The 286,984-nt window shown below is 40.6% G+C and overlaps 15 protein-coding genes across 21 annotated transcripts in view; 7 read left to right on the top strand and 8 right to left on the bottom strand.

The window, feature by feature from the left end:
* Positions 1-27,574, bottom strand: part of gnal2 (guanine nucleotide binding protein (G protein), alpha activating activity polypeptide, olfactory type 2) — a 92,357-nt gene extending 64,783 nt beyond the window's left edge. The window contains exons 1-4 of one of the 2 annotated variants that reach the window (XM_079569807.1): positions 26,908-27,574; positions 9,785-9,857; positions 8,081-8,135; positions 7,688-7,807 (exon numbers count right to left, since the gene is read on the bottom strand). In XM_079569807.1, the coding sequence (XP_079425933.1) occupies positions 7,688-7,807; positions 8,081-8,135; positions 9,785-9,857; positions 26,908-27,349 (690 nt within the window). In that variant the 5' untranslated portion in view covers positions 27,350-27,574. Of the gene's footprint in view, positions 1-7,687; positions 7,808-8,080; positions 8,136-9,784; positions 9,858-10,113; positions 10,725-26,907 lie in introns of those variants that run through there. The other variant, XM_079569808.1, reaches the window with a different exon arrangement.
* A 17-nt stretch (positions 27,575-27,591) lies between these two features.
* Positions 27,592-45,039, top strand: LOC306972983 (serine/threonine-protein kinase MAK-like). Its single transcript, XM_079569760.1, has 16 exons — positions 27,592-27,608; positions 31,644-31,704; positions 31,817-31,963; positions 35,223-35,277; positions 35,361-35,482; positions 35,996-36,078; positions 36,428-36,560; positions 37,875-38,046; positions 38,397-38,564; positions 38,649-38,903; positions 40,380-40,567; positions 42,259-42,368; positions 42,554-42,658; positions 44,166-44,270; positions 44,591-44,683; positions 44,763-45,039. The coding sequence occupies exons 3-16, from the start codon at positions 31,863-31,865 to the stop codon at positions 44,906-44,908; spliced, it is 1,836 nt and encodes a 611-aa protein (XP_079425886.1). The 5' UTR covers positions 27,592-27,608; positions 31,644-31,704; positions 31,817-31,862; the 3' UTR covers positions 44,909-45,039.
* A 1,456-nt stretch (positions 45,040-46,495) lies between these two features.
* LOC306973113 (transmembrane protein 14C-like) lies at positions 46,496-50,496 on the bottom strand. Its single transcript, XM_079569935.1, has 4 exons — positions 50,405-50,496; positions 46,865-46,951; positions 46,700-46,787; positions 46,496-46,632 (listed from the first exon to the last, which is right to left on the bottom strand). Exons 1-4 carry the CDS (start codon positions 50,472-50,474, stop codon positions 46,575-46,577), a joined length of 303 nt encoding a protein of 100 aa, XP_079426061.1. The 5' UTR covers positions 50,475-50,496; the 3' UTR covers positions 46,496-46,574.
* Positions 50,497-60,233: 9,737 nt separating this feature from the next.
* Positions 60,234-61,558, top strand: LOC306972272 (uncharacterized protein). 2 transcript variants are annotated; one of them, XM_079568822.1, is made up of 3 exons: positions 60,234-60,546; positions 60,624-60,979; positions 61,316-61,558. In XM_079568822.1, exons 1-3 carry the CDS (start codon positions 60,269-60,271, stop codon positions 61,396-61,398), a joined length of 717 nt encoding a protein of 238 aa, XP_079424948.1. In that variant the 5' UTR covers positions 60,234-60,268; the 3' UTR covers positions 61,399-61,558. The 2 variants fall into 2 exon arrangements, with proteins under 2 accessions (XP_079424948.1, XP_079424947.1); XM_079568821.1 differs by having other exon boundaries at positions 60,624-61,558.
* A 233-nt stretch (positions 61,559-61,791) lies between these two features.
* pak1ip1 (PAK1 interacting protein 1) lies at positions 61,792-68,545 on the bottom strand. Its single transcript, XM_079569854.1, has 10 exons — positions 68,272-68,545; positions 67,013-67,175; positions 65,445-65,565; positions 65,288-65,362; positions 65,159-65,211; positions 64,936-65,081; positions 63,512-63,609; positions 63,328-63,427; positions 63,069-63,192; positions 61,792-61,911 (listed from the first exon to the last, which is right to left on the bottom strand). The coding sequence occupies exons 1-10, from the start codon at positions 68,347-68,349 to the stop codon at positions 61,799-61,801; spliced, it is 1,071 nt and encodes a 356-aa protein (XP_079425980.1). The 5' UTR covers positions 68,350-68,545; the 3' UTR covers positions 61,792-61,798.
* Positions 68,546-68,809: 264 nt separating this feature from the next.
* LOC306973072 (uridylate-specific endoribonuclease C) lies at positions 68,810-73,457 on the top strand. Its single transcript, XM_079569884.1, has 7 exons — positions 68,810-68,887; positions 69,859-69,961; positions 70,193-70,304; positions 71,363-71,484; positions 71,650-71,762; positions 72,803-72,956; positions 73,034-73,457. The coding sequence occupies exons 1-7, from the start codon at positions 68,874-68,876 to the stop codon at positions 73,292-73,294; spliced, it is 879 nt and encodes a 292-aa protein (XP_079426010.1). The 5' UTR covers positions 68,810-68,873; the 3' UTR covers positions 73,295-73,457.
* Positions 73,458-74,569: 1,112 nt separating this feature from the next.
* On the top strand, positions 74,570-90,506 carry cc2d1b (coiled-coil and C2 domain containing 1B). Its single transcript, XM_079569938.1, has 26 exons — positions 74,570-74,666; positions 75,144-75,228; positions 75,579-75,717; positions 76,930-77,030; positions 77,131-77,250; positions 77,357-77,503; positions 78,593-78,908; positions 79,110-79,219; positions 80,606-80,684; positions 80,771-80,839; positions 81,049-81,194; positions 82,708-82,780; positions 82,866-82,993; positions 83,066-83,177; positions 84,840-85,012; positions 85,092-85,217; positions 85,293-85,351; positions 85,568-85,684; positions 87,279-87,352; positions 87,426-87,484; positions 87,565-87,616; positions 87,696-87,795; positions 87,878-87,968; positions 89,282-89,404; positions 89,963-90,006; positions 90,247-90,506. Exons 2-24 carry the CDS (start codon positions 75,166-75,168, stop codon positions 89,402-89,404), a joined length of 2,577 nt encoding a protein of 858 aa, XP_079426064.1. The 5' UTR covers positions 74,570-74,666; positions 75,144-75,165; the 3' UTR covers positions 89,963-90,006; positions 90,247-90,506.
* A 10,367-nt stretch (positions 90,507-100,873) lies between these two features.
* zfyve9a (zinc finger, FYVE domain containing 9a) lies at positions 100,874-147,941 on the bottom strand. 3 transcript variants are annotated; one of them, XM_079569691.1, is made up of 20 exons: positions 147,693-147,941; positions 146,709-146,800; positions 133,361-133,456; positions 131,388-131,493; positions 128,108-129,261; positions 123,133-123,232; positions 121,284-121,463; positions 120,482-120,633; positions 118,874-119,003; positions 117,277-117,399; positions 115,497-115,652; positions 114,116-114,340; positions 110,577-110,659; positions 110,394-110,498; positions 106,092-106,242; positions 104,423-104,503; positions 104,056-104,218; positions 103,795-103,900; positions 102,402-102,578; positions 100,874-101,247 (listed from the first exon to the last, which is right to left on the bottom strand). In XM_079569691.1, the coding sequence occupies exons 4-20, from the start codon at positions 131,455-131,457 to the stop codon at positions 101,086-101,088; spliced, it is 3,318 nt and encodes a 1,105-aa protein (XP_079425817.1). In that variant the 5' UTR covers positions 131,458-131,493; positions 133,361-133,456; positions 146,709-146,800; positions 147,693-147,941; the 3' UTR covers positions 100,874-101,085. The 3 variants fall into 3 exon arrangements, with proteins under 3 accessions (XP_079425817.1, XP_079425818.1, XP_079425819.1); XM_079569692.1 differs by having other exon boundaries at positions 118,895-119,003; positions 147,693-147,940; XM_079569693.1 differs by lacking the exon at positions 121,284-121,463.
* On the top strand, positions 108,638-246,169 carry slc25a24l (solute carrier family 25 member 24, like). Its single transcript, XM_079569818.1, has 11 exons — positions 108,638-108,647; positions 235,686-235,962; positions 236,037-236,163; positions 239,776-239,863; positions 239,941-240,052; positions 240,822-240,971; positions 241,992-242,129; positions 242,316-242,426; positions 244,327-244,494; positions 245,699-245,837; positions 245,952-246,169. Exons 2-11 carry the CDS (start codon positions 235,840-235,842, stop codon positions 246,125-246,127), a joined length of 1,332 nt encoding a protein of 443 aa, XP_079425944.1. The 5' UTR covers positions 108,638-108,647; positions 235,686-235,839; the 3' UTR covers positions 246,128-246,169.
* On the bottom strand, positions 151,180-159,071 carry LOC306972910 (transcription factor BTF3 homolog 4-like). Its single transcript, XM_079569617.1, has 6 exons — positions 158,987-159,071; positions 158,281-158,343; positions 156,156-156,269; positions 155,758-155,959; positions 153,998-154,057; positions 151,180-151,898 (listed from the first exon to the last, which is right to left on the bottom strand). Exons 2-6 carry the CDS (start codon positions 158,332-158,334, stop codon positions 151,852-151,854), a joined length of 477 nt encoding a protein of 158 aa, XP_079425743.1. The 5' UTR covers positions 158,335-158,343; positions 158,987-159,071; the 3' UTR covers positions 151,180-151,851.
* On the top strand, positions 161,226-168,838 carry txndc12 (thioredoxin domain containing 12 (endoplasmic reticulum)). The gene is made up of 7 exons (XM_079569921.1): positions 161,226-161,430; positions 163,126-163,186; positions 165,545-165,597; positions 165,684-165,757; positions 165,863-165,932; positions 167,985-168,068; positions 168,620-168,838. Exons 1-7 carry the CDS (start codon positions 161,331-161,333, stop codon positions 168,694-168,696), a joined length of 519 nt encoding a protein of 172 aa, XP_079426047.1. The 5' UTR covers positions 161,226-161,330; the 3' UTR covers positions 168,697-168,838.
* gipc2 (GIPC PDZ domain containing family, member 2) lies at positions 177,951-210,669 on the bottom strand. Its single transcript, XM_079569858.1, has 6 exons — positions 209,892-210,669; positions 183,936-184,121; positions 182,352-182,532; positions 182,085-182,197; positions 179,701-179,782; positions 177,951-178,450 (listed from the first exon to the last, which is right to left on the bottom strand). The coding sequence occupies exons 1-6, from the start codon at positions 210,198-210,200 to the stop codon at positions 178,299-178,301; spliced, it is 1,023 nt and encodes a 340-aa protein (XP_079425984.1). The 5' UTR covers positions 210,201-210,669; the 3' UTR covers positions 177,951-178,298.
* Positions 217,706-232,564, bottom strand: dnajb4 (DnaJ heat shock protein family (Hsp40) member B4). The gene is made up of 3 exons (XM_079569860.1): positions 232,007-232,564; positions 226,227-226,798; positions 217,706-218,195 (listed from the first exon to the last, which is right to left on the bottom strand). The coding sequence occupies exons 1-3, from the start codon at positions 232,215-232,217 to the stop codon at positions 217,965-217,967; spliced, it is 1,014 nt and encodes a 337-aa protein (XP_079425986.1). The 5' UTR covers positions 232,218-232,564; the 3' UTR covers positions 217,706-217,964.
* A 1,185-nt stretch (positions 246,170-247,354) lies between the features above and the next one.
* Positions 247,355-259,736, top strand: fubp1 (far upstream element (FUSE) binding protein 1). 3 transcript variants are annotated; one of them, XM_079568824.1, is made up of 20 exons: positions 247,355-247,512; positions 249,028-249,151; positions 249,657-249,692; positions 250,932-250,968; positions 251,060-251,106; positions 251,186-251,257; positions 251,333-251,390; positions 251,494-251,659; positions 251,744-251,842; positions 252,863-252,991; positions 253,061-253,163; positions 254,063-254,299; positions 254,655-254,815; positions 255,530-255,654; positions 256,066-256,101; positions 256,176-256,255; positions 256,326-256,445; positions 256,681-256,755; positions 257,060-257,125; positions 259,408-259,736. In XM_079568824.1, the coding sequence occupies exons 1-20, from the start codon at positions 247,420-247,422 to the stop codon at positions 259,578-259,580; spliced, it is 2,037 nt and encodes a 678-aa protein (XP_079424950.1). In that variant the 5' UTR covers positions 247,355-247,419; the 3' UTR covers positions 259,581-259,736. The 3 variants fall into 3 exon arrangements, with proteins under 3 accessions (XP_079424950.1, XP_079424952.1, XP_079424951.1); XM_079568826.1 differs by lacking the exons at positions 256,066-256,101; positions 256,681-256,755 and having other exon boundaries at positions 247,356-247,512; positions 249,028-249,118; XM_079568825.1 differs by lacking the exons at positions 256,066-256,101; positions 256,681-256,755 and having other exon boundaries at positions 247,356-247,512.
* A 6,759-nt stretch (positions 259,737-266,495) lies between these two features.
* miga1 (mitoguardin 1) lies at positions 266,496-284,993 on the bottom strand. Its single transcript, XM_079569029.1, has 16 exons — positions 284,893-284,993; positions 283,756-283,888; positions 278,845-279,019; positions 276,769-276,884; positions 276,558-276,690; positions 276,351-276,493; positions 274,396-274,507; positions 274,217-274,323; positions 270,586-270,689; positions 269,262-269,334; positions 269,073-269,159; positions 268,896-268,994; positions 268,679-268,813; positions 268,545-268,598; positions 268,318-268,434; positions 266,496-266,736 (listed from the first exon to the last, which is right to left on the bottom strand). Exons 2-16 carry the CDS (start codon positions 283,855-283,857, stop codon positions 266,518-266,520), a joined length of 1,776 nt encoding a protein of 591 aa, XP_079425155.1. The 5' UTR covers positions 283,858-283,888; positions 284,893-284,993; the 3' UTR covers positions 266,496-266,517.
* Between the last annotated feature and the right edge of the window lie 1,991 nt (positions 284,994-286,984).

Genomic DNA, 286,984 nt, shown 5'->3' with positions numbered 1-286,984 from the left:
CCAGGAAGATTTTGGGAAATGAGCACACAGCAGCAGAGGTGGGTAGAGCAGACAAAATATTTCTCAAGCAAGAAAGACGTTACTTTGAAATAATTTTACAAGTTCTAGAAAAAAGCAGTGACGTAAAAATCAAGCAAAAGTAAAAAAGGTACTTGGAAGAAAATGCGACTTGAGTGCTGTGAGTAGTGAGTAACTGTGTGAGCGTAAAAGTCTGATTTATGTTTAAAGCAGCATTATACAACTTCTTAATGGCGGAAAAAAACTTTATATTTCTGCGTGTTTGACCTTGTAGTGACTAAGCAGGTATATGAGTGGTCAGCATGACGCTTTACTTTCCATCACGGTGATCTCTCGGACGCTCCAGCATCAATTGTTTGGAAGGTTTTCATTGCTGCTCCCCAGAAAATCTACAAAACAAGTGATCCTGGAGCGGCCGAGAAGTCACTGTGATGGAAAGTATACTCATATACCTCACTACAAGGTCAAACACGCAGAAATATAAACTTTTATTTTCTTGCATAATAAGTGGCATAATGCACCTTTAAGTTGTGACATGAATTACGTGAAGCAAAACTTGTAATGATGCAAAATTCGTAATATTTCCCAAAAAAATGTATTAAGGATGTATATTTCTGAAGAAAAAGGGGATCGAAAAACTACATATATTTTAGGTCGACTTGAAGACTTGTAACTTTCACTCACAGTAAGACTAAGAGTAAAGATACTTCATTATAATATTACTCAAGTCGAAGTAAAAAGGACTAAATGATATAACTACTCTAATAAGTCCTTTTTTTTGTTACTGAGTACTACTCGCCTATGCACAACACCAACCTAAACACCAATACAGAAATTATTGTAAATTTCTCTTTTTCTAGGGGGAGGACCTACAGAGCCCCTTCTTAACTATATTTGGACAAGCTCTACATTTTATACATAACAATGTTTGAATTTTGGCCTCTCATATTTGAATATCAAAACAATCAGCCCACTTCCGAGCAAACTTGTCTTCCCCTTCCCAGCAGCCACTACTACATGACCCCTCTAAAGTGCATATGACAGGTTTTAATGCTTTTGAAAAAATGACTTATTTAGAAAGATAACATCAGTTGGAACAAGTTTAATGAAGAAATGTTGGGCAGAAAAGTTGTTTTCATTGGAATTTTAAAGCTGCTGACAGGAAGTGACATAGATAAAGGTGAAGTTCCAGAGCAGTTTGACTCATTTCCCATACGTTTGTTAAGTGGTGACGTCCGGGTCCGCAGATGTGCGAGAAACTATAATTTAAAAAAAACTCTTTAATACCACAATCGATATTTCTGAAACTCAACAGAGAGTTACAGAACACACTTATTTATCAGGCCCATTAGCCAAACATGCTGAACCTACTGCTATGAAAGTCATATTTACCAAAATCGCTACATCCGTTAGCAGAGATAAATGCTAATGGTGTAGCAGCTATGCTAACCCCGGAAGTAGTGACTTTAGTAAATATTACTTTTTTAGCAGTAAGTGCGGCATTTTTGGCTAATGAGTCTGAGAAAGAAGTATGTTCAGAAACTCTCTGTTGAGTTTCAGAAATATTGATTGTGGTATTAAAGAGTTCTTTTTTTAATAGTTTCTCGCACATCTCGGGACCCGGACGTCAAACCACAATCAATATTTCTGAAACTCAACAGAGAGTTACTGAACCTACTTATTTCTCAGACTCATTAGCCAAAAATGCTGCACCTACTGCTAAAAAAGTAATATTTACTATAGTCGGTACTTCCGGGGTTAGCGTAGCTGCTGCGCCGTTAGCATTTAGTATCTCCGCTAAACTGGAAGTACCGATTTTGGCAAATATTACTTTCATAGCAGTAGGTGCAGCATTTTCGGCTAATGGGCCTGATAAATACGCATGTTCAGTAACTCTCTGTTGAGTTTCAGAAATATTGATTGTGGTATTAAAGAGTTTTTTGTAGTTTCTCGCACATCTGTGGACCTGGAAGTAGAGCTGTGATGTCACCACTTAACAAACGTATTGACTCAACATGGTCGGCACGGCAACAGTTTAAAATTGCCTTCATTTATGTCACTTCCTGTCGGCGTCCAAAAGGGAAGTGAAACTATGAACATCACAAAAATTGCTAAAATTAAAGAAAGCTGGGTGTAATCTTCAGCAAAATCTTAAATTGTGTTAACTTTGTTTATTATGTATGTTTGTCTAATGTGTCATATGCACTTTAAGTTGACCTGGCCCCGCCTCTGTGGAGTTTACAATTTTTTCTAAACCAATGCAGTGTTTAGTTTACACTTTAACAGACTGAAATATGATAAATAGAAGAATCACATGAATTTCAGAACTCAAAACTAGACGGTTAACAGGTTACATGATGAATCTTAATAGACACTGGTTATTTTGTCATTTTCAGAGCATAACTGCAGCCTTCGCGATTTACTAATTGTGATCACTCAAATTACATTGTTTGGATTACGGCTAAAAGAAACACTGCCACCTTACAGGCCGAGCAACTCAGACACATCTGACACACTTTTCCAAATGGGTGTGGCCTGGCAGTACAAGTAAGAAACATGTAGCTCAAGGCTGGACTTTCAGGGCACTGACAGAATCCATTTGTGTCCTGAGGTGACACCTTTATTATCCTCTGTAAAACACCAAATGCTTTTGATGTGCCATAAAAGATTCATCGCTGTCGAAAGGGGAGATCTGTAGTTTAGATTTCCACATATGTTTTGTATTAGTTAAGCAGCGTTTCAGACTTCTCTCAAATCAGATTTTTTTGTTTTTGTTTTAATTGCTCAGCCATATTTTGGTCTGAAGTCTGTTTCCACTGTAAAGGAAAAGGAACGGAGCTTATTTGAATACTGCCTTTGCTTTTGCTTTAGCTGCATTTGCCTCCATTTGCATAGACAACAGTTTGTATCAGCGCGTTCTTTCCGATGACAGTTACATCTAAAGCCACTAAAGACAAACAACAAGCTGCCTTATAAATATAACGGGCAAAATCTTAACAAAATGGCCAATTCATTTAGCTGAACTGTCAAACTGGAGTAATATGACACCTCCTTATAGTCAAAACGAAGGCTGGACGATATTTCAGTCTGTGCCATCGGCCCCTCCGACCACCACCAACCACTCGCTCACGCACTACATTCGCTAGGCTTCCTGGTGTTCCCAAACGGTCTCCCATCCAAGTACTGCCAGGCCCTTTCCTGCTTATCTTCCAAGGTCTGACGGGATTGGGCAGAGCAAAGGCGGTGTGGCCACAAACAAGCGGAACAAGAAGCGATACTAAAAACTGTGTAGAATATAGCGATAACCAAATTATACCGATACTTTACCAAGCCATGTAAACAAAGTACAATCCATCGAATATAAACAAAAATCACAAGCAATTTTTCAATTTTCTTTTTCATCAAATTGTGTAACAAGACTTAAGAAATATTCAATAACAGGGCAAAAAAGAAAGTGTGTGATTAAAAAAAATGCCTCCGAACACAAGTGTTGAATCCGATCCGATATTTTGTCCCAGCCCTATTAAATAAGCACTAAAGCAAGGCTAAAATGGAAATTGATCATCAAAAATTATGACTCAACTTGAGCTGTTGCACATTTTAGGTCACCAGGAGCTAAAAATGTGTAGATCACAGTCAGACAGAGGTTCAGAGAGTTTGCATTCTATTGTGGCCTCTTGCAATATGTCTATTGCATAACCTCATATTTAACCCGCGCTGCTACGAATAAAAAAGAAAGAAAGTGCTGGCATTGCTGCGACACTGCCCCCTAGTGGCAAGGCGGGGCTCCAGAAAGAGCGCTACAACATGGAAACCAAGGGGGAATTTAACAACTTCAAAACTGGTCCCAACAGATATTATTGTTCCTAATGCTACAGTCTTCCTCTTGTGGCAATTTTGATTTGTGATTATTATTATTTTTAACTACACAAGTTTACGGTTAAAGTGCATTAATGAGGCCGGGCTTTGAGGATGATATTTATGATGATATTGCCCGTTTCAGGAACATGCTCTGTAGGAGGAGCCTACAGAGCATATTTCTCTCTCGACCTCCTGTTATTATGTACAGTAAATAGGAAGGAGTGATGAATAACAGATCATCTTACCATGTCTATGGGTTAAACCTGTCAGGAGCAGTGGGAGGCTACAGTACAATGCAGTTACGACAGCACATTTTGAAGTTCGATACATTGAGGAAGGAAAATATCGCGATAAACAATATTAACTCCAAATGAAAAATAGCACAGAAAACCTACATTCTAGCAGTGCATAATCATATCCTAAGATACCACACAGGCTGCAATAAACATGAAATAAAAAGTAACCCAATTTGCTACGGTTAAAGTTTTGCAAAGAAAAAATAAGGAAAAAGGGTAATAAATGCACAAACGATGAATATTGAGGCCAAAAAATGTATCGCTTATCTGTTATTGAACGATAAGTCGATGACAGCCCTAAATACTGTGCATTACACCTACATTAAAGAGCTCCTAGTTTTCTGCAGAATCTGGGTCAGGAGTACCTAGCTGAAGGGTTAGCCTGTACAGTAGATACTTCAGGTGGATGAAAGGGGGCACCCAGAGGATACAAAGAAGACACAGGAAGAACAAGCCTATACAACAAAGAAACGTACCAGCCATTTTGCCACAAAGTCTAGATCATCATTTTCCTTCTAGACACAACCCTATAGCGTCAAAACGAATAATAATAATGACAATGCACACTTGACACTCGTATGGCTTCTGTTGCCGTGCTGTTTGCTCTGCTATGACATCATTTGCAGTCGACGGAAAACAGTTCATCAGCAAGTACATGAAAAATAAAGGTTTCATTCATTGTACATTTGACAATTTGCCGCTGAAATACTGTGCAATGCAAAACGTCCCCTTGCTTTTATCTACAGACGCCTTTACCCTTCCCCTCTGTGTTGTATGAAAACTGAGCTGCTATAGGGCGCACTCGATGTCCTAGTTTTATGTTATATTGCAAAACATACACTGGTGGAGACGGGGCCGTAGCGCGGCTGCTTGTCTCCTTAATATTTGAATAAGCAGGCTCAGCAGACCACGGCATTGTTCGCTCTCACGCTTTCTCGACCTGACCTTAACAATGTTACTATGACTCCATATAACCGGGGAGAATAGGCAGTATGTGCTAAAGGATTCCAGCCATATTCAGGCAGACGTGACAAAGGGTGAGCTTACCTCAGTGGGACGCACACGCAAAATGAGTTTATTTATAATAGAAAAGATAAACTAAGCGGTAGCAAGTTAAAAAAATAGTTCTGTTTGTTTGTTTTTTTCACTTTCAAAAACATTGAGCTGGCTGTATCGCACTTTATAGACATCCCAGTACTGCAAGTAGTTGTAATAAAAGTAGCGGTAGTGATGGTTGCCAAAAACGTAACATCTGAAACACTTCTTCATTTCATTTCTTATTATGAAACAGTATGAGCCTGTATCAAATGTCCATTCACAGATCCAAGCCATAAAACTGTCAATGTTGCTCATGTAATTCAGTTTTATGATTAACGAGTTTGTTTGGTCGTGACATCACCGTTTCCTCATCCGAGACGCTTCCTGGGCCCGACAGTGTGGGACTAGCTCACTGTGTATTAGGTGTCATGCCTCGCGGATCTAAAACAGGGGTGCCCGAACTTGTTTCCCCGTGAGCCACGTATCGAAGTGTTGGTGACCAGTTGCAGAGAGATGCTTTCGACTGGGTGGATTTAGCGGAGGTTTTTTTACTGTGCAGCCACTCCTTTATTTAGGCTTGGGAACTTAATGCAGCTAAAATGTTCGTTCTTCAGGTTATAATCGTGGAGAATTATTCAGCTTGTCAAAACTCAGCGAGCAGGATCAACGAGAATCTGTTTGAGGGACAAACCTGGACCAATATCAGAAAAAAGTAGAGATATTTCAAAATTGTCTCTAATATAGATACAGGCGGCAGCATGTCATACAAGGGGGCGTGGCCAAGCTGAGGGGGAAGAAAGCCTCTCAAGGGAATCACAATATTTCACTATTTATATCCGTTTTCTGCCGGACTATAAACAGATTTATCACAATAAATCAATAAAGTCAAGCCAAAATTGGGTCCATATGGATGTTTTTTCACAAATAATTGTTCCGTAGAAGCGAAAAACGGCATTCGTTAGCTAACGTTAGCATACTTCCTGATTAGCATTGTCCAATTTTTAAGTATTTATGGGCTGTTGAACCACTTTGCACTTCTCTTTAGCAGAAAAATATATACATCTTTCAGTATTTGTTTAAGTAATTGTGGAGAAATGTGAGGCAGTTTTTTCCCCCCTCTGGCTGCTTCGAACATGACCATATATGGGCATTTCCAAAGATGCCCTCACAACGTTTTTACACAAATGCAGAACTCAATGTAGTACCCACTATGACAAAATGTGTTACTGATACTGCTACTGCCGCTATAACTACATTTATTACTTCCGCAACTACTTCAACCATTACTACTGCCACCATGACCGTCACTAGTACTGCTAAAGCTACTACTACTACTAGGGTGCCCCTCTTTTGCTGTACTTCACATCCATTTAGTTCTCTGTCCTCCAGGGAAGGGCCCAGATCTCCTGCCGCATGATCAAAATGCCACAAGATTTCGTTCCTGAGTAATATTGTAGATTTGTTTATTTTTACTCATAAGGATGGATCCACTATACTCACTATGCTTACAGGTATTTAGTTAACGTAATATAGTATTTTGAAAAAAGAAAGTTATTAATACAAAATCTCATCTCGTGAACCGAATCTAGAGCAATGTCTCGTCTAATTCTCCCCTACTGTCCCTTTCACTAGTTCCCTGTGAATTATAGCAGTTCAAAAATAAAGCAGGTTGAGTTAGTTGTAACATTTGCAGCTCGTGACCCGCTTGAAATAACGTTGTGACGTCTTGCTATCCTTATTACCGTCGAACTTACATGTTACATCACATAAAGTGTGTGTGTGTTTTGCCTGCCTCTAAATACATCCAAATTCTACATCTAACCCACTTATTCTACAATTTGAGCAGGACATCCTGGCTACTACTGTCTCTTTCTACTGCTAAAACTGCAATCATTACTTCTGATACTATTGCTGGTTGATACAAGGAAGTGTAGATCATTCAAATATAGAAAAACAGCACGCAACATGTCCAAAACTAGAGCAAGAGCACAGCAAACACCTGTACTATGAGTAAGATACAAAGACAACCTCAAATAGGTAGAACGCTGAAGCACAAAGCTAAAAAAAAATCATATCAACTCAACCCAAAAACGGCACCTTTTCCTTCACAATTACAGCGGTCAAGTCAAGTCGATCCGCGGCCAGCATTTGCATATTTGCCAGTTCAGTCCCAGCGCGGCCGCAGCGTCAAACAAGGAACACTTTCAAAAATTATGTAAAGCATTATCTACGTTTCCACCGCGTGACCCCGCGCTATCGAACGGCCCCGTCTCGCTGCCGTGCGTTTTCATCCAGCCCGGCATTCAAACCCGCACGGTGGGGACAAACTTCTCTTTACAAATTACTCGCTTTTTTTTTAAACGCTGGACACAAGCGTAAAAGATTTCCCGCAGCAAAATGGCAGCCAGCTTACTTCTTACATGGAGTTTTGTGTTTTTAAGCGATTGCAAAGAAGAAGAAGAAGAAGAGCTTACCTGCGGATAGTCGAAGTCCGAAAGCGGTGCTATGCTTTTGATGTATTCGATTCTGAATTGGTCCTCGGGGTTGGCTAGTGGGACTGGGGGTATTAAAGTGCTCATCGCCGACACAATAGTCTGCGAGGAAAGATTTAAGGGAGAGGAAATACAAGGTTATTACATAAAAAATGTTGGATAATGTGAAAAGATGTAATAACACTAGTAATATAGTGAATGGTGGTGCTAAAATGCATTGTTTAGCGGCTGCTACATGGAAAGAAACAGAGGGAACTACATAAACCATGATGCTTTGCTCCTTCGCCAACACAGAGGAACAACTGGTTGACGTTTTGTCGATCGTAATCTCTTGAAATGTGAGGAGTAATCGGGACATGCGTTGAGGAGACTTACCACTATGGCATCCTTCACGTTTTTCCGGATATCTTGAATTTTCTGTTTCTTTTCCCTGCATTGGGACAGAAAACCAAAGTATGAGGAGGCGATAACAAAGGTTTTCTTATCGCAGTCCTGAAGGATAGGACAGGCCGGGGTTACAGCCAGGTTAGGCTGAAACGCTAACGTTTTTTACGTACAAGCTAAAAGAGGGGATAGTTGTGATAGTTGTAGTCAAGATTCTTGCCATTTGTGCGGAGAAAGGTGTCAAGTAAACGCAAAACGACAGCACATAAGCAAGAGAAAATGTTCAGCCATAATGGACAAGGTGCCTCTCAAACTCAATGCTAGTAATTTAATAGAAAGGCAACTTAAATACAAATACTATGTGAATTTGGGGAGTCAAAACTGTTAGTTAAAAGCGCTAACAAATAGATAGGGCTGTCACGATAACATGATCTGAATTACGGCAGGAAAATATCGCCATAAACGATATTATTGAAGCCCTTTCATTGCCACAGAAACAAACTCTAAAGCTTAAAAATGACAGTAAAGCCTTGCAAAGTTGGAAAAAACACAAACACAGACGATAAATATTGAGCCCGAAAATGTGCCCCTTATCCGTCATTTCTTAAACGACAAGCGGATACAGTAATTACTGTGACAGGCCTACAAATAACACGGAAACACAAAATGGAACATAGTATGTAAACTATGTAAATTTCAAATGCAAATCACGATGACGCCTCTAGATTTTTGCTTAGTTCTGTGTAACGAAATAGCTTTATCACACAATCGTCCTTTATTATACCCGATCGTGACGCTGGAGTTAAACCGACCTTTGATTGCCAGGTTAGAAGCTTTTTTCCGACTTTAAAGAGTCAGAAAGCATCGGTATAGACGAGCTTATTATGATGTAACACCATGCTAATAAACCGGAATATGATTTATTACTAAAACATTATGTAAGCGCAGCGGATGCCCTGAGCAAAAACACAGTTTGGCTGCCCTAGACATAAACATTTCAGCTTGTCTACGTAGTAAAAAGTCTTATTCTGAAATGGAACGCAAAAAAAATGAAACAGGCCCCAGCTCTATCTATCTATCTATCTATCTATCTATCTATCTATCTATCTATCTATCTATCTATCTATCTATCTATCTATCTATCTATCTATCTATCCTCTCTCCTCTGCTCGTTACGCCTATGCACCAGTGGCTTGTCTTTCCATAGCTCCACTTTCAGGACATGTACCGGTTGTTCAAATGGAGCACAGCTAATGATCAATGCCGTGCAGGGCCTTGCAGCAAAAAAACACAGTCGGTCAATACAGGCCCGTGTCGATCACAACCTTTCAACCTCTCGCATGAAACAGGAAATCTGACATGACAAGCGAGCTTCTGCCTTTTAGATATATAACCTCAACATGTGCTGATAGGAGGGGGGGACGGTCAGGGGGTAGGATAGGGAGATAGGAGGGGTAGCGCGCTCTGGCTGGGGCTTGGTGTTAGCTGCTATGCAATTGGACGGCGCTGGGGCCCTTACTAGCGCCGCTGCTGCAGTGCCTGGGAGGAAAAAAAAAAGCAATGACAGTCGATGCACTCGCTAGCAGCCTTGTTATTAGCAAAAGAGGCTAGTCGGGTACATATTAGGGCACACTTTACCGTCGCTATTTACACGGGGAAGGGGGGGGGGGGGGGGGAGAAAACAACCATACTCACTCCGCGTTGAAGCCATTGACGTGTAGGATTCTCATCTGCTTTACGATGGTGCTCTTTCCGGACTCTCCCGCACCTTGAAAAACACAAAAAAATATTAGCTTTAGGGCACGGGTAAGGAAGGGCATCCCGGGTTTGGCGCACGTCAAAGCGTTCGTTTAACAAATGTTTCCCCTCCCCTAAAAAATGATTCGTACGGGGCTCTGGTGCTTTGCTCGCTCGGTGGCTTACATCAATATCCACCCCCATGACATTATTGCTAGCGCTGTCAAACGGAGGGGCTACGTGTTCGCCAAAGCGGGGCTATGGCACGCTCGGGAGACGGTCCTTACCGAGCAATAACAGCCTGTGCGTGGCTTTGTACGCCTGTCGCTCCTTTTGCAGCTGTTTTTCGATCTTTTTATTAGCTTCTCGCTGTGCCTTCTCGTCGATGCGTTGGTCCTCTGTCTTGCTGCTGCCCAAACAACCCATCTTCCTTCGCCCCTCAGCCCTTCCTCGGTAGAAAACCGTGCCGAAAACCAGTGAAATGTGACGCGTAAAAGCGGGTCCGACACGAAATGAATGTGGTGTTAAATTTAAAAAAAAAAAAAAGAACGAAAGAAAAGGGGGAAAAATGTCTTCGTAAGAGAGGAGGGGAGGGGAGGGATATAGGTTCCCCCCGTTACGATTCCGCTTTAGCCGCAGCCGACCGTCATCCAAAAGCAGTCTCCTTTGCGCACCAGCCAAGCGAAGAAAAAAAAAAGAAAAGAGAAAAAGGGGGAAAAAACGACTCCGATTCGGCGCGAGAAATGTCCAGATGTGCAGAAGAAAATGAAGGTGAGACAGGCTTAGAAAGGGGCTTCCTGGGGATCGAGACAACAGTTCGTATCGCGTCTCCGGCCCCTCTCGTCTCCCTTCGGTGTGTTTTTCTATGTGAATGTCTCTCACACTATTGCTCCGGTCGGTTTGCTCAGCACTGCCTCTCTCTGGCGCACCAGGAAGTAGCCAGAGAGAGTGGCCCGTGGCGCCGGAAAGCGAGCCTGCGTTGAAATAGGTTGAAAAAGTCCCGACATTAAAGGGGTATGAGAGGGACCGGCGGTGCGTAAACAGGCAGGAGAGGAGATACAGTGGGATAGGTGTCTTATGCTGCGGTTAGGAGGAGCAGTGGCACTACAGTAGGATCATAGGTGGGTGTTTGTTTATAGATAAAGAAGGGGTATTTTGCATAAAAACGGATGTATCACTAAATATCTTGTGACGGGGACCAGAGTCTTTTGGATCTGTCCGCGTAAAAGGGGCCGTTCAAAAGACTTGCTATCTCATTATCAGAGAGCTTATCACAGGGAGGCACACCTTTTCATTAAAGCCATACACACTAATACGCAACCGGTTTTTACCCTTCAAAAAAAAAACAGGCAGTGTTAGATCAGCATTCCCTTTTGTGAGATTTATTTCGAATCATTCAATGACACTGTCCCGGTACAAGGTTCCTCCACAGCTGCCATTCCCAAAAGTGTGGGCCTCAGACGCCCTGCAGGGGTCTCCAAAGGTTGACCACACGTCATTCACCTAAAACTGAATGAGTTTTAAATTAACTTTATGTGTGTTTGTTTAATTCTAAAAAGTATTTCCCCTATAATCTCTATTTTTGTGTGAAATTGTTAATGAGGGGGGCAATTAATAGTCTTAGGAATAAGTGAATTCATAATGTTGGGGCGGCTCGAGGGCAGTGGTGGAAGAAGTACTGAATATTCTTACTTAAGTAAAAGTGCAGATACAGGATCAAACATGTACTTAAAGGGGCTGGATGCAAGTTGGTGATTTCATACTCACTACTGCCACCTCAGGTCTTACACGTAACTGCAGGTTCTATATTAAGCTTGTGCATGACGGCAGTTCAGACCCGGATTAACACCTTTTTGAGTGACAGTGCAGGATTTTAGAGGCAGTTGTGGTGAACAGGTCTGGGCTCATTCTACACGTTAGGCTGGATCATGTAGGGGGAGGAAAATACTTAATTCTAACGTTGTTAAAGAATCTGATAACATTTTTACTAAGTAAAAGTATAAGTATTTAGAAGTTTAATGTGTAGGATTTTTTTAATCATTTGAATCAAACGAGGTCTAAGTGAGTAAATAACACTAACTAACACCACTAACTCAGGTCAAAAACGAACTAAACCAGGCCTAAACCCCGGACTAAACCCTAGTCTAAACCATGTCTAAACCCCGGACTAAACCCTAGTCTAAACCAGGTCTAAACCAGATCTAAACAAGGTCTAAAGGAGTAAACCACAAAACCAAGTCTAAACTGGGACTGAACCGGTTCAAAGTAAAGGTCACTTTGAAAATAAAATACTTTTACTTTTAACCCATTTTAAAAATGTAGTGGAGTAGAACGTACAGGTACAGGTATGTAGTGAAGTATAAGTAAAAAGTATTCGATATAAAATGTACTCCAGTGACTGCAGATGGAAAATGGCTGCTTAGCTAAATCTGGTACAAATCTTCTCCGCTTTTGCAAAGACTAATAGTTTTGTACATTGTCCCTGTTTCAATAAACAATAAACTAACTAAACTAAAGTAAAAGTACATATAATTTGTACTTTTTACTTTGTTACTTTCCAGCACTGCTCGTGGGATCTTTGGATCGACATGGGGGGGTCCGTGACGTGCTGGACTTTGGGAGGGGCTGATCTACAGCAGGGATAAGCAACGTCAGGCCCGAGGGCAAAATATGGCCCTCTAGCAAAGAACCACTGGCCCCCAAGATTATTTTCAGAAATATTAGTACACAAATCAGAGATCAAATACCTGGCAAACTATTAAAATACTGTCAATTCTGTGAACACGTCCTTGACCAATAGCCTGTTCGGTCTTGATATACAATACAATGTTGAATTTTGGAGAAGTGGTCCTTTACTTTGGGGGGGAAATGGGTAATCTGGCCCTTGGTGTTTTGCCGATAAATAAAATTGTCCCTCCACCAAGCAAACCTGCCTAACCCTTGATCTACAGTATTACCAACTAACACAAATGCAAGAAATCTGTGCTTTTACCATTTCTTAAGATTTGTATCGATTCCAGATGTCTCGTATTGCTTTGTAGTACCCCACAGTAATCTTGTGTGTATAAGTGGTTCTCAAGCAGCTCCCGGACCCTCCTTCAATCTATCACGAATCCACAGCAACCAAAATAAAGCACCAATTTAAACTTATTATGAAGTCATTTGTTTACAAGTCCCTCCGTGGCCTCGCATCAAAGAATATCGCTGACAAGTGGAAGCCACATGAACCATCTCGGGCACTGAAGACCTCAGGATGTGGTCCCAGAGTCAGGACTAAACACGCTGAGGCTGCGTTTCAAGGTAACTCTGACTTTGGAGACACAAGGAGAAGCGCATGAGACACCGCTGATGAAAAAACTCAAAACTTAATGACATTTTAATCATTGTACACACAGATTCTGAGATGACGGCTTGTTTCTGGCTTGTGTTTATATATTTTAAATGTCTGTGTGGGGGAAAAATAGGTAATAACAAGTGAATAACTCAGCCCTGACTGATATGGGCCCTTGCAATGGAACTAAAAGTTACTAAAAAGCACTCTAAGCAGAACTAGAGGTTGTAACTTCTGCTCAAAGAAATTTTACAATGACAGATAACTAAATAAGCACTGCGCAGGCATTAGAAAAAGAGAACACAAGAATAGGCCCGGTATGGAACATAAACACCCACACACACAAAAACAACTACAACACTCCCGGTTTGGAGAAGCAGACACGAGCGCTACCACAATAAAGACCTTAGTAAACTGTAAACGTACTAATAACTTTTAAAACGCAGAAAAATACACAACCTTTAAACTAGGATGAACACAATGCCAGAGTAAACAAGGATTAAACCGTGTTTTGAGACCAAGATGGGTCGGGATTAAGTCGGGGCAGGACGATAACAGGGATCATACTTTCTCTTAATCGAAGGCAAATCACTAAAGGCAGAAACTGATCTTCCAAAAATTATGATATACTACAAATCTGTTTTATTTAAGCCGATGTGACACAGTGATATCAATAATTTTGTATGCCGCTTCCTGAAATTGAGAGCTGATAATTACTCTATCGACTTATCGTTCATTAAATAACAGATAAACGATACATTTATTAGCATTTTCCCCCTAGTTTTCTTTGTCAAACTCAAAGCAAATCGGGTCACATTACATTCCATGTTTATTGCAGTTTGTGTGGTTTACTCTTATTCTCATGCTTTAGAGTTGACAGTATCTTTAGTCAATAATAATAATATCGTTTATCGAGATATTTTCCTATCTAGACCTGCTCTGTAATGTGATTCTCATTAAAACATATTGATACCTTTATCCTGTCTTTCTGATCATATTCAAATGGAGCTAAACGACCTCATAAAAAGATCTAATCTGGATCTTTTTCTGCCAAGTAATGCAATAGTGATTAGATTTTCAGCCTGCTTTATATCAGGGGTAGGCAACGTCAGGCCCGGGGGCCAAATCCGGCCCTCCAGCACAGAACCTCTGGCCCCCAAGATGATTTTGAGAAATATCATTGTGCAAATACTTGCTAAAGTAGTCTAAAAATGCTAGAAATAGTGTCAGTATTTTAGAAATGAGTCAGAACATCCCACTTGGTCATAAATAATGTTAAACAGTGATTCTCTACTGGTGGGTCAGGACCCAAAAGTGTGTCACAGAACCATTTTCAGTCTATAAGGAACTTTTATTCAATATTTTCCATCTGTAACTGCACTAAATGTGTCTGTTAAAATGAATGTTATTGGGTTGTTTTGATCATAATTTCAGTCTTAATGGGAAATCTACTGTTTGTTCAACAAAGAGTTGTGTGTGTACGATATTTTATACAATATATGACAAATTACAGTTTTATTTGGGTCCTCGGCTTGTCCCAAAGCCACTTGGGAACCCCTGAGGTAAAACATTGGCATTTGCAGAAAACAGTTCTTTACTTTAGGCTACAATGTTGAGGTTCGGCCCTTGGATGTTTTGGCAGTGATACAAATGCCTACCCCTGGTTTGTATTATAAAATCAAGATCCGAGAGCCCGTATTAGAAATATCCAGGAGAGATAACATATGAGAGAGACGAAGATACAAATGGCTAAACAACAGGAATCACATGAAAAGGTATAAACTACGTGATAAACAGCAGTTGCTACACACAAGGGTCCCTGTGTAGATATAGGACTTTTTTTTTTTTACTTGCAGAGGAGATTGCATTACTGAAAATTGCAGACTTTGTATATCACGATTCTAACTGAATAATCTCCTCCTTGAATTCTGGTGTGTTTTCAATGAACTGTATAAAACGGCTATAGTCAGAACTTCCTCAAACTATAGAATGAAAACACACACGATTCTGTGACTTTCAAGAGCTTCCTCTTCTCTAAACCAAAACAGAGCGTGGTTTTCATGAATCATAGACTGAAACAGCCACAAACCCGGTTTCATTTTTTGTTATTTAGAGAAAGTTGCTATATATGGCCGCACTTTGAAGTTAGTTTAGCAGTTTGCCAGTTTTCCGAAATCGTTCGCTCGAGCATGATGTTTTATTTTGCATTTACAGCTGGGTTTACAGCTATATCAAAGTCCACTTCCAGCATGAGATAAACCACCAGTGTCTATTTTCGTAACAAAGAGCGCGCTGTTATTGTCTGAGGTATGCAAACAAAACGCAAATGCTCGTTTTTCCGTGTCTAAATAGGCAACGCCAAGGTGAGATGTGATATGAGAGATGCGAGATATAGCGCTTTGAATGGACACAATTAGCAGATTGCACAGACGTCCAGGTGTTCAGGTAAAGTCCGCTGCGGGAAAACGAAAAATTCCCCGTCGCTGTTGGGTCACAGTACAAAACCTGCTGACAAAAATAAGCTGAAACGCATCTCACTCTTGTAGTTTAGCAAAAAATACTTTTCAGGTGATGCCAAACACATTACTCACTGTAGATCAAGTCAATGAAATCACAAAGAAGTGAAATATTTTCTAGCCCTAGTGAGATACAGTGAAGTAAAATGAGGGGGGGGGGGGATAATAATAAAAGAGAAAGTGCAGTTGTTGTCTGCCTACCTCACAGACCAAGGTCATGTAAGTGACTGGACCACATCTCCCTCTAGTGGTGACACGGAGCATTGCACAGAGGTAAGGAAAAAAAAAAAAGAAGCTCCATCGATTGAGTGGCCTAAACTAATTGTTATATTATTTATTCTTAGATAAATAATAACTGTAACTGATGCACTGTTCTATTATTTATTTTCAGTATTGTATCATTTTGTTTTGGGTCTTCATCAATACTGCGACACTTTCTACAGTAACCACATGACTTTCTACTTTTATATTTATATCTAGGCTCATAAAGTCTTCGAGCAAAACACTGAAACCAGATGATGTGTACTACCCTGGGGTCATGCTGTAAAGCAGGGGTAGGCAACATCAGGCCCAGGGGCCAAATTCAGCCCTCCCGCATAAAACCTTTGGCCCCCAAGAGAATTTTGAAGAAACATTTATTCATAAATCAGAGACCAATAAGTGAAAATACTGTCAATATTTTTCAAATTTCCCAGCAAAACACCCCATTAGGTCATATATTATGTGCAAAACTTATATTTGTATAGAAAAGGTGCTTTACTTTGGGCTACAATTGTGAGTTTCGGCCCTCGGTGTTTTAGCAATGAAGAAAATCGGCCCTTCGTGACACAAACTTGCCTACCCCTGCTGTAAAGGTTCTTGAATTCTAAACAACTTTAAAACATTAGAATTTCCCACTTTAGAGCTCAGACTAGTTTCTATTTCTTCTATTCTTATGTTCATTAGCAACACTACAAAATATAAGAATACATTTTGATTCAGCCAAACATCATCCTGCTCCACTCAAAGCAACATAACTTTCATTGAACCCTTTTACTTTATGGTGCAAGTTTAGATGAAACAGATTACATAATGATCATCAAATGCTGGCACCACAGTCCATTATCTTTCTCGCTGGGCATGTAATAAGATTGCACTACTAAAATCATTCCTATTGCAGCCATAAACACGATTATTATTTGTCTTGCGCGACCTGCCATTGGCCCGAGCGCGAGGTAGAAACTCCTGTAGCAAAGTTCAACCGTGGTCAATGATAAAACTCAGTGAGGCAAAGTTCACCGGCCGCTGTTCTTAAAGGGGAGGTCCGAGGTCCGACGTGCGTGGAAATTCCCACCACACGGTCGACGTTTCCGATACTTTAAAGGTCCTCTTTTCAATAGCCTGCGTTTGGTTATTTGTTTTCTAACTTAAAGCAATGCACAGACAACAGGTTCATCTCTGTTCACACGAAGTCTTATCTGCTAGCTGCTAGTTTTGGTCAAGATCTGTATTGTAGTTTAAGCAATTTCAGCTTTAAAATGATCAAAACAAGGCTGTTGAAGGTGAATGAGAAAACAAAGGAGGTAAAAGGGGCGGCTCCACCTCATGACATCAGCAGGTGCAATAGTGTTTTGAGCTCTCGGGAGGAGACAGACTGAATAGGCCTGATTATTTAAAGAGGTGACATACATTTGTTAAGTGTGACGTCACGATTTCTTCCGGGCACTAGCAGACCAGCAAATATGAGAGAAAAAAAACATTAAAAACTGTTAAAAACAACCATAAATATTTCTGAAACTCAACAGAGATTTACTGAACCTACTTATTTCTCAGACTCATTAGCCAAAAATGCCGCACCTACTGCTAAAAACGCAATATTTACTAAAGTCACTACTTCCAGGGTTAGCGTAGCTGCTGCGCTGTTAGCATTTATCTCCACTAACCCGGATGTCCCGATTTTGGTAAATATTACTTTTATAACAGTAGGTTCAGCATTTTTGGCTAATGGGCCTGATAAATAAATATGTTCAGTAACTCTCTGTTGAGTTTCAGAAATATTGATTGTTGTATTAAAGAGTTTTTTGTAGTTTCTCGCACATTTCAGGACCCGGAAGTAGAGCTGTGATGTCACCACTTAACATATTGTGCTTTTTGTGGACCGCATTTGGTAATAATTTCGAACACATCTTTATCACTATCATACATTTTGTTGGTTGGAAACTAAAACATTGATTTAAAACAGCTGAAACAAAATATCCAGTAGTTTCACTTCCTGATTGTCAAGTGATCTCACTCTAAGCTCCTCACACCCACCCTCGTCTTGCTCTGCAGTTGTTTCAATATGGACCAGGTCTGTGAATTAGCTGTTAGCTATATGGCCTATGAACATGGCATCGGTTTTATGTAACAATGCTTCTTGTTCTGTCCCTATAAAATAAACAAATAAATCAGGGATCTCCAACCAGTAGCTCACCAAAGACTTTCTACATCTCTACATGCTTGACAACTCAACTTTTAGATGCATTTTCTGTTTGTTCTGAACATGCTGAAGGACTAAACTCAAGTCATTTTCTTTGAAATACTAATTCTCCGGGGTGAACTCCACCTAAGTCCCATTTAATACAAGTGTTTTTGAAGCATAAGTAGCTCTCAGACGTTCTTGCTGTGTAAAAGTAGCTCACCAGGTATAAAAGGTTGGAGACCCCTGCTATAAATAAATAAATACAGAGAAAAATAGACCGTCCTGACACATGCTGTTGTCATGTGAAGGGTTTTACTTCCCAATGAAAGGATTAGGACCACTGGGGGAGATTCAAAGATTACTCAAAGATGCGCGATTGCATCCAGGTATATTTTTGATGAGAGAATAACATTGTAACAGGGTAAAAAAGTCGTAAAAGTCGATTTGCTAGTCCCCCCCTTTTAAACGAGCTATGTGGAAAGGCAAAACTTTTCAATCGTCGTTCCTACTGTCACCAATGGCCATGAGACCGGGAGGAGGTCGGAGTAGAGCCGCTGCTCCTCTACATCGAGTGGAGCCACCTGAGGCAGCTCTGGCATCTGGAAGGAGGCCCTGCACAAGACCTACAGGATGTAATGCATTTCTCTCGGCTGGCCTGGGATCAGCGTGTACGTGGATAGGGAAGTCTCTGATGATAGATGAATGGACTTAAAACATGCATGGATAAAATAAAGCACAACATATTTTATTCCACAGGGGAACAACATTGCCCGTTACAATTTATAATAACCAGAGCCAAAAAAAAAAACCTCATGATAAGTAACTTCTTTCAAGCTAACCATTGGCTGAAGTCTGCACAGTGTTATGGGAAGTTGATAAGACTCAGATACTAAATCGTAGTTAAGCTAAGGACATCGAGGAAAAGCAAAAACCTAATCCAAGTGTCCTAACAATAAAGTCACTTCCTCGCCAAGAAATAATAGGAACTCGCCTGCTGTTCCCATTCACTGCATTCAACGCACTCTGAGCTACAAGCGAAAAGAGGCTATGGTATTCTCGCATGTGCCTGAAATAGCCTTTAGATTAATGGTGTTTATGTTTATGTCTACAATGGCATAAAGCAGAGGTTCTCTATTTCGGGCGCCACCTAATTTAGTTTTGTTCAGGAACCGCTTTAATCCTGGTTTAGTCCCCGCTTGTTTTGCTCTGTTGTCGTGCTGGTTAAGTTTGTCCTCGATTAGCCCTGGTTTAGCTGTGATAAAGACGTGATTTAGATCCTTTTACATTCACCAACTAAGGTTACTGACACTCAACAAGTGAACAGAGGAAATAACAAATTATGAGACTGTCTCGCTTCCTTGTATGAGGAGTTAGAAAGCTTTACAATCATTTATGCTGAAGGTTATGCCTATGTTATGCCTTATGTCCTACAGTGCACTTTTCTAATTATCAAAATGCAGATGCCTTATCGGGATTTACGGGTAATTTCCAACCATATTATCAAGATCTGTCCTCATTCCAAGATAACGCCTCCATTTTGGTACATTTATTTAAATACATACAGGGCTCCCGTCTATCTGAAATGTAAACAATCAAACACAATACGGTAAAGGGATGTATTACAGTTATTACGGGTACTGGATGAAGGTTAAAGTGATAGTATGGAAGTCTAAATGTTTCACAAATTTTATAAAATGTGCGAAGTCGACCACCTGTTCCTGCTTTTGATGTAAAGTCAGTAATAACAATATATTTATTACGTTTTGTAAAGTCCCTCCTTCCCGGATCTCAGCAGCTAACCAGAGTCTAGTCTCCTCCCGCATCGACCAATGAGATGAGCGTTTCCTGTGAACCAGCCTGTCAGGTCCAATCAGGAGGAGGGGGAGGAGCTTGTTCCTGCTCTCCTCATTTTCCAAGCTAAGAAGTGCTTTCTGATTAAAGAGGGAGGAGTTTGATTGTTTACTTTCAAATTTCACTCTCTCTCCTCACTTTGCAAACTTACAGACTATCACTTTAAGTCGGCAAATTATCGCTGTCGCAAAATTACACATTAACAAACACATAGCAACTTAAACACGTGCAAAAGTTCAGTTCAGTTCATTTCAGCCCTGTTTTGGTCTTGATTTAGCATCGCAATAATATCGTTTTTGCAATCTTGAAGACAATTATTGAATATATCACATCTTATCATTTTATTTCAGTGAAGCAGCAAATTAATGAATAAATGTTGGAAAATTATTTCTATTTAAATTTTTAAGCTGCTGACAGGAAGTGACATAGATATAGGTAAAGTTTCATAGCAGTTTGACTCACTTCCCATTGACATAACATGGTTGGCACGGCAACAGTTTAACCTCTTACCCCCACCTGAACCGAGCGCATTTTCTCCAGTTCAGCTTTACCCGAATCTGAAAGCTTCTCGACTGGAGTTTACAGCCTATAGGCCAGAATAAACACCTCATTTGAAAGCTAAGGCCTAGAAAACTGATTTTTTTTTGTTGCATTGTCAAGTTTTTGTCTCATTTCTTAAGCTTTTTGTTGCTTTCTTCATCGCATTTTTCCCCTGCTTTTTTGATGCTCTTTTATCCTGGGGTGGCTCTAGAAAAAAAATCACGGGGTGGCAAGCAGGGTCAGGGATAATTTCTGGAGTGGCAACACATTTTACAATGTTAAAAGTTTATAGCGCAAGTTTTGCTTGATCGCAAGGCAATTTTTCCATTTAGATGCAGGCTGAACCTCCCAAAATTATATACAAATAGTACCATTGTCTATAATGCTACTATAATGTAGGTGGTTTCTAACTCAGGTAAAATGTAAACGTTTGTGTAAAAATTTTGCAATAAAGTTGTTTTAATCCGTTGTCCTGTCAAAAAAGTAATGTCAGAGAGTGAGCCTCTGTAAGCACCCAAGTAGCTTCTAGAGCAGATGTGAGAGTGTGTGGGGTGGCAGCTGGGGTGGCAAGACCTTTACTAGGGGTGGCAGCCCGTGTCACCCCTCTAGATCCGCCCCTGCTTTTATTGTGTTTCCGCCAAGTTTCTGTCACTTTTCAGTCGTGTTTTTGACGCTCTTTTATTGTGTTATTGTTGCTTTCGCGGCATGTTTTTGTCACTCTTTTGTGCCTATTTCTTTTTTTTGCTTTTTCATCCCTTTTTCATCATGTGTTTGTCACATGTTTATTGTGTTTTTGTCGCTCTTTTGTTGCTTTTTTTGTTGGATTTTTTCGTCCTTGTTTTTGTCGCTGTTTTGACACTTTGTTCTCGAAGCTTTAGATTTGGAAAACTGTAGAAAATGTGCTCGCTTCAGGTGGGGCTTAAGAGGTTAAAATTGTTTACCTCCATCTATGTCACTTCCTGTCAGTGTCCAAAAAGGATGTGAAACTGTAAACATCACAAAAATGACCAAAAACTAAAGAAAACTGGGTACAATCTTAAGCAAAATCTTAAATATAATTGTGTTAACCATGTTTTAGCCAAATTGTGTCATACGCACTTTAATATTTAACATAACATATGTGCAGTCAAAAGTTGTTCGTGCTACAAACACGTGACTGCTGAAATATTCACACAGTTCTCACACAAGCTTTGCACTTCACTAAAAAAAAAACATAATTGTAAATTTATGAAGCAGCCAACGACACATGACCCTCCCAAAAGCCGGTCTAAATATAGCCCTGGCCATAAACAATAGAAACTGTGGGTTTTGCCAAATAGTTGCTGCGTATACAAACAGATAAAGTGACCTAGATTAGCTCACGAATGTCGCCTTGAAACGCTACACCCTTCGCCAGGTGTCCGTTTTCAGAGGAACACAAACCACCTCAGTCTTGTGGCATGCAACAAGAATCCTACTGGAAAACTGCAGGGTATAAAGTCCCAAAGGCTCCTCTCTATTCTCTTAAGTGAAGCCACAGAGGGCCACACGGCTAACGCTAATTGAGCTAATAGCCTCCCATGACAGGTGCCTACAGCTAAGGCAATAATAATAGCAGTCGTAGTAAAGTGGCTAGCTGTGTAAGAGGTAATGACAGGCTGAAGTAATGCTGTAAAGGAGTAGCGCGGCCTGGGATGAGTATGAGCTACTTCCTGCATGAGTTCATTAGCCGACTAGCTTCCTGTGCATCATGCTAACGGACATTTGCACAGGAAATTAAGCTGCTCAGCATGGGTTGTATAACTGTCGATGCAGAAGCACACGCACAAGTGTCACAGTGGACACAGGGTCAAAAGAAGAAGAACATAAACTTTTGCAGTTTTAAAGTCCACAATTTCTCTTCATGATATGGTGACTTTGTGGAATATTCCAATCACTCTTTGACAATAGAATATGATTTTATATTAAGCCCATTATCCACAGAATTACTGAAATTAAAGCATAGCATTATTTCTATAACAACTTGCAAGTATAGCAATGGGTTTCTTCATGATACAAAAAAAAGGGAATAGCAAGACCTATTTTATGCCTGGTATAGTCTTGGCTTTCGTCAACATCCACTTTGTAAAAGAGTGTGGAACTGCGACAATAATCCCAAATTTGCAATTCAAATGGTCACAATTTATAACAACGGAATATTCAATATTATAATGTATAAAACCTTTTAACTAGGCCTGATATGATAACCAAGTTTGAAGATATATTGAGACAGGAAAATATTTGGATTTTATGCCACAGAAACTAACTCTAAAGCTTAAAAATGACAGTAAAAGAATATTTAATCTTAAAATATCCCACAATAAACATAGAACAAATACAATAAGACCAAACTTACTTATTAATTATTAGCAATAACAAGGAGACGGCTCCACCCTGAGCCACCCAGCCAAACTCAGTGGATGGACATAGTGCAGGAAAGATTCACCAGGAAAATGATGACCTTCATTCTAAGTTTGAAAGAAGGGGAATTTAAAGAAAATGGGACAATTGGATGGCAAATAAAATGGGATTAGATACTGCAGTCTAAATGTTTTACTTTATATCATGACTGGTTGCTGTTTTATGTTTAATTTAATTTTACTTTGTTAAATTATTATTTTGTTGTTGTTTTTGGCATTCTGTAAACATACACAAAACTAAGATTATTATGTTCTGTGCTCTTCTGTTAGAAACAATAAAGATAAGAGTGAAAAATAAAGAAAAAAAACTCCTGAAACCACCACCTTAACGTGGTGGAGGTGTTTGAGCGCCCGAATGATCCTGGGAGCTCTGTTGTCGGGGCTTCGTGCCCCTGTAGGGTCTCCCAGGGCAAAAAGGTCCTAAGTGACAGGTCAGGCAAAGAACGGCTCAGTAGCCCCTTATGAGAGACCAACAGGCCCGGTTAGAAGCATGAGGCCGTCCTTCTGTGGACCCACCACATACAGGAGGAGCCATGAGGGGCTGGTGCAATGTGATTTATGACCCGGAAATGGAAAAGTGGAAGAAATGGATGGATGGATGGATGAATGGGTTAACAAAAAAAGCAAATAAATGTACAGACAATAAAGAGGCCATGATGAGAAAAATATATTATTTTTCTCATTTTTCTGTCATTTATTGAACGATAAGTTGATGTAATTATCATGATAGCCTTACTTCTAACCCAGATGTCACAAATGTTCTCAGGTTCCATGAGATTCTTATATTATTAATTTAGCAGTTCATATTTCAGTCTTCTCTCAAATATTGTGAATGTAATCTTGATTCTAAACTATCAATCGCAGCGCACTCAGAAAAATCACAATCTTAGTTCCAAAATCGTTCAACTCTATTGGTGATGCTTGTAAAACATCTTGTAATGAGGTACTTGAAGCACCCTCCGCACTAACTTTTCATTTATTCTGCAGAGAAAAGAAGCTCAGTCAAAGTATTTTTTTTTACCATTATGAAATCGACATAAATCTTCCTGAATATTCTGTGCGTAAAAATCGACCTAAGCCCAAATTAAACATAAGAGAGTTATAGCCATGTTGTTAACTGTTCCTCTTTAAGCAGACAGAGTGATAAATTACTCAAAGTGGGTGTAGCATCTTCAATATTTAGTGCTTGCCTTGTTCACACAGCCCCGGACGCACACTATGCCTTTTGGAAACACAGCGCAGAGACAGAAACGTGCGATTCTATGGTTCATATTGCATCTGTTTTGACCTGGTTTATGGTTAACATCTGTGTATTTATTAGGCCTATGTACAGCAAATAAAATCTGAAAGAAAGGAATATGTCTTCTCCATCAAATGTGTTTGTTTACAACATTATGCAGAAGTGGCATCAGGCATTATTGATGCTGTGGCTTTAGCGGTGACTTTAAAGAGACTATACAGAGTTTAAAAATGTTAAAATGAAGTATTTTTCTCCCCCTATATTTCAACAATGTCCTAAGGTGTAGAATGAGCCCAGACCTATTCACCACAACTGCCTCAAAAAGGTCCGAAGTGCCGTCATGCACGAGCTTAATATAGAAGGTGCAGTTACACGTGTGGCCTGAAGTGGCAGTAGTGAGTATAAAATGGCTAACTTGCATCTAGCCCCTTTAATGTGGAAAATGTATGGACGAAATCCCTAAGACTGTGGCCATGACTGTGCTGCATTTCACGGCGTTTGTAAACTTTGTAATATTCTGCACTTTCTTTCACTGTTGTAGAGCGACCTTGAGAGTCTAGAAATGCACCTAATAAAAACATCTTAAGTCCAACATACGTGGATTTGTGGTTATTTCTTCCTCTAAACAGTGGATTGTCAATAGAGTTGGGCTTTTATGACTTCGAACTCTGGTCGTGAATGCAACCAATCAAACACAAAACTAAGCTGAACCATCTTTTTATGTGTATTATATCAACTTATCATTCAATATACAAAAAACGATATATTTTTGTGCTCGATAATTATCGTCTTTGCATTTATTAGCATTTCCCATTTCCCTATTTATTCTTGGTAAAACTTTGATTTTTAACTGAAGCAAATTGAGTTACATTATATTTCATGTTTATTGCAGCTTGTGTGGCATTTTCAGTATATGATGATGCACTTTTAGAACAGAGGTTTACTATTATAAACCGTATCCACTATCGTTAGAGTCAATCATATCGTTTATCGTGATACTTTCCTGCCTCAATATATCGAACTTCAAATTTGTTATCGTGACAGGCCTCCATGGCACTGCTTAGAGAGGCAGCATGTAACATTGGGTTTGAAAATCTAAAACTCCTTCCATGTAAAATCACCTCTAAATACAGACAGTGGTTTTGTGAAGCTTGAGCATAAATAAATACGGTCCTGGTTTTATTTGCGCTTCATCTTCTCAGCCCTGGTTAAACTACAGCCATTTTTCTTTCATTTTAGCCGTAGTTTCAATCTGATTCAGTTTTAGTTTTGGACAGGGTTTAGAGAAAATATCCCTTACTCTTTTTGGGAAAGTTGTTCAAGCCAAAATCTTATCGTAGACCTTAAAAGAAGACACAAGTTTGAAAGTATCTAATCTATGATGTTCAAAAATAGCCACAAACAGGTGGATGTGTTGTGAGTTACTGACAATACGACAACCTTGCTAACGTTAACAAAATAACAATATTATTACATATTACACAGTACCCTAGAGTGAATATTTCAACCCAAAACATACACAACTGCTGCTACATTCTCCTGATAACGAACACAGCTCAAGATCTGGAGATGGGCCTCGTCCTGACTCCTGACAATACGATTAAACTTAATATAAATTGAGCATAGACTTACACTGCAGTTCAAAACATATCTTCAACAACTGTTTCTAGCTTACAATGTGGCTAATATCAACTATACTTGTGAATGTAGCGTCAAAGTGTGTTATTACTCTGAACAGCAGCAGGTTTAACTCTTATGTAATAGAACAGGTATATTAAATAAGAGTGAATGTTTCATGTACATTCTCTGATTGGTCAATATATTTTTACACCTGTGCCAGATGCTCCTCTTTCTTTTTTACAACCTGTTATCATAACCTTTGCCATGAACATTACACTTGAGCTATAAAAAGTGTAACTTAATAGGCCTGTATCTGCTTAGCACAGCCCTAATCAAGTGATATGGATTTGTCATAGTTTTATTTGACTCATGAGAGTCTGCGCCCCGTAACGGACGCAAATGTCAAGAGTGTTTATCGTTTACAATAGCGTGGACGGATCTAGTACAGTACAACGAGGGTGGTCTCTGTCTGACCCTAGATTATGTGCAACACGGAAACAGCTTCATCATCTGGCGTTGTCCTAAACATGTCACACTACACCAAAGATCACATGGAGTGGGCAGTACCAAGTCCTCAGTCAGACAGGCGTCACAGCCCGAACCAGGCTTTAATATGTTACATAACCATAATAATACTATAAAAGGCATAAACTGCATCATTACTGGAGGCTTTCCGTTGTTGATTTTGGCTTCTTTCACTCCTGGCTGCTCCAGCACAGCCACAGGTGAGTTATTGTAGCCCTCATCCTCTGCCCTGAACATATACAAACACATGGCCCACTGCTGACTGTCCCTGAGAGGCAGGCCACAGTGCCTTCAGAGAAAATGCTAGTGTTTGGAGCCACAGCAGTGTTGGTGCTAGGCTATTCCACTGTAGTTTCATAGGGGACTGTGACATAAGTGGCCTTATAGATTAATAAATGAATAAGCATGGGAGTGTGCGCTAACGCTGAAACCATCATGTGTCTTCAGACCAGCGGGGGTCTGCTCACAGACACAGATGTGGCACAGGCCTCGGCTCTGACACAATTTCTGGAAGGCCAGTGCGCGTATGTTTCTATTAATAAACGCCTTGACCAACAACAACAGGCAGGACGTGACCTACCGAGCAGCAGCAGTCGATGCGTCTGTTTGTACTCCCGCTTCAGCTCCTTCAGTGCCCTGTCAATGTTTTTACTGACTTTCTTCGCCTCCTTCTCGGCCTCCTTCTCCTCCACCAATAATCTGTCCCAGTTTTTCTGCTTCTGGGCGCTAGTCTTTTGGAGCAGCTGTAAGCGGCGGCCGCGCTCTTTCCCCGTGCCCTTTCCGCTGCCTCCGCCGCCTCCGTTCTGGATCAGGACGCCGTCGGTGCCCGTGTCCGCTCGGCGATGCTCCCCGGGGCGCAGCGCCGAGGTCTCCCCGGTCCCGGTGGTGTCCTCCGGGCGCGCGGCCCCAGCACGGGTCGGTACCGCGGCGTCCGGAGGTTGCTCCGAGTCCGAGGTGGCGTTGGAGATAGAGCCGCTCAGGTCCCCGAAGAGCCGCGGACGCAGACTGTAGCACAGCCCCATGTTGAAACAATATGTATCTGTGAATGGGATTTCTCATAAATTAAAAGATCCAAAAATCGCAGTGGCGCCACCAGCCCTAACGCGCCATCGTTACATTGGAGCTCCAGCGGTGCGGTTTAATCCCAGTTTGAGCCCGAAACGTGAATGAATTACGCTCCGACATTTGCTAGATGTCATTTTGCATTTTCCCCAGTCAGCCTTAGCGTCGTAGTTAGTGGATCACCTGATCCTTCAGTGGACACTGCGGGTCCACCTTACCGTAAGTAACCGAAAACACAGGCTGTGAGAAACAGGCGCCGATCTGCTGCGCACGCACTCTACAATCTCACTGCACGCGCTTAGGTGCAATGCACGGCACGTCATGTTACTACAGTATGGCCATTTGGAGAATGCTGCTCGTGATTGTCATTCCTCACATTTCATGCCTCTGTGTCTGCGGCAGATACTCGCTGTCTGAAGCCTGTCATGTCATCGCCTCAGATTAGGCAGAGGTTCACATTTGCACTGAACCACTTCAGGAACATTACACCGTTACACAGCCCCACTTTCAACACTTCAGCACGTCCGGAACAAGCTTCCAAGTTGGATGAATAATCTGGGGATTCTATTTAGTTGTTAAGATGAACTTTTATTAAATATTTATCCAATGATGTGTGGCAAAAAAAAGAACATGTTGCCTTTTCACCCATGACTAAATTATAGAATATTACTGCATCATTTTAGTGTTAAAAGTAATTTATACGTAGCATAAAATTCTTACAAAAAATAAATCTAAAAATAGGCCTACATCAAATTTCAATGGCCTACAAAGAGACACGGTGCAGTATTTACATGACGACACAAGATGGCGCTATTGTAAAACACTTGTGCAAACTGCTAAATTCCCAACATCAATGGGTAATCTCGTGAAATATGAGTTCAAGATATTTATTAAGGTGAAATGATTAATATATAAATTAGTGTAGAGAGAATTACTTGAAGTAATTGATGAAGTACTAATAAAATGTACTTACATTTATCCTCCTACCTACCCAATAAGCGCCCCCTGTTCATTCCTGCTTGGATCCTCCTTCCTGACCTGTGCTCTGGTCCAGACACCAATGGCTACAAGACAGAAGAATAAAATATTTATCCTATTACAAAACACCAGCGTATTTCAGGCCAACTTTATTCCACTTTATTCAGTCCAAGCCAAATGCCCAGACTTCCTTCACCCAAGACACTTCCTCCACTTCTCCTCCACTGTCTGTCTGTCTGTCTGTCTGTCTGTCTGTCTGTCTGTCTGTCTGTCTGTCTGTCTGTCTGTCTGTCCCTCCCTCAAACAGGCATAGACAAGTCATAAAACATGCAAAACGTCTCAATATGTAAATTTAACAACAATAATAATAGTAGGCCTAAGTTATCCCACTGTTAGCATTTATTTAACGGCTTTCCTCATCTTTGTAATTAGCATGCTGTTGTGTGCTAACCTTGATACTTCATTAGGTGCTGCACTCTGAATTCAATCATGACAAGCGTATTCTTTTAGTTGCTTAATTAATCAACGCGGACCATAAACATGCCGCTCCTTGAGGCTCAACTTGAATCCTAAGGCTCACACGTCATCACGTAAAGACGTAATCTGATATCGATACATGACACATGCTAATGCATTAGTGTTAGCTTACTAAAACTACTTTAAATGTTTTAATTACGTTGTCATAGCTGAAATACTATTATGTCTAGCCTTGACTTATTTAATTTTCGGGCCAACTGTGTTTAAATGGGCAAATGTAACTGTTTTCTCGAGTTTTCATTTGCTAAAGCTAACTTTCGTTAGCTAACGCCAAGTAACATTTAAAAAAATGCAAAGGCCCAACCAATACTTTTTAATTTACCTTCAGAATAACGCACATTTGTTGAAATACCTGAAACGCTATATCCTAACTACATAATCCCAAACAAGTACACAAAAAGATTATTTCATCTCACTTCCTTACTTTCAGCGCTGCACGTGTGAGACGTGTTGCCATTGGAAACGGAGCCGCTCGCCGCAGATGGAGCCTTTTCGTTTCAAAAAGTTACTTGAACTTCATTTCAAAGTCAAACCTGAAGCCAAGACTAAAGTAAGTTCAGTGCATTAACTTGTTTGATGTTAAGGACTTTTCCTCAAGCGTGTGGGAAAGGGGGAAGGACCAGGAGCAAAGTTTTACACAGTTTAGCACAAAAAATAATCATGTGTATTTGGGGCTACTTTCAAGTTAACTCAAGTTTTGCTAATATTATTTATATAGGAAGACACCTTAACATCCAATTTTCATTCTAATCTAAACATATGGACATGTGACATATTTTGGTTAGGAGGTGCTGAGTGACAAGATTGCCCCAAAATGCTTTATCTGTCCTTATATCCTACCCATCAATATTGCTTGGAAGGCGCAGCCCATATACCAGAAGGTGCTGCAGCACCCTCAGCACCCTGGGTTCCCATGACCTAATTTGTTGACACTTATAAAACAATGTAAAAGTTACAATGCAACATACTAAGCGTCTAAATACAATAGCGATAGCCCTGGGCCTGTCTGCACGTCCAATCCTTGGGAGTGGATGTCTCCTTCCTGTGGTTGTCCCCAAGGTTCCTCTTTTCCCACTGGGTTTTTGAGTTTTTCCTTGGCGGGTCGTAATGGTCTAAGGACACACGGGGCTTATACAAAACAACTTGAACTCGTATATACTGAACATGTGTTAAGATAAATGTGTCCAAAAGCCTCTTATGGACAGGTGTAGCAAACTAGCAGTTTTGCTATAACACAACAATACATCTGTTTTTTCTTATACTATTGTTCTGTGATGTCCATATCAAATAAATAAAATTAGCATAAACTTGAACCTGAACCTGAATGTGGGCTTAGGACCAAATTTCTATTCAAAACAATAATCGCCTGTAGAAACCTTTTTCCTGGTCAAAACAACCACTTCCTAGACGCTTTCTCCATTCCTTTTTACAAGTATTTTTTTGTATTTTGCTTGCGTATACTTTACTAGATACAGCTCATGATGAAAGAGGATGAAGAGTGGGGAGAGATATTGAGCAAACCTTCACCTCAGTTGAAAATAACTGTGGTCCACCCCAGCTCCTTAAAGACACTGTAATCTATTAGAGGTCCTTAAAAAATACTTAAAGGGGAGGGGGAATTGTGCAAAATCGACTTTTTCAGGCTTTACATCATGTTATTATGTCACTCCCTCATTAAAAACATGCCTGAAGTGTTGCCTTGGCACATTCACGTATTTTTGAGTAATCTGTAAAAACTCTGATGGCAGCCATTTTAGGGATAGGTTTGCCTGAGTCCTCCTAGGAACGCCCCCACCTCCTGGAGACGCCTCCGAGCTTTCGTCACCAGCCGAGTAACCAACCATTGCTCCTCAGCAGAACCCCCTCCCCACTGATGCCACAGACAGCGTGTGGAGGGGGCGTGTCGGAAAGAGTCAGAGGTTCTTAAAGCAGTACTAAGTAACTCTTCCCCCTAGAGGCCATAAACGCAACTGCAGGTGTAGTAGCAAGTTACGATTTTTTAACTTATTGTCTTGGAGAGTAAATACTACGCTGACAGGAAAGGCGAAGGGAGAGAGGGTTACTGTGCATTCAATTATAAAATGGAAATATTTGTTTTCACTCAAAGCTGTAAATACTGTTTAAAGTGACGTTAGCCCGCAGCTAGCTTTGCCCGTTAGCATGTTAGCTTCTTCTTCGTGATTTTATTAGTGTGTATTGCTTTTTCCGGACCGGTGGCAGTCAAGTTGCAAACATGGTTTTCTGTCCAGAGACACCAGGGGGAGATGAAAGACCCTCCAATCATCCCATAAACACACCCCCACAGGGACTACGGAAAGGATTTATTAAGGTAAACACGTTACTTAGTACTGCTTTAAAGAGACAGAGGCCTATTTCAAGACATTCGCTACAGCCATTTTGAGAGAGCAATTTTATACAAGGCAGTTATTTTAAATTACTGCATTTACAGACCAACAGAAGGTTTCGTCATCATTGTAGTGTGATATAGACTGGTGCTATGTGATTGAAAAAAGCATAATACCCCCTCTTTAAAGTAAATTTACTTAGTTACTGAGCCCCTCTGCGAAGGTGTAGGAAGAACTTTCAAAATATCTAAAACATTCAAAATATCTAAAACATCCATCCCTCCATACTGGGTCAACTTGTCCTGACTTATCATTACAGACCGGCCCCGGCTCTTACTTAGCCACTTTGTTAGAAACGTGTCACCTTAATCCAATTGCTCTGTGAACCATCCAGGCTTATCCGCGGAGAGACGAGACAGCACCGAAGCTTCAGTTTTCCAGTCGATGCCAAACAGGTGAACGACGCTCCTGCAGAAAGCAACCTAAACGTGCATGGGAATTTCTCTGCTCTGTGCCCAACAGGAGAAACACGAGCAATGCTGTTTTCTTCTGAACCTTTGAATGCAGGATGCTAAGTCGCTGAGGAAAGGTGAAGCCTGTCGGTATTTGGACAATGAACCGCTACACTACGCTTAGGCAGCTTGGAGATGGGACTTACGGCAGTGTGCTACTGGGGAAATGCAACGAGACGGGAGAACTGGTGGCTATTAAAAAGTAAGTGATTGTACGTGTCTGCCGTGTTGAAGGATTAAGCTGATTAAGCCATGTTGTGAGACACGTATCAGCATTGAACCGGCAACCTAGCAAGTGTTTGCTTGACCTACATCATGTTAAAGACCAGGCGAATAACAATTAAGCTTTCTGTAACAGTGTATAGAGATTCCTTCCCAAAGAAATTGCAGTATTTCAAGAATTTATGAAAATACAATTTATAATTGGCCATGACTTTATTGGTAGATGTATTAACATGATAAATTACCTTCTTTTTAGTGGAGTTGAGAACAAGAAGATTTCCATATCAGATTTTGCTGTTATAATTATGATGTTTTGACCTTGTCGACAACTTTAAACGACTATCAATATCATCTTCAAAGGAAAACTAACATAAATAAGTTATTTCTTATATGTAAATGATAACGTGCTAATAGTAACAGTCACAGTGTCTTTAAAAATGGCTGCTGTGGTTTTCAAACTTTTTTTTCACACCAGGCAAGATAAAGAACAAATAATGTCTGAACCGGGTCAGAAAAGGGTCTGTGTAATAAACCTGAATTGGACTAAATTATGTTTAAACTGTAAACCAGCAAAACACATAAGCATAAATAAAATCCTCTCTATTAAAGTGACAAAAGTGCTGATGAGTGTCACCTGAAGAAGCCACAGTTTGGGAAGCGATGGCCTTCTGTTCAAATTCTTCAGTGTTTCTGTTGTAGTACAGCATTGTACATAACTTTCATGAACAAGGTTTTCACCATAGTATCAGTAGTAATTGTAATAGAAGCTCCTGAACTTGGCAGTATTACAAGAGGTACTAAAGTAGTGACTGTCTCCATTGGGTCAATTAGTGCAACGTTACAGATGAAAGCATTATATTCTGTATTGAAAACAACATTTGAGAAACTCTCTGTATTTGGCTTAAGGAGTGGCCTGGAAGGAGACGGACATTAATATTGAATGTCTCAGGGCTGGAGCAGGTCCTGTTTGTAAATGTAAGGTTATCGTGTAAGCTGACCCCTGTGACGACAGTGAAAGTGCCCCATAGAGGAACAAGGGAGAGTTCTATGGACACGGCCACAGTTAATTAAAGCTGATAGTGGAGCTGATGATACAAGCCTGCACCTCTATTATCTAAAAATGTTTAGTTAACGTAGGGGAGGGAGTGGTGTGGTGGGTAGTAGTAGTAGTGGGTAACAAATGTTTTTGAGATTTATTCATGATCCAATCAGTCTGTGGAAAACGTGTAAAAGATATGGTGGGGCAGCAGTATCTAAAGTCAACAGTGTAAGCTTTCTTAACTATTAACTAAGGGGCTGATCAACATTTTGGGAGTCAAGCTGGTTTTAAATTGTCGTTTTTAGAACTGCCGTAGCCCTACAGAGTTCCTGTTTAAAGGGATAGTTCAGGATTTTTGACATAGGGCCTCATATCCTAGTTATCCAGTGTTGCTGATTTCTGGATATTTTTTTCGTGCAATTCATGCAGTTGTTATGTTTGAAGAGTTTCGTGGGGCTAGGCTTGTTCAAGGCTAGTGCATTTTTATGGTATCAGCTAGCCTGCATTAACCTCATAACTCCCACCTGAACCGAGCACATTTTCTCCAGCTTTACCCCAATCTAAAAGCTTCTGGAAAAAAGGTGTGAAAATAGCAACAAAACTGAGACGAAAACAAGGATGAAAATGTGAAAAAAGTGAGATAAAATTGACGAAAAAGTGACAAAAAATGTACAAAAAAATGACATGATTTGACAAAAAAAGTGAGAAAAATTTGACGGAAATAGTGACGAAAAAGTGACAAAAAATGGACAAAAAAGTGATAAGAATTTGACAAAAAAAATGCGAATAATTTGACGAATAAGTGACAAAAAATGGACCAAAAAAAAATAGAAACATTTTACGAAAAAGTGACAAAAAAGTCACGGAAATTTGACAAAAATGAGATGACTGCCCAACAAAAAAAGTGATGAAAAAAAATCTGATGATGTGAGGAAAAAGATCAATTTAGTTTTGTAGGTCTTAGCTTTCAAATGAGGTGTTACACTGGCCTACAGGATTTGGGTAAAGCTGAACTGGAGAAAATGCTCTCGGTTCAGGCGGGAGTTAAGAGGTTAAAAACAGTTTGACAGACTCCACAGTGCTCCTGAGGCAAATCACTTATAACGCCAGACTAACCATATAAATGCCTGTGTCGAATCTGTCGATAGAATCATTTTTGGAATATAACTGTGGAGCGGGTCAGACTGTTTTTAATGCAGGCTAGCTGATATCGTAGAAATGTGCTAGCCTTGCACTAGCCTAGCCCCACTTAACTCTTCAAATATAAGAACTGCATGAATTACAAAAAAAAATATCTCCAGAAATCAGCAACACTCTGGATAACTAGGAAATGAGGCCCTATGTCAAAAATCCTGAAATATCCCTTAAAGGAATAGGCCACCGTTTTTATATACTAAGATATGTCCTTACCTCACTTTAGTCGAGTTAATATATCCCCGTCTGGTCATTGTCCGCGCGCTCTGTCACGCAAACGGAGCACATACGCAGCCTCTCCCATATGTGACATAGCTCCGAAAAAGCTCACGATAGAAGCTACCAAGCTCTTCCACGTGTTCCCTATTTAAATAAAGTTACGTGAAGTGTTTTCATGCGAAGTATATTTACACAGAAATGTAACGTGTCGATTTTATAAGCAAATAAAAAGGGGGACTATATTGTGAGGCGTAATGATACGAGGAGTAAAACGTCCGCGCAGTAACTCCTAAAGGTTATTGACGGAAGTGAGCGGGGGAAGTCTTTAGGAGTTACTACGCGGACGCTGTGCTCCTCGTATCATTACGCCTCACAATATAGTCCCCCTTTTTATTTGCTTATAAAATCGACATGTTACATTTCTGTGTAAATATACTTCGCATGAAAACACTTCACGTAACTTTATTTAAATAGGGAACACGTGGAAGAGCTTGGTAGCTTCTATCGGGAGCTTTTTCGGAGCTATGTCACATATGGGAGAGGCTGCGTATGTGCTCCGTTTGCCTGACAGAGCGCGCGGACAATGACCAGACGGGGATATATTAACTCGACTAAAGTGAGGTAAGAACATATCTTAGTATATAAAAACGGTGGCCTATTCCTTTAAACCTATAAGCCTGTTGGAATTCATTGCAGCACATTGATTGCTGCCTTTTTCACTAATACAATATAAGCCATTTCTGTCTTTTTAATCAAACTTTACCCTAAAACCTTCTCTTCCCTGCAGAATGAAGAGGAAGTTTTTCTCTTGGGAAGAGTGTTTAAATCTCAGAGAGGTGAAGGTAAGAAGAGATTTGCCTCACTTCAATATTTCTAAGTTTGTGTTAAATATCTATGAAAAATATCTATGAATATCATGTTACAGTCTCTGAAGAAGCTGAATCACACCAATGTGGTCAAGCTGAAGGAGGTGATCAGAGAAAATGACCAACTCTACTTTGTGTTTGAATACATGAAGCAAAACCTTTATCAGCTCATGAAAGAAAGGTAAGAAATATACAACAGCAAGAAATGTGTCCTGATTTTGAAAAATACTGATACACGGTACCTCTTTAGTCCCGCCAAGCCCTAATTGTTCAAATTCAGTTTTTGATGCAATGAATAATCCCATGAATAGTTCGATTAGGCGGCGTCTCTCTGTGGTATAATGAACGTCTGATTGAAAAGAAAGAGTTGTGATGTTTTGGTGTTGGTTTTTACAGAATCAAGTTGTTCCCTGAATCAGTCGTCAGAAACATTGCATTTCAGATATTACAGGGACTTTCCTACATTCATAGAAATGGTAGGTGACACCAGCCAGGACTATAGAACGATTTAAGACTGTCTAAATTCTTCTAACTTTCCTTTCGCCATTTGAACACCCTGTGTCTTATGGAGAGCAATGGGTTAATCTACAGGGCACTTTAAGAAGCAAGGCATTGCTTCGTCTTTTATCTCCAACTTTTTTCTTATTCTTTCTTTTCCTTTCTGTCTTCTTTCTGTTCCTTCTCGCTGCTGCAGAGAGGAAAGAATGTTTTCTGAATACGAGATCAGAAACATAATGTTTCAGGTGTTGACTGGTTTGGCTTTTGTGCACAAACATGGTGAGACTTTTTCCTCTCCTTCTAATTTCCCTGTGTTCACTTCAGTAAGAGGCCATATGTAATTTGAATATAACAGTATACTTAGTGATTTGACTTGTTTTGAAGAGCTTTTTAAGGAAATGTCAAATAATCCAGGTCCAAGTAAATAAATGAAAAGGGTTAATGGTTTATGTCAGTGGTTCTCAAATGGTGTAGCTCCAAGACCCAGTTTTTACAAAGCACAACAGTTTGATGATATTTGGATCAGAAATACATATTGCCCCTTACTTTTATGAGGATCGTCATGTTGAAAAATGCTCATGTGTTTATATTCTGTAATAAAGGAATATGAAAAGTGCACTTATTCCAGGTTATTTCCACCGCGACATGAAGCCAGAAAACCTGCTCTGCACGGGCCCAGAGCTGGTGAAAATCGCAGACTTTGGATTGGCTCGTGAAATACGCTCCCAGCCTCCCTACACCGACTACGTGGCCACGAGATGGTAAGAGTGATCTGTGTTACTGCACAACTTGTGCACAGAGAAATGAAGGATGGAAATGACTTGATTAATGAACATTTACGTTTAGCAGAGAATAGTGCTTTCGTTGTCTATCCATTGGCAACTTGTTGGTTATAAAGGGACAATACGGATTATACAGTTAGTCATTTTATACTCACTACTGCCACCTCAGGTAACTGCAGTCTCTATATTAAGCTCGTGCATGACGGCACTTCAGACCCGAAGTAACAACTTTTTGACTGACAGTGCAGGATTTTAGAGGCAGTTGTGGTGAACAGGTTGGAACATGTAGGGGGGAAAATACTTTATTTTAACATTTTTAAACTCTGTATAGTCCCTTTAAAGGAATAGGCCACCGTTTTTCCATACTGAGATATGTTCTTACCTTAGCTTTGACAAGTTCTTTAGGACCTGTCTGATCTTCACCCGTGCCTTCAGTCACGTAAACACAGCACAGACGGCGTTAGCATTTAGCCTCTCCCTCTCTCCTCTATAGCTCCAAAACAGGTCAAGACAGAAGCTACCAAGCTCTTCCACGTTTTCCCTATTTAAATATGGTTACATGAAGTGTTACATGATAAAGTATTGTACACAAAATTAAACAATGTGGATTTTCTAAGCGGATAAAAGGGGGAACTATATTGTAAGGCGTAATTCGAAATCCGCGCAGTAATCTTAACTTTACTGTGTGGATGCCAAATTACTCCTGGTATTATTACGCCTTACAATATAGTTCCCCCTTTTATCCGCTTAGAAAATCCACATTGTTTAATTTTGTGTACAATACTTCATCATGTAACACTTCATGTAACCATATTTAAATAGGGAAAACGTGGAAGAGCTTGGTAGCTTCTATCTTGACCAGTTTTGGAGCTAAAGAGGAGAGAGGGAGAGGCTAAATGCTAACGCCGTCTGCGCTGTGTTTACGTGACTGAAGGCACGGGTGAAGATCAGACAGGTCCTAAAGAACTCGTCAAAGCTAAGGTAAGAACATATCTCAGTATGTAAAAACGGTGGCCTATTCCTTTAAGACAAATATGGAATATTGGAATTTTATATGGAATTTTTCTCTAATCTTGCAGCCCTAGATCTGACTATAAAACCTGAAAAGCCCTTAATTTAGACCTAACCTGGAATTTTAAGTGACTTTTGTATATTTCAGTGGTCTCTAAAGTGACATGATTATAGTGAGCATTTTGAATTGTTCCTGAAAAAGCAAGATCGCTACATGACATTTTTCCCAAACCCTACAATAGAGTTAATTGAATATGTTTCGTACTTCTGTTTGCCCCGCAGGTACCGAGCCCCCGAGGTTCTGCTCAGATCCACCTCCTACAACTCCCCCGTGGACATATGGGCCATGGGCTGCATTATGGCCGAACTCTACACGCTCAGACCGCTGTTCCCCGGAAACAGCGAAGTGGACGAGATATTCAAAATCTGCCAGGTGCTGGGGACGCTGAAAAAGGTGAGCTCTGGACTCTAAATACTATGATGTTATTCACTTATGGAGCTTTTAGCCATATTTTCACGTTATTTGCACTTGAAACACTTGCATGCAGTGTTTTGTTACATTTATTTCAGCTTATACCAGCACAGGGCCTAAAAAGTTACTCTAAATCTCTCATTTAGCCGTTTCGACAAGCTCCAAATCCAATCCTTGCCAGTCGAAATCAAGTTGCCACATCTTAGTTGAGCCAAACCCTAAAAGAACATATTTCTAAGCGTTTTTAGTTGGAGCTGCAGAAACATTGAGCATTGTATTTGCTCTGTGTATATCTCCTGAATAACATTATTGCATAAACTGTTCCATTTCAGTCTGATTGGCCTGTAGGCTATAACTTGGCCTCCTCCATGAATTTCCGCTTCCCCAAGTGTGTCCCTACAAGCCTCCATTGTCTGATCCCGAACGCCAGTGAAGAGGCGGTTAACCTGATGACGGACATGCTGCAGTGGGACCCTGAGAAGAGGCCGAGCGCCGCACAGGTGTTTTACTCGCGACTAAGAAAAGTTAAGAAACCACTGTATTTGATTATCGAACACTCAGTGTTCCTTCTTCTCGTGTTGCAGGCTCTTCGATACCCATACTTCCACGTTGGAGTTTCAAACGTTAAAGTCCAGGCGAAGTTGCTGGAGGAACCTCTGTCTCTCTGCAAGACTGACCCGGACGCCTTTAATCCAATCGAATCTCATGTGGAGACGGAAGAGCGCGGCCCTGATCTCCAGCCTCTGCAGACGATACAACCTCAACAAGAAACCAACAAAGCAGAGTGTCCCAGTGAACCGCTGGAGGAGCCGCTCAGCCTGGTCACTAACAAGCAGCAGGTAAGTGGAGGCAGTGGCTATGTTAATTCTTGCATTCCTAGACATAAACCTGCCCTCATCTATTCTTTTTGAATTTTTGTCAGTAGGTGTCAGCAGTGAACCCTGCTGTGCTAAACTCTGACTGTGTTCCCTGTTGTCGTTTTTGTTGACATGGGGCAGGTGAGGGTGATATGCAGCCCAGCGTTGTCACATAAGTCACAACATTCAGAAAAAAATAAACTCTTTGGAGCCAGTGTTTGTGAGGTGCAAAGTGTCCATTGAAATTCTGTTTGCAAAGTTTCTTAGTAAAGTATTGCAGCAATGTTAGATCCCGGTCATGAGGACCAAAGAGAGGGGTTTTCCTCGTCCATCGACTGGGAGGCGGGGAGGTGTAGAGCTCGTCTCTGGTTCTGTAGGACGATGTTAGCTCGCTGTTTTGAAGGTAGCTTATCTAGCGAGGCAATGTGGGATTTCAGCAATTCTCTCTCTCTAAAACCCCAAAAAATCAGGTTTGAAATTGAGGAGTAATCATGGACTCAGACCTGAACTTAAACAGCCACATCAAAGCAATAACATCATCAGCTTTTTACCATCTGAGAAACATGGCTAAGATCAGAGGAATAGTGTCAAAACCAGACTTAGAGAGACTCATCCATGCATTTGTCTCTAGCAGGTTAGACTAATGTAACGGCTGCTCACTGACAGACAGCTGCAGTACATAATAATAATAATACATTTTATTTGTAACACACTTTTCATTCAGTGAATCTCAGAGTGCCACAAGAAAACACACACATTTAAAAAACATCAACAATTCTAAGCTTTCTTAAAAAGGAAGGTTTTCATTTTAGCTTTAAAAGAGTCCAGGTTTTGTATTTCTCTCAGCTCCACGGGGAGGCTGTACCAAAGCTGTGGGGCAGCAGAACAGAAGGCTCTGTCCCCCATGGTTCGGCGCTTGGTAGAAGGAACATGAAGGTGGAGGCTACTGGATGACCTGAGGGTGCGGGCGGAGGGTTTCCGTGATATGAGTTCTTGCAGGTATTGTGGGCAGAAACCAGGAGCCAGTGCAGTGAAAACAGAATGGGTATGATGTGGTCATATTTCCTGGCTCGCACAAGTAGTCTAGTCAAGTAATCCTGACAAGAACCAGGAATTACGACCATATTAGTCCAGTGCTCCGGTCTCTGCACTGGCTTCTGTCACTCTGCTTGTGTACAAGTCTTCATGGTTTAGAACCGAAGTCCGAAGATTTTAGGTAGATAGATTAAAATTGAGGTCACTTTGATGATAAACCTTGAAAGAAAAACTACTGCCACTCATTCAGCAAATTAATAATCAGCTCTGGTAAGTTCAAAACGTAATTGGTTGTAAGTATGTGAATCGAAAAAGACAAGCTACAATAACCAGTGAGCTAAAAATGCATGCCAACTGTTCTGGGTGTGTTAATGTTCAGGTTTGCTCTATAAATATATACAATTGTTGCGTTCTCGTCAACAGCCCACAAAGACAGTTCCCTCCGGAGCAGAGAACAGCGCCCCTAGTGTCAGATCGGGTCGTAGGAGATGGGGCCAGACTTCCTCTAAATCCACGGACAGCTTCGATCACACAGAGGACACTGAGGCTGGAGTTTCCATCTCCAAAAAACCCACCATGAACTCCTGGAGGGACAGGACGCTGGACAGACAGTAAAAAATCCTCACCCTCAAACAACTTATACATGTGTTTCCAATGACATCACGCATAGTTCCGGCGGCCATTTTGAATACCGAAGTAGAACTAGAAATGCAATGGCTGCGCCATTGCGATTGACTGCGGAATTGCGGGAAGCGAATGCAGAAATTGCATAAACTGTTCAAATTGCATAAATTGCTTAATTTGCATAATCTAATTTGCATAAACTGGTAAAATGCATAAATGTCATGTTGCATAAACTGTATAAACGGCATAAAGTGGTAAATGCATGAATGGGTTAATTTGCATAAATTATGTAAATTGCATAAACTCTTTAAAATTCATAAATCCTAAATGGCATAAACTCTTAAGTTGCATAAACGCTTTAAAATGCATAAAGTGGTTAATTTGCATAAATTGTTAATATTGCATAAACTTTTATATTCCATAAACTGGTCAAACTGTTGAAATGGCCTCAGTGCTTGATTGGCAGAAGCACAAATGGCTGAAAGTCCTGGAGTCTCCCCATTGGCTGGATTCCCCCATACACACCAATGCAAAAATTTCAAACTCCCGTATAAAAAAACTGGAAAACTGCAGAAGGCCAATTCTTTCTCAAAACCCACAAGTTGCAGAAGCTGAACATGCACAAAGTGCAGAAATTGCATAAAATGCAGAAAAAAGTGCAGAAAAGCATGGATTTGCGGCAGCTCCATTATAAGTCAATGGGAAAAATCTCCGACATTTTGGCCGATTGCGGAAAAAGCGTAAGTTGCAGAAGTCCCAAAAGTAATAGCACCCTTCTCCTCAACATGCGGAACGTTTTGATGCATAACTTGCATAAATTGCACAAAGCATGAAGGTGCTGAAAGCCGGAGAAAATCGGGAAAAAGATGGAAGAGGAATAATAATAAAGAACATGAAAACCAATAATTGACTGCGGAAGAATTCCGCAGTCAATCAATTAAGCAGGACTGCAACAGGTAACGATCTCTACTCAGGATGTAAATGAAAGACATCTGATTGACAGTGGTATTTTTATGTACTCGCTCAAGAAGATAACAGTAGAACACGGCCCCACAGAAGCACGTTTATGTGATATAACCAGCAAATGTACGGATGTAGCAGCTCTGTCTGTCAAGCTACAGCAGGATTTACTAAAGATCTGCTTCACTCCTCAGACTAAACACATCAAAGAGGAAACAGAAAGCCTTTCTCTGTGATTTTTACAGTTTGTCATGTCAACAGAGTCTCAGTCTGAGTCAGTGTTTAAGATGCTCAAGACGTTAGCATGCTACCGGTTAGCAACTGTCAACCAACTGCTCAGCTCTGACCTCTGTCACATGTTGTTTCCAAGGCTAGATGTTTGGAGTGTGGTTCAGGGCTTTCTCTTGGAGAGGCTTATCGTTGTAGAAGCTAAATGCTAACCGGTAGCATGCTAACGTCTTGAGCTGCTTAAACACTGACTCACTGGTTTCTTCACATAAACGTGCACTATCCGGGGCCGTGTTTTTACTGTTATCTTCTTGAGCAATGATTTCGAGTACATAAAAATGCCACTTTCATTTATATCCTGAGAAGAGATATAATTCTACTTCGGTGTTCAAAATGGCCGCCATAACAACAAAAGTCACATGACTGAAAGGCATGTATAACCTGGAATGTTCCGCAGTGTCGCTGTAACATATGTATCTCTTATACACAGAATATCAAATGCATCTTTAAAGCAACAGGCCAACTCTGCACAGAACAGGCATGAATTAACGGCGATGTCAGCGAAGCAGCACTACCTCCGCCAGTCCAGATACCTGCCAGGTGAGACAAAGCTCTGTGCGCTAGAAACTTTCACAAATAACAGGGGGAGGAGCCTCTTTTCCAAACAAATGTACTGCATGAATTGAAGAGTGGCCTTTTTGCCTTTAAGAAATTCAAATATTATACAAGAAAGCATGTTTGGTTGTAACCCTTAATGTTATTTACTTCTGTCAACATTATTTTAGGTATGAATCCAAAGAGCACCTCTACAGACAGACAGAAGGGAAACAAGAGCCAGTTTGGAAACTCGCTTTGTAAAACCAAGGGACAGGACTTTGACAACAACAAAGGTAGATCTCGAAATGACGTGTTCTTTCGGTATAATTTGGAAATGACACAAAGTTACACACTTGCACTTAACAGTCATTCCCAGAGCCGCAGTGGCGAAAGCTGCAGCACCACAAATTGCTAGGAAAGAAAGAACAATGCCTCAGAGCTCAGCTATTAATGTAGTCGAAGACACAAGCTCAGCTGCTGCGAGGGAAGAATGTGCAGACGATCAAAGTGGGAACTTATTGTGTTATTGTGTTCAAATATTGATAAAAGTAAATGTTGTAGTTCAAAATTCCTTACATGATATACAGTAAGTTTGTTTTGTGCCATTCTTTGAGTCGACAGTCCAGCTTAAACAAAACAGCGCTTTATTTTCTTAACTTTCTATTAGTGTGTATTTTAGCTTTTAGTGACCCAGCAGTTGTATGAGTGGTTAGCATGGCACCTTTACTCTCCATCACAGTGGCTTCAGGGTCAATTGTCACTGCTGACCAGTGTTAATTTCGTCGACTAAAATCTTTAGTCTTAATTTTAGTCAAAGTGATATTTTGGACGACTAAAATTGGACTAAAACTAAATTAAACGTTTTTCAGAGACTAAAATTATGACTAAAATGTTTGTTCATGTAGAGCAGCTCCATGAAGCAGAAGAGCTTGATCAAACATGATTATAATGAATATTATAAATGCAAAGTCAACTAAATTTGTCTTAAATTTAGTCGACTAAATTTACTTGCGGTTTTAGTCGACTAAAACTAGATTAAAATTGAAGATATTCTTTTTTACTAAATCTCAACTGCTGCCGGACCCTTTCACCAGAAAACCTACAAAACAATTGATCCTGGAGCGTTGTAGTTGTAGAGGCCACCGTGATTGAAAATAAAGGCGCATGCTAACCACACATGCATCCAGTGGGTCACAAAAAGTTAGATCACGCACAAATATCAAGGGTTTTTCTACATTAAAAGTTGCATAATGCACTTTTAAAGGGGCTGGATGCAAGTTCGCCATTTTGTACTCACTACTGCCACCTCAGGTCATACGTGTAACTGCAGCTTCTATACTAAGCTCGTGCATGACGGCACTTCGGACCCGAAGTAACACCTTTTTGAGTGACAGTGCAGATTTTAGAGGCAGTTGTGGTGAACAGGTCTGGGCTCATTCCACACATTAGGACTTGTGATTGTTGATTGTTGGAACATGTAGGGGGAGGAAAATACATACATTTTTAAACTCTGTATAGTCCCTTTAAAGGGTCATTTACCAAAAGTTTGCCCATGTACAAAACGAGTGGTATGTGCAGTATCAGATTTGGGCCCCTAATACTGTAATGCAGGCTATTTCAAATGCTAAATTAGGTGCAACACAAATGGCGTTTCTTTTTTCAGCTGCACTCGGTATTTAGCTCCTGCCTTGATAATTGACCCTGTCACAATCCCATTGTATTGCTTGTAATACCGGACTGCTAGCTTGCACGGCGAAGTATCTCATTTTAATCTTTATATATATATTTGTCTTATTTCAGATTCCTTCATCAGCCCCTTTTACAACCGTGGGTTTTACTCATCGTCTTTGCTGAGGTGTGAGAGACAGAGGAACACTCTGGCCCCGATAGAAGTTGCATCTGCCAGTGAGTAGAAACATTGCCAGTAGAATATAGCAGAGTAAATGGGCCAAACGTAACTCAATTTACATTGAAATAGTCTTTATAGCAAATAACGCATCCTGCTGTTGCTTTACCAGCCGTTCCAATAAGAATATAAATCCACCTTACGAATTATAGAAGTCACCAGTAGATAAACAATATAGATATGTTTTGTTTCAGATTTTTGTTTTTTAAGTTTTGTCTTTCACCCCCAAAACTGGATCCTATTTAGTTCAGAGCTGGTCGTATACTGCCCCCTGGTGTCCACAGTGGCTCACAGACTCTTTGCTTTTTGTTTCTTGTAGTTGACTTGTCCACTGCTGCCAACTTGAGAAAAGACATTAATCCAAAAACCTCTAAGAGAGACAATTCAAACAAGCTTTTCACATCAAATGACGGTAACAGCAAAATCATTTACGTTTTAAAAATTCATTATTGCTTCAAAGTTTGAACACGTTTTTCTCTTCATTTCTCCAGATGAGAATAGATGGAGCAACAGATCATTCTACAACGAAACACCAAGATCTAACACTACTGTGAAGACTACATTTGGTCGGAACTCAAATCTCGCCCCGGTGCACGGGAGAGTGGACTGGACGGCCAAATATGGAGGTTTCCGGTAACAGATAGAGACGAGTCAAAAGCACAGAAGAGTGGACAGTAAAACCTCTGTTAAGGCCTCCATGTTAGGACAGTCAGATGAGGCCGAGATTAATGTTAAGGAACCGGGAAATGACATGAAGAGAATAAAATTAAAAACGGAGAACTTCACTGCATTTGGATGTAACTACAGAAGAACATCAGCCCTAAAAGCTGTGCTCTTGTTTCAATGGCGATTATTATGTAATAGTCATTTTGAAAAGCACTTTCCAGTTTTAAAGTAATTTGCGGTAAGTAAATACAAAAACATTTATGGCCCTTGGAGATTTGTTTTTTGCTAAACTCCAAAAAATGACAGATGACAAAGAAAAGGCTTCATAAATTACTTTCCTAAGACACTCAGTATCTCAGGGATAAAGACACGGTGGTGCAGCGGTTTGCGCTCGTGCCTCACAGCTCGAAGGTCCCGGATTCGATGCCCACCTGGACGGGGCCTTTCTGTGTGGAGTTTGCATGTTCTCCCTGTGTAGGTTAGTGGTAAAAACATGTGCAATAGGTTAATCCTCCAGCCAGGTGTTTCTGACCACCAGCCTGGCTCCACATCATGGAGACGTGTCCCCGAGCGCCGGCTCACTGCTCCTACAGGTCGACCAGGGGGGACATTGAGGAGGTCAAATGCAGAGAAGCAATTTCTCTATAGAGATGAATAAAGTATAACTTCATTTACTCAGAGATACTGAGTATTTCTTTATCTGGATAACTCTGATGTGCTCACCTCTACATTAAAATAAAAATCACAATTTAGTGCACATTGCATAACATTTTGGATTCTACTGTTGCCAACTAAAAAAATGCTCCTAATGACCAGCTCGACACAGGAAATGCCATTGTTGCAGTGGTTAATCAAAGAATGGATTTGGAAGAGGAGTTTTTTAAATCTCATATTTGGCTGCCTTTTGTCAGCATCTCCATGGAGACGAGCTGGGGACGTCCCACTCGCTATAAAGTCAGTCAGGTCTTAGGAGAGGCCACTCAGAGTGAAGACACGTTGGTTCACTTTCTAGGCGTTTTTCAGTGATAAAAATTCTATTTAAAAATGCTTGTATTTTATCCTATTTATTGGTTGAAAAGTTACACAGTGTAGCTTAAAGGTTTTTAGTTTTTCAATAACAGGTTAAACAGATCAGACAAATACAGCAAACAGATCAGACATATTTAGTAAAATATATGTAGCAAAAGTATTGAATCAGTTCAACCGCCCTGTGTCACTTGTAGTCCAAACATGGCCGCCAGTCGTCCTCGGTTACCACAGACACGTCCGCTCTAGAGTCCTAATCCCGCTGCTGTTGTAGGAAAACAAACTTTTTGCACTTTTGCCAAGAAACGAAGAGGACGTGTGGTTTGAGCACGCTGCACAGATCCCAGCGGACATCGCGAGGCTATTCCCATGTCCCCGTCCTAATAAATGTCAAGACATGTCAGTATTTTGTAAACATGGACTGTTTAATAAAGAAATGTTTCATAATGGGGTTGATATGGTTATTTTTAGACAGTTAAGTCATATTTCTTTACATTTTTGATACATTTAAGCGAGAACAAGTAAATAAATTGTAGAAATATATAAACACTTATTCATATATCAAGCATTATACAACTGTGATATAAAACAGAATTCACTGCAAATGACTGTCAAGACTGATGTGTCCTTTTGGTCATGGCGGAAATCGTCTTCAGCACCATTAACACGCTGAAACACAAAAACAACATTACAGCTAAAGCCAAAATCAACCTGTCAAAGAGTGATTAGAAATTACCTCATTATCAGCATCAAACCAGCCGGCATGAACTTAAAAGAACTGAGAAACCGTTGCCCCATGACCACGGATAAGGTCCCAGAGGCGCCTGTGAGACAATTAGTACAGAATTATCCTTCTCTTATAGAAATTGGGGGGTCAATTGAGTCAGAGTGAAATATTTACCTAAAGAAAGCCATGCATTGTTGAGATATGCACCCAAGGCAGCCAGTAAACCAAAGAGGAGTCCAGCAGCGAGAGACGTGGCGCTGCCTAAAGGAAAGAGGAAGTTAATGCTCACCAAATCTAACGTATTGGATTTACTTTAGATATTAACCATGTTTTTATCTGTGATATTTTCCACTTGTATTGTATGCTATGGTCAGTCAGTCATACTTAAAGTGCTATTGGCAAGTTTCAAGTGTACAGTACATTTGTGGAGGCAATTTTTTTGGCAACATTAGTAATTTCTAGGCCTGGCCAAAGCTTCATGAGAGGCAGGAAGTGCTAAGTTACATTTACTCAAACTGTAGTTAATAGAGTAGTCATATCATTCAGTACTTTTTCCTTCTGCCTGAGTAATGTTATTATGAAGGATCTTAACTCTTACTTATAAAAATGTTACTTGTGCCAGAGCCGTGGGAAGATATTTTAGCTAGGTGGCGCTGCTGAGGGACAAAATTTACCCCCAAAACGCTTTTTCTGCGCATAATTTCTATTTATTAATGCAGCCTGCTGTTCCCAAACTATCCACCAGGGGGTGCTGCAGCGCCCTCAGCACCCTGGGTTCCCACGGCCTTGTGTGCCACTGTGAGTAAACTTTCAAGTTACAAAAGCTTCAAACTAAAATATATGTAGTTTGTGTTTTGTGCCCTTTTTTTTTTCAGAAATATACAATGAACAGTTTTAAAACAACTTGTACTCAGTTATGTAAATGTACTTAAAGGTGTATTATCCAACTTTTTATCTGAAAAAGACAGCTGATGCAGTATTTGTGGGTATTTGACCTAGTAGTGACCGAGTGTCTGTATGAGTGGTCAGCAGAGTGCCGTCTCCAGGATCAATTTAGAAGGTTTTCACAGCGGATGGAGCCTCTCACCAGAAAACCTACAAAACAAATTGATCCTGGATCGTTGTAGAGGCCACTGTGAACAAATGTAGCAGAATCATGCTGATCACATACAGCTGCTGGGACACAACAAGGTCAATCACGCACAAATATCAACTTTGTTTTTCGCATTAAAAGCTGCATAATGCACCTTTTAACCTCCTAACTCCCGCCTGAACCGAGAGGATCTTTTTCCTCACGTCATCAGATTTTTTTCCATCATTTTTTTGTTGGGTATTCAACTGGTCATTTTTTTGGTCATTATTTGTCAAACTTTTTTTATTTTTTTGTCAAATTTTTATCACATTTTTGTCATTTTTTCGTCTGTTTTTTATCATTTTTTTGTAATTTTTTTTGTCACATTTTGTCACATTTTTTTCAATTTTTGTCATATTTTTGTCAATTTTTTATCAAATTTTTTTCATTTTTTTTGTCACATTTTTGTCAATTTTTCGTCACTTTTTTGTCACATTTCCATCATTGTTTTCGTCTCAGTTTTGTTGCTATTTTCACAGCTTTTTTCCAGAAGCTTTCGGATTGGGGTAAAGCCAAACTGGAGAAAATGTGCTCGGTACAGGTGGGAGTTAAGGGGTTAACTAACATTTTCAAGTGTTTTTTTTTCTCCATACAGTACTTTTTACTTCTATTTGAGTCAAATTTAAGGAAGTATCTGTAAGAATATAGTAACTCGTGCCACTGTGAGCAGTGGCGGACTGGGACTGAAAAACCGCCCTGGACTCTGACCAGCCTGGCCCAAGTCCCGTCTTAACCGAGTGCCTTTTCTCGAGTTCAGCTTTACCCAAATCTAAAAGCTTCTCAACTGGAGAGCAACGGTGTAACGCTTACTTTGAAAGCTAAGCCTACAAAAGTGATCGCTGCATTTTTGTCCCATGTTATGTTGTTTTTTGTTGCTTTTTCATTACTTTTTTGTGGCTTTTTGGCGTGATTTTGTCCCTTTTTTTTTTACACTTTTTATTCCTTTTCCATCGCTTTTTTCATTGCTATGTCGTCATGTTTTCGTCACGTTTATGTCACTTTTTTGTTGCTTTTCACCCTTGTTTTTGTCGCTATTTCAATGCTTCTCTTTTAAGCTTTTAGATTTGGGTAAAGCTCGGTTAAGGTGAGGTATAGGAGGTTAAGGAGGACATTAAGAGGCCAGACCGGTGGCCCTTCTGTGCTCTTCCAGAATGGACATATGGCCAGTCCGCCCCTGACTGTGAGTAAATCCTTAAATAACAAACCTTAAAGGGGCTATATCATGCTATTTTAGCCATTCCAAAGTTAAGTATAGGCATTTATATGATATATTGTACCTCTACCATTATGGAGCACTCATTTTTGTGATAAATATAAGTGTTTTCTGGAGGTATTTTTCAAACCCGGAAGACACAACGCTTCAGTTCAGTTAACTCCGCCCCCTCTCTCCGCACATACTTTACCGTAATATAAATAAACAGCAATAAGTGAAGTCACTTCACGATGCAGTTATAGGAGTTGACATCTGCAACACAGCTTCATAAATGGCTAACACACATGCTAATATGCTAACACACACATGCTAATATGCTAACACACAAGTTAACCCGCGTTTGGATTGACTCACCCTCTGGTCCATCGCTGTTTACATTATGGGAATCGCGTTGGTTATAAAAGTTAATCCACTTTGATTCTGGCGAAGGTTCCCCAAACATCCATCAGAGACAGTCACAGAAAAACAATATTTTGGTGAAAGTCGCCGAATCCCGGAGAAAAAAACAGCTGAGTGGCCTCTTCTTGAAAAAGGTTGAATAAACTCCTCGTCCTCGTAGCCAAACGTGCTTCTTTTTCTCCGTCCGTGACAGTATCGTTAGTTAAGAATAAAGAACAGGTGTGTCCAGAGTAGGTAACGAGCTCCATCTTCAGCTGCAGCGCAAACATGACTGATCTGTTCAGACGCGATGTGTTTGTTTTGGCCACAGCTGACCTGGAAGCACTTCGGGCACATCCTTTTTTTTTCTTTTTTTTTTTTTCTTTTTTTTTCATTTTTTACTCTTTGTTTCTCTCTTACGACAGAAATAACGAAAAAGCTCTTTTACAAATTAAAATCAGGCCGTAAGCACAGAATTAAGACATTGCATTACAGACGTCGAGCACTTCCGTTCCGTTGTTACGACACAACTGAACACTCAGTCGTTCACCAGGAGAGGGAGGAGCAGCTGCTCAGAGAGCAGGATTCAGGAGGATTACTGAGAGCTGCGTGAATGAAGCCACAAACCACTCTGGGGGTGTTTTTAATAAAAAAGTCGATTTTGCATGATATAGGACCTTTAAAGGGGCTAGATGCAAGTTAGCCATTTTATACTCACTACTGCCACCTCAGGTCATATGTGTAACTGCAGCTTCTATATTTAGGATTTTAGAGGCAGTTGTGGTGAGCAGGTCTGGGCTTATTCCTCACCTTAGGACATTGTGGGAACATGTAGGGGGAGGAAAATACTTCATTTTAACATTTTTAAACTCTGTATAGTCCCTTAAAGTAAATATTTCGGTTACTGTACCCACCTCTAAGCTTCAGTAATTACTCTTCAGATCATTGGGGGTCAGAGTAACACAGGATAAAAAGTGTATAAATATCGTACCCGCTTTTACAAAACCAATGATTCCTCCCGCAGCCACTAAAGCAGCATAAAACAATCCAATCCTGTCCATGACGCTTCAAAGACTTCACCTGGATAAAAAACGAGACACAGCACATTACATCATAAGTAGCAATTACGGCGTAAGAACATCCATTGTCTATATTAAGTTATTTTAATCACTGCCCTTTACCTGTGTTTTGTAGTTTTCTTTTAAGGGAGTTTTGTTTTTCTTCCGTGTTCCTTCTTCTCGATTTAGCAGGTTTGTTGCTGCACATTGGCGCCCTCTGCCGGTAAGTGGTGAGAATGAGCACAATTCTCTGAACTTGCAGGCGGACTTTGTAGGAAAATTACTGGAAAATTAGCTTCAAAGCTAGCCTTGAAATAGTTAGAAATTCTTTTTGTTAATGTAGCCAATACTTTCTTGGCTGCAAATTTGAATGAAGAAATGTTGGGCAGAAAAGTTATTTTTATTTGAATTTTTAAGCTGCTGACAGGAAGTGACATAGATAGGGGTAAAGTTCTAGAGCAGTCTATTTCCGGGTCCAATGGAACTTTAGTCTTTTTAACTACAATGGGATTTAGCTGATTTTATCCTGCTGTAGAGCCGACGACAAGGCTCTTTTTAAAGATCTGATCACACAGAAATATTAGTTTTACTCCAGATTTTCTTTAATAAGTCTTTTCTAACATTAATTATCAAATTCGGTTTTCCACACACACTGAAGGTATTTTTTTTAAATTAAAATATCTTCATTTTCATCTCCTTTTTTCCAGAAGCTTTTGGATTAGGGTAAAGCTGGAGAAAATGTGCTCGGTTCAGATGGGAGTTTAAGGGGTTAAATAAGCTTTATTTTTGCTTATTTATTGCCAAAAATCACTAAATCCAAGGCAATCAGTGCTGCTTTTCCAGTGAGAGGGAGAAAGTGGCGATTCCACATCACTGAAGGAGCACATGGGCTTGTGAATAAGTAAAATACATTGAAAGGTCCAGCTGCAGATTTTGAGCGTTTTTACAGACACTTTGGGCATGGTTTGGCAGCTGAGACCTGACAACCCTGGCTGTAGTGAAGCTATAGCAAGCTTTTTACTGCGCCATAAAAGGATTATGCTTACATACGTACACAGGAGGAGCTAAATAATCTTGCCCCACTTGCCCCAAAATAAAACTATTTTAACCTTGTAGGCCAGTTCATTCATTCATCTATTGCACTGAGGAAGATTCAAAGAAAGATATGCGAGTTCCTGGACACACAACTCCAGGTCTATTTTAGATCAATATGGTTGCCTTGTTAAATATGGTTGCCTTGTATATAAAGTATTGCATGGACTTGCTCCACCTCCATTGCAGGATTTCATCAAGCCAAAGTCTGTTAGTGGGATCACGGGCACCAGGGCATCAGCTCGAGGAGACTGTGAGGTTCCACACAGGAGAACCTCCTTTGGACAGACTGTGCTCTCTGTAAAAGGCACCAAGTACTGGAATAGTCTCCCTTCATCAGTCAGAGAGACTCCAACTCTGGCCACTTTTAAAGCACGTTTTAAGCTGTGGCTAAAGGAAAACCAGGCCTGTGAGCACTTTTAGTTGTTACTGCATTGATTGTTGTCACATTATGTTAATTGTAAATTGTAAATTGTGTATGTGCTGCCTGCCTAGGGACTACAGATGGAAACTAGCATCCCCGCTGTAATCTGGCATATTTACAGTGCTCATGTGCAACTGTTCATCAATATACATTGTCCCTATCAAATAAAAAAAAATAAAAAATCAAGGAACAACATTATAACATGATAAAAAGCTAAAAAAAAGGTTGATTTTGCATACCATCCTCCTTTAAGATAATAAGTAGTACTAGTAGACATATATCTTTTCCCACATGCATGGATAGATGTCATGTATTTATATGACTGAACTGTCAGCCTAAAGTCATAGTGTGGACGTTTGACCATAAGCTCTATTGCGACTACAACTTGTCACATGTGAAACAACAAAAATTCCAGCCTATATAAGATTTCTCACATTTTTATTAAAAGATTGGCACAATTCAGCGACAGAATTCACAGAATCTGGCAGCACTGACTGGACTAGTAGCAGTTCTTCTGTAGTTTGCGTGCTCCAGGTTTTCTGCGATGCTAGATCTTGTAGTTTATGTTGAAGTCGGAGCGGTGGTGAGCAGAAACAGCTAAATGATCTTGCCCCACTTTCCCCCAGCACCAATAAAACTATATTATTTAACCTAGTAGGCTAATTCCTTTATTCATTAATCTATTGCATTGAAGCCCAATATTATATGCACGTATTACACAACCCAGGCCAGCACAATGTGTTTTAAACCTACTATCTAAAACCCACAGAAACCAATGGAATTTAGATATGTTTTTGTCTAATAACATGGTACTTTGAATGGCTCAAATAAACTAAACTATTATAATGCGGCCCTGGGAGTTAGGGGTTTGCTTTCTTAAAGGGGTCCAAGTATCTGTCACCTCAACAAAGCTAAAGAAGTGAATGTGGATTTTAAGAGTTGCCCTGGATTTAAGGTCCTATATCATATGTCATGTTTGCACTGAAGGTTGTGAAGATGGAGCTCTTTCTAAACTATTCTGGACACGCTTGTTCTTTTTTCTTACCTACCGATAATGTCGTGGAGAAAAGCGCGTTTGCCTACGAGGACAGACTTCACTCAACCTTCCTAAAGAAGAGGCCACTCGCCAGAAGTTGGAATTTCTTTCTGGGAGTCGGCGACTATCACTAAAATAGTGTTTTTCTGTGACTGCCTCTGATGGATGTTTAGTGAAGGTTCAGAATCAAAGTGGATTAACTTTTATAACCAAAGCGAGTCCCCAATGTGATGGAGAGGCCAAGACAGAGCGGAGTCAAAACGTGTGTTAGCGTGTGTGTTAGCGTGTGTGTTAGCGTGTGTTTTAGCTTGTGTGTTAGCGTGTGTATTAGCCTGTGTGTTAGGTTGTGTGTTAGCGTGTGTGTTAGCGTGTGTGTTAGCGTGTGTGTTAGCGTGTGTGTGTTGGCGTGTGTGTTAGCGTGTGTGTTAGCTTGTGTATTAGCCATTTATGAAGCTGCAGATGTCAGCTCCTTATAACTGTATTGTGAAGTAACTTCACTTATTGCTGTGATATTTATATTTTTTTTACTGCTAGTGTTGCATGGGCAGATCTGCTCGGAGAGAGGGGGCGGAGTTAACTGAATCGAAGCGTCTTGTCTTCCGGGTTTGCAAAATACCCCAAGAAAACACTTATATTTCTCACAAAAAATAGTGCTCCATAGTGGTAGAGGTACAATATATCAGATAAATGCCTATACTTTACTTTGGGATGCCTAAAATAGCAGGATACAGATCCTTTAATGCTTCCATTGTGCGGGCTCTCATTCTTCCAGAAAGTATTATTGTTTAAGTTGAGGATGTCTTGTCCAGTGGATGTCCAGTATTTTAAGCAAAACAAAATCGCCGTCTGGACTGTTTTTTGTTGAGCTGAGGATGTTTTGCTTCTATCCGCAGAAGCGTCTCCTTTGTTCTTGTGGTCAGAATGTGACACTTCACCCAAGCTAGAGCGGTCTCATGGCAGATTCGGGAACCAAAGCTGCCAACAGCCTTCTATTCAAGTTGTTCACTTAACAGCATCACTTCTGAATCGAGTGCTACCTTAAACAACTTGAATAGATGGTTGTTGTCAGCTTTGGTTCCCGAGTCAGTCATGAGACCGTTCTAGCTTGGGTGAAGTGTCACATTCTGACCACAAGAACAAAGAAGACGCTTCTGCGGATAGAAGCAAAACATCCTCAGCTCAACAAAAAACAGTCCAGACGGCGATTTAAGCTTCATTGCAATTAAAATACTATGTTTTTAGTTTTTGTTTCATCTGAACGATTCTTCAAAATAAAATGAATGTAAATTTATAATAAGGTTCATGTTTAAATTTTGCAGTATGGCCGGGATGAGATGGTGCTGAGAGGGCGTTGGGACTATGTTTAAATAACAGGATTATGTTTGCTGCGTTAACTCAAAAAAATTGGAAAATTCTCCAGGAACAAAGTTTCGGCTGTTGTCTGATTCAGACCTTTGGCTCTGATGACAGATATTCGCTGAATGCACCCGCGGGGATTCTGTTTCTCTTGAATACCTTACTTAAAACTCTTTTGTGCCATGGTTTTGCATTGAGAGTATGGTTCAGTGAACTCTTGATGTGGACCTGCAGATGTTTGACTGTGGCCTCGATAAAATCTTCCTCACTTTGTGATAAAAGCGTAGAGGAGGAGCCAAACTCCAGCAGCAGGCCTTTGGCAGCTGCTTTGCCAATTGCTTTCAGCATTTTGGCTCTGAGCTCAAGGTTCTCAGGGACCAGGACTCTGCTCTCCACCTCTCTGAGTCTGTGAACAACGTCCACTTGTTGCTGAGTGTCAAGGGACACAGGGGATTTTTGGACCAGTTTCTTGGCCATGGCTTTGACCATAATGTGCGCAGTGGAGGAGGATTGTGGCACCACACTCTCCTGAGGATACGTGCAGCTCAGAGAGTGAGCGGAGGCCACAGTTAAACTTCCTGCAGCAGAAAGGTCTTGTTGAGCTAGATATAGTTGGGTGGGCTGTGGAGCGCTGGAGACAGCTAGATCGGTGACGTCCTCTAGTGCATAAGGGGCGTCCTCTGGATCAGTGAAGTCTTCCAGTGCATAAGGGGAGTCCTCTGGATCAGTGAAGTCTTCCAGTGCATAAGAGGAGTCCTCTGGATCAGTGAAGTCTTCCAGTGCATAAGGGGAGTCCTCTGGATTGGTGAAGTCTTCCAGTGCATAAGGGGAGTCCTCTGGATTGGTGAAGTCTTCCAGTGCATAAGAGGAGTCCTCTGGATTGGTGAAGTCTTCCAGTGCATAAGGGGAGTCCTCTGGATCAGTGAAGTCTTCCAGTGCATAAGAGGAGTCCTCTGGATCAGTGAAGTCTTCCAGTGCATAAGGGGAGTCCTCTGGATTGGTGACGTCCTCTAGTGCATAAGGGGAGTCCTCTGGATTGGTGACGTCCTCTCGTGCATAAGGGGAGTCTTCTGGATTGGTGACATCCTCTAGTGCATAAGGGGCGTCTTCTGGATTGGTGACGTCCTCTAGTGCATAAGAGGCGTCTTCTGGATTGGTGAAGTCCTCTAGTGCATAAGGGGCGTCTTCTGGATTGGTGAAGTCCTCTAGTGCATAAGGGGAGTCCTCTGGATCAGTGAAGTCTTCCAGTGCATAAGGGGAGTCCTCTGGATTGGTGACGTCCTCTAGTGCATAAGGGGCGTCTTCTGGATTGGTGAAGTCCTCTAGTGCATAAGGGGCGTCTTCTGGATTGGTGACGTCCTCTAGTGCATAAGAGGCGTCTTCTGGATTGGTGAAGTCCTCTAGTGCATAAGGGGCGTCTTCTGGATTGGTGAAGTCCTCTAGTGCATAAGGGGCGTCTTCTGGATTGGTGAAGTCTTCCAGTGCATAAGGGAAGTCCTCTGCTGGAGTGGGTTCAGTGGAACTGGTTAAATCCAGTGGCGTTGAGAACTGCTGTGCCTCTGCTTCCATGAAGTCCTCTGGAGGGACAAGGCCCCCTGTTGGACTGACATGGTCCACGGGGCTGAGGGTCTCTGGTTCAGTGATGTCCTCTGGAGGATTGGAGTCCTCTACTAGAATGAAAAGCTCTGTGGGATCAGGGATGGTCAGTGGAGTTGAGAACTGCTCATGTTCAGAGGTGGGGACCTCTGGGACAGCACCCTCTGCTGGAGTGACTGAGTCAGCACTCCTGGTCAAATCCTGTGGTGTCATGAGCTGTTCTGGGGTGAAGACTTGCGGATTTGAAGGTATGACCTCAGGCTTCTGTGAAGGTGAGGGCAGTGCTGAGCTGGAGCCCTGTGTAACCTCTGAGAGTTTAGATTTGACCTCCTTTGGTCCGTTGTCCACTGCAACCTGTAGGACCTCAGGAGGATTAGTCCATGTCGCTGTAGTCGGAGGTAGTTTTACTGGCCTGGGAGCTTGGGCTGACCTGAATGGAGCAATAGACGCTCGCTGGTGTCCCTGGGCCAACAATTGATCCCTTTTCATTTGCTCTCCAAATCCCATCATCTCTAACATACGTTCGGCAGCCATTTCCTTGGCAATTTTCTTCTTGTGAGGTGCCTCAGCTTGGGCAGTCATCTCGCCCACTCTCACCTCCACCGTGTACCAGGGGACGTGGCCTTTATAAGTGGTCTTGATGTTCGTGAACTCCGGGGCCTTCTCCCGCCTCACTGTAAGCACTTCGACAAGGGCGCAGACGGGATTTTTGTCAAAAAAGAAATACTGGCGATCCTTAATGTCCACAAGATCAGTGTGAGGCCTAGACCAGTACGGAGTCGCAGTCTCTGGCACTGGGAGCTTTGCCAGTTTACTCACCACTTCTTTGGAAGCTTGTAATTTGGCCTTCTTTTTGGTCGCCCCACTTCCAATGCCGACAAACTCCCCCACACGTAACTCCATTTGGAAGATCCTTGCCTGTGGTGTGCCGATGTGTTTCAATTCTTTGAACTGCACGTGTAAATTATGCAAAATGGCAAGGTCGTGCAGGCGAGTCAGGTCAGTTTTATAAACCTCCTCCGGCATCTCAGTCTCCATGATGAAGACTTCAGTCTGTGGGCTTTCCGTGCTGAATGTAAGGTCAGTTTGAGACCCGGCTGTCTCCATGTTAGATGTTTCAGTCTGTGGTCTCTTGTTTAAAATCACTTCAGTTCGAGGTCTGAGGTAATTTCAAGTTGAGGCCTGTCTCTTTGCTTGATGGAGATGACAACAACTTCTACTTTCCTAAATTCACTTTTTGAAAAGCGTGAAAATACGGTCAGTTTAGCTCAGAGTCGTGCAAATATGTGCGTCTCTTGTGTGCAAGGCAGACAAAAATCACTACACCTTCTAAACATACCATCCTATGCAAATCACCATCAGAACTCCATGGCAACGGAGTTCTGGTGGTGATGTCATTCTATGCAAATGATATCACCATCAGAACTACACAGCAGGTTTCCATAGCAACACTCTTCTCCCCTGGAATACACTTGTAATGGGTTATATGCATAGTTTCACCACGTGACTTCTGGCCAGGAAGCTGTCAAAAGCGCGCTATAGAAAATTAAAAAGTGCAGACTCAAATGATTCTGCATCTTACATTCCAATAAAGAGTTATTTGATAATGAAATAAGACAGGTTAATTGGAACAAAAGTATTGAGTTTAAAGACTGTAGCGTCTCATCTCTTGATTTAATGGAAGTGTTTCAGCAAATTATATCTAAATATACAAAAGCAACAAAGGCAAAGCATAGTGGGATTAGAAAAGCTAGGGCGACATTTATTCTTAATGTAATTAAACAGGCCCAGGGAAATTCTAAAAAGCTGTGGCAAACAATAGATAACATTACAGGAAGAGGGAAACCAAAAATGAACGACCATAGAGCTTAATATAAATGAAAGTTACATTAATGATGGTACAGTTGCTGATCACTACAGCAATTATTTTATAGACTCTGAACGAAATCACATCACAAACCTCTGGTTCCCTTCAATTGTTCTCACCACCTGCATTTCTGTCCAATTGCTGGGTTGCAGGTTCTAGAATATGATGATGTCATCGGACCCAACAGGGGGCAGGAGCTAGTTCTTCCTATTAACAGCATTACACAAGTCATATCTAAAAAGAAAATGTATGGATTAGAAAAATAATCATTAATATCAATCACTGGGTCCATGATCTCTCTGTACAAGACCAAAAATTTCCTCAAAAACCAAATAATGTTTCCTCTATATATTAGTATAGGCCTTTGGAATGCTGTGATGTTACCTGCAACCCAGCAATACTGCACTAAAATTCAAAAGTATTGATGATGCCAAAACAGGTAAAGTAATACAATCTTTATCAAATTCAAGGCCAAAGACTACTAAACATAGGAAGACTCTAACAAGTGTTTTGTCTGTTAATAGTTAGGCAGAAAGAAAGTTGAACTAATGAACTGCTGAACTAATGAATAAGATGGTGCTTTTATTTTGGTGTGCTGGATCAAAACAGGAAGTCACTTCTTGGGCGACGTTGTTATGATTTGGTCTTTTTCAGTAACTAAGGAATACAACATATTACTTATACAACAGATGGTAATATTAGTCATTACAATTTAAGTAAGTCGAGTTTCAAGTGCATGGTTTGTAATGATATACAAATGAAAAAATGCTCCACCAAATATAATGCAGCATGCTGAATCAAGTGTTTAAATCTGCAGTAGCATTTAGCTAACGTCGTCAAAACAAAACACGAGAGAATGAGAATAGCTCGGTGGAATTAATATAAACGTATTGACTTAACATGCTGCACGGCTACAGTTTAAAATTGTTTGACTTCATCTATGTCACTTCCTGTCGGTGTCCAATAAGGAAGTGAAACTATAAACATCACAAAAATGGCAAAACTAAAGAAAACTGGGTACAATTTCTAACACTCTTAAATATATTTGTGTTCATTATATTTTGGCAAAAAATGTGTCTAATGTGTCATATGCACTTTAAATAAAAACCTGTGTACATGTTTGAAGAGGAGAAACCATGGAAACCACATTTTATTTGATTTTAAAGCATGTTACTGTGGCAACACAATCTCACTGTTTGAAAACGATTTTAGCTGTGACTTTATTACTTTGGGAGATTGTCCTGGTAAGTCCTATGTTTAATTAATCCTGTATGTTTAATAAGTTTAACGCTTTGTGAAGAATTAGTTTTGTTTTTGTTGCCCTTAACCCTGATGTTGGATGAAGTTAGCGTTCAAGCTAGTTTCATGCTAATGTATTCTGATGTTTGTTTGCTAAATGTAGGAACCAGCAGTTTCTTTTATATTTATGCCCTAATAATTCAATGAACGATAGATACAGACGGCGTGGCTTCGCCAAGGGAGAAAATAGAATCTTTAGAGAAAGATAAGATAAGATAAACTTTTATTGATCTCACAAAGGAGAAATTCACTTGTTACAGTCGGCGTTCAAGAAGATCACACACCATTTTCCACTCTTTTTTGCCATTTTCTGGTGGAATCTCAACTTATTTATCACATACAAATAAAGTAAAGTGTAAATCAGGCCCATATGGATATTTTCTCACAGCTGATTGTTCAGTAGAAGTGAAAAAACGGCAGTTGTAGCTAGCGCGAGCTACCCGTTAGCACTAGCCCGATGCTAACATGTAGCATCAAGTTAGCATTCTCCGTTATTCATGTATTTATGGGCTGTTGAACCACTTTGCTCCTCCCCATGTCTTTGTATCATTATTTAGTAGAAACTATGTTCATATTTCAGCATTTGTTAGTCGTTTTTGAATAATTAGAGAAAATATACATTTTTTCAAAATGGTTTTCCCCCTTAACTGTTTTTAAAAATGACCATATATGGGTGATTCCAGAGATGCCGTCTGTATCTATGCAATCTGTTGACAATAGAAACATGGCGGGTTTTACTCATAATATTACAGACCCTTTAACTGCTGATATCATCAGTGACATCATCTGTAGGCAGGAAGTGATCAAGAGAAATAAGATTAAACTAAAACTAGCGACTATAAGTGTAAAACTACAACTCCTGTTGTGGCTTAAGATGCAATACCAAGAGGAATGACATTTGAGACGATAAAATAAGGTTTATTTGATATTTCCTAAAACAATTAAACATTTGTTTATCGTTACCATGACAACAGCTCCAATGGAAATAGATAGGAATCTAACTTAATGTTTACAAACAATTAAAGGGTCTATATTTTTGAAGCTAAATCTGTATCGTCTCCAAGTAGCTATTGACATATGTTTCTCTGTCTCGGTTCAGGACTGAAGCGGTTTGTGAGTTTGTAAAAATGTCTAAACTTGAAACACTGAGAGCTTTGGTGATCGAGCGTGTGGCTGCGGCGGCTGAAGAGATATCTGCACTGTTTGAAAGAACCACAGCGGAGTATGAGGAACAACTGAGTCGCTCCGAAGAAGCGAACCATAGGAGACAGCTGCTCCTGGACCAGGCCCTGAGCAGAAGAGTCCTGATGAACCAGGGTCTGAACCAGGACTTTACACAGACTCCACGGATTAAAGAGGAGCCAGAAGAACACGGCGTCTCTCAGGAGGAAGAGCAGCTGCCAGTGTAAGTCCAACACTTCCAAATTCACTGACTGGTGTTGATAATAGAGTTTAATGTGTCTGTTTTAAATCATGTTTCAGGCCTGTTCCAGAGTCCAGTGCTGTTTGTGTGAAGAGGGAAGAGTCTCCGTTTGAGCAGCTGATGGAGACAGAGGCGGATGGAGACGACTACAACCAAGTCCTGAGCAGAGACAGTAGAACCAAACTGTCCCCCAACAACAAGTCTGCACCAGAAACCACTGTCCACAATGAAGGACCTGACGGCGCTGAGCAGAAGAGACACCAGTGCCCAGTTTGTAATAAGAGATTTGGGTCTGAAACTCAATTACAAACACACATTAGGGTTCACACAGGACAGAAACTGTACAGATGTTCCTCCTGTGAGAAGGCATTTACACAAAAAGGTCATCTAGATAGACATATGAGAACACACACGGGTGAAAAACCATTCACCTGTCCAACTTGTGAGAGAAAATTTGCACAGCGCTCAAGCCTTAAGCCTCATCTGAGAACACACACAGGAGAGCGACCTTACAGCTGTCAAACCTGTGAGAAAACCTTCTCCCATAAATGTAGTCTAGTTGTACATAGAAGAACACACACAGGAGAGCGACCTTACAGCTGTCAAACCTGTGAGAAACGTTTTACCCATGAATGTAGTCTAGTTGTACATAGAAGAACGCACACAGGAGAGCGACCTTACAGCTGTCAAACCTGTGAGAAAACCTTCTCCCATATGTCTAATCTATATAGACATAGAAGAACACACACAGGTGAAAAACCCTTTGCTTGTCCCGTCTGTGATAAAACCTTTGCTCAGAAGGTTGACCTCCAAAGACACATGAAGACCCACTGAGGACTGAGACTGAGCCCAGTGGATCACAGAGCATCTGCAATATATCTGTGATGTCTATTCATTCTGTGATTCTGCAATAAAAAAATCCTGCATTATTTGTTTCTCAGCTCTTTCTTCCTCAGCCTTTTCCTCAATAACTCTGCAGTATTTCCACAGCTAAGTTTACAATATACAACAGGAGGTTTGGAGCGAGTGAATGATGAGTAAGGTATGAGAAACTCGAGACTCGGGTTTGTAAAGTGCTTCACACGCGTAAACCACCATGAGATTGGAATAAAAGAGCACTGATCTGAGAAAGACAGTTTATCTGACTACACTTATTGCACGACTGACGGAGCAACACATTTAAGCAAGAGAGTAAGTGAAGCAGTATGAATCGCGTAAAACATTTTATTATTGTTCATTTATTGCTTTGTTTCTTCTTCTTCTTCTTGGGGGGTTTGCTCTCGTCTTCAAGAATGACCTCCTCGACGATGTGCACTTTCTTTGGCCTCAGCAGCTCACGGACCACTTCTGCAAAATGAAGGAGTTCGGCTTTGTTATGCTTTTTACTGTTATGTGTATAGAGCTCCACAGTCCCACCCACCTCGGACACAAAACATCCCATGTATTTTTAGTATTGGCTTTTCGAAAGAGTCAATTATTAAGAGTTTAATGGCACGACGCCGGCTCATCAGCTACGTGCTAACTACCGACACTTGCGCAGGTATTTTACAAGAAAGAAACAAACAATACTTAGAAATACGACAAAATTACTTTTATAAATTTTGCAGTTTATTTAGACAAACCTTCAATTTTACCTTGTATGTTTCATGTCCGTGAGTTAGCACATCGCTGATTAGCCGCCGCCATGATGTTAAACTCTTAATCGTTGACTTTTCAATGTCAATGCTGATAATACATGGGATTCTTTATGTTGGCCTCCGACAAGTGACCGGGAGCTTTATAGATACAGACGGCATCGCGTCATTAAAGGGCCGTGGCTTTGCCAATGGGGGAAATGGAATCTTTTGGGAAACACAATTTTCCACTCTTTTTAGTCCTTTTCTGGTGGAATATGAACTTATTTATCACATACAAATAAAGTCAAGTCAAGACAAATAAAGTCAGAGGAGCTCAGGGCTGCAGAGAACGTTCATGTTTTTAAGAGCAGGCTCAAGACCCACCTTTTTAGCTTAGCTTTTAGCTGATTTCTACTTACTTATTTCTTCAGTTATTTTTATTATTATTTATGTTTATAATTATCTTATTATACTACTTTTTAGTTAGTTTTATATATATGTTTTTATTTTTCTAATGTTGTTATTTGCATATTGCATTTTTAGAATTTCCAGTGTTTTCCTCTGAGGGAGCCCTCTGCCCCGGGAGCGGTGGTCGGCTGTGGCTGTGTGGGCACTGTCCTCCACTTTGCTCCTCTCTATGTCCTTGTATTGTTATTTAGTAGAAAACTACATTCATAATTTAGAGTTTGTTAAAGTATTTTTTTAATAATTAGAGAAAGTTTAGATTTTTCTCCAAAATGTTTTCCCCTTAACTGTTTTCAAACATGACCATATATGGGCGATTCCAGAGATGCCATCTGTATCCATCTAGATCTGCCTGTTAACCAAAAGGTTCTGTCTGAAATTAGTCAAGACTAGAGTCTCGAACAGTTTAGCTGCATTTATTACCTTTAGATGTTGTTGCTTCGTCTTTAGTTTCCTCATTTTTCACTGACGTCGGTTTCCAAACGGCTAAACAGGTGAGTCTGGCTGATGTGTTCACTTCCCCGAGAAGAGTGGGACTTTCTAGCTCCTAAACACAAGAAAGAAATGTGTTATCATCATGTATACCTTATTTATTGTACATTTCAATACTACACAAAGGGTCTAAAAATCACTTCCCCTCAAAAAGGACGTAAAAATATGATACTTTGTAAAAAATAAACACCTCCTTGAGCTGTAGTTTCCACATTTTGATGAAGCCGTCATTTGAGGCGGTCACCAGCACAGTGTGGTCCTCCCAGCTAAAACTGTCCACGGCTTTTACCCTGAAAAATCCCCAAATAAAGTAGATAAGACGACACACAAGCTGGCTAATGTTAAAAGCCTCATCCAAAACGTGTTAAACGTACCTCGTATCATGAGCTTTGAATTCACAAACCCATTCCTGTTTCGCGATGTCACACAATCGCACAGTCTCATCGTCTCCTGCAACGGCCAGGACTGAATTCTGTGGAATAAAAGTATATATGATAATAAGACACTGCAGGTGAATAGGAAAAAGGTTAGAGGAAATAAACATGAGGCAAAAAATTATTGTAAGTTTTCTGTTATTTTATTTTTTCATGTTAAAACAAGGAACTTTATGCATAAAAACTGCCTATAGTTTCAGTGTTGAACTCAAAATAATGGACAGAGCTAGTTTAAAATTTGGTTTCGTGAACTTCCTAAACCCCACCTGAACCGAGCACATTTTCTCCAGTTTAGCTTTACCCGAATCTAAAAGCTTCTAGAAAAAATTTCAAAATGAAGATGGAAGAGAAAACAACAAAAAAAGAGTGTCAGTGAAGTTTTGATGATTTTAGTCTCTCCTTTTCATTTTTATTAAGTCTTATTTTAGTCGACTAAAATATCTGGACATTTTAGTCATAGTTTTAATTTAGTTTTAGTCAAAATTGATCTTTTCACTTTGACTAAAATTAAGACTAAATAATAATAATAAAGACTTAATAACTACCGTTTTTGTCAGATTTACAATGTTTCATGTGATGGGCGTTACACTGGACGAGAGGCAGTAAACTCCAGTCCATAAACTTTTAGACTTGGGTAAAGCCGAACTGGAGAAAATGCGCTCGGTTAAGCTCGATAAGCCGTTAATACGCAAGTTATGGTGTTTTGCAGTGTTATTTGGTGTTAAAAATTCAGTGAATCAGGCTAGGAATTGACTCTGTGCATAACTTCAAATCATAACATCGACTTCCTGTTTCATTCCAGCACGCCAAAATAAAAGCACACAGCTCGTCTCATTGATTAGTTCAGCGGGTACTTGCAACATCACAAGAATATAATTAAATACACACATTTTAAGTGTTTTATCTGTTAATAGTTTGACAGAAAGAAAGTTGAATTAATGAATAAGATGGTGCTTTTATTTTGGCGTGCTGGATCGAAACAGGAAGTCACTTCTTGGGCAGTGTTTTTACGATTTGAAGATATGCACAGAGAGAATTAGATATTTCAAAGTAAAGACTGGAAAGTTTGGAGTCTGCAGGAGCTACTAAAGTGGAGATATTGTGACAAGAGTCTAAAGAAAACGAACCCTAAAGTTTTGTGCATCATTGCTTTTTGCCGCTGCGGTCTCCCATAAAGGGAATGACCATATTTATAACATAATTTCGGTCGCTTTCCATGCCACACTAAAACATTACGTCTCATTTTAAACAGTGGATACTTTTGAAGGACATATGGATAATTCAGTGCAAGATTTTTGTCATACTCGTCTTCTGTATAAAGCAGTTTTACATTTGAGAAAACAGAAAATGCTTGTCAAACTTACATTTATGAAGTTGACGGAGGAAATCCTTTTGGGGTTGGTCATCGTTCCGGTCACTGAAGCCGTTTGTGTGTCGTAAACGTCAACTTTATCATCGTACACAACCACGTATCTGTCGCCCTCTGGAGACCATCGGACTATGTGTGCGTCTACAGGAAAGAGAAACAAATATGTGGATCGATTTAATCAAAAAAATAAGCCTAAAAAGTTGCAAGGGAAAACTCACTTAGTTTGATGTTTTTAATAAAAGCTGAGCGTCCATTAACGAGATTCCATGTTCTGAAAGGATAGATCAGAACATAATTAAAAACAAATAGTGGCTCTTTGTGAGAAGTGTTAGGGGGAAAAGAATTACCGAAGTGTTTTGTCTGTCCCGACTGAAAGTGCAAGCTTCCCCGAAGGATGGACAGACAGCGATGTGACGTGGCCCCTAAATTAAAATGAAGCATGAATAACATAACATGACTGGAGTGTAGAGTCTACATTTGTAAAAGCCCGTTGGTTTCACTGACTTGTGCGCTTTGATGGATTTGAGACACTCCCATTTCTTGGTGCTCCAGACGCAGATGAGTCCGTCCTCGGCTCCGCTCAGTAAATGAGACGAACCGTAAAACTCCAGGCAGGTGATGGTGCCTGGGAAGATAAATATAACAAGCAGCTTTAGTTTTTTTTTTTTACTCCGCCATATTGTTAAACTGCATGTTGTGGTGTCAAGCTGTAAACCAAACAAAAACAGGTAACACTTTATTTACATTGTACCTGACAAATTTAGTACAATGTAATTAGCTCTGAAACAATGTGTAAAAACTTGTACCTATGTGTTACATACATGATGGAAATATTTGTACTTGTAGTTTGGTGGTGCATAATGTTATAAGACAAAAGACTCTAACTCTGACGTTAAAGGCCCGATACCTGATAACAAACAATGAAAGAGGAAGCCACCAAATAAGGTTCAAACTCATTCCTAACCGTTCTAACATATTGGTAATATCCTGATTCTTCCCAGGAACGTTAGTTTGACAACTTGATGGGTCACTTTTCAGACTCATTGTCACAGAAATGCTAGAAAACTAGCCTGTAGTTTCACGAAACTGACACAAATGCTTTGTAATTAGATGGACAGTGTTTTTCCCACAATTGCCTGAGTTTACAATATACTAAAGGAGAACAAAACAAAATATGTTAACTACGAGAAAGAAAAAATAAATCAGCTTTAGTGCCTTTAAAGGGGCTAGATGCAAGTTGGCCATTTTATGCTCACTACTGCCACCTCAGGTCATACATGTAACTGTAGCTTCTATATTAAGCTCATGCGTGACGGCAATTCGGACCCGAAGTAACACCTTTTTGAGTGACAGTGCAGGATTTTAGAGGCAGTTGTGGTGAACAGTCTGGGCTCATTCTACACATTAAAATGCATAATTTTAACATTTTCAAACTCCGTATTGTCCCTTTAAGCCCTAACCCTAAGGGTCTCATGTCTCATTACATTATGTACTTCCAAAATAGTGATATACATTATTCTAATGTTTATGTACTTCATAGGTACATGTTATTACAGATTGTTAAAAAGCAGATTACATTGTATTACATTTAGTTAGGTCAATGCAGCGTAAAATAAAATGTAGGCCAAAAAACATTTCATTTCAACAAAATATGCCACTTCCTGATATTCACATGAATTCCCCATGAATCCCTACTACACCCTCCTCTTGCTCCCATTTGCAGCTGTCTCAATAAAGGGTTAAATAATAACAAAAAAAAGAGGTAAAGGTGTAGCAGAAGTGAAGCTATGGTGAGTGTTTTCACTCTGCAATGAAACAACAAGGCTTATCTTAGATCAAGAGGTGAGGAAAGATCCTCGGATATGTTAAAGCTCAAGTGAGCTGTTGCCTCGTAGCCAAGAATAACCACTGGAGAAGATCTAGAGACTTAAAATTATGCTAGCAGCTCGAAACACAACTCCAAGTGTGTTTTTGATGAGAGAACAACATTGTAACATAGTAAAAAGCTCTAACAAGTCGACTATACCTAATATCGCCCCCTTTAACACCTTTAGCTCACGTCCAGTTCTCACCGTCGTGGTGCAGTAACGCTCCGTGCTCCACTCTCTTCTTCAGGTCGTACAGTTGGATGGTTTCGTCTTTGCTGCCGGTGACGACGAACCGTTCACTGGAGGCGACGGCCGAGATGGAGGCCGTGTGAGCGTGATGCGTGAAGTTTGCCTCTGCCGTCCATTCCTGCAGGCGAATAAGAGAAACAATGAATATGGTCCAGTCCTGAGCTGAGTTAGCACTACTTTAGCATCATGTTTGATGTTGGTTTTGTACCATTTTCCCATCGTAGTAAAGCACGAGAGGATGAACAGATGAGTGTGGAGTGGCCGTTAGGATGAGAGGGAAAATATCCTCAACCTGGTCTAGTTGAAAATTTTGAAAGCTGTGTTATGTTTTGGACCTTGTATCTACATAATATACTACAACATCAGACTGCACATTTGTCTGCTTGTGTCCTAATTTCATTACCCCAAGTTTATTAGCGATCCTAAAGCAATGGTTCTGTTGTTATTCATTTAAAAGACTTCATTACGGCCTTAATATTGCATTTAAAGCAGTACTAAGTAACTCATGCCCCTAGAGGCCATGAGCGCCACAGCAGGTGTCGTAACAAGGTGCGATTTTTTACTCATTAATTGTCCATGAGAGTAAATATTAAGCTGAGAGAAAAGACAAAGGAAGAGAGGGATATTGTACATCCAATTACACAATAGAGATCATTTTTTTCACTCAAACTTGGCTGTAAATACTGTTTAAGTGGTGCTAGCCCGCAGTTAGCTTTACCCATTAGCCTGTTAGCTTCTTCTTCGTGATTCTATTAGTGTGTATTGGTGACTCCGACCCATAGGCAGCTAAGTTGCAATTGTGGTTTTCTGGCCAGACACCAGGGGGAGATGAAAGACCCCCCAATCATCCCATTAACACTTAACCCCGGAGGGACTACGGAAGGTAAACAAGTTACATAGTACTGCTTTAAGTTAGTTGGTTCACACAGTTTGGCATCATTCAACCCATTTCAGTCTAGTTTAGCCCCTTTTTGAGATGAAAACACATTGACCACAAGCACAAAGACAAATAGCAAAATATGAACTTAATATAATAAAAAAAAATAATAGGTTCTATCCTTCCTGTGTACCAAATAATGCATTACATTACTTGTACTTGTATTTTATAGCAGAACAATTTGAAATACATGTTTTAATAAAGATTTTTTTTTCCTTTCGCATTTCTAAATTATACATAAGTCAACACAAACTAAAAATAAAACCTCCAAACTTACCTTGTCGTCAGTTTTCACTCTGTAGCCGCACACCACTTGCTCGTAGCTCCCTGCGACTAGCTCCAACACTGCTGCCATGCTTTCTCCAGTTCATACAAAATATACAACACACAAAACTATTGATTTCAAATGAGGACCAGATGTCCCAAATAAGGAGAAACCCAGCGAACTACATATGATGCTAAATAGCCTAATAGGTATATTTAGAAAGATATTTTTGTTCTCTCGAAGCTAGCAACTTTCCACAGACCAAAACATGCGGCATTAGCGCATGCGCAGTGGCGTTCTTCCTGAGTGGGCGGACCCGTGCGCTTCAAAATAAACGTTTAGTAATGTAAGATGAAAATAATAATTTGTTTATTTTATTTGTTTTGAACAGTTTTATGATTGATAATCACAAGTTAAGAGAAAAAGTAAAACATTAAAAAAAATGTTTCCGTTAAAAACGCCCCTTTGTTAGCGGGAGGAGGGTGCGTCTGCATTCGTCGCATTTCATTGGCTCTGGCCTTGGAGTGAACATAACAGTGCGCATCAAAGAGCGAATTTACGAGGATGCTTTAGAAAAAAGTATTTTCCCTGCATGGACACGCACAGGCGAAACCATGGATAGAAGAAGGTACGTTTTTCCTAATGTTGCTACACTTTTATCATGTAACGAGGTCATTTCACTGCTTATGGAGTTTACCAATCTTATGTGGACGAGGTTTCTTGACCTTTTAAGATCCTATTGTTGTATGTAAACACATGAGAAACGCTGACTGTGATACTTTTGAATATGTGTCCTACTCAGGCAGAAAGGTTTTTGCAAAGTAAAGAATTATCCCTCGTGCCTGAAGCAACACCTGCTTTAAAGTGTGTTGTTGCAAAGGAAGGAAGTTTCATGAGCATTTTTGCTTGGATGTTGTGCAAGCAAGTTGCAACTAAATCTGGCATTAATTAGTGTGGGTTGCTTAAGATGGATTCGGAGAAGTAGTAGACATAATTACTTGCATGGGCTTATGTGGATTTCTCCATATTTGTTTTATACATCTGGCCATTTGCCATAAAATAGGGAACAAAGGCGTGTCTGTATGATTAGATGCCCTTTCCTGCCATTTGCTTCTTAGTCACAAAGATCCACTTATATCAGTGCTGGAGGAACAAACTTGAGAAATGTTGACACAAATATCTAATAGATATGTGTTTTTTTATGATGGGGAATACTATATCAAGCCATCTTAACCTTTTTATTCTGACTATCATCTATAGTGAAAGGGTTAGTGTCACATTGCCTTTTTGTTTTAATTCATCCTTGCAGAAATAATGTTTATGTTCTGCAATTTAAAGTAAAAAGGACACATGTTATATAGTGAACACCAATTTGTGAAAGTGTAAAGTATGAAGTTCAAGTCTTTCTTTGCGGCTAATAAGGTGGGGACCTTATTGTGCCGCTGGACAAAAGGGCAGCTTTGAACAAAACTGAAAGAAGAGCAGCAGCAAAGTTCTAGCCCAGACACATTTCTTTTCAAAAACAGCTCTGAGATAAATGCTGACTTGTAATAAACCTTGGTGCGCACCGACAAAACAACTTATTTTTCTTTCTTGCAGTCAAAACAGCAGCCAGGAGGAGCTCACCGAAGTGTTCAACCAACTTTGGCGTCTCGATGTCAACCGTCTTAAACCGGGAACTGACTACGTTATCTCACCGCAGGTCGTAATAAAAAAAATATGCTCTTCTTTGAATTGCACAATCATTTACAACAAGATATGGGGAAATTACAGCTGCACAGGAAGCCGAGGGTAGAGAAGTGTTGCTTGGAGAAAGTCATAGAACATATTGGAAAGTTGGGACACAGATTTAGGTCCCGAGTTCATGGGTGACGAGGGTTTGGCTCCTTGAAGCTGCAGCTTGTAATGTTTATTCTGTGTTTTATTCCTTCAGGGCAAAGCGGGTTATGTGGCGCACGGCAGCAACAACGCCAGAGACAGAGCCAGACATGATCTTTTTACTTACGTGAATGAAGACAAGCTCAAGCACATCGAGACATATGCACGTGAGTTGTAGTAACATAGTAACATAGCAACAATAAGCAATGACAATGTCTGTCTTTGGAATACGTTTTCTCTTTTGTTTTTCCCTCTAAAATTGATTGTTTTTTTAACCTTAAGCCTGAACCAAGAGCATTTTCTCCAGTTCGGCTTTACCCAATAATAAAAGCTTCTTGACTGGAGAACAACAGTGTAATAATGCCTCATTTGAAAGCTATGTAATGTGATCGTAACATTTTTGTCACGCCATCACTGTGTTTGCGTCATGTTTTCGTCACTTTTCCGGCACGTTTTGGTTCCTCTTTTGTTGCATCTTTGTCTCGTTTCTGTGGCTTTATTGCATTCATTGCATTTTGACGTGTTTTCACATGTTTCTGTCACTTTTTTTGTTGCATCTTCATCCTGGTTTTGTAGCTTTTTGGTCACTTTGTTGTCGTGTTTTTGTGGCTTTTTAGCTTTTTTTCATTGCTTCCTTTTTTCGTGTTTCCATCACATTTTTTGTCACTTTTTTGTTGTGTTTTTGTCTCATTTTTGGGGCTTTTTCTCATTGTTTTTCTGTTGTGTTTTCATCGCGTCTTTGTCACATCTTTTCTCATATTTTTGTCGCTTTTCCGCCACGTTTTGTTGCTCTTTTGCCGCGTTTTCATCCTCGTCTTCGTTTCATCCTTGTTTGCTAGTTTGATGCTGATTTGCTTCTTTTTTTTTTTTTTTAAAGCTTTTACATTTGTGTACATGAGTAAAAATAATTATACTTCCTGCACACTGCCAACCCTGCAAAAATAGTTTGTTAGGATTAGGTCAACATTTCGGTTTTGGGTAAAGCCAAACTGGAGAAAATGTGCTCGGTTCAGGTGGGGGTTTAAGAGGTTAACCCATCATTTTAAACCTGGCACTGTCCATTATTTCCATCTGAAAATATTTTAATAAAGAAAACTTGCAATACTTTTTTTACCCTCACATCAGCAATCTACAGCCAAAAGTCAACATCACATCACTAAATAATGTGTTTCCCTCTGTTCACCTGCAGTGTCTAACCCTCTTTCCTTGTTTTCCTTTACTGCAGATTTCATCAACCTCTTGGACAATTACGAGATGTCGACAGGAGTGGGAGAGACGGTCACTTTTGAGGAGATGAAGGAGAACAGGCTGTTTATTGACGCCGTTGTGGAGTCTGAGGTCATGAAGGTACAGGGTTTTCCTCACATAATAGAAGATTTTTGTCAGTATGCCAGACTTATCTGCTGTGGAAATCCTGCTACTGTGTAATTAGTCAAAATACAAATGTAACTTGTATGAATAATATGGTTAGTTTTCTGGATGACATGGTTGAAGTTGTGTTTTGTTCTCCAGTTCGCTCATAAGTACCTGGTGAGAAAGGGCCACTCATCCTCAAACATAAACGAGTTTAAGAGGCAGCTGTACGACATCTGGTTCAGACTTTACCACAGAGAGCGAGGCGGAGGGTGAGTAACACCAGAGGGCGCCGTTTACCTTTTTCTTCTTTTTTTTTCACATAAATAAAATACACATCCAACAAGTGACAAAAGTTCATCAAAAAAGTGGCAAAAATTAGATAAAAACGAATGTGAAAATAGTGATGACAACACGGCAACAACGCAAGAAAAAATATCAGTTCAGGTCAGTTTTGTAAAAACTTAATGTCAAAATATCGAGGATGAAAGTGCAACAAAAATGTGCCAAGAACGCAAAAAAAAAACTACAAAAAAGCGATGAAAGTGCTGCAAAATATCGACGTGGCAAAAATGAGAATGTGAAAAAAGTGACAACAACACAGCAACAAAGTTTTGTAGGCCTTAGCTTTCAAATGAGGTGTTATACTGGCCTGTAGGCTATGAGATCCGGTCGAGGCGCTTTAAGATTTGGGTAAAGCCAAACTGGAGAAAATGTGCTTGGTTAAAGCGGAGGTTTAGAAGTTAACACAATAGCTGAAATCCTTTAAAGGAACAGGCCACCGTTTTACATACTGAGATATGTTCTTACCTGAGCTTAGACGAGTTCATTTGTGCCTGTCTGGTCTTCACCCGTGCCTTCAGTCACGAAAACACAGCACAGACGGCGTTAGCATTTCGCCTCTCCCCCTCTCCTCTATAGCTCCAAACGAGGTGAAGAAAGAAGCTACCAAGCTCTTCCACGTTTTCCCCATTTAAATATGGTTACGTGAAGTGTTATACTACAAAGTATAATTACACAAAATTGAACAATGTGGATTTTCTAAGCGGATAAAAGGGGGGACTATAATGTAAGGCGTAGTAATACCAGGAGTAGTTCGGTGTCCGCACAGTAAAGTGAAGATATTACTGCGCAAATTTCGAGCTACTCCTGGTATTATTACGCCTTACGATATAGTTCCCCTTTTAACCGCTTAGAAAATCCAGAACATATCTCAGTATGGAAAAACGGTGGCCTATTCCTTTAGACAAATTGTCATCCCAATACTTACAACATCTCATGGCTTTGGTACTAACCGTCTTTGTTGTTGCAGAGAGGATTCGTGTGGATTCGAGCATGTTTTTGTGGGAGAAACTAAACGCCATCGGGAGATCATGGGCCTCCACAACTGGGTGCAGTTCTACCTCCAGGAGAAGCACGGACATGTAGACTATAAAGGCTACAAGGCACGAGGCAACAAAAATACAGTAAGGAATGTTTTTTTATGCACATCACAACAGCAAAAACACACAGTTGTTATTTATGGATGTCCTGTCTCTTTCAGCCCGATGAGGATGACCACGTTCTCAACCTGCAGTTCAGCTGGAGGGGCCTGGTCAAACCTATCGGAGGCTCCTTCATCGGCGTGAGCCCAGAGTTCGAAGTGGCTCTTTTCACCATCGTCTTCCTCATGTCCAATGAAAAGATGACTTCTGTGGAGGTCAAAATCGACGAGTACGTTTTGGAGCTGATTGTTTATCGTCATGGCAGATCTATCGGCACGTCCTACCCCAAACTACTCAGCAGCAACCACAGGGATCTGTAGGAGAAGTCAAATACAGAAGAAGGATTTAGTGTACTTTAAGTTTAATACACCACTTGTATACATTTTCTACTATTTGCATGGCTTAAAGGCTGAATACTAATTTCTTTGCACTAAGCGCGATTACAAACAGTTAAGCATTAGCATATAAACGTGTATCTTTTTATTGGGAACAAAAACAATAAGTACTTTCCCTTGTGGACCTATACATTTTGAGTATATACATTTTTTTTTGATATATCAGTATTTGTCCTTGTGTTTTTTAATATGTTGACCCGTGTGTCAGGGTTTCACAGTAAGACTAAAGATATGTATATTCTCAAATATACAATAAATATCTACAATAAATAAATGTTTTTGTGAAATATGTTATGTTTTATGTTTATGCCTGAAATTGCAAGGTTATTTTTGGAGATAATGTGTCATTTTTGCACTGAATAATACAACTAAATAAATTAATATATACATTGGTAAATTATTGTTTAAAAAAAAGCTTAAAAAAAAAAAAAATGTATAATTTCTCCACGTAAACACTTGTTATAACAAACACGACATAAAAGTATTTTTTTCCTTTTCCTTCTGCTTTCAAGCTTTTTGACATTGGCCTGTACTGATTTGTTAGAATGCAAAGTGAATTAGTGATGAAAATATGCTATATGTCGGGGTAGGCAATGTCAGGCCCCGGGGCCAAATTCAGCCCTGCAGCATAAAACCTTTGGCCCCCAAGAGAATTTTGAAGAAACATTTATTCATAAATCAGAGACCAAATACGTGAAAAGGACTCTAAAATGTGGAAAATACTGCCAATATATTATAATATATTTTCACATTTCCCAGCAAAACTCCCCATAAGGTCATATATTACGTGCAAAACCTATATTTGTAGGAAAAAGGTGTTTTACTTTGGGACACAATTGTGTGTTTCGGCCCTTGGTGTTTTGGCAATGAAGAAAATCGGGCCTCCATGACACAAACTTGCCTACCCCTGCTATATGTGCTGTACAAACAGCTTCACAAACCTTCAATTTTTACAATATTGACCTATGGTGGCAATAATGACTCTTCTACAAGAAAATAAATGTATTACTCATGAAATATAAAAAAGCTACATTACTGAAGAAGCGTGTGTGCATTATTATTCACAAACTTCAAACCTATATAGAGTATTGTTACTTTATTGTCTTTTTTCTATTAATGTGACGGTTTAGGATTGCATCGCCTGACAGACAAACCTCAGGGATCGTTTCTTAGCTATCGGGCGCTCCCTGCTTCTGCGCATGCGTGCTCAAACACTCATTACCATGTCAGTAACCTCCGAAATAAAACAGTCCTTCTGAAACATCTGAAACTCTTTTATGAAGTGATTAACTGACAGGTACGCGCAGCTGCTTTCTTTGCCTTACAAACTTCTCTCAAATGGTTTTAAAACCTCTGCTTCCGGCGGCCTCGTCTCTGCTGTTAAACTTTTAGATGCCAATGCTAATGATTTGTTTAGCTAACTAGCAGCTAGCCGGTGTGCTAACGTCATTTGACAGGACATTACCCGTGCTGTGGTCATCTGTCAAAAACTTACTACAGTCGGGGTGAAACGTGCTTTAACGTGAAGAAACGGAAGAAAACCACGAGGAATATAAGAAGTGTGAACAAAAACTGGCTTTATTAATGCTCACATTAGCTACTATTATCTTTTTATGACTTGTTTACATGGTTTTAAGGGTTGTGTTCATACTATGTTAGTGTCATATCTTTCTATTTAGGTGACAGTGCAATTAAGAGGCACATGACAACCACGTCACATGATTTCTACAAGGAGCATTGATGACATTACTCAGTGTGCTGTGTATCTTTGTAGGCTGTAGTGCGACGTCAACAATATGTTTGGTAAAAAGAAAAGGGAGCCAGCGTCTAGAGGCCAAGGGGCTGCTGCTGCCAAACAGGTAACACATTTAACCAATTTTCTATTCAAAGTACCTCCTTTAAAAGAAATTAAACACACTAAATTTAGACAAAGGATTGACTAATGACTATACAAGAATAAATAAGGACTGGTCTTGGAGAAAATATATTCTAATATGGTATAAGCCAAGAAAAAACTAGAGTAACTAAACCTTTGTAACTAACAATCTGTAACTGATGTCAAGCTACTGTTTTGTTTTCACACTGAAAGCTTAATGTTTACCCTTTACATACCCGTCGAAACATGCTTTCATTATTAAGGCCTTTGTTTTTCATCACATGGCAACAGTTATCATGAGAGTGTTGTTATATCGGCACTTCCTGGTTTCAGATGGGGTTGTTTATGGACCCGGAGGACATGATGAAGGGCATGGAGGAAAACCTGGACGACCCGGACCTGGAGGCTGAACTGGCTGCTCTCACTGGGGGCAAAGCAGCAACGAGAGGGCGAGCCAAGCCCAAGGGTAAAGGTGGGTGTATATATGCTATGGAACCGTCAGTACATTGTCATTACACATGTGTAATTAGCCAATAGAAGATAATTATGAAGGGCACGTTTACACATCTTGAAACATATACATACAAACTGCCTTCTCCAATACTTAAGCGGCCTTAAAGGAACAGGCCACCGTTTTTACATACTGAGATATGTTCTTACCTGAGTAGCAGGTAGCAGTAGTGTAAAGGCTCACTTAAAGGGGCTAGATGCAAGTTATTTTATACTCATTACTGCCACCTCAGGTTATATGTGTAACTGCACCTTCTATATTAAGCTCGTACGAGAGCAGTTCGGACCGAATTAACACCTTTTTGAGTGACAGAATTTTAGAGGCATTTGTGGTGAACAGGTCTGGGCTCATTCTACACATAAGGACATTGTTGGAACATGTAGGGGGAGGAAAATACAGAATTTTAACATTTTTAAACTCCGTATAGTCCCTTTAGCTGTAATTAAATAGGGAAAACGTGGAACAGCCTTGTAGCTTCTAACTACACTCCAGTTTATTGCTATATTTTTGCTGGGAGAGTCTAAATACTAACAACTTTTGTGTGACTGAGCGCACACACAAAGACCAGACAGGTACACATCAACTCGTCTAAGTTAAGGTAAAGACCTCTATCTCAGTATGTACAAACGGTGGCCTGTTCCTTTAACTAATATTAGCTATAAAGGGTCATATTGTTTGGTCAAACAGAAATACCAATCTTCAAAATGCTTATTGTCATTCCTCCTTATCTTATGACGTACGACCAAGGTATTCATTCCATCGTCTTCACGTGAAAGTAAGACGGCACTCTAAGCAATCAATTCTCAGAACACTATAGACTGTACAAAGGTCCAGGCAATAAACTTCCTCTACATGTTGGCTGAGTGGTTAATGCAATTGCCTTGAATCCCAGACCGGACATGTTTTCCCTGTGTCTGTGTCCTCTTGATTTCCACAACGTATCTTTTGTTTAGTCTTACTCGGCCATCGGGGACCTTTTGCCAATGTGCAAAGGACAACACTTGTTCATAGTATGTTGTATTTGTATCATTTGGAGGTTCTTGATTGGAGAAACTGAAGTCATAGTGTTTCATCCATCATTATACGAACTATTCCGTCTGGACTCCAGCACAAATCCACGTGGCAGGTCACAGTGAGATTCGTGATCTGAGCAGATGTGTTGTGTGGTCTTAGCTCCTCTGCCGATGGAAGACATCGCTCGAATGGCTGATGAGTGTTTGAAGGACATCGACGACGATGATGATGAAAACATTGAGGATGATGAAGATCTCTTGGTTTGTATTTGATTTGTAGTATTTACACATTCACAGTATTGCGTTACATTTGGATGGATTAACGGCTCTGCAGAAATGACTATGGAATGTTTACCTTCAGGCAGAGCTACAGGAAGTGGTGGGCGAAGGGGAGACAGAGGAAGAAGACTCAGGTTCAACCACATCCTCTGCTCCACCGGAGTCGAGCGAAGCTGTGACGCCAGAGTCTCCTCCTCCACAGGTACGGCACCAGGGAAGATATCAGATTAGTGAACTGGAAACATCTCAAATCTAAAGCCATTTTCTAAGCCACGATGTTGCCTAATGTCTTATTCCTTCCGGAGCAGCAGCAGTCCGCCCCTGTCTCCTCGGCGGCTCCTGGCAGTGTCCAGCACACTCTAGAGGAGAGACTGGCCATGTACCAGACGGCTCTGAAGAACGCCAAGGCAGCCGGAGAGGCCTCCAAAGTCAGGAGGCTGGAACGAGGGCTCAAGGTGGGCATTTCCCAAAACTTTATAACTCCTTTTCCTGCCTTAAGGGTCATTCCAAGAGACTTTGGGCCTTTAAAAATATATTTTCTTTTGGCATAACATGTAAAATACAGTATGAGTGGTAATATTTTCTTTGCGATCACGATAATTGTTTTGTAACAAGTAAATGAATGTCTGATGAATTTATTTGGAAACGTATCTATCAAATGTAGGATTACAGTTTGTGAGATACATTTAACCTCTTACCCCCATCTTAACCAAGTGCATTTTCTCCAGTTCAGCTTTACCCAAATCTAAAAGCTCCTTGACTGGAGCATACATAGACAAAAGTAATGCCTCATTTGAAAGCTAAGACCTACAAAACTGATCTAAATGGATCTTTTTTCTCACTTTGTTGCCATGTTGTCATCAATTTTTTTCACGTTCTTTTTCCATTTAATTCTTGTCACTTTTTTGTCGCACTTTCATCCTCATTTTCTTCTTTTTTGATTAATTTTTTCATGAAGCTTTTACATTTGGGTAAAGCCAAACTTTAGAAAATATGCTCGGTTCAGGTGGGGGTTAAGAGGGTAAAGCTTCATTGTTGATTTACAAAATAGAGCACATTTGCCTTAAAGCAGTACTAAGTAACTTGTTCACCTTAATAAATCCTTTCCGTAGTTCCTCTGGGGGTAATACAAGTGTTTATGGGATGATTGGAGGGTCTTTCATCTCCCCCTGGTGTCTCTGGCCAGAAAACCACAATTGCAACTTGACTGCCACCGGACCGGAGTCACCAATACACACTAATAGAATCACGAAGAAGAAGCTAACAGGCTAACGGGCAAAACTAACTGCAGGCTAGCACCACTTGAACAGTATTTATAGCCAAGTTTGAGTGAAAAAAATTATTTCCATTGTATAATTGGATGCACAGTAACCCTCTCCCTTTGTCTTTTCTGTAAGCGTTGTATTTACTCTCACGGACAATTAATAAGTTAAAAAATCACAACTTGCTACGACACCTTAGTACTGCTTTAACATAAATTTTATATCAACATAAAATCTGTAAATCCAGCCATGTTTTCTGAATGAGTTTGTCTTGTGTCTCAGTCGCTGCAGTCCATGTTGACTGCAGCGAAAAAAGGCCGATCCGTGAATGAGGCCGACATCCCTCCCCCTGTGGCCACTGGAGCTTCAGCCCCACGACCCCCTCCACCCGCTGCACCCTCCCCTGCGTCAGACGCATCCCCAGCAGAGTGCCCTGCTCCTGGGGAAGAGTCTGAGCCAGCCGCCCCTCCGGTCGTTCCAGAGATCACAGTGGAGACCAGCGCTGAGGAGGAGCAGACGTCCTCTGAGGCTGTGGTCAGTTTAAGTGAACGGGCATCGCCAGAGGAACAGGAACAGGCTCAGGGAAACAAAAGTGAAGGTAGGATGGTAAATGTTAAATGAGAAATGTGGATTTAGCAGTTTTTTCAGTCTTTATTCTCAAGTTTTAATGCACTGAACTTGAAAAATTGCTTTGCCCGACCAAGTTAAGTTCACATTTTATCTGTAATATTTTCCTCTGGTTGTGGTTGAACAGCCGCCTTCTCCCTGTGTGACCAATGTGGATTTTTCCCTTTTTTAGCGACGCGGACCATGATTCTGGAGAGGCAGAAGGAATACAAGATGGCTGCCCTGAGAGCCAAGAAACAGGGGGACAAGGAGCAAGCAATGCAGTTCTTCAGGATGAGCAAGGTGAGGTTAAAATTACCTAAACCTGACAGGCCAACGCAGCTCTTTATTTACATCTTTACCTCCATGAAAACTGGTTTGTTCCCTTCATTTGGTCTTAAATATGGATGAACATGCTCCCTGTTCTTAAATTGTTTTACATGCTAAGCTACACACACATTAGGGTTTGATTATATTGATTAGATAATGTCAAAGAGACCTAATTTTAAAAGTAGCTTCTCATTGTTTTAATATCCATCCATCCATCTTCTTCCACTCATCCATTGCCAGAGTTGGGAAATCACATTGCACCGGCCCCTTATGGTCCACGGGAGGACAGCCTCACGATTAACCGGGCCTGTTGGTCTCTCATAAGGGGCTTCTGAACCGCTCTTTGTCTGACCCATCACCTAGGACCTGTTTGCCATGGGAGACCCTACCAGGGGCACGAAGCCCCCGACAACAGAGCTCCCAGGATCATTCGGGTGCTCAAACCCCTCCATTACATTAAGGTGGCGGTTCCAGGACGGGTTGTTTTACTATATAATAGTAATTTTCCTCAATTTCAAAGAGCTGATCTCCATTGTGTTTCCGGTGAAATATTTGGCCCCTCTCAGGTACATGTAACTAAGTCTCACTAAATCTGTTTTAGGCACAGACTTAGTGTAAAAATCCTAGAAATATTGAGGAACTAGCTGAAGTTTTCTAGGAATCTGGCTGCCGATGAAGGGGATTGACTAAACTCAACAAGCCACGCTCAGCATTTTAGCAGATTATTACATGATGGAGGGGTTTGAGCACCCGAATGATCCTGGGGGCTCTGTTGTCGGCGGCTTCGTGCCCCTGGTAGGGTCTCCCAGGGCACACAGGGTCAGACAAAAAGCGGTTCAGAAGCCCCTTATGAGAGACCAACAGGCCCGGTTAGAACCATGAGGCCGTCCTTCTGTGGACCCATCACCTGCAGGAGGAGCCATAGGGGCTGGTGCAATGTGATTTTTGGAAGCTCCAACAGCTGCCCCCACGACCCGGCAACGGACAAGTGGAAGAAGATGGATGATGCTTATGGAACAAAAACAAGTGGAAGACCCACAAAATGTCCCCAGCACCGAGCCGGAGGATCCGATCATGTGTCCGTCAAGACACTGGACGACCCTCGACCCAAATAAGGCCATCACCATTACTTCTTGTTTCACATTGAGGTTCTACTTGTAAACTTGATAAGATCCAACCGTGCAACAAGTAAATTTTTTAGGTCTTAAACTTAATCGGGAACAGTTCATTCATTATTTTTTTTTCAACATTCATTATTTTTTGTCATTATTGCACTCTGTGAGGCATGAGGGTTCACCACTGTGCAATTTTGCATCGGTCAAAAAGTGTGAACTATACGTTTTGTTTGTATTCGTGCAGGGCTTTGATGCCGTGATCGAGGCCTTGGGAAGAGGAGAGACGGTGGATCTCGGCAATCTTCCTCCATCTTTAGAGGCCGGTAAGGACACAATAAAACAGAAAAAATGTTTATGGTCTAATTATATTTTACATTACGTGCTTATTTTGTTGGCTTTTGTGCTGCAGGTGCTGCTCTTGTAAAAGTTTCTCCTTCCAACCCAGACATCACTCCAAGTTTACCCACCGCTACTTCAGGTAGAGCTTCATAACATCATTTAAACAGTCCAGGGCAGTTCTGAAACTTTCTAGGCCGCTTCAAGGACGGCTTTGGATAATGATCAGCTTATAAATGTTCGCAGGTTCAGTCGAAATGTAGAAAGTCTTTAGAGAGAGCTAGAAATCCCCTGATGAATGGATATCAGCAGGATTCCACTCACAGACAGATGTTTCCTCTCCTCCTCTAGTCCCCGTTGCCTCGTCAGCGCCTGCTCCTCCTAAAGACGCTCTGGAGGCGCTTGAACAGAGAAAAGCCAAGTATCTGGAGGCGTCTGCTCAGGCCAAAGCCAACGGAGACGATCGAAAGGCTCGCATGCACGACCGCATCGCCAAGGTGAACGAAATCTTAAATACTATCATCAAATGATTTATCTTTGAGTTCTGCCATTTGCAAAACTTCCTCTATGACCAAGCAAATCGGAATGTAGGTCTGTATCGATGTTCATGGTTGGATTGTAATTCAGCTTTTTTACATCAAAGCGTCAGGCTTCCTCATGTGTTACCCTGAATTTTTCTGTAATGTCACTTATTACTAAGGTTGCAAAGGGACAGTAAATTACTGAGGCATTTCTGAAAACTTTGAATGGGATCATTAGCTTGGGAATTTGGGGAATTTTTAAACATTAAAAACTGTCAAAATGCTTAAAGAAGAACTAAGTAACGTGTTTACCTTAATAATTCCTTTTTGTTCTCCCTATGGGGGTAATACACGTGTTAATGGGATGATTGGAGGGTCTTTCATCTCCCCCTGGTGTCTGTGGCCAGAAAACCCCACTTGCAACTTTCCCTGCTCCGACCCAGAGACCCCAATACACACTAATAGAATCACAAAGAAGAAGCTAACAGGCTAATGGGCAAAGCTAATTGTGGGCTAGCTCCACTTAAACAGTATTTACATTTACAGCCAAGTTTGAGTGAAAAAAAATATCTTCATTGTGTAATTGGATGTACAATATCCCTCTCTCCCTTTGCCTTTTCTGTCAGCGTAGTATTTACTCTCATGGACAATTAATGAGTAAAAATGAGGCCTCTAGGGGCTTGAGTTACCTAGATCTGCTTTCTATTATTTTTTTACATTTTTGGAAACTGAACTGTTATTTACCCATTAATGTTTTTTTTAAACTATGAAATATACATTTGCACATGTCACTTATACAAGAGGTGGGAGGCCCAGAACATGATCCTCAACTTCCCCAAACCTAGATTCCACTTAACCTCTTAACCGTCACCTGAACCGAGGACATTTTCTCCAGTTTGGCATAACCCAAATCTCGAAGCTTCTTGAGAAAAGCTCCAAAATAAAGATGAAAACGAGACGTAAATGTGGATGAAAACGCAAAAAGTGAGACAAAAATGTGACTAAAACGCAACAAAACAGCGAAGGGAAAAAAAAAGTGTAAAAAGTGACAACAGCACGGCAAAGACACAAGGAAAATGATTTCAAATGCAGAGGACAGATTTCCCTGGGGGGTCAATGAGGTCAACCTTAACCTTATTCCCAAAAAGCTCTGCTGTCAGACACGGCAAAGATGATTTTCTGAGATACTTTTCTTCTCTCTGTGATATATATTTCTGTGTATAACTATTAAATCAGATTCATATGCTGCAGTTCACATGTGTCATATGATACACGGGTCATATCTGTAAAGAAACGACTTCAGTTACATTTATTATTTATTCTATTAATTCCATACCGATATTTGGGTACTTTACAATTCCATTCCATTAATTCCCATGGAAAATTGCCAACATTGAAAATTCCCGGAATGCAAACCTACTTATTACTGCTTTAGTCACTGATTTAAGGTTTTCTTTCATAATATTTCTCCTTTTCCTCTCCACTGCAGCAATACCAAACTGCCATTCGTGCTCACAAACTGGGAAAACCGGTAAACTTTGACGAACTCCCCGTCCCTCCTGGTGAGTGTTTGGTTTTAGTCGATACAAAACATATTAAAAATCCATTTGTTAATATATATATAAATGTTGTTCAATGTGTTGCCAGGCTTCCCTCCCATCCCGGGGCAGAAGTCTCCCGAAGCGGAGCAGGGGTTCGTGGCGGCTCTGGTGGCGGCGGAAAAACTGGCTACGACCGATGTCAACGAAGCGGCTGAAGACGAAGAAGAGGAGGAGGTGGGGACTTTGAGGCTTAATATTTTACTACTGTATGTGGTATGTCGGTTTTCAACATGTTTTTGTTTTTAGGCCAAGCCCGAAGAGCCCAAAAAGCCCCTGCTGGACCTGCCCGCCGCTCCACAGAGGAAGAGGACGCCGTCACCGGACAGAAGATCACAGAAGGAGGGACTTTCCCCAACATGTCAGTCACAAAACACTCACGTTTTAAAGAGATATTTCAGGATTTTTGACATGGGGCCTCATTTCCTAGTTATCCAGAGTGTAGATTTCTGGAGATATATTTATTTTTAAATTTATGCAGTCCTTATTTTTGAAGAGTTTAGTGGTGCTAGGCTAGTGCATGTCTATGGTAACTAATAACCTGTGTTAAACCAGTCTGACCCAAGCACAGTGCACCTGAGGCAAATCACTTATAACACCAGACTACGGATATATATGTCTGTGTTGACTGAATCATTTTTCAAATATAACCATTTTGCATTTAAAAGAACTAATATTTGAGCAGCATCAGCTTCCTGGTTGTAGCTACTCAGCGGCGGAGTGATCTGCTCGGTTACCGGATCTACAGTTTGTTTACCTGCGGCCACATTACTACACGTGGAATTCACAAAGGAGCTTTTTACAAATCAGATATGGCAACGTTTGGAGGACGAGCCCATGATTTTGAAAAGGTTTTTAATGCAGGCTACTAGTTACCATAGACATGCGCTAGCCGAGCACTAGCCTAGCACCACTAATCTCTTCAAATATAAGGACTGCATGAATTAAAAGAAGACAAATCTCCAGAAATCAACAACACTCTGGATAACTAGGAAATGAGGCCCTATGTCAAAAATTCTGAAATATCCCTTTAAGGACTTTTTCTGTCTAAATATAGTGATAACGTTTTCACTTTTTGGATGTAGTTTTGACACGCTTTTTTCTTTTTTTGAAATCTAAATTTCATAGAGCATTAAAGTTTTCGAGACATTCGTTAGAAACACAAAAAACATTTCATTGATTGTTAACATAGTTGTTGACTATTTCAATAATCGATTAGTTGTTTCAGCTCACGTCTTAAAGGGGGGGATTATGCAAAATCGACTTTTTCAAGCTTTACATCATGTTTTTATGTCACTCCCTCATTAAAAACATGCCTGAAGTGTTGCCTTGGCACATTCACGTATTTTTGAGTAATCTGTAAAAACTCTGATGGCAGCCATTTTAGGGATAGGTTTGCCTGAGTCCTCCTAGGAACGCCCCCACCTCCTGGAGACGCCTCCGAGCTTTCGTCACCAGCCGAGTAACCAACCACTGCCCCTCAGCAGAACCCCCTCCCCACTGATGCCACAGACAGCGTGTGGAGGGGGCGTGTCTGAAAGGGTCAGAGGTTCTTAAAGAGACAGAGGCCTATTTCAAGACATTCACTACAGCCATTTTGAGAGAGCAATTTTATACAAGGCAGTTATTCTAATTTACTGCATTTACAGACCAACAGAAGGTTTGGTCATCATTGTAGTGTGATATAGACTGGTGCTATGGGACTGAAAAAAGCATAATACCCCCTCTTTAAACAAATTCTGCTGCAGTTTTGACTGAAATTTTACACATTAATTTTGCACATTGTGTCCCACCAGGTTTTAAACATCAAATTTTCCGCTCATTCTTCTGTGCAGTTGAATGTTTACATATCTTACCAAAGGAAATATGCCAAGAGTTTTTGCATTTGTTGCATTAAAAGGTAGTATTTAGGCATTAAAAGGCATTAAACGTCCTGCCACCTGTAGAAACCCTGTAAAATGATCACCTTAACCTTCCTACTTTATTGTGATGTATCTGAATGTTCCCGTTTCCTGTTTTCCAGCCACTGACCAGGTGGAGTTTCTGGAGAACCGTAAGAAGCAGTTTCTAAAGGCGGCGCTTCAGGCCAAACAGAAGAACGACCTGGACCAGGCCAAGACTCTGCTGAGGAAAGCGAAAGGGTTCGACCCGATGATCGAAGCGGCGCGCGGCGGGAAACCGGTGGACATCAGCCAGGTTTGTGTTCGGATCCGCTCACTAATCAAGATGGTTATGTAGAGAGCCCTGAAGAACTTTGACACCCCTTTCTCTTAAGGTGCCGTCGCCCCCTGGAGACGAGGAGGACGACTTCATCATGGTGAATCACAGCGACGTTCAGCTCTCGGAGAAATCGGAGGAAGTTTACACCCAACTCGCCAAAATCCTCAAGGAGCAATATGACGTAAGGACGATTTTGTGCTTCATTTCCATAACTTACTCAGATTTTTTGATAAGCGGTTGCTGTTTCTCTTTGCAGAAATGCATGACGTTCTCCAAGCAGTTCACTCATCTGGGCAACGTCAAAGAGACCACAAAGTGAGTTCTATTTCACTTTACAATAAGGATGATTAAAACAATGGTGGCTTTTGGATGCAAATTACTGGAGGAAGCCACTAGGTACTTTTTAGTTGGAAAAAAGTTCAAACTGTGATGGAAAAAGAGAGTCAGGTTGACATTAATTTAACTTCCTAGGTTTGAAAAAGCTGCAACAAGCGAGTTTTCCATCCACTCTGCCTCGTTCTGTCTGTCCAGGTTCGAGAAAATGGCTGAAAGCTGTAAGAAGAGTCTGGAGGTGCTGAAGCTGAGCCAGTCTCGAGGGTTACCGCCGCCAAAGCACCACTTTGAGGAGAGGGCCTTCCACACTGTCAGGTACATCACCGGCTGAAGATGGAGGACTGTAGTTCAACAATGGCCAGTGTTATGACTCACTTGTTGAGAATGCAGCCTGTGCTAATATCCAGTTCACACCTGAAGCGTTCACGCTGACACGTCAAAACACCTCGTGTGACGTTCAAATACAAAAATAGGTGACAGTGAGCACCACAGTGGTTCTGCAGGACATAGAGGTCTTAAAATCAAGGCTCTCAAAAATCAAGTCCATGTGAACCAAGTGAGCTTTATTTCAAGGCCTTGTACCTGAAATCTTTCATGGCCGTGGAAAGTGGCAGGTGTGTCCGACACGTCACTTTCACCACCAGGTGACGCTTCTGGGGAAGATCACAGGAGGTGATCGAAACTAGTAAAGCATGGAAACCAACCTTCTGTTTTACTAAAAAAACAATCTATGATGGTTTAATCTAAGAAGTATGAACCTTTTTCTAACAAGTTGTTGTGAAAGTTATGAAGTGTTTATAAACTCATATCTGTAAAGAATTGGGATGATAGAAGAAGAGATCGACCGATATTTGGGTACTTTACAATATCGGATATCGGCTGATATGTTTGTTTGTTTGTTTGTTTGTTGCTTTATTTGTTTAAAGCAGTACTAAGTAACGTGTTTACCTTAATAAATCCTTTCCGTAGTCCCTGTGAGGGTAATACAAGTGTTTATGGGATGATTGGAGGGTCTTTCATCTCCCCCTGGTGTCTCTGGACAGAAAACCATGTTTGCAACTTGACTGCCACCGGTCCGGAGAAAGCAATACACACTAATGGAATCACGAAGAAGAAGCTAACATGCTAACGGGAGAAGCTAACTGCGGGCTAACGTCACTTTAAACAGTATTTACAGCAAAGTTTGAGTGAAAAAAAATATTGCCATTGTATAATTGGATGTACAGTAACCCTCTCTCCCTTCGCCTTTCCTGTCAGCGTAGTATTTACTCTCCAAGACAATTAATAAGTTAAAAAATCGTAACTTGCTACGACACCTGCATTTGCGCTTATGGCCTCTAGGGGGAAGAGTTACTTAGTACTGCTTTAAAGATATCATGCCGAATAAAGGCAGATATCTCTTTCTTTTTTTGTGTGCATTGGAAAGGGCTCAGACATTTAGTAAAATGTGCCCTCCCACAACTTCCTAGGCCTCAGAGAGCTGAGAAACATCACAGTGAATATCGGTCACAGGGTTGTACAACTGGGATTGTGTTTTATGTTGCAGACTTTTGCTTATAATTTCAGGTCTTCTCTCTGCTGATTTTTGTCTTTCAAACGAGCTCCATCTGAAGTACCTACTGAACAGATCAACAGTGGCACTTAATCACTGTTTAGAAGCTTCATACACAGGACATTTTCAAATATCGCCATTAAACGCTTTGTTGTCAGATGGAGCTGGAAATTCAGACAGTCCAATTATGGTAGTTGGATAGATGGATGTTACAAGATTCATAGCACAAAAAGTTTGTTTTCAGCAAGGAACAGAAGAGATGGTAAAAAATCTGATCTCAGTTGACTCGATTTAACCTCAGACACTGTTGAGCCTCCATCTGATTTATTTGACTCCATGTTGTTTCCTCTTTCTCAGTATCTTCCCGGAGCTGAGCAGTACAGAGATGGTGGTCACGATTGTCAAAGGCATGAATCTACCTGCTCCCAGTGGTAAGACGCTTGAAGCTGTTTTCAAAAACGTGATCACGCACTGATTTACTATAACAATGTTTGGTATTTGTAGGAATCCAGACGAACGACCTCGACGCCTTTGTGAAGTTCGACTTCCCCTACCCCAGCACGGTAACAGAGTTTGGGACACACTCGGATTTCTCTCTTTCCTCTCATCTTTTATCTGACTTTCTGGTGTTTGATGTTTTCAGGAGCAGCCGCAGAAGCACAAAACACTTGTCGTCAAGAACACCAACTGTCCAGGTGAGGCTAAAGGAATCTTCTTTTATAATTTTAGCCGTTAAAGTCGAGACACGGTGGCTGAACACTTTCCCTCCCTCAGAGTACGACCAGAGCTTCACGTTGTCGATAAACCGTAACCACCGAGGATTCAGGCGCCTGGTGACGTCCAAAGGCTTAAAGCTGGAGCTGTTTCATAAAGGGTGAGTGGCTGAACAGCAGAGGGCGCTCTCCTTCGGGATTAGGAATACACATGAAAGTATTGCCTCTGATGATCTTTTCCAGAGGTTTCCTGAGGAGCGACAAACCGATCGGGACGGCTGTGGTCAAACTGGAAGGTCTGGAGAATCAGAGTGAAATCAGGGAGATCGTCGAGGTGAGAAACGGGAACATTTAGTTTTTTTATGCTGCGTTTGTCATAGCATAGGGCAGAACTCTGGATACTAGGGATGGGCGGATCGATACCACAGTATCGATATATCGATACCAAACGGCTGCTTTTTGAGTATCGATATTGGGCAAAAAGTATCGATACTAATTTGCATATGTAAAAAGTAGGTGTGGCAGCAATTTTAAACATAAAAGGACAATTTACATCTTTGTTCTGAGCCAAAACAGTCCACAACAGCAGGGAATTGAACTGAGCCAGCCATATCATTCTGGTTTAGATTCTGTTTGTCATTAAAGTATTAGTTTTAAACTTTGTTTATGTATTTAATTTCACATTAACATTGTATAATTAACCAGTTAAAGTAATATCATTTTAATGTACCTATTAATTATATATAAAAAACAGTTAGAAATGTATATTGATTGAAATACATTCACCCATATAAAAATGACCGGTTTCGGTATCGGTATTGGTATCGAGAAAAACGACCCCAAAAGTATCGGTATCGTATCGAGTCCAAAAAATGTGGTATCGCCCATCCCTACTGGATACTAACTACTTACTTCCATTCCTTCTGTATTTCTTTCTTTCTTTCTTCCTCTCTTTGTTTTTATTTATTTATTTCATTCTTTCTGTATTTCTTTCTTTTGTTTCTTTCCCTTTTTGATTCTTTTCTTTCTTTCTTTCTTTCTTTCTGTATTTCTTTATTGATTCCGACATTGTGCAGCCGCCAGTCACACACACAAGTAACAACAGAATCAACGAGTTCGCAGATTGTGTTTCTGTGGCGCTGGCCAAATAGATCTATGCAGTCTTTTATAAATGAGACCCCTGGCGTCTTAAAGGAATAGGCCACCGTTTTTACATACTGAGATATGTTCTTACCTTAGACGAGTTCATTTGTACCTGTCTAGTCTTCACGCGTGCCTTCAGTCACATAAACACAGCGCAGACGGCGTTAGCATTTAGCCTCTCCCCCCTCCAAACAAGGTGAACCGAGCTCTTCCACGTTTTCCCTGTTTAAATATGGTTACGTGAAGTGTTACACGATACAGTATAGTTACACAAAATTAAACAATGTGGATTTTCTAAGCGGATAAAAGGGGGGACTATATTGTAAAGGTGTAATAATACCAGGAGTAGGTTCGACATCCGCGCAGTAATAATTCCTTCACTTTGCTGTGCGGAGGTAAGAACATATCTCAGTATGTAAAAACGGTGGCTTATTCCTTTAATGACTTATATCAAGAGAACAAGCCTCTCATCACACACTCACGGCTGTGTCTCATGTCACTCAGGTGATGGACGGTCGTAAACACACGGGGGGCAGAGTGGAGGTGAAAGTCCGACTGCGTGAGCCTCTGAGCGGGCAGGACGTCCAGACCAGCTCGCTGCGGTGGCTCGTCATCGACCAGCCATAGGTGCGTCTGACACTCCCCACACACCTGAGCTTCTCATCACGACAGGTTTACTTAAAGAGGGGGTATTATGCAAAATCGAATTTTTCAAGCTTTACATCATGTTATTAAGTCATTCCCTTATTTAAAACATGCCTGAAGTGTTGCACATTCACATATCTGTAAAAACTCTGATCTCTGGCAGCCATTTTAGGGATAGGTTTGCCTGAGTCCTCCTAGGAACGCCCCCACCTCCTGGAGACGCCTCCGAGCTTTCGTCACCAGCCGAGTAACCAACCACTGCTCCTCAGCAGAACCCCCTCCCCACTGATGCCACAGACAGCGTGTGGAGGGGGCGGGTCGGAAAGAGTCAGAGGTTCTTAAAGAGACAGAGGCCTATTTCAAGACATTCACTACAGCCATTTTGAGAGAGCAATTTTATACAAGGCGGTTATTCTAATTTACTGCATTTACAGACCAACAGAAGGTTTCGTCATCATTGTAGTGTGATATAGACTGGTGCTGTGTGATTGAAAAAAGCATAATACCCCCTCTTTAAAATGTGTCTTTATTCTCTTTCAGGGTCTGGTTTAAAACCTGCTGCAAGATACAAGCCCATTAGGAAGGTAAATGTTATGCTCCTCTGTTCCAACAATGACTGAGTATTGACTTAACAAACTGATTTACCATAAAAACTGCCCAATTTTTCAAACTTCCTTTAACCAGAGGAATTAAGTAACATTTGGATATTTTAATCTAATGTCAGGGAATCTTTAGAAATTATAAGTCCATAGATTTGTTGTAATTTACAGCATTAAAAAGCCTTAAAATGAACCTTTATAAATCATGTGTAATGTTTTCCCCAGATTGAGCAGATCAATCACTCTCAGAGGAAAGAGGACCCGCAGTGAGTTCAGCTGCTGCTCCTCTTCGGACTTTTGCACATCGCGACACACAAGCTGCTTCGACGGAGACTTCGGGACGATCGGGGGTCACGGGGAGGAGTGTCCGGCTGTGGATCCAGTCCCAGCGGGGAGGCGGGACTTTGGGTATAACGGAGAGAGAAGGAAATGTCAAAAATAATCAAGGTTTTGCTCCTGCAACATGTCTTATAACAAGCATCTTAATAGTTGCATTTTCTCTACATTCTCTTCTCACTTTCCAATCATACTACCAAAATACTAAAGCTAATGTGTATACAGTAGTTATAAAGGGCCACTACAAACAATATTATCCTTCACTGCCCATTGACGACTTGTAGTTTGGTGCCGCTTCAGCCCTTTGGCGCCTCCTCCTGGACACTCTGTAACAAAGAAAGGGCTTCGTGTCGAGTTAAGCTACTACTATAATCCTGCTGCAACGTTACTCACCGCACTGCAAAGAAATGAGCAGCTACAAGACTTTAATCGACCTGAATGCTCGTGTAGATGTTCCTTTCTATGTAGCGCAAAGTCTAATAATCTAATACAAATGTGTCGTATGTAAATAAACTATGCACTAAACCAAAGTAATCACTGTTGCTGAAACGTCTGAATGGCCTTAAGCTGCTGCTGCTGCTGTGGACTCCTGTCAAACAAATGTTCAATTAATGTTTTTATCTTTACTGCGGTGACGTACGTGTAAAAAGAAAGCAGGAGCGCTCGGCTGAACAGACGACGTTTACATAAAGAGATGTTATAGGGGTTTTAATATAGGATTGGTTTTAAGACTACTGCTACTGCTAACTATAGGGCTGCACAATATGAGACGACTTGAATAAAGCAGCAACAATATTATTCCACTCTTTTACTCACCCATTTCCATTACATTAGCAAGAACTGTAAGCAATTTGTTTATGTTTCCTCCAAAAAACTTCACACAAAACACAAAATCTTTATTGAAACGTGGCTAAAATTAGAGGTTGACCAACATGGGATTTTCTGAGGCAGATGCCGATTTTAGGGGATTTTTTTGGCTGATGCTCAGCTGATGTTTTTGACAGATTTTCCAAATGTCTGGTGTATGGTCTTGTTAATACTGCACATAAATACTTGGCCACTCCAACAGTGGCAGATTTTATTTTATTACTTTAGGAGATTCAATCATCGTTTCTGTCCCAGCTTTGTTAGCTGCTGTTAGCGTTAGCATGCTGTTGTTAGCCGCTATATTTTGCACGGCGATCAAAAATACACTTGCAGACGTTATAACTAGCTTAAATTTGATTAAATTCTCCAGGTTCTGTGCTTCAAAATGACAGGCGGCGTGTCTGTATTGACAGGTTTAGTGAAACTTGTATTTCAGTAACTTGTTGCTAACCAATTTTCATTGCGATGCTTCTCTGCTCCCCTGAGGCCTATAGGGAGTTGTGGGACGTCTCTATCACTTTCGGTCCCGGAGATATCGGCGCCACATCGGCCAATACCCGATATTGTAAAATCCCCAATATCGGCCTGGACAATATATTGGTCAACCTCTAGCTAAAATGGATCAGAGATCATGAGTGAAATTAAACCTTTGCATCATTTTAAATTGAATTTAAAATAGCAAGAATTCACTGTGGATATTAATTTAGTATATTGTGCAGCCCTTCTTCTACTTACTATAATTTCTTGGGGGGAAAAAGTAAAACCGGCTCCTCGTGTATGTATTTTTCCATTTCTAAATATCACTTTTTTGGAGTAGTTTGCCAAGGAGAGAATCGCTGAGCTAATATTCAGTAAATACGGTACAATTATCTTTTAACTTTCTTCACTGCTCCTTCATTTTGTCCCATCTCTTGCCTTTTAACTTTATACTTCAGAGTTTTATCATAGTTATGTTTACATTTAGAAGTTTTTACATCAACGTTATATCATTTTAGGTTCCGCTGCTACCATCCTGTCTGAAATTCCTCCATAATAGAGATTTGTATCCACTAAATGCTGTTCTGTTGACACTAACATGTTTATTAATCTGGAAAATGTGTTAAAATGTTTTGAAAATTCAGGTTTTTCGTTGTCTTTCATCTAAAATGTGCCACTAAGAAGGATTTATACGTTAAGTGGTGACGTCACAGCTGTACTTCTGGGTCAGGCAGATGTGCGAGAAACTACAAAAAACTCTTTAATACCACAATCAATATTTCCGAAACTCAACAGAGAGTTACTGAAGATACTTATTTATCAGGCCCATTAGCCAAAAATGCTGCACCTACTGCTATAAAAGTAATATTTACCAAAATCGGTACTTCCGGTTTAGCGGAGATAAATGCTAATGGTTAGCAGCTAAGCTAACCCCGGAAGTAGTGACTTTATTAAATACTGCTTTTTTAGCAGTAGGTGCGATATTTTTGGCCAATGAGTCTGAGAAATAAGTCGTTCCGGTTCATTGATGGTTGTTTTTAAGACTTTTAAAGTTTTTTTCTCGCATATTTGCCGGTCTGCTCGTACCCAGAAGCGGAAGTCGTGACGTCACATTTAACAAACGTTGTTGTGAAGCCTCAAAAGTTCTCTTATAAATCCCCCAATGTGACTGGTTAGACACATTTCCACAAACTTTGCCATATTATTTTTCCTTCTTTTTGTCTAGTTTTGTCCATGTTTACAAAGATACAGGATGTCACGATGTTTCGAAACCACTTCACAACAATGTGTCTCTCTCTCATGTGTTTTAATGTTATTCAAATTGGATTTCAAAGCTTTTACGGCGCAGTAGTTTGCCCTCACGTACTCTGTCTGGGTCCTGCTGCCCGTAAAGTTTGAATAATCTCCGAAAAGGGGTCAAGAACTAAAGTAGTGACCGCATTATTGTGAAGTGGTGTCTTGTTTTGAAACGCCAACTACATGTTATAGGAATTGAACTTGCTGAATCAATCAATAATAAATATGGTTTTAATGCTGCCTCTGGTGTCTAATTTATGCCAAAGAACTTTAAGTAAAGCCCAAATCATGAAACAATTGCCAAACAAGTTATTTTACAGCTTTAGGTCTTATTTAATTATATGCCATGTGTTGAAAAAAAAAAGAAAATTACAACCACAAGCAGCACAACAAAGCTTGGAACAAATGCCATTTAATATTAGTGGGTAAAATCTTGCTGGACTGACCAAAATCCAAGCTGTGCCACCACTGACTAATGCCAACACAACAAAATGGGTTGGATTTTGTTGCCTAAAAGTGCCGGTCAGCATTATTTTTTGTTGATTAATAGAAATGTTCATTGTGCCAACTTGCGCCATAGCCAGTGTTGGGCAAGTTACTAAAAATTGTAATATATTTCACATTAGTAGTCACTCATTTTCATTTTCATTTATTAATGTACTTGAATGGGACAGTGCATATTAAAGGGACTATACAGAGTTTAAAAATTACAATTACAGTTACAATTAAGTATTTTCCTCCCCTACATGTTCCAGCAATGTCCTAATGTGTAGAATGTGCTCAGACCTGTTCACCACAACTGCCTCTAAAATCCTGCACTGTCACTCAAAAAGGTGTTACTTCGGGTCCGAATTGCACGAGCAATAGAAGCACGAGCTTCTATTCTAACAATAGAATTGCACGAGCAATAGAAGGTGCAGTTACACGTATGACCTGAGGTGGCAGTAGTGAGCATGAAAATGACCAACTTGCGTCTAGTCCCTTTAAAATGAACAGGACACCGTTTTCCCTACTGATATGTTCTAACCTGAGCTTAAACGAGTTGATACGTACCTGTCTGGTCCCAAAGATGTTGTTAGCATTTGGCCTCTCCCAATATATTCCTATAGCTCCAAACAGGGGTGAAGTTGGAAGCGACCAGGCTTTTCCACGCGCACAAAGACCAGACAGATGTATCAACTCGTCAGCTCAGGTAAGAACATATCTCAGTGTGGAAAAACGGTGGCCTGTTCCTTTAACAATCAGTGATTAGTGCTGCTGATGATTTGGCAGGTGGGGGAGGGGTGCTAATGAGAAAACACTGCCACATATTTTTCCGAGTGTGGTGGCACCGAGGTGGGGTGGTTCCTAGTAGTGGTACCTGTACTCTGAGGAGGTACTCTGGGGTACGTGGGACCAAGAAGGATGGGAACCAATGCTTTAAACATAACAATTTAATACAAGTTTCTCTTACCTTGCTTCACTCTGGGGCATGAATGACTGACCCCTGGTGGATGGACCTCTGCACTACAAGTATCTGATCAGGTTTTTACTTTTAGTCCCTGAGCTCAGTCATGTAAAATTCAACTCCCAGGTTTCAACGAAGAAAAGACAGCCCACTTTCTCCATTTTCTAGAAGGATTTATTTTACATAATGTACAGAGTCTGATGAAGTCTACTTTGTAACAAAAACAGGAAACAGATTTTTGGCTTTTCAAAACATTTCCAACCAATATTTATATATATTAAAAAAAGAAAAGAAAAATCAATCAAACCATACGACAAACTAAAATAGCATAAACAATCAAATCCCAAGCTTTTTTCTGCTGCATGCACGTTATACAGAAGTCGTTTTATTAACAAACAAAATGCTACGGTTTAGTCAGATAATAAATTGCACCTTTTTGGAGGCGGACGTATTGCACAGAACAGGACAGGAAACTGTAAAAAGCTTCGTCAAAGGCTGGTACAGTTTACATTAACGGGACGGGGGCGATATATCTTTAAATTCTTCTTATATGTGTTTGCATAATGTCAAAAATAGACTAGATTCTCTATAAGATGAAAACTTTTCTTTGTGGAGTTTTTCACAATGACAACCAGAAAACTTATCCACATTTATAGACGGATCTTTGAAATGTGTGATCGCCAGAAGCCACGATATATCACCATCTATACATATTTGACTGTGCGTTTTGAGACTGTTGTACAAAACTCAAACAAGTATGGTAACGTTGAGTAGTTTGTCAGACTTTTACCAATTTTGTTGCTGTTTGGGTCAAAATTTCCCTTCTCTAACGTTCGTTCTATCTAGTTTTTGACATAGAACTTGACAGAACAAAATGGACAATGACATTTTGCTCATAAAAACCTCAAAAAAATAACCAAAGTATACAAAAAGTGTGCAGAATAGGTCCAGGAATAAGGATATGTGAATAACTTGATTTAGTCATTTTTAATTCTTTTTAAGCAATCGATAATACTGTGGTGAAACGGTCTAGAAAAATATATTCAAGAGGGTTATCGAATCTCAATGGAGAAGAGGGTAAAGTTTGTGGACTTTGAGCAATTTTGTTCCTAATTGACTGATCCAAAGAGACAAGAGTTTGGACAGATGAATCCTCCTACTGTGTGGCTCAGCGGTAAAGCAGCAGCACATATGCAGGGCAGTCTGGTCTGTCTACGATAAACTCTCACAGATCTACACCCATCTTTGACTATCGTGGGAAAAAGTAGCTTTTAGGGTTGGACTGAGTGGATTTGGCATCCGAGCGAGTGATAGTTGGTGGTGGTTGTGGTAGAGGCAGTTGCCGTAGATTGGGAGCCATGTTTCCGCCAATCAGCCCCAGGGCAGACGTAGTGATGGAAGTTGCTTAACCGAGTGCATTTTCACCGGTTCAGCTTCACCCAAATCTACAAAACTCTTCTAAATGCATAATTTTCCTCACGTTGTTGCCATGGTATCACATTTCCCCCACATTTACCTCCGTTTTTTGTTGCATTTTTGTCACTTTTTTGTCGCCCTGCTGTCATTCTTTTGTTGCATTTTTATCCTCGTTCGTCGTCTCATTTTTGTTGCTATTTTCAAGAAGCTTTTGGATTTGGGTAAAGCCACAGGTTAAGGCAGGGATAAAGAGGTTAAAAAAACAACCAGAATGGGGAGTTAAGTAACTGTGGTGTAGCGCTTTGAAAGGCTTGTTAATCTTGTAAAGTGCAATGAAACTCGTTATAATATTACAGCAAAGGTTTTCCCAAAAGTAGTCAACTGGCCCGAACAACCTAATTCTGATGCTACTTAATGAGAATCTTTGCAACCGTAGAAAACTTCAGGGACTTACACTTAACCTTAGTGTCATGTTTGGCTCTTTTGAACATAGTGATTGTCTTTATGTCGATAATTCATTAAAATGTTAAGTCCCGGTGAAAAGAAAGACCACACGATTAGCGACTATAAATTGAAATCAGAGACAAAAAACAAACCGTTCGTAAAACACAAACTCGTCCGGTCAGTCGCACAGTCCAGAGTCCGCTGTGATTCGGCGACGAGGCGGAAGAAAGCGATGATTTACATTCAACTTCGAAAGGGTCCAAAACTCTCATTGTAACTTTCTGAAAACGTCCAGCCTGGGCACCCGAAACCTCAAGTCACTTTACCGGCTTTAGCGTTTGGTCAATGTTTTCTTTTAAGATAATACTGAAGCCGCTTTGGTAGAAGAGAGCGCATTTCTGATTGGAGTTTGCAAGTCCTGCTTAAAGAGGGAAGAATATCTGATTCCCTTATGCCAGGTCTAGAGCTGGGTACAGTTAAACAATACCAGTCTAGTATCGGAAAAAAAAGTTCAGGTACTACTTGTTACGAACAAATGATAGGAAACAGGTACCGTAAAAAATCCAAGTTTGTCCAGGTTACAGAATAAAAGGAAGTGACTTGGTTGTTTCAGCTCAAATAAATGACTCCCCCATCCCCAATATCTCCCATTATTCATTTACTTTTTCCTGTTTAGTATTGCCTAATTTTTTTAATTCTTATTCCTGCCTCAATAATTATTTGTTTTCCCAATTTTTCTCCTAATTTTTACCAATTTCTTTCATTAATATTTTCCCCCAATTTTTCCAATTTTCTTCCATTTTTTCCAAACTGATTCCCCATTCTAAAGACATATTTTCTTGACATTGGAGATGAACCCAATATTGTACATTTGCAGATCTTCCACACATTACTGTTAAGTTTTCTGGTTCTATGTGACATCGAAAACCAAATATCGTCAAAGTACTGGTAATTAAATAAAGGTAACGGTACCCAGCCCTAGCCAGGTTGCAATATTCCCGAAGAATTGTCCTGCTTTTTAAGGATTTCTGCATATAGTGGGAAAAAAACGTCCTGGTGTTTTGGTAGAGCTAATAATAAAACTAAATTTCGAATGTCAAAACGAATGCCAAAAAAACGAAGAGGATTGTGTGTTAGGATTACGGTATTCGAGGAGCGCAGTGGCACCGTTAACTCATGCTGCGTTCCAGGCAACTGGTGTCTTGAAAACCACGACCGCAGAGCTTTCCAGGTGAATAAACTTACATGTAAACAAAACGGCTACACAGGTAACTCAGATGATGCTAACATTATATGAACGTTCCTTGTGTTTTATCACGAGCTTCTCCTCCTCTGGGGGGCGCCGTTACTGTCTTCATCTCGTATACAAACTCGTAGCTGCCTGGAGGTGTCCGAGTTTACAAGCTATAATTACCATTTCGAGTTTCGTTCCAAGGCATTTTTCCAAGTGGGAGGTGGGAAATCATAGATGTAATATAATAAAGATGAGCGGGTTTCATTCGGCCCCATTCACTGTAAAGGGTCCTGAGTCGTGTGTGAACCTTAAAGGGGCTTGATGCAAGTTTGCCATTTCATACTCACTACTGCCATCTCAGGTCATTCGTGTTACTGCAGCTTCTATATTAAGCTCGTGCATGGCGGCACTTCAGACCCGAATTAAAACCGTTTTGAGTGACAGTTAATGATTTTAGAGGCAGTTGTGGTGAACAGGTCTGAGCTCATCCTACACATTAGGACATGGCTGGAACATGTAGGGGGAGGAAAATACATTATTTCAACATTTTTAAACTCTGTATAGTCCCTTTAATGTGCGCTGTCTCCTCCTACGCAGCCTGTTCTTAAAAGGGCAAAAAGAAGCCCTGCGATAGCGGGGCGGTCGGAGCCTCCGCAGAGCTCCAGAGCTTGATTGACAGGCTCTGGAGCACTGAAAATGCTTCCACATTTCGGGCTAATAAACAAAAACCTTAAACCGTTAAAAATATTTCACCAACGCGTTGTCACATGGGTCATAGCGAACTCTTTAATTCTTTGGAGTCTCTTGGAGTCGCCCCTGGCCACAAGGGGGTGGTATTACAGCAATGTCAGCTCCCCACCATGAGGACCATAGAGAAGAGCCTTCCTCGCCCATTGTGGGAAATTTACCAGTTACCTGGAAAGCACCATAAGTTCAAGATTTCTCCAAAATGGGGCAAAATTGAGCCATAAAACTTTGTCACCAAATAAAATGGATGATCCTGCAAACTCTTTTCTGGAGCAGTTTTTAACTTTGTTTGTTTCATTCTCATGAGCTGTTAAACTTGCGATTGGCTGCCCAGGCTGGAAAATGGCTTTAATCCAGTGCATTTAAAACATCTCTAATATAGATTTTTATACATCTATGAGTTTTTTACATGGACTTGTTTCTTTTTCTTTACATGGATCTTCAATAAAAACACTCTGACGTCGACGACAGCTTTGATTGTTTGTCTGTACACTTTGAATCACATCATAAAGCATCGGAACCACTTTAAAATCTAGGACCAAGGAGCGTTTCTCGCCACTCGAGCGGCGTCAAATATTTGTACACGAGTTCGCCTCGCTCCAAAAGTTTCTGTAATACTGTCAGTACTTCCGTTTGGGGGGGGCTACACGTGTCGTTATGATGAGTATCAAACTATGTACAGAGTCTTTGAGCGTCCGGGTAAAGCCGCTGGAGACGAATAAAGCTGAAAAGAAAGATTAATTCCCCTCAGAAAGAGATGATCGGTCACTAGCACCTCTGAAGAATGATGTGTATGGTTTTAACGCTCAACAAAAATATCAACGCATTGTTAGAAATATACACATATCATTTCTAAGGATTTACAAAGTGGACATAAGGCCAAAAACATTTAGAGCATTTGCCTTTAAGTTTTGCCGTTAACTTCCTGTTGACCAGCGTAAGGTAACGACTACTTCCTGTCTATAATTGAACGTAAATTACAGCGTTCTAAAGGCCTATAATATTATATAGAAGTTAAATTATTTGGTTTTTGAGGACATTTTTGGTCTTGCAAAGAGAGATCATAGACCCAGTGACTGATATTAATGATCATTTTTGAAATTCATGCATTATACTTTAGATACGACTTGTGAAAGTGTAATGCAGCCAATAGATATAGACGGCGTCTCTGGAATCGCCCATATATGGTCATGTTTGAAAACAGTTAAGGGGGAAAACAATTGAGAAAAATCTAAACTTCCTCTAATTATTCAAAAACTACTTAACAAATGCTGAATTATGAATATAGTTTTCTACTAAATTAAGATACAAAGACATGGAGAGGAGCAAAGTGGCTCAACAGCCCTTAATACATAAATAACGGAGAATGCTAACATGATGCTTTATGTTAGCATCGTGCTAATGCTAATGGCTAGCTAGCGGTAGCTACGACTGCTGTTTTGTCACTTCTACTGAACCCAATCCGAACCTGACCCGATTTACTCGACTTTATTTATCTGTCATAAGTTCATATTCCACCAGAAAATGACTAAAAACAGTGGAAAATTGTGTTTCCCAAAAGATTCTACTTTCCCCCTCGGCGAAGCCACGCCCCCTTCTATGACGCAAGGCCGTCTATCTATTGCTTGCTGGATATGAATAAATATTCAAACGGCGGTGACAGAATTAAACACGCAGCTGTTTGATAATCCCTTACATGTTAAAAGCTTTACTCAGGATGTAAATCTCCACCAACTTATATGTTTATAACTGTAGCTATTTAGCTACGCTAATTTGAAACGCTAATGCTAATTTGAAACGGACAAATGTTAAAATAGCTTCAGAATCTTTTTTTTTTGATGGAACACAGCTTGACATTTAATAATCCTTTTGTGTTTTTTAAATTTACATTTAAATATTGACAGTAAGTAGTCTTTTCCCTACACTGGCCAACAGTAAGTTAGCTAAAAACAGAGCACAGAGCGTAATAGGAAGGTAAACTTCAAGCAATGTCACTATTTTCAAAGAAATTTCGCTTTAATGACCATCAAATTCTATGCTTTTTAACTAACCATGTGTATTTTCTCCTGTTCGGCTTTACCCAAATCTAGAAGGTCACAGCTTACAGGCCAGAGCAACAGCTCATTTGAAAGCTAAGACCTACAAAACTCACCTAAACTGACAATTTTCCGTGTGTAGTTACTTCGTTGCCATCACTTTTTTGTCACATTTCATCACTTTATCACTTTTCTGTTGCTCCTTTGTATCTTTTGTGTTGCTCTACTGTCGCTTTTCTGTTGCATTTGTCACTTATTCATCACCTTTTTGTCACATTTTTCTTGCATTTTCATCCCTGTTTTCATCTAATTTTTGTGGCTATTTTGACACTTTTTTCAAGAAGCTTCTAGTTTTGGAGAAAATATGCTCGGTTCAGGTGGGGGTTAAGAGGTTAAGGCCTTACTTGAATATACTTTTAAGTCTTTTTATGCTATGCCCTGTAGAAATGCCCTGGGAAAAGGCAAATCTTCCATCATCAAATTCAAAAGGGAAAATACTGTGCTAGAATGTTGATAATGAGCAGCGTTTTAGTTTGCGAGTAATGAAACCTAACTTCCCGCGTTGATATTTCTGTTGAGCTCTGGTGAATATACAGTTTGGTCGTTGCTACCCAGGCCCCTCGTTTCCACAGTGAGGGCTGCAGTCGGTGCTGTCACACGAACAAACTCGCGGCGGATGCATAGATGTGAAGAGTGGACTTGCTACACCGCGAACGAAGCGCCGCAGTGTCCGAGAGAGAGAGGGCGACGTCTGCTTTTTTTCTTTAGGAGATGATTTCTAGAATGTAGAAGACGAGCTCCATGACGACGGGGCCCTCGCTCAGCTGACACGCGCCGCTGTGGATTATGGGGATGAGCGCGGAGTCCAGGTCGCTGAGGTACTGAGGCGGGAGGGGCTGCCCGTTACTGCCGGCGAGGTATCCCACCTGGAGAGAGGGGTAGACAAGTGACTTTTGGTTTCATGGAGACAAAACAGTGGAGAATGGATGATGGGAACATGCGAAAGATGGCTCGTAGTGAAGGAAATTTGAGCATTTACTTTCAGGTTTCTGTTGATCACATCTTGATAACAATCCTACATTTTCTTAGTTAGAAAATGCTACACTGATTTGAATTACTTTTTTCTGTTCGCCACGTGCTGCAAGTCTCCTCTGTCCCTTTAACCTCTTAACTCCCGCCTTAACCAAGCACATTTTCTCAAGTTCAGCTTTACCCAAATATAAAAAGCTACTAAAGCGTTGACAAAGTGACATTAGAGCAACAAAAATTGACAAAAGTGATGAAAAAGTGACAAAAAATCGTAACAAAACGTGACAAAAACGCAGCAAAAAAGGGATTAACCTCTTAACTCCCACCTGAACTGAGCAATTTTTCTCCAGTTTGGCTTTGCCCAAATCTAAAATCTTCTTGAACAAAATAGTAACAAAAACAATGAAGATTAAAAAAAATGTTGACCAAAAAAAGCAACAAAAGAGCGACAAAAACACTATTAAAAAGTGATGAAAAAGCAAAAAAAAAAAAAAAAAGCCACAAAAACGTGATAAAAGAGCAACAAAAACGTGCTGGAAAAGCAACAATAGCACAACAAAAAAACGGACAAAAACACAACAAAAATGCGGTGACAATCAGTTTTGTAAGCTTTCAAATGAGCCTATAGGCTGTAAGCTCCAGTCAAGAAGCTTTTAGATTTGGGTAAGGCTGAACTGGCGAAAAAGCGCTCAGTTAAAGCCGGGGGTAAGAGGATAAAATGCAGCAAAAAAGAAAAAAAAATGTGATGAATATTCAACATAAAAAAGCCACAAAATGAGAACAGAAAAGTGACAAAAAGTGAGGAAAATGTGGAGAAAAAAATGTGATGAAAATGCAACAAAAAGGACAAGAGGAAATATATCAATTTAGATGAGTTTTGTAGGTCTTAGCTTTCAAATGAGGCACTACACTGGCTTATAGGCCCTCTTTTAAATTTGGATAAAGCCAAACTGGAGACAACACACTTGGTAAAAGCGGTAGTTAGAGGTTAATGATACAATTAACTTGGTAGAAAGTCTTAGAAAGTGCACAATATTCTTTTGGCCAGTACCTGGTCTGAGTCTAGCGTGACCCGCAGTCCCAGCTTGGCCATGCCGTCCTCCTTCAGCAGTTTGAGGTGAGGGCACAGCGCCACGCAGAACGACCTGGCCACGCTCTCCGTCAGGCGGCTGTGGTCGGCCGGGTCCGAGAGGCCGCCGGGCTGCTCCTCGCTCTGGAGGAAGAACACCTGAGGGAGGGAAAGGAGAAGAGAGGTCTATCAGTCAATGTTCATGGCCAACGGTGCAGCATTATGGACTTTTGCTCAGGGTTAAATGCAACAATGAATTATTTTCAGAGGAGACACTGCAGGTAAAACTCTTAAAACACATTATTATTGAGACATCTCCACATAAGTATCACTGACAGACATTTTCCCGACATTATAAAGGTTTATTCAGAGAATTTTAAACCCCAAAAAACAAAGACATTTTTTTATTATATTCATTAAGGGGAGACACAGGCAAAACTACATTTTTTTCAGTTTTCAGGTTTTGGGCCAAATTGGTCTCTGAACATATAAGCTTTCTCCCGGAAACCAAAAATATACCTAATCTTCACAAAAACATGTTTAAATATTGCGCGGATTCCATGTTCCCCCATAGACTTATATGGGAGAACACAATTTCAAGGCCCTTTTTCTCATAACACATTTTTCTGTCATTGTGGCGACACTATGTCCACGTCAGTCGGACCTAAAGACTTGAAGACTGAACAATACTTGGAATGTCAAAAATAAGGCGAAAATTAAATTTTTACACATTTTTCCACTAAAAAACATTTTATTTTAGAACTAAAAAAGAAATCCTAAATCCCCTCTGAAAAAGTCTTGGCAGCTCATTTATCAATAAAATGAAACCATAAATTTGAATGTAGCTCTATCCATTATTCAGATTTTGTCGCCAAAAAGATGAGAAATTTGGGGCATTTTTAGGCATAAAACACCTTGTTCTTATATGAAAAGATAAAATGACAGAAAACTTGCAATGTATTTTTTTCTCACATTTATGCCAGTGATCTACAGCAAAAGCTTCAAATTGATATCTGTTAATATACATTTTTTCCCTATTCACCTGCAGTTTCTCGCCTTAAATGGGATTTTTTTTTTTACAGGAATAACCAGCTCATTAAAAAAAACGATAGAAAGAAAGATATCCAAAATCTCTGAACAAATCTTTGAAACTAATATATCAACTAAATAAAGCCATAAATTATCCATTATTTAGATTTCAAAGCAGATGCAATTTTGGCCATGCTATAAAATACCTTCTTTAAACAGTATTTGAAACGAAATGAAGAGCGATGTGGGAGTATTGACATTAAATCTGAACTGAACTACACTTTAAGGGCCTGTTTAGTAAAAAGCAAAACTAACTAAGTGAGACTGTTATAGCGGTTTCCTTTACCTCAGTCCAGCGGATGACTTTCCCGTTGGCCTTGAACTCGGAGCCGTGGAAGATCTTGATGCTGGTTATCGACTCCATAGACTTCCCGTCGATCGGACTGATCACACTGTAGCACAAATCAGAACAATCCAAGTTACTCAATCATTTAAAATTACCTTTCACCATTTTAATATTTTCCCATAAGAGCTATGAAGTACACGTGAGAAAGACCCATAGCTTAAATACATTTCAAAGTGGACCATCACCACACACGTGTCTCACCCCTTGTTGAAGTTGTGGTCGTCCTCTGTCCACTGAATGTGCACCGTGTCCTGACTCTCCTCCTGATCCGCTTTCCCGCACGTTATACTGAAGTCCTTCATGTCCCTCAGCGCCTGCCGTAGAGCGTCCATGGTCTCCGCCGTGATCTGGATCATCACTCCGTCTGAAATGTAGGGGGAAAAGTCTGTTTTGTGGACAGTTTGCTCTGGGACGGACTGAACAACCATCACCATGTTACTAACACAATCGCATTCATACGAGGCAAAGATGGTGAAGTGTCTTGCCCAAGGACACAACAGCAATTGATAAATCAATGTGACACTTCGAACTTACGTTTTCGAACTACTATATTTTTTTAATATCTCACCTTCAACGATGCTGGTTTTGGCCAAATATCCGGACGATGCTTTCAGAGCTCCACTAAACACGAAGAAACAGGCGCCAGTCACTGAAACAGACAGATTTATACAGTTAGTTTTATAAGGAAGAAAGTTTAATAAAGAAAAAAGATCTGAAGAAGTGACTCAACGAAATATTACTTTTGACTTCCTTAATATGAGCGGGAATATTTATGTTGCCTCAACTTCTGAACATATGTACAATGGTGAAAAAAAGTGTTTGGCCAAAATCCAATAGAATGTCTATGTGAAACTGACCAAATACTTTTTTCCCCATTGTAAGAATGTTTTTGGACATGCGTCACTCCTCATAATCTGCCCTAATGCAGAATAAAGTTGGACAATATGATTACAAAAATAAAAATCTCTTGTTGCTGGTTTTCAACTCTCTCTTTTTCATAATAAAAGCAAATACATGCAGCTGATTTATAAACTTGGACATTTCATACCAGTATTTCTCTACTGGTTGGTCATGAGCCTTTCCATTTCTCTTCCTTTATGTCCTGAAAAAAGTGTCTGTTAAAATGAGTTATCGGGTTCTAAAATAATTTTAGCTTTTATGGCTAAGTTAATGTCTGTTCCACAATTAGTGAAGAAGTGCAGTTTTTTACATTAAATATTGCATTATCCAAGTCTTATTTGGCTTGCGGCTTGTGATCCCAGGGTGATGGTGAGTTACATTTTCTCTAGCCTGGCTAACCCCAGACTAAAATCACAAGTGATATTTAGTCTGGGGACCACCAATTCATTTTCTCGTAGGAGAGGTGTGGTTTACGATCGTCCATGTCGTTTATTGGGCGCTACGAATGTCTCTCATGCGTCTGCATGTAGCACAGCCAATCGTATCATCGTATGAGATGACGTTTGACGTACCCGCTGTAAACTTTCGAGCTAAACTATTTAAAACACGGCCTGAAGCTTTATCGAAAAATAGCGACGCGTCTGCTGCTGTCATGTTGGATCCGTAAATAAAAGTTTTTTTTATATCCATAAACAAACTATAAGCTTCCGTATATCGAATAGCGCGTCATCGTCTTGCTGTCCCTCCTCGTTCTGTGATTGGTTCCCAAATCCAAGCGAAAATTTCGGCCATGGTCCCCAGGCTGCTGTGCAATTCGAAATGATTCAAGCGCACACAGCAGCATGGCGTTAGCCAGGTTACATTAGAGCCTTAGCTCTGCTTTAAAACATGCCCATTAGCCTGCTAGCTTCTTCTTCGTGATTCCATTAGTGTGTATTGGTGTCCCCGCGTCGGTGCAGGAAAGCTGCAATTATGGTTTTCTGGCCTTTGACACTGGGAGATATGAAAGACCCCCAATCACCCCATTAACACTTGCATTACCCCCAGAGGGACTACGGAAAGGATTTATTAAGGTAAACAAGTTACTTAGCACTGCTTTAAAAAAGGTAAATTTTTAAAACCCATGGACACCATGCTTTTAAATATATCCATATGTATTAACCCATGGGTTTAAATTTAATGCTTTATAATGCCAGGCAACTTTGGAAAATACTTACTTTTAACATTTTTAAACTCCGTCTGGTCCCTTTAAGGCCTTTTCAGCCATTGACATTAAAAACAAAGTTACGTAATATAGATTTAGATGATTCGTTCCCTGCTTTGAGTGCAGCTCGTACCTTTCCGGGGCTGGTGGTGGATGCTGATGGCCTGCGTCTGGTAGTTTCCGTCGTCGTTTTGGACACAGACTAAATGAGAGTCCGCTCGGTCGTTGAAGCACGCGCCCATCGCCAGCACGTGCTCGTTCGACTTGTTCATGGCTTTCATCAGCTGCAAAGAAGCACAAAAACACGCGCATTAACTTTAGCTGTGGAGAACGGGCTTACGGGACTCTGCGGCTTAATCCTAATTGCAGCGAGTTCAAAGGCGCTGAAATACTGCGGCGGTGAGATGACCGATTGGGGAGAGACGCTGAAACCGGTGGGGTAAAATTCCCACTGGTAATAATGAGTCGTCTAAATCCCGGAGGGTCTTTGAAGGCTGCTTTAGTAAAATAAATAAATTAAAAGGAAAATCCGCTCGCTGCTGGTGGCACCAATTCACTGCCTCATCCCCATCTGTCACTGAGACGAGCCAATTAGTGCCAACAAAACTGTTCAAGAGACTTTTACCAGTCATTTCCAGCACATTCAGATTAGAGGAAGTTATTTAGAAATTAGTGCCGGGTTTAATTGTTTGTTTGTTTTTACTTTTGGACAATTGGAGACAACCTTCATGTGGATTAGGCCTGGGATAGATCGACTTTGGTCATAGTTTATGTGTTTATTTCCTTCACTACACATAATATTAGTCAAAGTAATGGTTTTGTTGAATAAATTTAGACTAAAAGGTTCTTTATGAGACTAAAACTATGACTAAAATGCCCAGATCTTCGTCGACTAAAACATGGTAGGAAATATATCGTCTTATAAGATAATATCGCAATAGCTGTCTTGACGATATGCACATTTTCAATATCGACTTTATTTCCAAATATCAAAACATGTGGTGAGAATGGGGAAAAAGTGGTCATTTTCTAAAATTAAAATTTGGGAAAAGAAGGGAAAATAATGGGGCGGGAATTGGGGGAAAAAAGAAAAAAAATGTGGGGAAAAATTGGGAATAAAGAGGGGGGAAATTCGAAGAAAATAAAAAACAGAAATGGGAATAAATTGGATAAAATAGGGGAAAATAGCAAGAAAATAGTGCAAAAATTCAATTCAATTTTAGCATAGGTTTCGCCGACTAAAATTGCATGCGACTTTGCATTTATAATATTTATTATAATCATGGTTAATTCAAGGGGCTGCAACTACAGGTTCTATATTAAGCTCGTGCATGACGGCAATTCGGACCCGAAGTAACAACTTTTTAAGTAACAGTGCAGGATTTTAGAGGCAGTTGTGATGAACAGGTCTGGGCTCATTCTACACATTAGGACATGGCTGGAACATGTAGGGGGAGGAAAATACTATACCCAAACTGTCAATGGAAGTTTGGATCATTTTAGTCTCTTCTATTCCTTTTTATTTAGTCATATTTTAGTCGAGGAAAATATCTGGACATTCTAGTCATAGTTTTAGTCTCATGAAAACCTTTTTAGTTTTAGTCTAATTTTAGTAAGCAGAAATATAACTTTGACCTAAATTATGACTAAATATTTTAGGCGACGAAGTTAACACTGAAAAAAATATGGCAACACATTGGGGGGGTGGGGCAACTTAAAGGAACAGGCCACCGGTTTTCCATACTGAGATATGTTCTTACCTGAGCTTAGACGAGTTGATGTGTACATGTCTGAACTTTGTGTGTGCCCTCAGTCACGCAAAACAACCAAAGAGGTTGTGAGCATTTGGCCTCTCACAATATATTCCTATGGCCCCAAACGGGGGTGAAGTTAGAAGCGACCACGTTCTTCCACGGGCACAAAGACCAGGTACATATCATATTCGTCTAAGCTCAGATAAGAACATATCTCAGTATGGAAAAACTGTGGCCTGTTCCTTTAAGATATCTGCAGCACATTTTGGCATTTCTGATGGTTTGCAAAAATATCACTTCATCATCGTTATCAAGAAAGCCCCCAAAATATTGAAATATTCCTTTTTGTCACTATCGCCCAGCCCCACTTCCATTGACAGTTTGAAAGGGCCTTATATGATTAAAATTCACTGCCAAACGAACAGCTCTGTGCGTCGTTCATGTGGGTGAAGCTCCATGAAGCAGGACCATGATTAGATATGATTATTACCAATACAAAGTCGACTGAATTAATATTAGATTTACTCGACTAGAACTAAAGTAAAAAAAGTGGAGAGAATTCTTTGACTAAATCTTGACTACAGCTATATGTGCTATGTACGTTCAAGACATTCAATATCAACATTTCTGGGGCCCTGTTGTGCACTAATTGGACATTTGTCTTAACCAAGTCTCTAAATCCTGCGAGTGTTGTCGTTTTGCCGGTGAAATGCTCATTCTTCTGCGTTTTCTTGCCGGACAGTTGGTGACCGTCAGCTGCAGTTGTGACTAATAGCGCGGCTCTGGCTCCATATGTTCATTTCTTCAGCTTTTTCTGAGGCCGGAGCCAAAGAAACAAGAGCAGCGGATGTAATACTGGCTCGCAAACGCCGGGTCTAAGCACTTTTGTTGAGTTTGTTTTGAGGAGCGAGTCCAAATCGGGAAAAGCAACAGCAGTGCTCGATGAAGTGGGGAGAGTTTATCAGCAGAAGATGGAAAATGAGTTGGTAGTTTTTGTTGCTGACGAAGAAACTGTGACTTTAATATGAGGCTGACTAATGATTAAACTGCAATGACTGTAAAAGGCAAAACACAAAGGCAATCAATAGTAGTACGGTCTAAAAAAAATAATAAAGAGCGGGTATTGAGCATATCTTTGTCATTATTTTACACTTTGTTGGTTAGAAAATGCGATGTTGATCTAAAACAGCTCAAACAAAATATCCATTGGTTTCTCCCCGTAAGCCCCTCCCATCCCACTCCTCTTGCTCCCCTTTGTTGTGCAGCTGTTTCCATAAAGAGAAGGTAAAATAGTCTGCTCGTGTAGCTGTAGTGAAGCTATGGCGAGTGTTTTTATTCTATGACAAAAGGACTAAGCTGAGAAAGAGATCGAGTGGTGAGGAAAGCATTTACTGGATCCAAAGATCACTCAAAGACCCAAACACAACTCCAGGTCTGTTTTTGTTAGAATAACAGTGGAACGTGATAAAAAAAGTTACCAACTAAATTACCTTTAACCTCTTAACCCTCACTTTAAAGGAATAGGCCACTGTTTTTACATACTGAGATAAAAAGGGGAACTATATTGTAAGGTGTAATAATACCAGGTGGACTTCAGCGTAAAGTGAAGATATTACTGCGCAGATGTCGAACTACTCCTGGTATTATTACGCCTTAAAATATAGATCCTCTTTTTATCCACATTGTTTCATTTTGTGTAATTATACTTTATCATGTAGCACTTCATGTAACCATATTTAAACAGGGAAAACGTGGAAGAGCTTGGTAGCTTCTAACTTCACCTCGTTTGGAGATATCGAGGAGAGGAGGAGAGGCCTATTCCCTTAACCAAGCACATTTTCTTCAGTTCGGCTTGATCCAAATCTTAGTTTCTTGACTGGAGCTTAGAGTGTAATGCCTCATTTGAAAGCTAAGGCGTGTAAAACTCAAAGATTTTTCCGTGCATTGTCACCACTTTTTCGTAAATTTTTTGGTTTGTTATTCAGAACATTTTTGTTGCTTTTTGCTGCCTTTTCATCACTTTTTTAATCACTTTCCAGCTGCCTGTTTTGCTGTATTTGTGTCACTAGTTTTGTTTAGCGTTTGTTGTTTTTAAATCACTTTTTTTTTCACATCTGTTTTTGTCACCCATTTGATGCTTTTTTTGGCTGCGTTTATCCTCATTTACGACAATTTTTTGTCACTATTCTGACGATTTCTTCAAGAAGCTTTGGGTAAAGCCGAACTGGAGACAATGCGCTCAGTTCAGGTGGGGGGTAAGAGGTTAAAACAACCAAATATCCTGTTGCCGTGGGCTCTTGTTGTGTATGAAACCTGGTTAGACCTTCACAAACATGTTCTGAAATCCCAGTGAGTCCCAGTGAGCTGTAATGAAGCTGCTGGATGTGCTGAATAAATTAGTATTCTTCCAAAATCGTGCAAACCTAAATATAGTTCTACCTTGGGCTGTTAAAATAACAATATTGACTTATCGTTTAACAAATAACAGATGAACAATACATCCTTGAGCTCAATTTCCCCCCCCATTTTTCTCGTGTAATAATTATTTTTTTACCCAAAGTAAGCTGTGTCTCATTGCATTTCATGTTCATTGTGGGATATTTTAAGTTGAAGTACTTTTAGAACAGCGATTAAGTGTATTTTTCAAGCTTTAGAGTTCATTTATGTTGCTTTACACTCACCTCATTGTAGCGATTACTGGGGATCTTGATGCTCGTTTTACGGACCTCCATATCCACAACCAAACCTTTGACCACGGGCAGAGTGTACTGGTAGTTGCGGAAATCCTGTGGAGAAACCAAAGCCACAGAACATGGGATTAGCACGTTTTGGAAAGATGTGACACAATAAAACCCGAGACTTACCGCGAGTAGGTTCATAATGGTGTGCCCGGTTTCTCCAAACAGAGGTTTCCGGAAGCGAACGCTGAACAACGGGCACGGGTAGACTGAAAAGGAAACAGGTAAAAGAGCTCAACATGCTTTGTAAAATGATATAATTTCACTTTGTGGCCTAATAAACCACATTTTTGCTTAATGTGCTGTGTGCTCGTGGATAGGCAGGGAATCAAAAGCTGGGAAGTGCCTCTACAGCACCAAGAAACTAATCCTCAAGTGAAAAAATAAGACACAGCGGTTTCCCAAAGCTCCTTATGTCACTATGTTTATCCTTATCTAGACAAACAGCTGGAAGGAAGATGTCGCCAACTGCATTTATTAGCACCAAGGCCATCGAGGCATCGATAAAAGACTCTCCCATTGGTGATTACGCTGAAAAATGCAACCATTTTAATTAACTCTTATTCTTAGAAAGCCAAAAGATATTGATTAAATGATTTTTCTAAATGATATCTACAGGGTCGGCAGGTTTTGACTTACATAATGTTGTCAGGGTACTGAATATTGAAAATTAATAGAAATCAAACTCCACTTTAGTAGTATTTGGTGTATTATGTACTCCTATAGGGTGGATTCCTATCTGTTATCCTCTCCATAGTATTGTCTCCATTGTAAAATACACAATACATGTCAAGGCAAAATCATAGAACTGGGATAAAACCTCGTGATAAGCGTAAAATTACAGTTTCAATATGTCACTCAGCATTCCTTACACTCAGGGGTGTCCAGGCTTTGTTCTTTGAGGGCCACTTATTGAAGAGTAAACAGTGTGGAGGGCCTCGGATCATTGGTCAATGCAGTGAAAATGTGTGCCAGTGTGTTTAGCAGAGTTGTAATCCAAGTCCGACACTTTTAGTTAGGATAGGAACTTAGCGTATTTTCCGGACTATAAGTTGCACTTTTTTTTCTTATACTCCGGAGTGACTAATGTGATTTTTTTGGGCCTTTTTTCAAATATATAATTTCACATGCCACTAGAGGGCACTGCAGGCTAATCGAGCAGCAGAAAGAAAGTTTGGGGTGAGCGAGAAAGGACCTGGTGAAAAGCAGAGCTAAAAGCTAGATGGCCACAGCTGGAAGAACGACTTCGCTTGAAAAACGTGCTGCCGGGAGAGGCTTGTCAACGGTGCAGTTACGCTTTGAGTGAAAGTTTGGCATGTTCTTTATTCTATAGTTATCTGAACTTTTTATGTGACGTTAACATACCAGACTCCTATTTATAAATTATTCATTGGTTAGGCTTCATGTGGCTAACCATTAGTGTGTTACATTAGCATACTGTACACCTTTTCAGCCTGTTGTTTTTTCTTCATTGGGCATTTTTTGGCTGGTGTGTATACTCCGGAGCGACTTATAGTCCGGAAAATACGGTAATGTCATACTTTAGGTTCCAACTCTTTCCCACAATAAACCGTTAGTTAAGTTTATAATTGTGTAGAATTATGAAACTTGGTCTGAGGCCACATTTGGCCCCAGGATGCGCTTTGGACACCCCTGCTCTAGATTGTTATTAGGACTACAACTAACAATTATTATTATTATTATTATATTATTTTTATTTATTAATTGATTCATCGCTTGGCTGTGAAAGTGAACATTTTATTATTTCAAACGTTTCAACATAAAGCTTGACAATATGTTTTTGGAGGCTCTTAGTGCTAGCAGATATTTATGAAATTTATCACGTGCAACAATTACATACCCTAACTTTAAAAACAGTAGCTTTTCATTAAATATACAACATTTTCATGACATTAGATCAGTTGTTTCAGCCAGAATTGTCATGTCATCATTTTAGTTGAATCAGGGGCCGGTACAACTCGATAGGAGCGAGACAGTTTTGGAAAAAAAGAATCTCCAAATGTTTTCCCTGTTCATTATCTGGAAGTGATTGGATTCTTACGGCTCAAAGCCCTAAAGTTTCACCTGACCAACATCAAGCAAATCATTCTGAATATTGCCGACACTTTTGGACGCCTTTGAGACATTCATATGTGATGAGAGAAAAGAGTTTATGACGGATTTTAGCTTCATGTGAATAAGTCCAGGCGTTACAGAGATATTAACTATAAACTCGAATATAAAGTGTTTTCACTGTTACTATAGTTAACGATTTTCTGAAAACCCTAACAAACATCTGATAAATAAAACGTATGTAGTTTAGTTCATGTATTCCCGACTAGCTCAGCGCCACAGAGGCTTATAGACAGCGCCGGGCAGAGCGTTGGCAGGTTTTAAGTCGGGATTTGGTTAAGAAGAAGAAGAGCAGTTCTTTGATAAACCGCTTCATAAGAGGGTTGAGAAATCTGGGGGAATGTGAACTTGAATGCTGCTTCGTGACATGTTAAGCTCCTAAAGATCATACGAACAGCGATATGACAGTAAAAGAGAAACGTGCAGCTTCACTTTTGCGTTACAGCACTGCAATCCATCCATCAGCAGGGGGAGTAAAGGTTTGTACGGCATTTTCAAAGTGCTTTAGTGATGTCCCTCATTCATGATGTCACAGAGTAGAAGAGTCAAGATTTTTAAAGATTTTTTATCGATAGGCCCTGAATAATAAAGGCTTTTTAGATGTAAAAGGAGATTTTGATGCCGTAAGATGGCTTACATGAAATTAGATTTATAAGGCAAATAAAATCAAAATCCTGACTCTGGGACCAGTAGGAGACCACATACACAGTGGGAGGAAAAAGTATGTGTACCCTTTGGAATTTCTTATTCTTCTGCCTAACTTTTTATGATTTTTATTGGCCGTAATATGTAAACATTCACAGGAGAAATTCCGAAGGGTTCACATTCTTTCTCCTCCCACTGTCTAAGTAATGTACTTTGGCATTAGACCAGTGTTTACCAATAAAGGGTCTCAGGGACTGGAAATGGAAATATGACTGGAACATCGATTTTTGTTTTGTTTTTAAAAAAAGCTTTGATATTTTGCAGTAAAAAATAATTTGAGATGTATATTTTGAACACAAGACTGTCTTTTTATGAATAAATAGTAGCTTTAATTTATTATTATCCTTTCTACATCGCCGTCAATCCACATTAAAATAGTAAAATATTGATCAATTACAGCCTCCTGTAGTGATTTACTGCACCTATTATCAAAACCCACCTGTTCAAACTAGCTTTTCCTTAAAACCCCTTTTTTGTTTTGTTTTACTCCCCATGTAAAGCGTCTTTGAGTGTCCAAAAAAGCGCTAAGTTTGATGTATTATTATTATTCATAAATTACATAGAAGTGCATATAATTTATTCCCATATCATCAAAAAGTACTTGGTATTGGCATCAGCGATACTGGCTCCAGTATTTACTTGGTATCGGTGAGTTCAAAGGAGGTGGAACAGATTTTAGCCTAAACTCTTAAAATTAGAGTCACAAGGTTCTTACTTTTACTTTAGAAAAACTGAATTGCCAGTGAATTTGGAAAGTAGTCATTCCCAAGTTCTGCATTTAAAAACATATTTATGAGCTAAAACTGTCAAATACATCCATAACTCACATCTGTACTCGGCTCCGAGGCGCAGCATGAGGCGGATGGGGAAGACCTTGGCCCAGGGCGTCTCCCACTTCTGCAGCAGGACCCCGAAGAGGAAGGGCGGGTTGGGCAGCAGCAGGTCCTGGAGCGACTGGTGCGAGGGGCTGACGTACAGAAACCCGCCGTGCTCTTTACTGCCCAGGAAACTCTGGGTGAAGAAGGAGTGGCTCAGGTGGCTCAGCACGTTACCTGCGGAGAGGGAAGATCATCATTATGATCCACAAACCTGCTATTTAGTTTATGAATTTAACAATCAAACGAATGAAAAAAAAAACAGTCGAACAATGTCACCATTTTCAAAAAGAACTTCATTTTATGCCATCTGTAATCAAATGTAATGATTTCTAATTATATCAAACGGTTTTGAAAGATCACAGATTGGCAAAGACTAAATCAGGGTTTACATGCAAGTCAGATTTAATGCTTTTTAATGCCATTTTAATACCAAATACGATACTTTTAATGTCAAAAACGGAAAGAAAACAGTGTATATTTGATTTCTTAAGATTTGCAAACGTTCCATCAAACAGAGGAAAGAGGGATACTTGGAGAATACGGGAAACTTTTGAGCAAAACAATATGTATAATTGAGTTTTAGACCAGAATCTTTAAACAAAGGTACTCATTTCCAACCAAAAAACATTTTTTAAACTTTGGAGAGTGAATGGATTTGTTTGCCAGCTTTTTCGTTCTAGCTGGCCATCTTTTTATCTGTTTTAACAATAAAGTCACACATTTGCACTTCCAAAAAGCATGTGATGGATAATAATTATATTTGTCATTTGAGGATCCATAAAGCACCCCTTATACCTCTTTAAACATTTGATTTAATGCCAGTTTTAAATCGAATTCATGCTGTTTAATGACCAAATGGCCTTGAATTTAGCACACATTATTGTAATTCTTCGTAATGGCCTGCGGAAGCCCTGTAAATGTAGTGAAATGCGTTCGAGGGCAGTAAACCTTTGATACTGCTGTGAAAAAAGACATTAAGTTTGTTGAAGAGACAGAAAAGGTTGTAAGGTCACAGGAGGATTCAACGCTTTAACTTCCCTGTTGCCGATTGTAAAATAGCAGTCTTTCCAATCCCGCTCTGTAAATCTCACGAGCAAAAGCACCAGACTTTCATAACTTTGTGGATTTTCTCCGGATCACGTTTGGCTTTTGTGTTTTGTTAGTTTCATAGTTCAATTTCCCACGCCGCATTTCTGTCACGTTTGTAATAATGTCTCGAATATAAAACTTTGACAATGTATCTCCATAAGGCATAGGTCTGCATCAAATCGCCGCTCGGTGAAATGTGAAAAAGAACATAATCAAAGTGACACAAAATGGGAGGACTGACCGGTTAAGGCCTCCTGGTAGAGGTGGACAAAGTGGCTGAAGACGTCTTTGGGGATGGTTTTCTCGTCGGGGAGACACTGGAGCAGGATCACCACCTCAGCCTGTCCCACGGCGTGCATGCCCTTAGTGCTCAGGTACCAGCACTTTCTGTTCACATCTAACGAGGACAAAATTACATATTAGAATGAATATTAGTATACACACATGAGTAATAAATAACCCTGTGGAGTTGAACCTTAGTTTGTCAAATAAGGATTTTACTACAATTCAATATCTCTTTTATTTGTAAGACTGTTCTCACACAAATACATTTCTTCAAGTTTACCAACATATCTCACCTTTTTCCAAAATTTCCAGAATGTAAAACCCTATTAACCCCTTAACTCCCACCTGAACCGAGCACATTTTCTCCAGTTTGGCTTTACCCCAGTCCAAAAGCTTCTGGAAAAAAGCTGTGAAAATAGCAACAAATGTGACAAAAAAGTGAGAAAACATTGACAAGAAATTGACGAAAAATTTATGAAAAAGTGGCAAAAGAAATGACAAAAAATGGACAAAAATGTGATAAAAATTTGACCAAAAAAATGACAAAAATGTGACCAAAAAAATTACAAAAAATTGATTAAAAATTGACGAAAAAAATACAAAAATGTGACAAAATTACAAAATGTGACAAAAAATGACAAAAAGTGACAAAAAAAGACAAAAAAATAACTAAAATGTGACAAAATGTGACAAAAATGTGATAAAAAAAATGACGAAAAAATGACAAATGTGACAGAAAAATATGACAAAAAAATGATTAAAAAATTACAAAAAAATTACAAAAATTGACGAAAAAAATGACGAAAAAATTACAAAAATGTGTTGAATACCCAACAAAAAAAATGATGGCAAAAAAATCTGATGACGTGAGGAAAAAGATCCTCTCGGTTCAGGCGGGAGTTAAGAGGTTAACTCGAGTCGGACATTCTAGGCCACCGTCCAAAAGTGTTTTTTTTAATGCCGTTGGGCTTTTTGCAGCTGATTTGGAGGAGCGCTTTGGAAAACCCTTTGACCCTAAATAATGCTCTTTATAACTAGGGCTGGGTCCTGTTAATCTCTTAACCCCCACGAAAAAATGGCATAAAAACGTGAGGAAAACAAAACAAAAAAGCTACGGAAAAAAAGGAATGGAAATAGACAAAATTGACAAAAACAACATTGCTTCAAAAATGTGACAAAAAAGTTAGGATCACTTTTGTGAAAGCTTTCCAATGAGGCATTACCCTGTTGCTCTCCAGGTGAGAAGTTTTTCTTCTTCAGTTCAGGCGGGGGGTAAGAGGCTAACAATATCAGTATTGTATCAAAAATAAAGTTTAAGAAGTACTGGTATCAAAAAATAAAAGCATCAGAAGAAGGTACAGAAAAACAATATGACATATCTTTAGGGACCAAGTTGTTCAGGTATCGGTATCATGAACCAAGTATCGTTAAAGTATCGGTATCTAATCAAATGTACTGGTACCCAGTGTGTGTTTTTTTCACCAGACAAACAGTGAATTGAAAGGTTCTCTGGGAAAGACTCTGGAGAAATGGTTCCACAACTCACTTTTGAGTCCTGACCCACCAGTGGCAGCAACATACCCAGAAGAACACGATGCTACTGCCCCCCATGCTCCCCTTTAAGGCCCCTCCTCTAGTATCCCCTACATTTGAAACTGTTTGTTTTAAAGCTTGTTCAGAGACAATGTTTGGCAGAAGTGTTTGTGTTTTTTCATGTTTTTTGGGGGTGAACTCACAGTTGACGAGTTTGACCATGGCGAGGAGGTTAGCGTTGAGCACGAACACCAGCGGGTCGGGGCCTCCCTCCTCCAGCTGTTGCATCAGGACCATCTCCGAGGGCCGCTCCTCCACCGCGTAGTCTGCCCGCGGGGTCGGCAGGAGAGAGTCAGAGAGAGGTCAGACGGAGGTGAAGCAGGACACGGGAGCATGAGGAGGTGATGGGAGTGATATGAGTTTGACGAGTGAATGAACACATGGACACATTTAAAATCACAGGGTTCCCACATTATTTAATAGAAGGAACCATTTGAAAACTTCATTGGAGAGAAACTGGTCTAAGAATCCAATTGGAAATCTCCATAGATAAATTAAAATATCAAGAGTTTATAAGAATCATGGAGGCTAAAGCTGAATAATCCCGGTATTTATGAGTTCACGAATACATGAAAATGTCTCATGTGCTGCTCCCGCTGGTTTAGGCCAAATGGATACTTATTAAAGCAATACTAAGTAATTTGTTAACCTTAATAAATCCTTTTCGTAGTCCCTCTGGGCTCTGGCCAGAAAACCACAATTGCAACTCGACAGCCACCAGATCGGAAAAACCAATACACACGAACAGAATCACGAAGAAGAAGCTAACAGGCAAAGCTAACTGCGGGCTAGCGCCACTTTAAACAGTATTTACAGCTAGGTCTGAGTGAAATTTTTTTATCTCCATTGTGTAATTGAATGTGCAATATCCCTCTCTCCCTTCGCCTTTTCTGTCAGCGTAGTATTTACTCTCACGGACAATTAAAAACATAACTTGCTACAACACCTGCAGTTGCGCGTATGGCCTCTTGGGGCATGAGTTACTTAATACTGCTTTAACAACGCGGCGACTATGGAATAGTCAATAAATATTGATCCAATCGGCAGCAAAAGGTTTCTCCAAAAGTGCGTCCTCCCCCTCAAAGATTTTAACTGGAGCAAAATGCTTCAGTCTGGTACGATCTGTAGGAAGTAAAGCTTCAGGAAGAACCACTGCTGCATAATCCCACCATGAGAGTCCGTCCAGCCACTTACTGCACCAGGTATGAAGCTGAAGATTTCACACAGCGCCCCCTGTCTGCGCAAAAGTCTAGTCTAGATCGGGCCCTTAAAGTCTATATAGATTGTGAATGGGATTTTGACTTCCAGCAGCATCAGGAAGCACCGATAGTTCAGCTCCATACCCGTATCTGGAATAGTTGCCAGCGGACAAGCAGCTTTTCTGAGATTTAATATGACACATGCACTGTTTGCAAATATAAGACAAAAGATTTGTTTCTGCAGATTATACAGTGAGTAGAATTACAACTGTACCAATTTGACTCGTGCATATGACAGATTAGAGACAACATAAAAAGTTAAACATTAATTTAGATCATAAAATGTTGACATCTACACTGTGTGGGAACCCTGATAACAACCCTGTGAAGAGTGACCTCCCCACAGCAACAATGAGACATGAGCCGTGATAAAGCCACAGTAACGTCACATAAACACCATAGAAACGTCAAAGAAACATAAACACATCGTAGAAACAGGCAGAAGCACAGAGAGGCGCTGGATGGAGGATGAGTGAAGCACCTGCAGTGAAGGGGCCAGTACCTCCTTTGACTCCGGTGGAGATGAGGATGGGAGGGAGTCCGTCCTCCGGGATCAGACTTACGGAGCTGCCCACGGGACTGCCCACAGGGGGCGCTCCGGACTGGGACGCCTGGGGAAGAGACAGCGAGGGCAGGCAGACAGTTAGGGAGGAATATTTAACAGTAGTTGGTGGAGACACAGCACTGATAGTACAATAAGGGGTCATTTACCAAGAGGTTGCCAAGTGCAAAGTGGATAAGCAGCAGAGTCATTTACGCATTTACATTAGATTTGAAAAAGATCAGTTTGGATCAGTTTAGTATGTCTTAGCTTTCAAATGAGGCTACTTAAGACCTACATGTATTGTTTTGTCGTATCATTGTATATGTAAAAATGAATGTGATTTTCATTCTGTTCACGTTTCGGCTGGCTTTAACATCTGCCAAAGGGGCCGTCAATTAAAATGTGCTCAGTTTGTTTTATTTATTTATTTATCAGGGACGATGCAATCAACATAATTACAGAGCGGGTTTTTGCAGCTGATGCGACGCACGAAGAGCTTAGAGCCACTTTCATTCCCATAAATACTTGAATCACTCACAGCTCACTAAGACTCAGCGCTTTTTACAAAGGGGTTCATCTTTGCTTTGTTTTCAGCTAATTTAGCAAACTCAGGCACATCTACTTTGTATAATGTTAACCTCTTAACCCCCGCCTTAACTGAGTGCACTTTCTCCAGTTTGGCTTTACCCAAATCTAAAAGCTCCTGGACTGGAGAGCAACACATTTTTTTGAAAGCGAAGATCTTTGAAAATGATGGTAACTTCTGTGTCACATCGCTGTATTTTTGTCATGTTTTTGTCTCTTTTTCGTCACCGTTTTGTGGTTTATTTGTACTTTTTCATCTTTTTTTTAAATTGCTTTTTGTCGTGTTTTTGTCACCCCTCTGATGTTTTGGTTGTCACATTTCATGCGTTTTCATCCTCATTTTTGTCCCTATTTTGACGCTTCTCTTTTTTTTTTCAAAGCTTTAATATGCTTGGTTCAGGTGGTGTTTAAAGAGACTAGATGCAAGTTGGTCATTTTATACTCACTACTGCCACCTCAGGTCTTACGCGTAACTTCAGTCTCTATAATAAGCTCGTGCATAACGCCACTTCGGAAGTTAAAGTGAAATTTATCCATTTCCGACCACAAACAGCTAAATCCTGACGTAAATCCACTACAATAAAACGCATTTTCAAACCAATAAAGTGCAAGGCAGTGAACAAGATGTGTTACCAAAGCTGTAAAAAGCATAATTCTCTTTATAAATTGACTACATACAATTACAAGATGGTAAGATGGTAAAGTAATAAAGTGCTACCCTTTCAGGCGGGTAAACACTACGAAACAACTAAAAGCCCCATGTCCTGGTATTTGTAAACCAAAGCAGTGAAATCCCTTCTCTGTTGCTAATTCTACTTAAGCAAAGTGACTTATTCCTACGACCACGTTCACCGCTTTAGCTGCAGGTCTGGTTTTTTTTTCCCCCCACAGAAGGAGCTCTTTGTGCCAAATAAGCCAGACATAATGACATTAGCTGCGGTGTGTTCGTGCGGGTGGTACCTCGGAGCTGCCGGCGCCGGGACTGGACTTGGTGGAGGGGTAAGAGGAGGCGGAGCGGGTCTGGGAGCCGGGCGGAGGAGGCTCCGAGGCGTCTCCGTTCGGCAGGAGCCCGTCCGCAAACCACACCCGCCGCTGCTCACGGGACAAGGAAGCTGCGAGGAACGAGGAAAGGTCATGGTTAGAGGGTTTGGATAGTAGCATTTCCTGTGTTACGATTTAACATATTAACCTCTTACACCCCGCCTAAACCCAGTGCATTTCCTCCAGTTCGGCTTAATCCAAACCTAAAAGCTTCTCTATTGGAGAGAGTAATGCCTCATTTGAAATCTACAAAAGTAATCCTACTTTTTTTTTTTTTCTCATATATTTTTGATGCTAATTCATTGTTTTTTTGTCGCGTTTTCGCCACATTTTTGATTTTCCGGCATGTTTTTTTCAACGCTTTTTCATTGCATTTTTGTTATGCTTTTTCATCCTTATTTTTGTCACTATTTTGAGGCTATTTTTTAAGCTTTTAGATTTGGGTAAAGCCAAACTGGAGAAAATGTGCTCGGTTCAGGTGGAGGTCAAGAGGTTAAGGAAGACATTTTTTACATCTTTGTGATTTTCACTTTACGAAGGATTGGAGGTTCATCTTTCGAGGCTAAAATAAAATGGCTACGCTAGCACGGCTATTAGCAACCAAATGCTAAATGATGCTTAATGTTTTATTTCCATTTATTTATTTCCTTTATATTATCAAGCAAAACAAAGAACTTCCACATTCCTGACGGCTTCTTTTCCATGATGAATTTCTTATTACCTTCGTTGCCGGTCTGCTTGAGCACCCCCACCGGCACCATGACGGTGGGAGGGGGCGAGCTGAGCGCCCCCGAGGCCTGGGCCTGCTGCAGAGGGGGGATGGTGGAGCAGTACTCGGACGGGTTGTTGGGGTTCGGACTCTGGGAACTCGGACAAACCTGGGCCTCCCACGAAGACGGAGCTACAACACGGGACAGGGATGAAGGAGAGGAGGATCAGAACTCGATATATGTATTCCCACGACACACGTCTTTACTTAGAAAACTAGGCACGTGTCTTTTTTTTTGTCTGCAACGAACGAGGTCATAGGTCATATAGTGAGACAAAGATTAACCTCTTTACCAAGCACATTTTCTCCAGTTCCCTTCTCACCTTATAGGCCAGTGTAATGCCTCATTTGAAAGCTAAGACCTACAAAACTGATCTAAGATTTCTCCTAGCGTTGTTGCAGCATTCGACACTTTCTCGTTGTATTTACGTTGTCACATTTTTGGCACGCTTTGTTGCTTTTTCGTCACTTTCTTGTCGCCTGTTTTTATTAACCGATTTGTTGATATTTCATCACGTTTTTGGCTTCTGCATTTTTGTCACTCTTGATGCTTTTATTGCTGCGTTTCCATCCTTGCTATTTTGATGCTTTTTCCAAGAAGCTTTTAGATTTGGGTGAAGTTGATCTGAAGAAAATGTGCTCGGTTAAGGCGGGTGTTGAGAGGTTAGAGTATAACCCAGCACTTTTCCGCAGAAATCAACAACGCTAGCACACATAGGGCTGGGTAACATTACATACTTACTTAGACCCTTTAATTGTTTGTAAACATTCTGGGCTTATGGTACGTTCATTTGGACTGGGGTGCTCGTTTTCCTGGGATGTGACGTCATTGTTCCCAGTTGGTTTGTGTTCATGTGGTTTTTTGTGAGAAAGTGGGGATTTTGATGACATCAAATAGAAACGGTATTTTATCATTGATTAGCGCTTAGCTGAGCTAATCTTTTAAATGTCTTGTTAGCATCTCAAAAGCTAAACGGTAGTTTGTTAGTTTTAAAAAAATATCACGTAAATTCACGTTAGATGATCGTTTTGACCAGAGTTCCCCAGTCGTTTTTCCCAGTTGAGCGAGTGTTCATGTGCATTCCCAAACTGGAGAAGTCGTTCGCCCGAGTTCCTGAGTACCACATGAACGCACCATTAGTTGGAGGCTAGAAGCTAGATTCCAGTCTATTTCCATTGTAGCTGTTGTCATAGTAACGATAAACAAATGTTAAACTGTTGTTGGAAATATCAGATAAACCTTATTTTATCGTCTCTAACGTCAACCCTCTTGTTCTGGCACCTAAAGCCACAACATGACCACATTTTTAGTTGTAGTTTTACATTTATAATCGCTAGTTTTAGTTTAATCTTATTTCTCTTGATCATTTCCTGCCTCCAGCTGATGTAACCGATGATGTAAGCAGAGAAAGGGTCTATACTGGTTTCATTTAACAGCACCACGCAATTAGCACGCGGCACTCTCCTCAGCTTAACACACACTGTTTGCACCTGAAACTTTGTGCGATAGTGCAAAGAGAGAACTGTAGCTACAACCAGTGAAGACGAGTGCTGGCTCACGATTTTGCCGTCTCCATGTCTTGCAAACCTCAAACCCTCCCAAAAATTGTGTAATGTGTACAGGGCTGAAGGATTACTGAACACTACAGGTATGTTTTTGATGAGGCTTTGATGCCATAGAGCCTCAAACAACTTGATTGTTCATGATATAGGCCCTTTAATACTACATCATTCGAGACTCTTAAACAGTATCGCCTTTCACTGCTCAACATTCCCAATGTTCCAGCGTCTCTTCACTCACCGCTCGTCAAAGTCGAATGACACGTCACGCAGACACGAGCCTCCTTCCTGTCCATGTACAAGAGTCTGCACTTCAAACTGCAGCAGGCGGCGCAGAAAACCTACAAAACAAGACAAAAAAACAAAAAGACCCATTAAATCTTCAATGTCACCACAATAACATCCTTTCTCCGCAGACCATTTCCCTTTCACCGTCTGAGTCTGTAAAGGTTGAAGTCGTGATTAAGTGCGCAGCCAATGTAGCGTTTTACGGGCATTGATTTTGTTTCTCCGAGCTCAGCGTTTCAATGGATTAGCAGCCCATTACTCGTAATTATCACTAACACGTTTGTATTTAGACGATTACACCGAGAACGGAGGAGACTATTCATTTGCGCGCTTCATCAGCTGCTGTTTCACAGGGCGCAGAGAAGAGACGACTCGCATATTTGTCCCACTGAATGTTGTGCTTTTTAAAAATCAGACAAAAAACACGACTTGAACATTTCGTGTGAGCAAAACTAATTAGTTTTTTGCCTTGGGAAACTCACATCTGGCTTTTATGTCTTTTCTGACGGTGCAAAATTACTCATTAGATGTTCGAAAAAGTCCCATCTTGGGTCCTTGTATTTGGTCAGGTCTAGGTTTCAGAAACATGAGGTGGCCAAAGACTGAGATCTGCCGATGACCTGAGTATACTGAATGTCCAATGGGTTTCTATTTCTCTGATGGCACGGGCATATTCCAAGATGACAATGCCAGGATTAGGGAGGATTAGGGAGCATGAGACATCATTTTCACACATGGATTGGCTGCCACAGAGTCCAGACCTTAACCCCCTGGGCATAGGTGAACCTAAGGGTGGGCAATTCATTTTAACAAGGAGGAGTTCGAGAGCCGCACCAGCGACAACTTCAGTTTAATTCTGCTCAACTTTCTCCCTTTCCAAAGTGCACAATACTACATCTCGATCTTGCTTGATGGTAATTGTTAATATTGCAACATTAAAACTGATGTAAAGTGATTTGTAAAGTTAATAAAGGGGCAGACATCATAAGACGGCATTTCCTCTGCTCCTTTTCATTCAAATTGCATTTTAGCAATTTTGTTGTATATGTTTTAAAATCACTTTTGAATGAAAAGAAAATAAAGAGATGAAAATGAGAAATATTAGCCATTTGCGCCCGCTCTGGCAGGGGATGGTAATGGTTCAGCATGGCAAACACCCCCCCCAAAATTATATAAACTATGGAAAGAGTCGAGAGCTGGACTAAATTGTCTAGACCAGGGGTCACCAACGTGGTGCCCGCGGGCACCCAGGGGCCCTTTGGGGCATGTCCAGTAGCCCTTGGGACTTTTTCTAAAGTGTAAAACACTTAATTTTCTTGAATCTAATTCTTAAAATTACAGTTATTTCGGTTCTTGTGACTCGGTATGAGTTTAAAATAAAGCTATTTTAATATAATATGGGGTCAATATCCTATAAGTGAACAGTGTACGTTTAAGTCTTTAGGATTTGTTTTTAACTGGTAGCCCTCGAACAACTTAATGCTCTTAAAGTAGCCCTCAGCTGAAATAAGGTTGGTGACCCCTGGTCTAGACTCTAGGTCAGGGGTAGGCAACGTCAGGCCCGGGGGCCAAATCCGGGCCCTCCAGCACAGAACCTCTGGCCCTCAAGATGATTTTGAGAAACATTATTACACAAATCAGAGAGTACTTTTAACACTATTAGAGTTAAATGGGAGAAATACTGTCAATACACCCAATGAGCTCATGTATTATGTACAACACTGACATTTGAAAGAAGTGCACTGGAAAAAGAATAATAATTTTAAGGAACAAATGACATGAATCTACTTGAATCAAGAGATTAACTCTAAGGTTCGAGTAGATTTGGTCTGGTCTGAGACAAGATAAAACCTCTAGTAATAGTAGTTATTCTCTTAATTCAGATAATTTTCTGTAATTTCACATGATTTCAAGTGGGTTTTATTCTTGTTCCATTGGCGCTATAGGATTAGTATCTTGGATTAGTTCAAACCGACTCAAATTCAACATAGAAGAAGAAGATGCAGTCACTTTTTTCTGTTTTTCAACATAGAAGAACTTTAATTCAAGCCATTTTAAGTCATTTATCTCATTTAAGATAAGGTAATTTTTCCAGTGTTGTGCTTTACTTTGGGCTAATAATCAGCAGCTTCAGCCCTTGGTCTGTTTACAATAAAGAAAATCGGCCCTCCACCAAGAAAACTTGCCTACCCCTGCTCTAGGTTAACGAGACGGTAGGGCTGCAAGGTTTCGAATCAAGGTTTTGAATACTGTAATAACTTAACCTCAACCTTTTTTTTCTTTTGTATCAGGCATGTATGTGACAGATGTTTCTATAAAGCATATTCTAACGCTTTTAGAAGGACGCCATGTGATTCCATTCCGAGCTTATTTTAGTCACGTGGCTGTCCCCCAGAGGTACTCCGGATGTCGGGGAAAGATGGAAGCCAAACTCCTCTAGAAGAGGGCGCCGTCCACATAAAACCAAATATTTTTCAAAGTAGATCATTGTGTATTGTTGTAATGTGGGGTAATTTGATGTTTGATGTTGTTTTTTAACAGTTTGTGCATTTAAATTAAACACATTAAATAAGGGTTTTCATCAAAATCCTGCAGCTCTACCACATGGCCACCATCTTCAAAAGTGGCGGAAATAGGCTTTTTTTTTTACCCAATGAGATACCGCCACCTTGATCAACACCAGCTTTCACACTTTTGGATCGGAAGGTGACAGACTTGCGCTTTTTTGTGTCTGAAACTACAGATTTCAAGCTTTCAAACGAGGTCTGATCTTTCTACACTGAGGGCCTGCCCACCGAGAATCTTTGGGATGTGCAGGAGAAGGCTTTGCACCATGGTCCAACTCTCCCATCATCGATACACGATCTTGGTGACACATTAATGCAAAGATTTACTGAAATAAATCTTGCGACGTTGCATAAGCTTCTGGAAAAAAATGCGATCCAGGCGGAGTGTGTGAACTTGTTTATTTGTAGCAACTCTTTTTGGGAGCAGGGCAGTGTCATTTCACTACCGAAAAAAACGACTAGAAATTTCACCCGTCAAAATAATGTATAAATAAGATTCAAAAGTATTTTTCACGGCAGTTTAAGGAGGTGCAGGTATGAGAGTGGATCCTGTTGCACTGTTGTCGTCAAAGGCCCACTCAAAGCTGTGCAGTGTCGGTGTGAAAGTGCAGATTCAGCTCCTCTCGGCTCAGCCTCCCTCCAGTGTTTGTTTACCGTCGGGGAAATGAAGAAGCACAAGCCCAGATTCTGTGCCGTCAGCGCCTGCAGCCTCACAGTGGAAGGCTCCGAGGCGAGCAGAGGAGACAGCAGCGCTCGTGTGTGGGAGGGTGACAACTCCAGGGTCTTATCTCAAGGTCTTACACCAAAAAAAAACAAGGATTTTAACTCTTTAGTGGTGTTTTAACTCCTCATCCCATCTGCATATGAGCAGCGTTGATTTTACAGAATTATAACCTCAACAACAAACATTCTGGACGGCACAGCGGTTAGCGCTTGTGCCTCACAGAAAGAAGGTCCCAGGTTCGATTCCCACCTGGACGGGGCCTTTCTGTGTGGAGTTTGCATGTTCTCCTCGTGTCTGTGTAGGTTTCCACCGGGTACTCCGGTTTCTCCTACCACTAAAGATGTGTACAACAGGGTCCCCTCTGGGTGCAGGACATTCTGTAAAAAAAGAGATTCTTAATCTCATCCTCAGTGGGACTTTCCAGTTTAAAGGGACACTGCATAACTTTTTGGACTATACTGACTATACTGATACTGGAGGTATTTTTCAATGAGGAAAATATCTGTTATAAAATAAATGCTTTTATTTAAATTTTATTTATTGGGGAAAATACTACGCGGTGTGGCTTTAAATGAAGGTCACATAAATAAACATCTCAGTGCCCCTGTCTCTGCATCTGGCCGACTCGGTTAACTCTTTTAGACAGACATATTTATTTAAGAAAGCTATTGGTTGATGGGTTCTCACTAGTGTCACTTTAATTTTACATATGTATACATTTTTAGATTGTTTGTTTTTACCTATTCTCTTGTACAACCCGTTGTGATTTTATCTGTGAAAAGCGCTTTAGAAATAAACTGCTTACTTATTAGTGTAAGACAGAGCTAGCATTAAGGTTCCACAAAATAATACAATTCAATAAAGATTTAAATTGTTTGACCAGCCCGTCATTGACCCTTTACACTCAGTATAAGAATTTACCAAAGAAATGACATAAGTTAAAACGAGCAAGCTTGTTTCCGGGTTTAATCCCCGACATGAATGAGTAGCATGTGTGTTCATTAGCATGTATTTATTTATTTATGGTTTATTTGGTAGGGACAGTGCAAGTTAATGAACAAGCCACACCGGATTGTAGCCTTAGGCTAATTTTCATCCGTCGTCCCCCATGCGCACTCTCAAACACACTCTCATACATACTGTCCAAAAAGGGAAAAAAAAGAAAAAGCAGGTAGCAGGTAGAAAGTTCTACTGTCTGCACCTCTGTCGCGGTAGTGAAGTTATGGCGAGCGTTTTTTCTTCGTGATGAAAGGACTGAGTTTAACAAGCGATGGAGAGGAGAGGAAAGCATTTCCTGGATATGTAGGACCTCAGGGGGAGTTTTTAGGGCTCTGTGATTTTGCACAGTACCATTAAATACCATTTCAAACCCAAAAACAATATTTTAATTAAACTAATCAGTGCATTAACTACTTCTAGAAATACGCAAACAATTAAGCAGAGGACGGAAGGTAGTCTTTTCTTGCAATATCATATATATAAAAAAATATTAGATTTAATGCTGCTATCCTTACCATCTTTCTCAAATCATGCAGTATAATAAATACCACAGAACAGCTACGTGAAAGTGGTCTCCTGCCCCAGTGTGGCGCGTGACATCAGCACATTGCGTCTCTGAACACACGGAGAGCACTGACCTTGCCGCAGGCTCTGCAGTGGTGCCTCCTCTTGGTGAAGGTGAACTTGACGTCGCACTTCATGCACACCGGGGCCTGCGAGTCGGGCACCCAGACCGGCGCCACCTCCCCCAGCGCGCTCTTCCTGCCCAGCGCCCCCTGCTGCCCGGCCTGGAGATCGTTGTCCGGGCTCTGGTCGGGCGGCTCCAGGGGCGAGGGCCCGTTAGCGTTGGCGTCCCCGTTCATCGCCGGCGCGCTCGTCTCCTCCGTCACTTCCGCCTTTCGGTTTTGACTCTCCAGGTTTTTGTTTTTGCTGTTGGCCGCGGACGGTCCGAGCTGGTTTTGCACGTGGCTCGTTAAAGGCTGCGGGATTTGAAGCTTGAGGGCGACGGGCTGCTTCGGTCGCGCCCCTCCGTACGGGACGCTTACTGGTTGCAGCCGACCGTTGTTGAGTTTGGTTTGGGCGCTACCGGATGCCCCGCCTTCGCCGTTGCCGTCTTGCTTGCTCTCCTCCATCTCCTTCTCCTCCGTCACTGAATCCTCTTTGGACGACGGGCAAGGCGACTCCTCTTCCTGATTTCCGTTACATTGAGAAGTTCTTTCTTGCTCCAAACCATTCGTTACTTGCAATTCTCGCTCCGCTTCTCCGTCTAAGCTAGTTTTAACGTCCTGTCCCGCATCAGCGCTGTCTGATTCAACGCCACTTTCCCCATTTAAAACATCTCCCTTGGACTCCTCTTGTTCCGCCGTGTCGTCTCCGTTTTGCGCTGCGATATCGAAAGTGAACTGCGTCGAACTAGCTCTGCCCTCCTGCTGAGCCGCCTGCTTCTCGCCCTCTTGCGTGTGCCCATTTTCGCAAGAGTTCACTGGGGGCGGGGACAAACCGTCGGCGCCCACCAGTTTGCCTATGTTGGGCTGCGGCAGGGGCGGGCTGTGGACGTCCGCGGGTCGCTCCTCCTCCCAGGACGGATGCTCGCGCTTGGGATCGGCCCCCGGGGAGGAGGCGCCGGTGGGGGTGCCCGAGGGGTCCGCGGGGAGGGTCTTGAAGGGCAGCGGACTCTCCCCTGGGCTGAGGTCGGCGTGGGCCAGGGCGGGGTTTAGAGAGAGCAGGTGAGGCGGAGGGGCCAGGATCTGGGTCCACTTGGCGTCGGAGAGGATGGGAGTGTCAGTTTCATCTGGAGGAGAGAGGGACAAGGAGATTTAGTTAGTCCTGTGAGGATAGTCCTGTCATGATAACAAAATTTGAAGTGTGATATATTGACCTCGGAAAATATTGCGATAAACGATATTATTGGAGACTTTCTAATTCCACAGAAATTAACTTTAAAGCCTAAAAATTACTGTAAAGTTTTGTTTGAACTTAACCCCCGTTTTAACCAAGCACATTTTCCCCAGCTTGGCTTTACCCAAATCTAAAGAGGCTGGAGCTTACTAGTGTAACACCTCATTTGAAAGCTAAGGCCTACAAAACTGATCTAAGATTTTTCATCTGGTCGTTGCCACTTCTTGGAGGTAATTTTAACTTTTGTTGCTTTTTTTTAATCACATTTGTCGCTTTTTTTGTTTGTGACTTTTTGTTGATATTCATCACATTTTTGATTTTTTTTTCATAATTTTTTGACACTTGTGTTTACGCTTTTTTTGACACTTAAACGTTTTTGGCACTTCAGATACTTGACTGGAGCTTACAGACTATAGGCCAGTGTAATGCCTCATTTTAAAGCTACAAAATTGATCTAAACGTATACTTTTCCTCGCATTGTTGCCGTGTTGCTGTCACATTTTTGACTTTCTTCATCATCACTCTTTTGCTACTTTTTTTTGCGTTTTTGTCACTTTTTTGTTGGTCTTTTATGATTTTCTTTTGTCCATCTTTAGTTGCTATTGTACTCCTTTTTAGTCACTTTTTCTGTCACAGTTTTGTCACTATTTCATAGCTTTTTTGTGACACTTTTAGATTAGATACTGACCCTTTTGCACGGAGCAGACTCTGATCATGGTCTTGCTCTGCCTGCTTTCATCCAGTGGTGCGATGACAACTTTCTTGACTTAAATGTGACAAAAACTAAAGAGCTTGTTGTTGACTTTAGGAGGAATCCAGAGAGCCCCAAACCGAGCTTTATCCACGGGGAAGAGGTGGAAAAGGTCGACTCTTTTAAGTACTTGGGGACTGTTTTTGATTCCTCTCTACGATTTGATAAAAACAGAGCAAATTGTCAAACGTGGACAGCAGCAAGTTCACCTGATGAGGAAACTGAACTCTTTTAATGTATCAGCAAATATTTTAAGTAACTATTATCATTCTTTTATTGAAAGTGTCTTAACCTTTTATTTTATTTGCTGGTTTGATGGCCTGTCTGTGAAAAATAAGAACAGTCTGAACCACATTGTCAAAGTGTGTAGTAAGATTTCTGGTGTGCGTTTTGAAGACCTTGCCTCACTCTGTAAGAAAAGAGTCCTCCAAAAGACTCGATCGATTTTGGGTCAACAAAATCATGTCTTGCGGTCGCACTTTACTCTGATGCCCTCCGGGAGGCGATATGTCGTCCCCCAACAGAAAAGAAACCGCAATTCAAAGTCCTTCATTCCGACTGCTGTCAGAAATTTAAATGACAACATCTAGGAAGGCAGTGTTTATCTTGTTCTTTTTTTACTGGTCCCCTTGTGTCCTGATGCACTCACAGTTCATAGTATCAGTATAAACAATTAGTAAATTACTTATATATATTAATATTGATAATAATTTCCCTTACACCGCCAAACAATAATTGGATATGGCATTTGGGAAATGGTTTTGGGGTGCCAGCCTGGATTTGAACTCATGTATCAGAGTCCACATCTTATGGTTTTGCTTGTCCAGAATACAGGTAACTATAAATAAACTCTTGACATTACCTAAAGCCGAAGAGAATACTCCACTAGTACCATTTGTATTCATAAAGCGACCGCGCTCCATTAGTTTGAGACAGGAGGCTTTAGATGATCTGCCACGGCGATGCGCGCTCCCAGCTGATTTAAAAAGCTAAAAGAACAATCAGCAGACGACCCGACGGAGAAATGAGGTTAGTGTGGAGTGTGAAATTAATACGTGAATGGACCGGGACACAGTGAGAAAGTGGGCCATACTTCAGTGACTCCAGGGAGCTGTCAATCACAGGGTGGCGGAGCAGACGTGAACGCCAACGATGGAAGAAATAAGGATTTGTAAATACTCGGTCCCACATTTGCTGGTCTCCGTTTTCGCCTTATCAAAATGATATCCAGCTTTTGTAACTTTACTCCGCAGTTTCTCTGGTCTCACCTTCATTTTGCTCAAACTCGTCCAGCACCTTGTCCAGGTTGAAGGCTTCGGCCTGGAAATAATTCTCCATGAGTCAGGAAGCTCCACCCGCCGCTGCCGTGTGCCCCTTAAACATACAAACAGGAAGAATGCGCTGAATACCACACATTTCTCAAACACATCACATTATTTGAGATTAAAGCTTAGAAATATCTTTGTTATAGCAATTGAATCAAAACGCTATTTGAATGGTTGCAATTGGCGAGTCATTTTGATATGTTATTTTTGCGGTTTGTCTTTGTCTCTCAAATGGTAATGCTTTTGGATGTTAAACCTCTAAACCCCGCCTTAATCGAGCGCATTTTCTCCAGTTTACCCAAATCGAAAAAAGCCTAAAGCAGTACTAAGTAACTGGTTTACCTTAATAAATCTTTTTCGTCTCTCTGGGGTAATACAAGTGTTAATGGGATGATCATCTCCCCCTGGTGTCTCTGGCCAGAAAACCACACTTGCAGCTTTCCTGCACCAGGTCAGAGTCACCAATACACACTAATAGAAACACGAAGAAGAAGCTAACACAGGCAAACGGGCAAAGCTAACTGCGGGCTAGCGCCACTTAAACAGTATTTACAGCCAAGTTGTGTAATTGGATGTACAATATCCCTCTCTCCCTTTGTCTTTTCTGTCAGCGTAGTATTTACTCTCACGGACAATTAATGAGTAAAAAGCCATAACATGCTACGACACCTGCAGTGACGCTTATGGCCTCTAGGGGCATGAGTTACTTAGTACTGCTTTAAATAGAAAGCATCAAAATAGCGGTAAAACGAGGATGAGAACACAACAAAAATGTGACACACAAGCCACACAAAACATGCTGGCAAAGCAACAAATACACAACAAAAAAATGTGCGAAAAGGAATGAAAAGGCAACAAAAAATGACAAAAAAGCAAGAAACAAGCGACAAAAAACATGCCGGCAAAGCAACAACAATGCAACAAAATTGCAATGGAAAAAAAGTGATGACAAAGCAACAAAAGCTCGAAGATTAGAAGAAAGTGACAAAAACGCAAACCCCGGGTATTATTCAATGCATAAATCCACAATAATTTGTAGAAAAATACAGTATTTTACATTATATATCACAGAATGAAGCTTAATATTGCTTAATGAGTTGGATTAAAGATTCGTATGTGGGTCTACAAAGAGCAATAATCACAAACACAAAATGCCATCTCTTATGAGAAACTCTGGGCATCCGCTGTGGAGCTTTAGAGACTCCGAGGGAAACCACAGTGTATCCCATAAAACTCAAAAAATAATAAAGAAACAATAACAAGATTTATAATTGGAAAATTATGGAAAACATCTGTTCAATTACTAAACAATTATCAAACTCTCCCCTTTATCGACCTCCAAAAAACACAACAAATACATTTTACTCCTATTAACAAGGGTATGTTTGGCTCAGAGGTTTTATTCAATCTCTCCACACTGAAGCCAGAATAGTCCCCAGCAGCATAAGTGCTTTGCCTTAACCCCTAGGCCACGGTGCAGCACCCAAGGGTAAACTTCTCACTCCTGAACAAGAAAATGGGGCTTTCACAGCGGGTGATGTTATTTATAGACCGGTTACATAATGTTGCTTCAATGTCCTCTAAGCAACCTTCATGTTTTTCTATTTATAGCGCTCGACACGCGGGGAATAAAACTGATGTGCGGGACGTCGCAGCAGCCGAGAGATCAACCGACTAAAGAAAACCACGATTGAAGAAGAAACCCACTTTTGCTGCAATATATGTTTCTGCCAAGATGGAAATTCATTTCTTAGTTGTTGCCGAGCTAAAACTTTAAAACAGACGTGGAGAGGAAGCAGATTTACCAGAAAAATGAGCTCAGAGTTTGACAATTCCACTGTTTAAATTTTAAAAAGATAAATTATCTCAAGCGGTTACACTTAATTCTTTGCTTATGGTTTGTGTCTCGCGCTCACCTGCTCAGAGGCGCTCACGCTGTCCCAGGGCCGGGCCGGATTCTCCTCAACAGGTTTCAGTCTCTTCAGTCCGGCACTCGCCCAACGCCCACACGCCTGGAACACAGAGGAAGCAGCGGGGCACAGGTAAATGAGCTGCGATTTTTTAATAAAGAGTGAAGGTAGAGATATCTGTCCCATCGATCATTTCCTCCGTGGTTAAACCGGTTAAGCCCCGTACGAACACGTCAAATCATCGCTTCTAGTCGGATGCTGGAAATGGTTGCAATCAATCACGGGTATCACCACTACTGCTGCGTGATTCTGAGAAAACCTCGGAGATTCCCCCCCCCCTCACAGCACGACTGCAAATATGTGAATGAAATGCGTTTCCTGATTGCTTGTGCTTTGGTGACAGTGGAATAGTTTTATTACCTTCCTCTGACAAGCTTTCATCCCTCCTATCTCTCTCGGAGAGTCGGAGATGCCCTCCCCGACACAGTCTCTCCCTCCCCGGCCCCGTGCAGTGGCCCTAAGGCCGCGCCCCCTCCCTGGCCTGAGCAGCAGCAAATGTACAACTCCTGTGCAAAGCCTCTTTCCCTGGACTGCCTCGGTTTAAACTCAAGCACATGCAGCGTAAACATTATTTCAGCCTCATGTCCAGCCTCATGTGACAATAAAATCCTGTTTCAAACATGTTTGTAATCCAGTGCGTTCTTTATTGCGTCGTCGTTTTTTGTTTTCATAAGTTTATTGCAGTGTATAATTCCTCGCTGCTGCTCGAGTCCTGACAAGAACCACGAAATACGACCACATTAGTCCAGTGCTCCGGTCTCTGCACTGGCTTCCTAAACACGGTGAGGCTGCGTTTCAGTTTCATGCAGCTAAAATCTTCACGAAGATGTGAGACAGACTTCAACTCCAAATCCAGGCTGAACAGTTTTTTTTGCCCGTGCATATGACTGAAAGAATCTGTTCCACACTCTTGCCTTTTACTGTAATTGATTAATTTTATGTTGATGTTTTTATTGATTTGATCTGTTCTCTTGTAATTTTATGCAACTGTGAAGCACTTTGAATTGTCTTGTGTATGAATTGTACTCTACAAATAAACTTGCCTTGCCTCTAATCGAATGCCTGGGCTCCAGGCATTTCATACAACCACAGGCTGTGCAGTCATAAAGCTTTCCCTCTTTTCAGACCGTGTTTCCGTTTGTCTTTATGATGTAGCAGAGCTGGTTATGTTGCTCCAAATTTAGTATCCTTTTAGCCGAATGAGTGAACTCCACATTTCCTCCTGTCAATAATGCTGCATTCACCGGCTGTGTACAGCTGACAGGAGAGACGCTCTGACCACACTGCTCAAATGCAGAGTAATCATTGCACATGTGCGCGCCCTCATATTGTCAATGAACAGAAATCACCTGCACCTGATGCGCGAGTCTTGTTCGGTCTGGACGCACCTTCAGGCGCAGTGGGAACTCTCCACTCTCCATGTTTTTAAGATGAAATATTATATTGTCAGGCTCAAGGCTCCAGAGTGAGCTCAATTTGGTCAGAAAGGCGGTGGAAAATGTAAAGTGTGAATAAGCATTTTCCTTGATAGAAGTGGGAAACATATCATCTACAAGAGAATATCAAAATTGTGGTTTGGAAGATCGATTACACTTTCTGACCCCCACAAAAAAAAGGTCTCACACACTCTTGGTTGTAGCGCCTTTAGCTTTGATTACAGCACTCATTCGCTGGGGCATTGTTTCAATAAGGTCCCGTCATGTCAAAACATCCAGTGTTGCATTAATTTTTCACTAAAATCTTGAATTGATGATGGGAGAGTGACCACTGCGCAAAGCCTCCTTCAGCACATCCAGACAAAAAAACACAAATCACCCTCTCCTCTCACCTCGGAGTTGGGCTTGAGCTGTGCTTAATTAACAACACACTGTCAAGACTTCAGAATTTAAGCAGAAACTATAATAAATTTGGCACCAGTTGTAACCGAGAGAGATGCTTTACTTGGATAGCAAAGCAATCGCTGTTGAAAGATGTCAAAGATCATCTGCTGAAAATGTTCCTCGTCACTACATTATCTTTGAGAGAGTGCAGTCCTGGATGTTACGGACTGAGCCAGCACAGCGTGTCCCCGGCTGTAGTGAAGACCTTGAAGGGGCCTGATGCGTTAAAGGACCGTGAATGACTAATACTTTGACTCCAGGGTCGTTCCCATAAGAACAGAAGGCAGAGGATTACACGCGAGACCAAACACATAATACAGAGTCAACAAAGCGGGGGCAAGGTCTGAGGAAAACACTCGGGTCAAATGAGATTGTTCCAAGCGGTGGCTGCGCATTTTGCACACGATTTAAGAAGCTGAAAATATGACACAGGGACAGGCTTACACATGGAGAGGGCAGAGTTACACAACATCTTGAACACTGGAGAAAAAAGGGCTCAGAAGACAAAGGTTACTGGAGAGCAACAGACCAGTGACAACAAGGGTACTGTGTAAGACTGGACTTGGGGCACATTGCACATCAGAAATAGATGTTAATCAAACCATAATTTTGTCATAGAATAAATAGGAGTCGCGATATAAGTGTGTCCTGATACAGTGTCCACAATACAATCCAGTTCTGATGAATCCTAAGTTATCTTATAGGTGCACTAAATGAGGTTGTATTTGGCTGAATATGCTCAGCAGGTGAAGCCTAGTATTGCAGCATTTGGTGTGTGTGTTTTGCTTGTTTAACCTCCGGCTTTACTGAGTACGGAGCAAATGAATTAGATTTTTCTTTCATGAATATCACGATTCAGGCGCCTTGACACGATGTGCGTATTGTTAAGTACTCTGTAAAGAAATGGCAACACGATTTATTGAGCACAGCCCCACATTTCTTTGTCTATTATTGGACTTTTTAGATCTTGAAGAGCCTCCAACCAGAATGGGTTCTTGATTAGAAAAAAAAAACTAAACATGGACTGTGGATTTGGTTCAGTAACAGTATCAGAACAATCCTATTCAATGAGCTGCTGTGATAACAAAAGTCCCAAAATGTTTATGATTTAACTAAAAATGTATGGACTGAAAATCAGAACGGTTAATTCGTCTGTTAGTCTGGCTAGCGCTCGAATCATTTCGAACTGCGCAGCAGCCTGACATACGGAAGCTTGTAGTTTGTTTAGGGATTAAAAACTATTTAAAATTGAAAAATGAGTGTCACTCACTCAGTAATATACAATGGACAGCAACACGTCTGATTTATAGCGGTAGAGCTCATTTGCATTGTTTTGGTTTTATTGATTTTGTTGCATGTGCAGCACTTTGGAAACGTTTTGTTGTTTAAATGTGCTATATAAATAAAGTGGATTGGATTGGATTGGATTGTGGAGACACTGGCATGATGATTTTTAAGATGCCTTTTGAATAGCTTGACTGTAGTCTTTATTTTGAATGGACCAGGAGTACACAAAAAAGTTGAATTGAAATTGATTCATATTTATTGAGGGATTCATTCCAAAGTTAACATTTTAAGGCCCTATACCTGATGTTTTTTCTTACTTTGTTTGCATTTATTGCTTAAATTGTCAGTTGTGTCCTCCTAACACATCCAAACTCTTTAAAAGGATGGTTTTATAAGCACATTTTGCAACCTTCACGGTCACTGCAACAATAATGCTGAGAACAACTTGCCCACTAGCCTCATAATTTGAAGAACAGTGTCTTTTCACAAATGTTTGCTTTTACAATTTACTTAAAAAGGACAAAACAAATTTCCTTCCTCTACCAGGAAAATTGTCAAGCAAAAAAAGTTTTGTAGTGTAAGCAATTTGAACATGAGAAGCATAACCTCAACAACCTCTGGACAGAATTCAGGAAGCACCAGAGCATTTAGAGCTCTCCAAAAGGAGGATACGGTCTCTACACGCAAGATTACTCAAATATGCATAAATTAAAACACAGCACAACTCCAGGTCAGAAAAAAACAACATGGATTCCAGCTCGAAAAAAGTTGGTTTATTTGGTTGGTAATATTTGCCTGTTTTTTTCCCTCAGTCTGCCACATCCTGCTTGTTTTTTCACACGTTAAACCTACATCTACAGAAGAGCCCCACGCCTCCACCAGGACAGCCCTGTTCCATTAACATTTCATTACCTGCAGAAGCGCCACTGAATTATGCATCCGTCTCCAGTCACAGAGCGTGAGGCGAGAGGGAGGAGGCTGGTATTTTTAGACAGAAACTTGGGGAGACGCCTCAGATGGACCTCATCCGTGCGCAAACAGAGCAGGACGGGAATAAGGAACAGCAGTGTAAAAATAAAGCGCTGCTGAGTGAGTGGCTTTTAGGTTGTATTGACCGGCGACGAGACACAACACGCTTCCTCAAAGTACAAACTGAAATATGTCTTAATAAGGTTTACAGTTATAGACGAGACGCTTTTAAAAATATTGGCCAAAAATATCAGCATCGGCCACAGAAAAACCCACATCAGTCGACCTCTATTTAATTCTATGATTGAAACCTACTATAATAATATATATAGGCTATTTAACCTCTTAACTCCCGCCTGAACCGAGAGGATCTTTTTCCTCACGTCATCAGATTTTTTTTCCATCATTATTTTGTTGGGTATTCAACTCATTTTTGTCAAATTTTTTCGTTATTTTTTCGTCACATTTTTTTGTCACATTTTTGTAATTTTTTCGTCAATTTTTTGTCAATTTCTTGTGACATTTTTGCCACTTTTTCATAAATTTTTCGTCACTTTTTTGTCAATGTTTTCTCACTTTTTTGTCACATATCCATCAGTGTTTTCGTCTCCGTTTTGTTGCTTTTTTCACAGCTTTTTTCCAGAAGCTTTTGGACTGGGGTAAAATGTGCTTGGTTCAGGTGGGAGTTAAGGGGTTAAAGAGGGGTAGATGCAAGTTGGCCATTTCATACTCACTACTGCCACCTCAGGTCATACATGTAACTGCACCTTCTATATTAAGCTCGTGCATGACGGCACTTCTGACCCGAAGTAAAAACTTTTTGAGTGACAGTGCAGGATTTTAGAGGCAGTTGTGGTGAACAGGTCTGAGCTCATTCTACACTTTAGGACATGGCTGGAACATGTAGGGGGAGGAAAATACTTATTCTTTTGTATTTTTAAACTCCGAATAGTCCCTTTAAGAGATTAAAACAGCAATTACATCAAATCAAATTACGTAAAATATCAGCCATGCCCCTTCATATTGGTATCGGACTCCAAGAATCCATATCGGTCGGGCCCTAGTTCGTACATTCACTTAGATACATTTCTAATCTTTGAAAATAATGGCACTGATTGACTTGAAGTTCAGTAAAGTTTTGCTAATGTGGCATTAAAAATATTGGGTTTGGGCACTAAACACTAAACAGCATTAATATAGACTTGCTGCTACCTATGGACACACTGCACCAAATCAAAACCAAAACAAGGCTAAAATGAAACTAAATTAGGGAAATACATTTTTGCCTATGTGTTAGCAACAAAAAAAAAAAGTGCAGTCAAATGGAAGACCTCAGTTATTTTTGTGACATATTGTGGCCTAATACACTGCCTGAGCAAATGCATCACCACCTGGATGTAACCAACTGTTCTTCTTTCCTGATGACACGGGCATATTCCAAGATGACAATACCAGGATTCATTGGGCTCACGTTGTGAAATCGTGGACGTCATTTTCACACACGGATTGGCCGCCAGTGTCCAGATCTTAATCCCCATTGAAAATCTTTGGGATGTGCTGGAGAAGACTTTGCGCAATGGTCACACTCTCCCATCATCAATACAAGATCTTGGCGAAAAATTCAAAACTTCTGAAACAAATCCACAGCGAGTGTGTGCTGTAATCAAAGCTAAAGGCAGTCCAAACAAATACAAGAGCGACAACTTAGCGATATAACATGCAGCCCTAATTGCATTCCATTTATTTTATACGCTTATCTGTACATATTAAACCCCTCAATCTCCTGGAAATGGCAAATCTAATCCTCGCAATTACAAATCCAGACAAATAAATGTGCAAGAAAACTTTGTCCTTGCTCACCCCGACTTTTGCACATTTATTTTCTTGGTGCTTAAGCCTGTTAGCTCGGAACACGGTAAATCATTCGTTTTCACACTCAAGGCCTCAGTGTTGTGTCGCTTCAAATTGAAAATCCATAGATACTTATGCTCTCTATACGAATGCTGTGTGTGCGCCATTATGAGCTGCTGTACGTCTCCGTAGTTGTAATTGGAGTCCAGTGAAGCGATTGCACATTTACTTACGAGGCTGGTGGAGCGTCAGAGATACAGAAGAGAAAATGCGCTGTCGTCTGATGAATGTTAAAGCCTTTATAAATCTATACAGCCAGTAATAGACGGTAATGGGCAAAGTAAATCTTTTAAAACGCAGAGATGGAGGCAGGTGATGTGGATACTTTTGGGACTGTCTCATGTAAGCAAATTATACTCAATTATTGATATCTTAGAGAGAATTGTAAAAGCGGTAGAGCATAAAGACAACCAAACCTGAACAGTGGTTTACAGTGTATAGTAGAGTGACTTATTAGTGTATTGTGATAGTAAGTGGGCAGTTTTTTTGGGGGGTTTCTGATAAAAAACAATAAACGTGGCCTTTCCTGGACAAGCAAGTACTACGCTGACAGAAAAGACAAAGGGAGAGAGGGATATTGTACATTGTGCCACAACCCAATTACACAATGGAGGTAATTTTTTTCACTTAAACTACTGCTAAAGTGGTGCTAGCCCGCAGTTAGCCTGTTAGCTTCTTCTTCGTGATCCTATTAGTGTGTATTGCGCCTCTGACCCAGTGCAGGGAAGCTGCAAGGGTAGTTTTCTGGCCAGGAGGAGATTAAAGACCCCCCAAAATCATCCAATTAACACTTGTATTACCCCCAGAAGGACTACGAACAGGATTTATTAAGGTAAACAAGTTACTTAGTCCTTCTTCAATATTTACACAAAGAAATGCTAGTAAACAGCGCATTTATAAGTATAAATGACGGCTCAAAGTTACAATTCACTGTCAGAAGTGCAGCTAATCCGCTCTGTCGGCTTCAGCCTCAAAAAAATCCACATGGTCCAAATAGAGCGATCGATAGTGATTCCCTGGGCTTGACCTGACAGGCGCTGCAGCATTGCGGCGTCCGGGATTTCTTTCCAGAATGCGACAGGACTGGCCAATTCTCCCATCGATTAGATTGACCTTTATTAAAATCGCAATTAGATTATAATTAGATGAATTGCCCAGCCCTAATACAGTAGTAAATGATTAATTTTGAACATTATTTGGCCATTACTAGAGGTGGGCATTATATTGTATAGAAGATGATTTTGAAATGGCCTATTGGAAGATATGCAATACACAATATTCGATGTTGTCCATCTTCATAAAATTGGGGAAACATCGGGAGAAAAAAATGGGGGAAAGGGGGGTTTGTCAGTATCGCCCAGTCCGAGTCATCATTCCATATTTATTGCTTCGTGGATTGTAGCGTAGCTGTAGCTTTAATTCTAAGACGATTGGACGAAAGTTTGACAAGAGAAGAAAAATAACGGGCCTCTTTCACACAATTTCACAGTGAAAGTGTGACTAACTGTGCAAAAACAATGAGTATTTTTCCTCCAGGCAAAGACAAAGGCTGCATTATCTCCAGCGATTCAGATGACACTAATAATATGACCTTCGCCGCAGAAAAGCAGATCAAGCTTTGAATGCATTTTCATTAAAGAGCTGCTAGACTGACTTCGTGAGCTTTTATTCCCCGTGATAAAAAGACAGTTATGTAAAACGCCTGCCAACACTGTAGTTTAGACCTGTGCTTCTCAGCAGCGTGGGGACCGTCTACAGAGGATGACAAGCCACAGCCCCCACCGAGTATTTAATCTGTGACATATAATGGAAAACACTGTTAATTTAAGAAGCCTATAAAGCGGAAATCCCGATCCAAGGTTTATACACAATATTTTGAAAGCCACTAATGCAAAAATGTTCATATTTTTCTTTGCAAGGTCTTACATTGATAGGAACATTGCACGAGTGAAAAAGGAGCATGATGAAGACATTTACAGTTTTATAATCAATACCTCTTTACAATAATTGCAACAAAATAGGACAGATACTGAGTGAGGGCGGCTGCACGTCTGCTACATGTATTTACTACCGTTTCTTTAATGTGTTTTTAACTTATTGATTCTATTGAGCTTTGCTTGCATGAATGTGAGCAACAGACTGATGCACAAGGGTGATAAAAATGCCTCCAAACACAAGTATTGAAAGTACTGCGATACTTGATAAAGTATTGATACTTGGTATTGCAGCACAAAGTATTGCGATCCAATTCCGATCCAATATTTTATCCCATCCCTACTTCTTACAGCCAACAGTGCATTTTTCATTGCTGAAGATTGTATACTTTCCAGTAAATATGTTGATTTTAAAAAGAAAATTGAACCCAAAACCTGCAAATGGCTGTGGTACGGATCTTATATTTTGTGTTTTTGACAAAGTTATGGAGTATCAAAAGTCTCCCAATGTCACTACTTACAAAGAAATCCATATTTAATGCCTGTGGGTATCAAACGTAATGATTCTTGATGCCAGTCCAGTCTTTTCTCTTCATCTCAATCACAACACTCGGCATAAGAGCCGTTAGACTTGTGTCCAAAATGGTCCAGCCCTGGAGCTTTAATCCAACAACACAATTTAGCCCAGAACGATCAACGACGAACACATTCCTCTTTACTTTCAGCCTGATCCAGCCGCGCTTTGTCGCTGGCTCTTTACGGCTTCCTCGAAATGCAGCCTCACATCCTGCAGTCCTCACTTCGGTCCAGAAAAGTCCGGAGACAGGAAGCGCCTCGACTGATGGCTTCCCGTGGACCAAACTTCAACTTAAAAACAACACGAAGCCGAATGACTAAGTGACATTTATTATGCAACAGCTGCAGACGCCCTGGGACTGGAACAGAGGGAGGAGCCCTGCTTTAGATTATTAACGCATTAGTCCCAGTGGGGAGTAAGGTCTGGAATACTTACGCCATTATCGCACTGTAAAGCAGAAACCGATACTTTCAATGGGTTTTACTTGTCCAATATGGAGTCTTTGGAATCTGGTAGGGCCGCAAAATACGAGTAAAAACTGCAATATTCGATAACTGTAACACGGTGATAACAATATTAAAGCAGTATTATACTAAACCATCTCAGAACCTTTTCATCAAATTTTTACCAAACAATGCTCACAATACTAACTAAACTTAGGTTCATTTGGGCAGCAAAAGATGAATAAACTGAATTAGTAACAGCAGAACAGCAGCAGGGCCTAAATATTTCAAAGTTTTAATACTTCTATCTGCACCTTCAGGCTGTTTTACAAAACACAGTTGATAAGCCTTCACGCTGGGAATGAAAGGCTTTTCACTTTGTACAACGTCACATTTTCCAAGTGACCAATGGCCTTCATTTACTTTTATAAAAGTGTGTTGAGATTATTTTTGCACGTTACAGGCATGGAAGGGCATCCTACAACCCAACCCGCATTGTGCAGCTGACACCGCAGACAGAGTTGGATAAGAACAGCGATAAGATTTACCACCTGTCTGAATAATGGTGCAGTTGAGTTGGGTACATCTGTGTGACACCTGCACTGCACTCCTATTGATAATATGACACAATAATCATTACAGTTTTAAAAATGTCAGATAAAAAGAAAAAGTCTAGCAGACGATAACTTATAAATTCCTACTCCCCTCTTATGGCCGTGTCCATACGAAGTCAAGCTGACGACCAAACACAAAGATATTTTATCAATCTAGTGTATCGTCCATATGAGCCCGGCGTTTTGAGGGTCTGTAAACAAACATTTTCCAAACTAGGTCCCAGAGTGGAAAGATCTCAAAACGTGGCTCCGTTGTTACAACGTCTCCGCAACTTTTACTAAAACGATGACATCACAGCACCAGAGTGGTGTCTGTTATCCATAATCTACTGACCTTAGAATGAGTTTTACTCATGGATCTATGATGGTTTTACTCCGCTCCTCTTTGCTCCACTGCAGTCCACAAGCCACAGGTGACAAGTAGAAAAACACGGCCGAGTCAGTCTGTGTTTTTGGACTGACAGGTTTTTCTGCTTTAGTCCCGTTACGTCTCTAAATAAAACTCTCCTCCTCGTCTTTTCTGTAGATCATAAATCCTTGAATCTTTTACGTTTTGAATTACATTGTCAAAACATTAGCTATTGACTTTCATTTCATGAATACAGGTAATTTTTTACACATTTGTCACTCAGGGTTAGCGCTGGGGAAAATTAAACAATACCACTATGGTATTGATTATAAAAAAAAGGAAAAGGTATCGAAAAGAGGCACCAATGTCTGTTGGATCCAGGGACAGCACTAGAGAAAGTTACTTGGTTGTTTTAGCTCAAATGAAAGGAACAGTCTTTCATGGAATAAATTAAGATCTATTTTATGGTTCTAGATGACAAATATGTCAGTATGGAGTATACAGAAAGTATAATAATGGTCATTGTAAAAACACTGGTATAATTTGTTTGTACAGTACCCAGCCTCACTCACATTATTGCTTATAAACATGAAATCATATCTAGTTTGAGCTTGCAATTAATAAGATACAATCAACATGTGAACCAGATTAGGTTTTTAAGTTGCCATGTGTTTTTTGTTTTAGGCTGCGTTGGCAAAAAATGTGCAACTCTCAGTTTATATTGTACATCGTTTCTCCTCAAAGTGCAGTAATGATAATTTGGTGATATATCATTTGACTATTATTCAAATGATCGATAGCTTTAATCCAGAAATACCAACCGTCCAACCGCAGCGTTCCTGTGAACATCTCTACAAAAGCCACAAAAGTTGCGACGCATTCAGTGACTGTTCAATTTGACGAAAAGACGCTGACAAATTAGGAACAGCTTGTGATAAAAAGAAAAGGCTGCCCCTTTTCAAAGCATCCGAGTTCACAGGCATTTGTCAGAATCTGTTCCGAAGCCTCTGTTCCTCTTTTGTTTTGATCTGCGTTTAAACTCGGGAGTCAAGAAACGCTGCGAGAAGACGGCGCCTTGTCATCGGGGAGACACTTGTGATACTTCGGCACAGTCACCTCCGTCTACAAAGAGAAAGTCTGTGCACTCACAAGAAAGCGCCGTTGTATCTGTCTCCTCAATGAAGCCTTAAAGCGTCTCGGCAACCTTTGTGGGATCGCACCGACGGCTACGGCTACAGCTACAGCCACAGGTTAGGAGGACGAGCTAGCACCATTCGTATCCGTCTTTTACAATGAAGCACCAAAGCACTTTAGCATGTTGTTTTCCTCTGAGCGCATAGGAGGCTCTCACCACAACTCAAGCTACAGGTCGAAAAGCCTGATCATATTTCACATTCAAGTTTCTCCAAAGCCAGTAACGAGAGGTCGGACTGTCTCCTGGAAAGATGCCAAGTAGGTCCAGACGAGCAAATTAAAGAGGTTAAACAAAGCATCATTCTTTCTTGACGGTAAAATAAACAGCGGGGAAATCGTTCTGTCGTACAAGGCTGTATTCAACAAATATTTACACATGGATGAGCAAATATTTCAACCTGGTTTGATTTAACTTAATGTAACCTCTTACACCCCCTAACCGATTTTCTCCAGTTCAGCTTTACTCGAATCTAAAAGCTTCTCGAGTCTCGACTGGAGCTAACAACCTCATTTGAAAGCTTAGACCAACACTTTCACCGACCTTTGGTGCTTTTGTGCTGCTTTTCTCTCACTATTTTGCTGTGTTTTTGTTTTGTTTTTATCCCTTTTGCGTCGCCTGTTTTGCTTCGTTGTTTGTCGCTTTTTTGTTGTGTTTTTGTCGCTTTGTTGTCGCCTTTTCATCTCCTTTTTCCATATGTTTTGCTGCCTTTTTGTTGCTTTTTTGTCCCACTTTTGATGCTTTAATTGCTGCGTTTTCATCCTCATTTATGTCTAATTTTTTGTGTTATTATTTTGATGCTTTTTTCAAGAAGCTTTTCAATTTGAGTAAACCCGAACTGCAAAAAAGGTGCTCGGTTCAGGTGGGGGTTAAGAGGTTAACTTAATTACGGAATTGGATCAGTATAATGGTTTAAATATGTCCTGATTAAAACCTGGTTTAGCACTCCATTGTCACATAGAGAGGTCAAAGAAAGTCTGCCCCTTTTCAAAGTCAGACTTCAACAAGATTCATTTGAAGGCCCTGAACCTGTTTAATATTTATATTTTTACAATGAAAAAGGGAGCCAGTAAAGGTTAAATCCTGAGTATCCTGATGCAAATTAAGATCCTAAATTTTCACTGGGCAATGATGACAAGAACGTTTTACAACTTTTAGGAAACGCTGCGCTGACACTCCTTACTGCTAGTCAGATAAAAAGGCTTTATAACATAATCTGACAGCGTAAAAACATGTTATTTCATTAACCTCTTACCACCCGCCTAAACCAAATGCATTCTGTCCTCTTTGGCAATTATATAGGCCTGTGTAACACCTCATTTGAAAGCTAAGACCCACAAAACTGATCTTTTTCCTCGCGTTGTTGCTGTGTTGTGTCACCTTTTGTATGTTTTTTTTTCTTTTCTTTTTTTTTCATTTTTGTGACATTTTTGTTGAATTTTGGTCACATTTTTGTTGCATTTACATCCTTGTTTTCTTCTCATTTTTTTGTGGCTATTTTGGTGCTTTTTTTCCCCCAAGAAGCTTTTTGATTAGGGTAAAGCCAAACTAGAGAAAATAGGATCCGTTCAGGTGGGAGTTAAGAGGTTACAGGAACAGGCCACTTTTTCCATACTGAGATATGTTCTTACCTGAGCTTATACGAGTTGAAGAGCGTGGTCGCTTCTAGCTTCATGCCCGTTTGGAGCTATAGGAATACATTGGGAGACCAAAGATGTTAGCATTTGGCCTCTCCCAATGTATTCCTATAGCTCCAAACGGGCATGAAGCTAGAAGCGACCACGCTCTTCAACTCGTCTAAGCTTAGGTAAGAACATATCTCAGTATGGAAAAACGGTGGCCTGTTCCTTTAACATTCTGCTTTTGCAACAGCCTATACTGAAGTACAATACAAGCTGAAAACGGCTTTTAATTTGTTGAACCTAATATGATTTTAGTTCTTCCTTTTGGATTTTTCCACAATATAGACCAGAGCCGTGGTTTAATTCTTTCATAGAGTCTCCTCTCAATCCTGGCTTAGTTCTTCATTTTAATAACTTCAGAACATTGTCCACGTTTCCAGATATTGTACTTAGAGAGAGGAGGGGGGTAGAGCCAAAAGTCCCCCCCCCCCAAAAAAAAAAATCCTTAAACCTTACCTAATGCTCTTAGCTGTGCAGATACTCAAGGAGGGACTGTGTGTAGAAGGCCCACTTGTCCAGGAAACCACCTCCACATCTTGACGAAGCGTCTGCAAAAACAAACAACGTGGTAAATGCCATGAAGCAGCAGACACAACAACAGGTTCACCACAGCCACTTACCGGGGCAGGTAGGTGTCCATTAGCCTCCCGGGTTATGCAATCATTTACTACTATGACAGACCAAAACAGTGTCCCCCGGCCAGACACAGCGGTAAATATTTTTGCACAGGTACGATGAGTCATTGTTATTACATGAGGTAGGCACAAAAAGCAAAGGGGCTCGGAGTTGGAGAGTTTTTGGCTACAAAAGTTGGACAGTTGCATTAGCCCTGCGCTGCTGTCGTGCTAGCTGCATCAAAACGTACACAAAACCTCACGTTAAGGCCACAAAATTGTCCCCCAAACTATTGCTAGCTATTTCAGTGCACGTTATAAAGCCTAAGGGGTGTTTCGTGGGGGGAAACGTGCACAGTTTGAGCGGGGTAGTGAAGCAGGAGTTAGCTAAATGTAAGAGCGGACAGTCGTGAGGAGAGTGACCGCCTCGAGTTGCATCTTTGACGGACACTTGCTCCCATGACCAGTCGGCACCGCGGAGCGTCCCTCTCCAACGTCTCAGCCGTTGAGCCGTTGACAATTTCACGTTATCCGTTTTTGTGTTATTAAGTTGCAAAGCTGCGCCGATCTTTCTAGCGATATAAAAAGGTAAGGTGGCTTGGTAACGATAAGGTTAATGTGTTGTGTAATTGTCGGTGATGTTGGGGTAACGCCACCTTGACGGCGTTCCCCCCCTCTCCCTCCTCCCCGGTTATGAAGCACTACAGGCGGCCACAAACTCCACCGACGCCCGCTGAGTAGTTCATAACAACGCGAGCAATGGCGGTGCCTGGTTCAGGGGCGCAACAACCTGTGAAATCCCGATTAAAACTGGCTTATTACTCACCAAAGGAATCCTCATCTTTCACGCAGAGTCCCGCAAAGAGGCGCCCACGCTGGTATCCGTCATAGCTGGTCGCGTTTAAGGCTGTTGTTTTGGGGATTTTTCAGGGCTGGGAAAGAAGCTCCCGATGATCCGCGGACAGACAGCGAAAAGTACAGGCTGTAGTGTGCCGTAGTTGTGCGACAGACAGCGGCAGCAGCAGCTCAGGATCCTCCTCCCGAGGGTTTAGCGCTCAGAGAAACAGGAGCTAATGGGAAAGCGTGAGGAGCAGCGTGCGCGTGCTTCCGGGATACGATTTCAAAATAAAAGCCCAACGTTACTTAGAGGGATATTTCAGGATTTTTGACATGGGCCTCATTTCCTAGTTATTCAGAGTGTTGTTGTTATTCAGAGTGGTTTTTTATCCCATATCATGCAGTCCTTATATTTGAAGAGTTTAGTGGTGCTAGGCTAGTGCTAGGCTAGCGCATGTCTATGGTAACTAGTAGCCTGCCTTAAAAACCTCTTCAAAATCATGGATAACTAGGAAATTAGGCCCTATGTCAAAAATCCTGAAATATCTCTTTAAACTGTTAGCATTTCAATAACATAAATTGAAAATACATTGACAATGAAACTGTTGAGCAGGCAAAGACAAATATAATCATTATTTTCTAAGCACTGGAAGAAATGTTTTTGCTTTTTTATCCTCATTTAATTGCTGGGTTGCAGGTTCTAGAATGTGATGATGTCATCGGACCCAATGGGGGGCAGGAGCCAGTTTTTCCTATTTACAGCATTACATTTTCACAAGTTGTAGAAATTGTATGAATTACAAAAATGATCATTAATAGCAGTCAGTGGGTCCATGATCTCTCTGTACAAGACCAAAGATTTCCTCAAAAACAAAATAATTTTTCCTCTATATAATAGTATAGGCCTTCAGAATGCTGTGGTGTCACCTGCAACCCAGCAATACTGCAAATCAGGCATTTGTGGGAAAAAGACATCCGAATAATTACAAAGCATTTGTATCAATGTCATTAACTTTTTTCTAGCCTTTCTATGACAATGACTCCAAATCGTGACCCTGCAAGTTATGAAACATGCCTATAAACTCATCCAAAGGAAGAATTGGGATGCTACAAATATGATAAAGGAATAGGCATACTGAGATATATTCTTACCTTAGCTTAGACGAGTTCATTTGTACCTGTCTGGTCTTCACACGTGCCCTCAGTCATGTAAACACAGATGTCGAACTACTCCTGGTATTATTACGCCTTACAATATAGTTCCCCTTTTTATCCACTTAGAAAATCCACATTGTTTAGTTTTGTGTAATTATACTTTATTGTGTAAAACTTCATGTAACCATATTTAAATAGGGAAAATGTGGAAGAGCTTGGTAGCTTCTATCTTCACCTCATTTGGAGCTATAGAGGAGAGGAGGAGAGGCTAATGCTAACGCCGTCTGTGCTGTGTTTACATGACTGAGGGCACGGGTGAAGATCAGACTGGTACACATGAACTCGTCTAAGCTAAGGTAAGAACATATCTCAGTATGTAAAAACGGTGGCCTATTCCTTTGAGTTAAGGAGTTTGGACACCATTAACATTTTGAGTTTCTTTGCACCACTGATGCCGTTGTTGTATATTGGCATTTTTGTTGATTGAAACAGTCTCTAATAGTTTATTTTTGAATCAATTTTTTCAAAGGTTTGATCGATTTTAGCTTATATTTTATGACTATGAGAGTTGTTCCTTTTCACAAACTCAGTTATTCATTCTACTGTGAACATGCCAAACTTTGAACATGCTCTTATTTTATACGTTCACTTCCGCGTCACTCGCACATCTCTCCGTGAACTTGACACCCCGGTGATTCATCCTCGCTCCAGCCGCAGGGACATTACGATTTGAGAGCGCGCTGACGGTGATGAGGGCAGGGGTGGGTCCGTACGTCCCGCAGCCTCTGTCCCGTCACTGCACGAACGACCCCGTAGGTCCAGAGCGCAGTCACGTCCTCCCGTAACCTTGCACGGGGCAGGGATCCCGGTGAATGACACAGTGGATGACTGGAGAGCGCGGATGACTCACGTGATCACGGACACGGACTTGCTCTTTTGAATCAGCACATTTAGGAAAAGTTGACTAATTTTCGGGCCATTTTAGGCTTGAGTTTTGCGGAACAGGAAAATAAGATTTGTTGGTGAACTGATAAACATTTCCTCTAAACGCGAGACGTGACACAACTTTTCGGCTACAGTCATTTTCAAAGGCCACTTAAAAGAAAATAAATCTTAAGAAAAAATAGCATTTCCTAATAGACCTCATTGTGTTATTAGTTTGTAAAAAAAAAAAAAAAAAAAAATCCAGTGCAAACTCAATCTATTTCTGAATGAGGGGAAATTTCAATATTCAAAAGCAAATTGGATAAAACAGGCAACTTTTGAGGGGGAAAAAAGGGTACAAAAGCGGTTGAAATCGGTTTCCTCCACAGGGTGGCTGAGGAGCTCAGTCACCCGAGAGCAGCCCAGAGTAGAGCCGCTGCTCCTTCACATCGAGAGGCGTCTGTTTCGGATGCCTCCTGGTTGCCTCCCTGGGGTCTAATTTTTTTTCGTAGGATGGGAAAGGCTTTTACCATTGATCTTAGTGTTTTTAAGGTTAGGTTTAGGTCTATGGGTAGTAGGGCTGCACAATATATCGCGAAAAATATCGTATCGCGATATTAGCTGATTCAATATCCGTATCGCGAGAAGCCACAATATATCGCAACATCACCATAGCCATCTGACTGAGATCGCAAACTCAAACTCATGCATTGAAGTCATGTGTAGAAGTTCAGTTTTGGTTAAACATTTACTAGCTTTGTTAAATTCTACCCTTGCTTAGGTCCTGATTGGGTGTTTTTTAAGTCTTCTTTTGACACAATTTGCTGAAAAAAAATCGTGTTTAGTGAAATATTGCAATATCATCGTTATCGCGATATTGCACAGCAGTATCGCAAGTCACTTCAATATCGTGCAGCCCTAATGGGTAGTTTGGATCAGTTCTCATATGGCGTTTCACATCCTAGGTTTTCCATTGGGAGGAGGGACCATGGACTCAGGGTGTCCTCCCCGAGAACAGCTGGAGGAGGTCTGCTCAGACTTCTGCCTCCGCAACTCAGCCCCGGATAAATCGGAAGAAAATGGATGGACGTATAACCAAAAAAAAGGACAAAAAATATCCATATTAAAAGAGCACCGGCCTGTTGCTCTAAACTAGGACTACATTTTATGGCAAACTAAAAAAACAAACCGCACCATCTTCCACTTATAGATCCAGATTTCCACATTTTAAAACAGGCAAGAACCAGGATGTTTATGAAATTGCACAATGTCAGAAATGTAACACCCACCTTTACATAAAACAGCTGAAATCTGAATGGAAGGAAGTGAAAGGAAGAGACCCGCAGCTTTGGGAGGCTACAAGTGTTTATTCTATTTATAAACAAGCATCAAGTACAAATATGTGACGTAAAAAGATCTCGCCCATTACTTCAACACTGTAGATGGTAGATTACTTGTTCTTATTAAAATCATTCAGAGGAAAACAATTATCCCAAAATGCTTTATTTCACCCATGTCCACCAGTATTTGTCAAGTTTAATTATTTTTCTGATTTGTTATAATCTCTTTATAGAAGTTATGGAGTGGTTTACAGCGAAGAGGAAACAGCCCAGTATTTCTGCAAAAGTGTCTCTTTTAGATCATTTTCTTCCTTACTAACATGGTTTATGCCTAAATACCATGTCTTAATGTTTAAAGTAAGGGATTTGATATGTGAAGATAATGTAATAACTGTTTGGATCTAAATGCTCGGTTTATGCCATATTTTCTGTTAAGTTACTTTAAGAATCTCGCTCTCACGCAAAATAAATGGGAATTTGTGTCAATTGTTCCTTTTACAGCTAAATACTGGACCTTCCTCGTGTTATGATAAAATGTAGTCTGTAAGTGTGATGCGTCCACAGAGCAGTAGCAACTGAAATGAAAAACGGTGTATTTGGCCAAACACATCCAGGAGAAAGTGCTCTGCACCTTTGGAACGGCTGCTGGTTCTTTCTCCCGCGGGAGGAGAAAACGCCTTTAGTGAAGAGTCCGACCGAGCAACGAAATGTAGGTTTATGGAGAAAATATCAGTTTGCTTCATCCTTTGAGGCTTCGTCGAAGTTCTCCACGAGATCTGAAAAACAAAAATGGATCAAGTTTTAAAATTGTTCCGTTTCAACAAACTTGGATGTAAAGAACATTTTCCCCAAACTTTATACATATAATTTGAGCTAATGTGAGAAACCTCAATCCTTGTAAATCTGAATATTACCATGTAACAGACATTAGATCAGGGGTGTCCAAACCTTTTTCATGGGGGGCCGAATGAAACGAACATGGAGTGAAGGGCCATAGATCGGTGGTTAGTACCGCGAAACCTTCGACTGGCAGAAGTTTAAATTATGCCCACACCTTTATTTATGCTCAAAACCTTCATGCCAGCTCTGTCTCACAATAATATGTTTGTCGTTAGATTTGAATTGTGTAGAATTATTACAATTGAAATAAAAAGGACCATCTCTGATGATGTGCACCGATTCAGCAAGAAGGTCCAGGTCCATCAAAAATAGGTCTGAGGGCCGCACTTTGGACACTCCTGGTTTAGATGAATGGCCTCAATAGGAAAATTGTTTCATAAACATCGCAGAGCTACTGTATGTGTTGTGCTAAAAATGTTGCTCCTAACAAGGGCTGGGACCTCAGCCTTATGTCCATTGTTTCACCTTGAGTGTGTGTGATGTGCTTGTGTGGCGTGTCTCTGGGGAGGAGGGTGGGGAAGTGTGAATGCGACAATGTGTTTATATTTGTGGGAGGACGTGGGTGTGAGAGAATGTTTTTAAATCTGTAAAGCACTTTGTGTTACATAAAATGTAAAATGTATGAAAAGCGCTATATAAATAAAGATTGATTGATTGATTGAATACATTTTTGTCGCAATTCAATACGATATGTATATGTAATTCTAATGCAAAGTGTTATGATTTGTCATTAGAATGAACTGCAATATTTTACTCTCAATGAATTGAACAACATCAGGACAATTACAAATCCCTTTATTGGGGATTGTCTTTATAATGTCTTCGACAAGGGGGGAGACTGGTGTTGGTCGTTACATCATTTGCGCACAAATTTTGGTGCACAAAATCTTATTTCAAATAAAAACTACAAAAAATAAAGCAACCCCCAATGATAATAAAAATCCACAGCACAAAAAAAAGATCAGATTCTGTGTTGCAAAAGTCTCCAAATCAAATAAAAGATTTTAGAAACCACAAAGTATTTTATGTGACCCAGTGTTTAAGAGACTAGATGCAAGTTGGTCATTTTATACTCACTGCTGCCACCTCAGGTCTTACAAGTAACTGCAGCTTCTATATTAAGCTGACCCGAAGTAACACCTTTTTGAGTGACAGTGCAGGATTTTAGAGGCAGTTGTGGTGAACAGGTCTGAGCTCATTCTACACATTAGGACATGGCTGGAACATGTAGGGGGAGGAAAATGCAGAATTTTAAAATTGTGTATAACATAATTAATAATTTAACATAATCTTCTCAGACTGTAAAGGATTTTGAAAAGTGCAAATGGTTGAGGCATCAAAGTATTGCGATACATGGCCTCCAATATGATACACATCACATCAAAGACTTAGTGATATTTTCCCAGCCCTTCTTCTAATACTAGACAAAAATAATACATTCTGAGTTTTTATGACAAGATACATATTCTATAGAAAAAAAAATTCCCCCTCTCCCTTTATCGAACAGTGCTGTAAATTACACAAACAAGCATCTTCTTAATCCGTCAGAGATCACCAGTGACCTCGGCAGAGCTGACCACAGCTCAAATATTTCAGTAATGCAGACTATTTAACACTCAGGTGCCGCTCCCACCAGACCCAACGGTTCACAGGTAGTGGATTATAAAAACACGGGCCTCACCTTACTTGCTCCGATGACTAATGAAGGCATTTTAACTCTCGTAGGAAAGATTTTCAAAAAGTAGAGGCTTTTTCAGCTCTGTCTCACTGGTCTTTAGGCATGTGGAGGACTTCTTATGAAAACCTTTGCTTCGACTAAGTACTCAAGTGCTTACACAAGTAACTGATTGAATTGTGATTATACAGCCTCTTTTTAAACCAGTAACAGACTCACTTGTAAAGGTGGCTACTATTACTTTGGAGTATCCTTTACAATTCCCAATAAAACCCAAACCAGAATGCCATTTTCCCATACCTGGTACGTCGTCTTCATCCTCCTCTACGATCTGTTCCTTCACTGCCTTCATGTCCATCGCTGCAAAAATAAAATCAAGACATTAATATAAGAATATGAGGACGATTTTGTGCACTTTCACCATACATTGCATTTACACTAAGATACTTGGATAAACAAGCTTTGTGTTGATATACCACACCGGCCTAGTGGCATAGTCTGAGCCCTCGCGCTGTTAAAACCTGTCCCGGATGGAACAGTAACCTTGTTGTCTTCGGGGAGCTCCTGTTCTCCAGATTAGCAGATGCGGTATGTCAGAAATGTGCTGCTATCATCACTTAACTGTGTTCATCTTCAGCTTGGAGCGCAAAAATGCAATTCTCCTCAGCCTCAAGATACAAGCAACAGATTATGTCTGGACACAATGGTTGATAGTGATATGATCAGAACATTGCACAAACTATGGGAGAAAATGAAGGGAGTTTTATTTCACTCTCTTTGTAAGTTATGTTCATCTATATTTAATCATCCATTTGAATTTACGACTTTTCACAAAATCTAAGGGAAGTTTTACTTTATTGATCCCTGTAGAGATATTTCTTCTCAGCGTTTCCCTTATCCTATACTTGTTTTGAGCTACAAAATGTGAGACAATTGTTGCTAATGAACCATCTTGGGCCTTGGGATCCTCAGGGAGGGGCCTCCTGGTCTCCTGGTGGTTCCTAGAGTCACCACTAAACACGGTGAGGCTGCGTTTCAGTTTCACGCTGCAAAAGTGTGGAACAGCCTCAGCGAGGACGTGAGACAGGCCTCAACTCTTACCATGTTTAAGTCCAGGCTGAAAACATGCCTATTTACTGTTGTCCATGGCAATTGATGGTATTTTAACTACTTTTAATATATAGTTTTAATAAACCCATATTTGTAATTTGGTATATTTTTATGAGTGTATTGATTTATTTTGTGTTTTTGGACACACATCGAGTTGCCGTGTGCATGAAATGTGCTATATAAATAAATTTGCCTTGCCTAATGCATTGAAAAGTACCTAAATACTAAATGTAGGACCTTTTAAAAATTATATCGTATGAGAACCTAATTCAGAAGCAATCGTCTGTACTGAACTGATGTAGGAAAAAAAAGTTGATTTGTACACTGGCTCCCATGTACATTGGCTAGTCGTAGAGTGAGCCTCCTCTCGCTGCAGAGAGGATCTCTGGCAGTGTCCCGTCAACACATCAGCGCACACCAGAGTCACAGCAGCACAGGCCGGGCATGAGCAGGTCCGACACTGCGTTTTACAGGACTTTCTCTGCACTTTTCCACGGAAATGAACACCGCTAGCACGTGGCGCTCGCCTCAGCTAAACACTCGCCTTCTGACACGTGAAACGGCTACGATAAAACTTTGGTCGTAGCTAAAATTGTCTCTTAGTTTGAACAATTGCACAGAGGAGACAAGAGCAGCTCACAATTTTTCCATCCCCACAACTGTAATGTGAATCTAAAAATCGTATTAAACAAAAAAAAAAGCAGTATACACGGGCATAAGGGGGAACCCGCGTGAACTAGTGAGAAAAGCATATATATAAAGTGTGTGGTGAGGGGTCTTACTGCCTTTAAACAAATATAATAATTGCAAAAAATAAAACTGATACTTCACAGATTTTGCCTACGTTATTTTTAGAACGCAACCCCTGCGATAAACAAGGGACCACTGTATTTATCAATAGTTGCTGACAAAGCCTCTTGAGGTCCATGTGTGGGTACGCGTGTCCGTACCTTGCCGTGGGAAAGTCTCGGCCAGTTTGCGGAGGCTGGAGAGGCTGTCGGCCCCGAGCTGGCTCAGGATCCCGGGGAGCATCTCCGTGAGCTGCTTGGTCTCGGCGTGGCCCGTGATGGCGAAGGTGTTGGCCGACAGAGACGCCTGCACTTTGGGGTTGTTGAAGTGGATCACCGTACCGTCATCTTTGATCATGTTCACCTACGGAGCGAAAACAGAACATGAAACACGGCAATAACTAAAATTACAGCCGACATTTGAGAGAATACAGAGCAAAACAAACACAAGGTTCAAAATCTAAAGCCTAAACCAGTTAAAATCAGTGCCTCAACTTCAATTAAGCAAGAATCTGGTCTTCACGAAACGCTTTTATGCACCAACAAGCGATGCCACAAACCTCTTCTATTCCTGCGATGTTGTTCACGGCCAGTTTCTTCAATGAGCCCTGGAGTTTTTTGTCGTCTGCCGTTGCTGTTTTGTGAACCACCTTCTTCTTTCTGCGGGCTGTTCCCTGATGAAAAAAAAAAAAAAGGGTTGTCCAGGTGCAATAGTCGCATAATCCCAAGGTTCAGAACTGGGAGCTTGGAAAGTAAGAAAATGCCTACGTGTTTGCTTAGTTTACACAACGGGGCTGCTCACGAGGATTGTTCAATGACTTTAAGTATTTATAATAAAATATTCTTTACATGGAATAAAAAAGCATCTACATTAACCCCCACCTGAACCGTGCACAATTTCTCTAGTCTGGCATTACCCAAATCTTAAAGCTTCTCGTAAATGGCGACAAAAACGAGAAGAAAACGAGGCTGAAAATGCAACAATAAAAGCAACAAAATATGGGGGAAAAAAGGGTGACGAAAGTGCAGCAAAAAAGTAACAAAACCTTCACAATAAAGTGGCAAAGTTATGTGGAAAACACCATAAAAAGCAACAGGTAAAGACTAGATGAAAAAGAAAGTGAAAAAAATAAGGGCAACACCATTTTGTAGGTCTTAGCTTTCAAATGAGGCACTGGCCTAGAGGCTGCAAACTCCAGTCAAGAAGCTTTTAGATTTGGGTAAAGCTGAACTGGAGAAAATGCGCTCGGTTAAGGCGGGTGGGAAGAGGTTCAAAGTAAGACTAAATCTTTTCTTCCTCTCTCGTTAATCGCAATGTATTAATTTTATTTATTCACATGTGTGTGTTAGGGCTGAAAGCTATATCGTCATCGTATCGATATCGAGATATGAACATTCAAAACTTTAAAATCTTTAAAAACTTTAAAAACGCTATGGATTTTCATCAATAAAACCGCTCTCTTTTGTATTATGATTTTATTTTTTTGAAAAATGCTTGGTTTTCACCGAACCAATAGTTATACATCGTATCGATATCGAGATATCTGGCATGAAAAGCGAGATATGATACTTTGTCCATATCGTTCAGCCCTAGTGTGTATATGTGTGGATTTTGAAAGTGGGCTATTCATGTGTGTATACGTACTGATGTATTTATTTTTACTTTATTTTTTATGTTTTGGCTAGGGCTGAAACAACTAATCGATTAATCGCCAACTAATCGATTATTGAAATAGTTGTCAACTATTTTACTAATCGATTAATCGTTTTCTAGTAAACACAGACTTAAAAAGAGCAAAAATGACTTTTATTTTTTATTTTTGATGGAAACCTACTTTGTTTTACAAGTTAGGGTCTTTAGTGTTTTGTACATTGAAAATTTCATAAATATCTGTCTGTGTCTCATCCAGTCATGAAGCAGAATTGGCACTAAGAGCCTCCAACAAACACTCACTTTAAGTTTACTCCATCAACACATCCTCAAGTGATGCCACTGTAGCATTATGTGATTAAAAAAAATGAAAAAATACCATTTTCATACACCATTCACAGCTAAGCGGTTAATCAATTAATCGTAAAAATATTCGCTAGATTAATCGATTACCAAAATAATCGTTAGTTGCAGCCCTAGTTTTGGCTGAGATCCCCGGGGTAATTGTTTGTTTGTCTCAAACGCAAAAATAATAGAAACATTATTGAAAACATATTTTTCTTCGGCAATAATAGTTTCAAATTGTTAGGTAATAATAATCAAAATATGGATTAATCACACAGCCCTGATTCTTAGTGTAAGGATAATAAATCACCAGTTTTGTCTCTACTTGGCTTAGTACTTCCTATGAGGTTGTATTATCCAATTTTCAAGACTAAAACTTGTGCATTCCCAGCGTTAAAATTGATATCCCTGGAGGTTGTTGATAGTGAACTCAAACACATTCACGTGTCAAACCCAAGAAAACAGCGCCACCGCGTGTTTGTACAGAGGAACTGTCTACTAACAAAACACTGGTCCGTGTAATAAAAGCAAGTGCTGAGGTCAGGAGGAATGAGGCTCACAGATGCTCAATGGCACTATTTACAAGAGCAACAGCTGAGCACACGCCGCACAGCTGGGATACAGATATAAATAAGTGGACACTGGATATGGCAAAAAATGAATAAAAAAGTATTAAGATTTCACAATACCTTTCCGCCTATCCGGACTTGGGCCTGGAGTTTGGCGAGCTTCTCCTGATTCATGGTGATACACTAGAAAAGACAACAAAATGGGTTGAAGCGATTTGGATTCATTTATGAAAACAGAATTCATTAAACATATGATTAAGGCAGAAATACAACAGTTCTGTTAAATATGAAATAATCCCAGTAACAAAAGTGACCCCTTAGCAACTGAATTACACAGATATACATTACTAATCGTAAATCCCCAAATGTACCTCATGTACTTTTCTCTGCAAACTCCTCCAAATAACCACAAGTACAAAAAAACAACAAGTAAAGACTCAACTTCACACATATATCACAAAACGGGACGTCGTGTTCATTATCAGTCAATTCGATCACGTAAAATAATAAGTTAACGTGCGATCAAACGTTTTTTTAGTATCCTGGATTTTAACACATGGATGACCGTCAATAAATGCAGGTAACAGTGTTTTACTGTGGGTACTTTTATCTGATCTGATTTATAAACACACAGCCTTGATGATTTAATAGTTAGTGTGCGAAGTGTGTGAGGCTAATATTGCTAATACTAGCATGGCAAGGCTAGATTATCGTCTCGTGCTCTGAATTTAACCAACAAAAGCAGGGAAACGAAGCCGAAGACAGCGCAGGACATAGAGAAAATGGCTGAATTGAAGGATGGTTATCGAAATTAGTAAATAGTTACCGCTTTAATGGGAGTTGAGTGGCCAAATGTTCAGGTGGAAAGAGAAAAACGAGGGTGAAGCAGCTGGGCTAAAGCTTTGCGTAAAAGAGAAAGAGTTCACGTCTCTTCCGGTAAATACTTTCGAAATAAAACTGCGCTCAAAGCAAACTTGCATTTGTTCTCACTTTAACAATAAAATAACTCGCTTTTATTTGCGTGTTAATGATTAGATGGGATTATGAACATTTTTCTTTTGTTTTTACGTGCGTCACTGTTAGTTTTTTGTGCAATTATGGGATTTTACTGTATGGATTTCAGGTGGGTTTCCGGTTTGGGTGCGATGACGTAACTTCTAACTTAACTAATCGCCCCACGGCCAGTAGCACGCGGTTTCATGGATGTGACGTCAGGACAGGCACAAAAAAAGGATGATAAAATAAGATATAAGACAATCGTTATGATAATCCATTGGAGGAAAAATGAAAGTTATACAATTTAGAAGTAAAGAGGACAGGGCAGTTCGTAATGCTGAACACTTGTTACATTTTTACAAATTTTTCCGACATTTCTTGATTAACTCTGTATCATAGCTAAAGACATTTGAGACCGACAAATTTCTTCTTCTGCAACACTTAAGAGGCACCAAGAGCCCCCCACACCTGCAGCACAGTGGAGGCGTCACAAGAGGCACTACAGGAAACAAGGAAGGGACAAAGGAGAAGGTATCCGGGCAAGACTCGCAGCTGAGACACATTTCTGTCCCTACTATTGTTCTGGTAAATGGATGTTCCCTGGAGAATAAAACAGATTAACTGTTAAGCTCTTCCCAGAAGATGGTGAAAGGCTTTTGTGGAGTGGAGGGAGCTGTGCTGGAGTATGAGGAAGGAGGAGGTGGAGCTGACCAGTGCTGGACACCATGCTCTGAAACTGGGACAAACACAAGACGTGGTGCACCTTTTCAGTGGAGACTGAAGGCAGCCAGCCAGGCTTCGAGTATGGATGGAGTGAATGTAAAATGGTCTCATGTCAAGCGCTTTGTGACCATGTCTGTGAAAGGTGCTACATAAATAAAGCTCTTCTTCTTCTTCTTCTTCTTTTTTTCTTCTTCTTCTTCTTCTTCCTCTTCTTCTTCTTCTTCTTCTTTTTCTTCTTCTTCTTCTTCTTCTTCTTCTTTCTCTTTTTCTTCTTCTTCTTCTTCTTCTTCTTCTTCTTCTTTTTCTTCTTCTTCTTCTTCTTCTTCTTCTTCTTCTTTCTCTTTTTCTTCTCCTTCTTCATCTTCTTCTTCTTCTTCTTTTTCTTCTTCTTCTTCTTCTTTTTCTTTTTCTTTTTCTTCTTCTTCATTTTCTTCTTCTTCATCTTCTTCTTTTTCTTTTTCTTTTTCTTTTTCTTTTTCTTCTTCTTCTTCTTCTTCTTCCTCCGGGTGCTACGGTTTCTCCGACCTCCAAAAACATTCTGGTCAGGTTGGCCCACAGTGGTGTCGCACCAGGGGTGGACTGGGACGGAACAACAGCCCTGGACTCTGACCAGCCAGGCCCAAATTGTCCTAAATACGTACTTCTAAAAACAAATATTTTAACCTCTTACCCCCCCCACCTTAACAAAGTGCATTTTCTCCAGTTCGGCACCCAAATCCAAAAGCCTCTAGACTGGAGAGCCTCATTTGAAAGCTAAGACCTCGCGTTGTTGTCACTTTTTTGTGGTGTTTTTGTTTTTCAATGCTTTGTTGTTGGGTTTTCATCACTTTTTTGTCATTCATTTGTTGCTTTTCCGGCACATTTTTGTTCCGTTTTCATCCTTGTTTCGTCGCTATTATGATGCTTTTCTTTCAAGCTCTTAGATTTGGATAAAACTTGGTTAAATCGAGGGGGAAAGGAGCAAATTGAGAGGCCAGACCAGCGGCCCGAGAGCCAGTGGCCCTTCTGTGCTCTTCCAGAATGGACATATGGCCAGTCCGCCCCTGTGTCGCACTAAGTCGCAGCAGCTCAGGACTAACACCTGGACGCAATTTCGTTTTATGGTTCACAAATAAATAACAAACAACAAATAAAGCACTCACTTACTTACTTACCTATAATCAATTTGGATCTATATCTTCCAAACAGCAATTGAAGCATTACTAAAGCCGAAATTAATCAAATGTCAGGGATCGGGTTCTCGCAGATTGACAATAACAAAAAATGAATAGTAAGAAGTTAAATTTAAAAAAAAAGAAAAAAAAATTACAGTGCAATTTTATTTTGAAATAAGTGGGTTGGACTTCCGGGTGGCTAGTATAGCGAAACCTGCTGCAGCCCTTTATGAGGTTAGCATTCTCGTCCACTCTCGCCGATTGTGAAGGAAAGAGCCAGGACAAAAGACAGGAAAGATGCGGACTTCTCTAGCAAAAATCGCCGTATTTTCCATCTTGCAAGCGCTTCTCTCTTTGTCGCTTTTCCAGGACGTGGTGGACGCTGCCAGTGGACGAGGTTAGTGTTGAAAACGCTGAATGATGAAAGAAAAGGAGGGCACGCTTTTTTACGAGCATCCTGGATCATCATCACTAAAGCGTCTCCGATCACTTGAGTAAACCCCAAAGTGTTTGTTTTAGGAGACAAACTTTGCTTAAAAATAGGATACTATAATAATTCATGGACTTTATTTCATCCATTACTTAAAGGCCCTATGCCAGTTTTTTTTAAAGGTGTTTTTTCCTCCTTCAGTATATTTTAAATTAACATAATTGTGGAGAAAATACTGCGAGTCTATTTGTAAAGCGTTTGTGTCAATTTTATAAACTTACAGGCCATTTCTGTGTCAGTGAACCTAAAAAGTGACCCTGCAAGTAGTGTGTATATATATCAGGTATAGGTCCTTTTAACATACACCATATCTTCTTTTCACAGACTGTGGTTATTTATTCTGATTATAGCTTAAAAATAATCATCATCTAGTCGTAAGCTTAATCAAGGTCAATCCATTCACTCTCCTGAGCTTTGTGAACAAAATGTAACTTCAGTTTTCAGAAGTGGGAGAGTTTGTCAAGATAAAATAGATTTTCAGTGCCTCATTTAACCCCCCGACTTAATATTTTTCTCCTGTTCAGCTTTACCCAAATCCATAAGGTCCGTATGCCAGTGTAGCACCTCATTTGAAAGACCTACAAGACTCATCTAAGTGGATCTTTTTCCTTGCCTTGTCACTTTTTTTGTCCCATTGCTTTTTTTGTCCCCCTTTTGTTGCTTTTTCATCCTTATTTTAATCCCGATTTTGTTTCTATTTTGACACTTCTTCAAGAAGCTTTTAGATTTGGGTAAAGCCAAACTGGAGAAAATGACTTTAAAGTGATGGTCTGTAAGTTTGCAAAGTAAGGAGAGATGGAGTGAAATCTGAAAGTAGAGGCCTCCCTAGTTTGCAAAATGAGTAGCGCAGGAACAGAAATTTCAAAAGTAAACATTCAAGCTCCTCCCCCCTCTCTCCTGATTGGACCTGACAGGCCGGTTCACAGGAAACGTTCGTCTCATTGGTCAAAGTGGTGTCCCGCGGATTCTGATTAGTTGCTGAAATCAGCAAAGGGAGGGACTTTAGAAACAATATTATTATTAATGTATAACTTACGTTACCTTAAATTTCAGACCCAGATGGTCAATTATACACAATCTATTAAATTTGTGAAATATTTAAACTTGCAGACTATCACTTTAACAAACTCACTCTGTGAATGTGCTATGGTACTCTGTAACAGCTGGGATAAGGGTGGTTTGGATGGTTTCTAAAAAAGAGTGCAATGACGCGACTGCACGAGAACAACTACAGAGAGAGGAGTTTGATGATTGCAAATGGATGAGAAGTCATGTCGGTTTTCCGCTTATTTGAACCTACCAGTCAACATTTTCTCATCATAACTAAACGGGGACAAGTCACAGTCCCCTGAGGTTGCTCGAGCTTCATTCTCTCCTCACAATGTTGTGGAATTTAACCTAGAAAGTCCTGCAGCGATGGCCACACCCGAACACAAACCACAGGACAGGTGATAATACAGAGCCACGTTAACCAACTTCCTGGAGTTGAATTTCAGCGACTTTATTGGTTGAACAGGTCTGGTGTCAGTGTAGTTTTACTATAGGCTTTTCTCATGTTGAAGATGGAGTGATTTTGCGTCTCATTTTATTCTTTTGCTGCAGGATTTGGGGATCACATCCAGTGGAGGACGTTGGATGATGGCAAAAAGGAAGCTCAGGCCAGGTGAGGTCAAGTTCTCAGGACGTATAATGGTATTACATCTTTTACCGGTAATTGAAATAGAGTTCTACATTATATCAATTTATTATACGGCTCTTCACAACGTAAGTAGAACGCTCCGTTGATTTGAATGGGATTTCCCAACGTTCTACCGGTCATTATTTTCTGATAAAGGACCTCTGAAAAAAATAATGAGTGCTGCCAATGGCAACGGAGTCCGTGCTTTCATATCACTCCGTGCGTACGTAGTAGCGACACTATCTGTTCCCGTCACTGCGAGAGAAGTTGGGGGAATTGCTCGTGAAGTTAGCGTGAGTCTGACTTTCAACTTACCCAGAGATTCACCACCATTCCTCCTCTCCAACTGCCCCTTCAACTAAGTAGCTAGGCTAACTACTAGCCTTGATGCTTCTAGCCTAGCAAAACCATGCAAGCCTTTCGACCTTCATAAAAGTGTACGAAGTTTAGGTTGTGTGTGTTCAGTTGGCACATGGCCTTCAGGGCGAAACAAGACCCCTCCGCTTTGCGTCGGGGTCCGGTTCGCCCTGTCGGTGCTTATTTTCCCGATAATGACCAGCGTTCTATACATTATCCCTTACATATCGCCTGATAATCTTGACTGCAACATCCATATCGCAAGAAGTCACAAGGTCACTGAGGTCGTCCATCTCACAAGAATTTAGTTATTTTTTGCTTACATAGTCTCTAAAACAAAATTGCATCTTGACTTGAAATCTTGCAGAGGTTCAGTTTTAGTCATAATTTCCTAAGTAACTTTTAGTTTTAGCCATGTTTGCACCTGGGTTAGTGTTTTGTTTGGCCCCTCCTCATGCTGTTCTTGCGATACTTCAAAGATAGAAGGGAAATCAGCAGAACAAATAAAATATGTAGCAGAGGAAACATTTTGATACTTACTTTAAAACAAAATTTCTAACTTTGCAGTGCAGAGCTTTCGCAAATCTTGAACGTCTCATGCACTTCCCTGTATGTCCTTTGTAAAAAAAATTAAAGACTAACAAAAGACACCTTCTTGAAGTGTTCAGCACTGATGAGTTTTGTTTCAAAGTCACAATAACAGTCCATTCTGCCACAGTCTTCACTGCAAATAATAATAATAATAAATAATAATAATAATAAATTTTATTTATATTGCACTTTACATTTCAGTGAAACCTCAAAGTGCTAAATAATATAAACTAAAACTGCCTGCTCCCTGTAGATATTGGCTTATTAAAGGAACAGGCCACCGTTTTTACATACTGAGATATGCTCTTACCTTAGCTTAGACGAGTTCATTTGTACCTGTCTGGTCTTCACGTGTGCCCTCAGTTACATAAACACAGCACAGACGGCGTTAGCATTTAGCCTCTCCCCCTCTCCTCTATAGCTCCAAACGAGGTGAAGATAGAAGCTACCAAGCTCTTCCATGTTTTCCCTATTTAAATATGGTTACATGAAGTGTTACACGATCCAATTATAGCTACACAAAAAAAATGTGGAAAAGGGGGGAACTTTATTATTAGGCTTAATAATACCAGAAGTAGTTTGACATCCGCGCAGTAATATCTTCTATTATTCTATTATTACGCCTTACAATATAGTTCCCCTTTTTATCCCCTTAGAAAATCCACATTGTTTAATTTTGTGTAATTATGCTTTACAGTGTAGCACTTCACTTAACCATATTTAAATAGGGAAAACGTGGAAGAGCTTGGTAGCTTCTATCTTCACCTCGTTTGGAGCTATAGTGGAGGAGAGGCTAAATGCTAACGCCGTCTGTGCTGTGTTTACGTGACTGAACGCACGCGTGAACACCAGACGGGTACAAATGAGTATGTAAAAGCGGTGGCCTATTCCTTTTAAACAGACATTTCATGAGGATTTTAGCTGCATCAGAGCAGGTCGGTCAGATGTTTGTCAGTTCATAATCTTTTCTGTCATGATGCTAAACTCTTGACCGTGTTAGCCGCTAACTGTCGCTACGTCTGCGATCCCTGCACGTGTTTGTGTTTACATGGTGAGGGGTGTGTGGAGCTTGTCTCTGCTTCTGCTGGACAAAGTTAGCTCGCTGTTTGAAGGTGGGCCGTCTAGCGATGCAATGTGGGAAGGCAACCATTCTGGTCCAGGAGTAAAAATGGGTTAGCTGAGGGCTGCTTTAATGCAACATACTGGGTTGAAATGGTTAAGGTTCATAGTCTTTAATACAGTAAGTGCATCCCCAATCTTCAATGTACAAGTTATTAGACACTATGAAAATACAGTCCACACTTCGGCCACTAGATTTCACTGAAAATAGCATAAAGCACAATATTTAATGCCAGTTTTCTACATTTTTACTTGATTTCCTTTCTTCTTTCCCAGTGGTCTGCCGATGATGGTCATAATTCACAAGACCTGGTGTGGAGCCTGCAAAGGTACAATCACAAAACCCTCCTGAAAGTTAAACAAAGTGTGAATGTTTGTCAGACACTGAAGTGTTACCTCTTCTCTCTTCAATCAGCGCTGAAGCCCAAGTTCGCTGAGTCCAAGGACATTTCTGAACTCGCCCACAACTTTGTAATGGTCAACCTTGAGGTAAGGAAGCAGTAGCTATAATCTCTGCTTGTTCGTGTCTTCCGTTAACTTTGGGCCTTAGGCGGGTCTTTCCCAGGTCTCATCTTTTATCCTATATTTGAACAGGACGAGGAGGAGCCAAAGGATGACGCCTTCAGTCCAGACGGAGGCTACATTCCCCGCATTCTTTTCCTTGGTACGGACACAAGCTGCTCATAAACCGATTCTGCACATGCAACAGCTTATCGTTGACCTAAGGCGGGTCAAGAAAACGTAACTATACTGTTTGTGTAGGCTCTCAGTCGTCCAGGAATTGTCCAACTCTCTTCTGTGCTGTGGGTTCCTCAGATCACAAAAGGAGCAGGGATTTGTTAATGAAAATGAGACTGAATGATTCTTCGTGTCACCCCAGCCCTGAACTATTTTAATCAGTGAAATTGTTTAATGTAAACAAATCGTGACCTTATGTTTGTCTAGAGTCTAGACCAGTGTTGTTTTTGTCAACAAAGCCGATATCACTTTGTTGACGCACCTGTTTTTTGTTTTTTTTTATGATAACGTAGCGATGACGAGCTAAAATCACTCTGGACTAAAACATGACGAGACGTTTCCGAGTTTACGCCAATGAGACGAGACTAAAATGGCAGAAAGTGTTTCGCAAAAAGAGCTTGTGCACAGAGTGGGAGAAGATACTTGCTACACGCAGTGTTGGGCAGTAACGGATACATGTACCGCCATTACGTATTTAGAATAACAATTTTGAGTAACTGTATTACGGTATAGTAACTCTGTCGTCAGACGGTATTTAGAATACAGTTACTTTGCTAATACCAAGGGATTACATACGTTGTTAAAATTCCATCATCCAATCATCAGTCAGTGGCACTAAATTGGCACCAGTTATTAATTATTATTATTATTATTATTACTTATTACAACCTTTATTTTTCATGTTTGAGCCTTTATTTTGAAATCCATTCCAAAATATAACAATTTATGGATATTGCTCTTCAATAGCTTCTACAGTTTTCAATGGAGTGACACTAAATTTACACCATTTACAAATTATTATACTAGCAACTTTCTACAACCTTTACTCTTAAGGTCTGGACCTTTATTTTGAAATGTGTGCAGAAATATGACCATTCATGGATAATCTTCAATACCTTCTACATTTTTCACTGTAGTGGCACCAAATTAACACCAGTTAGTTACTAATTATCATACTGGCAACTTACAACAACCTTTTTTTTTTTAAATCTGGACATTTATTGTGAAATTTATGTCAAACTATGACTATTTATGGATGGTAAATTAGTTTCCCTTTTGCTGTGTTTTCAGTCATTTAGGATGAAAGTTGGTTGTTGTTGTTGTTAGCAGTAGCAGTAAGCTAAGTTAGCGGGTTAGCCGCTACAGTTTGTCACTTTCCCAAACGCCGCTGTTGAGTGGGATACAAAGTAATGCAGCAATTTTCCAATGGTTCATAAAAAGACTGTTCTCCCAACATAAACATAAAGATGAAAACTTATCCATGGAGCATCAAACGTGCTCCCCGTGTGTGCCGTGGTTTCCAGTGTTATAATCTGCAGACTGGAGCGGCTGCACATTTGCGTCAGCAGAAACGACTGTTCTCAAAAGAGATTATTATTATATGCACCAATTTTCAATACTATTATTAGTTTTTATAATGAAACTGACTAAAACTTAATTTTCGTCTGACTGAAACGTGACTAAAACTAAAAGACTGAAGGGGCTGCTGAAAACAATACTAGTCTAGATTCACGTCTAGCTTGTTCTAGTGGGTTTAACCCATTTTACATGTGACGACAAGAGCAAGAAGAAGCTTCTGAAGATGGAATCGGAACTTCAATGATATTTGAAAATACCCACTATGAAATTAACTATTTCTTTAATTTTTTTATTATTATCTCTTAAAATCTCTTTAAGCGAGATGGGACGCATCAATGAAATTGTTAGCTGTTGTACATTGTCCTTTTTGTAGCTTTCCTAACTTCCAAATTCTTCATAGGGATGAGTTCATGAGCACGTTTCATCACTTACAAGGTCAAGTTTCAGGGTCAGTGTCACAGAAATGCTACAAGTTTGTCTACAAACTAGACGATATACGGCAGGAGGATAAAACAAATGTCCTTCCACTGATATGAAATCGGATATAGGGCCTTGAAAATGTCCTTGTATAAGTTAATAAGTTGGATGTTTCCAAACAATGTGACGCCTTTCATTTCAGATCCTCTTGGAAAAGTCCACCCAGAAATCACCAACAGAAACGGAAATCCAAACTACAAGTATTTTTACAGCAACGGAGATCAAGGTAAATGGATTTTGAATTAGAGATGTCTGTTTTCTGACTTTACACATGTATAAATGACGACAGAGTTGATTGAAAACATCCTGCAGTTCAGTTCTCTGCTTCCTCACGATAATGAGATTCACTCTTTCCTTATTTTATCACCGTACTGAAATCTTTTCCATGGAAGAGTTTTTTTGTTTTGTTTTTTTACTCATTATGGTTTCTACATAAATCTTTATTTATTGGGTGAAGATGCTGCTGAGTATTTGGGAAGTTTGGTTTTTCAAGCCATGCCCAGGTGCAGACTTATGCTTTTAACCCTACTGAACCGATCGCAGCTTAAAGGGCTCATTTGAAAGCTAAGACCTACAAAACTGATGGTCAGTTATGGTCTAGGTTTTTTTAGGCTTTCTTATTGATTTTGTGTTGCTGTTTAGGCCCTCTTTTTCTGTGTTTTTTTGGGTTAAGAGGTTACGCAGGAGAGAAAGCGAAACATATGTCTTTTATGTTGTATATTTGAATCACGTAACTTCTCACTTTTATTGACCGTGACTTGTTAATCTCCCCCTCAGTGGCGTCCGGCATGAGGGAAGCTCAGGAGCGGCTGACGGGCGACGCGTTCAAACGCCACAGCGGAGACGAGCTCTGAGCTGAAAACCACTGAACCATCGAAAAGGCTGTAAGGGCTACTTCCACTCAACCCTGCGAAACCATTAACGACACACGGACTGGGGCTGCACTACACGAGAAACACAGAAACATTTGTCCTAATTTAGTCCTGATTCAGACCTGGGAAAGTCCATGAATCTCTGATGGAGAACTTCAGTTAGTTGAGTCATCAAAAAGCATCAAAGTCATTAAGTTAATATACTCAAATCAAGGCCTCAGACATGGTTAAACTGACTTTCTGCTGCCTGTAGAATCCCTGTAAGCTTAAATCTATTATTATGTGTGTCAAAATCACAACAGAAAATTATATATAATTTTATAAAATATAAAATTAAAATTAAATTGACTTGTTTTTGCCTTTTCATTTTGGATACTGTAAGAAATTAAACTGTTTTTTGTGTTATTGTCCTTCTCATATGAATATAAAGTTGCCTCTTTTGGCCATAACAGTTTTTCCGACCTGTAGTGCAGCCCTAAGTTGGACGTCCTCTTAAATCAAAGCCAATCGTGTTTGACAAAGTCTTAAACACGGGTTGATTTTCTGCCTGTTGACTTTTAAACCATGTGATAATGTATTATACTGTTATTAATGCCATGAGACTGTATGCTTGGTCTGTATGGGGTGGACATTCACTCAAAGCCAAGTTGTTATTTTTTAAATTCCATCTATTAACACTTTGGGAAAGGAAAGCTGGCTTAGGTTGGACATTATAGCTAAAAAAAAACAAAATCTCAGTGAAAGTTGTACTGAAGACGGGAATAGACCTCTTGAATTTCTCTTTCTGAAATGTAAGCTTTATTGCCATAAGTAAATTCACAAACGAGGAGTGACTCTGGCCATATTTTCCTACTTTTTTAGCAGTAAATTGACCAAAGGCAGCTCGAATGTTTGTCCTTGGCAGGTGCGACTGCAATGATCTTTGTTGGAACCTGAAACATTAACACATCTGTGATTAAATATCCTTATAGATTATACTTTTTGCAGGTATTGCTTAGTTTCAGGTGAAATCACAGCGTTCTAAAGGCCTGTAATATTTATACAGTTTATCAATCAATTAATGTTTTTGTAGAGAGAGGGAGAGAGGGGCGCGGCCTGCAGCATGTGAGTCCACCTGGGCTGATAATGTAAAGTTGTAAAGTGTCAACAGCAGGTGGTGACGAGCCGCTTGTGTCTCCCCTGAACTTATACTCTCTGGCACAATGAGGAAAAACTAAAAAACGGGGAGAACCACAGAAGGAGGGACAGGCTATAGAGACTCGGGGCCGATGGGAGCCCCTCAGCAGACGGGCCAAGACCACAGAATGTCCAGACCTTGCTGGAGCTTCAGTTAATCTTCTCCAATCCTTGTGGGCAGGGTTCCTTCATTCCTCTGTTCCTCCGTGGACAGGGCTGAAGACCATGACACCAACGACCCACCGTCTGAAACAGGCCCTTCCAAGGGGCAGTTGTTCCTATTAACAGCATTACACTTTCACAAGCCGTATCTAAAGAGAAAATGCAGGAATAACAAAAATGATCATTAATATCAGTCCATGATCCGTTTTGATCACCAAAAATCTCCTGAAAAAGCTGCTCTCCACCTGCATAAATATTATAGGCCTTTTAGAACGTGTGATGTCATCTGAAACCCAGCAATTTTGTAAGCATCTTTATCACTATCTTACACTTTGTTGGTTGGAAAATGCCATATTGATCTAAAAACAGCTGAAACTAAATATCCAGTAGTTTTACATCCCACCCCCCCTGAACTATAATCACAATCTGTAGACTTAGAAGTAGGTACAAATCCAAGTTTCAACATCTGTGGGCGGTATAAAACCAGCCTATTTTGCACTTTAGACTTTTATTAATTAACATCGAGGGAACTCCAAATATCAATCTATTACTCTACTCATTTTTCTGACTGAAACAACCTTTTAGCTGGACTCTTCCTTCCCCGTCAGTGTTTTTAGATCCCAAATAATAGACGAGCCAAGACTCCTGCAGAAATGTGCTTCCAAACCTCCTCTACAGCCTCTTTATCTGTGAAAACGTGTTCGTTTCTCTCTTATTTAAACTACACACGACTTCATTTAGATCTGTTTAGCAAGTTCTGTTGTATCAGTGCGGGTTTTGTTGCTTGTGAAGTGATTTATTGGTTTATTTAAAGGGACAGGCCAGTGTTTTGTTGAATTATATGAGCACAGGAGATGTGGTTTGGAAATGGCGAGTGGGAGAAATGACAAGAAGCGTGATGGCGTTGATCTGAAAGAACAGCTGGAGCCCACAATATATGCACAATATGGTAACCGAATTGGCTATTACAATATTTCAGTAGGTAAAATGGATTAAAATGTGGAAAATTAGGGGGGGGTTTTGTGCATTTTTTTAGGCTGTGTTTGGAAAATAGTATAAATGTAGTTCTTCTGACCAATATCCTGGACACGATTTGCCATTAGTGCAATAGCGTGTGCCTTAAGCCTTGTTATGGATTCGTATTTTATGCCTTTATCTCCTGTTTGCATCTCCAAACTGTCAAATGTGAGAAGTCTGATTGTACTGCAGTTTTTTCTACTAAAATACTGGCCTGCTCCTTTACTGGTTATACTGTAAAGGGAAAACCTTTGTTCATCGTCATGGATGGATTTTATACTCGGCCAAATGGCAAAAATAAAGTTTGTGTATTGACTATTTGTTGTTTTTCATCATTTCTGTCTTAAAGCTGCATTACGCAACTTTTTAGGTGAAAAAAAAGTTGATGTTTGTGCGTATTTGACTTTGTAGTGACCCAGAGGCTTCATGAGTGGTTCTTATGTCTTTACTTTCCATCACAGTGGTCTCTACAACTCTCCAGGATCAATTGTTTGGAAGTTTTAACTGCTGATGGACCCTCTCATCAGAAAACCAACAAACCGATTGATCTTGGCGCGTTGTAGAGACCACTGTGATGGAAAGTAAAGGCGACATGACTCGGACTGTTCAGCCGCCGGGTCACTACCAGGTCAAATACGCACAAATATCAACTTTTTTTTCCTGCATAAAAAGTTGCATAGTGCATCTTTAAGTTGCACAAGAGGACCTCCATTAAGGGGATTCCAATGTTTAGATCTTTCAGCAACATGTTTAGTTTAGTTTATTTATTTATTTGAACAGGGACAGTGTACAATATACATTAACCTCAAAGGGAGAGATGCATTGTACCAGGTTATAGCACTTGTGCTAATTTCCACCTGTTGTCCCTGGGCAGACTGATGTCAACAAAGTCATAAAAATACTAATACAGAATAATACATTTCCCCAAAAACAGCATTAAAATCAACACACACTTCATTCATTCCAAAGCATTAGATTGCACACTCTTGCATACACACCAATTACAGGACATTATGGGAACAAGTTTGTTTTAAAATATGCCATTTTTTAGCCTGGTGTGAAAAAGCGTTAAAATTTACACATGTGGTCAGCTCTGTTGGCAACATATTCCACTGTTTGATGGCCACACTGGAGAAAGCGGAGCTGTGGAGTGCGGATTTACACTGGGGCATCCTACACTCGCCCCGAACAGTCGACCGAGTGGCTCGAGATGAAATTTCTGAGCTCAGTGAAATAAACTTTTTTAATGGAGGAGCTGCAGTACCATTAATTATCTTGAACAACAGACAGAGATTTGAATATATGATTATGTTTTCAAAACTTAATATACTATGTTTTTTAAAAATATGACACTGATGATATAACCAAGATTTTTTGTCATGAACTTTAAGAGAGCTTTTGTACAATGATTCCAGGGGCCTTAAGGCTGTTTTACAGGCCTGCGACCAACTCGTCATGCTGTAGTGAATGTGCTATGGGATTATCATCTCATTTAGATAAAGACTAGAAGCATCTATGGTCAAAGAGTTTCTAATATATCTAAATTTGTTATGTTAAATTTCAACGTATTGGTTAATTTTTTAATATGTTTTTTTTTTAAACACATAGGTGTTTTTTTAAAACACATAGGTAACACATCAAGCCCGCTAACGGATAGATTTAGTTCCAAAGTCCGCACAGCTGAGCGAGAGGCGTTTTGTTTGAAAATCACTTAAGTTTTGGTTTAGACATTCCTCCTCTGTCTTGTTTTGTTTTGTAGTAAACCTGTTTTTGGCCTGCTTTGCATGTGGTTTAGTCCTTATCTTGATATGGCTAAAATTTATCCTACTAAAAACACTATTAGATATTCAAAATACACAAGTTAGTGCAATGTACAATAAGATTAAGTTGAGCAGAATAAGTTACTGTTGGTGTGGCCCTCCGATTCAAGTCAGGCTTCTCCTGTGGCCCCTTATGAAAAAAAAACTTTTTTTGCTGTAAGTTTTATGACGTGATATGAAGCAGAATGAAATTGAGGAGAGACATCCAGCAAACAGTCATAGTCATACAGTGCATGACCAAAAGAAAAGTCTCCGCCTAGATTTGTCAAGCTGGGGTTGCTGCTGTTGGTCAGGGGCCTCATTTATAAAAGACTGCATAGATTTCTATTTGCTCATGCCCATGGAGAATCCAGATTTATAAAACCCTCCTTGCGGACTTCTCTACACAATCTGTGCTTTTTAGATCTTCCCCACTGTGGGAATTTGCGCAAGTGAACTAAACTCTAGTCTAACCTCCCCATGCCTCCCTTTCACCATAAAATTACAATGTAAAGTGAGTTATGAATGAGATTTGCCGAAACATGAGGTGATAACTGTTAGAGGATAACATTAAATCGCTATTTATCATACTGGGTCAGGCTGTACAGTCGTACTATCTCTGTCATAGCCTTGACTGTGGTGCTCAGGCGCCCACTCTCTGCCACTGAATGCTTGCGTATCAGTCTGACGCTCTGAGAGGGTATTTATTCCTCTTCTGTGGAAGCATAGACAGACTTGAATGGTAGGACTAGCGCAATGTCTCGAGTTCATGTCTCCGGGTCCCGCACCGATGGTAAATAAACTTCTCCTGCATAAGACATCCAGACTGCTGCCTGTCATTCATCTATCCTCTCGAACACCATTGTTATTTCTCTAACAATAAACGTGTGGGTTTTACCAAGACATGAGGGACACAGACTCATGAAAATCAAAACAAAACAAACAATAACATTACTTATTAGTCTTAAGAGAAATCTTGGGGAAAATGTTGGCAAAGGCTTTATAAATGAGGACCCAGGTCTAGCTTCAGCAACACCATGTGCCCAAAGAATGAGATCAGCTGGACCAGGATTTCTTCTTCCCTGATGGCACCGGCATATTCCAAGATGACAACCCCAGGATTCACCAGGCTCACATTGTGAAAGAGCGGTTCAGGGACCATGAGACATCATTGTGCACATGGATTCTCCGCCATAGAGTCCAGATCTTAACCCCACTGAGAGTCTTTGGGATGTGCTGGAGAAGGCTTTGAGCAGTGGTCACATTCTCTCATCATAAATTCAAGATCTTGGTGAAAAATGAATGCAACACTGGATTTTTTGACATTGCAGAAGCTTATTGAAGCAAAGCTACAGAGAATGCGCTGTAATCAAAGCTAAAGGCGCTACAATGAATACTATATAGGCCTAATACTATGGTCAGGCTGTGTATATTGTTTTTTTCAGGACTGTTTCCATGTCTATAAAATACCTGTGTAATAAATCCCAAAACATGTATAATAGCCACCTGTTCTCCTGGACATATTAAAATCTGTTCAGTAATGTTCCCATCAGTTAATACAACACGTTGGGGGTATTTCTTCAAATCTGAGAGTCAAAATTTTTGCTCATATAGAAATGACGAACACGATTAGAAGAGTATGACATTTTATTGTCTAAACAAAGATGATCCCTTATAGTCTCTCAAACCACAAAGACAAAACTTCAACTAGTTAAATTAAAACAGAAACGAGTGCATTCTGAAAAGAAACTGGACAGATCCCATTTCGGACGAGCTAAAGACAAGGTAGTTTACACATAGAGGAAAGAACAAAGACGACACGGCGGTGCAATAACTTAAAGTCCATCTAACAAACTTGTCATTTCAAAATAAAAGAAAGAATGGATTGGTTCAAGGCGATAAAAGTCTGTTTCAATCCACGGCCCTGGACAATGAAGCTCGACAAAGATCTGTAGGTTTTTGTAAACATAAAGATAGGATATATTTCTTTAATATTATGCTTTTATTTTGATGTTGTGTGAAAGTTGTTTAAAGCCACACTGCAGAACTCTCCATGTTAAATGTTGCTACAGGAAAAGTAGAGACAAGAGACAGGTCTGAGAAGAGGCGAGGCTGATGCATTTTGAGGTATTTTTCCCGAACATAAATAAGAGGAAAATAGTGTAATAGATGGTAATAGACCCAGAATCAAAATAGTTTTATATTCTAGTCATTAGGCGATTGAAATAGTACCCATAAGTTTGCATAAAATCGGATTTAGACTGCACCAGGGCTCATATGGGTGTACCATGCGTATGCCTGATGGAACATTTAAGGCCTTAATCCAAATTCTTTTATTTCTTTTATTACCCACTGCAGACATAGCATTTTCTTTGTCTAGCTCGACATTAAGAGCATTTTTTATGTCGCTTGCAATAGCATAATCCAAAATGTTACGCAGTGTGGCTTTAACCTCTTAACTCCCGCCTGAACCGAGAGGATCTTTTTCCTCATGTCATCAGATTTTTTTCATTTTTTTGTTGGGTATTCAACTCATTTTTTAAAATCTTTTTCATCATTTTTTTTTGTCATTTTTTATCACATTTTTGTCATTTTTTGGGTCTTTTTTTTGTCAATTTTTTGTCAAATTTTTATCAATTTTTTGTCAATTTTTTTGTCAATTTTTTATCAAATGTTTGACATTTTTGTCACATTTTTGTCATTTTTTTGTACTTGTTTTGTCATTTTTTTTAATCAAATTTTTGTCATTTTTTCATCAATTTTTTGTCAATTTCTTTTTGACATTTTTGTGACAATTTCGCCACTTTTTTGTCAATGTTTTCTCACTTTTTTGTCACATTTCCATCACTGTTTTTGTCTCAGTTTTGTTGCTATTTTCACAGCTTTTATCCAGAAGCTTTTGGACTGGGGTAAAGCCAAACTGGAGAAAATGTGCTCGGTTCAGGTGGGAGTTAAGGGGTTAAAGGTTAGTGTGACTGAATGACTAACTTCAGCTCACACGAAGCTTCTGAATTAAAACATTTTTCGAAGTCGTTGTCTCATCATATTTCGTAAAAACAAAGTTTGTTTAATTTATGTAAACACTGTGCTTCAGGCAGTGCAGGATCATGTTCCTTGCTACTCAAAGAACATCACACGGAAAAACCAAATAAAGTGGGCAAGTTTCAACACCTTAAGCGCAAAATTATCACAAATAGTAGCACATTTTTGTCGTCTTGTATTGAGCTTCACAGCACAGGGCAGACCCATCCTCAAAATGGTGGAAGGCTGGTTTCGTTTTAAAGACACAGTAGTTTGCAGATAGAAAAATATGAAAAACAACATAAAAAACGTTCTACAATTTCTCGGTACAACAATAATTACACGTTGCGGGAATGCAAATCCGCAGCACATTTAAAAACGGCTATAAAACTCATGTGCTTCTCTATTCAAGTGCACGGCAACAATAATCATCATCCTTACATTATTATTACTATCATCAAAGTGATTATCTGAACATGTACCATTCATTTCCAGTGTGCTTAGACCACTGCCTGAAGACTAAATTTGACACTAAAAACAAAATGTCTAGCTTTATGTAAGACTCCTATCGTCTCCGCACGATTCCCAAGCTCCATTTACAAACAACAGGACGACTTTTAACACAGTATTTCTTATTCCACACAATATAAAGCCTATTTTTTGACAATTACTAAGAGTTTATGTGCAGCAATCGTCTTATGGATGGAGTAAATGTAATGGATTGATTGATTTCGGGTCCTAAAATGGCTGTGCCTCGTCTTTCTTTGTGTTGCTAGTGAGGAGAGAAACCATGTGACGTGAAAACATTCGATAAAAGATGTTTAAGTGGGTAAAGAAGTGGTCCCCAAACAAGAGGGCGGCCAGTCTGAATCCCACACAAGCACTTTTTAACTATAAGTAAACCAATACATTGTTATAACAGGCATATTTACCAGATTTATGTTGTGTTATGTACTGTTTTTCCCTGTCATAGAACCATTATTATCATTATATATGTTAAAGTGGACATATCATGCACTTTCTTAAGCTTAAAACCACGCTATAATGTCAAAAACAGGACAGACCAATTTTTTCCTAATTGTACCCTATTTTTTTTGTCATTTTTTTTCTGTAATTTGTTCCTAATGTTTCATAATTTTACCCAATGTTACCAAATTATTTCATAATTTTGACCCCTGTTTTTGTCCCCCACTTGTTTTCCCACATTTCTCGACATTAGAGATAAACCCAATATTGTAAATTTGCATATCTTCCACACGACAACTTCGATATTATCTTGTAGACGATATATTTCCCACCTCTAGTTTATTTCACTGAGCTGTCAGATTTAGCTGTTTCTTCTTCTACGGTGTCAGTGCTTCGTTCTGTACACCCTGTATACAGTCGTCCTCCACATTTTTAAAGCCCATAATCCAACGTTATATCGGTTCTGATCCGTTCTGTTCAGTCTGTGCTGAAGCTGTAAACCACACTTGAAATCAAAACTGAGAGGTTATTCCTAAAGCTGCCAGCAGGAGGAACCCCAGGCAAAGTCTGTTTTCGAGTCTATATTTTTATAGACTTGATGCAGGATATGTCCACTTTAAAGGATTTATTAAGTAACTACCTTAATAAATCCTTTCCGTAGTCCCTCTGAGGGTAATACAAGTCTTAATGGGATGATTGGAGGGTCTTTCATCTCCCCCCGGTATCTCTGGCCAGAAAACCACGCTTGCAACTTGGCTGTCACCGAGTTGGAGTCACCAATACACACTAATGGAATCACGAAGAAGAAGAAGCTAACAGGCTAACAGGCAAAGTTAACTGTGGGCTAGCGCCACTTTAGCAGCATTTACAGCCAAGTTTGAGTGAAAAAAATTGTCTCCGTTGTGTAATTGGATGAACAATATCCCTCTGTCCCTTTGTCTTTTCTGTCAGCGTAGTATTTACTCTCACGGACAATTAATGAGTAAAAAAAAAACGGAACATGCTACGACACCTGCAGCGACGCATATGGCCTCTAGGGGCATGAGTTACTAAATAGTGGGACATTTAAATCTTTTTGACCACCACACTAGGTTTTCTGAGACTTCTTAACTTTATTTCCTTATTCCATAGTTGTCTAAGCTATGGCCAGGGGGAGGTTTGAATTAAATTGGCCCAAATGGCTAATGACAGAGATGGCATTAATAAAGTTCCAAAGCAGGAAAGAAACATGTGGTTGCATCGTTAAAACCCTCCATGAAAACGTTTGGACGCCCCTGTTTTACCCCACACATACAACAGCATTTCACTTCTAAATATTGTATTGCTCATTCATTTAAAGCAAGGACAGTCCGTGCATGTGCAAAGCTATAGAAGCACATTGGCCCTCTCACAATGTAGCTGGTCTGAGTTGGTCCTTGAGTGTTTTAAAGGGCGGGACGAGGACTAGAATCTTCCCATTTTGGCGTCGCCGATGGCTCCCCACACGTCGAACACGAACTCGTCCGGAAACGCGAAGTCCCCGAGAGTCTCGTCCAGGGCCATGGCGAACTCATCCGGGTTTTTCTTATCGCGACCGACCTCCACCATCGTAGCCGCTACGTGGACGAAAAACAGAGAGGAAGATGGATATTTGTTTGATCAAGTGTCCAAGAATACACACATTTTCCCCACTTTTCTTCAGTTTGACCATTTTTGTGATGTTTATGGTTTCACTTCCTATTCTGGACCCCGACAGGAAGTGACATAGATAGAGGCAAACAATTTTAAACGTTGTCAAGACGTTTGTTTTGTGACTCCCACGGAGATTCAACCATATTCACTATAATGTGATTTAGCTGATTTTAACCTGCTGTAGAGCCGACTACAAGGCTCTTTCTAAACATCTGATCACACAGAAATATTACTTTTACTCTGGATTTTCTTGAGTACTGCCTTTCTGACATAAATCATCAAACTACTTTTTCTATACACAATGAAGGCTTATTTTAAATATGAAAATATCTTCATTTTGCCTGGAGCAATGGTGAGATATTTTATTCTAATTGACGCTGTGCATAACTTCAAATCATAAAAACGCCGTCCAAGAAGTGACTTCCTGTTTCGATCCAGCACACCAAAATAAAAGCACACAGCTCGTCTCATTGATTAGTTCAGCAGGTACTTGCAACATTACAAGAATATTATTAAATACACACATTTTAAGTGTTTGTCTGTTAATAGTTAGACAGAAAGTTGAACTAATGAACTGCTGAACTAATGAATAAGATGGTGCTTTTATTTTGGTGTGCTGGATCGAAACAGGAAGTCACTTCTTTGTCGGCGTTGTTTTGATTTGAAGTTATGCACAGAATCAATTAGGTGTAAAACAGTTTTTGGGCCTTTAATCTGCTGTTATTTCAGCAGGAGATTCAGATAAAGTTAGTTTGGACCCGGAAGTTGCTTATGTGTGATGTCACACGTGTATGAGTCACACTGCTAAAGGACTTTCACTCTATGTCACTTCACTTCCTGTCAGCAGCTTAAAAAATCTAATAAAAATAACTTTTCTGCCCAACATGTCTTCATTAAAATTGTTGCTTCACTGAAATAAAATTATAATTATTATTCAGAACAGATGTTATCCATCTAAATGAGCCACATATAAGCATTAAAACCTGCCATATGCACTTTGAGGAAGCTACGTCCATGTCTTTATCACTATCTAACACTTTGTTGGTTAGAAAATGCAATATTGATCTAAAACAGCTGAAACAAAAATCCAGTTTCACTTCCTGATTGTCCAAGTGAACTCCCCATAATCCTGAAACATTGTGGCCATGATTTTACACATAAATATGAAACATACCCAGTTCAGTGTCTCTGATGCCCATGTAACTCTCCAGGAGGTCGTCCACTTTCTTCACCGCCTTCTCCTCAAACTCCGAGGGCTTTAAAAAAAAACAAAAAAACACAAGAGCGAGTTATGCACTGCAGACAAGTCAATCATTTGTGATACAGATAAATTATCCTCTTTTGATTTTTGTGCATAACTGTTAAGACCTACAACCTGTCTTTCCATACAGATTTCAGCCTCCAGCACTAGAAAAGAGAAGTAGTGCATAAAAGCTCTGTTCTCTGCAAATAAAACCTGACATTTCGCGGTGCAGCAGCACAACTATTGGCACCGTTTTGAGACGAGTGACTGTGTCCAAGAAGCGAGTCTAGCACCTCCGCGTTGAGCTAAAAAGAACAACATTAACGCGGTGAAACGAACGTGGCGAGTGTTTGGAGGTGATTCAGAGGTGGGCAGGGAAGGCGTCAGACGGGCCCCACATGTCTAAAAGAAGAAGAAGAAGAAGGCTTTCTGCTTGTTGACGTCGATAAGGGTTAGATACAAGTACAATTTCAAAGACTTGATAATATTATAGGGTTGTAGCAATGCTTGAAGGTCAGCACAATTCATTCAAATGACTTTACACTTTAATACTTTGCAGAAACCCTAAAGGCCCTTTCACACCAACACAATAATCTCCAGTCGGGAGTTCTGGGGCAGGCTTTGGCCGACGTCAGGACTTGTGTGTTTGGTGTGAACAGCACCGTCTGTGGAAGTCGGTGAAGCCAGTTTTGGCCGATTGCGTTTGTCAAATCGGCGTCTCCCTGTCGCCACACTAGGAGCTGTGACTGGCCTGATGGAGCCTGGCTTTACCAGACCCTGGTACTCACTGCGTTTGGTACAAGGGTCTGGACCTTCACAATTGAGCTCCGTTTTCAGGTGGGAGTGGTGAACTCAACAACAACAAAATGTTATGATCACTTTTGTGAAGTCTTAGCTTTCGAATGAGGCGTTACACTGTTGCTTTCCAGTCGAGACTCGGTTAAGGCGGGGGGTAAGAGGTTTAAAGGAACAGGCCACCGTTTTTACACACTGAGATATGTTCTTACCTTAGCTTAAACGAGTTCATTTGTACCTGTCTGGTAAAATAATACGCCAAACTACTCCTGGTGTTATTACGCCTCACAATATAGTTCCCCTTTTAAACCCATTAGAAAATCTGCATTGTTTAATTTTGTGTGATTATACTTTACACTTTGGAGCTATAGAGGAGGAGAGGCTAAATGCTAACGCCGTCTGTGCTGTGTTTACGTGACTGAGGGCACACGTGAAGACCAGACAGGTACAAATGAACTCGTCTAAGCTCAGGTAAGAACATATCTTAGTATGGAAAACGGTGGCTAGGGTGCATCATAAGCCCCATGTTTTTTTAAACTTCAATGGATCATTTTGTCCCTAGTCTAGCTTTTTTATATATATAAAAAAGAAAATGTATGGCAAAGTTTGGTGAAGTTTGAAGTACATTTAGGTGGTGCACCATTCAAATCAATGTTTTGTCAAAATATCGAAAATTTGCAATTTAGCGCATATTTCCAGGCCCGAGGTATCAGACCCGGCCTGGAGCTGTTAGGACTGGAGGTCTTAGCCCTTATAGCACCTGGTATTCTCAGGCGGTCTCCAATCCAAGCACTAACCAGGCCTGACCCTGCGTAGCTTCAGACATCAAAAAATGGTCTGGATTGTTGGCACTCAATGTGTTAACAGTCAAAATGTGCTAGATCGAACAGCCCTGTAATAACAGTTTGTGAAGGTTTAATACAAAATATTTTGTAAAAACTCACAAACTTCACAAACAACTTGAATAAACAAGCAAAGAATAGTCATTTAATCAAATTCAATACCATTGTAAAAAATGAAATAAGTAAAGAGATCAACAGCACAAAACATTCAGCTAAATGAATATTGCATATGCTTCATAATGCAAATCTTGCTTATTGAGGTGGACTCCCTAAACAATGTTGGATTTAGACAAAAATTGGTAAAAATTATTTTTATGACCAAAGGAATGTTTTAAAACTGGGGACATCGTCATTGGTTGACATTGGGGCGTTTGATGCACCCTAACGGTGGCCTATTCCTTTACACTCTCTAAATGTGACATACAGTATATGAGGCCGAGGCATTTTATTTATAATTTACTACTAAACGTATGCTACAAACATCATGCCCACGCACTGTGCAGCTTGGTCTGGGGTTCAGGTCGCTTCAGTGCAGATGTTGAGCAGGTGAAATGGGGGCAGACGAGACGAGATCTGAGCAGCCCCCAAACAGCGACAGTGCATCGGGCTGGTGTGAATCCTCTTTAAAATAAGCCTGCACTATCTGTAACATTGATATTATTAGGTTATTTCCCTCACCTCGTCCTCCACTGTGGCCGGCCCTTTAGACCTCAGTCTCAGAGTCGATCGTCCGGTTCCTACTTTGCCGTCTGACGGTTTGGTGGCTCCTTTTGACCGAGGCTCCAGCATTTCTGATACAAAAAAAACAACACATTTTATTGCAAATGACAGTTACAGCTAAACATGGCCATAAACAAGACATAAAAACAACTAAACCGGGAACAACACGAGGCTAAAATTGAATTAAATGATGAAAACCATGACTGAACCTGAACCTGAACTCACCAAACGCTTTCATGGGCTCCACCAGTTTGAGAGTGAAAGTCTTGTTTTTCGGCAGCTCCTTCAACATTCGGGCCACTTCGTAATGTCTCGTCCCCACGATGTTTTTCCCGTTAATGCACTCGATGTGATCTCCGACGCAGATCACCTTCACCCCGTCCGCCACGCTGCCCTCCTTGATGCGCTGAAGGGGATGAATGAATCAGTAAATGAGATGAATGCATGATTATATGGCATCTTAGGGGGAAATATGTGGTTATAAAAACATGTGAGGCTGTATATTGTATGGCAAATTGGCATATTGGTATCCCCCAGAGCGATTTATTTTAACCTTTATATCCAAATCTAAAAGCTTCTTGACTATAGACCAGAGTAGCACCTCATTTGGAAGCTTATTGTGGTGATTGGCAAAAGCAAGCCTGCAGTGACACAAAGGAACCACGTGGGGGCGTGTGCCAGACACATAGACTGATATCCTAGAGACGGATTAAGCCGATTTACTCCGTCTACAGACACAGGCGCCAACAGTCCAAGTAGGTCAGATTTGTAAATGCTCAATGAAAGTGAGGAGTGTGTGAGGGAGTGTGTTGGTATTAAAACAACATAATTAGCAACTGCCTCGTCACTTCACCTCAGAGAAGAGTGTGGATCGTTTGTGAGCCTTTAACCTCTTAACCCCCGCCTGAATCTAAAAGCTTCAGGAAAACAGTGTGAAAATAGCGGGGGGGGAATGAGACGGGAACAAGGATGAAAAAGTCATAAAAACCCAACATAAAATGAAGAAAAAGTAAGGAAATGTGTTGAAAAAGTGAGAAAGAAATGATTAAAAAGTGACAAAAAAATGACAAAGGAATGAAAAAAGTGACAAAAAAAATGAATGAAAAAGTGACAAAAAAGGAATAAAAAAAGTGACGAAAAAGTGAGAAGAAATGATGAAAAAGTGCTGAAAAAATTATGAAAAACTGAGAAATAAAGGATGATAAAGTGACAAAAAAAGTAATGAAAAAGTGAAGAAAAATTAATGAAAATGTGACAAAAAATTTATGAAAAAGTGACAAAAAAGGATGAAAAACAATCAAAAAGTTATAAAAAATTATGGAAAAGTGATGAAAGGGTGACAAAAAAAGTGATGGAAAAGTGTTGAAAAAGTGAGAAAGAAGGAAATGAAAAAGTGACAAAAAAGTGAGAAAAAAAAGTGAAGAAAAAGTGACAAAAAATAATGAAAAAGTGACAAAAAATAATGAAAAAGTGACAAAAAAAGTGATGAAAAAATAATGAAAAAGTGATTTAAAAAGTGACCAAAAAGTGATGAAAAAACAATGAAAAAGTGACAAAAAATCCTGAAAAAGTGAAGAAAACAACTAAAGAAGTGATAAAAAACACAATGAAAAAGTAATTAAATCAAATTTCTAAAGAAGTAACAACAACACAGCAACAATGCAAGGAAAAAGATCCTTCTAGATGAGTTTTGTAGGTTAGCTTTACACTGGCCTAAAGGCCGTAACCTTTAAGATTCGGGTTATGCTGAACTGGAGAAAATGCACTTGGTGAAGTCGGGGGTTAAAGGTTAAATCAGTCAGGTCTCACCTTGATGAAAGCGTATCCCGCCCCGTTGTCTGTGATGGTGAGGCCCAGCGCGTCCTCGGTCTTCTGCACCTCCACCTCTTTCTTGATGCCTCTGATGTGAGCGAAGATAAAGTCCTCCAGCCCGATCTGCCCCCCCAGCAGCTTGTCCATGTCGATCTTGTGAGTGTTCAGCGTACAGAACAGGATCTGCAGAGGGAGAGCGGCATGAAAGGTTCATCATGTGTGATCCAAGCGCCAAATGTCACGTGAAAGCCTATACTTTCAACATACCCCACATCCAGATCCTATTAGTTTCCTGTTTACCTCTCGCCCTCGCTCCTCATTCACAGTAATTGCTGCCTTTTATCGCCTGGTCTCCCACGGCAACAGCCCAGGCCCGCTCTGCCCCTGTGGCTCTACAATGAAAACATCCCCAAAAACAAAGATGGCTTCTCTCCCAGAGGCAAGTCTGTGGTGCTTGGTAAAGGCTGGTCTCAAAGAAAGGAGTGGAAATGTGTTTGGGCAAAAGGCCAAAGAGCAATTAAGATAAGGAAAGGTGTATTGTGTGAAAAAGTAGTTGGTCCTGATTGGGTTTCCTGCAGGTGCTCCAAGTGATCACTGAAATCTAAAGTATGCAAGGAGAGGGATACTCTGCAAACCTGTTGCTGCTGCTAAGGCCAAAATTGTGCACCCTGCTCATATTCGGTTGTCCCAATGGCCCTAAAGGAAGCTGAAAAAAAAAACATCTACATTAAACTCGTCATGGTAGACAAGGACACGGATAGCTGGCTGAAAGGGCTTTGAGTATTTTCGTCTTCTGAGGATCTAAAGGTTTTCGTGCGGCAATGAGACCAACAAATCCACAGATTTCTTCTCCTGAAACACTGAAGAGGCACCGAGAGTTCCCACAACTGCAGCACAGTCTGCTTTTCCACCAAGGTGCTGGTTCTGGGCTGGTTCGGAGCTGGTTCTGGTGCCGGGTTGGTTCCATACTGACTTGGTTTTCCACCAAAATGAGAGCTGTGCCTATTGTCATAGCAACGCTTTGGGAAGTCAACATAAAACATGATAATAACATCTCACTACAGCCACTTCTGGTTATAAAATACAGAAAAATAAGTTTATGTTTCAGTCACAGCAGACGTTAACATTTTGATTTCTTCTTTCTTGTTTTAGCTGAAGAGCATAAAGCAAAACAACAGTTTCCTCCACAGAGACTGTTTTGGTTCTCCAGGAAGTTATAAGCACAAACTAATATTGATTGTTTGTTGGTGGAGAGAGCCACGCCCCTCGTTTCTTGGTCCAGCTTTTAATTGGTTTCCAACCGGCACCAGATTTTGGAACCAAGAGCCAGCGTTTTTTCAGTGGAAAACGAAAGAACCGGTTCTGAAACTGGAACTGGCCCAGAACCAGCACCGGCACCAGCTTGGTGGAAACGGGCTGACAGTGGAGGCGTCAGGCTAAACTGGTCGATGCCGTCGTGGTCGACCAAGATTTTCATTGGTCGACTAAATGCATGCACTTTTACAACAACTAAGATGCTCTCTAAGTTGTACAGACATAGTGACGTTTGATTTGTTTGTGTGAAATGCTTTTTGCCTCTCCTGCCGGCACATAAGCAGCTGAGATCAGTGGCTCTGTGTCTTGGTGAGATGTTGCCTTCTATAGGCCAGACTTCTACAGATGTTGAAACCTCAGATCCCCTGGTTCTACAGTGAAATAGCCGATAGTCTGACGCCTGTCCCCTGGCAGCGGCTCTACTAAAACATACGGGAGAAACGAAAATGAAATCAGAAAATCAGGCTCTGCAGCTCATGGACCCGCTGTGTCCAAAATAAATAAGACGAGGAGCTCCGGGTAACGTAAACTGATTCATTACTACATTGTGCAGCGCAAAAGTTGAAGAAATGAAGTGGCCTGTGAGGATGGAGAGGACACGGAACCATGCGGGCGGAGCATTTCACAATAAAGCACATGGCTTGTGTTTACATTATGGCAAAAAAGAGACAAGTGTCACACGCAAACACCTGACCCGGAGGACATTTGAGAACAGGGATGATGATGGAAGAAGAAACTACTGCTTTATTTGGATTATATGGATGTTTGGACAGTGCATGTACAGCAGCAGATGCAGGAGTGAGGCAGGGAGCTGGAGTCTGAGATTAAAGGTGAGATTAATGTGACTTGTTATACATTAATGCACGTAATATGTAGCTCAGAGGGCCCTCAGGGTACAAAAACTAATATTTCATTGTGAGTCGGAGCTGGCGTTATGGTTGGACTCAAATATGCATTGTAAGCCATATCTGTTCTATATCTATACACACATTGATTACAAACTGAGTCAAAGACGTTCTTTCCAAAGTTGTTCAGTCTGAGTCCTGCCCACCACCGTCAGTGCAGAACACTCGAGACCTGCTTGTGCTCAAACTGTGAGTGGGAGGAACGGCACTGGACGCCTCCTCCATATTTCACTCGGTTTCCAAGGCTCCCCTCTCTCTCTCTCTCTCCTTCTCTTTGATGCGTGTGAGGCGATACGTCACCTCCTCCAGCCAGGGCGAGCTTCAAGAAAACTGATGTACGCAGAGAGATAGATGAGGGCACCAGAGCCTCAGTCAGTAAATTAAAACATGTGTCGGATAGTCCAGCTTCTCTTGTTATCGATTGAGACTGAGGAATCCTCTGCACACAGACAGGAACACGCTTAATGTAGGTCTTAACAGTGGCTGAAGTCGGGCCAGAGCTGAACCAAAGTTGAAAATTAGCTTCAACACATAAAGGTCTGCATCCATTTCTTCCACATAACAGAACAATAGTAGTAGTAGGAAGTTCTATCCAAAACAATAAGATTCTTCAGCACAAGCGCCACTGGAAAGTTGTGAACTGAAGAGCAGAGGAGACTATGCCTTCTCTGTAGCAGGAACTAGACTCTGGAATAGTCCGCTTTATGTCAGATCAGGTCAGTCACTTGAGCATTTTAAAGGGACTATACAGAGTTTAATGTTAAAATTATGTATTTTCCTCCCCCTACATGTTCCAGCCATGTCCTAATGTGTAGAATGAGCTCAGACCTGTTCACCACAACTGCCTCTAAAATCCTGCACTGTCACTCAGAAAGTAATTCGGGTCCGAAGTGTCATGCAAGGTGCAGTTACACGTTTGACCTGAGGTGGCAGTAGTGAGTATAAAATAGCCAACTTGCATCTAGCCCCTTTAAAAACATACCTCTTTTCATTGGCCTTTCAACAAAGATTAAGCCGTAAACCGGAACAATATTATTACCAATTAGATATATTACTTGAAATTGCTTGAATAAAGGTTCTTAAGGTTGAATTTGAGTTGGTTTGAACTAATCTAAGATCAGATTAATAACACTAATGCCAATGAAACAAGCAGAAACCCCACCATAATCAAAGTGAATCCCAACTGGCATTAACCTCTCAACCCCCACCTGAACTGAGGACATTTCCTCCAGTTTGGCTCTACCCAAATCTAAAAATTTCTTAATAAAAAAGGCATCAAAGTAACAAAGATGAAAACACAAAACTTGAGGAAAACACGACAGAAAAGCAACTAAAATGTAGTTTTAAAATACACAAAAGAGCGAGAAAAAAAAGTGCCAAAAACACAACAAAACTGTGACAACAAAAGAGTGACAAAAAATGATAGAAACGCCTCAAATATGTGACAAAAACCCGGCGACAATGCAATCAAAACCTTACAATCAGTTCTGTCGGCCTTAGCTTTCAAATGAGGCGTTGCACTGGCCTGATGCTCCAGTCAAGAAGCTTTTAGATTTGGGTAAAGCGCATCTGGAGAAAAAGCACTTGGGGGTTAAGAGGTTGCGAGGTTCTATCAAATCTAAGACTAAACTCTACTTCAATTTAATCTCTCAATTCAAGTCAGTTCTTCCTAAAAGGATTATTCTTTTTCCAGTGTAGGATTTTTCACATGTATCTCTACTGTATTGTTTTTTTTACATAGACATTTCTGCTGTACTTTGAACTGTATTGTAAAAAGCGCTACATAAACTCCATAAAGAAAAGCCTCCACAGTCAGCATCAAACACAATCCCTCATCCACTGTGTCGCCAAAATGTAAATCAAGACAAAATTTAAGTCAGATGATTTGTTGCTAATGGGAAAAGCTACAAATATTCAAAAGATAAACATAAGCCGACACCCTCAAAACAATCGATTAGACCTGTAGTGTTTCCTTGAATGAAATGTCTATTGTTCTGCTGATTTTGTTGTGTGAATGGACTGGTTAAACAGAATATTGATGTCCTGATGACAAAGGGGCTTCTAATGAAATGAAACCTCAGCCACAGTTTCTTAGGCAACTAAACCTATGTCAATTTGCTCTTTTCCCCAGAGGCGGCTCACAAACACATTACAGGGATTTACGACGGAAACTGGATCACGGACGTGCGTTTCCTGGTTTGACACTATTATAAATTGACAGGAACAGTAGCAGTGGGAGTAAGACATGGAGAAGTAGTCGTAGAAGTGTTTCTTAGCTGTAAAGTAAAATGGCTGACGTCAGCTCGACACATTTTCATGGAGCTGTTCATAAAATAAAGAGCGAATGTCAGCAGCTCGCCGTCTAATCATTGACCGAACTGCGGATGTAAAATGTGTGTAATAACTCGCAGACAGATTCCTTTCTTGTGCCTGTTCCTTTCAGAAACGTCAACAGTGAATCCTCCGCTCATGTCACTTCACGTTAGGGCTGGACGATATGGCCAAAAAATAAAATCTTGATTTTTTTAGTCAGTTTGGAGGATTACAATTTTAAAGAGGGGGTATCATGTTTTTTTCAGTCCCATAGCACCAGTCTATATCACACTACAATAATGACGAAACCGTCTGTTGGTCTGTAAATGCAGTAAATTAGAATAACTGCCTTGTATAAAATTGCTCTCTCAAAATGGCTGTAGTGAATGTCTTGAAATAGGCCTCTGTCTCTTTAAGAACCTCTGACCCTTTCCGACACGCCCTCCACACGCTGTCTGTGGCATCAGTGGGGAGGGGGTTCTGCTGAGGAGCAGTGGTTGGTTACTCGGCTGGTGACGAAAGCTCGGAGGCGTCTCCAGGAGGTGGGGGCGTTCCTAGGAGGACTCAGGCAAACCTATCCCTAAAATGGAGTTTTTACAGATTACTCAAAAATACGTGAATGTGCCAAGGCAACACTCCAGGCATGTTTTTAATGAGGGAATGACATAATAACATGATGTAAAGCTTGAAATAATCGATTTTGCATAATACCCCCTTTAAATGATTTTATTTAAAATAAACTTTAAAAAGTCTCCTGATCTTTCATGTGAACAAAACTGCTCAGTCCTGCTCATTAATATTTCATAATGTAGCTACAGTTAGGCCCTTTAGGATAACATAACCCTTTATTTAAAAATAGTTATTTCTTGTTTAGATATTCCTTGTCTGCTTCTCAAAAGTAAAACCTCTTAATAAGCCATGGAGTTTTTAAAAGTGTTTTAGTTTTATCGTCTTCATGCCTCTGCTGTGATTGACAGCCGTCTCCATGGAGACTCAAGGGAAAGGGGCGGAGTTAAAGAGAAAGTCACAGGAGCAGACCGGAGGAAAGTGACTCTGTTTTAGCGGAAGAAAACTATAGAGATAGAGTAATTTTACCCTTTTTGCATTTAAAATACCTTATATTTCAGCAGTATCAGCTTCGTGGTTGTATAAGCTACGCAGCGGCGCATGTGATCTGCTAGAAAATAGTCCCTCAAAATGTGATCGTTCAGGTAATGCAAGGTTAGATTTATTCCAAAAATTATTCTATCGACACAAACATTTATATGGTTAGTCTGGCGTTATAAGTGATTTGCCTCAGGTGCTCTGTGGAGCGGGTCACACTGTTTCTAATGCAAGCTAGCTGATACCATAGAATGCACTAGCCTAGCACCACTAAGCTCTTCAAATATAAGAAGTGCATGAATTTAAAAGGGGGTATTATGCAAAATCGACTTTTTCCAGCTTTAGATCATGTTATTATGTCATTCCCTCATTAAAAACATGCCTGAAGTGTTGCCTTGGCACATTCACGTATTTTTGAGTAATCTGTAAAAACTCTGATGGCGGCCATTTTAGGGATAGGTTTGCCTGAGTCCTCCTAGGAACGCCCCCACCTCCTGGAGACGCCTCCGAGCTTTCGTCACCAGCCGAGTAACCAACCACTGCTCCTCAGCAGAACTCCCTCCCCACTGATGCCACAGACAGCGTGTGGAGGGGGCGTGTCTGAAAGGGTCAGAGGTTCTTAAAGAGACAGAGGCCTATTTCAAGACATTCACTACAGCCATTTTGAGAGAGCAATTTTATACAAGGCAGTTATTCTAATTTACTGCATTTACAGACCAACAGAAGGTTTCATCATCATTGTAGTGTGATATAGACTGGTGCTATGTGATTGAAAAAAGCATAATACCCCCTCTTTAAGAAAAAAATATCCCCAGAAATCGACACATTTGTTGCAGCTTCATTTCATTCATTGTGGCACACATTGTATTCAGACATGCAAAGAGTGAAAATTAGTCCCAACGTACTGTTAATCTCATTTGGAGCCATAAATCCCATTACTCGTCTTTCTTTGCCTCTTGTGACTCATAAGACTTGCTTTAGTTTCATGTGACGTTGGTGCAAATGATGAAATTGACTTTAGGGATTTAACACTTGTTCAACTCGGCCATAATGAAGCACCATTAGCACAAACCACAGCTGTATCACGTTTCAGGATCCTTTACGGCATGTTGTAACCAAAGGAGTTTACTAAAGGACGAAAATACTTCTGTTCAATCCCCGAAAGAAAGATGCACAAAAGGCCAGAATAAGCGTTTTCATTAATGTGACTTTCATTAATATGCACTGTCCTGACTAAATAAACAAATAAATGTATCGTGTCAGGCCTAAAGAGAAGCAAAACTCTCTGTTTAACCCAATGGCTGCTGGTTGCACTCTACATGTGGGCGGCAAGACTAGTTTTCCATTAGCTAGCATTGCACTTTAGACACGTTCTAAACAACTGTAAAGCCTGGTGCCTCATTTTTTAAAGCTTTTTTTTATTTTATTTCTGTCGTCCGTGTTGCCACTGCGGAGAAAACAGCGTCTGAGCGTCTGATAATGTCAGAAAAAAGCGTTTTGAGTTATAGGGCTTTATCCAACCTGCCAAAAGAAGAGGCAACTCGCCAGAATTTGGAATTTCTCTCCGGGATTCAGCGACTATCAGCCAAAAGAGTGTTTTTCTGTGACTGTCACTGATGGATGTTTGATGAACCTTCGCCAGAATCAAAGTGGATTAACTTTTATAACCAACGCGAGTCCCATAACGTAAACAACCGATGGACCAGAGCAGTGAGTCAGTCCAAACGCATGGTAGCTTGTGTGTGTTAGCTTGTGTGTGTTAGCTTGTGTGTGTTAGCTTGTGTGTGTTAGCTTGTGTGTGTTAGCCTGTGTGTGTTAGCTTGTGTGTGTTAGCTTGTGTGTGTTAGCTTGTGTGTGTTAGCTTGTGTGTGTTAGCTTGTGTGTGTTAGCCTGTGTGTGTTAGCTTGTGTGTGTTAGCTTGTGTGTGTTAGCTTGTGTGTGTTAGCTTGTGTGTGTTAGCTTGTGTGTGTTAGCTTGTGTGTGTTAGCTTGTGTATGTTAGCCATTTACGAAGCTGTGTTGCAAATGTCAACTCCTTATAACTGCATCATGAAGTAACTTCACTTTTTGCTGTGGTATTTATATTTCTACTACTGCTAAAGTTGTATGAGCGGAGAGAGGGGGCAGAGTTAACTGAATCCAAGCGTTTTGTCTTCCGGGTTGGAAAAATACCTCCAGAATAAATACTTACATAAATAACACAGGATAAATACTTATGCTCCATAGTGGTAGTGGTACAATGTATCATATAAATGTCTTTACTTTACTTTGGAATGGCTGAAATAGCAGGATACAGATCCTTTAAGAAACATTTTAGAAATCTCGTATACTAAAGAGGGCCGGACTTTGATTGACAGGCTGTTAGCATTAGAGCTAATGGCGCGGCTACGAGGGCCGAGTCTGCAGGGAAGATCTAACGTCGAACGTAGTTATTATGGTAAACGGGGAAGAGTGAGGAGGAACTGTCTATTATTTTACATATGGTTTAACCTCTAACCGAGCGCATTTTCACCATTTCGGCTTTTCCTAAATCTATAGCTTCCCGACTGGACCCTATACGCCAGGGTAGCACCTCAGTTGAAAGCTAAGACCTGCGTAACTGATCTTTGCCACGTTGTCGCCACATTTTTATTACACTTCTGAAGTGTTTTTGTCATATTTTTGTCTCTTTTTGTTGCATTTTCCTAATTTTTTTCCCCTTTATTCTGACTTTTACATTACTTTTTCATCACTCTGTGTTTTCGTCGCTTTTTTTCTATGTGTTATTGTTGCTTTTCCGTCACGTTTTTGTCGCTCTTTTGTCGCTTTTTTGTTTTGTTTTCATCCTCATTTTCGTCTCTATTTTGACACTTTTTCCAAGAAGCTTTAAAGGCCGAACTGGAGAAAATCCGCTCGGCTCAGGTGGGTTAAAGGGTTAATGGTTAATCTACACTATCTTCAAAGAGTCATGAGCTAAAAGTAAAAGAAGCAAGTGCTGAAAATGTGTGACCTCAGATAAGCAGCAGAAAAACATATTATTACTTATTTATAACTTATAGATACTTGCTTATAAAATTGACAGCCATTTTATAAGTACCTGGTTTAATTCAAATATGTTACTATGATTTTAATTGGAAAAAAAAGGAAAACTAGGTCACTATAGTTGTTAACTCGTCCCAGTTGTGACGTACAGACCATATTCAAATCCTATGGTTCAGAAGGATTTTTACCAAATGTTGCGTAATTGTGTGTGGGGTAAAATCGCAGTAAACATTGCGGCTGGAAATACCTTATACGCGTCATGTTTGTGGTCTGCAGCAGGTGCAGCCTCGGGGATTGAGCAAATATCTAGAAATATGTCACAATGTGGATGTCTAGACGAGTCTGACGGGGCTTTGTGATCGTTGTCATTATTACAGTAGCATTGTACATGTTGTTTTATGGATTTTTAACAGTAATTGTACTTTGAGTGCGTATCTATGGAGGACTAAGACAACCTATCAATAAATTAATGTCCATAATGATTGTTAAAATACCACTGCAAAACTGTAACAAATGTGGATGGAATTCAGTCACATAATTCATGTTGTCTGCCTAAATGCTGAGGGGAAATGAAAATAGTATAAAAACATAAAGAAACACACAAAAAGCTCTATTTTTAGCTTGAATTCTTAATTAGCTACTTATTTATTTTAGTAATTGTTTTGTTATTTATTCCCTCTTTTATGTTAAGAGTTAATATGAACAACTGGCATGTGTCCTGGTTTTAGTATGTGGCTTTGACAACACTACAGATACAGAGGGCTCATGGGAATCACAATTTTTAGCAGTTTTCTAGTGGACTATAAACATTTTTATCACAAAAAAGCAGCAAACCCAGGACAAACAAATATGCACAGCACAAGGAAGTACTTAAAAGGCCTTTATTTAGAGGCCAAGCCAACATGTTTCGACGACTTCATCTTCTTCATCAGGGCTTGATTAGTATTTATCACATTCCAGTAAAGTCTAGCCAAACTCAGGCCCATGTGGATGTTTTTTCACAGCAAATTGTTCAGTAGAAGCATAAAACAGCACACGTTAGCATTGCGTAGCTAACGTTAGCATACGAAGCATGACACTAACAGAGCTTCCTGCTTGCAATTTTTTTTAACCCAGGATGGGAAAGGTCAGCCGCTCCCTGATTGGCCAGTCGCCATCATTGGCAGCCAATGATAAGTGGAGCTATGACGTCACCTCAACAAAACAGCACTAGGTGTAACTAATCCAAACTAACCCAAACCTTACCTTAGCCCTAACCTTAAGGATAGTGGAGTTTACAAAATGTGTCTTTCAGGCTTTAGTACGGATCTGACCTAGCTTGGTTTTACCAGACCCTCGCACTCATTTAGTTTCGTACAAGGGTCTGGATCTTCACATTTGAGCTCCGTTATCAGGTGGGAGAGGTGAACTCCTTTGAAACCATTCGATCTGATTTTCACTAGCGTTTGGTCGTGACGTAATGCGCCCGAGTGAGTGAAGCAGCATCATAGCATCAACCGATGTAACGCAGCCACTGAGATCAGACCCAGACGTACATGTAGGGAAATTATAATTGACTGGAGTTTACGGATGGCTAAAGCCAGGCTAGATCTGACCAATCAGGAAGTCGATATGCAAATGTGGCCTTTTCCATCCTGGGAAAAATAAATCAGCTTCCTGGTTAGCATTGTTTTATTTATGGGCTGTTGAAGCACTTTTCTCATGTCTCTGTATCTTTATTTACTGGAAAATTCATAATTCAGCATTTGTTAGGGGAGAAAGTTAATGTTTTTTCTTTGTTTCCCATCTGCTGCTTCAATCATGACCATATATGGGCATTCGCAAAGATGCCGTCAGTATCGACTGCAAAGGAATTTCCTCCTAAGTATTTAGACCTAATTGATTGTGGCTGTGCATTCCCAAAGCCACGGTGGAGTCAGTCTCATTAATCAGATCAGGGACAACATAATCCAGTGTTGGGAAATACCTGAGCGTAAAAAAAAACAAAAACAAAAGCTCTAAAGCCCAGACAAACGTGCAGCTCAGAGCAGGGACATATTCAAAGTGAAGGCAAATGACTGCGGACTGAAAACACAGCTCCGACCTGCAAAGGAGACACGCCTAAGCTGCAACAGCGAGTGAATGCACAGACTTTGACCCACACGACTGTCGGCACCGAGCAGCCAACTCACAACATGCACACAATGAACCAAACAGCACACGGCACCACACAATATATGACAATAATAATACTGATGAACAATACAGAAATAATGAGATATCTGGCAGAGTTCAGAGCGGCATTCCACGTGCTTTACAGTTTCATTTAGAGCTAATGAAAATATGGAAATCACATTGTCAACTGCTCGTCACTCTCCTATTGTCAGGTTTACAGCAGCGGTGGCGAAGAGTAACGTTACTTTGACATTTTACTCAAGTACAAGTAAAAAGTAGTGACCCAAAGTAAAAAACAAACTACTTTAAATTCTGGATTTTGTTTCAGTTGTGATGAGATTAGATTAGATTATTGTCCACCTCACTGGTTCACCATCACAGTCACAACAGACAGGATAGACAGCTATTAGCAAAGACAATAAGTTAGTGATAAAAACAACTGCCTGTGCCGCCTACTCGCGCTTATTCAGCAGGTTTAAGTTAAGTTAAATAAAGTTAAAGGCACACTGCGTAACACTTTGGACTATACTGTAGCACAAAACACAGAAAATGCTATAACTCCAGTGGATAATCAAAGAATGGATCTGGATGTTGTGGACCTGACATATATAAATCTCAAATTCTGCTGACTCAAGTCGACATCTCCATGGAGACGAGCTGGAGACGTACCCACTTCAGATAAACTTACAGTCATGTCTTAGGAGAGCTGAGCCGCTCACAGCCATGGCTCAAGTTTGTTTCTACATTTATGAGGTAATTTTCAATTATTTAAATATCTGTCATAAAATAAATGCGCGGTGTTGCTTTAAGTTATACTTTATTGATCAAAGTTGTTCTCTGCATTTGACACATCCTTATTGTCGTTGGGCGAGCTGCAGGAGCCGTGAGCTGCCAGCTGCCGGCGGCCATATCCACATGTGGAACCAGGCTAATGGTAAGAAACACCTGGCTGGAGGATTAACCTATTGTACATGTTTTAGTGGTGGGGGAAACCGGAGTACCTGGAGGAAACCTACACAGACACAGGCAGAAGATGCAAACCCCACACAGAACCCGGGATCTTCTAGGTGTGAAGCACAAGCACTAACTGCAGTACAACCATTGCCATCGGTATATTTGTGTTCACCTCACAGTGGGAAGAACTTTGTAGTTTGTCCTGTGAGAGCTAAAAAGGATGTAGCAGAGAAGTAGCCTTCATGAGGCTACTTCATGAAGGCTACTTCATGAAGGCTACTTCTTGTGTTGTTATCAAAAAGCAGAGCAGCCAATGGTCCGCCATTGCTGTAGTACCTCCATATTGCTGCCAATTCCCCCATTGAAATGCATTGGACTTTAGACACACTTTAGACACACTTTACAGCCTGGTCTCTAATTTTCTTAAATTTTCTACAGCTAGATATTCCTCCCCTGATAACGCTGGGTTAGTTACAATTAAGGGACCAGGCTGGTTTTCGTAAGAAAAATGTTCGAAATCTTGTACTAATGAGGGCCGGACTGTTAGCATTGGAGCAGCGCGAGCTACACGTCACGCAAGGGCCGAGTCTACAGTGAAGATCCCGCCCTGATGCCCTTTTTAGGAACATACTTCATCAGAGCTGGGGAGGAGGAGTCTGTAAATCAGCCATGATTTCCTCCTCGAGCGTGGTCATTGTGGCAAACGGGGCGGAGTGAGCAGGAGACGTCTATTCTTTTTAACGGTCTATGGTTGTAGCAGCAAGAAACCAGCTTTTTCTGAACCAACGCGCTTGTTATACGGGCCCTAAAGTAAATTAAAATATGTTGTTAAAATGAACACTTCTCCTGTGGCTGTAAAACAGCACTTAGTTTCTGAGTTTCAAGGAGATGACGGAAGATGTTTGTGTCATAAGATATTGCTGTGGAAAGCATAATTGAGTGTTTGTGCTGAGGTTCATATAAAAAGCCTGTCTATGTTCATTAATAAATAATAGAAAACTATTATTATCAAGCAAAGTCCGATAAATGGAGGCAGCTGGACATTTCTTGATAAAGACGGCGGATGTTTTCTGATTAACCAAATCACTTCTCCAAGGACAAAGAAGTATAAAATCTTGTTTTGCATAACAGTTCTGCGGCTTCCTCCTTGTTTAAAGACTCGACTTCTGCATAAAACATGAAGCCTTGAGCTCCTTGTCAAGAGCGTCCATTATCTCTCCGACTCCTATTGTTTCCTAAAATCCGCAGCCGATCTTTGGAGTAACTTTAGAAGCAGTGACTAATTTAACACTTGAATTAACCCAGACTCTGTGTCACACATCGCAGACGCCGCGTACACGGAAGACAAAGCACTTTTCTCTGTGCACAGTTCATCTCAAGGCTAACCCGTCTCCTCCAGTAACCCCACTAAAGGCAGAAGAAACACTGTGTCCAGTGTTAAATCCGCTCCAAAACAGATGAAGTTCAATAATTCAAAGTACAGAGGGAAAATCTTATCCATTATGGCATTATAATTGCATAATGTTGTCAAAGGAAGAGTCCCAAAAGAACCGTGTGAATCTGCGTTTGTAATGATATGGTAAAAAGGAAAGTGAAACAGTGCGAGCGCATGGAAAATCAGCAGAGTTTGTTTAGGAAGTCTTTAGACCAGGGATGCCCAAAGTGGGGCCCTATGGTGGCCCGCCAGAGGGTGACCTACTTTTGCTCCATGTATGGTTAATACTAACTCTCTCCCCATTTATTCTCAATGGTAAATATGGATGCAGTACACTCTTTGGCCAGAGAGTCAAATTGGGGGCGCTATTTCACTCCTTTTGCAAAGCTAAGGAAACGCTTGTGGTGTCTTGGTGTTTATCACAGAGCGTTGTAGCATCAACTTTCCCTGTTTTCCAACCTTTATTGCCAAGGTTGTTGACATGTACATGTTAAAATGTACTTTTAAAATAATTTATGCTGAACTGACATTTTCAAAATGATCTAATATCACATTTTCTTTGAGTTTACAAATGAATGATTTAAAGTCACTGTAGGTACTGTAGATACAGGTGGTGTTGTTTACATTTTGAACTATACCTCTGCAATAGTTGATTTTGTTCTACTACAAATCTAGGCTTTTGCCATAGTTTGCCAACATTTATCTGAATGTAGCATGGGTATTTGCATAGATAGAATCAAATGCCAATGTATAGGCTTCCGAAAAAGAAAAGAAAAGAACTTATTATTTGCAGTTATATGTGTTTCACACTTGACATCGCCGCCCACGACCCACATGCACTTTTTTATTTTGGCCCTCGGAGACACAAAGTTTGGGCACCTCTGCTTTAGACTCTTTTGTAATTATTGTTAATGCATGAGACAACAGATTAGAGAGGAAATATCTTAATAATATAGAAAACCACTTGAAAACATTCACACCAATTTGCTTCCTTTAGAACTAGCTATTAAAAACACATGTTACCTACTTATTATTATAAGGTAAAAACACAAGATAAATGATAACAGCCTGAACGATCAATAGGTTTTCAATAAAACAGCCCTTAAATAAATGAAATATATCTCAGTATTTTCTTCCATAATTTTGATAATCTAAACATTTTGCATGCAATAAGGCTCGAGCACAATGTTACTGTTCCCACAGAATAATACTTGTCTACAAGTTCCAGTGGCTCTGAGACTCTCATAAACTATTTGACCTTCCAAGTCCCACCAGGCCTAGATCAAGATCAAATCAGGACTAAACCGGGTTTGGAACATGTCTAAATGGGACTAAATTATGTTTAAAACTGGGTGTAAACCATGTCCAAACCAGAAAAACACCCAACGTCATTGTATTACTCACAAAATTATACCTTATTAAAATGAATAAAGTCTAGAGAACCTCATGAAGAAGCCCAAGTTACACTCTCTATGTCATTTGCTAATCACGACCAATAAAAAGCTATTTGATTGCTATTAATATTCTGACTATATGCACCTCTCGTGTCTGCTGTCATCACTTGTCGAACAGTGAATCTCTTTATCGTCTCATGAGGATGAAGATGTGAGTCATTGAGAGAGAGACCTTTGATGCCATTTAAAAACCAGGAACAGGCTCTTCACAAACACGTGTTCGGCTCAAAGATAAGAGCAACAACACAAGCTGCACATCCGCATAATATCACACCCCACGACATCCTTCTGAAGACTCTCTCTCTTATCTCTAAATAGCTTTGTGAGTAGCAACTTTATGTCATCATACAATTATTAATTTACTCTATTGACAACTTGATACCACTTTCTAGATACTAACTGCTCTTCACGTCAATGTAATGTTGCCTGGGACAGATGGAAAGTTACAGCACATTTCACTTTGGAGTCACACAGAAGACATTGATGACCGAAGCCTTTCATCCCTGACGCCTGGTGTAAATGTTTTGGTGAAGTGCCCAACTCTTGAAGAAGTCTGCTATTGTGGATCTTCTGTTTTGTTTGCACACTAAGACAAGGAAGACCTTATTCGAATGTATTAATCCAGATAACTTCTCATGCTATGGTTTACTGGTTTTAGTACAGTATCGTTTTCTATGTGAAGGAGCTGCTTCATGTTTCAGTGCAATCTAACTTTTACCACATAAACAAGAATAACTCTATAAGATATCATCCTTATCTTGGATAAATGTCATGGACAAAAGTCAGGGAGCAGATGGTAAAGCGGGTCGTCTCATGATTGGAAGGTCGGGGGGTCGAATCCCGCCTCCTGAAGGTGCACGCTGTCATTGTGTCCTTGGGCAAGACACTTCACCCTCCTTGCCTCCAGTGTCTACGTACACTGGTGTATGAATGAGAGTGTGAATGAATGAGTGGATCCTTGCTGTAAAGCGCTTTGAGTGCCTAATGTAGGTGGAAAAGCACTGTATAAGTTGAGACCATTTACCGTAGTGTCTGCCCATCAGAATAGTGACCCAACCCTCCCTGGTCACAGGGATCTATCTACTCACCGTTCTTGACTTAGTATGTGCAAAATGCTGAAGGTCTAAGAAATGTCTTATGTGACCCAACCCTCTCCGCTCTCCCCTCAATGTCTCTGACATCACTGGGCCCATCAGCATTAACCCCCTTGACGCCGTGTGTTGCTAATTTACGACAAACCTCTTCCTGCAAGAATTTAGCCTCAGCTAGAAAGCAAAAACACATCCAGTCTCTGAGTGAGAGGCGGGACATGGCCACACTGCAGACCCTCCAGAATATCCTGAAGTAAGATAACTAAGACCCCTCCAGTGCACACCAGCTCAGGCAACGAAGACAATATGCAGCCAAGAAGAGCCACACAAAAAAAACATGAAATATCTTTTATCCCACTTTAACGTTGATTTATCTTCTTCTATTGCTGTTTTTATTCTATTATAATTGACATATTTCAGGAAAAAATGAAAATGTTTTTCTTTCCTGCTATGTCAATGTTTAATAACGTTAACATATTATCTATATAATTGGAAATAAATTCAGGCGTCAAGGGGTTAAAAAAAACTGGCACAAAGCTCAGTGTCTTCTCTGTCAGCACAAATTAATTATTTTATCATGAACATGTGGGAGGAGGCCTTGTGGAAGACCCAGGACACGCTGGTGGGACTATGTCTCCGAGCTGGCCTGGTGTCGCCTCGGGGTCCCCCCAGAACAGCTGGAGGAGGTGTGTGTGGATCGGGAAGTTTGGGCATCTCTGCTGAGACTGCTGCCCCCGCGACCCGGCCCCGGATAAAGCGGAAGAAAATGGATGGATGGATCATGAACATGTGCAAAAGTGATGATAATATTTAAAAAAAATGTGCTTCATGTTGGCCAGTTGAAAGGACTTTTCAGCCACAAGAGCCAGGTTTGTGGATCCACAGCCAAACAATGATCAGATCTGGATCATTTCTACTCAGTGATGAGTGAACATCCCGACCAGCTGAGCTACTGCTGCCTATTTTTAAACACTGACACCACTTGGTAAAGCCCTTTTATAATCTTTGTCAGTGACTTGTTTATGGAGGGAGTGGTGCTCTTTGAATCCTTTGGGATCTTTTATCTGCAGGATTTAAGGCTGTGCCCATGAAACCGGACCTAAGGGACTTCCTGGACAATTACTCACCAGGACCATCCCGCCACGACATACAGGTGGTGAAAAAGGGAAATTAGAAGTAAAAGTTGTGGGAGAAATAGAACAAAGCAGCAGATAATCATTTGGAAGCGGTCGGTGGATGGCAAACACAGAACACAATACGACAAAGGCAAGAGGGATAAAGACAGAAAACAAGAAAAGGAGTAGGGACTGTGGCAGAATGGGAGGCACCAGGATAGGCGCAGTTGGGGCCCTTGGGTTCAATTTCCTGCCCGCGGAGCCTTTCTATGTGTCGTTATGTGAGTCCTCCCTGTGTCTGGTCGGGGCAGATTTTCACAAGCTCAGTTCTCATCACTAAAACTACATTATATCACCATATTTATTCTCTTTTTGAATTACTGTCTTTCTGAAAGATGGGGCAAAAGACAAATTTCACTATGGGACACACAATGGGTCGGGCTGGGCAAATCGAAATCACAGTCCCACCTTTTGTCAATCAAGACTTGAGATTACTGTAGCTTTCACTTGCCTCCTCAACCAAGGTCACAATCACAAGCTTACGGACCCCTGAGTCTTTGAATTTGTCAGAGCAAACCCCTGCTGCATAGAACCACTTATTCTTTTGCCCAGCTGGGCTGGAAAACTCATCGTCTTGTTTCTCAAGGTTGAGACAAACCTTTAGGAATGAGCCTCCTCTATGCCAACCTTGAAAAAGGCTAAATCAACTGGATCATCCAGAGCAGCAGGCTTTCCCCTGTCTACATCCAAGAGGATGTTTCTGCAGCGGGTACAGATACCATATGGCAACTTTTGATCACTTGGATCAAAGTCTTCAATGAAACAATTGTGTACTCTTGTGTACAATGCCAATGATAGCAGTCATGGATGAGCCTTTCTTAAAGCAGACAAGGCAAACAAAAGTTCAATTGACTGAGGTTTTGCTCATCTTTACAAAAGAAACAAATGCTTTTGAAACAGTTGTTCACAGCCTTGTTACATCCAATAGGGATATTCCACTTTACATTTAAAGTCATCATTTTCATGTCTTAAAATGCCCTTTGATTCCAAAATTTGCAATACTGTACTTTTTCGAAGACCTATAAATTCCGTTCTTTGGGTGAAAATAACCACAATTTTCAAAATGAAATATCTTATGAATCCCTCATCCAAAAAAATATTGTTTTACATTTTTCTAACCCTTAGACACTGAACTTTGGTTCAGTGTCTGACCTGTGGGTAGTAACCGAAAGGACGAGATTGCGGATACAAGCGGCCGAAATGAGTTTCCTTCGCAGGGTGGCTGGGCGCACCCTTCGAGATCGGGTGAGGAGCTCAGTTTCCCGGGAGGAGCTCGGAGTAGAGTCGCTGCTCCTTCACGTCGAAAGGAGCCAGCTGAGGAGGCTCGGGCATCTGTTTCTGATGCCTCCTGGTCGCCTCCCACGGGAGGTGTTCCAGGCATGTCCTAGTGGGACAAGACCTCATGGAAGGCCCAGGACACGCTGGTGGGGCTATGTCTCCGAGCTGGCCTGGTGTCGCCTCGGGGTCCCCCCAGAACAGCTGGAGGAGGTGTGTGTGGATCAGGAAGTCTGGGCATCTCTGCTCAGACTTCTGCCTCTGTGACCTGGCCCCAGATAAAGTGGAAGAAAATGGATGGATGGATGGAGTAAATGTAGGGCTCTGTACATTAAAGGGGCTAGATGTCAGTTCCTGATTTTATACTCACTACTGCCATCTCAGGACGTATGCGTAACTGCAGCTTCTATATTAAGCTCGTGCATGACGGCACTTCGGACCCGAATTAACACCTTTTTGAGTGACAGTGCAGGATTTCCGAGGCAGTTCTGGTGAACAGGTCTGGGCTCAGTCTACACATTATGACATGGCTGGAACATGGGGGGAGGAAAATACATAATTTTAACATTTTTAAACTCTGTATAGTCCCTTTAAATAATACTAGTAAGGTATTGAAAGAAATCTTTTACAACTGGTATAACGTATCAAAAGCAGGTACTAAAAAAAAATATTGCCGGTATTTCTTTAGAGACCAAGTTTTGATGCTGTTGGTCCAGGGGCAGCATTCAAGGGGATAAATTCTCGATATTGCTCTGTTTTATGGTTCTATAAGACGAATATTTTGGGATGTTCAGGTATCGGTATCGAAAATCAAGTATCGTTAAAGTACCCAGCCCTAGTTAAATGGAACTGGAGGGAAGCGTTTGTTATTGTTTCAGCTGATGCCATTATGCATCATTGCCACATCGTCACTGCAGGGACGCCCCAGCACTCAGACACACTCCTATCTGTGTCATCTTTCTAAGTGGAAAAACACCCCTCTCCAGTCGCCGCGCTCCGACCTTACAAACGGGAGGATTTATTGACAGTAACTTATTATTGTTGGCCCTTCTACTATCACTCTCGCTGCTGCTGCTGAACCTGTCTGAGCCTGAGGGCAGTTCAAGGCACTATCATTATCTCTCCGCCTACAACAATTCACTTTTCATTCAGACTTATTTGATCAGAAAAAGTGTCTGGACAATAGACAAAATGAAATGAACAGACGATAATAATGTGCCCAAAACTGTATTGTTTATCTGTCATATATTGAACAATGTAACAGTATGAGCCACATTCCTTGCATATCAATCTGTTTAGTCATGTGGGTGATCTCTGAAGGCTAATCTGATAATTGCGGCTTCGTGGAATGTTTTGGCACAGTTAATATGACTACAGTAGTATATTCACCTGTGCCAGAATGCAAAAGGTTTTTTTTAATCAAGTGCAACATTACAGCGATCAAATGTGACTTTGCTTTTCCGCTGTAAAGTTACCCCAGTCCTCACGCAAAAGTAGGACAGCAAGAAACAGCCATATCTCCGTGCCCTCGACGTCACACTGGGTTCTCTTAATTCTCTTTTTAAATAAAGCCTCTCTATCTCGGGTTTAAAGGGTGGAAGAAAGTTCATCTCGACTCCTACTGTGCAGCCGGCCGATAACGCCGAGCTGCTCCGCTGCTCTGGACAGTGTCGAGGAACCAAAGGCAAGCGCTCGGCTTTGGAAGAAGAGCTTAAAGGAGTAGCGGCTGAAGAGATAGAAAATGTTTGAACTAAGTGAGATGGCGAATGTATGTGGAGGAGGGCAGCACAATGTTGGGAAAATAAATAAGGGGTGAATTTAAATAGTTGACAACTATTTTAGTGATTGATTCTAGTTTACACAGAATCAAAAAGAGCAAAAATGACATGAATGTATTTTTGATCAAAAACTGCTTTGTGAGGGCTGTAGCGTGTTTTGTACATTGTAAATTTCATTTATATCTGTCTGTGTCTCAGGACAATTATACAATCAGAAAGCAGAATGAGCTCCAATCTTCCATCCATCCATTTTCTTCCACTTGTCCATTGCCGGGTCGTGGGGGCAGCTGTTGGAGTCCAAATCACTTTGCACCAGCCCCTTATGGCTCCTCCTGCAGGTGGTGGGTCCACAGAAGGACGGCCTCATGGTTCTAACCGGGCCTGTTGGTCTCTCATAAGGGGCTTCTCAACCGCTCTTTGTCTGACCCGTCACCTAGGATCTGTTTGCCATGGGAGACCCTACCAGGGACACAAAGCCCCGACAACAGAGCTCCAGGATCATTTGGGCGGCTCAAACCCCTCCACCACGTTAAGGTGGCGGTTCCAGGAGGGGGAGCTCCAATCTTATATAGTTTAAACCAGTTTGGAAATGAACTTCCTCAATCCCAGCTCCCTCCGTCCTGACTGGAGCCGACAGTTGTTAAGCTCAGTGGCTGAACTCTAGAGGTTCTTAGCTTTCAAATGGCCACATACACTTGTGCTTGAGTTCATGTACAGCTCTGAGCAAACAAAGTTCAGCTGTGCACAAAGAGCCTCCAACAAACATTCGCTTTAAGTTTACTCCATCAACACGTCCTTGAGCGGCGCCGATTTCAGAGCCAAGCAGTTCATCGATATATTAAAGGGACCATACGGAGTTTAATAATGTTAAAAGTAAGTATTTTCCTCCCTCTACATGTTTCAACAATGTCCTAATGTGTAGAATGAGCTCAGACCGATAACTGCCTCTAAAATCCTGCACTGTCACTCAAAAAGGTGTTCATGCGGGTCCGAACTGCCGTCATGCACGAGCTTAATATAGAGGGTGCAGTTACACATATGACCTGAGGTGGCAGTAGTGAGTTTGAAATGGCTAACTTGCATCTAGCCCCTTTAAGACAAGAAGACCAGCATGCCCTCATAGATTCATAGTTTCATAGCTTTATAGTTTATTATTTAACTCTACCAAGTTTTATAATAATAATGATTATGCACTTTTCTGGACACACAAAACACTTTACATTGCATTATTCATTCACTCCATACTTGGTGGTGGTAAGCTGCTATTGTAGCCACAGCTGCCCTAGGGTAGACTGACAGAAGCGAGGCAACCAGTCTGCCCCATCGGCCCCTCCGACCACCACCAACCACTCCCACGGTCACTACATTCACCCCAGGCTTCCTGGTGTTTCCCAAACGGTCTCCCATCCAAGAACCGACCAGGCCCTTTCCTGCTCAGCTTCCATTGTCTGACGGGATCGGGCAGTATCACTTTTTTTTTGCAGTGAAATGACCATAAATGCTAACTACATTTTACAGTGGGGGGTCCCGAGTTGTTTCTCTGGTGGTTTTGGAGGTCACAGCCTGAAACATTTGGGAACCACTGCTCTAAACAACAGGGTTAGCAGGTTTTATACAAAGCAAGACCCGCAGGAGACATGGGGCTGTTTGCAAAAGACTTCTTAGGACATTGCAGTTTTTTCTATTTGCTCATCACTATAATTCAATTCAGTTGCACTTAATTGACCAAACAACCCACAATAAAAAAATGGAAGTCAATAAAGTGAAGTCAAAATCAAATGTTAACAGAGACTAAACCAGGAATATCAAGAGACAACACGCTCATAAAAATCCTCCGAAAACAACATTAGATATAGAGCTCCATCAAACCCACTATTTATTAAATGTAAGTCACTAAAATGTTATGATATAGTTGATTATCATATGCTTCAGGTTTTGTATAAAGCCAATAAAAAATACTGCCAATGAACGTCCAAGAAAGGCTTGAAAAAAAGAAGTCAGATCAGAAACTCTCCTGGCATTCAGGAACCACACAAAAGCTACAATGTTAAAGAAGTATGAAAATTAGACTTGGATTCTTCTCTGGCTTCCTGTCGCTCAGAGAACAGAATTTAAAACAGCTCTGCTTCTGTACAAGTCTTTATCTCATCTGCACTCTTGCCTTTTACTGTAATTCATTAATATTATGTTGATTTTTTATCGATTTTATCTGTTTTCTGAAGCACTTTCAATTGCCTTATGTATGAATTGTGCTCTACTTGCCTTGCCTTCTCACTTTGGCGTGTGCAGTAATGGCTCAGGTTTAGCTCGGGCTCCTATCGCTCGTGCTCTGCTGGAGGTGTTTAGGTCACGGGGAGCACAGGGCGTGACTTGGTAAACACAGACTAGCATTAGCTCAAGACAATCAAAGCTAACGTCTTTAGCCTTAATCACAGAGAAAGCCTCTCATTAAACTGTTTACCCGGACCTTTGCTTACATTCTTTACTACAATCGCACATGGTCGTAAAATGCACTGAGCAAAGCCCGACTCTAAAGACACAACCGGCTGGATTTATCAAATACTGCATTACATGAGGCGTTCATTCAATATTTTCAAGCCCCTAAGCAGTGACGGTCTCTACAACCATGACCCAGATAAGGAAATGTTGTTATTCATGCAAACTCCTCAGAACATGGAATATTTACTATAGAAAGTATTTATACAAGAATATCTAACTCATCTTGTTTTGTTTTGTATGCAGAGTCACCGGCCTCCATTCAAATCAGGTCAAACCAAGCCTACAGTTTGTCAGCGCTGAAATCAGGGCTAGTACAATGTTAACTGCATCTTTGTTTATGAGTTTAGGACAGTGGTTCTCAACGGTTGGGTCGTGGAGCCGTTAGCAGTGATCATCGGGTTGTTTTGATCATAATTTCAGCTTCTGTGGCTTATTTAACAGCATTTTTTGAGGAAAAGGCTATACTTTACATTATATTTTACAAGTCTAAGTCGTATTTGGTTGGCGGCTTGTTATTCCAGGGTGATATTTCTAAGCATTGTTGACTGTGTGTTGATCTGCGTATGACAAATAAATCAAAATCTAATTGTGGATCCCGATTAGGGCTGGCACAATAATTACTATATTGAATTATTGGTTAATAAAAGGTAAACGATACATTTTTGGGCTCAATGTTTATCGTCTGCACATTTGTTAGCAATTCCTCCATATTTTTTCTTTGTAAAACTTTGATTATTTACTGAAGCAAATTGTGTTGCATTATATTTAAAGATTATGGCCTTTTAGAACAAAGGTTTACTGTCGTTTTAGAGTTGACAGTGACGGTGACAGAGATGGTAGAGCGGGTCGTCTCATGATCGGAAGGTCGGGGGTTCGAATCCAAGCTCCTGAAGATGCCCACTGTTATTGTGTCCTTGGGCAAGACACTTCACCCTCCTTGCCTCCAGTGTCTGCGTACACTGGTTTGTGAATGAGCGAGTGAATGGTTGACTGGTTGTAAAGATCTTTGGACTTAATGAAGGTAGAAAAGCGCTATTTAGAGTCAGTACTATCATATATTGCAATGTTTTCCTGCCTCAATAATCTTATCTTATAATATATCGACCTTCATATTTGCTCTGGTGACAGGCCTGATCCCGAAGCCACACAGTTGAGAACCACTGGTTTAGGATCATCAGCTCTTGCACTGTTCGACCATTTTACAATGTGAACATAGAGGACAAAGATCTGAGGAGAGACAGGTGGGCTTCTGGTGGTTGGTACTTGGGTTTCTTTAAGGCAGTACCGCCGGTCATCTAAAACAGTGTTTCCCAACCAGGGGTACGGGGACCCCTGGGGGTACTTGAGGACCTAGCAGGGGGTACTTGAAACTATTTGAGACTGAAAAAAGGGGGAAATTGAACATAATTTTTATAGGAAAAGCTATATTTTTCAGTAAAATGTTTCGCCTTGGGAGAATTTTATGTTTATTTTGAACGCAACGTTGTCCTTTTTCTTACATATACCATTTTTAAAGGAATAGGCCACCGTTTTTACATACTGAGATATGCTCTTACCTCACTTTAGACGTGTTAATATATCCCCGTCTGGTCTTTGTCCGTGCGCTCTGTCACGCAAACGGAGCACATACGCAGCCTCTCCCACATGTCACATAGCTCCAAAAAAGCTCACGATAGAAGCTACCAAGCTCTTCCACGTGTTCCCTATTTAAATACAGTTACGTGAAGTGTTTTCATGCGAAGTATATTTACACAGAAATGTAGCATGTCGATTTTATACGCAGATAAAAAGGGGGACTATATTGTGAGGCGTAATGATATGAGGAGTAAAACGTTCGCGCAGTAACTCCTAAAGGTTATTGACGGAAGTGAGCGGGGGAAGTCTTTAAGAGTTACTGCGCGGACGCTGTGCTCCTCGTATCCTTACGCCTCTTTTTATAGTCCCCCTTTTTATCTGCTTATAAAATCGACATGCTACATTTCTGTGTAAATATACTTCGCATGAAAACACTTCACGTAACTTTATTTAAATAGGGAACACGTGGAAGAGCTTGGTAGCTTCTATCGTGAGCTTTTTTGGAGCTATGTGACATGTGGGAGAGGCTGCGTATGTGCTCCGTTTGCCTGGCAGAGCGCACGGACAAAGACCAGACTGGGATATATTAACACGTCTAAAGTGAGGTAAGAGCATATCACAGTATGTAAAAACGGTGGCCTATTCCTTTAAGTGATTACTTTCTAAATAAACTGCTACACCCCTGAGGTAGGGGGTACACGGACGACCATTGAAAGGCCCAAGGGGTACACGAGACAATAAAGGTTGGGAACCACTGATCTCAAACAGTGTTTCCCAACCAGGGCAACGGGGACCTTTTTATTTTTTTTGTTAAAGGGGACAATTTCAATATTACTTTCCACGAAAAGTAAGTTTTAAGGATGTTTTTCAGTAAAAGGCCTGACTTTTGAGAGTATTTGTAGCTACATATTGATCATAACACTGTAGTAAATACTGAAAACTTTATTCACATTTTGACAGGATCCTCAAGCTAGGGGCGACTCGAGTATAAATGAATGCATCAAGGGGGAACATATGAGACATTGAGAACCATTGATCATTTGTCATTTAATTTAAGCTTTAGTTGCTTCAAGTTATGCTGTTTCTGTTCATGTTTAACACCTAGTTTAGACGTCTTTTAATTTAGATATATTTCTACATCTCCAGTGTTAATTTTGACAACATAGTTTATTTTAGTTTTAGTCTTAGTCTTTTGACTAAAATGTAACTTAATTTTAGTCGAGATTTAGTCAAAAAAAAAACTTTTCAATTTTAGTCTAGTTTTAGTCGACTAAAATTGCATGTCAATTTAGTCGACTAAATTTAAGGCTAATTTAGTCGACTTTGCATTTATAATATTTATTAATCATATTTAATCAGGTCCTCGACTTCATGGAGCTGCTTCCACATGAACAAAGCTCAGACCTGTTCATTTGGCCGAGAATTTAAATGATCTGAGGCTCTTTCATAGAAGTTTGGATGATTTTAGTCTCTCCTTTTCATTTTTATTTTGTCTTATTTTAGTCGACTAACATATCTGGACATTTTAGTCATAGTTTCAGTCTCATGAGATACTTTTAATTTAGTTTTAGTCCAATTTTAGTCACAAAAATATCACTTTGACTAAAATTAAGATATTTTAGTCGACGAAATCAACACTGTACATCTCATTTGTGTTGATTTACAGGCCTCGTGGAAGGCTACGTGCAGGTCAAAGATTTTACGAGTTTGCACTTGGGAGTGAAAAGTTTGAGAACCACTGGCCTATAAGCTACTGTTAATGTATTATTTTGTTTCCCATATAAATCTAGTGTGATTTAAAGTAATCCCTGACCAGCCTCTAAGCCCCTCCATATGCACCAGACCTGGTTAAGCGCTTCTCCCCGGTCTCCTCACGCCTCACAGCCATTACTGATCACTTCTCTTACCTCCGGCGGGCTGATGTTGAACGCCTGCGCGATCTTGCCGTACAGCTCCTTGACGTTGGTGAAGCCCTCTATCCTCCCCGTGGGGCTGCCGTGGGCGAGCTGCGTGTGGAAGACCAGCTTGGGCCTGAGGTTCGCGGGAGGCGGAGGGAGTCCTGCCCCGTTCACGGCCGCCTTCCCCGGGCTCCCTGCACCTGCGAGTCCCGCTCCTCCTCCACTACTGCCGCCGCCGCCACCACCGGCGCTCACCTCCTCGTTATCCACCAAATGCTCCTTCGTGGATTTCTTCTTCCTCCATGGTCCCAGGGGCATGTTGTTCCTGAACTTCGTATCGCTCTCGACGTGGTTAGACAAGTCCTCCGCGCGCTATAACATCGGTATTAGCGTATTACCTGTTGATTACTTCCTTGTCCTGTTCCGCCAAAACTCTCTTCCGACCTTCTTTACGCGCACCTTTACGCACCGTCACCTGCTGCCCGGGGAGGAAGTTTTGGCCCCAGACTTTGCTCCTCGACAGTGACTCGTTTTGCAAATACTCGTGGTGAATATTCAACAGGTGGGAGCGAGGCCTGCGGGGAACCGGGGATAAACTCCTGACACAACCTGCTGGAGCGGGCTAACAATAGCCACTCTGTTTTCCCCGTCAGCGAGCGTGCCGCGGGGACGCATGCGCGGTGTGGGCCAAACCCGAGCCCAGGGGCACGGGGGCAGTTTCAGGCGGTGCACCTGCTGCTCGGCCCGGGACAGTGAGGGACTATTGTGCTCAGGAGAGGTGTTTACTTTCAACCAGGGACAGGAAAGGATGAGCAGGTTTGGCACGAGGAAGGTCTGTGGTTCTCAAACTGATGCCTCTCTCCTCTTTTTGTCATTGTCTGTGCTGTCATTCTGCATTTGTTTAATCTCTGTTTTGTTTTGTTTTGTTTTGTTTTGTCTGATATTATTGTCTTGTCTTCTTTTTTTGAATTGTTTACCGTGAGTTTGTCTGGCTCTGTTTGCTACAGCAATGGGCTATGTTGAGGGGCGGACTGGCCATGTGTCCATTCTGGAAGAGCACAGAAGGGCCACTGGCTCTAGGGCCACCGTTCCCGCCTTAACAGAGCTTTACCCAAATCTAAAAGCTAAAAAGAAAAGCATCAAAATAGCGACAAAAAGAGGATGAAAAGAAAACAAAAATGTGCCAGAAAAGCGACGCAAAAAGTGATGAAAAATGTGATGAAAAGGCAACAAAAACACGACAACAAAGCAACGAAAAGGCCACAAAAACATAACAAAAAGTGATAGAAAAAACGTGACAAAAACACAATAAAAACGTGACAAAAACACAATAAAAATTCAACAAAAATTCAACAAAAATTCAACAACAATTCAACAAAAACACAATAAAAATGTGACAAAAACTCAACAAAAATGTGACAAAAATTCAACAAAAATGTGACAAAAATTCAACAAAATGTCACAAAAATGAAGAAAAAAAAAGAAAAAAAAAACATACAAAAGGAGACACAACACAGCAACAATGCAGGGGAAAAAGATCAGTTTTGTGGGTCTTAGCTTTCAAATGAGGTGTTACACAGGCCTATATAATGGCCACAGAGGACAGAATGTATTTGGTTTAGGCGGGTGGTAAGTGTCACATTTACGCTAATTTGGGCCAGGCTGGCCAGAGTCCAGGGCTGTTTTTCAGTCCCAGTCCGCCCCTGGCTATGTTGAAAGGCCTCGTGCCAGGTATCACCTCTGGCTGTTTTAAAATAAAAAAAATAAAATAAAAAAGTGGTTCTCAAACTGCAGCGCGTGCTCCTGAGGCAGAGGGGGTAGAGGAGCTAAAAATAAAATAAAAAAAACTTTACTTTGAAACAATTTTACTCAAGCAGAAGTAAAAAGTAGTGATGACTCAAACAAGAGTAAGAAAGTACCTGTGCTAAAGTACTTAAAGGAACAGGCCACCGTTTTTCCATACTGAGATTCTTACCTGAGCTTAGACGAGTTGTATCTGTCTGGTCTTCGTGCGTGCGCTCAGTCACGCAAAACGACCAAAGATGTTGTTAGCATTTGGCCTCTCCCAATGTATTCCTATAGCTCCAAACGGTGATGAAGTTGGAAGCGACCAGGCTCTTCCAACTCATAAGCTCAGGTAAGAACATATCTCAGTATGGAAAAGCGGTGGCCTATTCCTTTAAAGGTGCATTATGCAACTTTTTATGTAAAAAAAAAAAAAGTTGATACTTGTGCACATTTGACCTTGTAGTGACCAAGCGGCTGTATGAGTGTTCGCACCTTTACTTTCAATCACGGCGGTCTCTACGCTCCAGGGTCAATTGTTTTGTACGTTTTCTGCTGAAAGGATCCATCAGCAGTGACAACCTTCAAAACAATTGATCCTGGAGCGTTGTAGAGACCACTGTAATCGAAAGTAAAGGTGCCATGGTAACCATCTGCTGGGTCAAATATGCACACGAAAAAAGAAAAATACATACAAAAAGTTGCACAATGCACCTTTATATTACGAAAAATCGACTTTTTCAAGCTTTACATCAGGTTATCATGTCATTCCCTCATTAAAAACATGCCTGAAGTGTTGCCTTGGCACATTCACGTATTTTTGAGTAATCTGTAAAAACTCTGATGGCGGCCATTTTAGGGATAGGTTTCCCTGAGTCCTCCTAGGAACGCCCCCACCTCCTGGAGACGCCTCCGAGCTTTCATCACCAGCCGAGTAACCAACCACTGCTCCTCAGCAGAGCCCCCTCCCCACTGATGCCACAGACAGTGTGTGGAGGGGGCGTGTCGGAAAGGGTCAGAGGTTCTTAAAGAGACAGAGGCCTATTTCAAGACATTCACTACAGCCATTTTGAGAGAGCAATTTTATACAAGGCAGTTATTCTAATTTACTGCATTTACAGACCAACAGAAGGTTTCGTCATCATTGTACTGTGCTATAGACTGGTGCTATGTGATTGAAAAAAGCATAATACCCCCTCTTTAAGTAACTGTAGTTTTTTTCAAACAGTACCCTTCATTTTACTTCTGCTTGAGTAATAATAAAATGAAGTATCTGTTTCTTACTCCAGTAAAAAAAAAAAGTAACTCGTTCCACATTGAGGAAAACTTCTTTTTGACACAAAATAAAATGTATTTCTATTTATTTATTTCTATTTCACAGATAAAAAGCGCAAAGTGCTGTACACGTCAATTGGTAAAACAGGCACAAAAAACCCATCAACCATCGACTCCTTAAATGAAAGTGTCTCCAGTTCCTCAGTGGGTTAATCGAATTAAAGCATTTGGAAGAGCATCTAAAGTATTTAACTTTAAGTTTGGCTTCCTGCAGCTCCTCCATGGAGACAAGCTGGTGATGTCCCGCTCCTGGTGAAGTTAAGTCAGGTCTGAGAAAATTTAACCCCGCAGACTGTGATAAAACTGTGATAAAATGTGATGCTTTTTATACCATTTTAACCCCCGCCTCGACCGAGCACATTTTCTCCATCTTGGCATCACCCAAATCTAAAAGCAAAAAAAAGTGACAAAAACGTGCTGGAAATGCAGATGGAAAAAGTGACGATAAAAGCGACCAAAACCCTTCCAAAATGTGACAAAAAAAAGTGCTGGAAAAGCAACAAAACTCAACCAGAAAACCACCAAAGAGCGACAAAAAGGCGACAAAAATGCAATGAAAAAGTGATCAAAACACAACAAAAGATGTGACAAAAAAAGTGGTGAAATTCGACAAAAAAGATAAGATAAGCCTTTATTGATCTCACAATGGAGAAATGTACTTGTTACATTCAGCTCTTAGAAACACTCAGGGTGTGCACATAGGCAGGAAATGTGAGAAAAAAACAATTAAATAGTAAAATAGTGGTAGGTCTTAACTTTCAAATGGGTTGTAAGCTCTAAAGGCGGGGCGCTTTTAGATTTGGGTAAAGCCAAACTGGAGAAAATGTGCTATAGGTTTAGAGGTTAATGTCTAACTATATGTTTAATGCCACAAATGCAAACAATCTTTGCATGTTTCATTTCTTAGGATTAGTGAACATCCAATCAGGAATGTGGAGAAATTTCAATAGAGGAAAAAATTTCAGTCAGAACTGCTGCTGATTTTGTTTTTTACATCATAGTTTTTTTGTGTTTTTGATGAGTGTATGCAGGAAAAATAGTCACTGAGAGGGTTCTGGCTCTAAGGTAATGTTAGAGACATGAGGTTTAAATAAATGGGGTCAGGGTTGGGCGAGTCTTCTTAGCGCAGGGACGATCTTCTTAATTGTAAAAAGACTGAGGGCTGAAGTAAAACACTGGAAAAATGACCGTCTTAACCTCTTACCATCCGCCTAAACCAAATGCATTCTGTCCTCTTTGTCTATCATATAGGCCTGTGTAACACCTCATTTGAAAGCTAAGACCACAAAACTGATCGTTTTCCTCGTGTTGTTGCTGTGTTGTGCCATCTTTTGTATATTTTGTTTTTGTTGAATTTTTGTTGAATTTTTGTTGAACTTTTGTCACTCGTTGGTTGAGTTTTTGTCACATTTTTGTTGAATTTTTGTCACATTTTTGTTGAATTTTTGTCATATTTGTGGAATTTTTGTCTCTCTTTGGTTGAGTTTTTGTCACATTTTTGTCACATCTTTGTTGAATGTTTGTGTGGCTATTTTGGTGCTTTTTCCCCAAGAAGCTTTTTGATTAGGGTAAAGCCAAACTGGAGAAAATGGGATCCGTTCAGGTGGAAGTCAAGAGGTGAAATGAGATAAATGAAATCATTTAAATAAAACTTCTTTATGTTGATTTTGAGTCGGTTTGAACTAATTCAAGATGATAAACAAACGGTAACACCTTTGCAAATTTTGCAAATTTTCAGTTGCTCCACTTCAATGTTAAAACTATTGGCTCTTAAGAATGTTGTGATGTCACGTGACCACAACCTATTGGTGGTATTGACAGGATTTCTCCCATTTTCCTCCCTTTCAACTCTAAAAATATTAAAGTACTCTCTGATTTGTGTGATAATGTTTCTCAAAATCATCTTGGGGGCCAGAGGTTCTGTGCTGGAGGGCCAGATTTGGACCCCAGGCCTGCATTAGGTCATCTTCCTAATCCTTTATTTTGATTAAAAAAAAAAAAAAAAAGCATCGTTGGTGTTGGGCTGATCATTAGGAGCATGTCTGGCATCGCTGGCATGTTTGTTTTGGACTTTTATGCCTTCCAAGTTCCCTTCTGTCGTCTCAGCAGCAGATCTTACAAGCCTCTAGAGTCGTCTGCATGCACGAATTATCCCTCGCATTACAAAGCAATCACCCACCTGGCCCTCTGTTTAGAAAATTGCATCTCGAAATAGCTCCCAATTATGGGCCCTTTAGCGGTGATGATGTGGCGTCCCCTAGTGGCCAGCGAAAGGGCAGCGCGTTGGCAGATGACGAGCAACAGCTGACAGTGACTATTATTACACCTTCAGACCTTCGCAGATTTATTCAGCCGTGTATCTTTGCACATAGGAAAGAGTAAAACAACAACAAAATATTCACAATTATCAAAATATCCCCAAACTGCAGGGAGAACTATATGGCGAAAAGGCTAATATGCAGACTTTAAATACGCAAGCTATCGTAATAAATACATTTGTAAAGCATAAATCTCTCTATCAGTTTACATACAAATTTATATGCAGACATTCAGGATTTTATTGTGGTTGAAATGCACAAATAAATAGCAATTGTGACATTGTTTTTCAGCACAAAATGACAGATTTCTATGGAGTGATTTGGCATCGATCCAGGTCGGCACACTTTGGTTAAAAAGATGTGCAAAAACGTTACTTTAGAAATAAATGTTGAGGAGCCTACATGTATCTGCCACTGTGCGCGACACATAGAGCTTATAACTCAAAATGTGTGGCTATAAAAACATACCTAAAACACTATAACATCAGGCTAGGCCATAAAAAGTTTCAAACAGGAGTCGTGTGAACTTGTTTCTGGTTTTGCCTCTCATCCAGGAAGATTAGTTGATGTGTCGTTGCTATGGAGACTGACGGATTACACAAATCATCCCCATAGAATTATAATATTCTGTGTTGATTAAAGTTTTAAAGTCGAATGAAATGGCAGTGGTTAAAATGTTTTGCTGATAAAATCTTTTTTTTTTTTTTTTAAAAGGCACCAAAATCTACAAGAAGAATATATCGTGAACAGCAGTCATTCCCGGTCCGTGTAGCCGAGGAGGAAGGAAGAAGTCTATGTTCTGGGAATCTCAATTTCTCACTCATTTTCGCCACTTTCTGGTGGACTATAGAGTTCTATAGTTACCATGGAGATACGCCATCTTTGCAGCTGTTAGCATACATTTCCATTGACTAACATTAGCTAAAAACAGTATAAAAAGTGAAAAAAAAAAGCTCCACAACTCCATTAGCTGCTGAGTTACTGCTGGTAAATACATCTAACACACTGTGGTGTTAAAGTGTTTTAATGTGAACAATAACTCCAGTATTTTAACTTATAAAATCTCCATTAGTTTATAATTGCTGCCAATCCTATAATGATTCGTGATATGACATCACATTCCCAAACTCTATAAATATATTTATCACACACAAAAAAGTCAAGTCAAAATCGGGTGTGTATGAATGTCTTTTCCCAGCTGAGTGTGCAGAAAAAAAAAAAAAAAAACTCAATTAAATTACACATAGCATGTAGCATGATGCTAATGTTAGCTTCCTGGTTAGCATTGTCTACTATTTCTGTATTTATGGGCTGTTGAGCTACTTTGCTCCTCTCCATGTCACTGTACGGTCATTTGGTAGAAAAATATAGCTGTAATTCAGCATTTGTTAAAGCAGTACTAAGTAACTTGTTTACCTTAAAAAAACCCTTTCCGTAGTTCCTCTGGGGGTAATACTAGTGTTAATGTAATTAATGGGATGATTGGGGGTCTTTCATCTCCCCCTGGTGTCTCTGGCCAGAAAACCGCACCTGCAACTTTCCTGCCACCGACCCGGAGTCACCAATACACACTAATGGAATCACGAAGGAGAAGCTAACAGGCTAACGGGCAAAACTAACTGCGGGCTAGCGCTATTTAAACAGTATTTACAGCCAAGTTTGAGAGAAAAAAAATATCTCCATTGTGTAATTGGATGTACAATATCCCTCTCTCTCTTTGTCTTTTCTGTCAGCGTAGTATTTACTCTCACGGACAACTAATGAGTAAAACAAACATGCTACGACACCTGCAGTGGCGCTTATGGCCTCTAGGGGCATGAGTTACTTAGTACTGCTTTAAAGTAGTTTTGGAGTAATGGGAGAAAGTTTAGATTTTTCCGCATGTCTTTAGCCAATAATTACTATTATTTGTGAATTGTTTTGTAAAATAATGAAAATTGAATGAGAACAACACGAAAAAGAGTGAATTCATGTTATTGGGGGGCCCTGTGTGCTGGACTTTGAGAATGACTGGTGTACAAAATGGGTTCAGGAACAATAATGTGAAAAACTCCATTTCGACAAAAATGTTAAATAGAAGCTTATAATTTTAAGGGGTCAAAATGACAAACTTGGGTCATAAATGCATAAAAAAAACTTGGCCATTTTGATGAATGTGGGCGTGAATGATTGTCAATGTCTGCGTCTCAGTATTGCCGTTACATGACTTACGTCCACACCCTGTATCAAGCCCAAAGTAGCAATGTCTTTACTAAAAAGTCTGAAAAATACTGTCTCATAAATGGAATCCAAAAATGTCTATGGATTTATCTTGCTCTAATCTCGACCTTCACCATCGAACTCCATTGAAGACGTGTCTGGCTTCTGTTTGGCACCATATTTTACGAGCATTTTATCACATTTCGGCACCTACAGACTCACTGCAGATACACTTTTAAAGCAAACAAACGTGTACAAATGCAAGGGGAAAAAAATACCTCTTTGTGGACTATATCTAACAGTCTACCTCACATCACCGCTCTCCACTTGCAGCATGCGCGGCGCTTCTTCAAAATAACACTGTTCAAAATAGAAATTGCACATTTGTGGGGGGTCCATCTGCCAACTGTCACCGAACAGTGTCTTTATAAGGAAACCGGCTCTTTTATGTGGGCAAGTGGCGCTTTAGCACATCCTTGGCGTTGCTGGGTAAGGTTTCGGGGAAGTTGACGTCAAACTCGACCACCAGGTCCCCCCTCTGCTCCGGGTTTTTGGGGAAAGGCAGGCCCTGTCCCGCCACGGTCCGCCTCATGCCCGGTTTGATGACGTCCGTGATTTTCATGTTGCACGTTTTGCCGTCGATGGTGGAGACGGTGACGGAGCAGCCGCAGAGAGACTGTAAAGAGGGAGATGGATGTTAGAAGAGGCAAACGGTCGCACGATACAGCTCTGTAATAACATTGAAAAGGTGGAAATATCATGGTAATTAGGGATATATACATTTTCAAGACCATTTACATTGTAGGCAGAAAAAGAGAAAAATCCAAGGCACTCCGATACCTGACTAAAAGTCCTTTATTAAGTGGACATGCCATTAATTGACCGCCTGGGTTCGAAATTTGACGTAACATAAGTAATATAAAAAATTTTTTTTTTTCTAAAGTCCCTCCCTTTGCTGATTTCAGCAACTAATCAGAAGACCACTTTGACCAATGAGACGAGCTTTTCCTGTGAAGTGTCAGGACCAATCAGGGAAGGGGGAGGAGCTTGATCGTTAACTTCTGTTCCTACTCTCCTCATTTTGCAAACTTGGAGTGGCTTTCTTGCAAACTTACAGACTATCACTTTAAGTTCTTTAAAGTATAGCCGCGTTTCGCTGTGTTGGGGAGTAACTAAATACATGTATTTTGAATACTCATTTTGAGTTACTGTATTCTGGTAAAGTTACATTTTCGTTTGAGAGTATTTAGAATAAAGTTACTTTCCAAATATCAAGAGAATACATCACAGTATCAGTCATTAAATTTTAGCTCCATATTGCACAACATTATTAAAGGGGCTAGAAGCAAATTGGTCATTTTATACTCACTACTGCCGCCTCAGGTCATACGTGTAACTGCAGCTTCTACACATCAGGACATGGCTGGAACATGTAGGGGGAGGAAAATACTTTAAACTCTGAATAGTCTCTTTAAGAAAGAATGTTTAATGTTGACCTGTTTTTCCTCCTAAAACAAAATAAAGATTTACACACTGCACTGTGTCACATGATGCTGAATCTGCTGCTCCATCTGCCAAGAGAGTTTGACTTCCTAACCAACCAGACAATCAATGTGAACGTGTTCTAAAAGTAACGGGATACGGGATACGTTACAAAAAAGTAGGTATTCAGTATTCAGTAACTAATACAATTTCAAAGTATTCTCCCCAACACTGCTTTGCACACTTGAAATGAAATGGTTTTGACTTCACAGACTGTTAAACCATTTCAGTGATGACCTTATGACGCTCATTGAGAATGAAGAGGGACAATTTTTAATAATTTGAAATATAAAACATATTTTGAGTGATTTCCCTTTTTTGTTTCCTACATAATCTCATGTGTGTCTTCAATAAGAATCACACAATGTAAATAGTGTTGAAAATAAAGAAAAGCCAAAACATAAAAAGTGTACTTTTCTGTTAACCTCTTACCCTCCACCTTGACCAAGTGCATTTTTTCAAGTTTGACTTTAGCCAAATCTAAAGGTTCTTGACTGGAGAGTTCACAGCCTATAGGCCAGAGTAACGCCTCATTTTCCTTGCGATGTTGCCATGTTTTCGTCATATTTTTGTTGCTTTTTTGTCACATTTTTTGCTGCATTTTCATCCTTGTCTCCGTCGCTATTTTGACACTTTTTACAAGAAGCTTTTAGATTAGAGTTAAGAGGTTAAAGTGGATAATTGTGATGTTATTGCTGGTACATTTTTAGGAACCCTTCTTGTTCTTTCCAATTGCCATGCAATTACTGCCCTCTAAAGTAATGTGCTACATAGTAATCATAGCATTTCAAAACATTTGTGTTTATCTATATTTAAACTTAGCTCTGAACAAAGACAGGGATGCAGTATTATGTGGTCAGGACAGGATCAGTAATAACAGCCGTCGTCGCACACAAACCCAAAGGTCGCGGTTTCACTGGCACCATCATCAAGAGCACGATGTCACTGTGATTCTGGGAAAGACACTGGACATTTTGTGGCCGAATTCAAACATTGGGAGCCGAGATTCCTCACCTTGGCTGGAACTAGGGCTCAATCGAAATCGCAGTCTCTTCTTTAGTCAATCTCAATATTCGTCCAGGGACTTTATAATCGACAGGTTTCATGTCATTTCTTTGGCACAAACAGTACCTAGTTTGGGAGTTTGCACGAGACAATGGAAGACTTTTGTGCATTAAAAGGACTATACAGTTTAAAAATGTTAAAATTATGTATTTTCTTTATCTTCCCTGATAATGATTCTATAATTTATTGTGTTTACGTTGTATGTTAGGCTATTATATTTCTCAATATCTTCTGGGCATCTTCTGCCATAGATTAAAAGCCTGAAGTCGCCGATACCATTTCTGTCAGTCTTCCCCCAGGCAGATGATTACATAATGAAGGATAAAATTGAGCAGCGTGCAGTACCTTTGGATGGGGACCACATTACATCAGGTAAATGGGAGAATACAATAGACACAATCATCTCGCTTCTGTTCAAAACGTGTTAGATATTGTGTTCAATGTGTGAAACAGCTGAGTGATTAGAAAAACCTCTCTTGTGACTGTGCTATTCCGGGCTTGTCTTCGGAGACGTTGATCCGAAGAAGGCTGTGACATCTTTTTCATGCCCTTTTGCTTTGTGATATTTCTTCCCTCGCCCAGTCTGGCACTTTCTAATCTCGGCCCACTGAGTCACAGGATAATTTTGCAAAGCTACATATTGATTAAAGATTGCGCAACCGACCTATTTAACACGATACTTTTGTGAGTTATTATGCAAGCGCTGGCCTCAGATGGGAACGTTTAAGCAAAGATCGGTAACAGGGGGCTGCGTAGAGATTTTTGCTAATGCGGCTTTGAATATGAAGCAAAGGAAAGAACAGGGCAATCAATGGGTTGAGTGTGTCGTAATGCACCATTGAAGCATTTTAGATGGCAAAAAGAGGGTTACCAACATTGCATGATGATTTGCCATTTTCACACATGGATTGAGAAGCTTTGGGATGTGTGAGATAGATATGGTATGAATGTAACACTGGATGGAAATAAATCTTGTGACTTTGCAGAAGCTTATGTGTTTAATTGCATTTCCAAAAGGACATTTTAACTTGGCGGCTAATATAAAACAATGCCCTCTTCAAACCTTGGTGGTGAGACATGGAAATGTTGACGTCTTAAACACTGTTCAACTCTTAACTGTGATTGGGAAAGCATTATTGTTGTAAATTCTCTGACATCCGAACTTCTGCTTCCGGGTACTAGCATACCGGCAAATATGCGAGAAAAAAACATAAAAAACTCTTAAAAACAACATCAATATTTCTGAAACTCAGCGGAGAGTTACTGAACCTACTTATTTCTCAGACTCATTAGCCAAAAATGCCGCATCTACTGCTAAAAAAGTTATATTTACTAAAGTCACTACTTCCGGGGTTAGCGTAGCTGCTGCGCCGTTAGTATTTATCTCCGCTAACCTGGATGTACTGATTTTGGTAAATATTACTTTTATAGCAGTAGGTACAGCATTTTTGGCTAATGGACCTGATAAATAAGTGTGTTCAGTAACTCTCTGTTGAGTTTCAGAACTATTGATTGTGGTATTAAAGAGTTTTTTGTAGTTTCTTGCACATCTGCGAAACAGGAAGTAGAGCTGTGACGTCACCGGGTCCGTAGATTAGCCAAATATGCTGCACCTACTGCTATAAAAGCAATATTTACCAAAATCGGTACATCTGGGTTAGCGGAGAAAAAATGCTTTATTTAGTGCTTTTTCAAACTTTTCCATGGAACCAGGAGTAGTTCGACATCCGCAGAGTAAAGTGAAGATATTACTGTGCGGATGTCGAACTACTCCTGGTATTATTGCGCGTTACAATATAGTTCCCCTCTTTATCCGCTTAGAAAATCCACATTGTTTAATTTTGTGTAACTATACTTCATCGTGTCACACTTTACGTAACCATATTTAAATAGGGAAAACGTGGAAGAGCTTGGTAGCTTCTATCTTCACCTTGTTTGGAGAGGAGGAGAGGCTAAATGCTAATGCCTGTGCTGTTTTTACATGACTGAGGGCACGCGTGAAGACCAGACAGGTACAAATGAACTCGTCTAAGCTCAGGTTAGAACATATCTCAGTATGGAAAAGCGGTGGCCTATTCCTTTAACTTTGCAACCCTTGCCCTGGCGAATGTTGGCCGCAATCGAAGCTAATGCAACCAGAGAGTGTGATCTAGCGTATTACTTTATTTTACACTACCCTCGCCCTTACCTGCCACATTTAGTTCAATGTAATGTGCTTTGTAACCACCTGTAAACACTTGTTGATCATAAAGACAATAAAGAGCAGTTTGGAGGCAGAAATGTAATGTTGTCTACTTACCAAACATTAAATAAGAAATTTATACTAAAATGTATGTAGATTTATTCCAGAACAGGGTGAATTCCTATCGTCCACACTTTGGGAATGGCTGCTCCAAGTTCTTATAGAATCTTATACTCGTGAAATCCATGTCTCTGTGCAGGAGGAGAGTGGGAGGAAGAGCCCTGGTTCATGCTGCAGATCTGCGTGGGCGGCCTCCACAGCACCACAATGTGTCCTCTCTCTCTCCAAACACTCATTATGGACGACATCAGCCCATGGAGTACGCTAATTTACTACACCTGTCATCTCCCGGGATATTTAAAGAACACTACCTACGGGTATCGATCCCGGAGTACTATGAAAAGCGTTTTAGTGTCGGGACTGTGTAGGAGTCGGATGTGACTAAAAACGCTGCTAAAAATATGGAGTGGGAGATGCACCGGGTTGAATTAGTCAGTGGTTTGCAAACTGTGGTGCGCGGTCCATTGATGACTGGCTCCTTAGGTTTTGGGCCTTGTTTGTTCCCGGTTTAGTCTAAGCTTAATTGAGGGAGATTTAGACCTGATATCGCCCTGTAGGCAAACTTTCCAAGGTTAAATTCTAGCTATTACACACACATTCAACCAGGTCTGTAAACTCTTTCGAAAAGCAGCTGAAGACATGTTGATTTAGGAAAACCTTTTGTTGACCAGGCTTTTATTCGATTTATTTTATGAATAAATGTTACAGATTCTATACGTTTGTTAAGTGGTGGCGTCACAGCTCTACTTCCTGGTTCGCAGATGTGCGAGAAACAACAAAAAACTCTTTAATACCACAATCAATATTTCTGAAACTCAACAGAGAGTTAGTAGTTATGTATCAGGTCCATTAGCCAAAAATGCTGTAGCTACTGCTATAAAAGTAACATTTACCAAAATCGGTACATCCTGGTTAGCGGAGATAAATGCTAACACCATAGCAGCTACGCTAACCCCGGAAGTAGCGACTTCAGTAAACTTTTTTGGCAGTAGGTGCGGCATTTTTGGCTAATGAGTCTGAGAAATAAGTATGTTCAGTAACTCTCTGTTGAGTTTCAGAAATACTGATGGTTGTTTTTAAGAGTTTTTTATGTTTTTTTCTCACATATTTGCCGGTCTGTTAGTACCCGGAAGAGGAAGTCATGATGTCACACCTAACAAAAGTATTGTATCGGCTCTTTGTGATTTTTACCTGTGAAAAACTCCATGTAAATACACTGCAAAAAGTGAATATCAAGCATTGGCTTAAATGACTTGAATTGAGGAAATGTATCTTGTTTTGAGCAGTTTTCACTCATTTAGACACTTTTCCTGATCGGACCAAGTTTACTTTGCTTGTTTGAGGATATTTCAGACCAGTTCTAGGGTAAATCTCGCTTGAAATAAGAAGATAAAATTGCCAATGAGATAAGACCAATATTCTGACCCCAATGGCAAAGAAAAGGACCTGAAATAAGGACGAAATGTATCGAAACGAGTCAGAAACATCTCAGAACAAGTGAAATAATCTAGGACAAATGCCCAAGAACTTCTTAACTAGTCAAAACAGCTAAAATTTGGATTATTGTGCTGAAATTGAGATGTTTATACTAATTACTTTTTGCAGTGTACATTGTGCATTCTTGCTCCATGACAGAGGTGGTCAAAGTACTCAATTTCATTACTTGAGTAAAAGTACAGATACTACTGGTCAAATATTACTACAATAGAAGTAAAAGGTGCTCTGTTTCTTTACATAAGTGCATACGTATTTGCTACAGAAATAACTGAGGTATTCAAAGTGGACAATACAAATACTGAGTTTACCGCAGCTCATCTCCATGGCAACGCAGGACAGTCAGCGCCATATTGGAGGGTCGGCAGAAACTGATCAATATCTATCTCTCAAGTTTGAAATTACATAATGAAACCAAATTGCCTCTTTGTTCCCGAGCACTTCCACACACACTGAAAGTTTCAACCATTTACAAGGCATCATTCAGTTGTCAGAAGACCTTTATACTCCATTATGTTAGAACAGAGCTTGATTTGTAAATGAATAGTTTCAGGAACACTTTTGGATTGATGTGATGGAGTGGGTGAACAGGGCTAAACAGTCGCCGAAACACTCTCATTAAGCACCATTATATCATCACAAATCTCTGCTCATGGATGATCGAACACAGCAGAAGTGGCGTTTGATCGTGAGTCGGCGAGTCCAGGCAACTTTTCCGAGTTCATTAGCTTGTTGCTCAATGTATTTTTCCTATAGCCATGAACGGTCCAGATGTTTTGAGCTGTTGTCGACCCATCTATCACTTAAAGATGAAGTAAAAGCCAAGTTAGAAATCACTAACTGATGTACAGACCTTTTGAGGTTTTACTTAAATACAAATTGGCAAATAAAAGTAGCCTCTGAGAGAAATGCAATAACAAATTCAGTCAAGTTTTTGCTTCTTGTCGGATCAGATCATAGACAATAAAACTATGAATGAACTAATTGTGGCTTCTTCCTGAAACCAAAGGGAAATGGCGGCTGGCTCCGGATGTTCCTGGCTCCTATAGACTTTCCACTGAAACTTTTTTGCCTCTCTTTAAAGTCATTATTGAACACAGGCTTCAGGCTCCCCTCCTGGAACCGCCACCTTAGCGTGGTGGGGGGGTTTGAGCACTCGAATGATCCTGGGGGCTCTGTTGTCGGGGGCTTCGTGCCCCTGGTAGGGTCTCCCAGGGCAAACAGGTCCTAGGTGACGGGTCAGACAAAGAGCGGTTCAGAAGCCCCTTATGAGAGACCAACAGGCCATGGTTAGAACCATGAGGCCGTCCTCCCGTGGACCCACCACCTGCAGCCGGAGACATAAGGGGCTGGTGCAGTGTAATTTGGGCTCCAACAGCTGCCCCCATGACCCGGCAACGTACAAGTGGAAGAAAATGGATGGATGGATGGATGGGCTTCAGGCTCATTCAGACCACCACTTGTTTGTCTGAACATGCGCAACATCATTCTAATCTTATCCTGTTACTACTTTTATTATTATAAAAAGCCAGCTCCATTATTCTAAATAACGCAGTCAAATTGCAGCATGAACAGGCGTCAGCTATAGTCCAAGATGCCTACTTAAAGGAACAGGCCACCGTTTTTCCATACTGAGATATATTCTTACCTGAGCTTAGACGAGTTGATGCGTACCTGTCTGGTCTTTGTGTGTGCCCTCAGTCACGCAAAACGACCAAAGATGCTGTTAGCATTTGGCCTCTCCCAGCATATTCCTATGGCTCCAAACGGGGTGAAGTTAGAAGCGACCAAGCTCTTCCACGGGCACAAAGGCCAGACAGGGGGATGTATGTATGGGCGTAGAACGTTTCATTTAAATTGGTTCGACAGCAGATGTTAGGCTTGTAAGCTAGTAATCACAGTTGCTAATTGTTAGCATTTTAGGCAAAATACTCCGTGGTTGTAGTAATTCCTGTTGCCGCTCACTGACAGTACAAACATGGGGGATAGATGAGCAGTTTAAGCCGTTTTTGTGATTTAAACTCAGCTTGACATTATTTTGCATTACAAACAGTGGCGATGTTGGTAGAGTGGGTCGTCTCATGATCGGAAGGTCGGGGGTTCAAATCCCGCCTAGGAAAGACACTTCACCCACCTTGCCTCCAGTGTATGTGTACATTGATGTGTTAATGGGTGAGTGGTTCATTGCTGTAAAGAGCTTTGAGTGGCTGATGTAGGTGGAAAAGCGTTATATAAGTTGAGGCCATTTACCATTATCCAATAAGGCGGCGGGCGGGTGGCGTTTTTGCCACATGTAACACTCACCTGCCTCAAGCTGATCCGAACACCGTAGACTATGTTGGACCCTTCGCGTCTGAAATGTGGATGTGGTTTGTCTTTGATCACGAACACTATATCGGCCGGTATCGTGTTGGGCGACTCGTCTCCCTCTCTCGGGAAGGTGATTTTAGTCCCCTCTTTCCAACCGCGCTTAATCTCTATGGTGAGGATCTTATCTTCCGTTCGCATGGTCCTCCCGTCCGGGTTCATCCTCTTCCTCGATATTTTCATCCTTTTCGTGCAGCCGTGAAACACCTCCTCCAGCGTGACCCGCAGTTCGTGGATGATCGGCGGGTCCTGCTTTCTCCTCTGGGGTCCGATGTGGCCGTCGCGCGGAAATCCGTTCATGTTGAAGCCGGGGAAAGACCCGAAGGCGTCGTTCCCGTCTACGTCCATGTCCTCCTCGTCTCTGCCGTTCGCCTTGCGCCCGAAGAACATCTCGAAAGGGTTGGATCCGCCGAAAAATGTGGCGAAAGTAGCGTGTGGGTCGCCATGGAAAGTGTAGGTGAAGGTGTTTCCTGGTCCTTCACCGGTCGGTCCATTGCCGCCCTTTAGCCCTGGAGGGAAAAATAATAATGTATGTCAGATAAGAAAAAAACAAACAGATACATTGCAATTTCAACTACACTGCCTGACCAAATAAACATTGGCCACGTGGATTTAACTGTTCTGATCTGGACTCGTCAGGTCTAAATTCAGCAACTCTATAGGCCTAAAAAATGATATCAGCCGACACCCTGAACATCCTGAAGGACCAGGTTATACCATCGATTGACTTTCATCTTCCCTGATGGAAGACCTTTGTTCAGTTGTAACTTATTGTTTTGACTTAAAAACATCTACAAACAAACTACAACATCATTCAAGGTATTGTGACGGACTCAGGATTTCACTGCAGGCCGTTCCTCAGTACAACTTTCCATTCAGCAGTTGTAGAAGAAAAACTTTGCATATCAAGTACTTGAGACAGGTGCGTAGGAGATGAGGGAAAATCCCAGTGTACATGGGTAAAAACAATACTTCCCACACACTTACCGCCAATATGCCTGATGAAGGTCTTCATTAGGCAAATTGTCTGATGAAGGACTGAAAAATTGACCATATACTAATAAACATTTTTTGAGAAATTGGGAAGTTGATTATTTGTGGATGACCTGTGTTCATACTTATCAAAGAAACTGTTTTGATGATTGTTCTTTTGTTTTATTGAAATAAAGGAGGTCATGTTTTACTGGAGATTTGGAAACACGCTGCCAAATGATGCGATTCTGTTGTAAGCTTATGTGACATGAATGTAAACAGGAAAAACTACAGAGAAAACATTTTAGTTGTGATTTTAAAATAGTGCTGATTTGGTCAAAAGCCCGACAGGACTGTAATAAATAATAATAACGGCTTCCACGTTTCTCAAAGTGCACTGTAGTCATTAGACTGTTGTCATTATTCATTCACTCCACACTCTGTGGTGGTAAACTGCTGTTGTTGCCACAGCTGCCCTGGGACAGATTGACCATTTACCACAAAGCTATAATTTGTTGTTTACATCCTATCTCTTATTATGTCAGTGCCCCCTGCTGGAGACGTGTGGAATTCTTTCCTTTTTTAAATTTGAGCTGTCCCCTAGTGGCCGGGATGAGAAAACTGGTTAAATTAAAGGGTCTAGATACAAGTTGGTGATTTTATGCTCACTACTACTGCCACCTCAGGTCTAACGCATAACTGCAGCTTCTATATTAAGAAGTAACACATTTTTGAGTGACTGTGCAGGATTTTAGAGGCAGTTGTGGTGAACAGGTCTAAGCTCATTCTACACATTAGGACATGGCTGGAACATGTAGGGGAGGAAAATACTTAGTTTAGTTTAGTTTAGTTTAGTAGTTTATTTATTGTCTTCGGGCATTATGAACATTTAGATCTTAGGTCACATGTTTTCCAAAGATCTTAAACATTATATATAAGAATAAGAAATAATAAGAAAAGAATAAGACAAACTTCATGATGTGCTAAATGATGCCTGACCGAAAGTCACTTAGTTTTAACATGATTAAACTCCGTATAGTCCCTTTAAAAATGCATAACTTACTGACTTACTTTTTTTTCATACTCTGGAATTTATGCTCAGTCAAGTAAGGGGCCGGTTTAAATCATCTCGCGGGCCGGATTTTGCCGCCTGTTTGACACCAAAGACTAACACACTACATTCATACAAGCAAGTGAAGTGGGTGAAGTGCCTTGCCAAAGGACACAACAACTCTCACACCATGAGTCTACACTGGCAGGAGCTGGGACTATACTATACAGCAGGGGTCGGCACGTTTGCTTGGTGGGGGGCCGATTTTCTTCATTGTAAAACGAACAAGGGCCTAACCTGACAATTTTAGCCAAAAGTAAAGCACCACTTTCTACAAATGCCAGTGCTGTGCATAATATATGACCTAATTTGTTGTTCTGTTTGGACATTTTTAAGTAATTGACAGTATTTCTCACATTTTTACATTACTTAACCCCCTGCCTTAACTGAACACATTTTCTCCAGTTCAACCTTCCCAAAATCTCAAAAGCGTCTTTAAAAAAAGAATCAAAAGAGTGACAAAAATAACAAAAAACGACCAAAAAAGTGATGAAAAAAGCAACAAAAAATAACAGAAAAGTGAAATCAAAAACCGTACTTCAGTTTTAGGTTGTAAGTTCCACTTGAAGCTTTTACATTTGAGTAAAGCAAACTGGAGAAAATGTGCTTAGCTAAGGTTAAACTCCAAAATGATTAAATTAAGTAATAATATTTCTCAAAATCATCTTGAGGGCCACAGGTTCTAGCCGGAGGGCCGGATTTGGCCCCCGGGCCTGACGCTGCCTACCCCTGCTATACAGGATCCATTACTAGTTTTTAAAAAAAGACTTTACACTTATTAACTTCTATGAGGTGTAGAAGGTGGAAGAGGGTTAGTGTTTTGATTCCCGGGGTTGTGTCTGTGAGTTTCCTCTGGGTGCTGTGGTGTCCCCTATCAACTCAAAACATGCACAATAGGCTAAAACCAGGTGACTCTGCCGGTGACCCTGGAGATGTGCCTGCACCGGTAAGGTTCCCCCAGCGACACCGAGGGATGAGTCACTGCCATGTGACACCATTTCAGTCCAGAACACACTCATGAAGAGAGCTTTCTGGATTCATCAGGCTTTATGATGAAGAACGGGTCAAATAGACAAACTTTCCTAACAAGGACAATACTGTGTACCTTAAACTAACCTGAACGGGTAATTCTGTGATAAATATACAGGTTGACAGTATACATATGGCAGGGCTCTTTAGACCTGGACTGAATGTTCGAACATGACTCATGAGGCGTTTTAACAGGAGTGAGTCAGACCCGGGGCTCATCAGAAATGATTTTCAAAGGCACCAGGAGCTGAGTCACCGCTGACATTTGGAGACGGTTTCACACAAATTGTCCACTTAAGCGACTAATGAAGCAGCGTGAGGTGGGTACAGGACAACAAACATGTACTTACGGAAAAGGATCTGACTGTCACATGCTATTAGTCTAAGCCAATAAGTAAATATTGAGCATCACAAAGGTTTACTGGGGATAACTATACCGCACCTGCTTGGACATGAACTTTGTCTAAAATTTATTCCCCATATACCTACACTTTCATTTCATCGTGTATTTTATTGTACTGCACGGACACCCTTCTAACTCTGAACCAGAATCATGCAGGAGGAGAGCAGTGGGGAAACTCAGAAATAATCAAACTCATTGCATTGGCATTGCATTCAGACTAGGTGACATGGTTTACACGTAATTTAGACTTAATTTTGTGCAATTTGAGGATTCTTCCCCCTTTTTTTTTAGCCCCAGTCAGTGGTTTGATTTTTGGTGGGACCAGGTGTGAAAAGGTATTAGAACCACCAGTCTACGCACAACTACTTCTACCAGTACTTCTGTTACTACTATTAATACATTGACATTAAAAGCATCTCAAATAGAGTCCCATCTGGGGCCAGGAGTCTCCTGAAAAATGGATTCCAAACTTTATTTATTTAACTTTCCTGATTAAATAAAGGTCAAATAAAATCTTCCTATACCACCACTAGGCTGGGCAGTGTTATTCCCCCACCCCCCCTATATCTATACTACCTATACTAATACTAAACGATACTTGGTTTACGATACCAATTAACAATATATTTTTTTGATACATACTAAAATATTTGTCATCGACATCTAGAACCGTAAAATATAGGAATAATGTTAATTTATTCCATAAAAGACTATTTCTTTTAAAGGGCTAGATGCAAGTTGGCCCATTTCATACTCACTACTGCCACCTCAGGTCATACGTGTAACTGCGGCTTCAATATTAAGCTCGTGCATGACGGAAATTCGGATCCAAAGTAACAACTTTTTGAGAGGCAGGATTTTAAAGGCAGTTGTGGTGAACAGGTCTGGGCTCATTCTACACCTTAGGAAATGAGGGGAAAGAAAATACATAATTTTTACATTTTTAAACTCTGTATAGTCCCTTTAGATTTTTTGTCATGTATCTGAGGTGAAACAACCAAGAGAATGCTGTCCCTGGACCCAACAGGCATCAAAAGTTGGTATCTTAAAGAGGGGGTATTATGCTTTTTTCAGTCACATAGCACCAGTCTATATCACACTACAATGATGACGAAACCTTCTGTTGGTCTGTAAATGCAGTAAATTAGAATAACTGCCTTGTATAAAATTGCTCTCTCAAAATGGCTGTGGCAAATGTCTTGAAATAGGCCTCTGTCTCTTTAAGAACCTCTGACTCTTTCCGACACGCCCCCTCCACACCCTGTCTGTGGCATCAGTGGGGAGGGGGTTCTGCTGAGGAGCAGTGGTTGGTTACTCGGCTGGTGACGAAAGCTCGGAGGCGTCTCCAGGAGGTGGGGGCGTTCCTAGGAGGACTCAGGCAAACCTATCCCTAAAATGGCCGCCATCAGAGTTTTTACAGATTACTCAAAAATATGTGAATGTGCCAAGGCAACACTTCAGGCATGTTTTTAATGAGGGAATGACATAATAACATGATGTAAAGCTTGAAAAAGTACATTTTGCATAATACCCCCCCTTTAACATGATTATTTCTTCAATACCATATCGGTATCGATAAGCGGTACCCATCCCTAACCACTTTATACAAATGCCAGTGTTGTCCATGTGATCTAATTAGGTGTCTGGACAGTATTTCTCCCATTTAACACTAAAAATGCTAAAGTACTCTCTAATTTGTGTAACAAAGTTTCTCTATATCATCTCCAGGGCCAGAGTTTCTATGCTCGAGAGCCGGATTTGGTCCGGGGGCCTGACGTTGCCTACCCCTGGTCTACGGCATGTTCCAATTAGGAAAACAGCACGCACACTATGTCTAAGTATCCAGCAACATTCCGTGGACTCAAAAAGAAGATATATTAGAAATGCACATATCTATGGCTCATTGTCCATGTAAGAAAAGAGTTTCATCCATCCCAGCAGCTTTGATTACAGTTTGATCGCTACAGGCCTATTTCACGTATTGCCTAATCACATTAATATGTAGAAGGCCTATGTACGTGTTTTCATGAGCCGAGTGTGAGTGTGCAATCCATCTGTAGATCTTTGGCCTTTGGTGAAATACCTCGAATGACCTCTTCATTACTGACATCCCCATGCAATTCAATCCAAAGGCAGTCTATCCAAATGCGTAAAACCCCCGTGCCAAAACGCCATTCAGACACACTCCTGATCTCCACGTACCTTCTTCCCCGAATTGATCGTAAACCTCTCGTTTCTTCGGATCGCTCAGCACCTCGTACGCCTCAGCGATCTCTTTGAATTTCTCCTCGGCCGCTGGGGACTTATTTTTGTCGGGATGCCATTTGAGCGCTTGCTTTCTGTACGCCTTTTTGATATCGTCTTCTGTCGCTCCTTTCGAGATGCCCAGCGTTTTGTAGTAGTCTTTGCCCATGTTGTCCTTGGTGTTTTCGCGCTCCCCCCGCCACGAAAATACAAGAATCTCAGGTGGACTCGAACGTGCCCAGTCGTGTCTACAGGCGATGGATAGATGGATAACTGGATGGCACGGAAAGAGGCGGCCCCGATGGCTGTTATGGAGCGAGGCAGGCGGGCAGTTCTACGCGGGCGCTCGGAGTGACACAATGCGGGGTAGAGTGCATTTGGAAGGGCTTAGTCAACACCGTCGACCCCCTGATATGTGTCCGGGACCGGATGACCCTCTTTAAATAGCCACTGCTGCTGCGGCTCCCTCCTCTGCATCCACCGGCGGCCAACGATAAGCTACGCACGGCACCGCGGGCTGCTTCCGGTGCGCGCACTGGACCACCAAAGTAAAAGAGTAACATGTAAAATTGCAGTAAAAATGTTTTTTTTAATTACACACAGAGGAAGGAGAACAAAAAATAATCAATAAATATAAACTAAGCACTGCTGAGTATTGGTCATGGACATATTGTGGTAGTATTGTTCTTAATTTGATTTGATTTGAATTTTAGATTGTCTTGTTTTTACTGTGGGGCACTTGCAAAGGGCTCTATAAATAGACGTTGATTGATTGATATGTCAAGTTTTCCCTTTTTCTGGGAACTCATTTTTTATCATTATTCTTTTCACTACAGATATATAATTTTTTGTAACAGAACAGCAACAACAACCAAAATAAACTAATAATAATAATAACAAAAACACAAATAAATAAATAAAATAAAATGTTTGTTTTCCCTTTTATTCGAAAGTTGGCTGTTTGAGCCCTACTGCTGCCGGTGTGTCCTTACCAGAGGTGGGCAGAGTAGATCAAATATTTACTCAAGATGAGTAAATGCCAGAAAAATATAAAAGACTATATAAGAGGCCATAAGCGTAACTGTAGGTGTCGTAGCATGTTGCGGTTTTTTACTTATTCATTGTCCATGAGAGTAAATACTACGCTGACAGAAAAGGCAAAGGGAGAGAGGGATATTGTTCATCCAATTACACAATGGGGATAATTTTTTTCACTCAAACTTGGATGTAAATACTGTTTAAGAGGCGCTAGCCACAGTTAGCTTTGCCTGTTCGCCTGTTAGGTTCTTCTTTGTGATTCCATTATTGTGTATTGGTGACTCCGACCCGGTGGCAGGAAAGTTGCTATTATGGTTTTCTGGCCAGAGACACCAGGGGGAGATGAAAACCCCCCAATCATCCCATTAACATTTGTATTATCCCCAGAGACTGTGGAAAGGATTGATTAAGGTAAACAAGTTACCTAGTATTGCTTTAAGCTTTTGTCGCTTAAAGATATACTCACCGTGGAAGAGTAGCCTACCTATTTTTTTTTTACTCAAGTAAGAGTACTTGTACCTCATTATAATATTTCTCAAGTAGAAGTAAAGAGTTCCATGTGGGAAAACTATTCTAGGAAGAAAAAATACTTGAGTTCATGTACTTCAGTAAATCTATCTGAGTACTGCACCATGGCACCTCTGGTCCTCAGGCATTTGACCCTCCCTTCTTCTTGGCTAATTCATGTTAAAACGTTTTAATTGACGGACACATTTAGGCTAATTCGCTATGGAGTGAAAGGCCACAGATTAGTGATCAATGCAATGAATTATTCAACATTTTGAGCGTTAACTTTATTCAGGCTCTGACAACTCCTACAACCTCTTTCTCACACTACAATGAATGAGTCCTAAAGAGGGAATGAAGCATTAAAAAGTGCTGCATTTTGTATTTTACAACAAATCTCATATTCACTTTATTATTCATATTTATAAGACAATCTACTTAAAAAAAAATATATATCAATATTGTACTTGGCTTTTAACTCTCCCCTGGTTGTAATTGTTTGTATTTAGTTTCTAGTTCTCATTTATAAAGTTTTCTGTAATTTTACCTATTGTACTATAACTTATTAAGGACAATGTCAATGAAGCTTATATGTTGATTCTGATGATTCAACGTGGCAAGAATGATATAAAAAGCTTTAGTAGCCTAAAACAAGGTAGTAAGAGAGGTGTGCTTTTATTGTGAAAGGTTACTTCCGTTCTGAGAGTCATGCCCATTGAGTTTGACAGCTCTGACTCTGCTGGACTCCAGTGGCTCCTTCTAGAAACCAAACCAAAATGCTGATGCGCGTCTTTCACCGAGACTCTGTGAAAGATAATCTCTTCTTACATGTTTTTATGGGATTTCCTGTATGAATATTACAATATTCATGTTATTTCAAGTTTAGTTTAATAATTTATTTTGTTAAATAATTTATGTCACAACTGAAACATGAATCAGACTCAAACAGTTACTCAAAGTACTCAAGTAAAATGTTCTCCAAGTATTTCTTTACTCTGGCTTGAGTCTTTTACTCCGAAGTAATTTTACTCAAGCAGAAGTAAAAAGTAGGGTCTCACATTATTACTATCTGATAAAATTTGTACTTAAGTAAAGTATAAAAGTATGCATTGTAAAATGTACTTTATAAGTAAAAAGTAAAAGTATTTAAGAGTTTTTTGAGCAGGATCTTTTTTTAATCATTTGAATCAAACCAGGTCTAAACGAGTAAACTACAAACTCAGGTCAAAAACAGGAAGTAAAAAATAAAGGAACTTTGTTCAATTTGAATCGAAACTAATCCAAGAAAAGAAACAAATGGAAACACCTTAACAAGCATAAAACCCACTTGAAATCAGACAAATGAACTTATACTTTTAAAAAGGATGCATTTTACTCTTAAAATTATACAAAATAATCAAAATTAAGAAAATAATTACTTGTTCCATTGGCAATAAGAGGTTTTATTTTGTCTAAATTAAAATTTAAGATTAAATCTCCTAATTCAAGTTCATAATTCAGTCATTTGTTCCTTAAAATTTTGATTATTTTTCCAGTGCACTTCCTACAAAGGCCAGTGTTGGACACAATATATGACCTAATGTCAATATATGACTTTCTCCCTTTCAACTCTAAAAATATTAAAGTACTCTCTGATTTGTGTAATAATGTTTCTCAAAATCATCTTGGGGGCCAGAGGTTCTGTGATGGAGCCTGGGCCTGACGTTGCCTACCCCAGGTCTAAAGGATTAAATCACTAAACCAAGTCAAAACTGGGACTAAACCAGTTCATCATTGAGCGGTCACTGTGAAAATAAAATACTATTACTTTCAACCCAGTTTCTAAATGTAGTGGAGTAGAAAGTACAGATAAAGGCTCTGAAATCTAAAATGTAGTGGAGCAAAGTAAAAGTGCCGATCATTTGTAATACTCCTTACTTTGTTGTTTCCACCACTGCTCTTACTTCAGTAAATATTTTGGCTCCACTTCTGTTACTTGTCAACCTGCCCGGGCCATGATGCACCAATAGCGCCCTCTACTGCCTTTTGGCCGCTATGCACCTTTTTGTCTCCCCTCCACTGCATTATTTAGACCTGGACATTTACCAGTGAGTCAGCAGCAGCCGCAGCAGCAGCTCCGAGTGACCGGCTCCACCTCTGCTCCAATGATTATCGATAGGATATTAACGCTACCGGCTTTTGTAACGTAGGCTTACAATTAGACAGTTAATTCCCAGTGTGGATTTTATTTTTCTTCTTATTTTATAATGGATCAATTTCGTGGGCTGTTTGACAAGCTGGACCAAAACAATGATGGCTATATTTCCAAAGCAGAGCTGCACAATGAGATGAAGAAGCACGGGATACTTTCAGCTGACGGCAAAGTGCAGGTAAGAAAGAACCCTAAAGAGCTGCATTGAACGTCACCCTTCACTCAATGCATGTGTCTTTGCTTTTTATGCAGAATATTATTGATTCCTATGACCAAAACCAAGATGGCCTATTGGATTACAAGGAGTTCCTGGGTTACATGCTGGACAGGGAGAAAAAATGGAAAATTCACTTTCAGGATTTGGACAGGGACAAGTGCGGTGAGTCACGTGAAAGCATGACTTTATTGCGCTATTGCATTATGGAGCGCCATCGTTATTTAAGTCAGAAAGGTGATTGTTAACCTACTTTCCAAGGTCAAAACCTCCTGCCATGTCAATACGGCTACTGTTTACAGTAATCACTGACCTTTGGCCTCGTATGGTCCATAAAATCGGTGGAAGAAGTACTGGAATGGGAGCAAACAGATGAATAAAATACACATGAGGTAACACTGTAGATTACAGCCTGTGAGTTCCATGTGTAGAAAGTACTTACACATGTTAGTACAGGTAATTAAAGTGCAAGGTTTAATAAAGGTGTCCAAAGTGTAACAACTGTATGCAATGTGTAATAAAAGTGTAACAAAGGGGTACATGGGGTCATATAGTTTTGTAAATTGGGGGAAATTACCTCACGACTATAATACACAAATAAAACATAACTAACGCAGGGTTTATACAGGCTTGATAATGCCCAAATAGTACATTTAACGCAGAAGAAAAATTGACGCTTATTGGTTATTATTATTGGTTATTATTGGTTTTCATGCTCTTTATTATTATTCCTCTTCCATCTTTTTCCCGATTTTCTAGAGCTTTCAGCACTTTCATGCTTTGTGCAATTTATGCAAGTTATGCATCAAAACGTTCCGCATGTTGAGGAGAAGGGTGCTATTACTTTTGGGACTTCTGCAACTTAAGTTTTTTCCGCAATTGGCCGAAATGTCGGAGATTTTTCCCATTGACTTATAATGGGGCTGCCTCAAATCCATGCTTTTCTGCACTTTTTTCTGCATTTTCTGCAATTTCTGCACTTTGTGCATGTTCAGCTTATGCAACTTGTGGGTTTTGAGAAAAAATCGTCCTTCTGCAGTTTTCCAGTTTTTTTATACGGGAGTTTGAAATTTTTTCATTAGTGTGTATGGGGGAATCCAGCCAATGGGGAGACTCCAGGCCTTTCAGCCATTTGTGCAGCTTCTGCCAATCAAGCACTTTCAACAGTTTGACCAGTTTATGGAATATAAAAGTTTATGCAACATTAATAATTTATGCAAAGTAACCACTTTATGGGATTTAACCAGTTTATGCATTTTAAAGCGTTTATGCAACTTAAGAGTTTATGCCATTTAGGATTTATGAATTTTAAAGCGTTTATGCAATTTACATAATTTATGCAAATTAACCCATTCATGCATTTTACCACTTTATGCAGTTTATACAGTTTATGCAACATGACATTTTATGCATTTTACCAGTTTATGCAAATTTGATTATGCAATTTGAAGAGTTTATGCAATTTCTGCATTCGCTTCCCGCATTTCCGCAGTCAATCGCAATGGCGCAGCCATTGCATTTCTAGTTTCTTATGATTTGCAAACATTTAATCAAACAGAGAAAGAGAATAAGATAAAACAGGAAACTTTGAGCAAAAAAAAGTAAATTTCAGCCCAAACTGTAGCTGAGTATTCTTTATACCATAGTTTCATGTATTTTCTATGAACTTATTTATAGGGCACAACTTGTTAAGTAATGGGCGGCACAGTATAGTACAGTGGTTAGTGCTCGTGCTTCACAGTTAGAAGGCCTCAGGTTCAATTCCCACCTGGACGGGGCCTTTCTGTATGGAGTTTGCATGTTCTCTCTGTATCTCCGTAGGTTTTCCCCAGAATGAATGAGAGAGTGTTTGAGAATGTGAATGTGAGACAACGGATGCAAATTAGCTCAAGGCTACAATCCGGCGTGGCGTATTTACATGCATGAGTAACATGCACTGTCCCGACCAAATAAACCAATAAATAATAATAATAATGTCATAATTTTCAGAGAAATGTAGATTCAATGCCCGTTTGAATCGAAGTTAATGCTTAATAACATTCAAGGCCTTGATTTTGGCACAATTCAATTTTTTTTTAAAGCCACATTTAAAGTAATGTGTAACTACGCATGAGCGCGGGCTGTAATCTAAAGCGAGACGCTGTACGCCTTTAATATACCTTGTACCCTATGTTACACGTACAGTCGTACACCTACATGTTGGACACCTTTATTAGTCCTTGAACACAGTTATTAAAGAAAACATAAGATAAGATAAGTTAATCCTTTATTGTTCTCACAACAGAGAAATTCACTTGTTCTTTTCACTCAGGGTGTGCAAAATAGACAGGAAATGTGCAAACAGTTAAATCCATCCATCCATTTCCTTCCACTTGTCTGTTTCCGGGACGTGGGGGCAGCTGTTGGAGTTGCCCAAATCACCTTGCACCAGCCCCTATGGCTCCTCCTGCAGGTGGTGGGTCCACAGAAGGACGGCCTCACGATTCTATCCGGGCCTGTTGGTCTCTCATAAGGGGCTTCTGAACCGCTCTTTGTCTGACCCGTCACCTATAGGACCTGGTTGCCCTGGGAGACCCTACCAGGGGCACTAAGCCCCCGATAACAGAGCTCCAGGATCATTCGGGTGCTCAAACCCCTCCACCACGTTAAGGTGGCAGTTCCAGAAGGGGGCAAACAGTTAAATAGTTTAAAAAAAAAAGAGGTATCTTATGCACAGTAAGTAAAAAGCAAAAATCTTAAGGGGCGGAATTACAACAATAAGGAAATGAGAATAAATAAAAATAGTATTAAAAATTACAACAGACTATAAAACCTTACACTTCAATGTGTAATTGCTTTCTTGTTACTTGTACCTACATGTGGAACTTGCAGGCTGTAACATAATAAAACAATCCAGTGTCAAATGTAAAAGTAGCCAATTTCACACACATTTTGAAAACACTTTCCTCAAAGAAGGCTGTTTTGTTGGATGTTTGCCTCTTAAAATGAAGTACTTTCTTTTTACTACAAGATTTTGAATTACTATTGAGAGACTTAAATGTGCAGTATTTCGTGTGTTTTGTAGAAGCTTGTAGAATACCTGTGGCATTTCTGGAAAAAGGTCACGCCAAATATAAATGTCTTTAACCCCAGTTCAAATCTCTTTAGGTACTTTTTAATCCAGGTCAAAACGCGGTTTAGCGGAAAGTACATACATCTGTTCTAACCAGTATCATACAGTTTTCTCAGGTGAAATAAAATGACCAAATATATGCACTTTTTTACTGTACCTACTTTCCACCACTGAGAAGTCATTTGTAAAAGCAGAAGTACTGATACTTCAAACTAGATTTTAGTTAGAAATCTTTTGCTTTGAGTAAAATATTGGTGCATCCACAACTAGCAAATGATGTTGACTTTGTTGACAATTACACTGGAAAAATAATAATCATTATACGGGAGGAAATTACTCGAATTAAGAGATTATGTCTACAGTTTGCCCATTTCTTCTTAATTTAGATTATTTTGTTTAATTTCAAGTGAAAAACAAACAAGAATTTTAATGTGAAAGTGGAATTTCTGCTTGTTCTATTCTAATATTATCTTATTTTAACTCAAACCAACTCAATTTCAACATAAAAAATATCTTCATTCAAGCGATTTAAAGCCATTTATCTCATTTAAGATGGTCATTTTTCACGACCTCCACAATGACCACAAGGACTCTCTCATCCACTACTATGACGACCATTACTATTACCATGAATGCTATATACTGATCATTTCTTTTCTGCTCAGGGGTGATTGACCAGGGCGACATCATCAGCTTGTTCAAGGAGTTGGGAGTGGTCATAACCAAAACCAACGCCAAGCAAATTATACAGATGTAAGCAACTCGTAAGGCTTCTGCTACAGTAAGAACCAAAGTCGCACTGTTTCATTCCTTTATCGTTCTCACCCCAGGATGGACAAGGACAACTCTCTGACCGTGGACTGGAGTGAGTTCTTGCACCACGTGATCATTAACCCGGTGGATAACATCGGGGAGCTCGTCTCTTCGTGGAAACACAATGTGGTAAGCCATTTGCTGCAAAACTCACACGAACGTTTAGAATCGTGATGGATGTAGTAGTCGAGATGAGCTATGAAACTACTTTTTATTTACTTAAGTTCCACAAAAAGAGCAGAATATTAAAACAGTAATCGGAACAGTTTTAAGAACACTAACCGTGAGAAGTTTCCACTGTAAATGCTCCAGTGAGTGTGTTTACATGCACTCGAGTATAGTGGTTATTAATGGGGATTTTAAAGCAGTACTAAGTAACTTTTGCCCCTAGAGGCCATAAGCGCAACTGCAAGTGTCATAGCATGTTGCAATTTAACTTATTAATTGTTCGTGAGAGTAAATACTACACTGACAGAAAAGACAAAGAGAGAGAGGGATATTGTACATTACATTACACAATGGAGATTTTTTTTTTTCGCTCAAACTTGGCTGTAGTCATTCAAATTGCCAAACATGGTCATAAAAGGCTTTGAATGTCATTAAAAAAGCATTGAGTTGGATATAAGCGGCCATGTAATCCACATTTCTTGGTAGAATAGTGAAATTGCTTTATGATTTTTACAAAAATATGATCAAAACCACATTCTACTGCAGACTTTTTGCATTTGTGGCTTCATACATACAGTATCAAGGTATTAAAATGGTATTGAAAAGGATTAAATTTGACCTGCAGCTACCTGTACTGAAGAAAAAAACTCAAAAAATCTGAATTATGTAGCAAATGTGACACAAATTAAAGTGCAGATACAGGAGAGAGATGAAGAATGTGCTCCGGCAGGTGTTCGATGTGGGCGAGAGTCGAGCGATGCCCATGGAGTTCTCGGAGGAGCCCGGAGCCTGGAGGACGTTCGTTTTCTCGGCCGGATTCGCAGACGCTGTGTCCAGGACGGTGACGGCTCCCATCGACCGACTCAAGACTCAACTACAGGTCAGAGCCCCGCCCACACAACACATTTTCAACCAAGGAGTAGTATGCAACTTTTTAAGTGGAGAAAAAAAGTTGATATTTGTGCGTTAGTGACCTTTTTGTGAGGTCTGCAGGGCGCCTTTATTTTCCATCACTGCGGCCTCTGTAATGCTCCAGGATCAATCGTTTTGTGGGTTTATTTTGAGAGGGTCTGTCAGCAGTGAAAACCGAACAGAAACTCTTAAAACAATTGATCCTGGAGCATAGTTGAGACCACTGTGATGGAAAGTAAGGGCGCCATACTAAACATACAGCCACTGGGTCACTGAAAGTTCAAACTGAATCAAACTGTGTCAAAAAAGACTTCAAAATATGAATACCGGACCAAAACAAGGCTTTGACCCCTTAACCCACCGTAAACAAGCTCCAGCTCAGTTTTACCCAAATCTTTTGACCTGAGAGCCTCATTTGAAAGCTAAGGCCTACAAAACTCACCTAAGCCTCTTCCTTGTTTTGGTTGTCAGGTTTTAGTCATGTTTGTTGAGTTTTTGCCCTTTTCATTGCTTTTTATAGGGGTTCTGCCACATTTTTGTTACTTTGATGCTTTTTTGTTACATTCTCATAGTTTTTTTGCATTTTGGCCGCATTTCGTTTGTAGTGTAACGTTTCTGTGATGAAGCCACAAAAACGTGATGAAAACCCGCACCCTGGCCTATAGGCTGTAAGCTCTCAGGTCAAATAAATAAGGAAAATTCTGATTAAAACTGAACTCAGTAATTTGTTTCTGGTTTAGGGCTGTTTAGTCCATTAGCAAAAAAAGTGCATATCTCTGTCAGATGGAAGACCTCAGGGATTCTGCGATATATTGTGGCTTCTTGCAATATGGGTTTTGTGCCACTTAATATAGAAGTAACAATAATTTGGTGATCGGAACCTTAATAGGACTATTATTAGTATAAAGATTCCAAAGATCTCCATCTCTTCAGTACTGCTGTGATGCCTGTAGTCTGTGTTATTCCTAATGTCCATGGCTTCCTGCAGGTCAATGGCTCTAAGGCGTTTTCTCAGGGTTTCCAGGAGCTCAGAAATGGAGGCGTCCGCTCGATGTGGCAGGGAAACGCCGTCAATGTTTTAAAGGGAACACCACAGTCCACTCTGCAGTGTCTTATTTACGCACAGGTGAGAAACAGGACCACTTCCTCATTCAATATTAAGGCCGAGCTTCTTGTTACCAATGGAAAAGCACATACATACCTTTTCAGATTGGGCTCAATTGCCATTACTTGCTCTGCTAATGCATCGGAGCCGAGCGGAGTGGGGTTGTGCACGGTGGAAAAGGCTTGTTAACGATTGTCTTGTTCGTAGATGAAGGCGTACACTGAGGGCCAGACCCAGAACAGTGTGACGGTGCAGCAGAGGTTTACTTTGGGCTGTGTCTCTGGGACGGTGGCCCACGCTGCCTTCTACCCTCTCGAGGTATCAGGTCGGCTATTCAACATACACTACACTACAAAGACGCACGGTTTGTTTTGAATACTTCTGATCCCAAACCCCAGCTGAGGTACATAAAACTTAATTCTCAATTCTTCCACATGAACAACATACATGTACATAATAGGGGACGCAGTAGGGGAAGGAAAGTGGATGTTCAGCTTTGGGACCGGCTCGTGGATGAAACTATCCTTCAAAGTACTGGATTATTTGCTGTAGAAAATGCTTAAAGTGAGAGTCTGTAAGATTACAAAGTGAGAGTGAAATTTGAAAGAAACAATCATGTTCCTCCCCCCCTGATTGGATCTGAAAGCCACTCCTAATTAGCAAAATGAGGAGAGCGAGAACAAACCTTTAAAAGGACAGTCAAGCTCCCTCTCCTCCTGATTGGCTCTGACAGACGGCTCACAGTAAAAAGCTCGTCTCATTGGTTAAAGTAGTGGCACCGGGGATTCTGACTAGTGCCTGAGATCAGCAAAGGGAGGCACCTTAATAAATCCATTTCGTAGTCCCTCTTGGAGTAATACAAGTGTCAATGGGATGATTGGGGGGTCTTTCACAATGGCCGCTGGCTGCCCTGCTTTTTGACCACAAACCTGGGGGCCGCCATTGCTCCGCCGTTGCTGCAGTACCTCCATATCGCCGCTAGGCCCCCATTGAAAAGCATTGGACTTTAGACACGTTAAAAACTACTTTAAAGCCTGGTTTCAATTGTTTCAACGCTAGACTAGGCTAGATCTTCCTCCTGAGATAACGCTGGGTTAATAACAATATATGAAACCAGGCTGGTTTTCGTAATATGATTTTTTGAAATCTCGTATTTAATGAGGCTCGGACTGTTAGCATTGGAGCAGCGCGAGCTACACGTCACGCAAGGGCCGAGTCTACGGTGAAAATCCCGCCCTTATGTCCTTTTTAGGAACATGCTTCGTCAGAGCTGGGGAGGGGGAGTCTGTAAATCCGCCATGAATTCCCCCACGGCCGTGGTCATTCTGGTAAACGGGGAGGAGTGAGCATAAGACGTCCATTATTTTCTACAGTCTATGGTCTTTCATCTCCCCCTGGTGTGTCTGTCTTGCAACTTTCCTTCTTCGGGCTCGGAGTCACTAATACAAATTAATAGAATCATGAAGAAGAAGCTAACAGGCAAAGCTAGCTGCGTGCTAGCACCACTTAAACAGATTTACAGCCAAGTTTAAGTGAACAAAATATTCTCCATTGTGTAATTGGATGTACAATGTCCCTCTCTCGCTTTGTTTTTTTCTGTCAGTGTAGTATTTACTCTCACGGACAATTAATTAATTAAAAATCGCAACTTGCTACGACACCTGCAGTGGCGCTTACGGCCACGGAGTTAGTTCTGCTTTAATGTTACTTACATTACGTAAAATTTCAGACCCAGACCATCAATTCTACGCAATCTATTCAATGTAAATCATTTAAATTTACAGACTATTACATTAAGTATTCAACGTAAATAATACAAATCTGTGTTATCGAAAACAACTTACAACATGAAGATCACCCAACTTCCCCACCTGTACTTCAACACGACAGGGAAAACCTTGCTTGGCAACTTTATTCTTGTTACTTTGGAGCCTTTGTAGACATGTGGTGGAGTACAAAGTATAATATTTATCTTTCAAATGCAGTGGAGTAAAAGGAGCAAGTTCTCTAGAAAAACACAACTAAAGTAAGGTACAGATCTTCAAAAACTCTACTTCAGTACACTACTTAGGTACAGTAAATTTACTTTGTTACCAACCACCTCTGATAGTTTGTACATATCTATCTATTTCAATCTTGTGACAAACTGCTCAGCATGTAATGTCTTGGCTCTTTTAAACTGATGGCTTTAAACTGATGGCCTCTGTTTGCCTCGCAGGTGTTGAAGGTGCGGCTGAACCTACTGCAGGCTGGCACTTATAACGGAGTCCTGGCCTGCGCTCGCGCCATTTACACAAACGAGTCTCTGTCGTCGTTCTACAGAGGGTTCAAGCCCAGTCTGCTCTGCATGATCCCCTACGCCGGAGTGGAGTGTGCCGTTCACCAGGTCAGTCTCATACGAGCACCGGCCACTTTATAACTACCGTAAGTATATGTTTTGAAAGTCATAAGCGTGTGTTAGGACTGGGCCAAGTATTCACAAGGCCCAAAGCAGATAAATGACATGAAATATGTGCCATTTCGGATAGTTTGTAATCCACAAAATGAAACAAAGCTGCCAATGCCCAACTCCTCATTCTGACTATGTTTGCATAATAAATGTATCCACTTTTAGGGGCCTCTCGGTGGGGGAAGTAGCTGCTTAGTCTGCATATAGTCTGATCTCAAGTCCAATTCAAGTTTGATGCTTTGAATTTCTCATCCTTTCATGTCAATGTAGCCAATCAGACCAAGATACTTTTCTACATGCTGAATATTTTTTACTTTTGTTCCTGCAAAATGAGCAAAAAAGGTCTTGAGAAAGTGTTTTTAAAATAGAACTCCAAGCTAAGTCCCAAGTCTTTAGACCAATTTATCAAGTTAAAGAGACTTGTTGGTCATTTTATGCTCACTACTGCCACCTCAGGTCTTATGCGTAACTGCAGTCTCTATATTAAGCTCATGCATGACGGCACTTCGGACCTAAAGTAACAACTTTTTGAGTGACAGGGCAGGATTTTCGAGGCAATTGTGGTGATTCTACAAATTAGGACATGGAACATGTAGGGGGATGAAAATACTTCGTTTTAACATTTTTATTTATTTATTTATTTATTTGTTTATTTGACAGGGACAGTACAAGAAAACATTGCCAACTCGTTGGCCGATGTTCTGTACATAAGGCGTCTAGCCATCGGCTAATTTGCAGCCTCCGTCCCTGGTTAGGCTTTTGAAAAGGTTTATAAAAGAACAGAAAGATGAAAAATCAGTGAAAAGCATCAAACAATGATTTGAACTCCGTATAGTCCCTTTAGGCCTCAAGTTGTCAAAATAGTGACGTCAGACTGGAGTCATGAATTTGTCAAGTTGAGGCTTAACTTTGTTGTTTTGGAGACCAAGATGCAACTTACTTGAGCACTTTTCTTGAAGTAACTCATCGAGATTTTTGGACCCCTGATCTCCATTTTCCAGACAATCGCTGCCTTTATTTGTTGACTTTTAAGTTTTAACTATAGCAAACAGTTGTTCATCCATCAGTTCTCAGTTAATTGCTCAAAATTCCTAACAAACAAGTGAAATGCCCCATTGACAGTAACTTTTCCCCTTTGCAGTCAATAATGAACTGGGCGAAGAATAACCCCTCGTACAACAGCGAGTCTCAGCTGTTTTTCTTTAGTTTTGTGGCCTTTGCTTCTGGACAAATGACCAGTTACCCGTTAGCAGTGATACGGACGCACCAACAAGCAGAAGGTAAACTTCTTCATTATTATTTGCTTCAGTTTTCAGGGGCCATGATGTTTTGCTTAGAAATGTTAACTTGGTTTTTTGTTTTTTTTTGTGTTTTTTTTTTGTTGTGCTTTCCAGCTTTCTGTCCAACGTCACGGCTGTCAGCTGGAGTTTTAAACGGACTTTTGGGAATTTATGAGAGGAACGGCGTTCGAGGGTTTTATAACGGGATGGGAGCCAGCTTCGTAAGAGCTATACCATGTGCTTCGATAAACTATTTATTAATTAGGAAATTTGAGACAATGTTCTCCTGAGGATCATGAAATCTTAATAAAACTGTGCCTTTTCTAAAAAAAAACTTTTGAATAAGTTGGATTCATCAACGTAATTTTATTTTTTAAAACATATGTATATATTATTTTCACTGTTTACAAGAACTGACAAATCAGATGGTTGAGCTTTGCTTTTGTATCTTATCTAAGTGCAATAACCATAACACACTGTGAAATAAAAAATGTATTATTTGTATTTCTACTAATAAACTAAAACATACCTGGAACTATTATACTGTTCGTATTCTGTTGTTTCCTCCTTTACATCAACACTGAACAGTGGGTCACCTAAGATGCAAAGGTCTGTGGTGCGATCCCCGCTCCCTCCAGTGTATATTTTGCTGTGTCCTTGTGCAACACAACACACTTACCTTGCCTGACCTTGTGCATCGTTCTGTGATTCTCAAAATGAGTATTCTAAATAACGTATTCTAAATAGCCTACGGGTTTTAATTACTCCCCAACTGCCCATCTCAACAACGGAATGGGTTACACACGTAAAACTTGGAAAACAGCCTAATCAGATTAACTGCTAAGCTCTTCCCAGAAGATGGTGAAAGTCTATTGAGGAGTGGAGGGAGCAGAGGGAGCAGCACAGGAGGAAGAGGAAGGAGGAGGAGCTGACCAGTGCAGAACACCACGCTCTGAAACAGGGACAAACCCAGGAGGCGGAACACCATTTCAGAGGATCAGAGGAGCACTGAAGGGAGCCAGCCAACTTTCCTCCAAGTGCTACGGTTTCCCCAACCTCCAAAAACCTGCTGGTCAGGTTGGCCCCAGTGGCAGCGCAGCTCAGTCGCAGCGGCTCAGGACTAACGCCTGAACACAATTTGGTTGTTTGGTTGTACAATGACAAATAAAGCACTTACTTACTTCCTTAATCAGACATTCAACAATAACATTATGAGATCATCAACAATGTAGCCTGGGAGCATTTGGACCCCCACACCACACCTCAACAATTACACCTAAAACTTGGGAGCAAAATCTGGTCCTGCAAGCTAACATGAACACACTTCTTAAATTCTTACTCAGCAAAAGGCACCAACTAATTTTATTTTTAATGGTCTTACGTCATACAAAACATACACGTTTGCATTTATAAAATAATTTACCCGCTTGTTTATTTTATTTTATTATTTTTATTTTTTATAAAAGCTTAGATTCTCGCGATCTCCTGTTACACCGCGTGAGTTCGTTGACGCTGTTTCAAGTCCGCCATCTTGTTCCTCCTGCGCGGCCGGAGCTGAGCAGAGGAGCAGAGCGCAGTGGATATGGCCGACTACAACAGCGTGGCTCCTCCGTCTTCTAACACCGGACCAGGAATGCAGGACGCGTTTCAGGACGCACTACAGCGAGCACGACAGGTAAAAAGCAAAGGAAAACACATCTGATTAAATATAACGTGAATTAAGATGGTTTCTTGAAGCGCGGCTGCTAGCTGACGTGCTTCTTTTTTCCCCCCTCCACGCTGCGGCATCACATCTGGGGGAAGCTACGGCTAAAGAAATGATGACTAATGATAAAAAATGAAAACGGATCAATGGTTGAGTTTTTCCTCCCTCCTTAAAAATAATCAAGGAGCTATGCATAACCAGTTATTTTTGTGTAAGTCGGCTTGAATGTGGAGAAATTAGAGCAACGCGGGGCTAACTGAGGTAAAGCCGCCCTTTGTTGGCTTCAGACTTCCGGACAGAAATGTAGGCCACATTCCGAATGAGCTTAGCCTCAGTCGAAATAGCCCTAAGAAGCGATCAGATTTTATTTAAGCGCAATCATTACACTTTAACCCACGTAGACATGAACAAGAGATCTTTCCTGCTCGTGCGATTTGGCTCATTGACTTGTAACGTGTCGCCGTAAACGCACCAGGCTATGCTAACCATTAGGAAGAGCTAATCTATTACGTGCTTTTTGATTTATCGCTTTCTTTTCTTAAAATGATCTGGTAATGGTCTCATTAAAACAGATTAACTCTTTGGGTAGTTATTTTATTTATCATTCAGAAATAATGTAGAGCAGGGGTTCCTAAACTTTTAAGGCCACGAGCCCCCAGATTCACGCAACAAACAACTCCGGACACGCTTTTAGTGAAATGTAACTAGCATTTATTATAATTTTAGTATGCAAACCATTTAACCTCTTAAGCCCCACCTAAACCGAGCACATTTTCGCCAGTTTGGCTTTACCCAAATTTAAAAGCTTCTTGAAGAGAGCATAAAAATGGCGACAAAAATGAGATGAAAATGTATGACGAAAATCCAACAAAAAACGACTAAGAGAAGTGATTAAAGTGAAAACATTTTTGACAAAGACGCAACAAAAATGTAAAAAAAAAAAAAAAAGAAGTGACACAAAGCAATGAAAATGTGGCAAAAGTATGACAAACAAGAAAGCAAGGGGGGAAAAAAGTGACTACAACACGGCACCGCGCAAGGAAAAAGATCTGTCTAGATGAGTTTTGTAGGTCTTAGCTTTCAAATGAGGTGTTACTCTGGCTACAGGCTGTACATTCTCCAAGAATGTCTTAGATTTGGCGGAACTCGAGAAAATGCACTCGGTTAAGATGTTAATATCTGGTTTGATGATGGTTTGGATACTGTGTTTTGATATATGGCCTAATTTCACAAATTTTCAAAAAGTTTCAGAAATGTAAAAAACATCTTGCCCAGGTACTACAGTTGAAAACGATCTTTAGAACTAAAACCGACAGACTTTTGGAACCACTGCTATCATAATCCTATAGAAGCTTTTAGTTGTATAAAAAACAAAAACAAAAAATACTGCTAAACCAATGCACTTTCTATTCAGTTTTGTCCGACTTGATGAATGAATAAGTACATTGTGTATGCTCTTTTTTTTTTTTGTTATTGTTGTCTCAGATTGCAGCAAAGATCGGTGGAGATGGAGTAACTGGAGGTCCCACGAGTGAATTTGGTTACGGAGGGCAGAAAAGGCCCCTGGAGGACGCTGGTGGGTATTTTCCAATGCCTATCCTCAATGCCGGTCAGTGGCTCAAATCGCTTCAATCCTGCTAGTTTTTAACCTGCCTGCATAGACTTAACCCATCTTTCCATCAACTAAATCATCATACTTGCATACTTCTTTATTGTATAATGCATGTACACCAATGCATGTGTATTCCATTCATGTTTATATAATTAGAAGCCATTAATACATGACATTGTTAAACACTGATCTTCAAGCTTTTAAATAACTGTGTATTACCTTTCAGGGCCTCGCATTTTCTAACCGCGCTACTGTCCCAACAATGTATCTATTTCATGATAAACAAAGTCTACCTCACATAGTTCACGTAAGCTTATAAGAGCAATTTGTCACAGTCTATTGTCACCACAAATCTTTAAAAAACATACCCCACAAACTGAACCAACATATCAGATTGTGACCACGCTTGGAAAACTCTGTGCTGCTATTCCTCAATGCAATTCCATGGGCAAAAAGAGTTGCCTTTTGATTACTGTCTCACACCCTTTGTTATGTTTTTCAGACCAACCAGAGACGAAGAAAGTCGCCACAAACGATGGTAAGTTACAAAGAATAAGTCATAACTTGTAGTATGGGAAAGGGGAATTGTCAACTCAATACAATTTTAAGAAAAGAAACCAAAGTATCTCCTGGTCTTGCATTTTGATGATGGACTTTTGGGCGAAGGAGCTAGATAGTTCACTTAAATCTCTATTTTGCACTCTCTGTATGATATACTTCTATTGTAGCGTAGAAATGTTGTAGAAAACAAGCTTTCCTCTGCACAGTCTTTCAGGTCCATTGGGGAGGGAGCTAGATCGTTAACTTAAATCTACTTAATTTGCAAACTTCTATTAGTGTAGAAATGTTGGTCTATGATGAGAACTCATGCACCACGCTGAAGACTGATGGATAACCCTCACCACAATCTACTCTGAGACCAAACCCCGAGGCTCTGTTCAAATATTATCAATGAGCAGCACAATATTTTCATAAAGTAAATTGACTGTCCATTGCATGTTGTTGTTAGAGCTACACGTACAAGACTAAAAAGAATGAATTTGAATCATTCACTATGGATAAATGGGTTTAAATTTGAAGAAGGTGTATGTACAGTATGTTAATTATTATGCAAATTGAGCTTCAGTGCCATAAAGGTAAAAACAAAACAAAAAAACAATAAAACTCTGATGGTATTGTCTCGGCGCTCTTTGAATCACTGACATCACTCTCAGACACCTGTGTTCTTGGCCACTACAGCCGTTTCTGATCATGAGCATTCAATGAACAGTTTAGGGGAGGCCGACTAGATTTGGTCACAGCTGCAGCCTCTGGAGGGTCCTACACCTTGATGTTCGGGAAGCTCCAGAGGCACCAGCAGCTTAAAATACTGGTTTGCTGCTTTTGTAGCAGCTGTTCTATTAATCTAATGCATTTTTCTGGCAGAAACTGTCTTGCGCCTTTAGCTGCACAAACCCATGTGTGCTCTGAATCGGCTACAAATCTCTAACAGTACAATGATTAGGCTTGATCTTTTGTGAAATATCGAAGTCCAAGGCATTAAACTATTTCACACTTTTCATCAGCAGAGAGATCGTTTTTCTTTCCCATATTGCTTGAAAATAATGGTGTGCTTAATAATGTGGAACATCCTTTTTCATTGGGCTTTCCTGACAACTAGTTATCATAGGTGTCTGAGATTGTCAGTGATTCAAATAATTCATAACATAGTGTACTCCTATTTTATTTGATATTGGAATCCTTGGGGAGATTTTAACTTGTGGTCTGCTTCTTTCAGCCTTTGCCGCTATGGCAGCAATGGGAGCCCCTGGAAGGTTGGTATCAAATTAAATTCTTCACGTCCTTTTAAATATTAACTTTCCTATTGCTTCATCTGATAAATTGTATTTCTTCCTATTCCCTCAGGGCAACAAATGAAGAGATAAAAGTTCCCGATGGCATGGTTGGCTTCAGTAAGTGACCAAACAAAAGCATTATATCAAAACTGTCTTCACTAGATTTATTTTTAATGACTCGCTTTTGCCTTTACAGTTATTGGCAGAGGTGGAGAACAGATTTCACGGATACAGCAAGAGTCCGGTTGTAAAATACAGATTGCTCCTGGTAGGTGGCAGTTCACCTGTTTTGGGAACTTAACGAGGCATTTTCTTACATTAACTTTGTTTTTGTGTCTTATAGACAGCGGTGGTATGCCCGACAGATCAGTCACATTAACCGGATCTCCAGACTCGATCCTGTACGTTTTCAACCTAAGAATTGTTTTAAATTTTGGATAATTTCCTTGGGGTTGTACTGAACAATGACTGCTGGTGATTAACCCGACCTCTGTGTTTTCTCAGGGCGGCAAAACGGTTATTACAGGACATAGTTGAGAAGGGTCGACCCGCTCCATCTTTCCACCACAACAACGACGGTCCCGGCATGGCGGTTCAGGAGATCATGGTCCCTGCGTCTAAAGCTGGACTCGTAATCGGCAAAGGAGGAGAGACGATCAAGAGCCTTCAGGTCGGTGTAGATTGTGATTCAATGGAGCCAGTGTTCCTGTTGCAATGTTATGTGTTTAAATATTTACGTTTTCTTTACTTGCAGGAGAGGGCGGGAGTCAAAATGGTCATGATCCAAGATGGCCCCCAAAACACGGGCGCAGACAAACCACTCCGGATTTCTGGAGATCCCTTTAAAGTTCAGGTAAGTTCTTGGTAAAATCTTCAGATTTTTCTCCATGATTGATAAAAAGACACAAGACAACAGGGTTTTCGCGGGGCATTTTAAAAGCATTAAAGGCCATTAAGTGAATTGTGCTGAAAAGTAAGGCGGATATTGTCATGAAAAAGCATTGAATTGAGTTAAACCTATAATTCATTGAAATTAATGACATTGCCCAACAAATTACTGTATTAGTTAAAGAAGAACTAAGTAACTTGTTAACCTTTTTAATACATCCTTTTCGTTGTCCCTCTTGGGGTAATACAAGTGGTAATGGAATGATTGGGGGGGGTCTTTCATCTCCCCTGGTGTCTCTGGCCAGAAAACCACACTTGCAACTTTGCTGCCTCTGGGATCAGAGTTACCAATACACACTAATGGAAGAAGCTAACAGGTAAAGCTAACTGCGGGCTAACGCCACTTAAACAGTATTTACAGCCAAGTTTGAGTGAAAAAATAAATATCTCCATTGTGTAATTGGATGTAGAATATCCCTCTCTCCCTTTGTCTTTTCTGTCAGCGTAGTATTTACTCGGACAATGAGTTAATAAAAAAAGCAACATGCTACGACGCATGCAGTGGCGCTTATGGCCTCTAGGGGCAATAGTTACTTAGTTCTGCTTTAAGTCAGATGAACTTTTGTGTGTTATATGTTATGCAAAATATTGTGATCTGTGCACCAAATATAAGTCTTGTGCAATTACATTTGGCCTAATGACACGAGCTTTCCTGTGCACTGGGAACAAGTCTTTCAGGTTCATTCGGGAGGGTGACAGAGCTAGATCGCTTACTTAAATCTCCGTATTTTGCAATCTCACACACTTCTATTTTAGCGTAGAAATGTTGGTCTATGATGAGAACTCATGCACCACGCTGACGACTGATGGATAACCCTCACCACAATGTACTCTGAGACCAAACCCTGCGGCTCTGTTCAAATATTATCATCACTGATCATCGCAATGTTTTCATATGCACCAACATGCCCTTGTTTCTTCGCAGCAAGCCAAAGAGATGGTGCTGGAGCTGATCCGGGAGCAGGGCTTCAGGGAGCAGAGGGGAGAGTACGGCTCGCGGGTCGGGGGCGGCGGTGGCGGCGGAGGAGGTGGTGGAGGCGGAGAGGGTCTGGATGTAAGTGCAGGCTTTAGGGATATGTATTTTTTCTGAGACGTTTTGCTAAAAGTTGGTGAAATGTCTCAGGTGCCCGTCCCGCGGTTTGCAGTCGGGATCGTCATCGGCAGAAACGGAGAGATGATCAAGAAAATACAGAACGACACAGGAGTGAGGATCCAGTTCAAGCCAGGTCAGTGTCTATCATCAAAGCTGTTTTTAACTTTATATTTTCTTTGCGTCATTGAACAAAATGAACCAAAGTCAAATAATGCACTTAAGAGTTAAGTTTACGTGCATCTTTTTGATATTGATGTAAACCGTTGAGCAAATTAGTTGGGTTCCGTTTTGTAGTCCATAGAATAAAAGTTTTGCAGTTTTTACAGTTGCTCAGTGGTTAGAGCATTTATTCATGGCTCTAAAGGTTAACATTTTGAATCCGATCTTTTGCCAAAACACTTCTACCCACATTACACGTGTGTGGAGTGTAATTCATTTGTGGTGGATTAGTCAAAGTAATATTTTTGCTTCCATTTGACTAAAACATGTCATAAATTACACTTATTCAGCCATTATGCATTACATACAGTCCACTGTGTATAATTTACCTTCTGGACCCGTGTTTGATTTGAATATGAAACTTAAAGGAATAGGCCACAGTTTTTCCATGCTGAGATATGTTCTTACCTAAGACGAGTTAATTTGTACCTGTCTGGTCGTCAAGCGTGCCCTCTATAACTTTCCTCTATAGCTGCAAACGAGGTGAAGATGGAAGCTACCAAGCTCTTCCATGTTTTTTTCCCTATTTAAATACAGCTACATGAAGTGTTGGAACTATATTGTAAGGCGTAATACCAGGAGTACTTAGACATAAGTGCAGTAATATCTTCACTTTACTGTGCGGACGCCGAAGTACTCCTTGTATTATTGCGCCTTACTCGTTTGGTCTATGATGAGAACTCATGCACCACGCTGACGGCTGATGGATAACCCTCACCACAATCTGCTCTGAGACCTGCAGTTACAGTCACTACTTTTCTACCATTACTGTAGTACTGGATATCTTTAATTCATTTCTTTTTCTCTCGCCAGACGACGGCAACACCCCGGACAGAATAGCACAGATCATGGGCCCTCCTGACGCGGCTCAACACGCGGCGGAGATCATCTCTGACCTGCTACGGAGCGTCCAGGCCGGCGGACCTCCGGGACACGGGGGCAGGGGCAGAGGCCGGGGGCAGGGCAACTGGAACATGGGCCCCCCGGGAGGCCTGCAGGAGTTCAGCTTCACGGTCCCGACCATGAAGACCGGCCTCATCATCGGGAAAGGTGAGCGGGCGGAGGAGGCTGGGAAATGATTGTTGAGGGAAGAAGGTCTATGATGAGAACTCATGCACCACGCTGAAGGCTGATGGATAAACCAAACCACAACAGTCTGAGACCTGAAAACACAATCTTTATTACAACCGCATTTTATTTGTTTTAGAGTTGTTGGAACTAACCTAGGTCAACATCAGGGAACCTTTATAGCAACCAAACTAGAGTGTTATGGTTGGATCCTATACTCTTTTTTTTTTAGTTATATTCAAAGGTTTTGGACAAAATAAACTCGCTTCTTGTTTGGCGAATGTGAACATAAAATAGATCGCCTTATTCTAAATCTCGTTCTCTCTTTACCGTTCAGGCGGCGAGACGATCAAAGGCATCAGCCAACAGTCCGGGGCGAGACTCGAGCTCCAGCGAAACCCACCTCCGAACTCCGACCCCAACATCAAGATGTTCACAGTCCGCGGGACGCCCCAGCAGATCGACTACGCACGGCAGCTCGTCGAGGAGAAGATCGGGGTAAGAGTCCACACTTCTCCCTTTTTATTACTACACTGAAGCTAAAGGCCTTCATCACAATCTCATAAAATGATTCTGAAATGGAGAGACGTTTTTTTCCACAAAAAGTCAAAATGGTGCTCTTTATGAATGTTTTGACTCTTTCTTCCTTTAGAAAGTTTAGTAGATTGTCCAGTAGAAGTGAAATTGGCACTCTAAGCTCGATGTTGGCTTGTAGCATGAAGCTAACGTTAGAATTATGGTTACATGTACAAATTCGGACCCATTGATCCACTTTTTCCCCTGTGTCTCTAACAAATGCTGAATTATGATGCATTTTCTGCCAAATAAAGATAAAGTAGTGATGTAGTAGTAGATGAAAGAGTTAAAAAAGAGAAAAAGATGTTCATATCCCTCCGTTGTCCCCATGGGCTCCCTCAAAGAGGCCGCCTATGTCTTTTATTATGAGCATTAATAAGTTTATGAGCTGTTGGTCATAGATGGGGATGCACTTGCCGATGCCAGCTAATAATCAAGAGATTGCATTAGTCTTACAGTTTGTTGACAAAGTTCAGACCTGGTCTATGATGAGAACTCATGCACCACGCTGAAGACTGATGGATAACCCTCACCACAATCTACTCTGAGACCAAACCCCGAGGCTCTGTTCAAACATTATTGATGATCATCACAAAGTTTTCATGTCATAAACCTGCCTCTTGTGCTCGTTTCCAGGGTCCAGTGAATCCAATGGGAGGCCCTCCCGGTGGTCCCCATGGCCCCCCAGGACCCCCCGGCCCCGGATCCCCAATGGGCCCCTACAACCCCGGCCCGTACAACCAAGGCCCACCCGGACCTCAGTGAGTGTCCTATTCCTAATCCACTTAGATCATTGTCCAGTTTTTACGACTGGTTTCTTCAAGATTAAACCTTTCTATTGACTTAACCTAATTGCCATAATGTCTAGATTTACCTCTTAACCCCGCCTGAACCGAGCACATTTTCTCCAGTTTATCGACTGCAGAGCAACAGTGTAACGCCTCGTTTGAAAGCTAAGACCTACAAAAGTGATCATAACTTTTTTGTAAGCGTTTTTGTCGCGTTTTTGTCTTTTTTTATCATGTTTTTTGTGCCACTTTTTTAGTTGCATTTTTTGTCCTATTTTGGGGGATTTTTCATTGCTTTTTTCCCCATATTTTTGTCACATTTTTGTCAAGTGTTTTTCAATTTTGTTGCTATTTTGATGCTTTTTGTTTGTTTTTGTTTTTAAGCGAAACTGGAGAACATATGCTCGGTTCAGGCGGGGGGTAAGTTGCTCAGTAAGCTGGCTGTTTGCAAACATGATGATCACATTTAATCAACCTCCCCTTCCTCTCCTCAGTGGTCCTCCAGGAGCCCCTTACCAGGCTCAGGGTTGGGGCAACGGTTACCCGCACTGGCAGCAGGGGCAGCCTGATCCAAGTGAGTTGATGACAGACTGATTGTGACTGTGATTCCTCAGTTTGGCCTATAACCCCATGTGTTTCCTCAGATAAAGCAGCAGCGGACGCCAACGCTGCGGCCTGGGCGGCATATTACGCTCAGTACGGTCAGCAGCCTCAGGCCCCTCCTGCCTCCGGAGCCCCAGGCACGTCCCAATCCAACGGACAAGGTAACACTGCCACACCTCACCACACTGTAGCCGTAGCAGAGAGTAGCAGAGAGGAAGGCTTTAGACCAGAACAGACGTCTTAGTTAGCTTGGGCTTTTAGGAGCTTGATTACAGGGTAGGCTTTTTAGTTTTGGGTAGTGTTTTTGTCCCGGCAGCAGGCAGAGGAGGAGGAGGAGGAGGAGGAAGAAGAAAGTCTGCGGAGAATCCCTGACTAATGACAAGTGTTTTTTAACAGGTGACCCTCAGGGCGCAGCTCAGGGCGGACAGACAGATTACACCAAGGCCTGGGAGGAATATTACAAGAAAATGGGTATATCCTGTAGTTTCAATGTCTTTGTATTAACACGCTGCAGTCTAAACAGCTTAGTGCTTCCACTGCTGTTTAGAATGTGCCTCTTTCATATCTAAAGGACTCAGGAGTCTCCAAGACCAAAGTTAGTTTAGGAAAAGATAAAACACTGAATTGACTTGATCCAAAATGAGGTCAAATGCTGTCGTTCCATTGTTAATAATTCCACTTTCTAATGCTGTCCTGTTTTCAAGTGTTGATGTTGAATGTTTAGATGTGAAAAGAAGGTTCTCGATTCAAATTAACGATTGTTTTTGTGTCTCAGGGGGTCAGCAGAGCCAGCCGCCTCAGGACTACACCAAAGCCTGGGAGGAGTATTATAAGAAACAAGGTCTGTATGAATTTTACACTTGAATATTGTACTTGAGTTGAAGGGAGGCTGTCTTCCTTTAGCGCCCTCTATTGTAGAGGAGCTCTACTCTCAGTCGCCCAAAAGTAATCTGAAGGTTTCTGACCCGCCACACTGAGCGCTATGTGGTGGGTTCGTTCCCCTTCGTACACATTCTGTTCAGACATCTCTCACTGGAAACAAGTAACACAATACTTTGTGACTAGAGGAGAAGAACAGCACTTAAATAATCCACTTCACAGAATCTTGATTGCTTTTAATAGAAGAGCATGTCCACTTTAATGTGATTTATTGATTATGCACAGGCTCATTCCTGTGTTGTACCTGATTTCTTCCTCGTCTGGACTTGATTGAGCCCGAGTTATGACACATTCTGACATTCCACATCTTCACAGGGACGAGTTTATAGCACGTTTCACAATTTCAGAGCAACACTGTCCGTGCACAGTGTTTTCACAAATGCCTGCTTTATCGGTACACTAAACGGATCTAATTTTACTGCAAGAGAAAGTTATGGGGTATTCATAAATATCACAATATATGCCTGTTTATCTATAGTTATTATTTGCAGCAATTTATTTATATTTCTATTATATATTTCTGGCGGAAGTAGCCACAAAATAAATAGGACTACATGGTCGCCGAGGCGCACACCAACGGACCCGGGTCTTTAAACATGGACCCGGGATCGTTAAAACAAAACACGGGGACTGGGATCGTTAAAACAAAACACGGGGACCGGGATCGTTTAAACAAAACACGGGGACCGGGATCCTTTAAACAAAACGGGGACCGGGATCCTTTAAACAAAACGGGGACCGGGATCCTTTAAACAAAACAGGGACCTGGATCCTTTAAACAAAACGGGGACCTGGATCCTTTAAACAAAACGGAGACCTGGATCCCTTAAACAAAACGGGGACCTGGATCCTTTAAACAAAACGGGGACCGGGATCCTTTAAACAAAACGGAGACCTGGATCCCTTAAACAAAACGGGGACCTGGATCCTTTAAACAAAACGGGGACCTGGATCCTTTAAACAAAACGGGGACCTGGATCCTTTAAACAAAACGGGGACCTGGATCCTTTAAACAAAACGGGGACCTGGATCCTTTAAACCAAACGGGGACCTGGATCCTTTTAAACCAAACGGGGACCTGGATCCTTTTAAACCAAACGGGGACCTGGATCCTTTTAAACCAAACGGGGACCTGGATCCTTTTAAACCAAACGGGGACCTGGATCCTTTTAACAAAACGGGGACCTGGATCCTTTTAACAAAACGGGGACCTGGATCCTTTTAACAAAACGGGGACCTGGATCCTTTTAACAAAACGGGGACCTGGATCCTTTAAACAAAACGGGGACCTGGATCCTTTAAACACGGGGACCGGGTTCCTTTAAACAAAACGGGGACCGGGTTCCTTTAAACAAAACGGGGACCGGGTTCCTTTAAACAAAACGGGGACCGGGTTCCTTTAAACAAAACGGGGACCGGGTTCCTTTAAACAAAACGGGGACCGGGTTCCTTTAAACAAAACGGGGACCGGGTTCCTTTAAACAAAACGGGGACCGGGTTCCTTTAAACACGGGGACCGGGTTCCTTTAAACACGGGGACCGGGTTCCTTTAAACACGGGGACCGGGTTCCTTTAAACACGGGGACCGGGTTCCTTTAAACACAACGGGGACCGGGATCCTTTAAACAAAACGGGGACCGGGATCCTTTAAACAAAACGGGGACCGGGATCCTTTAAACAAAACGGGGACCGGGATCCTTTAAACAAAACGGGGACCGGGATCCTTTAAACAAAACGGGGACCGGGATCCTTTAAACAAAACGGGGACCTGGATCCTTTTAACAAAACGGGGACCGGGATCCTTTAAACAAAACGGGGACCGGGATCCTTTTAACAAAACGGGGACCGGGATCCTTTAAACAAAACGGGGACCGGGATCCTTTTAACAAAACGGGGACCGGGATCCTTTAAACAAAACGGGGACCGGGATCCTTTTAACAAAACGGGGACCGGGATCCTTTAAACAAAACGGGGACCGGGATCCGGATCGTTAAACAAAACACGGACCCCGGATCGTTAAACAAAACGCAGACCCGGATCCTTCAATTCTAAGGATCCGGGTCCGTGTTTTGTTTAAGAACCAGTGTTTCGTCTGACTGGGGGCGAAGTAACAAAAACGTGCACTGATGATGGAGCAAGAAGCTTTGATCTTGTTGTAACACCCCCCTCTCTCTCTCCCCTCAGGTCAGGCCGCCCCTCAGGCAGCCCCAGCCGCCGCCCCGGCCGCTGCTCCCGGTGGTCAGCCTGACTACAGCGCCGCGTGGGCCGAGTACTACAGACAGCAGGCCGCATACTACGGCTCAGGAAACCCCCAAGCGCCACAGGCCCCTCAGGTACCTGCCACGCTCGCCCTCTGACCCTCATACCCAGCATGCTCCGAACACATTACTGTACCCTAACCGCTTCCTCCCACAGGGTTTTACAGGTCGGCCACGGCGAGATCTTCAAAACTAACCGTGAATCTTTCCCCCAAACAGGGTACTTAAATTCGGGAGTCCCACTGTTTCTGCTGTTAACATGCCATGTATTCTCTATGTATTTCTTGTGCACAGGGCCAGTAATGTGAAGTGTGTCGAAACAAAATCCTTTGTGATTATTTGTTGTGGATGCTGACGTCTTGATGAAGATCTTAACATGGTCCTTGGGTTTGTTTAACAGAGGTGACATTAACGAACCACCGAACACGTCCTCTCTATAGTTTCATTTATTATTTTTTGCTTTTTTTCTTGTAAATTCTTTTTGTTTTTATTGGGTAGTCCTATTATTATTATTATTATTACTACTACTACTACGACACAAATGCGGTCATTCCAGCTTGTAATCCAATGTTTGTAGACATTTCTTACCATGTACAAAATCATCTCAGTTTTAAACATTGCCTGTGTTTTTTGCAATAAAACCAAGTTAAACCTGTTGTGTTGGTAAGTCGGGGTCTCGGAATATTATCAAAGCACTCGATATTTTGTTTTGTAATGTCTTTTATTTGAACGGGGCGGGGAGTATTGAATGTTCAGAGTGATGCTGTCCTGTCTCTCCAACTGTCTATAAAAAAAAAAACGATTTCCGAATGGTTCACAAATTTGATATCGCTGACAATGTTTTCTTGGTATTAGCATTAGAAGCTTTTAGTGGTATATCTAAATGCATTGCCTATAATTATATATATATTCATGACTAAATGTTGCTCTTGTGGCTTTTCTAATTCACTCTCAATGCTTGGTTGCTGAAGTAGCTGAGGGCTTTCTCCTCCACAGCGCAGTGTAGACAAAAAGCGGTAAGCAAGACGTCCTGTTTTTGTTTCTCCTCCTTAAAAGTCGCAGGTGAAATGTCGATTTTGGTAGTTGCAATACTTCTTTCTGCTGCTGTTTTCCTCTTTGCAGGACAGTGAGGTAAAATGCCACTGTATCCAATGCATTTTTTTTGTCTTATTGCCCTGATCATTTGTTCTGACAAATGTTTTTACTCATCTGCAAATGAAAAAAGAAAAAGAAAAATCAAAAGAAAAAGTCGATCTTGTTGCTTGTTCTCGATTGTGTTAGGTTTTGTCCAATGCAAAAAAAAAGGCTTGTGTAGGTTTTAGGGCCGTTTTGGGGGCGGCTAAAGCAAAGCAGTCGTCACCTGAGTGAGTTGAGCCCTCCAGTTCTGTAAGTACACCACCACTGTGATGTATTTTGAAAAGATATTTGCCTTTTTTTTCACCAATGCACAAGTATATTTTTGTCAAATTGCCATTTTCCCCTTTGTCCTGGGTAAGTATTATGTCCAGGAGTGGCTTTTAGTTATGTAGAAATTTATGCATTTGTTTCCTTTTGTAATATTTCCATGCCATGTTGCTTAGTATTATGTTGGATATGAAGTTTTGAATTTGGGGATTTTGAATGTTGTTGGTTGGAAATTGTTCCCAAGAAATGTTTTTTTTTTGCAAAAGTGCCCGCTGATTTCAAATGTCTTGAGTTGAATCGTCATAATCTCTCAGTATAGCATGCCTAGGCCTCTGATCTCCATCTATACACAATGTTGTTAGGATGTCGTCTTTTTCGGTGAATTTGCTGAAGCCCCCCCCTCTCCCCACAATGCCATTAATTCCCCCCCTTCAATTGAAATGTTTTTGACACTTGCTGCTGTTCTAGCATCCACGTTACACGTATCCATATTTGAAAATTCTGTCTTGTTGATTTGATGGCATATATCTTACCTATATATCTATATATACAGTTGCGCTGTGTGATTTTTGCAGTTCCGTCCCAGATCCTTGCATCTTAGGTTCTGCTGCAAAAGCGCAGGTAAGCGACTCCAAAGAAAGACAATGTTATTTATGATTATTGCCAAGAAAAGCTTACCTGTGTCTTTCTCAAAATGCCTAATTGCATTGTTTTTTAGAAATTTGAAATACTGAATTAGCCCCAATGCTTTAAATGATGCATGACTTGCTGTTTTATTTTATTTTTTCCTCTTTTGACGATTTGAAACTTTAATCCACTGTCTCTCTTTGCATATGGTTACAATACCCTGACAATGACTGTATGTACAACTGAAATGCATGCGAAGGTGTACAAAACCTTTAGCACATGTATTCTTCAAATGCCCTCATTATATTGGAAAAGTGCAATGCATTTTTTATATTGAAACAGCTTCACTTCTCGCTCACAGTGATGGCGGAGGCTGGAGAGATTTAGGCGCTAGAAATCAGGTCACCCGCGAGTCGTAGTTTGCCCCCTCCCCTTCCCCAAAAGAAGTCTGTCAAGGAGCTCAAGGTAATGACAAAAAAAAATTAAATCAAAAGCCAATGAATTGAACTGAACTTGCATAGTAAAAAAATGGCTGTAGTTGTGCTGTGTCTCTTTTGCTCGACATTGAGTTGTCCATTCATTGAAATCTTGTCTTTGAACCAGTTCTGTAGAAAGTTGGGTGAGAACAGGAGCGGATTTTTGTGTGTGGTAACTTTTAAAAATGGGGGGGGGGGGGGAGGTTTATGCTCTCGATACGAAACATTTTTGGTTTTCCCGGTTATCCTATTGTACAAATGTGAATGCTCTGGGGTAGAAGACTTAAACAGAGGAGCATGCCTGTGTAGAGGTAAAGGTTAATGTGGTGTGTATCTGATCAAATGTTTGGAAGCATTCTGTAATAAACTGTAATAAAAGCCTGTTTTGAGAGTTGTTTTTAATCAGATATCAGACACTCTACACCGCATACTCTCACTTTGTATTAACTTTTTTTAAATATCAACTTTTTTTACCTTATGTACTTGGGCAGGACAATTGTCATGAAAATATCAAGATTTTTCCACCTTTGATCAATCTCTATTTTTAACTTGATTTTATGGTTTTATATTGAAAATAGCAACATGTAGCTGATAACCTTTAGACATACCTTTTACCTTACCATAGGATTATAAAGTCCATGACGATTCCTTAGGTTTGCCAAAGTACTTTGTCACTTTTAACAAAAATGCATGTTACTTACGGTATGTGTAGACAGTGGGAATCAGCTTTTTGGAAAAAGTCAATTTAATTAAACCTGCTGAGAGTTCTAATTCGTCAAGTCTCTATGGGAACTTTGTTGTACACGAGGCCAAAAGTTGTACATTTCAAGAAGAAAAAAAAGCCACTTTGGTCAAGCGGGACTCTGGGACAGAGCTTGTGTAAATCAAAGGTTTTGGAGAAATCCGTGGGGACGTCTGGTCACCCTAATTCAGGGGTGTCTAATCTTTTTTTCACTGAGGGGCACATACAGAAAAATATACAAACTGGGCTGCACTCAGGTCAGCTATAACTTCACCTCTATTGTATTAAAGTTAGCAGATTCAATTAAAATGGCAACACTGCTTTTTAATTGAATGTTTAAAGTAAAAAAAAAAAAAATCATTCACAGCTTTCTCTTAATGGCTTTTCATTTATTTTTTTACATATTCAATTCAAGCAAAAAGTAGTTTGAACACCCCTGTTCTAGTTGGAGCCAAGATTATATTTCACCACAAACTTAAGTATTTTCATTAGTATTTTCATTTCATTCATGTTGGCAGAGTGTTTCACTCCTTGTGCTTTGAACTTAACCCAACCTCTAGCACGAATTAGGAAATGTTTATGGTTTATTGAAAGCTGGCTTCAGCCAAAGTGTGAAGCACTTCATTTTCTTGAATCTGATTCTTAAAATTTATTTCTTTTGTGACTCAGTACAAGCTTTAAAATAAAGCTATTTTGATAAAATATTGGGTCAATATCCTTTAAGTGAACAGTGTTTAAGTCTTTAGGATTTGTTTTTAACTGGTAGCTCTCGAACAACTCTGCTCTTAAAGTCGCCCTCAGCTGAAAAAAGGTTGGCGACCCCTGTTCTACCTTCTGATTGTATTTCAAAGCTAAACGTAAAACATTTTTTGTCCATAAATGTAGATGTGAATGAATCAAAATTACAATTGTGGTACTGAGAAATATTTCATTTGAATATGTTCAGGTCTATAAAAAAAAAAAATCCAGCACATCCTTTTTACAATGGTAATCTTTATTGGCTTATTTAACAAAAGGTTTCCTCAGCAGGGCCGCCTTGTAGGAAGCATCAGACACGATGCACAAATCCATAGTTAAAGCTAAGACGCAGCACCGATGGAATTCAGATCTAAATATCAATACAATGCGCAGGATGTCATTGATCACATTTAAGAATTGCTCTTATGTTCACTCTTTTGTTAAATAGAGTTGGAGCATCTCTTTGAAACACTGACGCTCCCTTGAGTCACTGTTTCGGAGCTGCTGCTGTGAGAAACTAAACTTGAAATCCTGCATATTCCATCATGTCTGCATTATTCCACTTGTGCCTCCTAGAAAGAACATTGACATTAACACTGTCCCTTATTACTGCGAAAGTTCATAAATTACCTTAACATATTGAAATATATTCTTACACTATATTGCTTTAAAAAAATGTTTTACAGCAGCGACTGACCCGACACACTGGACAAAGCAGTTTAAATACTTCACATTCATCACATTTAGACAAGGCAAAAGTATGGCCACGGTTTGTAAGGCAATTGCACATTGTCCGGAAAAGCACAAGAGACCGCTGTGTGTTTGATAATTCAAGTTTGACCCAACCCCCTTTATAAGCAAGACATTTCAACATATTAAAAAGACAACACAAAATCCAAGTGACTCGAGTCGTCTCTTGTTCTTTTCCTTAATTTTAACCACCTGCATTGATAGGGCTTTTTGCATTGCACATTAAACAAAAACCTATTTAACACAGAATAAACTCGCCCTCGCCGCCCGCCTTCCCTTCTTAAAAAACTCAGCTCAATAACATCTTGCATTTCTACTTCTAAAAATATATTCTGCAACAAATATACTGCTTTGAATGGCAATAAATACATCTTAAACGTCACTTCTACCAGACAGAAAATACTATTGCTATTGTAACTTTTAGTGGCACAGTTATATTAGTGTGACGATGTGAATGGAAGACTGTATTTATTCTCCCAAGAAAGTGGACGGCAGCATGAAAGATATGCTTTGTTTTGGTTTGGATGAAAGCCAGAAGAGGGCGCCCTTCAGACCTGGTGTGACATTTTTCTCAATAGTTAAAATAAATATTCACAGACAAGTCTTTAGTATTTGGATTGTTGATGCAGTAATAGGAGGAGGCAGAAAGTCAGGATTTTGAACAAAGCCCATTCATTATTATCCATGTAAGGGTCACGGAGCTTTGCCAAAAATAAGTTGACGGATTGTTTGGATAATTTTTGACTTGAAGGAACAGGCCACCGTTTTTACATACTGAGATATGTTCGTACCTGAGCTTAGACGAGTTCATTTGTACCTGTCATAGCACAGACGGCGTTAGCATTTAGCCTCTCATCCTCTCCTCCTCTCCTCTATAGCTCCAAACCAGGTGAAGATAGAAGCTACCAAGCTCTTCCACGTTTTCCGTTCACGTTTATTTAAATATGGTTACGTGAAGTGTTACACCAGGCGTCTCCAACCTTTTTTGCCCGACGAGCTACTTTCACACAGTATGAACATCCGAGAGCTACTTATGTTCAAAAACACGCAACTCAGGTGGAGTTCACCCAGAAGAATTACTTGCCAAGATGGTATTTCAAAGAAAGTGACTTGAGTTCAGTCCTTATACTTTACTATATTGAACCAACTGTAGACTGTGTTCAGTATGTTCAGAACAAACAGAAAATGCTTCTAAAATTTGAGCTATCAAGCGTGTAGAGATGTAGAAAGTCTTTGGCGAGCTACTGGTTGGAGATCCCTGTGTTACACAACGAGGGAACTATATTGTAAGGCGTAATAATACCAGGAGTAGTTCGGCATCCGCAGAATAAAGTGAAGATATTACTGCGCGGATGTTGAACTACTCCTGGTATTATTACACCTTACAATATAGTTCCCCCTTTTATCCGCTTAGAAAATCCACATTGTTTACTTTGTCGTGTAACACTTCACGTAACCATATTTAAATAGGGAAAACGTGGAAGAGCTTGGTAGCTTCTATCTTCACCTTGTTTAGAGCTATAGAGGAGAGGCTAAATGCTAACGCCGTCTGTGCTGTGTTTACATGACTGAGGGCAAGCGTGAAGACCAGACAGGCACAAATGAACACGTCTAAGCTAAGGTAAGAACATATCTCAGTGTGTAAAAACGGTGGCCTCTTCCTTTCAGATCAAAGCTTGGATCAACGGAACTCTACGAAAATCCTGTATTTGGATGCACATGTCAAGGTAAATTAAAGTTGACACTCATTTGGCTTCTGTTATGTCAGGGTTTCTGCGGGGCGTTAAAAAACATCCCTCTGGGGCCAGGACTCCCCTGAAAAAGAGATTCTTAATCTCAGTGGGACTATCCTGGTTAAAACAAAGGTCAATAAAAGCCATTCAAAGAATTGTGGTAAAACTAATGCCACCAATTTCATTAAAAGTAAATAACTGGATTCAAACTGGCATTAAATATACATGTCTTGAATAATTATGACTTTGCTCGACTATTTTTACCCCACAAGTTTGTCAAAGATACAAATATTCTGATCCAAATCCCATTCTCTCCACAAGTTCCTGCTCAAAAGTTGCCTCTTGTGTCCAATTCTCTCTTGAATATTGAAATTGTGGCAATAAAAATACAGTTTTTGGGCATGACTTGTACAAACTACTGTTGTGCCGTCTGCAGAATCTGTATTGTAAACTTAACTGAGTAGCTTGTCTTAAATAAACCCTGGAAGAGCCACACGGTCTGAAGAGCTCCACAGAGTTGACTAATGCTCGGTGTCTTAGGTCCGGACTAAGTTGCAGACCCTGCGTTATTGCACCCGAGCGTCTAACAGGGCGGTGGACAGCAGCTCCAGCTCGTTGTCGTGGCAGCCGTTGTCGTGGTGAAGAGAGTCCGCGCCCACAAACGCCAGCAGCAGCTCGGTGCGCCTGTGTAAGAGGCGCAGCATGTCCTCGGCCAGAGTCTCCACGGAGCTGTAACGGACCTTTTCCAGGTCGAAAATGTCCTTCAGGAAGTGCAGCACCTGGTCCTGTAACGGAGTCGACAAGGTGTTTATCAAGCAGGGTTTTAGTATCGCAAATGAGGTCCAGGTACATTTAGATTGGCAACTCATTCTTTAAGATGTCTTCTAGCCTCCAGCCACAAGGGGTCAGTAAAGGTGGGTAGTTTATTACTTTAACTTAGAAAAAAATTCTACTTTTGGAAGTTCCACCCACTACCGTTTTACATTTACTTAAGTTATATCTAATTAAAGAAGTAAAGCTGTCGGTTACTTTTCTCACGTGTTGATACAAATACTTAAAAAATATATAAAACTCTTCACGTTGTAACTCAAGTCAGATTACAACAAAACAATCAAATTTTTTACGCTCCAAAATTGACTGCTCAAGTCGTTTTTCAACATATACTTTTCTACTGAAGTTAAATTTATTCTATTTTATGTGAGTGAATATTTTTTTTATCCACTCACTCCTGCCCACATAGTTACTGTCATGATAGATACATAAACATACATATCTACATTTATAGCCAGGTTTATCATTTACATAATTTAAACTGTGGCACAATATTGTATAGGGTAACCATATGTAAAACAAAACATTTCGGGACAGTCCTGAATTCAAAGCTTTTGTCCTGGATCCTGAATCTAGCCTTGCCTGGGAGAACCCATGCTGCTGTGTGCGCTCGAATCATTTCGAACTGCACAACAGCCTGGGAACCACGGCCGAAATTTTCGCATGGATTTGGGGACCTATCACAGAACGAGGAGGGATGGCAAGACGATGACGAGCTATTCGACATACGGAAGCTAGTTCGTTTAGGGATAAATCTTTTTTTTTTTAAACTTTTATTTACAGATCCAACATGACAGCAGCGACGCCATATTTTGATCAAGCTTTAGACCGCGTTCTAAATAGTTTAACTCGAAGGTTTACAGCAGGTACGTCTTGCATCATCTGATACAAGGACTTGGCTATGGCTACGTGCAAACGCATGATCGACATTCGTAGCGCCCAATAAATGGCTATGGACAATCGTAAACCACACCTCTCCAAAGAGAAAATGAATTGGTGGTCCCCAGACTAAATATAACTTGTGATATTTTGTCTAGCGATAGGCAGACTAAATCTAGCCCAGACTGTTCTGAAAATGATGCTCGTTCCGCATCAGCAGCAGTAACTGCTTCAGTTCAAGACCAATAAGCACCAAACGCCTCTGTTGAGGCTGGTTATTATTGTCTGAGAGAGCGCTACGAGCACATGTGGGCGAATGGTGACGGTCATTTCTGCAAACAATACATCGGTCTGGGACTTTAACTGACACAGGGATCACTGTAAACTTGGAAGATGGAGACGAGAGCTGTAGTAAAGACGATGCATATTTGTCTTTCTCTCTTTTATAAAACAGCCGCACTGCCTCATTTTCTCACTGTGTGGCAAAAGGTGATCAGTGGAAATAACACTTGAAACACTCCTCTGCTTGTGTTGAAGCCTTTTAAAGAGCCATGATGCGCCTCGCTATGTGTCACGCCTCGGTGCACAACGCTCACGCCCACCACGGGAATTTCAGGCCATGTCATGTAGTCACCGTACTTCAGTAACACACTGACCTTGAAGAAGCAGCAGAATTCGTGCAGTGAGCTCTTGGGCCCCAGGAAACCCCAGGCCAGAACCGGACTGATCTGTTCACACACCCTGTAGAAATGAGCGATGAAGCCGTCGTGGACCTGAAGGAGAGAGAAGGGAGTGATACAAATACAGTTTCTTACATAAGCCATAAGGAAAACCTTGCTCAAACTTGGGACACATTATCTCTAGTTTGAACGTTCAATCTCACCTTCATGTGCTGCCGCTTCTGTTTGAGCACTGACCAACAGCTCGACGCCACCGCCTGGAGGCAAAAAAAGAAATTGTGCCATATTTAACAAACTCCACAAAGATTCAAAAACAAAAACAGAAGAATTTCCTTACGGTTTCCTTGAAGGAGCTGTTGAGCCATCTGTTGTTGATCACGTTTTGAATCGAGATCGGCGGATTCTCCAGATCCTCAAACGAATCCATGAGAATAAAGTCCAGCACAATGTCGTAGAAGTTTAAATGTCTGACCTAAAAAAGAAATGTCTGTTAATATTATTCCCTTTTTCAAGCCTTTTTGAGGAATATTTGAATGCTTTAACTCATGTCTTACCCCTCGTGTTGCAAGCTCTACTTCAGTGTTCTCCCAGTGATCTGTGTTCTCTAAAAAGGCGACGAGCTCCTCAAAAACGTCTTCAAATCGTCTTGGACTCTGGAAAAGATGAATGAAACATGAGATTGTGGAGAAACAGGGCAGTTCTGGAGTCGTTATTAACTTTCGGACACTGACCTTCTGAGCTTTGACGATGATGGAAGACAGAATTTTCTTTCCCGTTTCGGCCAAAAACGTCCTGGTCGTTCTCTCACACAAAATGAGCTGAAGAGAAAGTAAAAAGCGTCAGGAATCAAGCAAGAAGTGGTTTTACAGATCTTGAAATCAGGAACTGTCCATTATCGACACATGTTGAGCGTAACTCACCTCACACGCTCGACGGACGCAGTGCAGCTTGGCGAGGAAATCCACGTCTCCAATGCAGTCCAGCATCTCAGTCCTGACAGAATTCAAAATTAATGAAAAAATAAAAGGGGACAGCAATACTTAAGGTCAGCGCACACTACACAATTTTTTTATACGATTTTATAAAGAAGGGGGGGTCCACGAGTCCGTCTGTCCACTCTATGGCTTCATTTCTCCTCCGGCTTCACAAACTGACCCCAGATTGGCAAATATAGGCCTGTGTTTATGAACGTGGGAAACATGTGTGTCTCCTGATTGGTCAACAGTGTCATGTGATCGCTGTCACAACAACACGGTTCAATGCTGCTGCTGAAACTACGAGCCTTCAACTTGGCAAAATGAAGATAATCGTCGGCGACATGTAGATGCGGGACATATTTCTTTGTATTTAAAGAGACTAGATGCAAGTTGGCAATTTTATGCTCACTACTGCCACCTCAGGTCTTAAGCGTAACTGCAGCTTCTATATTAAGCTTGTGCAGGATTTTAGAGGCAGTTGTGGTGAACAGGTCTGGGCTCATTCTAAACATTAGGACATGGCTGGAACATGTAGGGGGAGTGAAATAGATAATATTAACATTTTTAAACTCTGTATTGTCCCTTTAATAAGAAAAGGAGATGGACCATCAGCCATGGAGGAGACAGCAGAGAAAGCAGAGAAGCTAGCGGAGAAAAATAGCTGGAAAGTCCATCTCCAAACTCAGTAAGTGCCGCGGTTAAACTCTGTGGTTGAGATGTAGCTGGAAAAAGTAGTTCTTGTGAAATAAGGTGATATAGAGTTGTGCTGTTTCGTGTGGGGCTGCAGCCATGAAATGAGTTGTTTGTGCCACTGTTTTAGCAGAGAAATGAAAATAGAGGCGCTGAAGTGTTTTTCTGTCTTTATTTCACTCTGTCATTGGCCACTGCTTTCTGTTTGTTTGCTTTGGGGAAGGTAAAATCACCCACAATTCTCCTGTGCGTCTGAAATCGGGCTTAAAAATCAAACATGTTTGATTTCCTACGACTGGAGTCCAGTTGCGTCTTTCTGCCTCCCACACTACACGATTCGAACGCGAGTCCAGTCGTGACCCCCCAACCTACGCGACTGACTCTGTGTGACTGCCTCGACGAGCCACGACTTAAGAAGACTCGGCACGACTGGGAATTAGAGAAAAATCGGGCAAAAAACGTTTATAGTGTGTGCTGACCTTTAGTTCTAAAATGTGCCGTGAAAGTGTCTGGGAATGCACAGTGTTTGGGCAAATTCAGGAGTGGCAAACATCTTTTTTTACCACAAGTGAATTACCTCATCACTCTACAGGAGATGTCCCCGTCTTCTGCCAGCTGTAAAGCTTCTTCATAGAAAGGATGGTGTCCCAGGACGCTCCTCAGCTCTCGCTGTTCCGACAGCTGCGAGAGACAAAAGACACTGCATTACAAATGTGTTCACAGCGAAAGAACAATCTCCCAAAGTCGTCACACCATTTACCACACAAGGAGCTGTTGATCAAAGAAATGTCTAGAAGATAATAATGTAGTAGTGTGAAATTGCGCAAATTGATTGATAAATGGGAGGAAACTGTATAATATACTTATTGTTGGATTAAGAAAATACTTCAATCTCACAATGGAAGAAACACTCGTTACAGCAGCTCTTAGTAAAGTTACAGATAATATCACCCAGTCAAATCCAAAGCAGTAGGGCTGGGTACCGTTACATTTTTTTCGATACCGTTTCAACGATACTTAGTTTTCGGTACCGATACCTGAACGATCCTTTTTTCGATACCGATACTTAATTATTTTTCATTTAGAACCATAAAACAGAAGAATAATGTTAATTTATTCTTTTCCTTCCATTTAATTTCTTTTACACTGCAAAAAGTAATTAACTAGACTAGTATAAACATCTCAATTTGAGCATAATAATCCAATTTTTTGTTGTTTTGACTGGTTAAGATGTTGTTGGGCGTTTGTCCTAGATTATTTCACTTGCTCTGAGATGTTTCTGACTCGTTTCAATACATTTCGTCCTTATTTCAGGTAATTTTCTTTGCCAATGGGGTAAGAAAATTGTTCTTATCTAATTGGCAATATTACTTTCTTATTTCAAGCGAGATTTACATTAGAACTGGTCTGAAATGTCCTCAAACAAGCAAAGTAAACTTGGTCCGATCAGGAAAGTGTCTAAATGAGTGAAAACCGCTCAAAACAAGATAAATTTCCTCAATTCAAGTCATTTAAGCCAATGCTTGATATTGACTTTTTGCAGTGTACATTTGTATTAGTTGTTTGAGATGAAACTTCCTTTAACAACAGACGGAAAAAAACTTTTGACGTTTCTAATTTCCCCCCCATTTTTTAACAATTTAAAAGAAAAATGTCCCCCCTAAATTTTTCTTCAAATTTTTCCCAAATTTTTTGTGTGTTTTTTCTCTCCCAATTTTCCCCTTTTTTCAAATTTTCCCCAAATTTACCCCAAATTTTTTTTTCTTGCCCTTTTTTCCACGTTATTTCCCTTTTTTGATATTTTTAATTCCCCAAATGTTTCCCAAATTTAACCCACTATTCTCCACTATTTGCATTTTATGTTTTTTATTTACTTGTCTTTCACTTTTTTTTTTCCTTTTTAAATTTGTGTAACCAACAGCATAAAAACTTGAATATAAAGATTTTATATTTGTTTTCGGTACCTGCTTTCGATACTTTTATTTTTCCGATACCGGTAGTACCTAAACCTTCATTTTCGATGCCGTACTGGTATCGTTTAACGGTACCCAGCCCTACAAAGCAGTGAGACTTTCCTTACATTACGCTGCTGACTGAGTGATATAACAGCTCATCTACAAATTGCAAACCATCGATGACTCAGTTTCTCTCCCCTTGTGCTTTTATTTTGAAGGGCTGCAGGTGTGTGCGGTGCAGAGGAGATAAGGGGCAGGACTATGGACCCGACTGAAACATATGGGTCAGGAGGCGACGGTGTGAGCTGTACGTCAAACAGAGGAATGTACACGGGTTATTTATAGAGAGTCCTCAGCCGCACGTTTCACTGAGCAATGTCTTACACTCTACAGGGACGAGTGGGAGGTTTAGTCGAGCGTTTTAACATTACACACCATGACAACGCCTTGTCCAAAAGTCCCAATATCTCGTAACATCACTGAGATTGACTCAACCTAAAACAAAAAAACTCATGGAACTCTCTGCAGGACACCCTTTTAGGTCATATTTGATGAACAACATTGGCTTTTGTAGAAAGTGGTGCTTTAATTTGGGCAACAATTGGAGATTCCAGCCCTTGGTCTTTTGACAATGAAGAAAATCGGCTCCACCAAAACAAACTTAAAATACTCATCAAAGTATTTTTTCATGAAATCGTGCAGCCCTAAGCTAGACTAAAACTCTTCTAACCTCTTACCCCCCGCCTGAAACAATCACATTTTGTCCAGCTCGGCGTTGCCCAAGTGTAAAAGCTTCTCAACTGGAGAGCAACAGTGTAATGTGTCATTTGAAAGCTAAGACCGTAACTTGTCACCGCGTTTTCGTCTTTTTTTTGTCACGTTTTTGTGTCACTTTTCAGTTGCATTTTTGTCATGTTTTTGTTGTGTTTTGTTACTCTTTTGTTGCGTTTTTATCCTCGTTTGTTTCACTATTTTGACACTTTTTTTCAAGAAGCTTTTAGATTTGGGTAAAGCCAAACTAGAGAAAATGTGCTCGGTTCAGGTGGGGGTTAAGAGGTTAAATGGGGCTAAAGCTAGAACAGTGGTTTCTCTCTTTTTAGTTTAGTTTGTTTAAGCAGTTACCTGCTTACGCCTACCCCTTGCTCATGTAAATTACATTTACTTTTACATTTAGATCAGATAAACAAGTATTCTGTATCAGTTTTGAAACACAACTATATACCTGTACATGTCTGTGAGTTTTTATTTTATTTTATCCAAATGTAGTTACAATTGTCAACATACAATCAGCAGACTTAGCTTACAATTTGCAGCACTGGCAAACAAAGAGGTTTTAGCTGCATTTCACATCATAACAATTATCCTTCTTGTCATTATCAATGAATGAACATCCAATTTCATATTATATAGGCACATTGGATTATATTCTGTCATCTTGCCTTGTTGCCACTATTTATTAACGTTATTATGATAATGACATGCCCAAATTATATACCTTATCTAGTGAGGTGCGTTAAAAAGCCAGAGTGTATAGAGGCCTGTTGAGAGCGGGTGATAACCCTCAATCAACAACTTTTGACACCAAACTATATAGCTTTTCTAGAATCAGGTCAAAAACTGGACTAAAAGCTAAAATATAATAAAGAGGAACTGTGTAAAACTAGACCTAGAACAATAAAATATAAAACTTAATGCAATAATAAGTCATGTAAAATCTACTTTCAAAATGAAAAGAGTAAACCGTAAGTACCACTAGAACAAGTCTAAGTACTGCAGTTTGAGAAACACTAAACCGTTGCACCAAACTGCACTCGAAGTCATCAGTTCAGTTTCAAGACAAAAGCGAATAAATGTGTCCAATCATTTCCACAGACGTTTAAATCTGAATCTTCTCTCGACTGTGGGACCAACTCCTCGACTCCTTTATGGGTCAAGTGCGTTGGCGATAATAGGATTAACCCGAGCCCCTCTCGAGCTGAACGACTAAAGCGGGACAGGCCCAGTAAACAGAAACTGAACCTCCGGGAAGTTCACGGCTATTTCAATCGCCAAGGAAACCGCGTTTGGTTCATTGTCACGCTTTATCAAAGTCACTGAAGGATAAGGCTTTTAGGAGATTTAGAAGGTTTCTCAAGGACAGTATTGTTAGCCGGTGGATTCATGTGTTTGTAATCGACTAGAAGGTTTAAAAAGTGGACAAAGTTACCAAATATCCCCATCAGCCCCATTTCCAACACAATGCCTGGTTCTCACCTCAGCAGCCGACACAAAAGAGTCCGTAGAGTCTGCCACGCTGATGCTGTCGCGAAGGCACCCGTCCTCCAGGTCCTCGTTGGACAACATCTCTGCCAGTTTCTCTGCTAAACACATATGTTTATGAGCACGGACAGAACAGCGAGCGTAGAGTCTCCTTCTGTGAGAAATGCTGTTACCTTGGCTGCTGGACCCGGACACTCCCAGCACTCCCTCGAACTCCCCCTGTAGATGATACGCTCTCTGAAGAAGCGACTTCAGTCTGTGGACGAACTCTGCACTGATCACGTCCTGGAGACAGAAACGGAGAGGACATAAGGATAATGGTCAACACAATATTATACATAGAATTCACTGTGATTAGATTTTACTTTATCACAGAAGTTTAATCGGCGTTGTCTACTCTACAGTGCCACAAAAAGATGTTGGTTACAATTACTCAAATTAAGAATATTAAAGTAGCTATATGCAAGTAGGCCATTTTATACTCACTACTGCCACCTCAGGTCTTATGCGTAACTGCAGCTTCTATATTAAACTCGTGCATGACGGCACTTTGAACCCAAATTAACACTTAATTTTAACATTTTTAAACTCTGTATAGTCCCTTTAACCTTGATTTGACTCATTGTGACTTGCCAACTTAAATAATTCAAGAAAGTTATACTTGTTGCGTTGGCGTTTTTTAACCTACTTGTCCATGCACTAATAAAGGATTTTTAATTTTTGCTACTCCGGAGTGCCTCCATACCTTTTTTTGACTGCTTTTGACACACACAGCTAGTCTCTCTTCTGTCCTCATGCACTATCGGCTCCTTGGAAGAGCACCCGTGAGTCTACTACAACCTATTACACCTATGGGACCTTAGCAGCGCTCATCTTCTCGATTTCAAAGTTTTAGATACAGGCGGCATCTCTGGAATCGCCCATATATGGTCATTTTTGAAAACAGTTAAGGGGGAAAACAATTTTGAAAAAAATTAAATTTTCTCTAATTATTCAAAAACTACTGTAACAAATGCTGAATTATGAATATAGTTTTCTACTAAATAAAGATACAAAGACATGGGGAGGAGCAAAGTGGTTCAACAGCCCATAGACACATGAATAACTGAGAATGCTAACTTGATGCTACATGTTAGCATCGGGCTAATGCTAACGATTAGCTAGCGCTTGCTACAACTGCCGTTTTTTCACCTCTACTGAACAATCTGTTGAGACAAAATATCCAAATGGGCCCGATTTACACTTGACTTTATTTATGTGATAAATAAGTTCATATTCCACCAGAAAATGTCTAAAAAGAGTGGAAAATTGATCGAAGCTAAATGCTGCCCTCAGAAAAAGATTGACCTATCTTACTTTATAGGCGATTTTTGTTTAAGATATTTTTTTATTTAAAAGTGCACCTTTCAGAGCTTTGCTATACAGTGTTTATGTTTACATTTTACAGTGAGTTTTCAATAAAACTACTCATATTTGGCTTTGGAAAAAAATCGGGATATCGATATTCAAACTAAATATATCGGGATATGACGTGTGGTCCATATCGCCCAGCCCTAATAGTTTGTTATACAGTTGTAGAAAAGTCTGCGTTTGTGGAGATATCAGGATACGTGTGGACATGGTCTTAATGTTGATTGATCTACTCTTTATCAGCAGCTAAAATAAGCCTTAGAATCAAGAATCAAGACTGTCTAATATCTGTGGTCATATTACAGACAGGAGGTCTCCGTTTTACTAAAAGTTCAAACTTGTGCAAACAAATGCACATGAGCAAATATTGAGTCAGACAAAAATATTTAGTTTTCACATATCGAACGATAAGTTGTGTTTGTAAAATATCTCAAAACATAGATTAAATTTAACATAACTTTAAAGATTTTAAACGGGTTCTGCTCTAAGGTGAATTCCTGCATTCAGATTGTGACTTACTATAGTCTAAACTTTCTAAAGGCAAACACCAGTGTGGTTTTCTCTGACGTGTTCAGGGTCTGAAACCTAACTTTTGACCTGCACCAATAACTGAAAGGTTGACGTACTGATATCCGCTCCAACCTTTAGTCATTTGGTAAAGTGGATACAGTTACTTCATGACTTCTTTGTTTGTTTGCTTGTTTGTGTCCTCTTTTACCTCCATGCTCTGCTCTGCGATGGCGTCTCCTGCTCCTGTTTTTATCGAGCCACAGTTTTCATCATCGTCTTCATCACTTTGTTTGCTCCTAAAAGTCAAAGCCTCCTCCCACCTCCGCAGCGCCTCCTCGAACAGGTCCATACCTACAGACAAGCGAGGGTTAAAGTCAGCAATACAGCGACATTTAGAAGCTAAACAGACACTCACCCATTAGATACAGGTTTTCTGGCGTAGTCACGGGTAAATTCAACACGCTGCCCACGTCCGAGTCGCCCGGCTGGTCCCAACACGTCGAGTCGTTTGCACAAGTGCTGCTACTGGACGAAGTCATGCTTTTAACCTGAGCAGCAAAATGAGAAAATTCATGTTCCTGACAATTCAATGTATCTAATATGTATATTTATAATGTCAGTCTTACTGAAGCCAGGCTCTGCAGGGACCCGGACAGTTTTCTATAGGTTTCTGTGGTGATGACCAAACTAGTGTAGTTCCCGTTGTGCAGAGGGAGATCATGGTCTGGCTCGGTCTTAGTTTCTGGAAACACAGAGAGGATAGTTTAGAACCGTCTTTCCCAACGCCTTTCTTACACCCCGACAACCCAGAGAGTATTATGGGATTATCAAAAGCAGGGTTTCCAAAAGTCTCAGCTGGAGTTCGTAATGAGACACAGAGTGGAACGCCGATACTAACACTGCTGTGCCTTCCTGGTGCTATATTTTGACACAAGCGTATGGTTTGTTTTTCTTTAACAAATTTACATGTAAATCTATGGCACCAAATTAAAATTAATCTATGAAAAATTACTGGATTACCACAGCTTTAAGGGCATTTTAAAATCCATTATTTATTTTCTTATGAGAGTTGATGGAATCAACATATGTAGTTACAACGCAGGTTTGCATCTGATGCAACGCATATAGAGCTTGTTTGTGAAGGCTCTCATTCATCCAGGGAGTATCCATCCATAAATAGACAATGTATCTTTTACCTTTAACTGAGAGATATGATTTTAAGCTGAAGCTCAAATACTGCTCAATTTCACCGGCTTTGTTCATTTGAAATAATTCCCTGCTACGTGCTCAGGTACCGCCCCATGGGTCCCCGTACTTCTGGTTGGACTACACTGGTTTAAAGTCTTTGTCTACTTCAAAATAATGCTAAGGTTTTAGGGTTGTTCCGATGGATGGTGGGGCCTTTCCGAAACCGCTTCCTCCTCCCTCACCCGACCCCCTAACACTCAATTTGCACGTGCCCGCGGAGTGGAGTTCTGTCCGAAATGGACCCCTCAGTGAGGGGGAGTGGGAGAAAAGCTCCTTCTCAGCGAGTCTGCATCGACACCACACTTAACAGGTGTGTGTTACACTGAGAGCAGTCCCACGAGCAACACACCAAACAACTTCAGTTCCGCGTTTACTTGGGACCAACTCTATCGTCATATAGACGTTTATTAATGAAAAAGAAAGTGACAGTGAGACTTAATATGATTTTATTGGGAGAGGAAAAATTCTCACTTGTGAGTTTGAAGAAGCTAAATTATATAATGTAAATATGACATATTTGAATCTGAATTACTTTGTTGACTCATAAGAGAACCTTTTATTTATTTAAAAGTATGATCAGTCAAATTAGTGATTTTTGCCACATTATGGGTTGTGCAGTTCGTGAGGGAGAGTGCGTCTGAAAGTCACAGCTCGAATTTCTCTGTTGAGTGAACGTCTGGAAGTGCCCTCATTGAAGCCTGAGTGGAAGGGTGTAGGGGAATGGTTTCGGAAAGGCCCTTGGATGAACCAACATCTTGATGGAGAGCCACCACTGTGATGCCAGAAACACGGATCTCCTCGAGGCCTAGTAAACCTAAAAACTTAATCCCTGGACGCCTCGCGCTCGTCCCTCCGGCAGCCTCGTCTGCTTGTCTCCCAACCGCCTCAAGCACTACCTGGCCGCCTACCGCCTGTCGCCATAAGCTTTTATCTGATACGGATTGCTTGTTATTCCGTGCATGTTCATGTTAAGTCCTTTCTTACAACGTAGATTTCCAGGTGAACAATGCTGTTGAAGCGGTGGCCAAAGCAGCAACGAAGGACATAAACTGAGCGTCATATCTTTGTTCTCGTAGCCTGAATCGTCAACTGCCATTCAAGGGGACATCGCCCAACCCTACTACGGCTGACTGTCCTCCCATAAAGGACATGTCTTCTCTGCCCCTGTGCCATCCCTGTAATTGAAGGACTGGCAGCGTTGATGTCGCGTAGTGTAGCTTTGATCTACTGAACCCACAGCGGCTTAATACGCCAATTTGATTATGTAACATGTCTCAGGAGGACACAGTGATCTTTTATACAGAGCAACCCAGCACTACTGAAATAATAAATCCAGTCTTATCGAAAGTTGAATGGCTGCAATGATCCGATCACATACACTTACCATCTATAAAAACCTGCTAACCTTGTATGTCTCTGCAAACATGTCTGAAATGTATCATCACAGTATTTACCATTGTGTTGTGCTGAGGCTTTGGCAAAAACCTCAAAGTTGACTTGCTCATATTGCGGCGCGGACCTTCTCTTTCTGCTCTTTCTTCTCTGGAAACGTCTGGCGAGGTAGAGCAGGGAGACCGCCCCAAACGCCGTGGCCGCCACCAGACGCTTAGTGCCCGGGCTGACGCTGACCTGCGACACAGCCAAGTGAGGGAGAGGTGAGAGGCTATATTTACAACAGGGAAACATGACAGCGACGGAGCAGGCGGCGAGGGCGGAAAAACACATGGTGAGAGGCAGAAAACACGTAGGCTGCAAAGTGGGAACAGGGTAATGCTCAGTGTCTGACCTCGAGTTTAAAGTCAGACATTTCAAGAGGCAGATCCTCCACTTGCAGCAGTTTCTCAGCATTTTATTTTACGTTTCTCTACACAGTGGTTATATAGCACTTCATAACACCTGAACCCACATTTCCAGCAATCTTTTAAGATCTTAAAGGTATCAAATCAATTGCAAGAAGCACTTTCCCGCTTACATTAGGTGCTCAAAGCAACAACACTTTCAATACGAGCAATTGCGATGTCGTCACGTTGGAGGGCAGTGGTAGGCAATTTGATGTTTGAAATAAATAATAATAGTCCTATGATAGACAAAAACAATGTTCTCAAACAGAGTCAGAGGCCTGGATGCCGACTATTCACCAACATCGGAAGATATTGAGACAACAATAACAGCGATCACTCGTATAGTCTAATATTTCAATTGCACGGATTCTAAAATAGAGTAATAACATGTGTAGAATAAATATATCTGATAGAAAAAGATACACAAGTGCAATAGTAGACAAATATAGTAGGTTGATTGACAGATATGGGTTTTTCTAAGGCAGATGGCGATATGGTCCACCAATATTTTTGATTTTTTTAAATGTAGCAGACCAAGTGGTGGTGTGTGAATGAGGCAATGGTATGATTGGTATTGGTGTGGACCAGGGCTGCAACTAACGATTATTTGGTAATCGATTAATCTAACGATTATTTTCCCAATTAATCGTTTGGCTGTAAATGTATGAAAATTTTATATAAAAAAAAAAAAAGTATCACATAAAGCTAAAGTGTCATCGCTTGAGGACGTGTTGATGGAGTAAACTGAAAGTGAATGTTTGCTGGAGGCTCTTGGTGCTAGTTCTGCTTCTGATTGGATGAGACACAGACGGATATTTATGAAATTTACAAAGTACAAAACACTAAATCCCCTTAATTTAAAAACAAAGTTGGTTTTCATAAAATATACACAATGTTCATGCCATTTTTACTCTATTTGAATCTGTGTTTACTAGAACACGATTAATCGATTACTATAGTAGTAATGGTAAATAGTTGTCGATTAACAATAATAATAATAATCGATTAGTTGTTTCAGCCCTCGTATGAACCATGCCCCCAGTCATAGAACAGAACTCCAGAATATATAGCTGAGGGGTGTGGTGCATCTACAATGTCTATAATCCTGTGTTTATGCTTTGCTTCTAAACTGTCAAATGTGTTGATGTGGAACTGTGACAGCAGGGGGCGCTTTATTGGGGGCAGAGGGCTGACTTTCATGTTTATATATGGAGGTACTTCAGAGGGAGCTCGTTTAAAAGACAAATTCTAAAACCAAAAAAACAGTAAGTCTCTATCTCTTATGGTCCTGACATTATAAGCAACAATTTACAACATAAAATATATAAAATATGGTGTACAAACGTGTAGCCGTTTCCCCCCCGTGATGTTTCTCAGCTCCCCTGAGGTGGAGGAAGCTGTGGGAAGGCTGTGACCGAGCTCCTTCCAATGCAACCCCCAAAACAAAACAGGAAGTCACTACATTATCACTTTGAGTTCCTGAGATATTAGCTTTTAATCGGCCTCTACACTGTTTCCAGGTCAATTAATGCGACTAAAATATATCAGCGAACACTACAATGAACACTATTCTACACCCTGACATCAGCTGGACCACGAAGTCAAAACACAAATGCAGAAATTTCCATGTGTCCGTCTTATCTGCAGGTTAAACATTGCCAACAGCATCACAGTAAATGAATATTCTATTTTAAACAAACTGCATCGAGCCTCGCATCAGTGCCTTGTCACGTAGACTTTTACTGAATCCATTTCAAACGCGATGTGTGTCCTTTTCATCTATTAATAGAAACACCGTGACGCAGCGGTGGATTAACCACAGACAGAGCTGAATATTCCCAAACAGCACAGATTACATAACACTGAGGGGGTCTGATGCTGAGGGCAGGATGTGAAATAGAGAATTATACAAGATTATGAATGTTATAGGGGGTTTACATTCTGCTTATTTCTCCGACCGTCCATGTGCAGAAACAGGAGCTGGGTCATCATTGGTTTTCATTTATCCAGAAAAATCCCACTAAAATGTTTACAGTTTATATGTGTTAGTGGTTTAGTAAAGGAAACTCCTTCAGACACAGGGAACACATGCAACAACAACAGACTGTGGTAAGTCCAACGGTTGCCTTCTGTGCCAATCTACTGATTAAACCTGCCTAAGTCTTTAAAGCAATTATGGGATTACACCTACCATTCAAAGGGCTTCGCAAACCACTCTGGACTGAACAATGGACCTTAGAATATTCTATTTATTCCAAAGATTTTATTGTAAAGGAAGGTGTTAACAGTTACTAACCATTAGCTACAATAAACTACACTTAGTCCAGCTCATGGGGTATGACTAGGCCTGTCACGATAATTACTATATCGAGTTATCGTCCGGTAAATGACAGAAAAACAATATATCTTTTAGTGTCAGTAATTATCATCAGTACATTTATTTACATTTTTCCTTCATTTTAACCTGTTTTTGCAATATTTGAGATAGATAGATAGTTAATTCGTCACATGCAATGTCAATAAACGCAACATGTAGTGAAATTATAAGAACACACACCTCTGTCATTTTAAGCGGTCAAAAAGCATGAGAAGAAGCTACAATTAAGTGTTCATGAGGCCTACAGTCAAGGGTCTAAGCTCATGTTGAATCTCTTTGTTCCTCCTTTAAGAGGGTGAACAATTTTACTGAAGTAAATATGCATTTGATCAAGTTTTGATGAGAGTTCCATTGTTTAAGTTGGCTTCAGTGACATCAAGTCATCCTCAATATTACCGTTTATCGTGATATTTTCCTGCCTCAATATATCGAACTTAAAATTTTGTTATCGTGACAGGCCTAGGGATGACACAATTTATATCCTTTGGCCAACAGAAGAAGTTTGAGGAATTTGACTGCACGTAAACAGAATAAAATTCCCAAATTGTTCTTGTTATTTCTTGTTAATTCTAGATGAGCAACATTATTACGTTTGAGGCACCAGGGGTTTGACTCAGCCCCCACCTTTTGAAGAGTGACACAGAAATTGTCCCGTAAACTGGCTACGCCTGACACTCGGTGAATAAAAATATGTTATGAAGAGAATCTTTTACTGTTCTTCTACTTGATGATGTTGGTTGGCTTGAGAGTCAGAATTTCTTGCTTTACTGGAGCCATTCCTTTAGACAAGTATGTTACTCCAGTGGAGGCATGAGAATAATTGATACTTTCCAAAACATTAGTTCATACTAAACAGAAATCATTCAGGATTTTGCATAACTGAACATAACCACAATGAATAAAAAACAAATTATCATGTATTTTCTTCCCCCTACAAAAGGTTGTTAGTTCGAAGTGCCGTCATGCACGAGCTTAATATAGACACTGCAGCTACAAGTATGACCTGAGGTGGCAGTAGTGAGTATAAAATGGCCAACTTGCATCTAGCCCCTTTAAAATAATCAAACTATAAACTGCATACTGACCAAACAGGCATGCATACTAGCTAACAGTAGCTTCACCGAACCGACTACAAATGATATTCATAATAAAAAAGAGCTAATATTGTGCATAGAGTTTGAGAGTTCCTTTGTTATAAACACAATGTTACAGTAGAAATTCACATTTAGAAGAAGAACATTTATCTGTATAGCGCCTTTCACGGACATAGTCACAAAGCGCTTTACACGAGACAACTTTACATTCACCCCACAGTCGGTGATGTTCAGTTTCCCCTGGGGGAGACTGACAGAAGCGCTTTTTTAATGGTAAGGGAAACCAGAGTAGTGGGTGAAGGCACGCACATCCACAGTTCTAAATAAGTGTGCAGGATCAAAAAATGGAAAGTGTCACAGAAACAAATAAATAAAAGATCCGCACAACTTAGTCGCTCCAAAGCTTATTTTAATGCTCACCAGACAGTGACGTTTCGGGCCTTAGCCCTTCTTCAGACAATAAATTTTTTTAGCTCTTACACACCTGTATATATACACAGCTTAATTGTAGGGGTCATGTGTCCTTGTCACATGACACATGTCACATGATATGAGTTTCACAAAGAAAAAAAAGACATGACATACAATGTTGCCACGCACAGGGAACCAAACTAAACAGGTCCTGTGCAGGACAGTAGAGACAGATGAGTGTAGGCTTACTTTAAACATGGCGAGTGACAACCACAGGATTATTTGTAAAAAACATGTATACACCAGTGAATGTGCAAAATGTTACAAAATATACATATATTTACATATATAGGGAAACCAGAGTACCCAGAGGAAACCTATGCAGACACGGGGAGAACATGCCAACTCAGCACAGAAAGGCCCCGTCCAGGTGGGAATCGAACCCCCGGGACCTTCGAGCCGTGAAGCACGAGCGCTTAAGGGGGGACAAGACTAACAACAAACATGAACTAGAGACCAAATCTTCATTGGTTTATTACTATGGAATATGCCAGAAATCCCTGAAATCCTGAGCCCTATTCATGTTATTACTGATTCCCAGCTACAACAATAAGCGATACAAATTTAAAGTATAAAGCTTACCTGTGAGAGCGAGCTGTAGACGGACAGCGGGAGGTCGACCATTCGCAGGGCAGCCGTTTTCATCGACAGCTGTGACGAGCTCAGATTCTCGGGCCTCATCATGTCGAGCAGGAGATGTTTTTCACCTCAACATCTGGAAGACAATCACACTTAATGCATATTGTGCTTTTTTACATTCAGTAGAGCTGCTAGAGTAATCGAAGGTTGTACGAATAGCAGAAAGCTGTGTCGCATTTGGTTATTGAGATTTGTTTGTCTTTTTCACTGTTTGATATCGGTCTCATCATTGATTTCACAAAATAAATGGATTGAACGAGGTCAAATACCTTCTGCAAACAACATAACTGTCTCCAAGGTGCATGATTATGATTATGAGCAGTTTAGCAGTACTTCATGTGCGGCACTGATGACAGAATTTGGATTTTTACAACATTTTTAACACAGATCTATTCAGAATATGGACATCCTAACGAACATCCACTTTGATAAACGTAAGAAGAAAAAATGCAACTGTTTACGACATGATTAGAAGCGGAACCCATTGTAGACAGATAAAGCATGAAGATTTTACGACACATTAAAGATCATCTGTATGTTACACTATAGTAATGACGAGTAACTATGGTGTTAATCCATAAATGAGGCGTAATATTTGGTTTCTTCTTGTAGCAAAGATGCAACTACTTTCTATGTTTTGGTACGTCATGAAACGACATCCAACTTAAAATCGCAAATGGACAATGCAAAGGCACATTCGCGATTTTTCCCACAGAAATTGCCTTTGTTAGCAATAGCTTCCTTTACTTTTGCACTGTAGAGTATGAGGCTGTATTAGCCGTTTATAACATATCTATTACACTGTAGCAGGCCATTTGCTTTAAAACACAGGAATTGTTCTATTATCACCTGGATCATTTGTTTGATAGAGAGTTTTTAGTGGCAAATGGCATAAAAGCTAAGAGGTTTTGTTGCACAATTGCACTTAAGTAGCTAACGGCTAGCACATGTAATAACGAAAAGGACACTACAACGCCATAAATTTGACATCAAAACATACCCAAACAAGCCGCAGAAGTAGGATTTATTGGCCCGATTGAAGAAAAAGAGATGGCATTGAGATATAGAAGAGGAATCTACCGTTTAGAGGATGGTCCCAGCCAGAGTTTTTGACCTCCGCCGCTCAAAGTGAAGGACCAGGGAAACACGAGCAGTTGGAGGCACGCACGAGCGCAGGAGAGACGCTTCAAAATAAAAGACTGATCACGCACTTCCGGTACACGGCGACAGGGCTGCAGCTCCATCTGCTGGAGGATTGATTACATTGCATGAAATGTGTGGGTTTCGTTTTAAAAAGGTTTATGTATTATATATTTCGCTTATATTAACCCTTTGAGTGAAAGGGTTAAATGTTTTACAATATATCATTATCATTTTTTATATTTTATGATATACCCATTGTACAGCAGGGGCGGGCTGGCCATAGGTCCATTCTGGAGCAGCACAGAAGGGCTGCTGGCTTGAGGGCCAACAGCCTGCAAGAAGGTGCTGCTACCCGGCCTTGCAATTTCACAGTGAAGCAGCAAAAAAAAAAAAAAAATCTCTATTCTATTTGTTTAACAGCTCTGTTGTTAATTGGTGACACAGCAATCACGCAACAAAAATTAGGCCTATTATAAATTGATGTCAAAATATGTCTTTGTGGACGCGTGTGTTTACACTAACTTGGGCCGGGCTGGTCAGAGTCCAGGGCCACTTTTTAGTCCCAGTCCGCCCCGTTATGACCCCTTCCCGGGCTCGAACCCGGGACTTCAACAACTTAATGCTGTTGAAGTAGTTGAGAATAGGAATACATGTTCTATTTTTTATTGAATCAATCTCGTGTCATAATGACCCCTTCCCGGGCTCGAACCGGTGACCTTAGAGTCGGCGTGTTTTCCATAAAACTGGCCGCTAAACAAAAGAGACGACCTGCTTCCTCCACGGAGGCACCACAACGTGTCTAGCGAGCGACACGCCATGATGACATCCGTGTAGTAGACATGGCTATGGGCAGCGCCGTCCCCGGTGGTGCGATGTGGATGAGGTCGAGGGACCTGCGCTATCCGCTCGGCCATCGCACCACCGAAGGAATAGAGACCAGAAGTTCTATTAACATTAACGCATCAAAACACTATGGTGACCATGGAAACCTGTTTGCTGTGATGATGTCATCACGCTACTTCCGGGTAGCGCTCTGTTTGAACGTCTAATGCAAAGAAATATTACATTTACTCTGGCCTTTCGTTACTAATACTTTTCTGACATTAATTATCAAATTATGTCTGTTTTCATACACAATGAAGGCTTATTTTAAAAAATATCTTCATTTTGCCTGGAGAAATAGCGCTATATCATTCTAATTATAGGAGAAGAATCGTGTGGCTCTTTTTCTGTAGTAATTTCAGCAGGAGAGTCAGATAAAGTTGTGTTTTTTGCCATATTTAAATGATCACAGAATATTATACACATTATAAACAACTTTTCACTAAAAATAATGAATGGGCGATGTTTAGTCCATGGTTTAACATCTTAACCTCTTATGCTTCAAAAACACTTGTGTAAAATGCGACCAGGTGGACCTCACCCTAGAGAATTAGTATTTTAAAGAAAATGACTTGAGTTTAAGATAAGATAAGATAAACCTTTATTAATCTCACAAAGGAGAAATTCACTTGTTACAGTCGGCGTTACTTCACAGTCTTATTGTACAGTCTGACAGCAGTGGGGATGAAGGCTTTGCGGTAGCGCTCCGTCCTGCACTGAGGGTGTCTCAGTCTGCCACTGAGAGAGCTGCACAGCTCTTCTACAGTCCCGTGCAGTGGGTGGGAGGTGTTGTCCATGATGGAGGTGAGCTTGGCTAACACCCTCCTGTCCCTCACCTCCTCCACAGAGTCCAGGGGGCAGCCCAGGACGGAGCTGGCCCTCCTGACCAGCTTGTTCAGTGTGTTCTTGTCCCGCTCTGTGCTGCTCGGGGCCCAGCACACGGCAACGTAGTGGAGAGCAGAGGCCACCACAGAGTCATAAAAAGTCCTGAGCAGAGGCCTGCTCACTCCGAAGGACCTCAGTCTCCTCAGAAGGTGGAGGCGACTTTGGCCCTTCTTGTACAGGGCGTTGGTGTTGTGGGACCAGTCCAGTTTATTGTTGAGGTGAACACCCAGGTACTTGAAACTGTCCACCTCCTCAATGTCCT

The sequence above is a fragment of the Gobius niger genome, assembly GCF_951799975.1.
Source record: "Gobius niger genome assembly, chromosome: 13".
In the NCBI taxonomy this organism is placed as follows: domain Eukaryota; kingdom Metazoa; phylum Chordata; class Actinopteri; order Gobiiformes; family Gobiidae; genus Gobius; species Gobius niger.
Note: the sequence above shows the minus strand (reverse complement) of the source record. Positions and strands in the feature narration are given on the sequence as shown.

Bases quoted from the DNA above. Each gene is read 5' to 3' on its own strand.
- LOC306972983 (XM_079569760.1), top strand. From the start codon at position 31,863: ATGAACCGCTACACTACGCTTAGGCAGCTTGGAGATGGGACTTACGGC. The intron at 31,964-35,222 runs GTAAGTGATTGT...TCTTCCCTGCAG, and splicing joins GAACTGGTGGCTATTAAAAA to AATGAAGAGGAAGTTTTTCT. The intron at 42,659-44,165 runs GTAGATCTCGAA...GTCTTATTTCAG, and splicing joins GGACTTTGACAACAACAAAG to ATTCCTTCATCAGCCCCTTT.
- LOC306973113 (XM_079569935.1), bottom strand. From the start codon at position 50,474: ATGGACAGGATTGGATTGTTTTATGCTGCTTTAGTGGCTGCGGGAGGA. The intron at 46,952-50,404 runs GTACGATATTTA...TCTTTCCTTTAG, and splicing joins CATTGGTTTTGTAAAAGCGG to GCAGCGCCACGTCTCTCGCT. The intron at 46,788-46,864 runs GTAAATATTTCA...ATTGTCTCACAG, and splicing joins CAATGCATGGCTTTCTTTAG to GCGCCTCTGGGACCTTATCC.
- LOC306972272 (XM_079568821.1), top strand. From the start codon at position 60,269: ATGTCTAAACTTGAAACACTGAGAGCTTTGGTGATCGAGCGTGTGGCT. The intron at 60,547-60,623 runs GTAAGTCCAACA...ATCATGTTTCAG, and splicing joins GAGGAAGAGCAGCTGCCAGT to GCCTGTTCCAGAGTCCAGTG.
- pak1ip1 (XM_079569854.1), bottom strand. From the start codon at position 68,349: ATGGCAGCAGTGTTGGAGCTAGTCGCAGGGAGCTACGAGCAAGTGGTG. The intron at 67,176-68,271 runs GTAAGTTTGGAG...ATTCGCCTGCAG, and splicing joins GAGTGAAAACTGACGACAAG to GAATGGACGGCAGAGGCAAA. The intron at 65,212-65,287 runs GTAATTCTTTTC...CTATCCTTTCAG, and splicing joins GGGACAGACAAAACACTTCG to AACATGGAATCTCGTTAATG.
- LOC306973072 (XM_079569884.1), top strand. The intron at 69,962-70,192 runs GTCGTAATAAAA...TTATTCCTTCAG, and splicing joins ACTACGTTATCTCACCGCAG to GGCAAAGCGGGTTATGTGGC. The intron at 71,763-72,802 runs GTGAGTAACACC...TTGTTGTTGCAG, and splicing joins CACAGAGAGCGAGGCGGAGG to AGAGGATTCGTGTGGATTCG.
- cc2d1b (XM_079569938.1), top strand. From the start codon at position 75,166: ATGTTTGGTAAAAAGAAAAGGGAGCCAGCGTCTAGAGGCCAAGGGGCT. The intron at 77,031-77,130 runs GTTTGTATTTGA...GTTTACCTTCAG, and splicing joins AGGATGATGAAGATCTCTTG to GCAGAGCTACAGGAAGTGGT. The intron at 80,840-81,048 runs GTAGAGCTTCAT...CTCCTCCTCTAG, and splicing joins TTTACCCACCGCTACTTCAG to TCCCCGTTGCCTCGTCAGCG.
- zfyve9a (XM_079569691.1), bottom strand. From the start codon at position 131,457: ATGGAGAATTATTTCCAGGCCGAAGCCTTCAACCTGGACAAGGTGCTG. The intron at 104,219-104,422 runs GTGAGATATTAA...CCTACATTTCAG, and splicing joins CAAAACCAGCATCGTTGAAG to ACGGAGTGATGATCCAGATC. The intron at 102,579-103,794 runs GTAAAGGAAACC...TCCCTCCCTCAG, and splicing joins AAGTCATCCGCTGGACTGAG to GTGTTCTTCCTCCAGAGCGA.
- LOC306972910 (XM_079569617.1), bottom strand. From the start codon at position 158,334: ATGAATCAGGAGAAGCTCGCCAAACTCCAGGCCCAAGTCCGGATAGGC. The intron at 156,270-158,280 runs GTATTGTGAAAT...TTTTTTCATCAG, and splicing joins AAGTCCGGATAGGCGGAAAG to GGAACAGCCCGCAGAAAGAA. The intron at 155,960-156,155 runs GTTTGTGGCATC...TTCGCTCCGTAG, and splicing joins ACATCGCAGGAATAGAAGAG to GTGAACATGATCAAAGATGA.
- txndc12 (XM_079569921.1), top strand. From the start codon at position 161,331: ATGCGGACTTCTCTAGCAAAAATCGCCGTATTTTCCATCTTGCAAGCG. The intron at 163,187-165,544 runs GTGAGGTCAAGT...CTTCTTTCCCAG, and splicing joins AAAAAGGAAGCTCAGGCCAG to TGGTCTGCCGATGATGGTCA. The intron at 165,758-165,862 runs GTAAGGAAGCAG...ATATTTGAACAG, and splicing joins TTGTAATGGTCAACCTTGAG to GACGAGGAGGAGCCAAAGGA.
- gipc2 (XM_079569858.1), bottom strand. From the start codon at position 210,200: ATGCCCCTGGGACCATGGAGGAAGAAGAAATCCACGAAGGAGCATTTG. The intron at 182,533-183,935 runs GTGAGACCTGAC...CATCCCCTTCAG, and splicing joins CGGGATACGCTTTCATCAAG to CGCATCAAGGAGGGCAGCGT. The intron at 182,198-182,351 runs GTGAGTTCAGGT...TTTTTGTATCAG, and splicing joins GGAGCCCATGAAAGCGTTTG to AAATGCTGGAGCCTCGGTCA.
- dnajb4 (XM_079569860.1), bottom strand. From the start codon at position 232,217: ATGGGCAAAGACTACTACAAAACGCTGGGCATCTCGAAAGGAGCGACA. The intron at 226,799-232,006 runs GTACGTGGAGAT...TTTTCCCTCCAG, and splicing joins CGATCAATTCGGGGAAGAAG to GGCTAAAGGGCGGCAATGGA. The intron at 218,196-226,226 runs GTGAGTGTTACA...CCCTCTTTACAG, and splicing joins TTCGGATCAGCTTGAGGCAG to TCTCTCTGCGGCTGCTCCGT.
- slc25a24l (XM_079569818.1), top strand. From the start codon at position 235,840: ATGGATCAATTTCGTGGGCTGTTTGACAAGCTGGACCAAAACAATGAT. The intron at 239,864-239,940 runs GTAAGCAACTCG...TTCTCACCCCAG, and splicing joins GCCAAGCAAATTATACAGAT to GATGGACAAGGACAACTCTC. The intron at 242,130-242,315 runs GTGAGAAACAGG...TCTTGTTCGTAG, and splicing joins AGTGTCTTATTTACGCACAG to ATGAAGGCGTACACTGAGGG.
- fubp1 (XM_079568824.1), top strand. From the start codon at position 247,420: ATGGCCGACTACAACAGCGTGGCTCCTCCGTCTTCTAACACCGGACCA. The intron at 254,816-255,529 runs GTAAGAGTCCAC...GCTCGTTTCCAG, and splicing joins TCGTCGAGGAGAAGATCGGG to GGTCCAGTGAATCCAATGGG. The intron at 255,655-256,065 runs GTGAGTGTCCTA...TTTGTTTTTAAG, and splicing joins CAAGGCCCACCCGGACCTCA to CGAAACTGGAGAACATATGC.
- miga1 (XM_079569029.1), bottom strand. From the start codon at position 283,857: ATGATGAGGCCCGAGAATCTGAGCTCGTCACAGCTGTCGATGAAAACG. The intron at 270,690-274,216 runs GTGAGAACCAGG...TGTCTCTCGCAG, and splicing joins CTTTTGTGTCGGCTGCTGAG to CTGTCGGAACAGCGAGAGCT. The intron at 268,814-268,895 runs GTAAGACATGAG...TTTCTTTTTTAG, and splicing joins TAGAGCTTGCAACACGAGGG to GTCAGACATTTAAACTTCTA.